Source organism: Pseudorca crassidens, chromosome 3 (assembly GCF_039906515.1).
Source record: "Pseudorca crassidens isolate mPseCra1 chromosome 3, mPseCra1.hap1, whole genome shotgun sequence".
Classification (NCBI taxonomy): domain Eukaryota; kingdom Metazoa; phylum Chordata; class Mammalia; order Artiodactyla; family Delphinidae; genus Pseudorca; species Pseudorca crassidens.
The window spans coordinates 141,768,522-142,038,967 of NC_090298.1; the positions used below are offsets into that span (position 1 = coordinate 141,768,522).

Genomic DNA, 270,446 nt, shown 5'->3' on the forward strand with positions numbered 1-270,446 from the left:
TGTCAATTGTCCGGGGCACGGGGAGCTGGGGGGAGGGCGGCAGAGTTGCTCTGGGTTGAGAGCCCCTGACCCAGGCTCAGCAGGCACATGGGTGAAGTCAGGACTGTGTATGTCATGTCCTCTCTGGCTAACAATAATTGATGGAGTTAAAACTAATAGTGGCTTCTGCTTGGTCACTGGGACAGCAGAGCATTCACTGCTCTGTCTTGAGAGAACAATTTTCCTGTGTTTTAACTAATAAGGCCCTTGTGACGGCTGGATTCTGGGCACCCCAACTAATAAGCGTGCCGATAAGGCAAAGAAACCAAAACCAACGTCCTTCCTGATTGCCAGGGAGGGGGCATGTTTTCTTTCCTCTCCCTCTCCTGGATCCATGCAGTAATTAACCAAAGTAAAATGAATTTTAGCTCATGCTTAATTGCCTTTACAGCGTACTCGCCAGCACGGATGCAGTAGTGCTAAACTAATTTTTTAAATAAATTTTAAAAAATTTATTTATTTTTATTTTTGCCTGCCTTAGGTCTTTGTTACTGCGCGCGGGCTTTCTCTAGTTGCGGTGAGCAGGGGCTACTCTTCGTTGCGGTTCGCGGGCTTCTCATTGGGTGGCTCCTCTTGTTGCAGAGTACGGGCTTTAGGCGCGTGGGCTTCAGTAGTTGTGGCACTTGGGCTCAGTAGTTGTAACTCGCGGGCTCTAGAGTGCAGGCTCCGTAGTTGTGGCGCACGGGCTTAGTTGCTCCGTGGCATGTGGGATCTTCCCGGACCAGGGGTCGAACCCATGTCCCCTGCACTGGCAGGTGGATTCTTAACCACTACACTACCAGGGGAGTCCCTAAACAAGTTATTTTTTTAACTTTATGGCTTTAAATAATCCTTGGCTCTGAAATTCCCTGTACCCCTCAGCTACGTAACCACAGGCCCCTCTGTCCTAAATCCTTTTCTTATACTTTTGTAGCTTTGTAAGCAAGGCCCCTCTTTAGGAAGACATAATCCCTTCTCTGTAGAAAACATGAAAGACCTGAACAAATCAAGATTTCTCCATGGAGAATTCAGCTAGTCCTGTGCTTAACTCCAAACAAGGAAATCCATCTCTCTAGCAAGCATGCCATTACCCGGACTAATGCCTGACTTGAATAACAAGCAAATTGTTGTGCTTTTAATTGTACCCTGCTGGGTCACAAAGCTTGTGAGAGAGGAATGTGCCCAGCTTCTGCAGGAGAAACAGGTCAGGCCTCTAATCCTCCTTTTCTGTCACCTTCCCCTCCCCCTTTCCAATCCTTTCTCTTCCCAGCAGAGCAGAGGGACAAAAATGAGACAGCTAAATTATGTTTAAAATGGAAGAGTCTAAAAGAAGAAAAACGGTGGTCAGTACTGACTTGGGAGAGGATGCATTATCTATCCACAGCCTCTGCAGTGTGGCCCATTTGAGGACAATCAGTGTTCTCACCGGCTTGCTGGAGGGCGATATCTGAGAGCCTAAACCAGGCTTTCTCAGCCTCGGCACGACTGCTGGGTGGGGTTGGGTGCTTCTTTGCTGTGGGCCTGTCCTGTGATGGAAAGACATTTAGCCTCGCCTAAGCTGTGACCATCCAAAGTGTCCCAAGACACTTTCAAATGTCTCCTGGGTGCAAAATTGCCCCTGGTGGAGAACCACGACCCCAAGCCCTTCCATATTGGGATGTACTTGCTCTCTCTCTCAATCTCTGCCCCCCCCCCCCCGCCCAGTACACAAAACCCAAGAAAATCATGGTTCCTGTGTTAAAACTGGGGAGATCAACGTGCTCTTCATGTAGGTAGAATGAGTGGAAAGGAAAAAGACGCTGACTTGTGTGTAGGCAGGGGACAGAGTGGGAACCCCCTCAACACCAAGACTGAAAAGAGTCTTAGGATGTGGGTGTGTTTGTGGCTCCCTCTGGGAAGTGGCAATGCTCCTGGTTGAACAAGCCAACTTTCGAACGCCTCTACCCTGTGCACTTTGGAATAGGGCTTGCTGTGGGCGAGATGAGCAGTGATGGCGAGGCTGCAGAGATGAAGGCGCCTCTGAAGGTGCTGACTGTCTCCTCCCACACTACTTGGGACAGGGGAGAACTACCCAGCTTCACAGAGATACCCATTGCTCAGACAATGACAATCCTGTCTTGGACCTAAACATCGGGATGAAAGAGGGCTACTGACAAGACAGACGTTGTGCAAACATGGGGTTGCACTTTCATTACAGACATCGAGGCAAACATTTCACTCCTGGTGATATAATGAGACCTCCCTATTTTTAGGAATTTACAAGAAGCATTATTGCTTGTCCTTACCGGCCAGAAGGAAAGGCGGGAGAGCGAGCACACTGCAGTGAGCCCCCATATCCACTAGATGGCGGTGTACATCTTCCTCAGAAACCAGGCGGGCAGCGCTCCGGGCAGCTCGTTGGCCTAAGCAAGACAAGGGCCACTCTTCTTTTGGGAGACAGGCGTCTCCTCTCATCGTCGGCACAAACAGCCCCAAACAATTGCACTGACCACACAGCTCTAAGCCATGTTCCAGGGCACTGCCGTCTGTTCAGGAGTGAATGCTGGGGAAATGAACCACGCTGCTAATTTGCTTGATTGGGGGCAAAAATAAGATCTCAAGTGACAGTGGGTGTGATTTATTTTTCCAACAAGAATAGGGGCAAAGCCATTTCATCCCACCCCCCCACCTCCGCCCCAACTGCTACCATAAATGAAAGCAATCACCTAATTAGTCCTGAAGTACTAACTGGCAGGGTAAAGACCTGCTGGAATTCAAGCTGAAGTGGGGAGTCTGGAGAAAGGGATGTGATTTCTGCAGGGGAGGAGGGGAGGGGTAGGGCGGGGTGGGAGGGGCGGGAGGGGAGGGGAAGGCCTGAAGCCCATTGTGAGGTCCTGCGCCCCTGTGGTCTGGGGGCCGTGCTGGCCCTGACCCTGGGAGGAAAAGAGGCTCAGTGATGTCTTCAGGCCATTTATTTTGTGCAGGAGAATGACTTTATAAACTGAAGGAAAAAGAACCTGTTGGAGAAAACCTATCCGAGAGTTTCTCTGAAAATGCTACAGATGGAGATGAACTGGCTTGGGAAGGAGAGCACAACCCTGTGGCGCCTGGCCACCCCGCTGCTGGTGGACCCCCCAGGAAGGTTCTGTCATGGAAATGACAGGCAGATCTAAAACCAAGTTGGGCTTTACGTCATTAAGAAATCCCCCAAAGGAATGGAATAAAGGCCTCCTTTCACACTTTGGGTTTTGCATGTGTCCTGAGGAAGCGCCTCTTCCCCACCTGAGACAGCGCGCTGTCCCCGCGACCCAGTGAGCGGCCCTCGTCCTGCGGGGAAAGCAAAACAGCAGCGGGGTGGGTGCGCGCCCAGAGCTGCCCCTCTCGCAATTGATTTGTTCAGGGGTGACTTCTTGCGTTCTATTTAGATGTGACTTTAATCGAAGTGCTTTCCTAAGGCGATTTATCACAACTGTGAACGGTCAGTTTGCACAGCTGCTGCTCTTTTAGGGAAACGCACAGGCTCGGGAGGCGGAGGGGCCGGCGCGGGCTCCCCTCTTTCCCACGGACCGACCCGCGTGCCCCTCTCCCACCAGAAATATGTGCGCCGCGTCCTCAGAGGCCGCCGCTTCTGTGCTCGGGCTCCTCTGCTGTTTTTGGCTGCTGAACAGCCATTTCCTCTCTCCTGGGAGGGGCAGCTGGTTTCCTTTTGGGGCGCTCCCCTTCTCCCCGTCTCAGCTCCTCCAGCGGAGACGAGGCTGCCCCTCTCTCCCTGCACGCTGTGGGCTGGGTGTGCAACCCGGCTCGGGCCACAGTCCCCCCCACCCCCCCACCCCACCCCCTACCCCCCACCCCGCACCCCCCCCACCCCACCCCCACCCGTCCCCGCCGACCCCGCTCGGCGCCCACCACAGCCGGCAAAGCCCACACGGGGCGCTCAGTTAAAGCTGAACCTTAGGTGAAAACCGCGACTTTTTAGGGTGTCTTCAACATTGCATGCAACATACTTCTACTAAAACAATTACTGTTTATCTGAAGTTCAGCTTTAACGAGGCGGGCATCCTGTATTTTGTCTGGCAGCCTTCTAGGTTCTAAAGAAAATGTTTGTCCAGAGCAGATCAAATTGGAATCAGCCTAGGACTTTTAACTGGAGCTTTGGGGAAAAAATACTTAAAAGGTATCTGTTGGGACTGCTAGGCTGGTAGGATTCATGCTTGCAACCGCTGGGAGCCAGCTTTGCTATCATGTGGGGAGAGCTGCTTGAACTAGAAGCCAACACCGCAGAGAGCAGACCTGTTTCATTTGAACAGGTGGATCCAGCTGTTCTTGAAGCTGGCCCGGTGGGTGGTAGAGGTCAGGGTGCTGATGGCCAGGAGGGATAATAATTTCCTACCCCTCAAATCTGGGAAGTGAAAACAGCAGGGCTGAATGTGCCCACGGGGCATGGCTTCTGTTCAACTGGAAGAGTGGTGAATGGCTATTGGGTGACCAAAACAGTCGGTCTACTATATTCTTACTTTGTTTGCTAATTGTTTTGCTGCATGTAAACTCTTTGTTGCATTAGCTCTTGTTCATGACATCATGTCTGGAGGCAGGGTCTGATAGACTTACATGTGGAATTGGAGACTTAAATTTCAAATCTGCCTCTGTCTGGTTGAGTGGCTTTAGGGTCCTCGTAACCTCTACAAAGTTGAGTTTCTGGATCTGAGACCTAAGGACAGAGGTTATCGTAACCCATTTGGACTGCTATAACAAAATACCAGAGTCTGGGTAGCTTATGAACAACAGAAATTTATTTCTCATAGTTCTGGAGGTTGGAAGTCTAAGATCAGGGTGCGAGCAGATTCACAGTCCGGTGAGTCTCCTCTTCCTGGGTCACAGTTGGCGTGTTTTCTCTGTAACCTCCCATGGCAGAAAAGTTGAAGGACCTCTGCGGGGTCTCTTTTATGAGGGCACTAATTTTGTTCATGAGGGCTCTACCCTCATGACCTTATCACCTCCCAAATGCCACGCCTCCTGATACCATCACTTTGGGGGTTAGGATTTCAACATATGAATTTTGGGGGAGGCAAATGTTAAATCTATAGCAGAGGTACTTTCCCCATAGGATGGGGGAGAGGGAAAGTATGTAAGCACCTGTCATAGGGCCTGGTGTGGAGCAGGTGCCCCATACAGATGTTATTACCAAATATTGAGTATAGTTCCCTGTGCCATAGAGGAGATCCTTCTATCTATTCTATGCCTTCTTTGAATGACCGTAGCACTTGTTGTATCATTTTTATGTCTGTTGTTGCTTTGTGACTGAAAACGAAAAATTTCTATTTGTCCACGTCCTGGCCCTTACATAAAAATGTGTTCATTTATCTATTTCATATTTATTGACTACATCTTAGACACCGTGTTAACTGCTGGTTCTAGATGTTAGTAAAATATAGACCTTCCTGCTCAAAGGGTCACAGTATTTGTGGGAAAACAAAAAAATGAACAACCTATGTCTCAAAGAGCTTTGTACTTCCCAAAGAGAACACACCTCGTAGGTACAATAAATACATGTATCATATGTAAATGTATAAATAGTTAATGGGATTATACACCTGAGATAACTGCTTTCCGATTCTGACGAAATGATGATTATATTTCACCAGGAGCTCAATACCACTCTGAGAATGAGGGCTTAACCCCCGACTTGACTCACTGCATCGCTTTCCTATATAAAAACACACAAGTCTGTACATACGCTCTAGAAAAAGGCTTATCTGGCATGAATTTCAGATAGCAAGAAGAAAACTTCAAGAGGTTCAGAGAAGCATCCAGAAGCTCAGATGATTGTCTGGCACTAATACAACTTGCTTGACAGCAAAATAGAGCTGTAAATCTCACAAAATCAGATGATCTTTCAAGAATTTCAAAACCTCCTGCTATTAATTGGAAATCCTAGAAGAATAGCTTCTTTTAAAATGTACTGATAATATGCTTTACAGCTTAATATTCAGAAGCCTATGTTTTGGCTAAGTGAGCTTCAGGAAGGAAGGAAATTTGTGGTTTACCTCCCCTTACTTTGGAACCGCTGGTTCCAAACGTCTACTTCTATGCACAGTCATCTTATCATCTGTAAAATGGAGGCAACTCTAAGACAACAGAGTTACAGAGATGTTGCACAGCTCCATGTGTCATTGTCTTCATTTGTTTCAGAATACCAATAACATCTAAGCGACTACTGAAAAAGTGCTATGTTATTTGGGGTCATCTAGTGCAGCTCTGTCAAAGTAAAGAAAAGGGACCTAGAATGACTATAATTTTCCCAAGAGGACACAATTATTTTATGGTAAATCTGGGACAAGAACCCTGATCTCTTGGATCCCATTCCATTGTTCTTTCATTGGGTTCTGAACAACCCAGAGAAATAAAACTCCTGTGTGCTGTGTCACTGGTACAGGACATGGCAAGATTGGAATTGGAGCACTACATATTAAGAGGTATCTGAGAAATTCTTCAAACTAATTGAGATATATACCAGGTACATAGAAAACAGTATATTTTATGATGATTCTGTGCAATGAACAGAACTGGTAACACACACTGGAAGGTGAATTCTCATTTTCTGGCACCTTGAAAACGCCACCTCAACATACACATTAAAATAAACATTTGAACTGGGTCATATTTAATTCTGCATGCTCTTGTAAGTCAGCAAAACATTCCATATATCATTTAAGTTGTCACTCACTTTTTAACTTGACTTTCAATTTCTAAAAGTCTTTCCAAACATAAAACAGAGGTGGGAAAATGGTATATGGGAAGCTGCAGAGATGAAATAAGCTTATTTCATTAGGCATAAGGATGAATATCCAAACAACTTCTTCATGGCTGAAAGTGTCCAAATCGACTGTCTTCATTTTGTAGTCAAGGCTTCCGGAAAAATATGCTAATGGATTCCTTATTACCCAAATGCCCCATATCAGTTTCAGTAGGTATCATTATATATTATGGAAATTTTTCTCAGTGACAGTGAAAGACACCCTGACTGAACATCCCCCTGCCCATGACACAGAGATGATGGTCTCAAGCTATCTTGAAGGCATTGGAGCCCACACTATCCGTTACTAATATTAATGGAGGATAAAACTTCATATTCTGTTTGCTCTATATTTGTTCAATCACTTCTTCCCTTCATTAAACTGGATGGCCCATAATTGAGTCTGTAGTGTGTCTATCATTGGAAACTGAACAAAGTTTTGTTGGTTTTATTAATGTCATACGTTCCTAGGGAGGGTCTATTCAATAACTAAGTCTAGTTTCACAGTTACAAATAAATTATGATGTAACTTTGAATAAATTAAGCTCATCATAAAGGAAGGATACTGAGAGTTGCTACTACCCCTTCCTTGAGGGGCTCTCGTAAAGCACTAAGTAAAGTAACAGAGGTGTATATGTATGCATATATTTTCAATGATATTTGTACAGACTTAAAAAGAACTCTACAGAATGCATTATAGAAACCTTAATGCTGTGTGTCCCTAGTTCCCAGCTCTCTCATTAGAACTACTTAAATGAACACAATCTTATCTGTTAGGATAGCTATCAGAGTACTCCAAATACTACTTCTTGCAGTACCCTGTCCCAACCATTTGCCATCCTCTTCCCATTAGTCCTCAAGTCAGAAGCCCCGAAGATCTGTTCATTAATTTATGAACACATTTCTTCATCCAGCCAAGAAAATTGATTGATCCCTTACCAAATTTCAGGCACCATTCTTCAGTATGATTTATAGGCATGTTCAGGAAACACAGCAGTGATTAACACAGATGAATATAGTCTCTCTTGAGCTGAGGGGGGGAGACAAAAGTAAATAAGCAAATATAAAATCATAAGTATAGGGCTTCTCTGGTGGCGCAGTGGTTGAAAGTCCCCCTGCCGATGCAGGGGACATGGGTTTGTGCCCCAGTCCGGGAAGATGCCACATGCCGCGGAGCGGCTGGGCCCGTGAGCTATGGCCGCTGAGCCTGCGCGTCCGGAGCCTGTGCTCCGCATTGGGAGAGGCCACAACAGTGAGAGGCCCGCGTACCGCCAAAAAAAAAAAGCTATGAAAACAAAACCTATGGATGGAGACCTACATGAAAGATGGAAGAGTAGAATAATGGCCAGAGTACATTACTGTGGCAGAAGCAGCAGCCCTTCAGGAGGACAACTTTATAAATTACAAATTGGATTTAAATAGACAGGGAATTGAAAGTGGAGACATTATTTTCTGCAGAAGATGATGGACAGGGGAGAACAAAGAAAATAAAACTGAGATTGTTAGCAAAATACAATGCTAAGCATGTAAGTTAGGACTGAGTCCTTAACTTTCATTTTTATTAATGAGTGGGTGAGTATAGATTACTGACTACACAGAACCAAGCCTGGGGACACATTTTATATTTATGATCTTTGTGCCTAAAACTAGATTCACCTGCAATTTAATATGACACTAGGACAATGACTGGCCAAGTTTTAGATTAATCACCCTTACACAAAGATTTTTCATTCATATAATCTCAAACAAATACTGCGTCACCAATTAAGTTCCAGATCCTATGCACTCTGGCTGAAGATAGAAATATCTTGCAAGCCCAGCGTCACTTTCCTCTTTCTCTGGTAACAAATCACACTTTCTATTATGACAATGGCCCCAGTTATCGGCCCAGGAATAAACACTTGACTCAGGAAGAGCCAATTAAAGCCCTCCTTTAGAGTTGATCGAGAGCTTGAAGGTTAGAGTATTTCAATCTTATGAAATTTTTGTAAAACAAAATTATTTCAAAATCTAATTATTCTTTAAGTTCTAGAAACTGCATTCTGTGACTAAGAGGACAATTTATTTGCCGTCGGTTCTGCTCCGCCCACTTTATGTTTTTGTTATTGTGAGATAAAGGCAGTGGGGAATGGCAAACCAATTCTGATTCATTCAACACATGAGTGCTTCTTAGGTACAAAACACCATTCTGAACATTGTCCGAGGTAAAAAGATAAATAATACCTAGCCCCTTACCCTCAAGGATCTTCCAGCTTAGCAAGGGAAATAAAACATGCACACAGATGACTGCAACAAAAAGAAGATAATGATTGCTGCCAGACGTTTGGGGAGAATGAGTAGAGCAAAGAGAGAACACAGAATAAGGCAACATTCAACAGTCAGCCAAGAACTATTTGTTGAGCAATTGCAAGCTGTGACCTGGAAATGGAAGAGGAGAACATAGATCTTCACATGGGCAGGTGAAAAATCAAGTGTTATTACTTGTAACAGCTCTTCAAATATATTTTTTGGCACCAAGTGCCTACTAAATAGCCTTAAATTAAAAACTAAATAAGGATACAGTCCCTATCAAATATAGCCTCAGGTACTGATGCCTAAATACTAGGATCACAGTATTTGTGTTCCCAAGGATGCCTTTCTATTGCTTTGCTTCTTTCCCCCTTTCCAAATTAGCTAATGCTGCCTTACCAGGATATCTATTTCACTTGTTCCAGCCTTTTTGATCCAATGTATTGAATAGCAGAATAGGTGAGTTACAAGAGGATATTTTGACTTCAAACAACAGAAATAAAATACTATATAATTGAAAAAAAAGAGGCAATCTTTCAGGCACATGTGGATCCAGGAGTTCACATGTTTTAACCAGGTCCCTTTCTCTCTTCCCCACCCCTTCTTCTCTCTGCCTTTTCTCCTCTCTGGTAGTTCTCATTATGGGATTCAAATATTTCCCTGTTTATGTGGGAGCTTCTGGCACAGCTGCGGGCTTATACCCTCGCAGCTCCAGGGCTGGCTGGAAGGGGCGGGCGCATCACAGCATAAGGTTGCACAAGGTGTGCACTTATATAGCGGGGCATCACATCTATGAGGGATTGATGATCACATTGTATACAGGGGTAGCTTCGCATAGTTTTTACATCACTTTTCTTGAAGATGGCAGTAAAATGGTATGTTTTTACAAAATCAAATAGTGTAACGTTGTCCAAAAGATATACATAAAGCATTTAGAGGAAGGAGGCTCCTTTTTCTTTTAACTCCGGCACGGATTGTCTATTGGACAGTGGTAACCCTATGTCATCAACCTCGTTACTCCAGCAGAAGTCCAGGGATTAGCCCTGCATAACTCTTGTTAGCCTCTATTCCCTTCCTTGAACACTGTAGCCAGAAGGTTTTTTTCCTCCTCAAACCTTAAGTATTGAAACCTGGAGGAGGGGCATGTCTGAAAAGAAAATGATGGACTGGACTCTCCCTAGAAGGAAGATAAATGGGTGGTCAACAAGAAAAAAAATAAAATCCTCTGTACCAGGAAATGTTTGGAGTGTTGTTTGGGTATCAAAAAACGGGTGCCCTACACATAAAGCAACAAAGGATTTTGGTCTAAAAAGAACACCATGGCCCAAGGTGCATGACCTATTTCAACAGAGGATTTGAAAGTTAAAAGTTAACCTGTAAAACATTCAATTCAATTTCATCATTTTACAGATGGGCAAAGTAAAACTCAGGCACAGGAACAGAAGTGCCAAGGTCATACAGGTGGTTGGTGGAAGAGACAACCAACTTCCCAACTTCTGACTTTTTAGGGGTGTGTGTGTGTGTTGTTTTGTTTATGTGCAAGGACATTTTTCTTTAGTACACTAACATTACAACAGAAAGTATAGTCTTGTTTTGGTTTTCTCTGCGCCCTCAATTCTGTATAAGACAGTTTCGCTGGCCTCCAACAGAAAGGCTCAGCAAGAGTAGAGACCACCATAAGCAGTACACGTGGGCACCAAGGGCAGATACATTGCCCTTCCTTGTGTAGGAACTAGGGCCACTTGTTGCTTTAATGGGCCAAGTTTGGGCTGGACCTGCAGGAGGGGACACCTTTGAAAAACAGCTTCCTAACTGCACTACAACCTGCTCTGGCATCCTGGTTCCACTCCCCAAACCCCCCAAATCTTCAGCAAGAAAAAAAAAAAAAGAAGAATGGATCACTGGATCGATGGGGAGACTTCTGTCTGCTCCTCCTACTGCCACCTCTTTCTTGCTATTTCCTGCCCGAGGAAACCTGACATCAGCCCAAAAGCATCTCTGGAAATGGGTAGGAGGGAGCCTTACACCTGTCAGCGCCAGAGAAGAAAGTGCGCTCTGCAGAGTTCTCAGTTGTTCCATCTCTTGCGATGAAAGGAAGAAAAGGAGCGAATCCGCCACAGATTTACTGGAGACCAGGGTTACTTCATCCGGCTCCGGCCACAGTAACCCCTGAAGACCAAAGATGCATTTCCATTCCCAGCAGTTCTTGTTGGCGTCTTTCCCTACAGGCTAGCCCAGTGCCTGGCCCCGGAGAAGTCTCTGCGTAAAGGTTCTTTAGGTCATAAATCAGGCTCCTGTGTGTATGTGTGTTTTTCTTAGGAAAAACTGGCACAGACGAATTAGCAGTACAGACTGGGGTCTCCCTACTACCCTTCATGCTTGGCGGCATCACCTTCGACTACCTCGCATTCTCCCGGCGCTGACAGTCCCGGCTCCGGACCTCAGGGTTGGAAGCAGTCAGCCCCAGCTAGAACCGCCCTGTCCGGGGCTGATGCCACCTTGTGCCTAGAATGTGCGTGTGGGTGCAGGCGGGCGAGCGAGCGGCTTCTACAGTGAGACCGAAGCAGGAGCTCAGCCTTCGCCTGCGACCTGCAATCCCCAGATTCCCTGGGGACCTCGAAACTCCCAATCGGAGGTACTCCCCCCCCCACAGCCGCCCACCTATTCCCTCCCCCCTTACGTCAGCACGCAGCCCCTCCCTGCGTGATGATGCAAAACCGTGGGGAGGGTGGGCGCTGGGAAGGGTGGGGAGAGCCTGAGAGCCAGCGAGGGTGGGAGGGAGTGGGCGGAGGAGGAGAGGGAGCCGAACGCGCATTTAAAGCGATAGCCATCCTCGCTCTCTCCCCAGTGCTGGGCTGTTGGAGAGCTCGAGCTGCAAGCCACCGAGCGCGAGCTCGAGCGCGGCGCGCTGGCCGGGGAACCCAAGAGCGCACGGCGCCCCAAGATGGCAGGCGCCGCGGGACCCCCAACCCTCGCCGGCTGCCCTTTCCCGGGCGCCCCTACCCTCCTCGCCCGCAGGAGACCCTGGGCTTCCCCGGAGGAGCTCACCCCAAGGGGCCAGGACGCCAGCGAGCCCGCCACCGTCCCCTCGAGTGCCGCCGCCACCACCGCAGCCGCGGGAGCAGCATGGTCCAGCTGGGGAAGCTGCTCCGCGCCCTGACTTTGATGAAGTTTCCCTGCTGCGTGCTGGAGGTGCTTCTGTGCGCGCTGGCGGCGGCGGCGCGCGGCCAGGAGATGTAAGCCCCGCACTCCATTCGGATCGAAGGGGACGTCACCCTCGGGGGGCTGTTCCCGGTGCACGCGAAGGATCCCAGCGGAGTGCCCTGCGGCGACATCAAGAGGGAGAACGGGATCCACAGGCTGGAAGCGATGCTCTACGCCCTGGACCAGATCAACAGCGATCCCAACCTGCTGCCCAACGTGAGGCTGGGAGCGCGGATCCTGGACACTTGTTCCAGGGACACTTATGCGCTCGAACAGTCGCTCACTTTCGTCCAGGCGCTCATCCAGAAGGACACCTCCGAAGTGCGCTGCACCAACGGCGAGCCTCCGGTTTTCGTCAAGCCCGAGAAAGTAGTTGGAGTGATTGGGGCTTCGGGGAGTTCGGTCTCCATCATGGTAGCCAACATCCTGAGGCTTTTCCAGGTAGGGGGGCGCTCCCTCCGGGGCAGAGCGCGCCGTAGCTCCCCGCGCTCTTTATCCTGAAGGCTGGCTTGGACTCCAGGGGTGCGGGGTCTGGTCAGCCTTCGCTCATTTCCACCCTGGAGATCCTGCCGAATCCCTCCCACCTCACCCGAGGAGGTACTTTCCCTGCTTGATTCATTTCCCTTCCATCTCTCCCCTGTCCGCGCTCCACTCCATCCGGCTTGACATTCTGGATTTATGGCCCCATTGACAAGAAACAGTCTCCGAAAAACAAGGCGATGATTTAAATGGGTTTGCATTCGAGTGAAATATGGTTCCAAAACAGGCTTGTAAAAGTGCCGGGCTCCTGTGAGAGCCACTTAGGCGCAAGGAATATGAAAGATGAGAAGACGCCTAGAAACTAGGCATTTCTCAGCTCCTCAGCTTCCCTGCCCCAAGCCGCCCGACAAGCTGCAGCTGCCTTGGAAAATTTCGAGAAGAGCTTAGGGAGGCAGTTCTTAAACCGAAGGCTAGGTCTTCACCTACATTTGGACGTGAATTGCCCATTTCGCTCGGGTTGGATTTCCCGACCTGTAACCTGTCTCTGCGAGGGCATGGGGCGGAAGGCGTGGGGACTGTCCTCAAGCGGGGAGAAGCCACCCGCAGACGTGCCCCCAGGTGATTTGCTCTGGGCAGTTGTTTGCACCGTCTAAACTGCCTTTGCGATCCGGCCACTGGCAGGAGCCGGGCGATCAGCTTTCTACTCCTGCCAGCTCAGAGCCCGGAGGTGAGCTCATGCTAACTGCGAAACACAGTCGCTTTGTCTGCACCCACCCTGTGCCCATCCTTTCCCACGACCTCTCTAACGCAGCCCCCAACCCCAGTCCTGGGTTTTGAGGACGATTCTCAGAGCCAGACAAGAAGGCGCCTGGAGGGAGGCAGTAGGGTGCGCTGAGCAAGGCCGGGCGGTCGGTCCTCTAGCTCCGGGTGCAGGCGGGCAACGGCGGAAGATGCGAGGACGGCGGATCGGGCCCGCTGAGCGGTGGGCGGTGCTGCAGTGCTCTCTCACCGCCTGCTCCCGCAGCCTCGGCCCCAAGGCTCCTGTGCCGCCCTGGGTATAGATGGATGGCTTCTGGATGAAGAAATTGAGTTTCAGGGTCTGCGTGACTATGGGTTCTCTTGTTTCTCTGTCTTTCTTCCTGTGTGTCTCTCTCCTTGTGTCTCTTTCTCCCTGCTTTTTTTTTTTTTGTCTGTCTGTTTTTATGTTCTCCCTTTCAATTTCTGCCTCTCTTTTCCTTCTCTACCCCTATCTCCAAGTTTTCTGTTCATCTCTGTCTTGAAGTGATCCTTTCCTAATGCACAGCTCTCTCCCTGCCTGGTAGGACCCAAGCTCAGTTAGTCCCTTCTCCAGATGTTCTGGCTGACCCTTATGCTCCCCGTAGCTAAAAAGTCGGCTCCCTCTCAAGTGCCTTTCCTGAAGCATGTTGGGTTTCTGGAGGGGACTCCTTGTGAGATTCAAGCTGTCACTACATCAGCACCCAGGGGTATGAAGTTTGTGTTTGTGCCAGAAGGAGGGGTGCCTGTCTAAAGCTGCAGCCTGGTATGGCCCCTCTGAGCCTCTGAGCATCCCTAGCACCTGTTGAGTATGCCACCTCTAGATGTTTGCAAGGCCAAAAGTGCTTCTGGGCAGCCTTCACTTTGAGGTAATGCTTTCAGGAAGAGCCTGGGTTGTTGGAAGCAAAACCCAGAAGCACTTCCTTTACCTCTGAGCTTAAACTAGAGAACCTGAGGAGGCAGCGCTGCAGGGAGGATGAGGCCAGAGGTCACCTGAGAACCACAGGGGCAACTCACAGTATTTTTACTGGAGCTCTGGGGGTTGAAGGCACATTTGCTGTTTGACATTTTAAAAATTATTTTGGTGCCTCCACTTGGAGCTTGGGAGCTTGCAGATGGGCCTGCCTGTCGAAAAAAGAGTGAAATCTTAAAGTCAAGAGAGAGCTTGCAGACTAGGTGAAGGATTGTGTTTGCTGAAAAAGATTCCAGGGGGAGCTGATTCCTTCTCTGGTGTGTGGATCTGAGGCACTTGCAAGAAAAGAGAACGCTTGCCTTATGCTTAGTTCCCCCGTTCCCTGGGCTGGGAAGGAAAGGAACTGAATGCCAGCATTAGCAGTGTGCGTTGGGACCAAAACCATTCAGAGAAAACACTGTCATTTTCCTCTAATTTGCAAATTGCAGCTATTCATGTTGGATTGAACAGCTGAGGGAAAAGAGCCCCCAGTTTTCACCTGCATTTATTGAGAAGAGGCTGGTAGTAGGAGGGATGCACCAACTTGTGGCTTGTGCTGCAAGCTGGATATAAGCTTGGTGTGAGCATCCTGGTTAACCACTGCCCATGTTCAAATATACAGAGATAGATTCCAACAGTCTCTTCCAGTAGCCTTATTTTTGCGTGTGATCTTAGAAGCTCCTGGCATGTAAGTCCAGTCCCCAGTTTCCCAGCCTCTGTAAAACCTGCAAAATGAATAGAGAGAATAGTGGAACACAGACCCCTTGTTCAAAGACACAGTCACTTTAGGGAAAGAGGAAAAGAACGGGTAGGTGAATCTTCTCTCTGATTGCAGGGTTCAGCTCAATGAAGACTGTCCTGGATAAAAGAAACTCCTCTAAATGGTTGAATTCTTAGCTCTCCAGAGATTTGAGTTTTCTTTTCCCCAGTCCCTGTGGGTTGCTGTGGGGAATGTGTCAAACCTATCATTTGAGATAAAAATTTATGGTGAGGTAAGCTTCTAGGCTGGGGGAAGGAAGACTTAGTGACTGAAATGGGGGATGCTAAGCACTGGGGGGCAGGAAGGAACAAGGAGCTAGTAATGGATGTAACAAATGCTGCAGCTGCCAGCAAAGCCTGGATTGAACTTCCTTCCTGAAAATGAGGACCCGGGCAAGAATGACCACTCAGATGTAAACAGTGTCTCTGACTGGGAATTCTCATCTGCCTGCCAGTGGGCCAGAGCTGAGCAAGTCCTTTCTCTCCTCTGTATGCACACTGAATTGGTTAGTAAGTGACATGTCAGAGGACAGGAATCATATTCAGTGGATCTTTCAAATCCAGGAGTTTGAGGCTAATGAAATTAGTGTGAGGCCAGGGCTCTGCCAACTAGAATTAAGTCACTGCAGCCACCCTGCAATGCATTTTCAGCCTGAAGGGAGCATCAGGGAGGAATTTCGGGAGATTTGTTTCGGAGCCTGTACAAAATAATACTTTCCTAATGCTAAGAAAGATTAAATGTAAATTAATATTGACTACGAGTAACATATTTAAAAAATAATCGCCGAGTGGGGGATGGCTTAAAGTGGAGAGATTATATAATATGGTGGCCAAAGAATAAATCTCCTCTGACCACTGTTTCATGGGCTATAAGTAAGATCTATTACAATGGAAAGTAATGGGAACGTTTTTATTCAAGGCTTCTCTGCTATTGACTTGAGAGCAAACACTCTGAGAGTATAAATTACTCTTGCTATGTGCTGACTCTGAATGAACAATATTTCATGTGCAGTGACATGGTCTAAGCTATAGACTTGGAATTGAATGGCATCTGTTTCAATTGTTTTGTTCTCTCAAGAGCAACTAGATAGAAAAAAGTGGTCAATTTGACCCTTGTGGGAGCGTGTCGCAAATCTAAACCTGTGTCCCTCATACCATAAATGAAATACATTTGTAAATTTGTAAGTGTTTTCCTTCTGTTCATTGATGCTTGAGTATAATCTCAAACTTTGGCAGCAACATTTTATACATAAGTACTTGGTTTTCTTCCTTTCTTCTTTCTCTTCCTCCTCTCTCTCTCTCTCTCCATCTTATGTAATTGGATAGAACTGGGCACCTAGGATGATGTGGTGTTACTATAGTGGGATTTTTTTTTTTTTTTAAAAACAACTCTAACTTACCCTTTTAAACATTTCATAAATACAGGTGTCAGTGCCATTTGGAATAGTCTCTATAACAATTTCTGTCTCCACATTTACTGTGTTTCAGCAAATTTACCTAACAGATGGTGAGTGGGCAATTTTTAAAGGGGCATTTTTTAAAGAGCGGAGGGGGAAGGAATAGAGACAGGCACATACTATATTTGAAGTTACCTCCACGTGTATTTTATGTATGTATACCCATACAATTAAGAAGTCTTTGGATGTTCTATCTTCAAGAATAATTCAGATACTGGATTACTTGAATATCATAAACATTTAGGGTTTAACAGATTCGTTACATATAGACGTTGTATCATGGATTTAAAAGACCATAGCCAGCGGGCAGCAGCGGGCAGAGCGACCGAGCGGCGGCGAGGGCTGGACGGCGGGTGCAGGGGTCCGTGCTTCCTCGCGGTGGAAGGCTGGGGTTCGCCAGAGACGCCGGGTTGCTCCGCGTTGCCAGGTTACCGAGCGCGTGCCCCCCGCCCGCTCTTCCGCCCGGGCCGCCCTCGGCGCCGCCTGAGCCGCGGTGCGGGCTGCGCGGGGCCCTGGGTAAGCGGAAGCCTGGGTCGGGGGCTGCGTGAGGAACTCTCGTCGCGCGTGGACGCTGCGCGAGCGCGCGGGGGACGTAGGGCGCCGACCTGGGGCTCCCCGGCGCTCCGGCTCCGCTCAGGGCGCCCTCTCAGGGGCCTCCGGCGCGAGGCCCCCTTCGTGGTTAAGATGGCGGCGCCCAGGCGGGCCGCGCCGAGGTGAGCTGGAGCTGGGCCCGGAGAGGGGCGAGTCAGCCACGCCCAGGACTTGGACCCCGGGCTGGTCTCCCGTCTCCCGGGGAGCGGCGGGTGAGTGGGCGTGGCCGCGCGTAGGTTCCTCTCGTGGGGTGGTCAGCTCTTCGTGCGTCCGCAGACTTCTGTCGTCTGATAGTCAGATCTGGGGTGGCCCAGGTTGGAGGCGAGGGTGCTTGATTGGGGAAACCTGAGGGGTTTAAGGACTCTGTTGGGATCGTTTTAGACCCCAGCAAGAAGCTGAGCAAGTTTTCTCCTCTCTTCCCGGCTAAGTGTTCTCCCCTCTCTGAAGACGCCAGCTTTTCTGAATCACCTTGTTCCCCGGGGGGATACAGTTGGTGGTTCTGACCGTGGAACGTAGGACCGGGCGCGGGGAAGCCTGAGCTGGTTCTAGTTACTTTGTTTGCAAAGCACTTGTCTTGTCTTTGGAATCTTTGTGTATATAACCAACGTTGGGAAGAGCCAGCGTTTTCTCCTCCAAAACACTGCGAGGGGTAACTTTATACGTAAGAAACAAGTGGGCGTTCACATCCATCTCTTTTCCAACCACTGAGTTTTGGTTGTGTTTCCTTTCTTTAAGTTTGTCTCGTTTTGAACTGATAACAAAACAAACAAACAAACAAAAAAACCATAGCCAGTTACACAAAGTATATACTCTAGTCTCAGTCCTGCCATTAATTAGCTATGTTACCTTAAGTCATTTAATTTTTCTAGGCCTCATTTTTCTCATGTGATGTTTTTTCTTTGGAAAAGTATAGTTTCTCGAAGTCGCTAATCTCTGTGTCATAGTTCAGCTTGGAGAAAACCTGTTCTTATCCAAACTCCATGACATTGTATTTCCAGCTCCAACTTTGGACTTTGAGTGAGTTGGGGGCAACTTTTTAAGGATATTTTCACACAGCTTTTTTAGTTAATATCAGTCTAGCTGACTTGTCATACTCAGACTTTCTCCCATATTCTTTTACCAGTGTGTTCCTTAGTCATATATATAAAGACTGTTGTGGGAAAAATGACCTCCTGGGTCAGCTTACTGCATGGTCATCGACACAGGACAGGGAGTAAGATTCTGTGGATTTTACAGAAGCAGATACAGGTTTCATTTTCCATGTCCTCTCCCCTTTCATCTTACAAAAAAACAGCAGGCTTTTCTTGGAGAACTGCCAGATAATGCCATCCTGCCTCCTCACGGCCCCGGGGATGAGTCGCCCAGGGACTGAACTCCAGTAAAGCAGGTGATTGGCTCATGGGTAGGCATCTGACCTCGGCTAAGTCTATCAGACTGCTCCCCAGGACTTTTCTCTCAGAGCAAAATGGAAGAATTGTCTTTTCTCTCTGGAATTTCTAAGCTGGGGAGATATGACTCTGGGACTCCCAGTGACCATCCAGCACAAGGAGAGACTTTCTGTAAAATAAAGTCTTGCAGAGGTAAGCAGCGCTGAGGGATGGAGAGAGAGCTGGAACCCTGCTGATACTCTGGAACGTCCAGATCCAACTGTATCTGAATATGGCTGCATCCCTGAATTTCTAGTACTTGTTTGTTGAGGTGGTTGTTGTTGTTTGGTTTTTGTTTTTAAATTTCCTTTGACTATTTTGAATTTGTTTTCAGCCATGTGCATGTGAAAGCATCATAGCTAAAAGAGCTAATTTCCTACATTAATGTCAGGTTTGCTGACTGGCATTCCTTAAGTGAAAAATCATATCCGCTATTTTCTTTAAATAAAATCCTTCTAGCTCAGGTTTGAGATAGTCAAAACTCTGCCTCCTACCCCCCTCTTTCCAACATTTACTGTATCACCTTGAAGCATTTGTGACCACATCTTTCCCATCTAGACGCAGTTGAGAGAGAGAGCAAAGACTTCTGATATAAACTGCAACCTATACGCCTCCTACCTGGAAGCTTTAGAACATACTTGATTCTTGTCATTAAAGCAAATCTTTTGTTGTTGTCTCCAGGGCACAGAAGCATTTTCATGGCATAATAGAGTACAAAGTACATTAAGCCTAACTCTACTTCTCATCCTCTTTGACTTTAAATAGGCAGAAAAGAACAATCTCAAACACATTTTCCCAACAAATAAAATACATATACGATTATGTTTAGAAGACATTTATGCAACATATAGTTAGACTGATTAATTAATGGACCTTTCGCCAATTGGCACAGTAAATATATATGTTCGATGTGCTTAATTAAAAAGAAGACAATAACATATTTTTACAGGTTAGTTATCTGAGAAGAGTATTGTGCCAGCACACTTGATACTACAGTATTTCATGTTTGACAAGTAACCTTCTTTCAATTATATTTACTGCTAAATGTTTCTTGGATCAAGCTATTAAATTATAAGGTCAAAAGTAAAATGATATGAAATTACAATGATAAAGGGACACATATCCCACTTTAGGAGAATAGAAGTTCTAATTTCTTTTCAATACTACTAGTAGTGACCACAGTACTAATTTGAGCCCTTACTATGAGCCACTGTGCCCATATACATTTAGTTCTTACAGTAGTTCTGCAAAGGGCATATAATAATCCACACTGTAAAGCTGAAGAAAGTGATTCTCATAGCTGAAAGTCACATAGCTGGTGAGTGGCAAAGTCTAGATTCAAACTTAGAGTCGTCTGACAATGCCCAGGTTGTTGACCACTATGTACACTGCTCAATTGTTGCACCAATAAAAGTGCTTGAAATAATTACAGATTTGCCTACCCCGAAACTGCAGTGATTTAAAGACATCAACGTTGCCAGTTGCTTAACCACATCTACTTACAGTAAGAAATTACATTTTATTTCATTTCTAAAACAAGATTAATTCTGCAGGCCCATAGAAACTTGAGCACACAAATCCTACCTCCAAATGAAAGATGCTTGTTTTCCATTATTCAACACATGGCCCTGTACAGAGGCAATAAATATATAGTAGACTTTCCATTCAAATAAATGAGAAGAGAGGTTTCTTCTTGTCCTGATTCAGTGCCCATCATTATGGATTATGATGGCTCTTCCCAAACTTTACTTCATTCCCTCCACTCTTTCTACAAAACTCCAGTAATGGAATCCATCATTCAGATATATGTGCAAAGCGAAAGGACTGTATTAATACAGTTGCTGAAAGTCAAGTTGATAGAGCACAGGAAATACATCCTAATAAATGCAACATTAATGTTTGTGTGGGCTTTGGAGTGAGGGGTAGAAGAATTTTCAGTTTAATGGAATATTTTGCCTCTTGCTATGAAAGTGCGGCTTAATAGTCTTGTAATTGGTCATTTACAGAATCCTCCATCTCTGGGTTTCATGCTTTCTTTACTCTGCAGCTGTTGATTCCTTCTCTTGTTCTGGATGGAAGAGAGCCACTTCAAAGGGCTCAGCCTGCCTTTTTGTGTTATTGTTTAGATGAAGATATTTCCATTTATTAAAGCACACTATTTAAACATTTTTATCATGTTTCAAACTTGACTGTGTCCTGAAGGTATGAGCACAGGCAGACATAATGGGGGATGTTTTCCAGGAGAAAACATACTCTTATCAAAGGAATTATCAGAATTTTCATGTATGGATTGAGAATCAAATTCTGGAGTTAGACCTGAATTTAAATTCATACTCACAACTTATTACCAGTCTCATCTTGATCAAACGGTTACCACACTTCTCATCAATTTCCTTATCTTTGAAAGCGGAATAAGAGAAGTATGCCTGGTGGAGTTACACATCAAGCTCATCTGATAGAATATTCATAAGGATTTTGCACAAAATATACATGGAAATATTTTAGCACCGAGTTTAGCATGCGATTCGTCTTCAATACATTTAAGAGCTATTATTTTATTATTATTATGCTATCATTAAATATCACTATTACTTAAATGTCATTATTGCTAACATTGCTGTAAAACTACCGGAATAACCCATGATGAATTCCCCTCTTCTGTTTCCTTTGTTTAAATGGAAAATATATATATAGATCTAGACAGAGAACACTTTAGTGATCCTATTCAGTGGAGTGAGAATTTCCATGGCACTGATTAAAACAAATCCTGAATTGCATGCACTTAAGATAGCAGAGAGGGGCTTCCCTGGTGGCGCAGTGGTTGAGAGTTCGTGCCCCGGTCCGGGAAGATCCCACATGCCGCAGAGCGGCTGGGCCCGTGAGCCATGGCTGCTGAGCCTGCGCCTCTGGAGCCTGTGCTCCGCAACGGGAGAGGCTGCAACAGTGAGAGGCCCGCGTACCGCGAAGAAAAAAAAAAAAAAAAAGATAGCAGAGAGGCTAAGAGATTTGAAGTTAGACATCCCCAAGTGTGAATTCTACTGTGACCCTCTTCTAGCTCTAAAACCTTGAGGAAGTTACTTAAACTTTTCTGAGCTTTACTACTAGTTTCCTCATCTGTATCTTTTTCAGGACTATTTATCAAGCATCTTCCTGTTCTCTATGCTTGGACGTATCAATGAATAAATCAGACAAGAGCCTTTGCCTGCGTGCTCCTTCTTGCATGCTTTCTCCCTCCTTACACTCTCGTGTGGAAACGGATGTTATAAATAAACTCTATGCTTTGTCACAGGTTGATGGACGCTACGGGATAAGGAAAAGGATGTGAAGCTCACTGAAGAGGCTTGGGTTGGGAGTGCTGGAGGCGTGTACAGGTAGGTTCTGATTTTAAATAGGGTAGTCAGGGTGGATTTTATAAGTTGACATTTGAGCAAAGACTTGAAGTGAGGGAGTTGTCAGAATGTATGATGGGGCGACCACTCCCTGGGAGCAAGAATAACCAGTCCCAACACTCTAAGGCAGAAATATGCCAGGCAGCTTGGAGGAATATCAAGGAGGCCACCCTGGCTGACTTAGTCAGTGGGGAGGAAGAGACAGCAGGAGGGCTGGAGGTCAGATATGTGACGGGATGGATTGGGTAAGTCCTGGGAGGCCATCACATGCATTGTGTCTTTTACTCTAAATGTAGGCAGCCAGGGACAGGATTTTAGCCGAGGTGTGGCATGAACTGTCTCTTGTTTGAAAAGCATAACTCTATCTGTGGTCTTGAGGATGTGGGGAGAGAGTGGAGTCAGGGAGAATCTCAGGAGGCGACTACAGGATCCTCGAGGTCTATGTTGTTGGCCTGCACCAGGCTGCTAGTGGCTGGTAATTCTCAGAAGTGGCACATTGGGAAGGTTGTGACAGCATTTCGTGGTAGATTGAATGCAAGAATGGAAAGGAAGAGGGGGTCAAGGGTGAATTCGAGATTTAGGGCCTGGGGAACTGGAAAGGTGTGGTTACTGTCACCTAAGATGGAAAAAGTTTGGGGTAGAGCATGTTTGGGGGATTAAAGACCAGTTTTGGAGGTATAAGATTTGAGATGTTTTCGTGACATCCAAGTAGAGATGCTGAGTACACAGTTGGATACACAAGTCTGCAGTTCTGAAGAAAGGTCTAAACTAGAGATACCCTTTAATACCATGGAGATATTAAGAATAATTACATGGAAGCGCTATTTTAAAGATAAAATGAAGTAATGCAATTAGCACTCTGTCTTCTCAAAACATTTAATAACTGTTAGCTAAAATAATTACCTGAAATGAAAAAATACCTATAGTTTCTTTTGTTGTTTGCAGTAAAAGTGAATAAAATGTCACAATTATTTTAATAGTATTTGTGTCACAGTAGTTTTAGTTAAGACACCATGACTACAAACATTTACAATAAACCTTTCAGTCTCCTGCTTTTCACTCTGGTACTTGGAACCATATTTTGTAAGGTTTAAGTTAGTTGTCATAGGGTACCTCTTTAATTAGAAGTAATTCTGAACCGTCTAGTTCCATGCAGTTTTATATACATATATGTATAATTATTATTTTATGATTTATCAAACTCAGTTGAAAATTTGCATCACTGATATACATTAGAATTTAAGCATTTACCCAGGTACTCAAGGAAAAAAATGGACTTGTCTTGTAATTTCCATAGGGGTACTTACTTTCACATCTTCCCTTCACTTTGCTATTGCATACATGGCAGGGGAAATATTATCTTACTGGTCTTTGAGTTCCCCTTAGCTATCTGCAAGTCCTTAAACAGCCTTTGTGGCTTAACCAAAATTCTCTTCCATCTTCATTCCGCTAACAGATATTGGTCTAAGCATGTACTTACACTAAAAAATGCATGACCACGTTGTCTCTACACATCTGTAATTTTATGTTAACACTAACATTATGTAAGCTATACTTTAATTGCAATTATAACAGATTTTATGTCAACACACATCCATTTCTAGTGTTCATCTGGTGTTCACGGGGAGAGCAGCATGTCGTAAATTTTATCAAAATATAACATCTGAAGAATAGAACAGAGGGTAATTGTGTAATTCTGTATTCACTCTAATTAAGTTCAGTGGAGTTGGCATAATAGAATTAAGATGAAAGAAAAAGACATCGAGGTACCATGGCTCCCTCTCCTAACACACCCTTTTCGTATCCGAGAGCAGAGACTCAGCACCTTTCTGTACAGAAATGGAGACAGGAAGAGGCCAGAGGATGAATGACAGGCACGAATGAGGTGGAACTTTGAAGAGCAACATGGAAATGAAATACTTCTTTTGTATTTGGTAGGTGGGGAAAATGTACCAGCGTGTATGCCTACTGGGACCACGTTTTCCAGAACAGTTAAGCCCAGTGTCCACTATGCTGTCCCACCTTCCTCGTAAGTAGGAACATCCTGTTACTTGAATCTTTGCTTCCTGTTTCTTGATAGCTGGTTGAGAAGATTATCACAGGAACTGCATCTTGTTAGCAAACACACTGTTTTGAAATGATTGACACTCACTGGAGAGTGGCAACTCCAAGCTTGCTCTCTCTTGATCTTGGACTATTTAAGTCTGGAGTGCAGGAGTGGGTTCTGGGGAAAGACCATTGGAATTCTTATGTCTTCAGCATAATGGTTATAGCATAATGGTTAGGAGTGTAGGTGCTGGTTCAAATCTCTGCTTTCCACTTGCTAACCATATGAGCTTGGGCAATTTACCTGATTACCTGAACCTCAATACTCCTGCCTATAAAATGATGTTAATAATATTTCATCCTCATAGACTTGTTTTCAATGTTAAAATGAAGTCACTTACACCAAGCACTTAATACAATGCCTAGAGCATAGTAAAGTCTATTATTATTACTATTACTGCTACTAATACTATTATTACTATTACTGTCACGATGCCAGGTGCTATTTTCCCTATGCCTTATTCCATTATCTTCTGCCCTGTCCCCCCATTTCTGTCTTGTTTCTGTACAAGGGTAGGTTTGTCACAGAGCATTTTCTTTCCCTAGTGTCTGACTCTTAGTCATCAAGGTGACTGGTCCACGACCCGGCATTCATTGCTGCTCGTTGAAGCAACCCGTTTTGAGAAGGGGAGTTGGATATTGATGCCAAGTTGGGTCAAGGAGAGAGAATTTTCTCTCTTCGGCACTCAGCTAAGTGAAATATTCAGGCCTCAGAAGGAGAATCAGGCAAAGGGCAACATGCTTAATTTCATACCTTAGTGATTAAGAACAAGTCAGACAGGCTGGATTTGAACTCATTTCCGTCATGTACTGACAACGGGATCTTAGGTGCTTTTGTAACCCGTCTGAGGCTCAGTCAACATCTGAAAGAGACGAATAACATTATCAGGACCTAGCATATAGCCTCCTTGTAATAAGTGAGTAAATCCTTTTAAAACGTTCAGCACGTTGTTTGGCATATAAACACTTAATAAAATTTAGCTTCTTTGACTACTACCGCTGCTAATATTATTAAGTAGCTGAGCAGATCCGAGGCCCATTTTTTTCTTAGATTGCACATAATCATTTGGACAACCAGCTCACATTGATCAACCGTTGCTTATATATAAACCCCCATGAACCCAAAGGTGCTTTAACTGTCTCCCAGTCAGAGCCTGTTCTGGGGGCAGAGGCAACACCGGCACTACCCCCGTCATCTTTGCCTTTATTGTCACTACACTCGCCTGCCGTACTGAGCACTTTCTGTTTGCCAGGCACCAAATTTAGCCCTGCGTATGCACTATATCATGTAGTTCTCACACTCAGGTGGGAGACATTATCATCGTCCCCAATTTTCCGATAAAGACGCCGAGGTGTTGGAAAGGTAAGAAACTTGACCCACAGCAAGAGATGGAGCTGGAGTATTCAAACCCTTCTCTCTGACCTCAAGAACCCTTAAATATTAGCATACTACTACATCCTGGTAAGAAAATCTGCTTCCAGCCACTCTGGTGAGAGTAGAAATGATTCTCAGTCCCCACATTCCTCTATTGCCCATGCCACCCTAGCCTCAGGACTAGGTGGGAAAGGAAGTGATCTCTTCAAAGAGCAGCCAAAGGGAACCTACTCCCTTCTGCCTTTTCGTAATCAACTAACCAATATTTTATTTCCTTCTTAAGAGTCCCCACGTGTTCCTTTTGGTACTTAGCTTGGCCTTTTAGAATTCTGACATTCTGTACATGACTCATCCACTGTATTTCATGTTAATTTATTGAGGTCAAGTATAGGGTCTTACTCATCCTGAAGTCCGGTTATCCCCTGTCACATCTAACTCTGTTCTTTTCTTCTTGTAGTACATCTGCAGATATTTATTTGAATTTTGTTGAATGGTTCTCATCAATAGTAAGTACATTAAAAGTTATACAGAAAGTGCTTTCTTATAAGGAAAACCATCTAAATAGATTTCTAGCTCTTTACTTTTTATAGCACTATTGTAGAGATTATAGATCTCCAGGTAGTATTTTTTAGATTGAGTTCTTCATATCATCTTATTTTTACATATCATGATAAATCTGAATTTTCTCTATCAAAGCTCCGAGACTTCACTGGCTTGTAACTTAGCTTGTTGATTATGTGTTATTGACTTTTCCATTTACAATGATATTTGATCCTGGTAAGGATGGGGCTGGGTGGGAAGGTACATCTTAGGGCCATCAATTGGTTTTGTAGAGAACTAACATAAAGATCTAAAGTCTCATCATATTTCTGCAGAACTCATGAATCATTTTATTATAATTCCATTCATTCAGGGAGTATAAAACCATTTTCAAATTGTTATTCCTAATTTGTTCATCTTCTCTTCCTTAGTCTTAGTGAGAAGAGAGCAGGCTGAATGGAAGACAGTCATTATGACCACTGGGGCCACTAGGGTAGGCATCAGTCCCAGAGTTTTGTTTTCATCTCTCCGCTATTAATAGTGGCTAATGTCTTGAGTGCTTACTTGGTGCAAGTTACTTAGCCGACCATGGCAAATGGGTTGTGTCATTTCATCCCCTGATAGTCATACAATTAATGTATGTATTATTATGATATCCCATAATGCATACATGGAACAGAGCCTCAGAAGTAGTTATTTGCTCACAAAATTATGGTAGATGTGGAATTTGGACTCAGGTCTGATAGACTCCTAAATCACTCCTAGTGATTTTTACCACTGAATTAAAGTTGTATACCTCTGGAGAGTAGATAGTTTCTAAAATTTCCTCAGCTCTAACATTTTATAATTAAATTTTTGTCTGATGGCAAGCTTAACAGTTAAGATGGGTAGGAAGGAATGCCAGCCTGTTGAATGGAATTTCCCTGAAATAAGCCTGTTTTATGACACCAGTTCACTGATTCATTCACTCAGCATGTATTGAATGTTTGCTCTGTGCAAAGGCATTTAGGCATCACAGTGGAGTGAGCGCCCCTTCCATAGACTCTCCTGCAGCACTCAGAGAAGTCTTGGACTGGTTTGCCTGTTATGGAATGGGGCTTGGTGATAGAAGCCTGGTTTGTCCTCCACTGATAAAACTAAGACATACTCATATGAGTTTAGAGGCATCTTGAAGCCGTGGGATAGTAACACACATGAATCTTACCATTTTTGCCTGGTATTAATGATACAGAGGCTTTGGATTTGGGTATGGAAAACGGGTGCTATTATGGCGTGTTGGTTCTACATATATACGGACATCACGTGTCATCAGCCTGCAGCTACCTGCCATTCGTCACTACTCCTTCTTTTCACAAACCAAACAAGTACCTTCTTATCTCTCCTGTGGATAAGCTCTTGACAGTGGCACTAGGGCCTCCCTCAATAAGTACATCATTGGCTAAACCAGTGGTTTCTCAGATATGCTCATTGAATAACCCTTAAGGTGGATTGACATTCCACTGCCTAGAATAGAATATGGTGTTTTTTAGAAATCGGGGGGAAAAAATAGGCCACCAGATGTACTTTTTTTAATTTAAATTGTTTATATATATATATATATATATATGAACAATTGATATATATGTGTATGTATACTTGTTCATATATATGAATGACTTAAAATTGAAGAGATATATATATATATATACACACACATATATATATGTATATTTAAATTTTGGTTTCTGTTAGCAAGTAGTAAATTAAATTATTAGCAGATCCATACTGCAGGGAAATAACCAATCAGATTTCATTCAATAGCTTGCTTTTTTGTAGATTTATGGTTGTGATTTTATATCTGCAGGTATGTTTGCTGAAGAAAATATTTCTGCCACTTTACACAAAATTAAATTCATTTAATACCAATGCGACATGTCTCAAATGTCTTAATACAGTTTTAATCTTTAATCGCATCAGAAGTATGAAATTAGAAACGTACCCCAAAATCATTTGAAGATATAATTACTTTCATTTCCCTTATACTTTTGAGACTTTTGAAAAATAAGTATTTAGTTGTACTTATCTGTTTCTGTCTCTCTAAGGATAGCAAACACTGAAGCACAATTCTTTTTAAAAGTCAGTATTAAAAATATATTGTCCAAGATGATCAAAACTAAGGAAGTGGCAAAGAAATTCAAAAATTTAAACTTTCAAAGGGTGCTTTTTCTGTGAATGTGTAGTACTTGTTCTTCTGAAGGAATTAATCTTTTTAAAAATTTAATTAACTAATTTTTTATTGAAGTATACTTGGTTTACAGCGTTGTGTTAATTACTGCTGTACAGCAAAGTGACTCTGTTATACATATGTGTATACATTCTTTTTCATATTCTTTTCCATTATGGTTTATCACAGGATATTGAATATAGTTCCCTGTGCTATAGTAGGACCTTGTTGTTTAGCCAATCTATATATACCAGTTTGCATCTGCTAATCCCAAACTCCCAGTTCATCCCTCTCCCACCTGCTTCCCCCTTGGCAGCCACCAGTCTATTCTCTATTTCTCTGATTCAGTTTCTGTTTCATAGATAGGTTCATTTGTGTCATATTTTAGATTCCACATATAAGTGGTATCATGGTATTTGTCTTTCTCTTTCTGACATACTTTGCTTAGTATGATAATCTCTAGTTGCATCCATGTTGCTGCTGCAAATGGCGTTATTTCATTCTTTGTTTTATGGCTGAGTAGTATTTCACTGTATATATGTACCAGATCGTCTTTATCCATTCATCTGTTGATGGACATTTAGGTTGTTTCCATGTCTTGGCTATTGTGAATATTGCTGCTGTGAAGATCAGGGTGAATGTGTCTTTCTGAATTCTAGTTTGGTCTGGATATACGCCCAGGAGTGGGATTGCTGGATCATATGGTAGGTCTATTTTTAGTTTTCTGAGGAACCTCCATGTTGTTTTCCACAGTGGCGGCACCAACTTACATTCCCACCAACAGTGTTGTAGGAGGGTTCCCTTTTCTCCACACCCTCTCCAGCATATGTTATTTGTAGACTTTTTAATGATGGCCATTCTGACTGGTGTGAGGTGGTACCTCATGGTAGTTTTGATTTGCATTTCTTTAATAATTGGCAGTGTTGAGCCTCTTTTCATGTGCCTATTGGCCGTCTGTATTTCTTCTTTGGAGAAATGTCTCTTTAAGTCTTCTGCCTATTTTTTTGATTGGGTTGTTTGCTTTTATTGTCATCAAGTTGTATGAGCTGTTTGTATATTTTGGAAATTAAGCCCTTGCTGGTCGCATCATTTGCAAATATTTTCTCCCATTCTGTAGGTTGTCTTTTCATTTTGTTTATGGTTTCCTTTGCTGTGCAAAAGCGTGTAAGTTTGATTCGGTCCCCTTTGTTTATTTTCATTTTTATTTCTATTGTCTTGGGAGACTGACCTAAGAAAACATTGGTATGATTTATGTCAGAGAATATTTTGCCTGTGTTCTCTTCTAGAAGTTTTATGGTGTCATGTCTTATGTTTAAGTCTTTAAGACATTTTGCGTTTATTTTCGTGTATGGTGAAAGGATGTTTTCTAACTTCACTGGTTTACATAAGGCTGTCCAACTTTACCAACACCACTTGCGGAAGAGACTGTCTCTTTCCCATTATATATTCTTGCCTCCTTTGTCAAAGATTAATTGTCAAAGATTAACTGAGGTGTGTGGGTTTATTTCTGGGCTCTGTATTCTGTTCCATTGATCCATATGTCTGTTTTTGTGCCAATACCACGCTGTTTTGATTACTGTGACTTTGGAGTGCTGTCTGAGTCTGGGGTGGCTATGCCTCCAACGTTGTTCTTTTTCTTCAGGATTGCTTCGGCAATTCTGGGTCTTTTATGGTTCTGTATGAATTTTAGGATTATTTATTCTAATTGCGTGAAAAATGTCATGGGTAATTTGATAGGGATCGCATTAAATCTGTAGATTGCTTTGGGTAGTATGAGCATTTTAACAATGTTAATTCCTCCAACCCAAGAACATGAGATGTCTTTCCATTTCTTTGAATCATCTTCACTTTCCTTTATTAATGTCTTACAGTTCTCAGCGTTTAAGTCTTTTGCCTTCTTGGTGAGGTTTATTCCTAAGTATTTTATTTTGAGGGTTGTGATTTTAAAAGGCATTGTTTTTTTACATTCCCTTTCCGATATTTCATTGTTGGTGTAAAGAAATGCAACCAATTTCTGTATGTTAATCTTGTATTCTGCTACCTTGCTGAATTCGTTTATCAGTTGTAGTAGTTTTCATGTAGAGTCTCTAGGGTTTTCTATATATAGTATCATATCATCTGCATCTAATGACAATTTTACCTCTTCCTGAAGGAATTAATCTTGAAGTTCTACTAAGACTTTTGGGATACCTGTTTTAATGAGCCACTACTTCCTGCCTGAGATTGCACTATGCACCAGAGATTCTAGAATTAGCATAATAAAACTAATAATGCAAACAACAGCAACAAATCTTCACAAACCTTCCTTGCAAGGACGTAAAGTCCACTGGAAACACAGACAAGTGAAACACACATTCAAAATGGCAGTGATTCTCAAACATTTATGTGCTGAAGAATCATGACAAGCATCATAACCAGGGCAATTACTAGACCCCTTCTCCAGCTGGTCAGGTGTAAGGTCCTGTAACTCTATTTTTGGTGAATGCCTCCAGGAGAGTGTGAGACAGATGTTCTCAGTTGTCGTCAACCTTTAGTGTGCATCAGATATGCCTGAGAATATTGTTAAAACACAGATTGCTGGGCTCCAGTGCCAGAGTTCTAACCAGTTCCCAGGTGTGGCTGATATTGCTGGCCCAGGGACCACATTTTGAGAACCACCTTTCAAAACTCTGCAGTATGCGGTTGTGTGTGTTGTGAATGAGACGGGCCCAGAGAACCAAAGGAGGGCAAAGGGACTCTGCCCTAAATTAGCCAAAGGTAACAATAGCAGCTAGAATTGATTGACCCAAGAAAAAATTATAAGAACTTTACCTGCATTTGCTCATTTAATCCTTTCAGTAAGGAACGTAGGTGCTACTTAGTGTTCTTCTTTTACAGGGGTGTCCAGAGAAGGTAACTACTTTGCCCACATCCTAAACTGGTAAGTAACAGATTAAGAATTCAAGTCTAGGAAGTCTGATTCCAGAGCCCACACCTCTACTCTTTCTGCATGTAGAGAGGAGTAAAGGGTTGTCAGTGAAGCCTTCCTGGGGCCCCTGGCCTCTGAGTGTAGTTAGAAGGATGAGTGGACATAAAGATCATTATTTGTGTGTGGTGGGGGTAGGGGAGGAAGTATGAGGGCTTCCAGAAGAGCCTGCCCTCCCCATACATCTGCTATAAGCAAGTCTGATGATCAGGAGTCCGGAACATGAGTATGACTATGGGATACTGAGAAGGGTTCTAGAACCCTGAGGTTAAGAGTTCTGGATCAGTTAGTAGGTAACAGAAAGTGAATGAGTGATTTACCTTACTTTCCACGGGTAGCAGGAAGTTTGGAGATAGTCCCTCTAGCGTTAGTCCAGCTGCTGAAGGGCATCACCAGGGGACTGGGTTGCTTCGCTCTTCCAGCTTCCACATCTCTAGCACGTCCACATAGCTTCAAAGTGACCCCAGAATCTCCAATAGTGTTCCAACAATTGGGGCAGGAAGAAAGAAAAGGAAAAAAAAAAAAAGAAATTAAGTAAGAAAAAAAAGGCAGTGTCTAACTCAGAGAGCAAATTTTTTACCACAGATGGTCAGCAGACTTGCACTTAGATCTCATCCGCTCGGATTTTAAACTGGCCACCTTAGCCTTAAGGATAATGGGGTCTCCTAAACCAGGGCTCTGATAGTAAGGAATAAGGAGAGAGTGGTACTGATTAGCAGTGCCTGCTGTCCCGAACAAATATTATCCCCAAACTATTTTTTTTATCCTATATTTTACTTTAAAGAATGGAGGGGAAACATTATGTATCTGTAAATAGCCTTTTAGAAAGGGTACAATTATATAGTTATACAAACCCCTGGAGGGCTCCTTTCTTCTAAAATCTCTTTAAAAAACTGTTCAAGGTTAAGGACATTTTTATCTTAATTTAGTCACTTGCAGTCGATTATCTTGGAATGACATCCTCTCTCTGCAGATGTTCTGTCAGGCTTTAGAAGATTCTAGAAGTGGACAGAGAAGTGTTATGGTACATGTATTTGCAATATGCACGTCTTTGAAATGAAATCCATTTAGGGACCAAAAAGCATTTCATGTCTTTGCTATACCTTTTCACATATTTGCCTTTCCAGAATTCCTTTGAGCAAATCTGTTAGATGTAACCCATCCGTTTCTCCCATCTGAATTCTTTATTACTAAACATTCTTCAGTATGCTCTCACTCCCCTCTGTCAAAGGCGTTTCTCTGGGTCCTCACCCTTCTCATCTCATATGTGAATGCGTATCTTAAACTGAAGCAACAGTCTGCTATGACTTCTCCATAACTTGAAGAACCCGTCTTTGTGGGAAGAAAAGTAGACTTACTAACTTAAAAGGTAGAATGCGCGCAATGTTTCTGAGAGTTAAAAACTAAGGTAAAAACATAAGCAATGGAAAAAACTTACAGTGGATCCTTTTCAAAGACTTTATTTTACAGAGAAGGCAACTGAGGTTTAAAGAAAACATGCGTTAGTTAAACACTAAATAATAAACCTTAAACCTCAGTGGAGCAACACATGGACAGTTCATTTCTCACTCACTCAGGAGTGTAGTATGGACTTTGGTGGTCTGAGGGTCAGTTTTCTGCTCAGTTATTCAGGGACCCACCACCTTCATCAAGTGGCTCTACGTTTGTCCTAAAAAGGAAAGGAGAGAGGAAGCTGCAAGCTACAATTATCAACTCGTTATCCTTCAGACATAAACTCTTCAGGTCACCTCTGGTCACATTCTTTGGGATAGAACCATACCCAGATGTAAGCGGAGATGGAGAATGTTGTTCCTATCTTGGTCCTAGTGATACCTCTACAGGCTGGAGGAGCTAATTAAAGTGTAGTCAACAGCTCGTTGTTTCTGCCACAATGAGTGATTAGCCTAAGGCTGTGGATTAATTATGTGTGTGTGTCACATATACATATAATACACACAAACATATATATGTCTGTGTATATATCCATTTTTTAGCATGAGTTGACACATGGGGCTTCTGCCGTATCAAAAGAGTACAAACTGCCTCTTGTTGCTTTTTCTTAATTGAAGTTGACTACTACTATCTATTTCCCTTCATTTTGCTACCTCCCCCCCGCCTTTCAGTATTATATGAAAATTCTGAAAGAAATAATTTCAAAGTTTCCAGTGCTTTTAAAGGTAATAGAATACTCAGACCTTAACAATTTTCCTATGTGAAACTTTTGCCAGACTAAAATAGTTAACTTACGAAAAGTAAATTTAGATTGATACAAAAGAGAAAATAAGCTGATTTTTTTTCTTTTACACAAATACCCTGAGCCAGGGTGGAAAATAAATGGAAAACTGGAGGAATTTAGATCCTTTTGTTGTAAATTTAAATATTTTTAATTGTAAAAATAATACAGGCTCATTGCAGAAACTCCAAAATTGAAAGGATTTAAAGAAAAAAGGAAAAATAACTCAAAATCCCATTTCTGATAAATCATCTCTGTAACATTTTTGAGGGTATCTTTGGAAACTTTTTTGTGACGGGGTGCATATAAATACAATGCAAGTATAAAATACCTTTAATTATTATATCAAACTACAAAACAGTTCTATAACATTTTTATTTAGTAGTATAAGTATGATTACTCATCACCTAATAAAAATCTGCAGCAGCATTTTTAATGGTTGAACAGCATTCTATTATTTATTGAACCAGTCCCTACTGTTCAACATTTAGATTATTCCTGTTTTGCTTTGCTAAACAATGAGACAAGCATCCTTGTTCATATGTCTTTGAGCATTTGTTTATTTCCTTAGAATGGACTTCTAGAACTTGAATGGCTGGTTGTCAGTTCTGGTACATACTGACATATTGTCTTCCAGAAAGGTTACCGTGCTTTTTATTTCTACCAAGAATTTAACATCCAATGTGGTTTCTTACACACACTCATCAGTACCAGTATTATCAATATCAATACCAGTATTATCAAGTTTTTTAAAACTTTGTCATTCTAGTCAGTAAAATATGACACCTGAATTATTTTATTTGTATTTCTTTGATTAATAATAGCAAGGTTGAACATATTTTCATATCTTTATTGGCTGTTAATACTTTTTAGTTTGTGACTTTATGGCATCCATTTTTCATCGATGTATAACAACCTTTTATATATCAATGTGTTTATTTTGTTGTTTGTTGTAAATGCAATTTTTTTCTCTTCATTTATTAATTTTTATTTTGTGTGTGTTGAACTTCTTTAATACTGTCAAGTCTATTCAAAAACCCTTTAATGAACACAACAAATGTGGAAAATCAGTCATTCTCCTGCATTTTGTAATCAGTGTATTTCCTTTTGGGCAGTATGGAAATGTAGGTTCTTCTTTCATCTTATGGTTGGAAAGAATCTATTCCCTCGGAAAGGGATTATAGTCTCCATGATGCAGTAATGGGAGATTTTATAGGGTAGGCAGGGTCTACAGAAGAAAAAACCCTAAATCACACTCCACTGGTGGTTGCCTTATTTATAAAAATGGCATTTGAGGTTGTGTGACTGCCATCAGGTAAGCAAAATTAGTTTTTAGCATGAAGTACTCCTATCAGCAAGAACAGCCTAGGATAGGCTAGCAGTAAGAAGTGAGGCGTTATGGGATTGGGGCATAGCCTCTGTTTCCTCCAATGCAGCTGGAAATTTAAACTCTGGGGCTCCTGCTTGATCCAATCAGCCCAGCTAGTATGTGTTGCCAGGTAGGGTGAATAGACTCAGAAGTACAAGAGCTCATCCTTGGTCCCCTCTGGAAATGAGCAGAGAATACTGTGTCAAGCAGAGGTGATCAGTCCATGGTCTGGAGACTTGGATCTCCCCACATAGTCCTTAAAGTCAGGGTGAGACAAAATGCCAATACAAATTATATTGATGACAGTATCAATGAGGTGACATTGAGTCCTTTGACCCAACGTGTGTCTGCAGTGTGCCATCCATTAGTAAATGGGCAAAGCCATTTGACAGATCTATCTGATACAGTGAATGAATCTGACACTGACATTTTGAAAAACTGAAACTGTATCCATTTGTCAAGAACAGTGGCCATTTGTTCTGCTTTATTCCCCCTGGTAGAACTAGGTAACATTGCAGGCAGTAAGACGTTCCGGCATTTCACCCTGGAGTAGCCCCCAAACTGAAGAAGCTGTCTTATCAGTAGTTAGCTCCTTGTCACCAAGAATATTAAAGTAGATTTGTATGATTAGCAAATTAAAGAGACTGTAGTGCCTACCACTACTGTATTCACTAAGGCACCCAAGTTGTTCTAAAGAAATCCTAATAATACATTAGGACCGTTTTGAATATTTTTATTTGATTAGGCATAATCTTCTAGTTATAACATCCATCACCATTTTGACCACTGAAACTTGGCCTTCTTTTCTTACAGCCTAGCCCTGTGGTCTTGGGCTAATCACTAACCTGCTTAGATACAATTTTCTTCTCTATGAAATAGAAACAATATTATATGCTATGAAGGACTGCAGGAAGATGAGCTGTAATGTTTATCAAGTGCCTGGTAAGTAGCCTGGCCCATAATAAATACTTGGCTAATTGTAGATGTTAGTTTCATTTTTAGTTTTTTTTCCAAACATTGCTCTTTACTTTTGGAACTCTAAAATTTGTTTTGAGAATGGAGGACTTGTTGTTTGGATTCCTCCAACACTCTCTGTATATTCTGTACTTCTATCCCTAGATCATTTATATTAATGGAATAAATGATCTTTGGTCTGGTGATTCCAAGGTGACGAGGAGTTAAGTGGAGGTTCAGTATACACCTGGAAGTATGGATTTTCATGCCCAGTGCAAATGTGGGAAAGGCATTATTCCCACATTATAAAGGGAGGACAGACCTCCAACTTGAGGAGACTCTGGGTTGAGAGATGAGAGATTTACAGGTACTGTGTTTATCGTACAGGGTACCACAGGGGCTTTTGTGTTCTGTAGCAAGAATTTGCACCTTATACCCTTGTAGTTAGAAGTAAAGCATACCACATAACTAATATCTAGTAAGCATGAGAGTTAGAATAAATACCATTTATTTAACGTTTCCTTTGTGTTAAGCATTTTACAGTTACAACATATGGATGGATACTATATTGTAATGGTTAAGAGTGTAGTTTTTTGAGCTGGATAATCCTGGATTGGAGTCTCTTCTTTATTACCTCTCTTTTTTTTCTGTTTTATTGAGGTATAATTGACAAAATTGTAAGATAGTCAAAGAGTATATCATGATGATTTGATATACATATGCGTTGTTAAAGGATCCTTCCCATCACGTTAATTAATACATCTAACAGCTCATGACACCTTTTTCCTTTTTTTCTTTTTTTGGTGAGAACACTTAAGTTTTATTCTCTCAGAAAATGTTAGTTATACAATACAGTATTATTGACTGTAGTAACTATGTTATACAGTAGATCCTCAGACCTTATTCATCCTGCAGCTGAAAGTTTGTACCCTTTTACCAGTCTTCCCCTCTTTTCCCCACCCACACCCCAGCCCCTGGCAACCAGTTTTCTACTCTGTTTCTATGAGTGTGGCTTTTTTTCTTTTTAGATTCCATATATAAATGATATTCATATTTATCCTGTCTGGCTTATTTCATCAGCATAATGCACTCCTGTTTCATCTATATTGTCACAAATGAAAGGATCTCCTTCATTTTTTTAAGGCTGAATAATATTCCATTACCTCTTAAATGAGTGACTTTTGGTACATTGTTTACACTTTCTAAGCCTCAGGGTTTCTTTTCTTCTGTAAAAATATGTATATATATATATATACTAACAGGTTATTTTCTGATATGTGGAATGTTTGTTGAATCAACAAATAATTAGCTGAGATCATAAATGTGACACTTAGCACTGTATTAACATTTATTAATACTCTCCCTGTTAATTTCTACAATAAATTGTATAATAAGTAACAATAATAATAGTACTAGTAGTAGTTTTAGAAAATGCATAGGATGTGCCAGGCATCATATACTGTACTACCCTCCTTCATGTGTACCACAGTTACATGTGGATATCATCTTCCACGTTGTTTCCTTTAAAGAAAATTGAAGCTCAGCAAGGTTGAGTAGCTTGCTCCAGATGTGAACTCAGGTCTGAATCACTCCACATATAGGTTCTTAATGACTCCATGTCTTCAATTCCACATCTGCATTTGTTTGTTGTTGTTGTTTTTAACTTTCCAAGCATCTGATCTGAAATTCCTTTCTCTGGGGAATTTTCCACTTTGTGGGTCTGGTGAGAAACAGAGCCTTCCTCTCGTTATACAAGCTGAACATGTCAGATACACTGTTTACTCACATGCTCAGTCTCCCTTACAGATGGAAAACAGTCGGGCGACCTCGGGTTGGCCAACTGCACCCCTCTCTTGGATTTTGAATGACAAATAAATGATGTAAAGAAGCAAGGCCAGCAGTGCTGGGTCAACCTCCTGTTTCCTGTTCCTGCTTGGTAGCAAGGCCAGCTAGGACTTATAACATCACTTTGGCCTGATCCTGTAATTGCAATAGCATAGCCTTGGCTTTCGGTTGTTTAGTCTGCTTCTAGTTACTGAGACCTAACCATAAACTTCCAGAAGTTTCCTTTTCTGCTCAAATTAGCCGTATCTGGTTCCTGATGATTACAAATAAGACCTTTCCTGATATACAATGGTGACCTACTTATCCAGGCAGATGTAACATCGTCCTGGCAGGGACAGAGGGCAGGCAAGTTCCTTGAACAGCTGAACAAGAAGAAAAAGACCTAAGAAGGAAGAATTGAAGCCAGTTCTGCTTGTGTTATAATTCTACCAGCAGCTGCCTCTGTTTCACAGAGCACATGCTAAGGACCATGTCCCTTCCCCTGTAACAGACGAGCAAAGTAGACCCAGGCCTTCCAACCCAGAGACCAGCTGAGCTGTACCGTGGACAATCTAGGATGTGAAAGACTTCACTCAATGTCTTTGTCACTTGACACATTGTTCCTCTCTTTGGGAAGTAGCTTCTTTGTGTGACAAGAATATGCTAAACCAACACTTAAGTGGACAGAGGTGAAAGATGCCAAAATTAGCTACAGAAAAAAAGGCGTAAAGACTTGTATTTTCTGTTATTTGAAGGTGTTAAGACCCCACATAGAATATGAGTCCTTTAAAGGAAAGTTGTGAATGGCCCAGGGAATGTTGAATTTCCATGTGGCAGTATGTTCTTGATTGGTCATAATGATGATGATGGTAGCATCAGTAGCATTTATCAATGTTTCCTGGGTGAGAGGCACTTTATCCTAATGACCTTTTATCCCCATGACGACCCTGTGAAGTAGGAAATACTGTTTCAGCATCTTCAGGGTTTTTTGGTTTTTTTTTTAATCAGGAATTTACCCTAGATCACAGTTGGGTGGTAGAACGACCAGAACTGGACACTGGCCTTTCCTGAATTCCCAGGGTGTGATCTTAGCAGTTGTATTGCCTGATGCAGAGCCATGTAAATGTTGCCAAAGCAATGAAACGTGTACCTATTTCTAACAGATTCTAACTCAGAAGCTCTGGGGTTAAGTGCAGAGCAGTTGAGTGTGATTGTCTTTACAGACAGTAGATAACTTAAGAGAAGTTGTTTAAAAGTATATTTGCATATTGCACTACACTGTCATATCTGTGATTGGTTAGCTATTGAGTAACTAACACAAATCCCAATCCCATCTCTAATCTCATTCATCTCTTGTATGATATTTGACCTAATTGAGGCAGTTTTTTTTTTTGTTCTTTCCCACAAACACACATCGAACATCCAAAACATGCTTACCATTTGTGAGCATATTCTCTTAGTTATTTAGGAGTTGAGTAAGAGTGAGAGAGAAGGGCTTCCCTGGTGGCACAGTGGTTGAGTGTTCTGCCAGCCGATGCAGGGGACGGGGGTTCGTGCCCCGGTCCGGGAAGATCCCACATGCCGCGGAGCGGCTGGGCCCGTGAGCCGTGGCCGCTGAGCCTTTGCGTCCGGAGACTGTGCTCCGCAACGGGAGAGGCCACAACAGTGAGAGGCCCGCGTACCGCAAAAAAAAAAAAAAAAAAAGAGTGAGAGAGAAAAAGACACATAAATATGAAATACGGTCATCATGTTTTTAATATCCTTTATGTTGTTAATCCCTCTTAGTATTTACTGCCATTCACTCATTTGTATTATTTGGGGTATAGCAGTTTATTCGCACAACATTTTTACATATGGCTTATCATTTGTATTCTATTTTAATAACACTAATAATTATAGACTATTGACAAACTCATCAGACCCTACATGTTCATTTCAAAATCATGAAAATAACGTGGAAAATGAGGTGTAAAGTGGAAAATCTATGTGTATGTTTTTATTGGTGGCATGAGGAGCTACCTGAATATCACTCCTTTAGCTTTTCCTTCAAATGGTGCACTTTTTCCTCCATGCATAGGAGTCACTTCCATTAGGTAAATAGTAGTCTTGAGGGCAAACCTCAGAAGTAGAAACAGGAGAACTTTTCAGTTATGGTAAAATCAAACATAGTTTTCTTCAGTAGTGAAAAAAAAATTCTTCATGAGAAGTTCAACCACTGTGAGTTCCATGGTGAAAAACTTTCCGCTTATAGATGCAACTTCCCCCAGAATTCTGAGAAATGTCGGTAGTAGGGAGGGGTGTTGCATACACCTGTTTCATTTCCCTCTGACTTTTCCTTCTCCTTTCTCTATTGACATTAAAATCTATAGTGAAAGCACATAGTAAGCAGTCTAGGACAATTGATATGACATTTGATCTAAATCTCCAAAGTCTATTTTAGATGGGGATGCTATGAGAGTCACAGGAGGGGAAAAATTCTAGAATTATTCTTATGTGATCAAATGTACTAAAATAACAAAAGCAAATCTTATTTCTAGCTAATAACATAGCATTCCTTATATGATGTCATATTATGGCAGAAAAGAAATATATGCGTCTATTTTCTTCTATATTAAAACTGCTAAGGAGTGGGGACCAATGAACTAAATCAATTGTTTTGGGTTCAAGTTGTAGTTTTTAGTAGCCATCCTTCTTAGCAAGTTTTCAGAAGCAAATGTAGTTTGTTTACTATCACCACTAAATGTGCAATTGTGTAGATTTGTGGAAAAAAGTATTATCAAATATATATACTTTAAGATGATTTGTGTAAATTTATCTATTCATATTATTATTCTCCCCAAGTAAATCAAAATCTACTATATACTATGTTTTTCTTCTATAGCTTAAAAAGGGAATGTATGTTGAAACTTATTCAAATATTTATTAGGTGTCTACTAAGTGCCAGGCACTCTACTAGGCAGTAGAGATGTTGTATTAGAGGTGGAAAATGTCCTTGACCTCCAGAACTGATACTCTTGTAAGAGAAATACTGGGTCAAACTAAGTCAACAGTTTCTTTGCTACAGAGCTTTTTACGAGTCTTGTGAATTATGAGTCTCTGATAAGGAGATGTAGTGGACAACAGATCCCAAATTTATTTGAAATCTTTTCCTTCATGGACTGTCTCATAGGATTTATGATCCACTGAACACACCTTGAGAGACACTAGTATTCTGCAGTGGTTAGTTAATTGTTTTCTGTTAAACAACTATATACTGAATCCATGATATTATTCTGGATGTTTTGGAGGATACAATGATGTACATGGCCACTGTGATGATAAGGGGGTCCAGTTTAGTTAAGAGAAACCACAGGAGTTATAACTTAATGTAACAAGGAAATACACACACATATACATATATTTTTATGTAAATTACTATTTATATAGTATACAATGTCTTCTGAAGAAGATAGAGTGTTTGTAACTTGGGATCTCACAGGAGGTTTCACAGAGAAGGTAGACCCTGAACTGGGCAGAATTTCAGTAAGTTAATTTGGTTCTGACCGTACGATAAAATCAGGTGTTTGCACTGGTCAATCTGACCTTGATGGAACAGCATTCCATTTTCAGGGAACAGTGTGATCAAACATGCAGTGGTGGAGATGGCCAGATTGTAATATTCCAGTACCTGGAAAGTGTTGGAACATCTGCTTTCTCCACGGTCTAGAAAAGTGAACCTCAAGTGAAATGCACGTATAATGGAGGCCAGTGCTCTTTGCTTTGTGCACTGCTTTGATTCTACAGCATGCAACAATGTAGTGATCTGTTTCAGATTGTCATTATTCGAGAGGGTTCTTAGTAACAGGAGTGGAAAAGGAAGACCTCTGTTCCTGTGTTTCTGCCCTATGCTCTTAAGCCAGAAAAGGTACCAACATCACTGACCTGACCTTGTCTCAGGTATCTATCAGGATCTACTAGAATCATTCTAGTGAAAGGTAACTAGACGTCCAAAGGACTTAAAAGATACACTATAACCTTTGTATACTTTACCTGGTGAAAAAAAATGTCACCTGAGTGGTCCCCTTCCCTAGAAATACCAGTACGTTCTTCCAGTGCATGGCAGAACTTTGCAGGTAAAACTGGGATAAAGGTGAAGAACAGTCTTAAAATTCTAGTCCTTGAACAGCACCTAACACACAACAGGTTTTCAATAATCTTAGCAACAGTATTCACAAATAATGACCATCAGCGTAACTGCTCTTTTGTGCCAAAATACATTACCATATTACTTTTTTTTCCTTCAGCTTTACAACTTGGGTTCTATTATTGTTTCCATTTTACAGATTAGGAAAGTGAGGCTCAGAGATGCTAAGTCACTTGGGCAAGGTCACAGAGCTTGTAGGAGATAAACCTGCAGGCTTACTGTTGGATCCTACAAACCAGACCATAATTTAAGTCCTTCAAAATATACCTCAGAACATTTGAGTAAATTAATGAATAAATCCTCCTAGTCAGACTGACCAGATCATTATATTAGGTTCAGCTATAAGTGGAGGAAAGTCATAATCATAGTTGGACAGTTAATACAGTAATTTACTTGCTTTGAATTTTCTAAATGACGTTTAGCTGCTAATTTCATGATGATAACCATCGAATAAAAACAGGTATATTTTGATGTTTGGAATAAGATCTGATATTGAGTAAAATACATATTGATTCCTAGACCTATATGATGTGAGTAACAGATGACATTGAGATGCCATCTAGAAGTACTCCTGTGCAGTTCATCATGTCAACCCAGCTAATAATTTTAGAATCTTCAGAGTGAATAATATATGCAGCCATAAAGCATATTTCTAATCAATGCAAATAATATTTTTCCTATGCTAAACCCAGAGTGAAGTTATAACACGCATCATAAGATTAATGGGCCATGTTTTCTTCATCACTTTGCTAAATTACTTAGTCTGGAAACCATTCAGAAGGTTGCGAATTGGAGCTGAGCAGTAGTAGTGAGACTGTGCCTCTGATGAAACTATTTCCACCCTGACCCCTACTGCTCCCTTCTTGGGAAAGAAGGCAACATTTCTCCTAGAAAAAGTCACAGGTTCATAAGCTGGCTTGTATAATACGTTTGGAGGAATAGTGTGTCTTTTAAGCAGAGCCTATCTCGGTATATAAAATAATTTTTACCTACCATTTAATGAAATTAACACTCACTTTGAGGCTAGGTCTTTTGCCATTTGACTCCTGGATCACGTCTATGGATATATGTTTTTCTTGAGACGAAGTGTGAACCCAATATAGTATCCATCATTCAGTCTATCTAGCTGAGGTACATCATCTGAAGCACAAGCTCCCTGAGGCCAGGCACTTTATCTGCTCTATCAGTGTAGCCCTGATGCCTAGTGTCTAGCTTTTGGAGATTCTTAATAAACATTTGTACTGAATAAGGTATGTATATGGTGAGCAAAAGTTGGCTTCCCATTTTACAGTCAAGGGTATCCCACTCATGTTCTGTGAACACTGGATAGCAGAATCTTACTATGTTATTTTTCTTTTCCCTTTGCAAGTTTCCTGAAAGCGCATTCCTGTCCTTAGAATGTCCATCTCCTCCCATCTTCCTGGAGAATAACTCTTCTTTCTTAAATACTTAGCCCCCTTATTGACTCTTTAAGATTGAATGTATTACCTCCTTACAAACAGGAAAATGCAGTGCTTTTTTTTTTTTTCGACAATTTATCACCAGAAAATTATTCTAACACCTGAAATTCTGGACCTAAAATGCCTGGACTAGTGGTTCTCAAAGTCTGGTACCCAGACCAGCACATCAGCTGCACGTAGGAATTTTTAGAAGTGAAAGTCTTGGGCCCTGCTCCAGACCTACAGACTCGGACACTCTGGGCGTGGGGCCCACTGCCTGTTTCAGCAAGCTCTCTTGGTGATGCTGATGCATACTCAAGTTTGAGAGCCACTGCTTAGACCTAGAACTTAAGGTAGGCTTTGGACAGATCTGAGTCCTAAACACTACTGAGACACTGGGGTGACCATGAGCAAGTTACTTCTGGGAACCTCTTAGCATCTGTGTGCCTTGCTTAGCTAATAGTGATTTTAATTAATTAGAAGAATGCACACGGTGTACTCAAGAGAGTAACCAAAGCATACTTTATGTTCCATAAATTCTAGCTGTTTACCATTATCATCAATCAGAGCTTACTGACACATCCTGAAGACATTCTTCTAATAAGTGTAATAATGTGGTTTGTAAAATTAACAGCTTAGAAGAGCATATTACGAAGTTCATCAGACAGGGTCTCAGCAGGAAATCAGGGGTACACCAATAAGGATAAATTGAGCCCAATGTAGAGAATCAAGAGATAGTGTAGTGCCCTGGGTTCAGTAGAAGTGTGGCTACCTTTATAGGAGATGAAAGAGAAAGGAAGCCTTGCTGGAGAGAGAGTCCTCCCCAAAGATGCTGTGATGCCCCACGGAGAAGCACTACACGTTAGTTGGGGGATGCAATTTGGCAAGAATTAATACCCTAACTTCACTCCCCTCCTTCATTCCCTACAGTCTTCTATTGGTACTCTTCATTGGTGAGCCAAACAGTAGCTAGAGCAAGGACACTTACTAAGATAGGCCATGCAAGCCATCCATATAGAGTTGGGTGGAGAAAGGATGTGGAAGGGCAAAGAGGACATATTTCCCGCAGGTGGTGAGTGAGCTGTAAAATCACTCGCCCTTCTAACATCATTGCCATTGCAGGAGCACGGAGGAGCAAGTGGTTAGTTCTGACTTGGCAGATCCAGGCGACTGCAGGACACAACTGGTATATGAGTTGGGCTTTAAAGGTAGATTTGAATTTTAATGGAGAGTATGGAGTAAGAAATGGTGAAGAACCAAGGGAAAGGGAGATTCATTGCAAATGGAGAAAAGAAAAGTGGCATAAAGACAAGAAAAGTCAAGACTTATGGAAGAGATAGCAAATACTCTGCGTGTGACTGGAGCAGAGAATGGGTAGACGAAGGCTGGAAGTTAAGATGAAGTCATCCTTGAATAACATTAAAGTTTCCTCCTTTAACCTCAATTTCCACCTTCTACTCCCTTCATTAACATTGGAAAATTAAAAGTGAGTTTGACTGGGCTGGTGACAATGGCAGTATGAAGCAAAGAGAGGAGAATAAGAGTAAAAAATTTAGTAGTACCTTGGTGAAGCTGGGTAAATGATGGGTGGTGGTGTCACGTCAAAGCATGGGCAAGTGATTGTGACAAATATAGGCTTATTTCTTGACTATATGACTTCAGTTAAGGTACTTAAGCCCTCTAGGCTGCAGTCTCCCAACCTGTAAAATGGGGATAAAACCTCGCTTCCTCCAAGGTTTCTGTGAGGATCTAATGAGCAATGGAAGTAAGAGTTGAGTCCAGTAATCAGTTTTTAATACATATAAACTAATGTGAGGATAAGGGTAAGAATACTTGCTATCATTTATTGAATACTTATTATGTGTCCAATATTGTGCTAGTCTATTTACATATCTTTTCTCACTTAGCTTTCTTTTCTCTTATCTGCCTTTCTATAGGCAAGAGGTAACTGATGGCTCAGTTATGAGGAAACGCAGTTGTGAGGAAAATGTCAGAGGGAAAATGTACCAGAAAGTTAATTCCTAATGGATCTGTCAGCCTTAAACAGAGCATGTCTGTGCTAAACTGTGTAAAATATCTGTGCTAAAACTACTCAATTGGACAAGTTTTGATAAAGTATTAACTTAATGAATAGGCATAAACAGCTTGGAGCTTTTTGGAGGGTATGTGGTAATATTAGTATTGGTGTGATGACTTTTGAAAGTTCTATGGCGTATAGAAGTCAAAAAGAAGACCCGGAAAGGGGCAAAACTCTCTCTGAAAGTTATTGGGGAAGTCTGGCTAGTAAGACTCCAAAAGGGAGAATCAGTAAGAGGCCAGGTTATTCATAGGCCTTCTAAGAATGTGTCCATGAGAAATATTTACAATGATTGGATGCCGGAATAAAGGAGAACACTGGCTCCATAAATGGTAACTTATTTTACACAAACAGGCTAATGATAAAAAATAATGAAAATCTGATGGATTTTTGAGAGTTTCATTGACCAAACTGAGACAAAAGTGCATAACAGCTAGATGCTCATAGTTTTAATCAGTTCCCTTTGGAGTCAAGCAAAGATAGCACCTGAAATGGTAAGGGACGTTTATGCAAGGTCACAAAGATTTTTGGTGGTGCATTTGGGATATAAACCCATTTCCATAAGATTTCCTTCAGAGGTCAAATGTTTGCTTGTCAAAAGTAGCATGAACTTACTTCCAGGAAAAGTTCTTAAGAAAAAATAATTTGAGTAATGAAGAACACTGATGTAACAGTTAATTTAAGAACCCAGAAATAGAGGTAAAGAGTAAAGCAATTATGGGTTAAGAGTCTGCATAAATTCCCCTGGAAGGGGGATATGGTCAGAGATGGCAGTTTGAAAACAGTGAGTCACCAAAAGTAAAAGTTTAAATTACAAGCTGCTTTGGGGGTCTTCAAGAGAGATTTTATAGATTGAACAACAACAGCAGCAAGGATAAGATATAACGCTGTCATGTAGACTGCAGCCTGAAAAGAAAGCATTGCAGAAAAGCCACATCACCCTGAATTTATATTTCCGTGCATTTGAACAGATTGGAGAGCAGTAAAGTTGCTTTAAGAGCGAGTGATTTAAGTCAGCCAGCTTGTGAATAATACGAGATATTTTTGCATTTACATTAACTTAATGTCCATAAATAACGAACTTTAACAATGAACAAAATCCGTAATCCTGATAATGCTAAGAAAACTGGAAAGATACCTTTACCTTGAAAAGGCAGGATAAAGAAGACAGCATAGAAATTTAGGGAGATTGCAGTTTTGGAAAAATTATATTAACATTTATTAGCTGCTACAGCTTTGAAATGTGATGATTTAAAGAAAGAAGTAGACTGTTGATTTCTAAAAGGTAATGTGTTGGCTGAAAGAGAAGAGAATCTTGTTGAGACCTAAAGTGTTCTTTTAAGGATATATTTCAATGTCATTTCAAAAAAATAAACACATTTCCCATAACAAAACAGTGAGGTTAATGGAATAATGCAGGTGAAAGCTTTTTGGCCCAAAGGAGTTCCATCCTTTGGAACAAAGTTTTATTGTTGAACACACCATGACCCAGGCCTGTGAGTGCCAGCACAGTGGCTGTTTTTACAAGATCTGGTACAATATGCACAGTAGTTCTGGCCTTAGCACTAGGCAAGGATCATTCTTTTTGTATCTTCCTGATTGCTTCCTCTACAGAAATGGGATAATCCCTCCGCTTCTAAACTGGAAAGTAGTTTCTTCCCTCAATAAAACTAGTTTCTTCTCCAGGTTGAGCTTTTCCAACTCTTAGAGGTCTAAAATGAATGATATGAAACATACTATATTTGCATCTATTTTTATTTAAGAGTTATCTAAGGAGATTTATCTAATTAAATAGGAATTTCCAAAGAGATGCCAAAATAAACAACCAACAAGTTTTCTTTAAAGATCATATATATTATATAACAAGATCCACCTAAGAGTTAAAATATAAGTAGGTATACAATTTAACTATTTGAAGATAATTTTTCTTCTTACCACTGAAGCAATAAGCAGGTAGTAGTACAATTTGGGGAAAACAATATTTCTGGCTTTTGTTTGTTTTATTTTAATTTGTGATATTCATGAGATCTTTTGTGAAGCCTTTGGGTATATAGTAAAATTCATGGGTTTTTAACTTTGTATTGACTCGTATTTTTGTAGGTTTAAAATTTTTCTTCTGGCTTTAATTTATACTATCTCCTTTTACTTTTTCATTTAGAAATAATGTATTTTTCTCAGGATTACAATCTCAGTGCAGTCCTCTACTTTTCTATTTGTTGGACGTTCTCTTAGACGTCTACATTTTTGTCTAGTTCGTACATTTCTAGATTTTTATACAATTGATAAGAACTCTTTAATCTTATGAATTCTTTATATTTTCTCTTTGGAGACAAGATTTATAGGGATTTCCTTGGGCTTAAACTAGAAAGAAAAACGAATTTGCATATGAAATGTTGAAGGCTTTGTTACAAAGTGGGTTAACATTATATGTATGTTTGAAATAAACTACTTCAGCCAGAGCATCTAGCTGTTAACCTCCAGATTAATATCTATCATAAAATATGTGCATGCTTCCAACACATGGCATTGCCTCCTATTACTGCATGTCCAGGAGAAATTGTTTTGTCTTTGCACTTTTTTTTTTTTTTTTTTTTTTTTTTTACTGACAGCTATCCAAAAATCAAGCTGAACCCTTGTATGTGAGGACAGAAAAGGACAATTTTTAGACAGGTCTAATATCCAGTTGTACCTTTCAGTCACTTAGAGAGAAGGCTTAGACCCCTGAAGCCCAAAGTCACAGGTTTTTTAGGATTATGGTGGTATATACCTCCAGTTTATAGAAAAAAAATGCGTTGTAGAAAATCCAAGTTAAATTAGGACTAAAATCCAAGTTAAATCTAGAACTAAAGTTTTACTGCCCCAAATACGTGTAAACTCTAGGTTACTGCTCTGTTGTCCATTTCATCAGTTGCAGAATATTCAAGTTAGTCTTTCAATGCTAACAAGAACATAAAAATGCATTATGTCTAAAAGCAGAACATGATTGCCAAGCCAGATCTGCGCATTACCTGAGAGTTTGGGGGGCCACCCAAGCGGCATCTACTTGTTTGCTACTGACCTTCAGTTAGACTTGCTCAAGAATTGTTACAGTGTAATAACATACACCCTTATGTACTCTTGAGTTTATTGAAAACACACAGCAAATGTGCACACACACACACATACACACCAGCACACCAGCACGCACCTACTCTAGAGCCTAGAATTTTAAGAGTCAGAACTTTTTATTTGCTTCTGGATTAAGATGGACCCTGTATTTCCTCAGCATGCTAATTAGAAACTCTATAAACAATTCAAAACCAGCTTCTTAAAATTCTGTTTTACAAAAATTGATGTTAAATATTGTCCTCAGAGAGTTCTACTCTGACTTTTCAAATTGCTTTTTTCTCCCTTCATGGGATAAACAGGGTTTCTTTTTGTTTGTTTTTTTATCTCTCATTGTAAAAAATTCTATCTTAAAAGCTGATTTATTATTTCTTCCTTAGCATGGACGACATGGGAACAAAGATGATATTTCATCAGTCTTGTTTTTATTTAAGTTGAAAGGTTATATATTTCTACTATCTACTGCAATACTGCTAAATATTTTTATAGTGCTTGTAAATCTTATGACATTTTTTTTTTAGTTTGTATTTAAGGCATTTACTCAAAAGGGACCATATGCCTCAGTTCATGTCACTCTATCATCAGTGTGTATGGTCACTCTATTTTCTAATACTTTTAAGATTGGTTTTGGCCCCGACGTTCCTCTGCCAGATTTATTTCCTTTATTTTCCCCTATATAGCACCATTTGGGCCATTTAATATGTAATTTCCCAACTCACCTTTCATAGTTATTTTAAACATATGTATATATTTGAAATACCGAATTGTTTTGTATTTTCTAATTTTTGCAAAAGTAGTATCGACTAAAAATCACATCCTATTCTTTTATTTTTTCTACACAAAATTATTGTTTTAAAATTTGTCTGTGTTGCTCCATAGAAATTATTGCTTCTGGCCACTGTCTAATATTCCACCATATGTTAATCCCATGTTTTGCTTATCCATTACCCTGGTGATACATACTTAGGCTCTTTTCAACACTTTATGTCCACCATAAAGCATTAATACACTCTTTCCACATGTCCCCTTGAGTAACAGTGCAGAGTAACAGTGCAGCCGTGGAATAGCTGAGGTAGAAGTCATATATATGCCTTATTTCACAGATTCTTCCCCAGAATAGCTGTACCATCTTCCCCTCACCAGCAATACTTGGAATTTCTCTCTTGCCACATCCTTTGTCACCACATGCTGTTAATCTGCATTTTTTAAAATTAATTAATTTATTTATTTTTGGCTGCATTGGGTCTTCGTTGCTACACTCAGGCTCTCTCTAGTTGCAGCGAGTGGGGTCTACTCTTCGTTGCGGTGCGCAGGCTTCTCATTGCAGTGGCTTCTCTTGTTGCGGCGCACAGGCTCTAGGCGCGCGGGCTCAGTAGTTGTGGCTCCCAGGCTCTAGAGCGCAGGCTCAGTAGTTGTGATGCGCAGGCGGAGTTGCTCCACGGCATAATTTGCATTTTAACTTCTGGACATTTGGCATGTGTGGATTCATATGAAGTAAGGTGTTTTAATTCTGCATTGCTCTGATTCTAGAAAAGTTAGGTCTTCATACACTTTCTTGCTATTCATGTTTTCCATTCTATGAATTGCCTATCATGACCTTCGCTCATTTTTCTATTGAGTATTCTGTGTCTTTAGAGATGTAGAAGTTTTTGTATTCAGATGTTGAGTCCTTTGTTGGGTTTTAGATAATGTATATGTCTTCTACCCATCAACTGTTTTTCAGTCTGACTTTGGTATCCTTTATTGTACATAAAATTCTAATTTTTTATTAAAGTATAATTGATTTACAATATTATGTTAATTTCAGGTGTACAACATGGTGATTCAATATTTTTATAGATTATGCTCCATGGAAAGTTACTATAAAATATTGGCTATATTCCCCATGCCCTACAATATATCCTTGTATCTCATTTATTTTATACATAAGTTGTCTGCACTTCCTAATTCCCAGTCTGTATCTTGCCCCTTTCGCTTCCCTCTCCCCACTGGTAACCACTAGATTGTTTTCTATATCTGTGAATCTGTTTCTGTTTTGTTGTATCCATTCATTTGTCTTATTTTTTAGATTCTACTTATAAGTGATATCATGACAGTATTTGTCTTTGACTTATTTCACTAAGCATAATACCCTCCAGGTCCATCTATGTTGTTGCAAATGGCAAAATTTAACATTTTTTATGGCTGAGCAGTGTTCCATTGTGTACATATGGCATGTATTCTTTATTCATTCATCTGTTGATGGACACTTAGGTTGCTTCCATATCTTGGCTATTGTAAACAATGCTGTTATAAACACTGGATGTGGGTGCATGCATCTTTTCAAATCAGTGTTTCTGTTTTCTTCAGATATATACCCAGGAGTGGAATTACTGGATTATCTGGTTGTTCTGTTTTGTTTTTGTTTTTATTAACATCTTTATTGGAGTATAGTTGCTTTACAATGGTGTGTTAGTTTCTGCTTTATAACAAAGTGAGTCAGCTATACATATACATATGTCCCCATATCTTCTTCCTCTTGTGTCTGCCTCCCACCCTCCCTATCCCACCCCTCTAGTGGCTACATCAGTTAACATTCCCACCAACAGTGTACCAGGGTTCCCTTTTCTCCACATCCTCACCAAGGCTTGTTAGTTTTGTTCTTTTTTATGATAGCCATTCTGACATGTGTGAGGTGATCTGTCATTGTGGTTTTGATTTGCATTTCCCTGATGGCTAGTGATGTTGAGCATCTTTTCATGTGCCTGTTGGCCATCTGTATGTTTTCTTTGGAAAAATGTCTATTCAGCTCTTCTGCCCATTTTTTTAAATCAGATTTTTTATATTAATAAATTTATAATTTTAATATAGTTAAATTCATCACTTTTGCTTCATACAATGTATGCTTCTTTATTTTTCAAAGATGTATTTCATCTCTTACCCTGAAATCACAAATATATTACCTTGCAATTTCTTTTATTCTCTCTAGATTTTATTTTTCACATTTAGATATTAAAACTATTGTATTTTAGTTTTGTACATTAGGTGGAATTATATAACATAATGGTTAATAGAATGATTTCTGTGGGGTTTAAGTTCCAGCTCCACCATGTACTTCTTAGGCTAGTCATTTTATCTCTCATACCTCAGTTTTTCCACCTGTAAAATGAGGATAATAGTTTATGCCTTGTGGATTTTTTTATGAAGATTAGGTGAGCTATATAGGACTGGGTACAACATAAGTGATATCACTAGGTTAAGATCCAGTCTCATCTCTCTTTTGAAAATGAGACTGTTTCCCCAAAAGCTGTAATTCAGCTTCCTCCATTGGACTATGATTCCATCTCTTTCATGTGCCAACTTCCTATCTGTATATAGCTCTATTTCTAGGCCACCTGTTTGATTTGTTTTCTTGTTTGCCGTTTCTTCCAAGGGCATCACACTGTTCTTATCTATCATGACTTCCCAATATATCTTAATGTATAGGGCACATTCTCCACTTTGAGCTTATTTTTCAAAACTACCTTAGCTGTATGGAGAACTTTATTCTTCCAGATACATTTTATTTTATTTTATTTTATTTTATTTTATTTTATTTTATTTTAATGTTTTTATAGGAGATAGAGCAATCTGCTCTTTTTTTTTCTTTCTTTTTTTTTTTGGCTGTGTTGGGTCTTCATTGCTGCCTGTGAGCTTTGTCTAGTTGCAGCGAGGGGTGGGGCAGGAGGCTACTCTTTGTTGTGCACAGTCTTCTCATTGCAGTGGCTTCCCTTGTTGCGGAGCACAGGCTCCAGGCTCGTGGGCTTCAGTAGTTGTGGCTCGTGGGCTCTAGAGTGCAGGCTCAGCAGTTGTGGTGCACCAGCTTAGTTGCTCCGTGGCATGTGGGATCTTCCTGGACCAGGGATTGAACCCATGTTCCCTCCATTGGCAGGTGGATTCTCAACCACTGCGCCACCAGGGAAGTCCCCCAGATACATTTTAGAATCACTTTTTTATGCTGTCCCTCAAAAAAAAAGAGCTTGGCCTTTTATTACAGTTGCATTTAATTTTATAGATTAATATAAGGACATTTATATTATTATAGTAAATCATCTCATCCATACCTGTGATATATATTTCTTTTACTCATGTGTCCTCTAATAAAGTTTTCATTATGAAGATTTTCTGCATAATTTATTAGGTGAAACCCCATACTCTCTATAGGTTTTGTTACTATGGTAAATTCATCTTGTATTGTATCTAGATATTGATGCTATGGAGGAACACAATTGATTTTGGTGTATTAATTTTTTTCCAGCCCCTATGTTGAGCTCTTTTCTTAGATTTAATAGCTTATTGATTTTCCTGTGTTTCCAATGAAATACATAATCAAAACAATCTATAAATATGACATTATTATCTATATTCTTCTAAACCTTCTCTCTCTTTCTATTTCTCTCAATACACAGCTCCAAAAAGGTCGGTTCCAATAGACCAGTAATGTTAGAAATCTTTATCTCAATTCTTTCCTTAAAGGAAATGCTAATTTTTTAAAAAAATTAGTAGTATAATAATTTTTGTTAGTGTATACATGTGCCATGTATTTTTGGTATATAGCCTTTATCAAGGAAAGATAGTTATTATTTGGATCTAGTTTTATAAAATTTACCCTACCCAATAGATTTTGAACCTCATGGGATGCTTTTTATCTCTTCTATCTAAAAAGAATGATGATATGATTTTCTCCTTTTATTTAACTAATATAGTGAATCACATGATTTGACTGGCTGATAGTGAACCAACCTTGCATTCTCAAGGATAAACCCACTTGACCAAATCGTATTATAGTATAGATTAGCTTTTGCTATAGTACAAACCACCTCAAAGCTTAGTGGCTTAGGGAGATCAGCTTGGTGCTTTGTGACCACCTAGAGGGGTGGGATAGGGAGGGTGGGAGGGAGGGAGACACAAGAGGGAAGAGATATGGGAACATATGTATATGTATAACTGATTCACTTTGTTATAAAGCAGAAACTAACAAACCATTGTAAAGAGATTATACTCCCATAAAGATATAAAAAACAAAACAACAACAACAAAAAACTTAGTGGCTTAAAATAGCAATTACTTGGCAATTTGGGACTGGATTCATCTGGGTAGTGTTTTACTTTTGGTTTTATCTGGGCTCCTTCATGCAGTTTTAGTCAACTGATGGATCAGCTGAGTGAGAGCTGGTCTGAGACAGCCTCACTCACAGGTTCGGTGGTTGGCTTGGACAGTGGGAGCACCTGGTCCACTTGTCTTCAGAACCAGTGGGCTAGTCCTCGGCAACTGAGCCATCAAGCTCTTTTGCTGTTGTCTCATCATGTGGGTTGAGTATGCCAAAGCCCAGTCCTGCTGAAGTGGTGACTCAGGAATGAGGGTGTCAGAAGGGGATTGTACCATAATTTTTGAAACATCCTATCACAATGTTTTTAACATACCTTAAAACTCTGTGGAATAATAGTATATTTAGGTTTTTGACTTATATTTTTAATAAGGAAAATTTGATTGTAATGTTTTTTTATATTGCCCCTGTTTGGTATAATATTCTTCTTGCACCTCTAGCCCCATTATTCTAGCTTGGGGTACTTAAAATGTATTGAAGGGGATAGAAATGAGTATTGCATCTTAAATAAAATAGTCTTGGACAAGTGGTTCCCACTTATCACTGAGGTTGTTCAACAGGCTGCACTCTCACAGTGGACTATTGAACCCTTACGCACACCAAGCATTACATCTCACTTATACTTTACTAGCATTCTTGTGCTGGTTCCTTGATTTTAATTTAAAAAGTAATAAGTACTTGAGAAAATACAAAGTAAGAAGCAAAAACCCTCCATCACCCTAGTCTCTTTCCCTCACAGGGGAAGCAACTATAAAGTTAAGATGTCAATTAAAAAATATTTACAAGATGAAAATGATTCTTTAAAGTCGTTGGGGGCATTTAATCATTGAAGGGTATGCTGAAGAAGGTAAGTAACAGTTTGACCTCCAATCCAGAGACAATTGGCAATAAGTGTAAACAGTGCTCTAACAACATGGCCTAATAGAACTATAGAACTAAAGAAAAAGCTAGGATTAGGATTATTGGGCCCAAATTCACATTGTTCCTAATGAAGAACCTTAAAATCACGAAATATTGACTGATCTCTAATTCTAAGTCATTCCAGAATGCTATTTTCTATGTCGAGGAGTGGAGTTTGAGAGAGAAATAAGAAGGAATAAAGTCCAATTTGGTTTTAAAGAATCATGGAGAAATGAAGATTATTTCTTTCATAATTTCCCTGTAGATAGAGCTCTTCTATGACTGACTGTTTCACTAAAGCAGGGAAATACAGGGTGTTATCCAGAAAATCATATCAGTTTACTTCAAGTCAGTCCTCTTCTGGGCAAACACATCTTTAACTTCATTTGTATTATATAGTATTTTAAATTATGAATTGTTTTGTCTTCTCAGGTCAGTTTCTTTTAGCCACGTGGGTTTGTTCTCTGTTTATTCCTTCCTCCTTCCCTCTCTTCCTTCTTCTCTCCTGTACTCCCTTTTTTATTAGTGAATTGGAAAGACGATTTCCTTATATACGCTAAACTGTGCAATAGCAAACCCCCAAAATATAACTAACGTTTTATGAAGAAGACAATAACGAAAAAAATTATAGTGGAAAAATCTTAGGAAACTGGAAGGAATTTGGGGGTCTTTCTGTCTCGAAGTAGATTTGGAATGTGCATTTCAGGTTCTCTTTTTTAATGCAGGGTTGCTAGTTGAGCCTTTATTTTGTTTCCAGAAAAACAGTCAGCTTACATATTTTTTTTAACAAGGTTTTCTTCACCTTTGGAAATGAGTAATGATTAAAAAGAATATTATATAGTTAAGTGATGTCTAATTTTTTTCCTCATGGGTTCACCGTAGTTCAGGTTATAGCCCTGATCTGTTTAATCCTCCAAGAATCCTGAGAGGGAGCAAAGGGGCAGATGTTCTTTCCTCATTTCACAGATGAGAAAACTGAGGTTCAAAGATTCAAAGTGAGGTTAAGTGCTTCTGCCAAGGTCATTCTCTGAGGTGAAGCCGGAGCCAGGAATAGCACCTCATCCTCTTGTTTTCTCTCATGTGATTCTCCATGCGCTGACCCACTCTGACTATAAAAACACACTGTACCAGGCCTCACACAGTCCCTGAAACGTCCTTTTAGTAGGACACGATGGTAGTGACAAGATTGAACAGATATAAAGAATGCTGTAAAAAAGGACCTGTCTTTTTTGTTGACTCCATCCCATAAACTTCCACAGCCACACTGCATGAGAAACATGAGACATCCATTAAGATCATATTCCCATGAGTTCCCAAAATCTAGCTAGAACTAGATTTTGCAGAAATTGAAGACACATCTTGTGGCCTGACTGCTGAAAATGAGTGTCTCAGGAGTCAGAGAGGCATTGCTGCTCAACGAAGTCAAGAATGCCCTTTGCTAATTGTTTCTCCTCCATTTCTGAGGGAATTTAAATTCATGATCGGCACCATATATTATACTTCAATACTATTCATCATCCATCTTGTACGTATTTGCAGGAAAGAATGTTGCCCAAGTCATTATATCCCGCCATGATTCACAGTCGTATGACCTTAGGTGGCAGCTCAGCAGGAGCTTACCGGTGCCTTAAATCATCCCTGTTGTGGACATACAAGAGCGTGACCTCCGACTTCCAAGCTGTCTCTTCATGAAATGAAAATGGAACTGCAAGTTTAGGGGAAAGTTTTGAAAGTGTCTGGCTCTTGTAGTCATCTAATGAGGTCCTCATTTCTAGCTGCTAAGCATGCCCTTTAATTGGTAGTCACTCGAAAATCAATGATAATATAACTGTCCAACTCTTTGGAGCTATTTTTCTCTCTGCTTTCTATCCTGCAAGTGCACGATAAAAGAAACCACCCATTCAGCCATTATTTTGTGTCACTTACTATTCAGAGATCAGTCTTCCTTTATGTGCTCTTTCAGGAAAGACCTGGGTTGTATTTTTCACTTGCATTTCAGGCAGAGAGTAAAGTCCTTGGCACAGATTAAGTCCTCAAAAATGTTAGATGGGTGGATGGGTGGGCAGTGGATTGCAGCACATGAGCAACTACAGTAGCATTGTGATACATGACAAGGAAATGACCTCAGTTGGGGAAATAAATGCCTAGCACATATGCCACCACTTTCCCCTTCCATCTTCATTACAGTCCTTACTAATCTATTATGACATTTTTTCCCATTGGGTCTAGACGTGACCTCAGGATCCTTGTAGAATATAAACAGTCCTGTGCAATGTAAACCTTGTATAATGTAAACAATGCTTTACTGTTTGATTTGAGTTGGGACACGAGAAGAATCCTATTTTCCGTCCATAACATAGACGTTGGGAATAATAGCTAATGCTTATGTAAACATATAGATTCATAGGATAGAAAAATAATTTTTAAGAAATGACCTAGTACAGACTCAGGGGGAAAATATATGTTACCTTGATTATAGAAATTTGGTTCAGCCACTCAGCTTCAACCTTCAAAAATCATGTCACTTTATTTTAAACCAACATATGAATCCAAGGTATAGCAAAATAAACCATAAACCTTGCAGAACAGGGCCCTTCTAGATACGATCTCGTTAGGACCTGATCCTCCATGGTTGTATCTACACAGAGGGGTAATGCCAGGTCCCCTACTGGGAAGTTGAATTGGAGGAAGAGATAGACATAGAGGTACTATGGATAATTCTAGACTGACATGGTCATCAGGAAGTCCTATGAAAAATAATTTCTGGTGAGTATAGAGTAAATCAGCAATGAGAAATGGAGAGGATTGGAATTAAGTAGACTCAGCACTAGTCCGTCGTTATCACCAGTGTACCAGTTTAGCAATGAATTAATTACTCAAGGTAATTGATGCTAGGTAGTCTAACAAACACTTCTGAAAGCCAAGTGTCTTAACTTAATAAATGTTTATTTCTCTTGTCAGAGACCAGGGTAAATTAGGTGGTTCATTCTTAGCAGATTATTTTCAAGTAGTGAATCAGGAACCCATGCCCCCTCCACCTTGAGGCGTTGTCTTAAATGCATGACTACCTAAACTACAGCAGAAGGGAACATGGGCAATCATGCATAATATCTCCTGGCCAGGCCTGAAAGTGGTAGACCCATACCCTTTCAACAAGAATGCAAAAACTTGACCTCTGCCTGGCTCCAAGGGAGGTTAGAAAAGGTCATTGTTCTGTGTGCCCAGGAAGAGGAGAATGAAATGCATCTCACTATCTCATCCATAGCTAAAGGCAGGTAATCTGTGAGAGAGAGCAATGTTTGCAGATGGTGATACATGAAGATTGAGGAAGATTGATTTCTCAATCATTGAGGAGTACTGTTCCATCTAACTGAGTTCTGAATGGTAATAAAGTCATCTACTGAAAACTTACCAATCTAGTTTGTGTGCAAGATATTATGAATTATAGTCTTACCGTTAATTTAGCAGACCCACAAATATTTACATCTACCAAGCACCGTGCTGGCAACTGCAGCTTACCAGTACTTCCTTCCTGGGCCCTGGATAATTTCCAGTAGTTGGTATCAGAATCTAAGCTATCCACTTGATGTGGACACTAGTCCCCTTGTAGCCCTGTCACAGGAGCCTTTAACCATTCGTGGCCAAAAACAAAGGAAATGGGCAAGAGTTACTGCTCTGCTTATCAGAAAGTGTCTCCTAAAGTCTTGTCTCCTAAATCATTTTTCCGGCCCCTTTATAGTAATTCTTTCTTTATTCACATTTCTTGGCCTACTGAACACTATAATCAAATCCTCCCTCGATTTTCTTTTTTCTGAAGTATATAAAACTACATTTTCTTCAGCCTTTTTTTGAACAAATGATAATTATCTTGTTTATTTGTATTTGGAAAATCTAATGAGATCACATATTTAAAAATCACACACTATCAAAAGATAAATAGTAGTAGTAATTCCTTCTGGAATATTTTTCCCCCTCATCCAACCAATGTTAGGTCCCTTACCCCCTTTCTTAGCAACTTTTATTAATTTCTTATGTGTCTATCAGAAGTTTTTTGTGGCAAAGGTACATGTGTATGTTTCAGAGGTTACTGTTGTCATGAATTCACAGAAGCCAGAGACCGGAAAGCATTAAGTGGTCCTGAGCACCCCATTTCCAATGAGAGAGCGCGTAGCAGTGCTCAAACGGCTGGTGTCCTATAATTCAACTCAATTCTGGCACTATCTACCTGTAGATAGCATCAGATCTCACATGTTAAGGGCTCAGTCCAGCAGGAATGCACACACACACTTCAGGTGCCAGTCACCAAGTATATGTTGTCACCTGTGCTTCTGACCCTTGTACCACAGGTCAGAGGTTCCAACGACCCCCTTCTTAGCTTTAATTAATTTGCTCAAGTGACTCATAGAACTCACAGAAATATTCTATTAACTAGATTAACCGGTGTATTATAAAATGATAAAACTCAACAACAGCCAGATAGAAAACATGTATAGGACGAGGTATGGGGAGAAAGCATGGAGCCCACTCTCCCCAAATCTCCATGTGCTCACCAACTGGGAAGCTCCCTGAACCCTGTCCTTGGGGGTTTATGGAGGCTTCAGTACACAGGCGTGACTGAATAACTCATTGGCCATGGGCGATTGAGCTCAATCTTGAGTGGCTCTTCCCTGCCCTGAGGTCAAGGGGGTGGGACTGAAAGTTCCAACCTCTAATCACAAGGTTGGCTCCACAGGCTGCCGGCTCCCATCCTTAGGTGCTTTGCAAAGATCACCTTGTTAACATAACAAAAGGCACCATTATCATCTCATCACTTAGGAAATCCCAAGGGTTTTAGAAACTCTGTGGCAGAAACTGGGACAGAGACCAAACATATAATTCTTATTACTCCTAAAGCAGTTATCTAGGTAAATGTTTGTATCACCCCAAACAGGCAGTAGTCACCAGGGAAAATAAATTAATTGCCAGTCTTTTCTATTAATTTTTAAAAATCAGATTTAAGAAGAGAATTTTTTGAATGGCCAGTGAAAATGTCTCTTACTTTAGCTCTTGCCTTTTTCTACTTATTATTTTTTCAATTTTTAGTTTAGTTTTGAAAAGTGTCTTTAAGTTATTTTAAGGTTAGAACCGAACCTTCCAGGGTTAAAAAAAATATTGCGTCTCTTGAAAGAGATTATTTTAGACTTAGTGAAATGGATTTGATGCTAGAGAACATGTGACATCATACATTTGACCTTTTTGAAATGATTTACATTACATTAGCTATATTTTAAGTCCAGCAACTGTAACCAAAAAAAAGAAAAAAAAAACTCTACTAATTAAGGCAACTTTGCAGATTGATGGCATTAGATTATCAATTAAGATCTCAGTTTTAAACCAGATTTTTCCTCTAAATAGTGATCCAAAGAACACTAGTTTTACGGTCATTCTAATTAGTCAGACAGCCTTCTGATTGTTTAGTGCCTTCACTTGAAGTTTGTTAAATATTTTGAATATCACCTATGCTCCCATGGGACATTAGTGAATGTGAAGTCAACAAAAAAGAAAAAAAAGTAAGAAAAAGGATTTTGTAGTAAAATAAACTTGAGAAATCCTGGGTTCAGGAAATTTAAACATGTTTCGTGACTGGAGGACTTTTGAGATGTGGAATGAGCTATAATGTGCTCTGTGAATTTCACTGTTAAGTAGAGTTTGGTCTGAAGTGTTTTTAAACTTTATTTGGCTCTACAACCCTTTGTCAGTGGAACATTTTAAAGGACTCTTTGTTTCTAGCAACTTTGGAAAATGCTGTTCTGGTCTCAGTTAAGCCCTTGAAATCTTAGCATTTGGAAGGAGATCCACACACAAGCTCATCCAATTTCTGGTACAGAAATCTACCATGTATCCATTGCTATAGGCTCACTCAGCTGTGGATGAGTATTTTGATAACAAAATGCTCACTACCCATAAATCAGCTGATTCTATAGTCGGAATGCTGGTCTGTTAGGAGGTTTTAACTTTTTAAGTGCCTTTTACTATTAGAAAATTTTAAGTTTTAAAATTTTGTCTATTGGACCTAGATCTGATCTCTGGATTAAGATAAGTCCTACTCAAGTAAAAGAATCCTTATTTTTCAAGGATGATTTGTACATAAAAAAAAAAATCCATATACTTCAAATCATCTGTAAATAGTGACTGAAGAATAATTGAAAATACATTTGAAAATAATTTTCATTTGAAATTTATGTCAAAATATGTTATTATATAAACGAATCCAGTATATTTTCTCTTATAGCCAGTAAAATTTAGGTTAAATTTTAATTAAGCACAAGTTCTACAATTAAAAAAAAGAATTACATTCTGTTTCGAGTGATATTTCAGCAAAACTGGTTTATGGGACAGTAAACTGTCCTTCACTGCATGTTCAATGTTAGCAGCTCAAACAGGCTAATTCTGGTAAAAATTCAACAGTTTTCCAAGGCCTTCTCTTAATTATTTGATACTCAATTGTTTTTTCTTTTACTTCTATTGTATCTCTTCTTTAAATTGTTAACTGCACATCCTCATTTATCAATGGCTTTGTATGTTTAACCCAGCAGCTCTCTGGTATTATTTACAATGGCTTCATGATATTATATCTTTAAAATTCAGAATTTCACTTTAAAGTTGATTTGAATTTTATTTCTATTATATGGTATTATGTTTATGTTATGAATCCATCAGTGAGTAATTTGCTGAAACAGGATGAGCAGTTTGCTGACTTAGAAGGGCTGGAATCTATAGACACCTTAACATTAGGATGTAGATAACGAATAGTTGGATGACAAGAAACCCTGTTATATGAAAACAGGAATAATAATGAGTGTTCCAAATCTTATCTTTTCTGTTCTTACTTTTCTCCAAAGGTTAGTTCTAGAGTCCTTAATTCTCCATTCAGTACTAAATGATTGACTATTTGCAGCCTTCCCACCATTCTCCCCACTTCTAGGTCTGAGTTGGATAAACCTTTTGGTTTCATCCTTTCTTTGTGAAGTAGTGTTCCTAGTCAAGCCAGAAGGCTGTTCCATTAAAGGTTTAGCATTTTAGTGATTTTAGTAGTAAGGGTAAGGATAAGTGGTCTTCAGCCTGTCACAGTCTTCCACCCAACCTTTCTTCAGATGAATTTCCTGCAGTAGAAAAATTAGACAACCAGGCTGAATGATTGAGTCCCTGACTATGACTAGCAATGAACTACTCAGCCCTGGCTTCCTGAGCATGCCATCCTTCAAAAACAGCCTGCCAGATGGAATCTCAATCCCCTAGCTTGGCATTCAAGATACTCATACTCTAATTCACCAAAATCCAGTTCCAGTAGTTCTCCCCACTTCTTTCATACAGCAAATATCCATTCACCCACTGCATTCACTCATCTGGAGTACAAGTTCTTTTCCTTATATTCCAATATATCCCTATTTCATCTGCCTAGGAAGTCTTTCAACTTCTTCACAATCTTAAATCCTACATGGTCTTTACTTTCCTACCTTTACAACTTGACCTTAAGAAAATTTTTGCTTTCCAAGATCTATAAGTCAATCAATCAATAAACCATTAATAAGTTCATAGGCTGCTTCAATACAGTTCTCCTCAATACAAATATAGTTGTCAATCCTTAATAATAACAGCTTATATTTGATCACATAGAAATGTATTTTAACTCACATATTTGTTATCTAAAATGATAGTATAGCACTCTTCATTTTGTTGGTTATTTTCACGTATTTTAATGTCAGTATCACCTCTTTGAAGACTTAAAGTATATGTTGTCCATTTTTTCAGTATTTTAGTACCCTGCCCTGTTTTACACTTAGTGGGTGTTCAATAAATGACTTCAACACTTCACAGAATGGAGAAAATTTTCCCAAATCCTACAAGCGTTGACCCTGTCTGACTTTGCACATCACTTGTTAATGGCAGCTGGGTAGTTGTGTTTGATAGAAATTCAAGAAAAAATTTCTACATGTTTCAAGACCAAAGCCACAGTCATATGAGGACCTTAGTCAGCATCATGAATATATTCTTAAACATATACAATGGAGAATTGCACTTTTATGATTTTGTGATGAACCACATGTAAAACAGTCATTCACATTTTATTTATTTATTTTTTATTATTTTTAAATATCTTTATTGGAGTATAATTGCTTTACAATGGTGTGTTAGTTTCTACTTTATAACAAAGTGAATCAGCTATACATATACATATATCCCCACATCTCCTCCCTCCTGCATCTCCCTCCCACTCTCCCTATCCCACCCCTCTAGGTGGTCACAAAGCACTGAGTTGATCTCCCCGTGCTATGTGGCTACTTCCCACTAGCTGTCTATTTTACATTTGGTAGCGTATATATGTCCATGCCACTCTCTCTTTGTCCCAGCTTACCCTTCCCCCTTCCTATGTCCTCAAGTCCATCCTCTATGTCTGCGTATTTATTCCTGTCCTGCCCCTAGGTTCTTCAGAACCATTTTTTCTTTCTTTCTTTCCTTCTTTTTTAGATTCCATATATATGTGTTAGCATATGGGATTTGTTTTTCTCTTTCTGACTTACTTCACTTTGTATGACAGACTCTAGGTCCATCTACCTCACTATGAATAACTCAATTTCGTTTCTTTTTACAGCTGAGTAATATTCCATCGTATATATGTGCCACATCTTCATTATCCATTCATCTGTCGCTGGACACTTAGGATGCTTCCATGTCCTGGCTATTGTAAATAGAGCTTCAAAGAACATTCTGGTACATGTCTCTTTTTGAATGATGATTTTTCAGGGTATATGCCCAGCAGTGGGATTGCTGGGTCGTATGGTAGTCCTATTTTTAGTTTTTTAAGGACCCGACATACGGTTCTCCATAGTGACTGTATCAATTTACATTCCCACCAACAGTACAAGAGTGTTCCCTTTTCTCCACACCCTCTCCAGCATTTATTGTTTGTAGATTTTTTTGATGATGGCCATTCTGACCGGTGTGAGGTGATACCTCATTGCACTTTTGATTTGCATTTCTCTAATGATTAGTGATGTTGAACATCCTTTCATGGGTTTGTTGTCAATCTGTATATTTTCTTTGGAGAAATGTCTGTTTAGGGCTTCTGTCCATTTTGGGATTGGCTTGTTTGTTTTTTTGATGTTGAGCTGCATGAGCTGCTTGTATATTTTGAGATTAATCCTTTGTCAGTTTTCTTCATTTGCAAATATTTTCTCCCATTCTCAGGATTGTCTTTTCATCTTGTTTATGGTTTCCTTTGCTGTGCAAAAGCTGTTAAGTTTCATTCGGTCCCATTTGTTTATTTTTGTTTTTATTTCCATTTCTCTAGGAGGTGGGTCAAAAAGGATCTTGCTGTAATTTATGTCATAGAGTATTCTGCCTATGTTTTCCTTTAAGAGTTTTATAGCGTCTGGTCTTACATTTAGGTCTTTAATCCATTTTGAGTTTATTTTTGTGTATGGTGTTAGGGAGTGTTCTAATTTCATTCTTTTAAATGTAGCTGTCCAGTTTTCCCAGCACCATTATTGAAGAGGCTGTCTTTTCTCCATTGTATATTCTTGCCTCCTTTATGAAAAATAAGGTGACCATATGTGCGTGGGTTTCTCTCTGGGCTTTCTATCCTGATCCATTGATGTATATTTCTGTCTTTGTGCCAGTACCATACTGTCTTGGTTACTGTACCTTTGTAATATAGTCTGAGGCCTGGGAGCGTAATTCCTCTAGCTCTGTTTTTCTTTCTCAAGATTGCTTTTGGTATTCAGGGTCTTTTGTGTTTCCATACAAATTGTGAAATTTTTTGTTCTAATTCTGTGGAAAATGCCGTTGGTAGTTGGATAGGTATTGCATTGAATCTGTAGATTGCCGTGGGTAGTATTGTCATTTTCACAATGTTGATTCTTCCAATCCAAGAACATGGTATATCTCTCCATCTGTTTGTATCATGTTTAATTTCTTTCCTCAGTGTCTTACTGTTTTCTGCATAAAGGTCTTTTGTCTCCTTAGGTAGGTTTATTCCTAGGTATTTTATTCTTTTTGTTGCAGTGTTAAATGGGAGTGTTTCCTTAATTTGTGTTTCAGATTTTTCATTATTAGTGTATAGGAATGCAAGAGATTTCTGTTCATTTATTTTGTATCCTGCTATATAACCAGATTCATTTATTAGCTCTAGTAGTGTTCTGGTAGCATCTTTAGGATTCTCTATATATAGTATCATGTCATCTGCAAACAGTGACAGCTTTACTTCTTCTTTTCCAATTCGGATTCCTTTTATTTCTTTTTCTTCTCTGATTTCTGTGGCTAGAACTTCCAAAACTATGTTGAATAATAGTGGTGAGAGTGAACAACCGTGTCTTGTTCCTCATCTTAGAGGAAATGGTTTCAGTTTTTCACCATTGAAAACGGTGTTGGCTGTGGGTTTGTCATATATGGCCTTTATTATGTTGAGGCAAGTTCCCTCTATGCCTACTTTCTGGAGGGTTTATATCGTAAATGGGTGTTGAATTTTGTGGAAAGCTTTTCCTGCATCTATTGAGATGATCATATGGTTTTTCTCCTTCTGTGTGTTAATATGGTTTATCACATTGATTGATTTGCATATATTGAAGAATGCTTTCATTCCTGGGATAAACCCCACTTGATCATGGTGTAGGATCCTTTTAATGTGCTGTTGGATTCTGTTTGCTAGTATTTTGTTGAGGATTTTTTCATCTATGTTCATCAGTGATATTGGCCTGTAGTTTTCTTTCTTTGTGACATCTTTGTCTGGTTTTGGTATCAGGGTGATGGTGGCCTCGTAGAATGAGTTTCGGAATGTTTCTCCCTCTGCTATATTTTGGAAGAGTTTGAGAAGGATAGGTGTTAGCTCTTCTCTAAATGTTTGCTAGAACTCGCCTGTGAAACCATCTGGTCCTGGGCTTTTGTTTGTTGGAAGATTTTTAATCATGGTCTCTATTTCAGTGCTTCTGATTGGTGTCTTTATATTTTCTATTTCTTCCTAGTTCAGTCTCAGAAGGTTGTGCATTTCTAAGAATTTGTGTGTTTCTTCCAGGTTGTCCATTTTATTGGCATAGAGTTGCTTGTAGTGATCTCTCATGATCCATTGTATTTCTGCAGTGTCTGTTGTTCCTTCTCCTTTTTCATTTCTAATGCTATTGATTTGAGTCTTCTTCCTTTTTTTCTGAATGAGTCTGGCTAATGGTTTATCAATTTTGTTTATCTTCTCAAAGAACCAGCTTTTAGTTTTATTGATTTTTGCTTTCGTTTCCTTCATTTGTTTTTCATTTATTTCTGATCTGATTTTTATGATTTCTTTCCTTCTGCTAACTTTGGGGGTTTTTTTGTTCTTCTTTCCCTATTTGCTTTAAGTGTAAGGTTAGATTGTTCATTTGAGTTGTTTCTTCCTTCTTGAGGTAGGCTTGTATTGCTATAAACTGCCCTCTTACAACTGCTTTTGCAGCATCCCGTAGGTTTTGCGTCATCGTGTTTTCATTGGCATTCGTTTCTAGGTATTTTTTGATTTCTTCAGTGATCTCTTGGTAATTTAGTAACATATTGTTTAGCCTCCATGTTTTTGTATTTTTTACAGTTTTTTTCCTGTAATTGATAGCTAGTCTTGTAGCATTATGGTCAGAATAGGTACTTGGTACGATTTTAATTTTCTTACATTTACCAGGGCTTGACTTGTGACAAGTCAATATATGATCTATCCTGGAGAATGTTCCATGAGCACTTGAGAAGAAAGTGTATTCTGTTCTTTATGATGGAATGTTCCATAAATATCAATTAAGTCCATCTTGTTTAATGTGTCATTTAAAGCTTGTGTTTCCTTATTTATTTTCATTTTGGATGATCTGTCCTTTGGTGAAAGTGGGGTGTTTAAAGTCCCCTCCTATGATTGTGTTACTGTTGATTTCCCCTTCTATGGCTGTTTTCATTTGCCTTATGTATTGAGGTGCTCCTATTTTAGGTGCATAAATATTTACAATTGTTATATCTTCTTCTTGGATTGATCCCTTGATCATTATGTAGTGTTCTTCTTTGTCTCTTGTAATAGTCTTTATTTTAAAGTCTATTTCGTCTGATATGAGAATTGCTATTCCAGCTTTCTTTTGATATCCATTTGCATGGAATATCTTTTTCCATCCCCTCACTTTCAGTCTGTATGTGTCCCTAGTATGTGTCTGAAGTGGTTCCTTTGTAGACAGTATATATAGGGGTCTTGTTTTTGTGTCCATTCAGCCAGTCTATGTCCTTTGGTTGGAGCATTTAATTCATTTACATTTAAGGTAGTTATTGATATGTATGTTCCTATTCCCATTTTCTTAATTCTTTTGGGTTTGCTATTGGAGGTTTTTTCCTTCTCTTGTGTTTCCTATCTAGAGAATTTCCTTTAGCATTTGTAATAAAGCTGGTTTTGTGGTGCTGAATTCTCTTAGCCTTGGCTTGTCTGTAAAGGTTTTAATTTCTCCGTCGAATCTGAATGAGATCCTTGCTGGGTAGAATTATCTTGGTTGTAAGTTTTTCCCTTTCATCACTTTGAATATGTCTTGCCACTCCCTTCTGGCTTGCAGAGTTTCTGCTGAAAGGTCAGTTGTTAACCTTATGGGGATTCCCTTGTATGTTATGTGTTGTTTTCCCTTGCTGCTTTTAATATTTTTTCTTTGTATTTAATTTTTGATAGTTTGATTAATATGTGTCTTGGCATGTTTCTCCTTGGATATTTCCTGTATGGCACTGTCTGCGCTTCCTGGACTTGATTGCCTATTTCCTTTCCCATATAAGGGAAGTTTCCAACTGTATTCTCCTCAAATATTTTCTCAGTTCCTTTCTTTTTCTCTTCTTCTTCTGCGACCCCTATAATTCGAATGTTGGTGTGTTTAATGTTGTCCCAGAGGTCTCTGAGACTGTCCTCAATTCTTTTTATTCTTTTTTCTTTATTCTGCTCTGCAGTAGTTATTTCTACTATTTTATCTTCCAGGTCACTTTTCTGTTCTTCTGCCTCAGTTATTCTGCTATTGATTCCTTACAGAGAATTTTAAATTTCATTTATTGTGTTCTTCATCATTGTTTGTTTGCTCTTTAGTTCTTCTAGGTCCTTGTTAAACGTTTGTTGTATTTTCTCCATTCTATTTCCAAGCTTTTGGCTCATCTTTACTATGATTACTCTGAGTTCTTTTTCAGGTGGACTGCCTATTTCCTTCTCATTTGTTTGGTCTGGTGGGTTTTTTCCTTGTTCCTTCATCTGCTGTGTATTTCTCTGTCTTCTCATTTTGCTTAACTTACTGTGTTTGGGGTCTCCTTTTTGCAGGCTGCAGGTTCGTAGTTCCTGCTGTTTTTGGTGTCTGCCCCCAATGGCTAAGGTAGGTTCAGTGGGTTGTGTAGGCTTCCTGGTGGATGGGAGTGGTGCCTGTGTTCTGGTGGATGAGGCTGCATCTTGTCTTTCAGGTGGGCAGGACCGCATCCTGTGGTGTGTTTTGGGGTGTCTGTGACCTTATTATGATTTTAGGCAGCCTGTGTGCTAATGGGTGGGGTTATGTTCCTCTCTTGCTAGTTGTTTGGCATAGGGTTTCCAGCACTGTAGCTTGCTGGTCGTTGAGTGGAGCTGGGTGTTAGCGTTTAGATGGAGATCTCTGGGAGAGCTTTCGCCTTTTGATATTACGTGGTGCTGGGGGGGTCTCTCGTGGACCAATGTCCTGAACTTGGCTCTCCTGCCTCAGAGGCACAGGCCTGACACCCTTCAGAGCACCAAGACCCTGTCAGCCACACGGCTCAGAACAAAAGGGAGAAAAAAAGAAAGAAAGTAAAAAATAAAATAAAGTTATTAAAAGATAAAAAAATATTAAAATTTTTTAAAAATTAAAAAGTAATTTAAAAAAGGAAAGAAAGAAAGAAGAGAGCAACCAAACCAAAAAAGAAATCCACCAATGATAACAAGCCCTATAAACTATACTAAAAAGCAAAGAAACAAAAGACGTACAGACAGAACCATAGGACAAATGGTATAAGCAAAGCTATACAGACAAAATCACAGAAAGTCCACCGCCTCAATTTTGGGATGATTCATTGTCTATTCAGGTATTCCACTGCTGGGATAGATTTCCCTTTTTCTTCTTTGTTTGCACAGCTCCTGGGGCTCAGCTTTGGATTTGGCCCCGCCTCTGCGTGTAGGTCACCTGAGGGCGTCTTTTCTTCACCCAGACACTACAGGGTTAAAGGAGCAGCTGCTTCGGGGGCTCTGGCTCACTCAGGCCGGAGGGAGTGTGGGGTACGGAGTGCGGGGCGAGCCTGCTGCAGCAGAGGCCAGCGTCATGTTGCACCAGCCTGAGGCGCGCCGTGCGTTCTCCCGCGGAAGTTGTCCCTGGAATTCGGGACCCTGGCAATGGCGGGCTGCAAAGGCTCCCGGGAGGGGAAGTGTGGACAGTGGCTTGTGCTTTCACACAGGATTCTTGGTGGCTGCAGCAGCAGCCTTAGCATCTTATGCCTGTTTCTGGGGTCCGCGCTGATAGCCGCGGCTCACGCCTGTCTCTGGAGCTCCTTTCAGCAGTGCTTTATTAATCCCCTCTCCTTGTGCACCCCGAAACAGTGGTGTCTTGCCTCTTAGGCAGATCCAGACATTTTCCTGGACTCCCTCCCAGCTAGCTGTGGCACACTAGCCCCCTTCAGCCTGTGTTCACGCAGCCAACCCCAGTCCTCTCCCTGGGATCTCACCTCTGAAGCCCGAGCCTCAGCTCCCAGCCCCCACCTGCCCTGGCAGGTGAGCAGAGAAGCCTCTGAGGCTGGTGAGTGCCGGTCAGCACCGATCTGTGCGGGATGCTCTCCGCTTTGCCCTTCGCACCCCTGTTGCTGTGCTCTCCTCCGTGTCTCCAAAGCTTCCCCCCACCCACTGCTCCCTGTCTCTACCAGTGAAGGGGCTTCATAGTGTGTGGAAACTTTTCCTCCTTCACAGCTCCCTCCCAGAGGTGCAGGTCCCATCCCTATTCTTTTGTCTCTGTTTTTTCTTTTGCCCTACGCAAGTACGTGGGGAGTTTTTTGCCTTTTGGGAAGTCTGAGGTCTTCTGCCAGTGTTTAGTAGGTGTTCTGTAGTTGTTCCACATGTAGATGTATTTCTGATGTATTTGTAGAGAGGAAGGTGATCTCCACGTCTTACTCCTCTGCCATCTTGAAGGTTCATTCATATTTTAAATACTCTTCAGAGCACAATTTTTTAACTTTTATTTCTCTAAACATAATTATTTAATAATTAAGAGGTATCAAAATATTACAGTTGGTTTTTCTTGTCATTCTGTTTGTTTGTTTGATCCCATATTGTATCTTGGAGATTTGGGGGCAACTTATATTCTGTAGCAGTATACAGTATATATGCACAATGTTTTAAAAATCTGATGTATAAATATTGAGTTTTACTGTTACCTAGATGGCAGATATGCAAAAAATAAATTCATTAAAATATTTCTAAGGTCCTGGTTTTAAAATAGGGAGCACTTTCTCAATGTTCATGTCCTCACATAGTCATAAAGTTTCCTACTTTAACAAAAGTCACTTGGTTCTCTGTGCGCCAATGAACTTGAATGTTAAATTTACAAGTTCATGCTAATGTGTTCTCTGCTAAATTTGGGAAATTTTCTTTTTGTGTATCCATTGATATTTCACTATTTATCATGGTGGTGTAAATGCTTGGGTTAGCTTGACCTAATGGCATGCAAATTCATGGAAATGAATGTGGAAATGGGACAATATAATTAAATATCGCAATTAATGGGCTTGATGCTCCTATTTCATTCTTCACACAATCATATTAAAAGTAGGGTTTTTTTTACGTAAGACTTGGTTCTATATATAGTTCAGCCAGAAGTAAAATTATTCCTAAATCACCCTGTCTCTCAGCCTAATGCATCAGCTTCAGCCTGTACACATAATGACAGTCAGACCTTGATTGGCTTTTTTCTCTTCCAACTGGTGGTGTAGACAGCAAACAGGAACCCTGTCTGAGAAGAGTTTGTGTATAGACCCAGAGAAAACTTTTAACATGGCACTGTTGTTTATGTTATGATCAACCAAATTTATTGATCCAGTCATTTATTTATTTGTTCTTACAAAGTCCTGTATTCATCCATCCATCACATTTCGTGAATACTTACCATGCACCAAATACTGAAAGTACAGTAATAAGCAAAACAGACATAGCCCACGTAGTCCCGGATTTCATAATTTGGAAAGCACAGCTGGACTAGAGTTACCCTTAGGAAAAATACGTTCAAATATAATTAATCACACAAATATGTGAAATGAATAATAAACATATGATGCTGTAAAAGCAACGAGACCCAGTATTTTCAGGAGGTCAAAGAAAGGCTTTTTTGTGTCAGTGCCATTTGAACTGAGATGGGAAGGACGCATTAACTAAACAATGGTGGTGATGGGGAAAGTAATCACTAGCTATCTGACCTCAGACAGGTTACTTAACCAGTTTATGCATCAGTTTTCTCATCTATCAAATGACAAGATTAATAGTACCTACTTTATAGGGTCTGGTGAGGATTTGGTAAGAGTTTAGGACTATGTTCACTACATGGACTCTATGTAAATATTACATACTGTTGTTACATGGCATTTTTACCCATAGTTTGCTAAGTTAGAAACATACTGAAGAAAATAAAAATAAATAATCCTGAATGTTGATTTCAGATTTATTCAAAGTAAGATGCAAGTGAAAAATAAAACTTTCCATACAAAAAGTCACAATTCAGGTAGGGAGACAACATGGAAAATGTTGAAAGCGATGAATATGATGATGTGAACTGCGTACAATATATGCATTATGAAATGACACCTAGGAAAACTGGAAATCAATGAAGTTGTGTTAATTGCTATTTTTTCTGGAAAGGGAAGATGGATGCTTGCAATAAACTTAAATGAAAGATTTTTAAAAATGGTGCCCTGGGAACAGAGAGGCACAAAAGCATGCTCATAATTTTGTGGCTTGGGCTGAAGCATTTCTCAAATGTCCTTGAAAGTTTCCAAAGACAGTCTTTCCTCAGGAAAGTATTTCTCCTGTGAGTAAATAATGTTCTTGCCTAGAAATGAAATGCAGTAATATATTACATTGCAAGTGAACTGTTAGCAAGACTGGCAGCAGAAGTTCAGAAACAAATGTTGCATTGCAATCTAGAGTTTGAGGCTCTGTATCTGAACTTCCATAACTTCTAAAGGGATGCCCTTTGTATGAAATCAAAATAGTCCAGAGAAGAATTTTGACTTCTCTTTACTTAACTATTAGAAGGATTTATTTGGAATTATTATTGTGTCATGCATGTTCCGCCTTAAATTTTCTGTGGTTGAGTTGCACAATTGATTAAGCTAAGGTTTCTTTTCACCATAAAAAGGCTCCTTTTAAGGAGTCCTATAATAATGACATTTAAAGTACTTGCTTGCTTTTGAAGAAAGCTTCATGCTTGGGCTTCCCTGGTGGTGCAGTGGTTGAGAGTCCGCCTGCCGATGCAGGGGACACAGGGTCGTGCCCCGGTCCGGGAAGATCCCACATGCCGTGGAGCGGCTGGGCCCGTGAGCCATGGCTGCTGAGCCTGCGCATCCGGAGCCTGTGCTCCGCAACAGGAGAGGCCACAGCAGTGAGAGGCCCACGTACCGAAAAAAAAAAAAAAAAGAAAGCTTCATGCTTTCCAAAGTGCTTTATAAACGCATTTCTATGAGGCAGGTGGAACATGTCCTGTCAACAGTATTTTACAGAAAAGAAAATGGAGGCTGTAAAGGAAAGCTGCTTGGTCAAGGTCATTCAGTGCGTTAGGCGAGTTTTCATCACAGGAGTACTCACAGTTGAGCAGGGAATCCAGCAGGGAACGTTTAAGGCTTTAGTCTATCTTTACACAAGTATTTTTGCATAAATGAAAAATTTACCCAGAATGAAGTGCATTAGGTGCCTAGTACTGCCTTCTTGTTCCTTAGAGTCTAGTGAGGGATATAGACTGAGCATATTCTATCCCAATGAATATAACTTAGATTATTCTGAGGATGATCACTTGGGCTTCAGAATCTGAATTCTAGCTTGACCCCTTATGTGAAGGAAGTTACTTAATCTTTCAGAGCCTGTTTCTCCATCCCTTAAATGGTAATTTTAATGTTCTCTTATATGTTTATTAACTCATTCACTTAACAAAGCACCTGCTAGATCTCAAGTACTCTGCTAAGAACGGTGAAGCTTTTCTAGGAAGCTACAAGGCATCCTTCAGTGGATAGCGGAGGTCAAGAGAGGTTAGAGTTAACACTTGAATTTGACAGTGGGAGAAGATGAAAGGTTCACACGGCAAGGAAAAGAGAAAAAGACTATTATACAGGTTAAAGAGCTAGACCTGGATATATTTGGAGTGACAAAATTTCTGAATTTTGATGTACCATACTTCCTGCCTCAGTTCCCACATCTTGGAAATGGGAATAATGATTAAACATGTTTCACAGTATTCATTTGGTAGAGATTAAATGAGGATTAAATAAGCATGGAAAGTAGCATAGGACAAATTTGATAAATTATTATGTATGAAAGTGTGTATAAATAAAATCAATTGCCATGACCCCTCTTCGTACCGAGTGATCACAGCACGCTTTAATTTTCTAGCTGAGTCTGGATATGGATTCGTAACTTTATTCAAACAGTGTATCAGGCACCAGTTAACCTTTGGATTGGCTGGAAATTTTTGCTCCTCTGCTCTAATACAATTTAATTTTAATTTTGGTTTTTAAGGTACATGGGTATAAGTAAGAAGAGTGTTAAAGACATGTATTTCAGATTTTAAATTCAAAAATGTAGAAAAACTTTCTTTTACTATTTTTCATTTTACCTTTGGGTGCACTGATCAGCTACTTTTTCTTCTGCACCCAGGCAAAAGGGATTCTGAAGAAAACACTTTAAAATTTTGATTTCATATATAAGATAGTGGGAGCCTCTGCCTGCTTGATTTACATTTGTGCTCACCTTCCACTTTATGCGGGAGGGGGCATACGAGTAAAGGAAATTTTTATATGATTTCAAGTTATTTAATTCCTGATATTATATTTAGCCATGAGAGAGTGTTATGATTTGCCTACAACATCCATCCTTCCTTTTGTTGTACCTTACCTTGTTCAGAGAGGACTTGTGCCTGTTCTGCTCTGAATTTCTCAACCAGTTCAGCTGCTAAAATCACAGGTGAAGCTTAGTTTCTGCTGATTTAATCCACCCAATCGAGATAGAGTTTCTCATTTTATTCAGCAAATATTTACTCTGCCTTAAAAAGAGATTTTTAAAAAAATGCATGGTCTTATTTGCTAATGCTGCTGGGAATTAATTAAGTTTTAGGTTCACAGTAAAATTGAGCACAAGGTACAGAGATTTCCCACACATTCCTCTGGTGGGAATGTAATAAATTGGTACAGCCACTGTGGCAAACAGTACGGAGGTCCCTCAAAAGCTAAAAATAGAATTACCATATGATCCAGCAATCCCACTCCTGGGCATATATCCAGACAAAACTATAATTCAAAAAGATACATGCACCCCAATGTTCGCAGCATCATAGAGGCGTTATTTACGATTGCCAAGACGTGGAAACAACCTGAGTGTCCATCAACAGATCAATGGATAAAGAAGATTTTATATATATATATAATTTAAATTTATATATTTGCATACATATATATATATAAATACTACTCAGCCATAAAAAAGAATGAAATTAATTGTGCCATTTGCAGCAACATGGATGGACTTGGAGGGCATTATTCTAAGAGAAACAAGTCAGACAGAGAAAGATAAATACTGTATGATATCGCTTATATGTGGAATCTAAGAAATAAAACAAACTGGTGAATATAACATAAAAGAAGCAGACTCACAGATATAGAGAACAAACTAGTAATTGCCAGTGGGGGAGGGGGGAAAGGCAATTTAAGAGTTGGAATTGGGGAGTGGGAAGTACAAACTATTTGGTGTAAAGTAGGCTCCAGGATGTATTATACAACAGGGGGAATATAGCCAATATTTTGTAATAAATGGAAAGTAGTCTTTAAAGTTGTATAAAAATACTTTCTTTTTTAAAAAAGATACTTCTTAGCTGATAGAAGCTTTAGAAGTCTACAGAGGCAGATAATTTTAAAATTGCAGCATATAACTTCTGGAGCCTGGCTGACATTCTCATAGGAAGCCGCATGAAAATTACTTTCAAAGGCATTCATCACCTTAGCTTACAGGAGTCTGTTCCTTCAGTGTGTATTAGTCCATGGTGCATCCTTACTTTGACTTATCTGTGAGGTTCACTTCTCGCCCCCAGGAACAAAGCCTGCAGAGGGGCAACTTGTTTGGCTTGGGAGCCTGCCCAATATGAAAAGTTTGCAGGCAAAATCAGAAAGAACAGCTGCAGGAGGAGAGCTGAGGGTTGCCGACAGCTAACGATTCGGAAAGCAATTTGCATGAGAGCCTTCTGCTTAACAGGAGGCAGCATGTGCTGGGCAATGGTTTACCATCCACTGCCAAGCTGGTTTCTACACCCAGAGTCCTCATTCCATCAAAACACGTGTCCTGAGGGAACGCCCAGCCACCAGCTTGCACTTACCTGACTTAGCATGACCTGCCATCTAGAATTTCAGAGAGCTTTTCATTTATTAACTCACATGAATCTACTTTATCCTGAGGCTCTGGATACTAGTCCCATGCAAACTGATTTAATAACAAACATTTAAGTGCAAATCCAAGGTCATCTAGATAATATTCTTTGACAGCTTATTGCATATGAGGCACTGCACTGTGCACTTTTTATACCATATCGGACTTCATAACAGACCTCTGAAGTGGGTGGTTAAGTTTCCTGCCAAGGGATCCATACACAAGAAACGATAATCAGAAAAGACCAAAGTATTACTTATTACTAGTGAGCTAGCCGCTGTTACTTCATTTTGGAATTCTAATTGAGGCTTTCCTTCTCTCTCTCTCTTGCCCCCAAATCACAGCTGACTAGGTCATGGGACAAGCTTAAGCTAACATGCCTTATTCTGTGAATCATAAGCTGAGCTACTGGGACAGAACCATGTGACACGTTTGTCCCTTTCAAATGTAATAATTCTACCCATTGCTCCATAGATGTTCTGGTTACTGACCAATAACATTAACAATTCCTCTTCCAAGAATAGGATGGAGGGGAAAGGCACTGGATCTCCTATGCCTCCCAAACATGTGAAGGCCAAAGCATGGTGGGAGGAGAAGCATATCTCTTTGTAATATGTTTTATTCCCTGTTTTATAGATGTGCATATGGAAGATTAGAAAGGCTGAGTAACTTGTCCATGTGATGTAGCCCATGCTTTTAACTTTTTTCTTATACCACTTACCCTTCTCACCTATCAATTTGCCTTTTATACTGATGTCCTGAGAAACAGACCACTGTATGGTATAGAAATGAACAACCATAAATAAGCTGGAAATGCATTTCTATTTACATTAACTAAGATAGTCACTTGTTTCTTTTAAGTGAGGTCCTCCGCCTTTTTAGGGACCTGAGTAAACTAACGATGTGCTTCCATTGATTAAACAAGAATTCTCCAATATTCCATAGAAGAATCATACATTTCTTTAAGCCCTGTGTATGCTTCTAGGGTTTAGATTCTAAATCAAATAGGTTTCTGTTTTTCATTTTAAAAAAACGAACACAGGATTTCACTTGTAAATTTATTAACTTTTTTTTTCTGTCTAGCAACAAGCAGTGATTGTTGTTGGGTTGGTGGACATAGTAGAGATGGCCATTCAGAAAATCACAAATTTTAGGAACTCTAGCATTCATGTAGCTCAGAACTGTAAGAAGAGACCAGAGGAAGATCAACATGCTTTAAAGTATATTACAAATCAATATTGAAACAGAGCTTAACATATAATTCATCTGGAAAGAAGCTCAGAACGTGATTGCCAGTTATTTAATATTCTGGTCAAAGACAATGGAAGCACTATTAAAGTATGGCATTTTGACTGCCACTGGAAAGGTCAGGTTTCAAACAGCAGTGCACTAGTTGTGCTCAAAATGACTAAAGAATGATGAATAATTAAGTGAAGAGGAAATGGGAGACCTGCATTCTAATCTTGTTTTGGCCACTGATGGGAATCATGTGGACTTTAAGGCCATCACACAGTCATTTACTACCTTGGTTTTCTCACCTGTAAAATGAGGGAGTGACTATAGTTCTTTAATAATCCTTGATGATCTTTAGCGCTATGATTCTAGAAGCATCTTGATTTAATACAGTTTGAGGATTTATGTCTAAACTCTAGCAAGCAGAAAAATGTTCTTTTATTTCTAAAATGGACTTGACATTGCGTTAACAGAGCAAATGAAATCTTTTGAAGATTGTTCAAAGAATCACCAACTTAAAATTCATCTCCATTGTTGGTTTTTATTGTCTGTTTAACTCTTACTAGATCTATAATAGTTTTATTTATTTTCCTTTGCACCTGGACTGGCAGCCTCTGTGGTTGGAGAAACACATCACCACTTATTTTAGATACTTTGTTACCAGAGCCAACTCTGTAATCTTTGCTCTGCCTGTGAATTATTTATTTAATTTGATGTGTTTTTTCCTGGATTCATAGAATTTCCTTTTGTCATGATGCTTCTTTCCATTTATGGGACTGTAAATACAGCTGACTAAACCTCTCTAGTGGCCGATACATATCAGGTCTTTTGTGTGAAGGATGCTAGCTAATCTTCCCGTTCATAGGCTGACTACATTTTTATTCATTTGCTTTTTTTCTACTCACCCCTGACAGTAGTATCTGTGGAATAAATAAAATAAGGATACCTACTACTTATTTAACTCGGATCAGAAAACTTGACCTTTTCCTAATTTTTTACATTTGCTAGCTTTGTGGCAATATGCACCCCTATTTTTCTATGAATCTCAGTTCACCCTCTACATGGGAATAATTATGCCTACCATACAACGTGGTGATCATAAAAGAAATTCTACCCATCTGCTACCATATTGGGGAAAAATATTTGGATTGACTTTGACCAGACTTGGAGGCACATGTTTGCAGTGGCCTGTTTGAAAATACCGACTACATGAGGTACTCTGAAGGCACCTTACAGAGGTAGATAATATCTCTCCCAGGGCATCAACGCTAAAAGTGAGAAGCATTTTGATTTCTCATCAAGAAAGAAATGTTCTGTGATGTTAATGGTTCTTAACTTTTGGTGATTCATTAAAATCTCCTGGGGAGCTCTTGATAATCTTAAAGCCCAGCCTGTAATTTATACCAATTAAATATGAATTTCTGGGGGTTGGACTGAGGCATTGGTATATTTTAAGGTTTGCAGAATGTAATGGTTAATATTTAAGTGTCAATTCAGCTATATCCTGAGATACACAGATATTTTGCTAAACATTATTTCTGGGTGGGTCTGTTCCCAGATGAGATTAGCATTTGAATTGGTAGATGGAGTAAAGCAGATTTCCCTCCCCAGTGTAGGTGGGCCTCATCCAATCTCTTGAGGGCCCCAAAAGAATAAAAAGTCAGAGGAAAGGAGAATTTGCTGTCTCTGCCTGAGTGTTTGATCTGATCCCCTGCCCTCTGACTGTGGCTTACGTCAGTTCTGAAAACTACACCCCTGGATTTCCTAGCTTCCAGCTTATATTTCATATACAATATATTTAATATTTAATATGTTTAATATCAATTACATATGTTAAAGCAATTACATATATTACATTATATTTATTGTATATCTCCTATTGGTTCTGTTTCTCTGGAGTACCCTGACTACTATGGTGCTTCCAATACACTGTAAATATTGAGAACTACTATATATGTTAAAACACTATGGCTAAGTTCTTACAAAAGTGGATGCTCTGACAGTGTAGTTCTGCTTCTTAAATGGGCAACTCAATGAGGATAAGTAGCAATGTAAATTATTTTTTTCATTTTAAATGGTGGCCAGTCATATATATATATATATATATATAAACACTTTGGGAGGCTATAAGACACTAATTAAAAGAACTTATAGGATATAAGCACTAAAACCACATCGACTCACCACTCAGTAGAAGGAATTCTAGGCCCAAGATATAGAAACCTCCATACCTGAATCATTGGAAAAGATGTAGAAAAGACACTAAAACTATTGAAATTTTCAGAGATCCCTTGTGACCCTTTTGGAGGTCATGATATCAGGACTCACTGTCTCCTGAGTCTTGTTTTGTAATACAGAGAGGGACCCACAGTTACATAGTAAATTGACACCTGAGACTTGTTTTTTTTTCAGCTAGAAGTGGAAAGGAGAAATATCTTTCACTGAAGCAGAGAGTAGAGGTATAAGTGGGGAAGACAAGGTAAAGAAAGAGAAAAGAAAAGAATCCATTTAGAGAAGACTTGCTCTTGGGGGAAGCCCTGGACATATAGTCATTTATATATCCTGTTTCAGGATACATTGCATGCTTTACTGTAAGTAAGCATTTAATGATTTGTCTTCCACATACTTTGTTTCATTAAAGAGATTCACTTCTGCTGGCATTTTGTTTCATGGGATCCCAGGCCCTTAGCATAGTCGCTTAGTAAAGTATTTGTAGAATGAATCAGTCAATATGTCCTCAAACTCAGTACCCTTCTCAAATCAGTTACCTGCTTTATACCATAACTGAGATGATATTATCATAGTGTTAGGACTCAAAGGGAAATACGATCTCGATTTTAGGGTGAGCGGCGAAGCTGCCGAGCGCCCGCGTCGCTGCCGCGGCCGGAAGACAGACGCCCCCCAAAGCCCCTCGCCTGGCTCGGACCAACGGAGCCGGCAGCCCAGCACTCCGGTGAGTGGCGCCTCCTCCCCAGCCCTAGACCCCCTCTGGGGACCGGCCGGCCGGGCTCTTTTGTGCAGCGCACCGGGGGTGCTCTGCGCCCCCTCCGCGCGCCCGGGTCCGGTCCGCCGGACCCCGTGGCTGCGGTGCCCGCGGTGCGATCGGTCTTTGTTTCCACCGGGGCCCGAGGCTCGGCTGGGCTCGGCTCGAAGCCTGGCAGGCAGCGCCGGGAAGGGGGAGGGGGAGGTGGACGAGAAGGGGGCGCGGGGAGGGGGGGTTCCCGGGTTTCCTGGCCGCCCCGCTGCTCCCCCGGCTCGGGGGCGAGGTGCGCGCCCAGCGCTGCCGCGCGCCCCCTCCTCCTTCCCCCTCCCTCCGTCTTTGGATTTAAAACTGCAATTTGCTCTCCAGCTTGCTGAGTGTGTGGCGGGGGTGGGTGAAGGGGGGACCGTGGGACCGGAGAACAAGGCTGGATTTTAGGAACGGCCCTGGGAAAGGGGGAGACTGCGGAGGGAGGAGCCCCTCCCCTTCAACCCCCAAATCCCAAGGTTCTGCTGGTGCTCTGGGAGTTGAGAGGCGGGGACCTAATGACCCGGAGCGGGTGTGGGGCGGAGGAGGGATTTGGGGGCAGCCAGGGCCGTAGGGGTTGGGCCGCGTGCCCGGTTACCTGGTGAACAAAGTCGGCTCACTTTTGCATAAATAAATAAATAATCGCCTATCAATGCGTTTCCTCTGAGGCTCTGATTGAATCGGCCCCCTCTTCCCCAGGGGGTGGGGTGCTGAGTGACAGCTGTCAGCCCCCTGGGCCGGTAGCTGGGGGTGAATTGCAGAATCCCTCTGCTTTCTGGCTAAGGGCACATTCCCCTGCTGGGTCCTGGTCCCCAGGCAGAGCCAGAGGGGCAGAGGGCTGGCTCTGAGTCTCGGAAATAACCTTGTTTCCTGTTCTACAGGAAAAGGGACAGCAACCCAGAGTTTGGGGGCTGGGGATGAAGACTGATGGGAGCTGGAGGGGTTCCCCAGCAGCCTGACCCCCCAGCCTCCTGCCAGGCGAAGGGGCCAGCTGAGGGAGGAAGGATGTGGGCCTTGCTGGCCTGAGGCGGGAGCTGGGGCCGTCCCTGAGACGGGCAGCGGGCACTGAGAGGGAGGAGGGAGAGAGAGAGAAGCGGGGGCGGGAATTCTCTACCGCAGACCCTGGGGGCCAGGGCCAGATGTGGAGGGGTGGGGAGTCCCCCCTCCCTCCTAGCTTGGGGGCCCTGGGGCTGGGCGGGGCTGAGCCTGGTGCCCTCCGTTCTGCACCAGTGCCTGACTGGCAGGGCCAGCTGAATTTGGGCCCAGGCGTCACCCTGGGAGGTAGGGCCAGGCTGCACCAGCCTGGCCCCTGAGCACAAGGAGGGACCCTTGGGGGGCCTGTGCCTGTCTGGCTGGGCAGGCGTTTCCCGCCGGACCAGTTGGTGTCAGGTGGGACTTGGCCCCAGTTCCCTGGGCAGAGGCTCAGGGTGTGAGGACAAGTTTGCCTCCGGGTCAGGGTGGCCACATTTCGTCCACTGCTGCCGCCGGCGGGGCGGGGGCATGCGCCCGGGCCTGGGCAGAGTCCTGCCAGGAGCATTTGGGGTGTTTCTATTGTTGGCTTGTTCCTGTTCCGTGTGGTCCGGTGTGTGTAGCTGTGTGAGCTGGGGCTGTAGGTGACAGATTACCAGTTGGTCCGTCCCCCACCCACACACAGCCCCCACCCCTGCCGCCTGGAGGGGCAGGCTGGGTTGTGGTGGTGAGCTGCAGGGGGACCCCCCAGGTGGCATGTGCCTGCAGCTTGCCATCTCCCTCCTTTGAGCAGATGTATATTTTTATAGTAATGGAAAATCAAACTGGATAGTAAGTTGAATTCATTTTTTTCTTCTGCTGTGTCAATAGTTGGAATAACCTCTAGAGACTAGTGAACTTCTTGCCCCAGAGCTCCTACCCTCCAGAGGTTGCAAAGATCAGTGAGGGCATGAGCTTTGGGGGTCCAGTTCAAACCAGTGACTCTTGTCCCTCTTGGTCTGGCATTGGGGCAGGTGCCCAGGTGGGCGGGCATTGCCCCCTCCCCAGGCATTCCCCCCACACCCCACCCCACCCCAGGTGTAGTCTGTCCTCTCAGCCACCTCCTTGGTCAGTGCCTAAGCTGTGCCCAAGCCCTCAGGGACCTTCTCCTGGTGGGCTCTCTCCCCCTGCCTGGGCTCCCGGCCCACGTGTTGATATTTATTTTCTGTAGTAAAATCCATTTTTAATGCCATTACTTTTGAAATAATATAGAGAGAAACAAATGTGATGTGTTTAAGTTGCCCTCTGTGAGTTTTTAATGTGATCTATGGCTGACGTAGTGATGGAAGGAGCTGTTCGGCTTGCAGGAATTTGGTGTCATAAAGAAAAAGAGCTTGCTGTTTATTATGGTTGCTGGGCTGGGGGGTCTGGAACAGGGTCGTGGGGGCAGGGAGCCCCAGCACCCCCAGGTGCTGTGGATGGACAGGGTTGCTTCTCGGTTTGAAGGTGCGTGGGTTCCAGGATTGTTTTGCATTGCTCCCCAGCCCTTGAGGGGGCCTTTGGTGAGGGGGCTTGGGAGCTGGGGGGCTTTGCCCCCTCCCATTCCACCTGGCTAGATTGGGGCAGGGAGGCTTATGGAACCCCCTGCTGAGCTAAGTGGAGGTGTACTGTAGGGAGGATGGATTTGGATTCTACAGGAGATTAAGAGACAGAGACGCGGGATCTTTACCTGCTTGGTGTGGCTGTGCTGGAGGCTTGGAGGGCAAACTGTCCCTGGCAGAAGACCTTTTTTTTAGGGGGGGCTGATCTGGACCGGCAGAGCCCCAGAGGGACATGCTTGTTCTCAATCAGCCTGGAGCGCTGGCTCGAGCCACTACCTCCTCTTGCCTCTGTTCCCCATTGGACAGGGGCTTCCTCCAGGCAAATCTGATCCCCCTCACTTCCCCTCTTCTCTGCTCTGCCCCACCCCAAGTCAACTTCTTTTTTTTTGGTTTGTGGAATACAGAGCTCTGTGCCTCAGGCCAGCCACCCAAGACCACAGGGTGCCATGCCTTCATACCAGATGCCCAGGCACTTCTGGTGTGATTAGTGAGGTCAAGCAGACTCACCATTATGGGATGGAGCCCAGCTCTGCCTCTGGGTCCCCTGGGTCTCTTGGGACAGAGCCGGGGAGGGGGAAGCCAGGATGGGGTGGAGCTGGGAACTGAAGGGGGGGAGCAACGGTAACATTGTTGCTAATGTCAGCAGATGAGCCCCCCAGGGAGAGAGCTGGGGGAGGTGGGGAGGAAAGAGACCCAGAGAGCCCGACATGAGGTGGAAAGAGGAAAAGATGGTGACAGAAGCCAGTGATGAGGGTGTGAGAGAGAAAACGGTCAAGGAGAAGAGCCAGGATCACAGCCCCTGGAGATGGCATCCAGGGGACCAAGAAGGCCTAGGCATGTGCTACTCCCCACCCCACAGCCCAAAATGAGCGGGCACTGAGAGGGGTCACTTGACTAATGCTCCTGCCCCAGGGCAGTGTCTCCCCACTCCCCAAATGTCTGGGAACAGAGCCGACCTCTTCTTTGGACCTGGGGGCGGAGCCTGAGGCAGGTACAGCACCCCACAGGTTGTGGGCGCTCTGTCAGGAGGCACCGGACTTTTAAAAGCGGGGAACATTAGGACTGTTAGAGACACCAGGGGTGTCATCCGGTTGGATCCCCCCCACCTTGTTTGCCAGGAGGAAATCCAGTCTAGAGGGGCCCCCTCCCCTTGCTTGCCTGGGACCTAGGCTCTTTCCGTCCACCTCTGTATAGTTAGAGAGCTGGAACAGCTGCGGGGGTGCCTGGGTGCGGAGGGGGCCAGAGCCTGGGGAGAGGAGCAGGCGGGCACCCTTGTGGCCAGAGCCCCCCCAGGGGAGGGGGAGGCGCCGCTGCCAGGAGAGAGGGAGGGAGGGGAGAGAAGAGGGGAAACAGTGAGTTAGGCTTCCAAGAGCTGAGGATGAGAGAGCCAGAGCTGGGAGGGAGAGGGCAGGGAGGGCTGCTCAGAAGTGAGGAGAGGGAGGGGGCCCAGCCAGGGGCAAGGAGAGCTCTAGAGGGAGGGAGCCAGCCCCTGACCCTGGCCCAGCGGTAGGGCTGTGCAGGGCTGTGCAGCCAACATGGACTTTGCCCGTGGCAGGTCAGGAAGGAGCCAGATTCTGCCCCTGCGGCGTCCTTTTCATTCCCTATTCCTCATTTATGATCCCACCCCAGGGTCTCAGGAAGAATAACTGACTGTGTCATCCCATCCCTTCCTCAGTTTCCCCATCTGTTGTGGGATTTGGACTGTGAGCTCTTCTTAGAGAGGGAGGAACAGAGCCTCCTGGGAAGTGTTGGGGGGTACTTCCTCCAGCTGCTGGCTTTGTGCCAGGGGCCCTGCTGGAGGCTGCCACCAGTCAGTGTAGGGTGCAGGTCTCCGCGGTAGGGCTCCTCTCGAGCCCTCAGAGTTGCTGGGCCAGGGAGTGGCGGTGGTGGGCCACGAGTGCTGGGGTGCAGTGTGTGTGTGTGTGGTGCCGGGCTGGCAATGGTAGGGGGACTGCCTGGGGCCTCTCAGGATGCCCAGGGCGTAGACAGGGCCACGAACTCCAGATGTCCAGAGCCAACCTCCATTTGGGGAGGGAGGAGACACCCTTGTGATCCACCCCCCTCCGCCTTATCCCTGTGGGTCAGAGGCTCTGGGGCAGGTGGGGGGTAGGAATGGTCCCTGTGGGAGCTGGTGAGAACTGCCTATGGGGCCCCTCGTGTCTGGAGCTGGGACCAGCACTGGAGGGATCCCCAGGGACTGCCTGGGAGGGAGGAGGGAAGGAGCCCCCCTCCCACCCATCTGACAGGAAGCTATGGCTTCGTCCAAGGCCTGGCATCCCCCAGCCCTTCCCTCCTGGATCCCCAGCATCTCTTCCATTGGTGAGGGGATGAGGGAGGTGGGCACTGAAGCTTCCTCTCCTACAGGGCCTGGCTTTGGGGGGAACGGTGAAGTGAAGGCAAAGTGAGGCCCCCTGCCTCCCCCTACGCGCGCACACACAGACTGAGCTGCAGTGAGGCCCTGCTTTCTCCTCTCTCTGCTCTGGGGTCCTTGGCTTGGGAGCCCAGGGGAGGGGCCACTTCTGCAGCTGGCTGGCCCCGAACTCCCAGCTCAGCCAGCTGCTATTGAAGCTTCCAGAAGCTGCAGCTCTGCACCCCCTCCCCGCCCCCTGAGCCAGGAGAGGCCTTTGCTGACCTGGGGGAGGGTGTCTTGGTGAGCGAGTGGGCACCCTTAGAAGGACTAGCACAGACAACCAGACAGATGGGTGGCGGAGCAGATGGACAGAGACACCCACGCACAGGCAGACGGAGAGAGACAGACAGATGGACCAGGACTGGGAGAGACGGACATACAGAGGTGCTGGCAGAGACAGGAGTCAGAAAAATGGAAGGGCCTGGGGAGAGAGTAACAGACAGGCAGAGACAGAGACTTGGAGACAGGGAGATCCAAGGGGGGAGACAAGGTGACTGAGATGGGAGAAGGAGAGATATGGGGGAGAGAGGGAGGGGCAGGAACAGATAAAGAAAGGGGGAAACCCAGACCGAGAGAAAGAGAGAGGAGAGACTGAAGGCTACAAACCACAGACAAGGATTTGATGAGAATCTGGAAGGTGTTTTCTCCTGCTTCCCTCCCCAAACCCCCAGGCCAGCCAAGTCTCCATTCCTTCCACCCCCGGCTCAGTTTCCAGCTGCTAAAGAGGTCAGGGAGAAAGAGAGAGAGGAAGACACACACACACACACACATTCCCCCCAGATCCCAGAGACCCCTTTCCCCTGATCTCTTTGTAGGGGGAGGGAGTTGCAGAGGGTGCCTCTCCTAGCCCTGACCCCTACTCACAAATGTACATACCCCTTGTCTCAGAAAATATCCCAGAATACTTCCCACTCACTCCCCACTCACACTCACTGTGTGTCTCCTTGTGTAAGTGCACCCCCCCATACTCACGCCTGTCCACAGGGGCCTGGCCTCACACACACTCACAAATACACATTTTGTGGCATACATGTCTCTGCTCTCACACTCATCTTGAATCTTACAAACATAACCGGTGAACCTGTCCCTATGCTTTCTTACCCATACAGGCAGTGACACACAGGCCTCATCGTGGCTTCTCAGAACATGTTGATACACACACATACACAGTCACACTCTCACACAACAGTGGCAGACACCCCAGAGCAGAGAGAGGACTCTTTCTCTCTGGAGGGGAAGATCAGGGTTCCCAGGGAGCCATGGTGTCATGGTGGGGGGGTATGCCCCCCACTCTGACCTAGCTGGCAGGGCAGGGAGGCAGGAGACACTTTCAGCCGGTGGCAGCCTTCCTGCAGGGCCTGGCCTGGACACAGAGAAACTGGCTGGTGTGAAAGAGCTGAGAGCTGGTGAGAGTGTGTATGCACATGTACAAACATGTGCGCGTATGTACAGGTATAAGGGATGGTGAGTGTCTGTTACAATGTGTATGAGAGAGACTGAGTTCATATGAGGTGGGATATGGGGGTGACAGGGAGATCCACTCCCCAAGGTGTGTGGAGGGTGTGGGTGTGGGTGTGACAGCTACTTGTCGGGTATGTCTGTGTGGAGGCATGTATATGTGACAGGTGCATGTGGCTGTACCTGGCTTTGCAGTGTGCGGGTGTGTGTCATGGCGTACACATGTGAAGGACTGGGACTCTGGGGCTGAGGGGCATGTGTACCAGGGTGCAGTGTTCTGCAGATGTGAAGGTGTGGGGGATGTTGGCGTGTGGGTGTAGTGTAGGCAGGGTGCATGGATGAGGGGGTAGCTGTGTGAGGCTGTGAGCTCGTAGCCTGGGTTGGAGGGCTATTTTCCAAGGCAAGGATGCTGCTTGAACAGAGGCCACCGGCATGAACACATGCGAAGGGGCTCCAAGGCACACAGTTGGGCGCTGACCCGCACAGACGTACAAGGACAGACATACCCGCCCCTGTCCTCCCTCTTGGTCTCTCCTGGCGTCAGTGGTTTTCAAAGGAGCCTCCACAAGGACTGTTTGCTGTGCAGTTCCCCCCACCCCCCAGTCCGTGCCTCTTCAAACACAGGGATGCCCCCCAGGCAGCTTTGTGGAGGCTCCTGCCTCGACCATCTGAAGGCAGATGGGTGGGCTGGGATCTGCTGCCGCCCCCCCAGGGAGCGAGGAGGCGGCACTGCTCCTTCGGCCTGGGCACAGGAAGAGACAGATGGACTGCCTGTCTCGACACCCGGACGTGGGGTCTGGGGGTAGGCGGGCACCACCGGCAGAGGGGCTCTAGCGGGCAGCCCCCAGGTGGGCCCCTGAGCAAAGGCCAGGACTCTGCCCTTCACCTCCTCAGAGGGGCACCCGCCCTCACCCCGCAGCCCCATCACCTGTCTGGGCACAGGGGCCCAACTCCAGCCCCTTGTACCTCCTAAATACACAACCACTTCCCCACTCACAGCTCCAGCACCCCCAAACACACAACCACCACATGCCTACCCACCCAAACACATATTACAGCCCTAGTACTTAACCAAAACCCAGATGTTTATGACCCCCAATATACCCCCAGACACCCCAACACACACACAAGGCTTCTACCACATCCTGAAACAGATCAACTCTTCCTCCAATCCCAGCACCTCCCCAGATACACCCAGGACCCTACTGTAGCCCTAATACCTTCCACACACTCAGGTTCTCAGAGTCCCAGCACGTAACCAGACACCCACAGACTCTCCCGACGGCCCCAGCGTTTCCCTCCGCTGCAGCTCATCACGTCCCCAGACACACCGATACAGCCCCCTACACCTTTCCAGACTCTCCCCGCGACTTACACGTACACACACCGCCTCAACACCCACGCGGAGGAGGACACCCCTGTAGCCACACCATTTACCTCAAACACACAGACACGGTGCATCTTTGAACAGTAATGTCCCCTCAGCTTCTCGTACCTTCCAGGCCGTGCACGTGCATGTGCATCCCGCACACGCACACCCCCCCCCCCAGATCCCAGCACCTCCGCAAACAAGCAGTCCTCTGTGTGTTCCCCAGCAAGCTGCAGCTCCAGTACTTTCCTCAGCCATCCAAGGGCCCAGGGACAGCCCCACCCCTCTCCAAACACCAGTCCCGCACTCATACACAAACACACAGGGCCCCAGCCCAGTCACCCCTCAGAGCAGCTCCGCCCTGCGCCCACACCTCACCCTGCAGCCGCACTCCCACCATCACACGTTCCAGCACAGCCTCCCTCCTCAGCGCTCTCCATCACCGCTCCCCCACCCCACCTTGTCCTCCCCAGCCTCCCTCCCCCAAACTCCCCCCAGATAGCCTCAGCCTTGCAGACACACTGGCCCACTCTTCCGTGCTCTCTCTCATTCTCGGCTGCCTGGTCCTCCCCCACTTCCCAGAGCCTCCTCTGCCTGGGGAGGCATCTCCACCCCCCCTTATTGCCCCAGGCCTTTCATTCCTGGACAGTGAGGCTGTACATCTGGTTCAAAGCTGCCCCACCCAAGACCCTGTGCTCTGGGCACCCTGGCCTGGGCTTTGAGGGTTTGGGGCCTCTTTGGGGGCTCTTGGCACCTGGTCATCCTGGTGTGGCAGCCAAGAACTCTGAGTACCCAGCCATGCCCTGACTCTGTCGTGTATGGGTAGGGGGCGGGGGGGTCTGGGCAGGGGGATTTACCCCCAACCTGCAGTTTCTCAGGTGCTTGCCAAATCCCCCTCTTCTTGGGCTCACCTGAGGAGGACATTGGGCCTGGAGCTTCAGGAAAAAAGATGGAGAAGGTGCTGGCTTGACATGCTTCCCCTCCCACCCCACCCCACCCCCAGATCCGGGCTTGGGGCTTGGTCTCCCTGGGAGTCAGTTCCAACAGTGAAGGTTACTTTACTAGATGCATGATTTTAAACGGAATCTCCACCATCGGTTCCACCCCCTAATTACAGATGCACAGAATCCGCCTCAGAGGGGAGCATGAGGGGAGTGATTTAGAGGCTGAGCTGCTTCTGCCTGCATTAGGGCTGGGGAGACTGGGGGGGCCTCTGGGTATTGCTCACAGCCCCCCAATCCCATCTCTTTCCCAGGGACCCCTTGTGCCTCTTGCTGGGGGAAAGGCTCCTAGAAAGGTGCCCCGACCCCCTAGACCTGAAAGAGGAGGCAACTGCAATGCTGAGGGAGGGGTCCCTGAGAGATCGCCTGTGTCCCAGGCCCCAAGTCTGGGGAGGCAGGCTCCATTAGAGCCTTAAAAAATTCAGTGGATCGATCTCTTGCCTGCTTCTTGTGCCCTGGGGAGCCACAGGCGCTGGCCTGGCCCAGCTGTCTGCCCACCCCAGGGGTAGCAAGGATTAGTGAGGTTAGGGAGGGGGCGGTTAGAGCAGAGGTGGGGACATCCAGGTTTTGGCAGCAGAGGATGTGGCCAGGCACGCCAGGACCCACCAGGTGTGTTTGCACGTATGTGCCGGTCCTCCTTGGCACATCTGGCAGGCCCGACCCCAGCTTGAGCCTTGCCCTGTGGGGCTGGACGGGCACCAGGGGCCGGAGGGGATGGACCAGGGCCTGGGCCTCAGAGGGTTCCGAGGGACACCCCGAGGATGGGTCTACCTTTGCCCGTGGCTCCAAGGACCTGGGGCCCCGGCCAACTCGCTGGTGGTGGTGGCGGCCGCGGGCACGCTGTGGTAGAAGCTGGAGCATTCACTGTGGGGAGAAGGGGAGAGAGGCCGGGCTACAGGAATTTTAGATTGCTGCAGGCAGGAGGGTCTCTGGAACCCTGTGGAGCGGGCAGTCATGCAGAAGTAATCCTATCGCCGCCTGCCTGCATGGAGGAGAGGAGAGGAGAGGGGGCTGGGAGGGGAAGGATGGCGCAGCCGCCCCTTTCCCACCTCAGCCCCTGCCCCAGCCAGCTGTGGAGGGAGCCCGGGACCCCAGGGGGCTCCCCCCGGGAGGCACCACCCTTCCACCGCTGCCTGTGCCCCCTGGAGGGGCGGCACCGCAGCTGTTGCTCGGCTAGGAGCTCTGGGTTTTATAAATAATGCAGCTTGGAGGTGGGGGCCCACTCAGCCTTGGGTCACCCACTGTGGCATCATCTCCAGCTGGCAGTCCTGTGGCAGAGCCCCTCTGCCTTCCAGCCTGTTCCTCCTCTTTTGCTATGTGAGTTTGGGCCAGAGGCCCAGCCTGTGTTAGCTGGGCCAGGGCAAAGGAGTGTGGAAGAACCCAGAACCCCCTGTCCTTTTGTACCCCGCCCCCACCAGCCTTCACAGGTTAACTGGCCACTGGCTCAGCAAATCCAGGCTGGGAAGGGATGACCCGCTGTACAGGGGCCTCCCTAGTTCTAGCCCCTCCATTTTGCAGATGGAGTAACCAAGCCCAGAGAGGGCAGGGATGGCCAAGGCCAGCCAGCTGATGAGCAGCTCCTTCCTGTCCCATTCTGCTGTCAGTCAAGGCTCTTCTCAGCCTCAGCTCAGCTAAGAGCAGGGCCTGGGGGGCGGGGGGGATGTTTGGGAAAGTGGTTGCGGCTGAGACGTTGCCATGGCGATGTTGCAGGATGCCGAGCTGAAGTGGGGGTCTTACAGGGTCTCTGGGGCCCCCAGCTCCACACCCCTGTGGTCTTCTCCTCCCCATCTGTCCCTCACCCAGAGGCCTGTCAGGCAGCTCCGGTGACAGGCTGGGTGGGTGACAGGTGGTGCAGGTGATGGGCTGGGTGGGTGACAAGCTGGGTGGGTGACAGGTGGTGCAGGTGATGGGCTGGGTGGGTGACGAGCTGGGTGGGTGACAGGTGGTGCAGGTGATGGGCTGGGTGGGTGACAGGTGGTGCGGGTGCGAGGCAGGCAGGTGACAAGCTGGGTGGTGACGGGCCCTGCTGATGACAGGCAGGGGGTGTGGTTGGCGGGGATGCTGTCTCCTGGCTGGTGGCCTGTCGCAGCCCCCCACCCTCACGCGTGTGCACATGCACAGACTCTGGGTTCAGAGCTTGGGGCTAAGATACTAATGAGGCTTATTACGTGTGGGGGGGCAGGTGCCCAGGCTCACTAATGAGAGGCCTTTAACGAAGAGGGGAGACAGCTGGGGGGCTTTGAGGAATTTGGCTGGCCCTCCTGGTCTGGAGGATGAGCCAGGTCGGGACCCCACCTACCCTTCCCCCCGGCCACTTGGCTTTGTGTTAATACTACCCACAGTCATGATAGTTACCATTGTCCAAGCGTTTGCTACACTGGCCGAGCCCTTTACATGCGTTTTCTTATTTCAACTCAGCAGTCGTAGGAGGGAGGCACTATTGCCCATTTTATGGATGAGGAATCTGAGGCTGAGAAGGCAAGGGACTTCACGTAACAAGTTTCTGTTGCAGCTGACATTTTAATCTTAAGTCTTTCTGTCCCCAGAGCCCGTGCTCTTAACCATCCCACCAGTAACACTCAGGTCTTGGCGCAGACCCCGACCTTCTCTCAGGGCCTCAGTTTCACTCTTCTGGAAAATGGATGTGCGGTGGAGGAGTGAGCACCATACGCTCTTCAGCTCTGACTTGGGTGGCTTCAGGGGCTCCTCCAGTTAACTGCCAAAGCCTCACCCCATCTGGCCCAGATTCTAGGTGACACCCCTGGACTGGAGAGAGGGCAGGGCTTAGCACTGAGGGAGCGGAGCTGAAGGGGGATACCTGGGGTATCCAGACCACTTCCTGCATTGTGTGGTGGGGAGGCTGAGGCCTGGAGAGGAGCAACAAGGGCCCAAGGCCACATACCCTGTAAGCTGTAGGGCCCCGTGGGATCCCAGGTCTCCTGGCCTGTTGGAAGGGCGGGGCTGGGAGTGGTGCCAGAGCTGGAGGTCACCTCCTCCTGGACCCCACCCACCAGCCTAGCTTCTTCCCTGGAGGTTGTGAGCCCCTACATCCTGGGAGGGTGAAGGGGGCTGTTGGCCACCTCTTTAGGGCCATGCCCCTTCCCCGTCAGTCTGGGCCCGTAGTGTCAGTTGATCTCCTCCCTTTGGGACCCATTGGGGTGGAAACTCCCTGGCAACAACTGATGGATGGGTTAAGGCCTTGACATTGGCCTGGGGCCACAGCATGACCCTGGAGGGACCAGGCTAGGGCTGGGGGGCTTGGAGGGGAATTTAAGGGAGAAGAATTAGGGTCATAAATCTTGGAGCATCTGGGTTCTCTTCTCCTCGACCTTAATCTCTTACCAAACCTGCTCTCCGGCTGCTCATCCAAGTCTGAGGGTTGAGGGGGGTCCACCTGCCCATTCCCCTCTCCCTCCAACTGATGCCTCCCCCCCCCCCGAAATTGCACCCCCTATGGGGAAGAACAAGTTGCAGCCACTGCCGCTGGACAGAATTAAGAACTTGTGTGTCTAGACTACTGGATTTGGCCTCTGATTCATAACAGTAGGCAGGGCAGAGAGCTTCACTGCCTCAGTGTCCCCAGCCTTGGGTTTGAAATCCTCTCCTGGTGCCTGACTGCTCAGTCAGGAAGGAGTGCTAAGACCAAGAGGGATTTCACAGCTGCGGGACACATGGCCCTGTCCTCAGAAGCCCCATTCTGAGATAAGCAGCACAGTCCTGGCCTTGAGAGCCCTCAAACCCAGAGGTGAGGTCTTGAACTCAGGCTGGGTGTGTGCTGAGGCTCAGGTAGGGAGTGGGTGGTGCTGGGTGGCTGGTCTGTTTTCTGAAGCAAAGGCCGAGGCTGGGGAGAGGCCAGAAGAAGGGTGGAGGTTTGCCTGGGGGCCTGAGGAGCCGTCTGTGGTTGGGGGTGGGAGCCTGGAAGGGTCTGGCTTTCCCATAGTCCCGGGCAGCTGTAGCCTGAAGTTCTGGGGCCCTCCTAGCTCCCCAGGGAACCCGCTGCTGCCCGGCCCTGGGGACCCAGGCGTCCTGGCGGGTGAGGGCGGGTCTCTGGCAGGCGCCCTGCCAAGCCTCGCAGCCTGCTCACCAGGAATCTTGTTGCTGAGAGATGGAAGATCCAGGTCGGGCCTGCAGCTCATCTCTCCCCTCCGGGAGGAGGAGGGGCCCAAAGATTCCTTCCTGCACCCGCCCTCCCATCTGGGGCAGGGCCCTCCTCGGCAGTGGGTGGGGCTGGGGGGCCCAGGACAGGCCTCTAAGGCCTGGAGCCTAGCCCAGCCAGCAGTGGGCACCGGGGCACTCTGGAGGCAGAATGAGCCTGGTGTGGCAGAGGAGAGGCGGGGGTAGGGTGCTGAGGCCACAGGGGGCCCTGCATAGGGGCCTAAGCCTGGCCCTGGCCCCCACTGGCTCCCCCAGGGCAGAGGGTGAAGAGTTGGTTCTCTTCCATTATGGGAGCGTGATTTTATTCCACGTGTCACGGAGTCTGAGATTAACTTGCTCACCAGTCTGTGACAAACCCCTCACACCCAACACACACATACACACACAGAGGCACAGAGACACACGGAGATCCTTGGTCTCACAAAGGCACCTTCCACAGACACACATAAGCATTTCCATACTACAACGCATGGCAGACTCTCACATGCAGATACACAAGCACACACTCACACTTAAAGATACACCGAGATCTAGATCCACAGTCTCCAAAGCACAACGTTCTCCCACTCACACTAAGGCCACACAGACAGAGATACAAACAGGCGGTCCAGGGGGATGCTCGCAGCCCTACCTAGACATGCACAGATCAAGGACGCCCGGTGCCCCACAGGCACAGATACACGTAGACACACACAACCCCAGACACAGTCTTGTGGGCAAGCCTAGACCAACCGCCACACACACTGAGACAAAGGCCCAGATACATACAGAGACAAAGACAGGCACAGACACACAGCCGGCAGCACGCACACAAGCACAGGCGTGCACACCCGGACACAGACAAAGACAAATAAATGCCCAGAGGTTTTGCTGTGGACAAAATGTGAGGCGCACACACACATCTGGGCCTCCTGCTCGACCTCTCTACCTGGGGACGTGGTGATCTGGCACCCGTGGCCCCAGGGAGAACTCTGAGGAACCTTCTGCTCGGTCAGAGCCCCCCACCCTGGGCCCAGGGCCAGCCCCCACCTCTGGCTCCCGGCCCGTGGCCGAGGCCATGCAGCCACACCGTCAGCAGTGCCCTGACATCCTACCTTACCCTCCGCGTTGTGCACACTCACGGTCACACCGTCTCCTGCACGTGCTCACGACACCCTCCACGCCCGCACACTTACGGTTTCTCCCTCACACCCCCCTCGGGTGTCCCCTCCTTGTTGTCTTTCTCAATCACTGTCCCCACCCCCTCGCCCCGCAGACATGCACAACCTCCGGCACAGCCTTCGTGGCCCACACCCTCGCCTTCTCACGCAGACCCCCATGCACAAATAGAACGCACGGGCTCTCCGCCACAGACCCACAAGCCACGTACACGCGCTTCTTCACATACTTCCTCAGCACCGCTCTCACAGACTGATTCACAAATGCAGCACACTCCCCCGCATACATCCCCACCGCCTTCTCACATGCGCGTGTGCGTGCACACACACACACATACTTTCAGAGCCTCCCTCACACCATCACTTTCCTTCCTCTGTCTCTCACAAACACTCCCTCTGCCAAGAGCGTGGCTCTGCTGCAGAGCAGCCCCTGAAGTACTTGTCACTGTACTCCACCACGTCCTTGGCCTTCCTGGCCTCAGTCTCTTCCCTTCCACCTCCAGCCCTGCATACTGTGGCCTTGTATTCTTTTGCCATTTCTCCGTTTAGTCAACAAGAATATAGAGAGTATTCATTTATTCATTCAACAAATGTTGACTGAGCACTGATTATGGGTTAAGCATTGGGGATACTATGATGACACAGGTCCTTCCCTCGTAGAGCTCTCAATTTTGTGTCCAGTTCGTTTGCTGCTTGTCTCATCTGACTAGAATGGAAGGTAACCCTTGATCTTGGATGTTGAGAGATGTGTAGGAGTTCACAGGAGGAAAAGTAGGGGAAGGGTGTTCTAGGCAGAGGGCAAAGCATGTGCAGAGCCTACAAGTAAATCAAGGTACAGTAGGCTGGAAACTGAGGTGATGCTCAGAGACTAGAGGAGAAGCTGCAAAGAGGGAAGAAGCCAGATGTCACAGAGTTTAGATGCCATGCTCAGGGGTTTAGATTTTGTCTAGTGGGCCACAAGGAGTCATGGGAAGTCTTTAGTGACAGGACAGGATGAGGAAATGATGGTGGTCTGACCTAGAAGAGGTGAGTGGGAAGGAAAGGAGACTCATTTAGGCACAAGAACCAGTGGGGTTCCAGTTCCAGAGCTGTGACCTCAGGAAAGTCACACAACCTCTGTGACCTGGGTCCATCACATGAGGATGGGAGACAGTACCAGAGCCGGGCTTATGGTATATGCTCGGTAAACAATAGGCATTATTGTCAGTTATCGGTAGGACACGGCAGGGCATCAGATGAGGAGGAGATTTTACTGAGCACCTACTGAGTGCTGGGTCCTGCGCCAGGTGCTGGGCCCAGAGGGGAGGTGGTCTGCGGCTTCAGGAAGCTCACACACCGTAACCACAGCTCACGTGGACAACAGAGTGCGGGGTGTGCGGGTGGAGGCAAGGTTAGAGGAGCATGAGGGCTCTGGGTGGCTCACGAAGGAGCTGGCATTGAGCCGGACCCTAAAGAGGCTGGTTGAACTTGGGCAGGCAGAGGTGGGAGAAGGAGCTTCGGGGAGAAGGAGCCCTCTGAACGACAGCCTGAGGGCAAGGGGTCTAATCTGGCTGTTGTGTGGGACACAGGAAGCGGGCGGGTGTCGTGGGATGGGATTATGGAAGCGAGACCTTGGTGGCCAGGTTAAGGGGGGGGGTCAGCACGGGGTGAGCTGCACTCTAGAAATCCCATGTTTTGGTGGTAACATGGAATGTGTCCATTAGAGACTCTGCTCCAGGCTCCGCCAGTAAGCCGTTGCCCTCTTCGACCTCAGTTTCCCCATCTGTGTGATGAGTTCAGTCTTGTTTAGGAGGGAGTTCTGGTATCATGTCCTGGGGCTGGCCTAGCCTACTTCGTTGGGCATCTTCTGGCCTGGGATTCTGGGTCTCAGCAGTGCTTCCTTCCTGAGCACCCTCAGCCAAAGAAAGGAGCAAAATGAGGGGTTCCCCAGAGGCAGGTTTTGGGCGCTGCAAATGAGGGACCAGGAGCTCCACATGGAGGGGAGGGGTCTTTGCCTGGATCTGACTCCAAGCCCCAGAGGGAAACCAGAAGAGAATGTCAAGGTCCCTCTTCCCTCTCGCCCTGACCCGTGTGGTGGCAGATGTGGGCCATGTGCCCAGTCCCTGGTCCAGGGGGTATCAGGACTATTCTGCCCACTGACAGAGGAGCAGGGCTTGGGTTCAAGAATGTGGCCCAGGGCTTAGAGTCCCCTGGGGTTAAGGAGCCAGGAGGCCAATCTTAGGGTGGCAGAGCCAAGTAAACGCCCATGGGTAACAGGGTTCATTTATATTTGGTGTTGCCAGGAGTTGTGGTCTAAGGCAAGTCCTGGTGACACACAAAAAAATAAAAAAAAATAAGAAAAAAAATGCTGATTTTATAAAGACTGCTTTCTTCCATAGTTGACAAACTTATGATGGTACCGATGGTTGGATACTACTCTTAGAGATGAAAAAGGTCTTAAGGAATCTTCCATATTCCATTCACCAATCTATGTTCTTGTTCAAAGCAAAATTAATTCCTTTCAAAATTAACGTATTAGCTTAATAATTTTTAATCTTAAAATAATCTGTGAGAATGGGAATTTTGGGTAGGAAAAAGTGACAGAAGATGGGACAAAGAGAATTCATAGAAAGACAAAACAGAATTTTTTAAATGGTGGGTACAAACTTCTGTTTCAACTATATCAGTTTACCTTAGGAAAACATACTAGAAAGGCCAGATAAATCATAAGCAACATTTGACTGTGAGCGTTAGAAAGCTACTGAGGTAGCCATGACCTAGAAAAGTAAAATAGAGAAAGAAACTCACTGAAGTGAGAACAATATTCTGCACATGCGTTTCTAGCCCAGTCATTTAGAAACTACTGATGAAGAGCAAAAGTCTGAGAAACCAAACGTGGCTCCTAAGAGGTAGAAAAGCCAGTAGAACGTAGGACAATGTCATAGGACTAAGGAAACCAGAGTTGGAAGTGAGAAATAACAAGGCAGCTAGAATTTTAAGGACCAAAATCACAGAGAGAGTAAAGATTCAGAGAACGGAGCTGCATTCAGCAACAGTGTTCCCTTGCAGTATTTTCCATGTATAAAAGGTAGACAAGACAAGATGCTAAGAAGTCAAACAAAAGCTAACTGAAGTCAAAGCAAAGACTTAGTTGGCTCATAATGCTGAAGAGACAAAATGGGGTTCAGAACCTATGAAAGATTTGTGGCCCAATGGAAAACTAATGATATGAATTAGGACATTGGAAGTCTCTACGTATGTGTGTGTGTGTGTGTGTGTCTGTGTGTCTGTGTGTTAGGAAGGTTGATGCAACATCTACACTGAACCTTATAAAGAAGAAAAATGAGTATGAAGTTGGTCCAGGTGACTGAGGTGATCTTCCCCTCTGCTCCCTACCTAAGAATAGGAAATTCTCTCCTCAAGAAATACAGTTGACCCTGGAACAATGTAGGAGTTAGAGACGCTGACTCCCTGTGCAGTCAAAAATCCACATATAACTTTATGGTCGGCCCTTCTTGTCTGTGGTTCTGAATCTGAGGATTCAACCAACCACAGATCATGTAGTACTGTATTACTTATTGAAAAAAAATCCATGTATAAGTGGATTTGTGCAGTTCAAACCCAGGTTATCCAAAGGGCAACTGTAATGTCATTCAGATTCTCTACAACTTGTCATATCCCAAGTCTGGTATTCACTGAAGAACCACCAAGACTACCAAGAAAAGGAGAATTAGAATAAAAATCAAAACAGAATCAGAATCATAGATGACCTAAACATTAAAGATCTTACATATTTTGGTAAATATTATCAAGTTCAAGAAAATAGATGACAAGGTGAAGAATTTAACTTGACAACTAGAAACTATAAACTGATTGAAGTTGAACTGATAGAATTAAAAATTATACGAAATTTAAAACTCGGTAGTGGATTGGACACAGGTAAAGAGAGGTAAGTGAACTGGAAGATAGAGTAGTAACAATATTAAGACTAAAGCACGGGAAACGAAAAGAATAAAAAGTACACATAAGCGCATTTGAGACATATGGGCCACAGTAAACATTTTTATCATATGTGTAAACTGGAGTCCAAAGAAAAAAGGAGACAGAGATTGGGATGAAAACAATATTTCAGAAATATTAACAGCTGAGAGTTCTCTAAAACTAAAAGGAATATATGGAGCCATAAATTCAATAAGCACTAAAAAAATGCAACAAGAACAAATACAAAGAAAACCACACCTAAGATCACCACAGTACAATTCATGAACAGCAAAGAAAAACATGACATCTTAAAAGCAGCCCGACGAAAAAGAGATTACTTTCAAAGGAACAATAGGATTAAGATTACAGTTTACTTCTCAGCGAAACTGAATGGATACTAGAAAATAATGGAATAACATTTTTAAGAGCTAAAGAAAAGAACTGCCCATTGGGAATTCTAGAGGCAGAGAAATTGTTGTTTGGAAGGAAAGATGCAATAAGGAAATTTGCAGACAAACAAAATTTAGAAAATATTTTCTCATCAGAACTGACTGAATTAAATTATAAAGGGAGACCTGCAGGCAGAAGGAAGATTATCACAGATGAAAATAAGGACTTTATAAAGAATTATGTAAAACAGAAAGGATAAGTAAGTGGATAAACCTAAATAAAATCTAACAACACAAAAGGGTAATAAAATATATCAAAAATTAGAATGCATTAAAACAAATGGAAGAGGAAAAAGTAGTAAAAGAAATTTAAGATCTCAGCATTGCTTGAGAAGCAGTAAAAGAGCTAATAAGTCATGGTACATGTGTAACTGCTACTTGTGTAAAAGTAACAAGCTAATACAAGGGAAAATGGAATTTGAAGAAATCTCAAAGGAAGAAAGAAGAGCAAAAGGAACATAAGAAGGTGGGACAAAGAGTAAACAAGGAGTAAACGGTCTGTAAGAAAATACATTAACTGTAAATACTCAAATTAAAGGACAAGGATTATTGAAACAAACAAACAACCTAATTCTATGCCACCTACAAGAGACAAGAGTCAGATTGAAAATGAAAGGATTCAACAATTATAGCATAACAACAATAAGCAAAATTGAAGAAGATTTTTGAATGTTAACATAGATTTGAAAGCAAAAAGTATCACTGGCGATAAGGCAGGATAATAAAACCCATTGTTACTTTACGAGGAATATATAAATCTAAACTTCAATGCAATATATGAAGGGAAATTCCAAAAATCTAAGTAGAAATAGAAAAATCTGAATTACCTAGATCAGTAATATAGAACCACAACAATAAATCAGCAGATTATAGAAGATCTGAATACCATCATTAAAAACTTTGGCCTAAATTTACATAAAACACTGTACCAACAATGATGGAATATATATATCACGCAGAAATTTTTAGGTGCACGTGGCACATTTATAAAATTGACTATATTCTGGTTATAAAACAAGACTCCGAATAAGCAAGAAATTTAAAACTATATAACCAATATTTTACCAAATAGTTGGATATTAAAGACATACTTCTGATCATTATGTAGGTCAAAGATAAAGTCGCAATGGGAATTAGAATTTTATTAATTGAATGATAATGAAAATATGCCATAACAAAACCTGTGGGTTGCAAATAAAACTGTGGTCACAGAGAAGTTTATGTATTCCAATTATACTCTCCAAATGTAAAACGGAAAGGAATAAAGCAACTAGAAGATAACCTATCACCCTGAGGTAGGCAGCTCCTGAACTGTACCTGGTGGAGAAGGCAGGGCAGAACTTCAGGAGGCCAGCTGAGAGCACGGTGAACACCATGTCAGGAGCAGTCTCCAAGAAAGAGAATGTACAAAGGGATGACTAAAATATATTTAAGAGCTAGCACCCTGACCCCTCTTAAGGATGACTTACGTTGCTGGGGAAAAAATAAGAAGTGCTCGCTGTAGAAGGTGAATAGCTTTATAATTCCCAGGAGAATCTTGGTACCAGGACCACACAAGAAAGAACTTGGAGTCCCCGTGGCTAATCCAGCAGAGAGAAAAGGAGAAACAGAGATGCGAGAGAAAATAAAGGGAACTCTTGGTGCAATTTGGTGCTGCTGCAGGCCCAAGTCCAGGTATGTGCTCTCTATCTCCGCATCTTAAATAAAAGCCACCATGTTCCTCAGTCTTTCAGGTACTTAGAATTTCTCTTTAGAACCTGAAAATGGGGTCAGGTTTGCTGTCTGCATCGCTACAGTACAAAATAGAGGCAGGATGTTTGAAATAGTTCTCCATCTGGCAGAGGAGGCCTTGAAGCTGTGAGCCACTCGCTGCAAACCAGCAGGACATGAAGGATTCTTGAGCAGATCTGAAGCTATTGGGAGGCCTTTGAGGAGTTAAATCCCATAGTAAATACTGTACCTTCAATGGCCCCTTCTCCCTCTCTGTCCAGTCTTCCTCCACTCCCGTGGGGGCCCAAAGGGGTTTAATGAGCACTCTTTGACTTGTACTTGGTGGTCCCAGAACTTGACTTGGGCTTGGAGACTTCCATGAAAAGTCTGCCTTCCATCTACTGGCTTGGGTTTCTTGGGCTCTCTGCTCCAGGCTAATCCCTTCAACCTGCTTTTCCCATTTCTGCCAATAATCCCCCTCTCCAGACCTTCCTAATGCTCTTCTGGAGCGGGAGGAGACTTACTGAGGGCAATGTTTATTTCTAGAGGGAGAGGTGACCACATGACTTCACACTGGTCGTCCCCTTGATTATTCAGTTTCTGTCTAGATTAGTCGTGGGTGTTTGTGCACCCCATCCTCACCCCCAGGAGGCTTTAGAACACTGTCCTTATCTCAGCACTGAGCCTCTCTCTAGCCTCCTTCCCTCTCTCTCCTTACCCATCTTTACCCACAGACTCGCAGGCTTTCTGGACCTCAGAGGAAGATAAGCACTTCACAGAACCTCTGCTACAGAACCAAACATATTGAAATGACTCTACGAAGATACTGAAACAACAGAAAAAGAATACATGACGATTGTTTCTCCTGAGGGTTCAGTTACCTAGGGGGCCTTTAGCAAACTTTGACTGATAAATCTAACCTTTCCTTCCTTGGCAATAGTTGATCACACTGTGAGGAAAACAAGTTAGAGAATGGAAAAATAATATTTGGATTTCAACGAAATAATAAAGATGCAGGGGCTATCTTTGACTTTTGCAAGGTGAGAAGACAGTTTACATTTTGATTATTTGATGGCAGGAATCCCTTTTAAAACAGGGCCAGTCTGCATGATGCATTTAAAAATCAACCTTTTCAAATATAGCCATAACCCCCACAAGATTTCTTGATTTCTCTGGGGTCAGATAAACCGTCACATTTCACAGTGGTGCCCGGTACATGAAAGTGATAAACATAACCTGGAAGCACAGCAGTGGCTAAAAATATGGAGCTGGTAGCCATTCGTTGAAAGTATTTTTTGCTTTTAATTCATTGCATAAAATGCTAATGTCCAAATTCAGGCAGGTAGATCTTACCAACCATCAAGAGCTTCAACCCTGCTAACAGCTAAGTATGCACTTTTAAACCCTACTTTGACTGCTCCAGAAACTTACTGGGTTTCTTTAATGCCTCTTTTACTATTTCCTTTGTGTCATTTTGTTTTTCTTTAAAAACACAGCTGTGTGATCTTGGGGAAGTTATATTAATTCCTTGAGACTTGGTTGCCTTCTCTGTGCATATCTGGGTATAATTTTAGTATTGCTCAATAAAATTTTTGTTGATAATGAAAATATTCTATATCTGTACTATGTAAAGCAGTATTCAACAGCTACATGGAGCTAATAAACATCTTTGAAATATGGCAAATGCAACTGAGGAACTGAATTTTTAATCTTATTTTTAAATTTGTTTAAATATAAATAACGCCACGTGGCTAGCATCTGTTGACAGTACAGATCTACATAATATTTTAAGGACACTCTCCACTCAAAAACTCTACCATTCATTAACTCAACCTAAATATTTTTGCCCCCTGACAAACAGAAAATAATTTATGCTTCCCTTGAAATTATCTGTCAAGTCCTTTATCAGTTTGGGGACATTATATTCTTAAAATTCATTTTGCTTTATGAAACTTTAATAATGTTGGAGTTCCCTGCCCTTGGTACCACCGTTGTGATGATGGGAAATATTGTGGATGATCAAGGACCATTTCAAGAGATCATGGAGAGAAATCTCCTTTTGGATTTAATTTCATTATGAGGATGTCAAAATGCTAAATTACTTAAAATAAAACCCATACCGATTTTATGCTAAGTTATATGCTACATGTAGCTGGAAAAATGTTAAAAGTGTTTTTTAAAGAACTGCACATCTGTTTCTGAAGCTGATTTGGCTGTTCAAGGCTTGCTAGCACTTTATCCATCTCAGTACTATTTCACTTAGTAAACAAATGCAGTTGCCATAATTGCTGCATATGTGTCTGTGTTCCCTTCTAGGTTATATGTTTTTGAAGTTAGAAACTATATTTATATCACAGCCCTTATGTATAGCACAATATCCACTGCTAATTCAGATTGTGTTTTAACATATGAGACAAAATTTAAGACTTTTATTATAGTCATAAACATCTAGCAAACCAACCAGAAAATAAAAACTAATTTTCAATAGGTTGGCCAAGAACAAAAAAGTGCAAAATCATATCTCTAATAACTACTGTTGGATTTAGAGCACACACATGCTAAACTTATTTTAAAATATCTTCTCATCAAAGATTTGAGGTTGGACCAGAAAATATTATATCAGAAGTGAAAATAATTATGTGGTCTGACCAGCGTGGATCATACAAAGTAAGTGTATACTATATATAAAGTAGATAAACTACGAGGGCCTACTGTATAGCACAGGCAACTATATTCAACACCTTGTAATAACCTGTAAAGAAAAAGGATCTGAAAAAATAAATATATATATCTGAATCACTTGGCTGTACACTTGAAACACAACATTGTCAATCAACTATACATCAAGTAAAACAAAACAAAACAAAGTAAAGTGTAAAGGGAAGTATAGTTTTATAAATTCACCTCTGATATCCAATGGACCAACTGAAAGACAACAGAAAGAACAACTTTCTAGGAGACAGGACATGGCCAGCAAACCAGGCCGTTACCCTCGGTAACGGTCATACCTGCCAAAAAATATACAGACTAGCCTGCATTCATGAATACATAAGAATTCTTCATTTATCTGGCATTGTTAGGCAATGAGGTATTGTATGTTAGGAAAAGTTTTTTTAAAATGACAAATTGAAGAGGAGTTATTTTAACCTTCACTCGGTAATTTTCTTCTAAAATTAAGAAATGTATCCACTGGTGTATCTAATGTTTCCGTGATAACTCGGGGTCATCAGTTCAATCAACGTTTGCATGAATAATGCAAATGGAAACAAGACAGGCATGCTTACTGAAACTGAAAATGACTTGGCACTGGCTGGAATAACTGATGAGAGAGCAAGAAAAGAACAAAAATGAAAACAAACCGTGATCAAGAAACAATCAGTCAAGTTCTGACTTTCTGTACTTAGTTTCAAAACGAGATACCACAAATCCCAGCGGGAGACTCCAGCATCATTAGCTGTCTTTCTCCTTTGTTTCCACCTTCCTTTCCTTTTCCTTCTACCCTAGATTGTTCCAGGAAGTGTTTATAGCTCCTTGCAAGACACATTCTAATACTTGCTTTCTCTCACACAAACTTCACAATATGTCCATGTGATAAATAGTGTGGAGGTAAAAGACAATTCATCACAGGCACATCTCCTATGAAAATAAAATTAGAAACTAGCTTCTAAACATGCAGAGAGAAGGGCGTGGTGTCAGGCACTAATTTCCTTGCGAATTCCTCTCCATTTCTAATAGACGTTCTTCTTTACCAAGATCCGTTTTTATTGGTGTCCTGTTCCAGACTGCTCCACTCCGCCCGTCCTCATCCTGTAAAATACATTCACACTCTTTTGTGACCCTACTCATTTGACCATTAAATAGTCAATCATAGAACTGTCGGAATTAAGTACAGAGTGAAATTAAAATACTGGAGTCACTTGGAGGGTTTAAGCAGCTCCACCAGAAAATACTGGGCATGGATTTAAAAGAGGCTGCGTGGGACTTGCTCTTGTCCAAGTTCTTTCTCAAGAAGTATATGAAATAAGCCTAAATTCAGAGTTAATCAGACTGGCCTTCTTTCTCAGGTGGACTGGAATTCATTGCTCTTTCCCCTCAACTCCCTGATGTCAGTGGCACTTTCCGGAGAGGAAGTGGACTTCTCTGCCTACTGCAGAAGCGCAGTTCCCCCCGGGCCCACTCCCTGTCTGAATGCCACACTTGAGGCCAGATGCCAGCCTTCCTAGAACATTTGTGGTCTCTTTCAGTTTCCGACCTGCTCAGATTGAGTCCCTGTAGACTCTTCCTTAGCTTGAAACCTGATCTTCCACCCCTTCCCTGACCTTGATGGTTACCTTCCTACTTTAGGCCTCAGGTGCTTTAGCTATAAAATGATATAGTTGCCCTTAATTCTAAAGTCTTCTTTCTAAAGCGCTACAATGTGGTGGCTCCTTGAAAATGTTTCTCTTTGCTGGTTTTAATTTTGTAGAGAATTAAAACCCCAGCCACTCTAAAAGACAGTAAGTTACATTGGATAAGGAAAGTGTGCGTTTGTAGTTAGATTAACAGGGATGGAAGATGACTTAGTATGTTTTAAGATACTCCTGATCCGTTCTCGTGAGAGTCGGGGGAAGAAGGGGAAGAGAGTTAATAAAATACCAAACGATTGTGACAAATTAAGTTCACCAAGATGTAGCTGATTAGTTACTACTTGAATAAGCCACACAAATCCAATTCAAGTTGTCCTTTATTTTTCTAAGAAGGATCCCAGTGAACTGAGTCCCATGTTCAGTGACTCCGCGTTCAATGGCTTAGTCTTTAAAAACCGTTACGTTGCTGGAAGAAGAAATATTGCCCATCAGTCCTAATTGATGTTTAGCTATCACGCACATTTGAAATAAATTTATTACTTTGCCTGATCTCAGTGTAATACATTCCAAAGGGGCAAAGAGCACACGAAAAGTTATGGAGTCTCCATCTTCTACACTGAAGTGTGCAATAAATTACATATTATTTGGCCGTGAAATTCACAAGCCATAGAAACCACGCCATTAGCAATGTATACAGTGGTAAACAGCAGGTAACGAGAATGATATAAAACAAAACAGACTGTGTATGTTGGCACTGCTGCCAATAAAACAATCATTAAATGCATTCATATGCATCTACGCTAGGTAAGCTCTTTAGGGCAATTGCTATGAGTTCTACATACCTGTCAGGATATTATATATAGCCCAGTTTCTATGGCCTTTATTCAAAGACGCTGAGAAAGGGTTACTCTGGGTAAATTCAGACCTTTTCTCAATATAGAATTTGGTCAACATGCATTCTGAACAGCAAAATTTCACAGTATTTTCCTACACTAATTGCCACCTCAGCAAATGCAGGATTAAGTATAATGGATTATAAGAAGTTAGAAAGGAAAGATGGAAGACAAGAAGGAAGGTAGAAAAAAGGTGGGTATGGAGTACTTCAACATTTATGTAAAGAGTGGACCTAAAACTAACCTGAGGTTTCCCTGAACTATTAGCATACGCTATAGAAACTTAAATGAAAAAATAAAAAAAACCAGCAAGGGAAACTCAAAGATTCTTTGTTTTTTCACTTTACTGCATACACACGTCCACCTTAAACAATCTATATGCTTATATCCAATAAGAGAGCATTGTTTTGCAAGGCTATTTGGCTTCTATCAGCATGTAAAGGTCGGACAACTCAACTTTAGCAGAGTTAGCCTTCAGGTGAATAATTGCTTCTTTCAGGTTGCGAGCATTTGAATTTTCCAGAAATGTTTCCCAAAATATGAAAACTAAAAGAAGGGTCCTAGGACAGCGTCCTTTAGAAGTTTTATGTAGTATCAAGGCTTTTGGAGGAAAAGAATCCTTGTCGATTATCAACACAATGATTCCAAGCAGGTCAATTTTTGCTGAGAATATTATATAACAGAACCCACTTCACCTCCATTATACTGACAATGATCTTCCTTACTTCAACCTTGTGCTTCTTAGTAAAGTTGAAAATACTGAGCCAAGAACAGACAGTGACAATGCCAGAGACTCAGATGTACCTATAGGTGCCTTCAGACAACATCAGCCACCCAGGCTAAAGTCCTGGTTTAAAACATCCCAACATGAATGAATCTCAAAAACCATATGCTGAGCAAGTGAAGCCAGATCAAAAGGGCACCTACTGTATTATTCAACTTACATGAGATTCTAAACTGGGCAAAAGTCATCTCTAAAGATAAAAAACAGATCCGTGGTTGCCTTGGGGTGGGAGATGGGGATACTTTTGCAAAAGCCTAGGAGGAAACTTTCTAGGGTTTTAGAATTGTTATCTATCTTTATGGGGGTGGTAGTTAAACAAATGTATACATTAATTAAAAGTCACTGAACCGTTGACTAAAAATGTCTGCATTTTATTGTATGTAAATGATACCTTAATAAGGTTGATTACAAAATGCACCAAAACCAAAACAAAGCAGAAGAAAAACCTCTCAAGACCTCAAAGGAAATACACTGTTTTCTTCCAGGGTACCAGACTGGAAATGAGGCATTGGTCTTTTCTACCCTCAGATTATCCCTAGGATTATCTAGTCTATTTTAAAGCACTAGAGTCCCCTATCAGGAAAACTCACCCCATGTTTAATTACTTTGATTTCTTCTCTGCCTCTTCTCCCAACACAGTGAAGCCATTCACGGAAGGAAAACCAGCTTTTTCCAACTTTGCATCACCACATATTCTTTCCAAAGCTATTATGTATGGAATGGAATTTGGCTACACTTTGTAAAAATCTAGCTTTTTGAGCCTTACAAATCTTAACAGTTAACCTATTGCCTCCACTGGAATTTGGAAAAAAAATTATTTTGAAAAGGAATAGCTGAGAATTGACATTTTTTTGTGTGTGTGATTTTCTCTTCCCCTAAGAGAGAAGTGAGTAGGAATGAGAAACACATACATAAATAAAAATAAATTATCTTGCTGCCTTTGCATGGTTATAATTTATAGGAGGCCCTTTTCAACAATAATCTATTATCAGAATCAATAAAATATAATCTCCATGCAGGCCAGGCCAGGATATTTGTCTCTTTTTCAGCAGATTGCAATACAAACCACATTCATGGATATGCTTCTTGATGATCTTTGTAATACTGGAACAGTTGCCCATTTCCTCATGCCTCTTCACCTTAACTTCAACCTGGTTTTTCACCAATGACCTCACATTTCCTTCTCTATCACTTGGTTGTGGGCCTCTTTTCCAACTCCAACTCCAACTCGCATTTCACTCTGGAACCAAAGGAAGACTCACACCTTCCTGCTTTTTAGTGATACCTCAAGGTCATTACCATATTGTGATCACCCTGAAGAATAGCCAGACAATCGTTATTTCAGAGCCATCTGACAGTTTGTAGCTCTAAAAATTAACTAAGGACCGCATTTGTCAAAAATATCCTAGTTTAAGATTTTGGTAATACAGCAACAGTAATTCCGAAGTCATTTATGACAATCAGTGTGGGAAGCACGCTCCTTCAGGAAGATCCTTTGCCATACAATACTCTTTCCCTGTCTGGTAATAAGGAAGAATGGCCGTGGAAAGTAACCTTTTGTGGAAAGAAATACTTGGCTTTGAGAAGGCTTGAAGTTCATACATTTTTCTTGAATTAGATTCCCCATTAATTACTTTATCCACAAAGAGGTAATTATCAGAGTTATGTAAGCAATTAAGGAGATGCTACTCCACATTCTTTCAGCTTGTTGACCTTTCTCACTTTATTTCATGTGGCTATCTGAAACATCAGTGATTTACATGCCTTTTTTTTTTTAACAGATTTCTGTGTGTGTGTGTGTCCCCATGATGAAAACATCATTAAAGTAAAATATCATGAATAGACTCTTAAGAAGCAGAGTCTACTTAAAGTCCTGGAAAATATGAAAGCACTAATATTCATGGACAACTCTACACTCTGAAAGTTACTCCAAATGTTGTTGATCTCTCTTTTGTCTAGGAGTTTTTCATATTTTCTACCATGATCATTTGTTAGTTTTATAATTACATAATAAAGGCGTTACATCATACAATCTTTTGTTATCCATTGCAGTTTTAAAACTATTCCTTTCCTTGTCCTCAGCAGATATGTCATAGATTATTAGTACACAAGCAAAGACTTTCAACGTAACAGTACTTTATAGTGAGAAGAACTGTACTGAGCTATCTCTATCCTAAGACTAGGAAAGCACTAGGAATTCTTAAGCACTAGGAATACAGAGACGATCAAGGGGCAAGTTCCTTGCCTTCGAGTATACATGATCATTATAGCAAATGCTTAAATAGCACTTAGTATGTAACTCACCACAGCAGACGACTTATCCTCCTTTTTAATAGGTGAGCAGAGGAAGCCACAGGGAAGTCATAGGGTAAAGCCGGAATTTGAACCTAGGTAGACTAGTACACTCTCCACGGCTTTAACTACTACATTAAAATATATATATATATATAACTCCAAGTATTCCAAAGTTACAAAACACTTATCTACCAAAACTCAAAAAGGAGCACACAGACTTGCATAGAAAATAAACATGTGGGTTTCCCTTGTGGCGCAGTGGTTGAGAGTCTGCCTGCCGATGCAGGGGACACGGGTTCGTGCCCCAGCCTGGGAAGATCCCACATGCCGCGGAGTGGCTAGGCCCGTGAGCCATGGCCGCTGAGCCTGCGCGTCCGGAGCCTGTGCTCCTCAACGGGAGAGGCCGCAACAGTGAGAGGCCCGCGTACCGCAAAGAAGAAAATAAACATGTAAAAGTTCATAAATAAACCACAATATAACCTGCTCCACATAATATACTGACTGCAGTGTCCTGGGCCTCTCCCATCCTTAGGTAGCCGGAAATTACAACAAAATAATACTTTTCACCTTTGGAAGCCACACCATCTCTCATACCAAGCAACCAATTACTTCCTTAGAATTGGAAATTAACCTGAATATCATAAAAAATATATATATATATAGCATTAGTGATGTAGAATCTTTGTTTAAAGACAATAACTTCAATAGCAGAGGGAACTTTACCATTGCAGGCTTCCGATAACCTCTATATTTCTCAGATTTCATGCTAAATCATAAAATGCCATATTGTGTCTGAAGCTATTTTTTCAATAGTCCATTTTCTTAAATGGACTAGCAAAGCCGTAAATACTGAGGAACATTTTGGCTCTCAAATCCTAAAGCCATTCTGATTATGCCTGGGTGATCATGGGGACGTCATCGGAACTACCAGAGGACTGGCTGAAATACCAGTGTTCTGGCCAGCTTACAAATTAGAAATTATACAGAATCCAATTTTATTTTTTTGTTAAGTAATTCCTATGAGGCTTTTAGGATGTCAGTGTAAAGTCCTTTCATGTGTAATCTTTATCCATTAGATAGGGAACAATGCCAATCCCCATCATAAATACTTTCACAACCTGACACTGAAAATCCATTGCAGGGCATAGGACCTGCAAATAGGAGATGAATCACACACATCTACTCCTTCAGACAATCCACAAATATTCATTTTTAAGTCTACTATATGCCAATAATGTACCGGCCTCTCAGATGCTAAACCATGCTAAATGCTGAAACAGACATACTCAGTTCGGGCCCTCCTTGAACTTATTACCTACAGAAGTGCCTTCGTTGTAAACGGTCAGGTCTCAGCCAATGCTATTATCATCAGCAGGTGACCAAAGGATAGAGCTTGCTTCCCTTCCGAGGTACAAAACAGTTCTTACACCTGAATGGGATGCAAAGAATAATCTGACTTCTGTTCACCGGGGCATGAATTGAACTGTCCTTGCAGAAGAGATAACAGATGGTGTGAACCCCAGATCCAAGAAAAGGGCCAGGCACACGATAAGTATTCAGCTTTCAAAAACAAATGAACAATCACTTCCTCTCCTAGATCTTTACACCCTTCCTCTGTTGGCTACTTTCTCTCAGCTTATAAACATCCTCAAATATACCCACTTAAAAAAACTCTCAGACCTATGATTCTTTGGATATTCTTGTGGTTAACCTAAGTCTCTACCATGCCTTCAAACACCTGTCCTCCCAAAAGCCCACATCTGTACCTTGGGCCCAGACCTATCTACCAGGCCCCTCTAAAGCACTGAAGATGAAGGAAGATCCTCTCGCCACCCCCAATCCCTTTCTACTGTGCTCTGTATCTCTCAAAAAGATGCAGCTGTAAACTGTCACCCACACTTGCTGCCCTCCCTTTTCTAACTGGTCACCAGGCCTCACCCATTCTCTCTCAGATCTGCAAAACCCGGTCCCACCTTTTATAACTTAAGTGGGACCCTTAGATTACAATTCACCCTGCACCCAATCAACTGCCTTCCACATGGAGGTCCAAGTGAGCCTCTAAACCAGAATTCCAAATCACTGTTCTTTGGTGTTTCCCGCAGCCTTCAGGATAAACATCCAAACTTCTGACAGGACAAACAAGGCGCCTTTCTGTTGGGCCCCACTAAGTTTTCAGTATCGACTCTCATTTCTTTCCCAAACCCTGAGTTCCAGTCCTGTACATTAGTTTTGCCATATTTTCTTACATTTCTCAAACTTCAACACACACTGTTCTCTCCTGCCACCCCAGGAGCTTCTACATATCCTTAGAAAGGACGGCACTTCCTCCAAGAATCCTACCCTGAACTTTCCCTTCCAAGTTTCTGTGCTCTGAAAAGGGGAAAGATGGCGGGGAGGGATACATTAGGAGTTTGGCATTAACATATACACACGACTATTTATAAAATAATCAACAAGGACCTACTGCATAGCACGGGGACCTCTACTCCATATCCTGTAACAAAGTGTATGGGAAAAGAATCTGAAAAGGAATGGATATATGTATAACTGAATCACTTTACTGTACACCTGAAACTAACACAATATTGTAAATCAACTATCCTCCAATATAGAATAAAAATTAAATCAAAGAAAAAAGAGATTCTGTGCTCTGTAGCAGCAGAACTCACTTCTTCCAGAGCACTGACTCCTGTGCTTGTGTTTACTTGCTGCCCAGTAGAAGGGAAGATTACCTAGGGCAGAAGCATCGTCTCCAGCAGCCCTTGGTTCTGACATCTCATTCAAGTGCCAGGATACTTTACACACATAACCTGCTTAATTAATTCTAAGAACCCACAGAAAGAGTGGTTTTTAATGTCATTTTACAAGTGTGGGGATTGTGCAAAAGAAACCTGTCCAGGCCACAGAGAGCATAAGCCCTGGAATTCAAACCCTAAGCTGCCTTGACACCGGTGCTCTTTCCACTATATATGATACACCTATTGGAAAAAAATTTTTTTTTCCTGAGCCCTGTTTGAATGGAAACGAAATGAAGCTGGGATATATCCATTTCCTATCCGCTTTGGTGTGTACCAGGCAAAGTCATTCAACAGACCAGGTAACATCTGTGCAACAATTAACGATGCTCCAAACTGTGCTAAGTGTTCTACTTTGTAGAGTCTAGAAGCATTAACACAGTGCATCCTTGTAACCGCCACGGAGGCTGGGTCCTGTGAAGCCCATGCTACAGATGAGAACACTGAGACCTTGAAGCCTTAAGGCACCCGGCCGGGGTCACCGAACTGGCAGGAGTCCTAGGCCACACGCCCCGTCTAGTGCACGCACATCCGGGCACTGGGCATCGGGTCTAGTGCCCACCCTCCACCTTTAACCATTTAATACCCCGCTTCTCAGCGCCCACACGAGGGCCCCTGGAAGCGGGAAGTACAAACCTGTCTCGACAAGCCGTGGCTGGAAGAAGCTCTGGATACAGATCAGGGGCAGAGGGTGCTCAGGAGCGGCGCCCAGTCTACCCGCGGCGGCAGAAGGCGTTAAGTCCAGCAGGCCCTCCCTCAGGGAAGCCCGCACGGAGGGCAGAGGCACCGAGTCCTGCAGCGCACACAGGGCCCCAGAGCGCGAGAAGGAGTCGGCCGTGCTGTCCGGGCGCAGCTTCACCGAGTGTTCATGGCCTGAGCGCGGCCTCGGGGACGCTGGCTGCAGCCAGGATACCCACACCCGCCTGTGGGTCCCGGCTCGCCTCCCAGCCCCTCGGGCGCCCACCGCCCGGCGGCTGCGACCCGGCGGCTGCGGCCCCGCATCGTGGGCAGGACCGGCGTAGCAGCCAGAAGACATAGGGCCACGGGCCCCACCTAGGCCGGGGCCTCCATGCCACGCTCCGGAGCCCACGCGCGGCCTGGTGTTGGCGCGGGCATCGACTGCCTCCCGAGCCGCGGGGTTGCGGTTTAAGCCTCCGGGCGGGCCCGTGGGGGCGGGGCTCGAAGACTTCCGCGCGCTCGCCGTGCGTCCGCACGCAGACCCGCCTCCCATGACGACGCGGCCTGAGGAGCGGTGTCGGCAGCTTCGAGACTACGGCAGCGCAAAAGGTAGGAGGTGTGGAGAATTTGGGGTTTCCAAAAAGCGTTTGCTGACTGATCCAAACAAAAGTGAGACATGGTTGTATCAGGGCATTTTAAAAGTAGTTAAACTCCCGCAAAGTGTCTGTGCTCGCCCCGCCCAGGAGAGAGCGTGAACTCCGTGAGGGACACAGGAAAGGCTGAGTGAACGTCTGCCTGTGGTCCCTTACCTGGTGCACGGGTGTGTGAATTTCTGCGGAGAGCTCTTAATTTCTGTCGTTTCTGCTGGCTTGACACGGTGGTTGGCAAACGGTGACGTGTTCCGTGCATTCAGGACATGATCGTGGTTCCTAGTAATCACTTTGTTTTGTACTGACACCTCCACAGAGAATTTACTACTGAATATCCACTTTAGAGAAGAGAAAGTGAGGCGTAGGAAGTGAAGTGACTGAGTAAGAGGAAGGACTCAGACAATTGGTGTTAGTAAATTAACCCTGCAAGGAGGCCGTTAGCCTGCGGTGGCTCTAGCGATGCGGCCGCCTACTTAAACCAACCCAAATCTAAGCCTGTCAGCGCCTCAGGGTGACGAACACCGCTGAGGACACCCAGTCACAAACCACCAACTAGGCGTTAAAGCCATAGCAAATCACTCGTTTCCTTGCTTTGCTTCTGCCCTTTTAAAATAAAATCTGTGCAGCTCCTGTGGCTGGAGTGCTCCTCACCTCTTCCGCTTTGTGGTGCGTGAATTGAATCTATTTTTGCGCACATAAAGTGTTAAAATTTTAAATATGCCTCAGTTTGTCTTCTAAGATTGGCCGTAGAAATTGGATTTGTGTCCAGTTTCTAGAGCAGTGGTCGTCCTCTGGTCAGGCCTTAGGCGTTACGTGTAAAATGTTCCTTTTCTACCACCACCTTCTGGATGCCTCCACCCACTACCAGCTCCCACGCATCAGTTCCCCTAGATGTGGTCAGCAATGGCTTTTACATGCAGCGTGCTCACATTATAACATCGCAGACACTCCTCCGTCCTCCAGCCAGCGTGTGAAGTGAAACATTACCATTCCTGTTGAAGAGTCTCTGGTGTGACCACTTTCCCAAGCACAGCAATTCCCCAGCTGACCCTGGGTAACCACTCCTCTGAACTTGGTCTCTATCACTGGCATGGATGTCTTTCTATGTAGGCTACATGTTTAAGTATTCTTAAACTGCATATCGTATTCTATTTTGTTTTCTCTTGTTACTTGCTTCACTTAGTGTTATCTTTGCTAGGTTCATCCATGCTGACACGTAAAGATCTGTCTAGTTCATGTACTTTCCTCGCTACGTAGGATTCCCATGTAGGGAAATACAATCATTTATATGTGCATTTTCCTGTTGATGGACATTTAAATTGTTTCGAATTTTAAGTATGATTTCTTTTTAAAAAAATTTTATATCCTTTTTAAAGGTTACTTTACATTTACAGTTATTACAAAATATTGGCTATATTCCCTGTGTTGTACAATACATCCTTGAGCCTGTCGTACACCCAGTAGTTTACATCTCTCACTTCCCCACCCCTGTATTGCCCCCTCCTCCCCCTCCGCACTGGCAACCATTAGTTTGTTCTCTATATCGGTGACTCTCCTTCTTTTTTGTTATATTCATTCAATTGTTGTATGTTTTAGATTCCATATATAGGTGATATCCTACAGTGTTTCAGAGTTCAAAAGACTCTCACGACAGAAGCCAAAAGGTAAGAGCCATTTTACATTGATAAAAAGCATTTTAACTATGTAGAAGCAGAAAATGAAAAGAAAGAACTTTGCATTACATTTAATAAAAGCTTAGGGAGATCTTTGTGGTATATTAGTGAACTTAGTTGTGGAAATTTAGCCATGTACATTGTGTTGGAGAGGCACCAAGAGTTCAAGGACTCTAACAATTTGAGTACACAATTGCCTTACTTGTAGGCATGGTGACATCCATTTACATAACAATGATTTGGAGGATGTTGTGTTAGTCAGCTCTTGCTGTGATAATGCTTTGGAACAAATCGACCCAAAACTCAGTTCCATAAACAAGAATTGATTTTTCTTGCACCTATTGGCTAGCTGCAGTGGCTCTCTTTTAGACCTCAAGATGGCTGGTTTTGCTCCGTGTTTTGGGTCAGTTTGAGGTCTGTAACACACATCTTCCTCTGGAGCCCAACTGTGAGGCCGCAGCTCCCAGGCCCTGTCTTCTCACAAAGTTCACTGAAACATAAGAGGTGAGCCCAACTGCACAAGCCCATTTAAGGCCTCTGCTGCTCATTGAAGGCCATCATGTCTGCTCACACTTCATTGGCCAAAACATGTCACAGATCTAAGCTGTATTTAGAATATGTGTATTTGTTTAAAGTTGGGTGCCCTCACAGAAGAATATTGCCTTTTGGACAGTGTTACCTTAGCATTTTCATTGACATTTGCAAACGTGATAAACGCCGTGTGTACTTTTTCACCTTTGAGAACTTTCTGAAATTGTGGGACCATTTCTATTGGAAAAGAGGAAGGTACACTTTAGAACTCAACTCTAGTTATGGCATTGTTGGGAGAAGAATTAATGAGATAAGGTCAATACAAGTGAAAGATTTGGGATCACATATTCATCATTAACATTAGCATTCTACAGAACATTCCTGGAGAATTGTGATGCTTGCTTTATGTGATTTCTATCATAAATCATTAGAATTTGACCAAGACACTTCAGTGAAACATACATCATACAGCACATCGCATTTTAGTTTTTCCTACCACTCCACAACTTATCATCAATACTTCACCATAACTCAGAAACAGAAACAGAAACTGAGTGAGTTCATTGTTAGCAGACGGGCTTCACAAGCAATACTAGTAGAAGTTCTTCAAATGATAGCAGACAGTAACTCAAGCCATAAAAACAAAACAAAGAATGCTGACTAGAGCAGTTGTGTAGGGAATTATAAAAGATACTGTAATTTCAAATTTCTTTTCCTTTCTTCTCTTAACAAATTTAAAAAGTAAGTGCCTAAACAATGACTATATTTGGACTGTTCTCTATATAACGTAAAGAAATATCATATATTTGATGATATGGCACAACGAAGGCAGTGAGAACAAAGCTGTGTTAGGATAAAAATGACAGTAGATCATAAGCTGAATCCGCAGGAAGAAAGGAAGAGAACCAGAAATGGTAAATAGATTAACCCGACAAACTCAAAAATATTTATTTGCTCAACTTTCTTCTCTAAGCTCTTTGAAAAAATAAGCTTGTGAGAAGTAATTATTATAATAATATGTTGTTAAGTATGTAACATATATAAAAGTAATAAAAACAAAAAAGAGGGGAAGGCATACAGCTCTATAAAAGTACAGTTTCTGTTTCTATCTGGAATGAACCTAGTAAAAATCTGAAGAGATTCTGAGATGTATTACATAAGCACTAGTGCAGCAATTAGTCAAACAATGTGGTTAAAAATCATTAAAGGAATTACATGTTACAGTAAAAAATATCTACTTACTATAAAAGGAAAATGGAGGAACAATAACAAAAAAACAACATGAGACATGTAGAAAACCAAAGGTAAAATGATAGACATAAATAAATCCTACCATATCAATAATAAAAACTAAATGTAAATGAATTAAACAATACAATCAAAAGGCAGATATTGTCGAACTGGGTATTAAAAAATGTTTTCTATAGGAGACACTGCTTGGATTCAAAAGTCTAATGTGTACAAAGTAAAAGGATGAAAAGCTATACATCATGCAAATAGCAACCGTAAGCATTGCTGAAGTGGCTATACTAATACCAGAAAAAATAGACTTTAAAACAAACAAAAAAGTTACTAGGTATGAAAAGAGACATTTTATGATAAAGAGAGGGAAGATACAAAAATTTTTAACATATTTGCCCTGAATAAGGTAAAACCAAAATACATGAAGAAGAAAATACCAAAATCCATGAAGAACTGAAGGAAGAAATAGATAATTACACAACATTAGGTAGAGGCTTCAGTACTCCACAGTCAATAATGGATAGAACAGTTAGGCAGAAGATCAACAACGATATAGAAGACTTGGACAAGACTATGAATTAACAAGACCTAATAAATGTTTACAGAACACTCAACCAAAGAGTAAAATACTCATCCTGCTCAACTACATGTGAAACGTTTTCCAGCATAGATGACATGCTAGGCTGTAAAAGAAGAGATTGAAACCCATATACATTGCTGGTGGGAATGTAAAATGGTGCGGCCATTTTACAAAACAGCTTGAGAGTTCCTGCAAGTGTTAAACATAGAGTTACCCTATGACCCAGCAGTTCCACTACTAAATATATACCTAAGAGAAATAAAAATTTATGTCTGCACAAAAGCTTGTACCTGAATGTTCATAGAAGCATATTTCTAAAAACAAAAGGTGGAAATAATTCAAATGACAACCGGATAAATGAATAAACAAAATGTGGAATATCCATACAATAGAATAGCATTCAGGTATAGAAAAGAATGATCTATTGATCCATGTTACAACATGGATGAACCATGAAAGCATTATGTAAAGTAAAAGCAGCCACTCACAAAAGATCACATATTGTACGGTCCCATTTATATGAAATGCCCAGAATAGCAAATCTGTAGAGACAGGAAGTAGATGAGTGGTTGCCTAGGGCTGAGTGGTTTGAGGAGATTGAAAAAAGCTTGTTAATGTGTAATGGGTTTTTTGTGGGGGGACAGAAATCTAAAATTGGATTGTTGTGATGCTTACACAAGTCTTTTAGTGGTTACACTGAGAACCACTGAATTGTATACATTAAAGTGTTGAAATTATGGTATGTAAATTCCATCCCAATAAAGCTGTTAAAATTATGATAATTTTATATTTATAAATTTGAAAATTCATCGAAAATGACAAATTCTTTAAAAATGCAAGCTAACAAGACTAACCCAAGAAAGAAAAAATATCTCAAAAACCTATATCTACTGCAAAAGTTGTTTGTATAATTAAGTACCTTTACAGAAAATGATTTCCAGGGATAAATGGCTTTCCAAGTAAATTCTTCCAAATATTTAGGGAAGAAATATTGGTAATCTTACATAAAAATCTTCCAGGAGACAGAAAAGTATATATTGCTCAAAATATTTATAAGGCCAACATAAGCTTCAGATCAAAACTAAAAAGAATATTACAAGAATAGAATCACAGGCCAGTTTCTCTTTTGAACATGCATGCAAAATGTGTAAACAGAAGCACAAACTGTATCCATGGTATGTAAAACAATCATATATCACAATCAAAGTAGCTTTATTCTAGTAATGCAAGGTTGGTTTAATGTTCAAACATGAAACTGATCCCAGGAATGAATTAGAGTGGGAAAAAAAGTCATTTAAAACAGAAGTCTTGGGACTTCCCTGGTGGTCCAGTGGTTAGAACTTGGCACTTTCACTGCTGGGGCCCTGGGGTCCAATTCCCGGTCAGGGAACTAAGATCCTGCAAGCCATGAGGCAGGGACCTCCCCCCCCCCAAAAAAAAAGGAAAAAAAAAAGACTTAACCAGGAGAAGCACAAGATCAAATAAACATAACAGAAAACACCTTATGAAAAGTAGGTGAAGATTATGGAATATTCTAAAATTTTAAAACAAAAAGAAACATTTAAAGATTCACGAGGATGTGACAAATATTGTACATAGGCAAAAAATAAAATAAAGTAAAATATACGGATGATGGGAGCCCCAAACTCCAGATGCCCATGTCCTGTCTCTGAAGATTCTCATTCAATGGGTTATGGATTTCCTCTATGTTTAAAAACCTACAGGTGTTATAAAGCAGAAACTAACACACCATTGTAAAGCAATTATACTCCAATAAAGATGTTAAAACACAACCAAACAAACCTACAGGTGATTCTGATATGATTCACAGACAATGTAAAGCTTCTGCTTTACAGGAAATAATACCAGATTATTTTGTTATTTTATAGTTATATTAACAGGTTGTACTATTGACCGGTAAGTCTGATGTCAAAATGCACTCCCCGCTAGGGATATAAAAGGAACTAATAGTCTCTGCGGCTGCTTGGTGGCAGCATGCATGTATTGCAGGGGCAATTATTGTAGGAATCCAAATGAGTGGAACATTTTAGAATTGGAAGAGTACATACAGATCATCTAGTCAAGCTTCCAACTATTATAGTTGTGAAAACTAAGGCCCATATAAAAGAAATGATTTATCTCCAAAGAGCGTTAGTGAAAGAGTATGAAATTAAAAATATCTCTGAACTTTTAATTTAGTGCTGTTTTTATTAATCTCATGTATTAGCTTAAACTTCAGTGTGACAGATTTGGGATTGAATTCTTGCTCAAATTTACTGATTGTGTGCCTTTTAGTAAGTTACTAAAACACTTTTTTTTTTAAAATAGATTTATTTTTGGCTGCGTTGGCTCTTCCTTGCTATGCGCGGGCTTTCTCTAGTTGTGGTGAGCGGGGGCTACTCTTTGTTACGGTGCGCGGGCTTCTCATCGTGGTGGCTTCTCTTTGTTGCTGAGCGCGGGGTCTAGGTGTGTGGGCTTCAGTAGTTGTGGTTCACGGGCTCTAGAGTGCAGGCTCAGTAGTTGTGGCACATGCTCTTAGTTGCTCCATGGCATGTGGGAGCTTCCCGGACCAGGGCTCAAACCCGCGTCCCCTGCACTGGCAGGCAGATTCTTAACCACTGCGCCACCAGGGAAGCCCTACTAAAACACTTCTAACTTCGCTTTTCACATATGTAAAATGGTGAGCCTTGGCTGATATAGAATATGAGATAACCTAGCACTGTTCTTAACACATACACGTAGTTAACATTTTTTGGCTCTCATCCCTCTTAAACAGCCTCTATCCTCTTAACAATGAAAGTGTGTTTCAGCTAGCAAAGCACCCCAGAGCTGACCACATTCTGGCAAGAGATACAGGATTCTTTTTCTTGCTGGTGGTTCTTTATACCTGATATTTGAACTGCACTGAAACATGAACATCTCTTGTTTATACTGTATTAATGGATTGATGAATTTGATAGATGAATTTTAAAAAGTAATATGCAGGAAAAAAAGTAATATGCAGGAATTGAGCTGCCTTACTCTCAAGAAATATAATTCGATAGTGGTGGCTAAAACGATAAACAGTGTTTGGACATGGAGTCCATATTGGATGTGAACTACTTTTACTCCCATTCGTCTATTAAGAATAAATAGAATCCTTTCAAAATCTGTTTTAAAGCGCAGTTATTTCCTTCTGGCTCATTTAAGTTACCTGCAAGAAAAAGACGGTCTCCTGAATCCTTGCTTAAAAGGCTTTTAATATAAAGCAGATAATTTTTTGCAACATTTCCCAAACTTTTCATTATCAAATTGGCTGAGGCTTCTCAACGATTATCATTTCACAACAATATCTTCCTTTTCACCTTTTTTAAAAGAATTGGCCTCGTAGATGTGCCCTTAAAACAGAGCTTCACTCTCAACTTATTTTAAATTTTGTATTCAAACAGTATGAAGAAAACAGGATCAGGGAATTCAGCCATAAAAGTGAATGGATTACTGATACATGCTACATCATGGATGCAACTAAGTGAAAGAAGTCAGGCGCGAAAGGCTCTATATTGTATGGTTCCATTTATATGAAATGTCCAGCAGTGGCAAATCCATACACACGGAAAATATTATACATTAGTGGTTTCCAGGGGTTTGGAAGAGAGGGAAATAGGGAATGACTCCTCAAAATGGGTGTATGTTTCCTCTTGGGGTGATGAAAATGTTTTGTAGTTGGACAGTGGTGATAGTTGCACAACATTGTGACAGTAGTAAATTCCACTGAATGGTACAGTGAATTGTAAAATGATCAAAATGGTGAATTTTGTGTTATGTTCATTTTACTACAATACAAAGGAGTAAGAATTAGGGAAAGACTTAGAGTTTGGGAAACTAAGGTGAACTGGTCAAGAAAAAGACAGCTCTACTGTTCAGTGTTCTCTCAGCTCTCCCAGTGCATTAATCCTCAGCAAAAAGTAGCCTGAACTTGTCAATGATAGTCATTCAACACAGTCCAGGGAAAAGTAAATAAAATAAAACCCAACTCTTCTTCTTTAGCACATCTGTGAAAGGTTAACTTGCTGCTCAGCCACGTGGACATTCATGAAATCGTTTCACTTTAGGTGTCCTCTACTTCAGTACTTTACTCACAGCTCATTCACACCTGTAGGCAACAGCATTCCTTAATTGGATGGAATCTGCAGTGCTGGTTGTGATGGGTCTCATGAAAAGAAAAGGGAAGGAGGAAAAAGCCTCCACATTGACTTGGTGGTCTTGACGAAATGGATGCAGAAGACAGCTTGAGTGTCAAACTGGAAACTGTTATTTTCCTTTTCCTTTTCTTTTTATCTTTCCTATCAGGTCTTCTGCCCACTTCCCACCCCCTTCTCTCAAACAGGAAAGACACTAATTAGCTGCTTTTTTGTGTTTTTGGTAAAACACCGATTGTTTTGCGTTTCTTGTTGTTCGGTGAACATTATTGTTTTTACTGCCAAATGAGCTTCAGTGGTTGATGTAGGGGGTCTCTTGGGAACTTAACGTTTTCCAGTTTAAGTGGAAAAGCTTTTTTGTTTGAATTGGCTTTTACTGGGTGCTTCAAGGTTTGCTCTTGGCTCTTTGAAGGGGGACTAAATAGCACTGTGTTTCCTTTGAGGTTCCAATGAAGAAAGGATCCTATGTCCTGGGCACTTTTTGTTGATTTTGCTGTGTGTCCTCTCTAATAGCCAGATGCAGATTCCAGGAAAATGACATATAAATGAATATAAGTAATCTAATATGTTTACAATTTGCTTTGGCCATACTCCTGGTCTTATTCTATTTGTAGCAGATGGCTTTAAAGAGCATTAGCTATGTATATATTAAAAATAATATAAATATACCGATATTAAATATTATATTGATGTATAAATGTAATATACTAATATTTATATTAGTGTATAACAATTACGTATTATATTAATATATATTTTTGCCTAGCATATATTATATACAAAATATATGAGTAATGAAATGTATTTCTATGGTTAATATGTTCATAATATTAATATGATATATCCTGTAATATTGATTATAAAACAATTATATCATAATATATAAATATATAATTATTATTATCTGATATAATACACTATAGTTAATATATTCTATATAACACAATAATGTATTAGTATAATTGTATTATATAATATAAATATAATACATATATAAAACTATATATCTTTTGGTTATACATTACACATATGAGTATGTATAGCTAATTATAATTTTATTGACATAGGAATCTGGTCATCATAACAATTGATGTAAAAATATGCAATATTTTCAATCAAATGGGCCTTAACCTCACTACCTACACATAACTACTTTTAAAATCTTGAACCCTGTCTAACTCATGCTTCCATATCTCTCAACCCGCTTTTCTACACATGCACATAGACACACGTTTATACACGATATATATGTATACTACCAGTTTTCAGTTCAATGTATATAAATATATAATATATAATGATATTCCTGTGTATGTATACAAATATAAATCAAAGGTATGTGTATAGGTATGTATTTCATATGTTTATATAAATATATCATACAAATAATGTATGTGTATATAAATACATGACTGTATACATACATACACAGAAATACACTTATATAAACAAAAGGGACCTAAATAAACATAGTTCTCTAAGAATAAAAAGTTATGTCTCACTCTTTCAATAACAGTTTATAGTTTTCTACTGTATGTGCTTCTATAATTGTTATGAGCATTTCCCATTTTTGTTGAATGTTAAGTTGTTTTAATTTTTTGCCTTTTTTTGTTTTTTGTTTGTTTGTTTTTTTGGTACGTAGGCCTCTCACTGTTGTGGCCTCTCCCGTTGCAGAGCACAGGCTCCGGACGCACAGGCTCAGCGGCCATGGCTCACGGGCCCAGCCGCTCCACGGCATGTGCGATCTTCCCGGACCGGGGCACGAACCTGTGTCCCCTGCATCGGCAGGCGGACTCTCAACCACCGCGCCCCCAGGTAAGCCCAGTTTTTTGCCATTATTAATGAAGTTCTGAAGAATACGGTGGGCAAGATTACTTGAAAAACTCTCCTAAAAGAAAAGGGTTAGGTATGCTAGGTTAAATGTACACAACTTATTTTTAAGTGCGTGGTTGATTTTGGAAGTGTGCAGTCGAAATGTCCAGGACCCATGAAGGAAGGGTGGTCCATGTGTGAGAGTTATAGCTCTATTAAGAGTGGATTGAAGATCTTGATAGCTTAGAACAGAAGCTGGAACTCCTGTTTTTATGGAGCCAAATGGCAAATATTTTAGGCTTTGTAGACCAAAGAGGCAAAATTGAGGATATTATTTAGGTACTTAGGTAACCATTTAAAATGTTACCAGTTAAAACGTGAAAATTATTCATAGCTCATAGGCCATAAAAAATAGGCAGCTGTCTGGATTTGGAATACAGGCCGTAGTTGAATGACACACCTGGTATAGAGACTTGTTTTTAAATGGCCATGACCACATGGGAGGCAGGAGGTAAGACTCCATCCCTACTAGATGGGAAGTTAGAACTAAAGCTATCTATCCCTGGCTTCACCTTTAATGAAAGGGTGTGCCAGGAGAAAAACATATCTGCTGGCAAAGGGAGACTAAGAGCAAATTCTCTTGGCCTCTGCTCTGGGTAGGAAACAGGTAGGAAATCTTGAGAATTCTGAACCGCAGATCTGTGTTCACAGTGTTTGGGTTGCAAATTTATTTGCGGTCTTGCAAACAGAAGCTAAGAAATTAACTTACAATGCTCCCAAATCGGTGGTATTCCAAACACAAAACTAAACCCTTTCTGGAGAGGTAGACCTTCAACACAGGCCTATAGCGTTCCCACAGATAAAGTTTAGCTAAACGTGAGCTCATGATCTAAATTTACACAATAATGAAGAAATCAGCTACAAGTGGAGAGAATCAGCAAAAACAATCAATAGCAGAATTAGATTCCCAAGGCCATCCATCAGATGTTGGAATAATCAGGTGCCAGGCAGAAAATATACATAAAACTAGAACTGAAACAAGGAGCAAGGATGTTTTAAAAGACTGGGTAGGATCTTTCAAACATTTTTAGAGTACATGTCATTGTTAAAGCTAAAAACTCGAAGGTCGTTTAATACAGCAGATTAATCGTGGAGAAGAGTGAAATTATGCTGTTTTTAAAAATATGGCAGATCAGATTTCCTGCCTAATTATATAAGTTGATTTATCTTAAAAAATACACAGTATTTTAAAGACTTATTGGCTGTAAAATAAGTTAAGGGTATTTCAAAGGGCTTCTCTGCAAAGAGAAGTGAGAAGTAGCAAAACACAGAAAGTCGAGGGGAAAAAATGTCAATATATACATGGCTATAGGGTGAACTAAGTCTTATGCCAGCAACTATGAGGAGGAGCTGACCCTTAGATACGTACAACTAAGCTGGAACCTTCAAAAAGTTCAACTGTTTATAAGTCAAAAGATTTATTAAAATTAATAACCAAGTGTTTTAATTGACATCAGAAGAGTAAAACAATAAACCCTGAGAACATAGAAAAATAAACAGTAAAGATATGAGCAGAACTTAATAAAACAGAAAAAAGTATAACATTGAGGTGATTTAGTAAGTCAAAAGAATATTCTTTGAAAAGATTTAAAAAAACAAACTTTGATTAAGCAAAACAAAAACGTAAGTAAACAATATACAGAAAGAATCAGGACAATGTTATAGCAGAGAGTACAAACAGAGAATATATGAAATGCCAGTAAATTTGAACATTTCTGTAAAGTGGACAATTTCCTAGCTCCTAAAGTTTACCAAAACTGACACAAGCGGAAATTTGTAGCTGGAGTTCTTACACCAGTAAAGGAATTAAGTCAATAGTTCACAAGCTTTCACCAAGAAAATACCAGACCCGGCCAGATCATTTGGGAGGTGAATTCTATCCAACTTCTGTTAAACAGATAACATCAATATTAACAAAGAAAAACTTCTAGGGAGTAGCAAAGGAAGAATGCTCCTTTATTCATCTTATGAAGTCTATATAATCCTAATACTGAAAATAGATTAGGACTGTAAGGAAAAAGAAATTTACAGGTCAAATTTACTTGTAAATATAAAAGGAAAAATTTTAAACTATGATATTAGCTACCCAAGTTCACTAGAGTAAGAAAAAGCACGAGCAAGTAAGGTCATCCAATGTAGTTTAATGTCAAGAATATATATCAATAGATTGAAATCACCACATTTTATTTCTTTCATGTGTCTCTTTAAAAAATTGGTAAGTACTTATATTGATCTCTCTTGTACTAGGCACTGTGCCAAGTCACTTACATATTTACTCCTTTAAACCTTCTATCATCCCTGGGGGAAAGTTCTATTTTGCTTCCATTTCTTAGTTAAGACTCTAACCCCCAGGAAAGTAAAGCAACATTTGTAAGTTTTTGTGGATGGTCAGTGACGGGACCAGTACAGGAACATCCAAAGTCTGTGCTTGAAAACAGTGCCCCATGTTGACACTCACATTACAGATGAAAGGAAAGGAACCATGCACTTAACATTATAGATTAATACCCACATAACAGGTTAAAAGAAAAAGAAACATGTGCTTCTCTCAAAAGTTGTAAAGAAGGCATATCCATTTCTAAATATATTTCCCAATTTCTTTTGCTTGTTTTCTGACCTTTGTAGTGCATTTTGCCATGAGGAAAATTTTAATTCTTATATAATTAAATGTACCTTTTTTCTTTGTATCTTAGAAAGGTATTCCTCATGAATAATTTATTTCAAGTCTCCCAGGTTTCTGATACTTCTACACTTTCATTATTTTTTAACTTTTAACTAGTTGCTGTATCAAGAATTTAGTAATTCTGTAATAGCCATATTTTCCCACTTTTGTTGAATAATTTTTGCTGCTGATCCAAAACGTGAATTTTATTTTAATCTCAATTCCCTTATGCTCTTGCATCTAATTTTAAGATGCTTCCTATTCCACTGGTTGTTTTGTCTATCTAAAACAAAATGCTACCTTAAAAATAATGTAATTATAATATAATAAGTGTCATTAGTAAACATAATACAATATATAATAAATAGCATAATGTGAAATAACAAAATATAATTTACCATATAACAAGGTCAAAGGAGAGCAAAAGTATACAATCACTTGAAATATCCCCCAAAAGATATTTTATAAAATTCAATATTCATTTGTAATTTAAAAGAAAGAGTAAAATAGGGATTGATGAATGCTTCCAAAATAAGAAGAAATTATATGTCTAAAAGAGAAAGAGGTAAGTGATAGACTTTAGTAACACTGCCAATAAATGCAGGACAAGATGAGGATGCCTGATATAATGTTAAAGAAAAAGTATTATGTAACATTGTGTTTGCAGCACTGATGAGTTCAGTGAAAAGAGAATCTCATAGAAAAGAGTATCTCGTTCTTCTTAATGTATGTACACTTGCCCATTGCATGAACATAACAGCTTATTTAACCAATATGTTACTGATCTGCATCTGGATTTCTAGGTTTTCATGGAATTTTATCATGCACAGTTGTTTCAAACACTAGGACTTCCTCTTATGTTTATATCTTTTGAAAGAAACACTATCTCCACCGATGATTTGTCTGTGCTGGCTGCTAGCTGACTTTGGGTACTTCTCAGTTCTTCCCTTTACCTTCCTAGTCAATATGAAAAGGGAAGGCAAGAAGGTCTCCTGTTTCGAGACTGTAAAGATAGGTCTCGGTGATAGTCTTGGTGGTAAAGGCTAAAAGTATTAACCCAGAACAAATGTTTTTCCAGCTGTAACTGTGTGTGATTCCCTTGGCTTGATTCCGTAGAGGATGTAAGACAAGACTGTAGAATCTGCCCTCAAAGTGCTTCCAGTAGGATGAGCTAAGTCAAGTATGGTGGCATATCTAATTCAAGACAAAATATAACGTCTCCTTTTCTCTCCTGGCAAAACTTGGTGGAGTGAATGTAGAAGTCACTGTATGCTTTAAATTAAAGCAACACAATAAATCTTGTATTGGAAGGTGATTATTCTGGTCTGTTTGTGGAGATGAATTGGAAATTGTCTAGAAGAAGGAAAATTAGGTTAACCAAAGTTAAACTCATAAAAAATTGAGCATTAATTAAATATCTGTGGTCTATGTTTCTGTTTGATCATAATTTCTCCCAATTTATAGACCTCTTTGATACCTGATTAATCCTTGTCAAAGATGCAGTTAACAATGATTATTACTGTGTATTAGGTTTTGCCTGGGCCCTGAAGAAACTATCCTAAATCACCAGCTATGATTGTCACTTGATTTCCTCACAGAGAACAATCAGAACTCCTTGTCTTAAGTGGCTTGGGATGTGAAACTAGTTAGTCTCTTAGATACTGTTAGAGGACCCTACAGAGCCCATTGGTGAAAGTTTGGAAAACACTGGGCTTCTTAAAATTGATTCTTGTAGTGCTTCAGGAAGGATCACTGAACCAAAAGGATAATGGTGTTTCTGGTTCTGTTGTTAGCGTTCTCCATGGAAACATTGCTGAAGCTTCTGGACTCAATTTCCTTCCCCATGTGTGAATGTCACTGAAAATATCCAACTCCATTCTATCCCCATATAACTTCAGAAATTAAGCAAAATGAAGACTCAAAATTCATTTCAAATAATGAAAGGAATATATAACGTAGAATGGAAGTGGGAAAATACCTGGTTTAAATTCTGGAAAGTACCAACTAGACAATTCTGGATAAGTTGCTTCATCTTGCTTAGTCTAATTTAATGCCCATCTCACAGGATGTTATGATGATTAATTTAATATCTTTGTATAACGTACAGTGTTATGTAATTTCTTCTTGTTTTTCTTGAGTAAATTCATATCCTTAAGCAACTCACTGTAAACAATAGTTACTTGCTTAAATTACTCTTATCTTCTATTATCAGCTGAATTGTGTCCTGCTCTAGTTGATATGTGGAAGTCTTAACCCCCAATACCTGGTAATATGACTGTATTTGGAGATAAGGCCCGTAAATAGGTAACTGAGGTCAAATGAGGTCAAATGGGTGGGCTCTAATCCAATGACTGGTGTCCTTATAAAAAGAAAATATTAGGACACAGACATGCACAGAGAGAAGATCATGTGAAGACAAAAGGAAAACATGGCATCTACAAACCAAGAAGAGATACTTGAGAAGAAATCAATCCTGCTGACACCTTATGTCAGATTTCTAGCCTCTAGACCTGTGAGTGAGTAAATTTCTGTTGTTTAACCTCCTCAGTCTCTGGTACTTTGTCATGGCAGCTCTAGGAAACTAATACAACTTTTTATGGCCTCCTTGTCTCATGTTGAAAGTTCAATATTTGGCATCATAGCTAGGAAACAAAAATATCATCTACATTCCTTGTTGTAGTCTTTCTTCCCCATTCTCATTGCTAGTAATTTCCATATTTGGGTCTGTTTTCTGTGCCTTGTAAACAGAGCGTTACGCTCATTTCTGGTCTTACTGCTAATATACAGTAAATGTGCAGATACTGAATAGATTTTGGAGAAGTGCAGCATATAGTTGGCACATGTGTGTATGTATGTGTATTCATATAATTTATACTTTTTCTCTATTTTCTTCCTTTGGTGTGAGCTAAGATTCTCTGCTTTTGTGACGAGTACTCCTGAATACTAATCCCTGAATTTAATTCACCAAAAATTGCCAAAAATAATAATAATATGGGGAAAGAGAGAGTGATAGAGGGAGAAGAACAAACAATCAGGCAAGGGCAGTACTGTGAATTATTAGGGTCTTATTAATAAGATTATGTTAGTCTAGAGGAAATGACCGTAAATATCATCAGTGAGCCCAGTTGGTCTTTACTGACTGCTAGACACATCCCTGAGTTCTGTTCTTAGTCTCCAACTGTGTGATTACTACTGTCTGGAAGTATCATTTGAACAACTAAAGTCACTTAATGGAAAAGGAATATGTCTTTAGAGAATCAACAGTAAGTTTTCTATCTGATTACAAAGGAATGTTGACTGTCTGGAAACCTCAGTCATATTTGTAAGCAGGAAAGCATTGGCTATTAAAAGTGGATGATGTAAAGAGATGAGCAGAAACTTTGGCGATAGGTATACCTGGATTTAATTCTCACTCCTACCGCTTGGCAGCTGGATAGCCTTAGGCAAGTTTCATACTTCCCTGAAATTCACTTAATTCAGTGTGTAAAATGGCATAATAACTTATTATAGCATCCTTTTAGGAATTTTAAATCAGTTATTGAAATAAAAGTACACAATATATAGACAAGTATGGATTCCTCAATAGGTGTTTGACCTTTCATTTCTCCAGTATCCCACCCGCATCAAATAAAGAAAAATACTTTTTAAAAGTTACGAATATTTCATTGTTCTAAAGTTAAAGCCATAAAAATAGAAATAATCAAATGGCCTACTATCATACCATTAGAAGAAAAAAAAAGTGTTCATGAGAGTTCCGGATTAGAATACAAATTTTCCTTAGGCACCTGATTATGTATGCTATTCTGCTCTTTACAATAAATAATTAAACTTAAAAGACTTAATTCCTCACTTTTAAGACCTTATTAGTTTACAAATTACATATTGACCTATGCTACATTTTATACCGACCCATGCTAATGAATTCAGTACAGAAAACAAAAAACACTGCACTCAAGCAAACTACATATATATATATATATATATATATATATATATATATATATATATATTACTTAAATGCATTTATATCCTACCATATCTCATAAAGCATTGTGGTAACTCACCGGAATACAGACAATCAAATATAATGGCAAAAGCACTTAATATAAACAGGGCCAAGGAAACAGACAGAAGATGAAGAAAAGATGAGGGAAATGTGAACAGGAGGAAGTATAGTTAATCGAGTTGTATGTTTTGACCTTAAGATTCTCTGTGTGGGGACTTCCCTGGTGGCACAGTGGTTGGAAATCCTCCTGCCAGTGCAGGGGACATGGGTTCGGGCCCTGGTCTGGGAAGATCCCACATGCCGCGGAGCAACTAAGCCCGTGCGCCACAACTACTGAGCCTGTGCTCTAGGGCCAATGAGCCACAACTACTGAAGCCCGCGTGCCACAACTACTGAAACCCCAGCTCCTAGAGCCCATGCTCTGCAACGAGAGAAGCCACAGCAATGAGGAGCCCGCACACCACAATATAGAGTAGTCCCCACTCGCCACAAGTAGAGAAAGCCCATGTGCAGCAACAAAGACCCAACACAGCCAAAAATAAATAAATTTATTAAAAAAAAAATTCTCTGTGGATAAAACAACATGTAAATAATTGGTTACAAAGCCACATTATTTGAAGGTGCCAGACTGCACATTAACAGTCTGACACAAAGGGACAGCACAGGAAAACTATTCAAAGATAAAGATTTTTAAATCTTTGCAGTTTGAAACCTTTTAGAGCAAGTATAATGAGCTCGACACACATTTCAACACTCCACATGTTAATCACATGTTCAAAGCATGTCTCAAAGTCATTGGAAATAGTTGCTGTCTCTGTCTCTGATATGTAAAACAGACCTGTGATGTGTAAAACTCAGGAGGTATTGATATCCACTTTTTGGCATCTGAACAGGAAACAAAGTTGTTTCGCAGTGATAATAAAGAATGAAGTAAATGCAACAGTGAAATAAAAGACAAAGTACTGAGGGAATGTATTAACAAAATGAATCCAACTAAATTCTGGTGACCTGGGGCCTATGATTGTACACACTGCATGGAAATACCCCAGCCTAAATACTGGCATAGGAGGAAGGGTACTGCTACGCCCATCACAATATAATCCTTTTAAATGTCCCTTTCAAGGTTGTCTCCACTCAACACTGAGTATAGGAAATCTCCCCATCAGGCAGAAACACTGGCTGTGCAATGATTGACCAAGAAATTAACACACTAATGAATAAATGATGCTAATTTATTTCTATCCCTGACAACGGGAAACAGCACACACTCTGTGTGAATGGTATGTCCTCTTTCCCACTTTTCTAAATGGTCAGTTATGTTTTTCCCTTCATTGCTTTATATCATGTGTGGCAGGCATGATGGGAAATGGCTACCAATGGTTCTGTTATTGATTTCTACCTTCATTTCACTGTGGCTAAAGAAGATACTTTGTATGATTTCAGTTTCTTAAAAATGTATTGGTATTTGTATTGTGGCGTAACATATGGTCTTTCCTGGAGAATGTTCCACGTGTACTTGAGAAAAATGTGTATTCTGCTGTTGTTGAGTGGAGTGATCTATATATGGCTGTTAGGTTTAGTCGGTTAAATGTGTTATTCAGTCCCCCTACCTCTCTACTGATCTTCTGTCTAGATGTGTTATCCATTATTGAAAGCAAGGTATTGATCTCCAACTATTATTTTAGAACTATCTATTTCTTCCTTCAATTCTGTCAATGTCTGCTTCACTATTTGGGGGATGTTTGGTACATATATGTTTATAGTTGTTATATCTTCTTGATAGATTGAACTTGTTATCAACATATAGTGGCCTCCTTTTCCTCTTGTGATAGTTTTTGATTTAAAGCTTATTTTGTGTGATACTAATGTAGCCATCCCAGATCTATCTTCCTTCCTTCCTTCCTTCCTTCCTTCCTTCCTTCCTTCCTTTTTCTTTCTCTCTCTTTATTTCTTTTTGTTACTATTTGCATGGGATATTTTATTCTGTGCTTTAACTTTCAACCAACTTGTGTCTCTTGAAATCAAGTGAGTTTTTTGCGGACAGCATATACTTGGATTATGGATGTTTTTAAAGTCCATTCTGCCAGTATTTATCTTTTATTGGAGAGCTTAATCCACTCTTTTAAAAATTACTGATGAGGAAGAACTTAATTCTGTCTGTTTCCTGGTTGTTTTCTGTATGTCTTATGCATTTTTTGTCCCTCATTTACTCCATTACTGACTTCTTCTGTGCTTAGCCGATTTTGTTGTAGTGAACTCTTGATTCCTTTTTCATTTCTTTTTGCATATAGTCTATTGATATTTTCTTTGTGGTTATCGAGAAGATTACATTTACCCTTCTAAAGTTCAACCAATATCATTTGAATTGGAACCAACTTCAATAGCACACAGAAACTCTGTTCCTCTACAGTTCCATTCCTCCTCCTTACATTATTGTTGTCACAAATTACACCTTTATACTTTGTGAGCCCAATAACGTGGATTTATGATTATTTTATGCATTTGTTTTTTCAATCATGTGAGAAATAAAAAGTAGAGTTACAAGCCAGTAGCACAATACTGGCTTTAGTATCTGCCCATGTATTTATCTTTACTGGAGATTTCTATTTCTTTATACAGCTTCGAGTTGCTGTCTAGTGTCCTTTCATTTCAACCAGAAGGTTCAGTTTAGCATTTGTCATAGGGCAGTGTTAGGAAGTTGTAAAACAAACGCCCTCAGCCTTTGTTCATCCGGGAATGTGTTAATTTCTCCCTAAGTTTTGAAACCAGTTTGGCCAAATATAGAATTCTTGGTGGACAGTTTTTCTCTTTCAGCACTTTAAGTATGTCTGGCCTCTTGCTTCCGTGGTTTCAGAGAGGAAATTAGCTATGAATCTTTTTGAGGATCCCTGCTTTGTAACAAATTTGTTTTTTCTTTCTCCTTTGGGAGAAAAGATTCTTTCTCTGTCTTTTGGCATCTGAGAGTTTGATCATACTGTTTCTTGTTGTGGGGTTCCTTGAGTTTCTCTTAGTCCTGAAATCAGGCAAAGATTTACAGCAACCAAACACATACTGAACCAGGGAAGAGGCAATTTGAAAATGGCAGGAAAGCTTTGTGGCATTTTTACTTGCCGTTGCCCCATCTACTGTTAGTGTAGTGATGGTCTTAAAGTGGTGGGGACTTAACGCAGTGATAGTCTTAAAGTAGCAGCAGACCATTCGTAGTATGGGGCCCTCAATCCTGCTTCAGGAGGGAGCAGAAGAGACCATACTCTCGGATTATTATGTGTATCTGTTCTAACCTGTCTGGGAGCTACCTGAAGGACTGACACAAGATGCTTATCTCTGTCTTAGCTAACCTGGAACACAGTCTGGGAAAGCATTGGTCATTGCTCAAAAAAAGTGCAAGGTGAACTAACAAAGCACAGATGGCTGGGGCAGAAGACTGTGCATTGAAATACAATAGACCACATAAGATGCAGGAGCAAACGTTGGGGGAGATTCTTTGGGAACTTAGAACATACAAAAAGTACACATGTGTCCAGAGAAATTAAGAAAGCCACATGCATACTCAAGATAAGATGCATGTTCTGAAAACACCAGAGGAGTCTCTAAGCTTTTACCATGGGCTGAGCCCTGAACTCAGTGCAGGTCAGCTAAATGTTGAAGGAGTGATCCAGCAATCTGCACAATGGGGAGAGGTGTGTGGTTTTGAGTGTGCATGTGGATGTGCTTGTGTATATTTGTTTTTGTTTGTCTTAGGTGCAGGAATTCAAGGACATCTCTGTCAAAACATTAGCTAAACATGAACTAAAGGAACAGAGACTTCAGTGCCTACATACGATAAGGAGTACACTCATTGCAAAACTAGTTTGGAAAGGTCCCTAAACAAACAGACTACTACAGCCTTCAACAATCCAAAGCCCTGAAAACCCTGGGAAAGTGGGAGAATCTGATTTCCATAGACACCACATTATAATATTTGAAAGCCAAATGTTCAACCAAAAAACTCACAAGGTATACAAAGACATGGAAAAGTGTGGTCCATTTAAGAAAACAAATTAATTGATGAAACCATCCCTAAGGAAGCCCAGACTTTTCTCCATTGCATATTCTTGTCTCCTTTGTCATAGATTCTTTGACCATAAGTGCATGGGTTTCTTTCTGGGCTCTCTATTCTGTTCCAGTGATGGATGTTTTTGTGCCGGTACCATACTGTTTTGATTACTGTAGGTTTGTAGCACAGTCTGAAGCCAGGGAGCATGATTCCTCCAGTTGTGTTCTTCTTTCTCAAGACTGTTTTAGCTATTCAGGATCTTTTGTGTTTCCATACAAACTTTAAAATTATTTGTTCTAGGTCTGTGGAAAATGCCCTTGATATGTTGATACAGACTGCATTGAATCCGTAGATGTCCTTGGGTATGATGGTCATTTTAACAATATTAATTCTTCCAATCCTTGACCATGGTATATCTTTCCAGCTGTTTGTGTCATCTTTCATTTCTTTTATGAGTGTCATATAGTTTCCTGGGTACAGGTTTTTTACCTCCTTAGGCGGGTTTATTCTTATGTATTTTATTCTTTTTTATGCGATTGTAAATGGGATTGTTTCCTTAATTTCTCTTTCTATTAGTTCACTGTGAGTGTATAGAAATACAAAATTTATATATAGAAATCTTTTGTATCCTGCAAATTTACCAAGTTCATGTTTGAGCTCGAATAGTTTTTTGATGGTGTCTTTCAGATTTTCTATGTATCATGCCATCTGCCAACAGTGACAGTTTTACTTTTTCCTTTCCATTTTGGAGTCCTTTTATTTATTTATTTTTTCTTGTCTGATTGCTGTGGCTAGGATTTCCAAAACTCTGTTCAATAAAAGTGGTGAGAGTGGGCATCCTTGTCTTGTTCCTGATCTTAGGGGAAATGCTTTCAGCTTTTCACCATTGAGTATGTTAGCTATGGGCTTGTCATATATGGCCTTTATTATGTTGAGGTATGTTCCCTGTATGCCCACTTTCTGGAGAGTTTTTACCATGAATGGATATTGCATTTTTTCAAAAGCTTTTTCTGCATCTATTGAGATGATCGTATGGTTTTTAGTCTTCAATTTGTTACTGTGATGATAAGAGACCTAAGACAGCTACAGAGGCTAAGTGACCTTTCCTTCCCTGAATGGGTAGGTATCCTTGTTCTGCCTTCTAACTGAGTTAGTATCTGAGTAAAGAACTGCCAGGTGTCATTTAGTTCACAATACACTGCTGTGGCAATATAGAAATGAATTTGCCTAAGTCATTTGGCTTTTCTCAATTATAGTAAATGAATATACTGAATGAATACTTCAACGTAAGGAAATGTTCTTAAAAATATATTAATGTAGGCAACTTCAGTGGAGAACTGAAAACAAAACAAAACATTCAGGTAAAGGGCTGAAATAAAAGTACACTCAGTTGTATCCAGTTTCCTCTTGTAAATCTCTCTTTTTAATTTGAGTGGACAGTCACTTGAGAATATCTGACTTGGGGCTAAGGAAATCTAAGCCTTCTTGGCCACACTGTATTCTCCTATGTCACTTACTAAAGACAACAGTTGGGCTGCTGAAGAAAGAGTGGGAAAAATCAATCCCTCACATCCAAAGGGCGGCTCTTGAAAATATGTGTGTTGTTGTAGTTATTTTGCTCTTCTGGCCTCAGAAGTTCTAATCTTAACCTTAGCCCCTCATGGAGAGAGACATTGTAAACCAATTCCCACATTACTCATTATGTGACCGTTGAAAAAGAGAAACCCAGCTCTTTTCCTGTGCTTTCAACCAGTTATCTTCTTCAAAAATCTGTTTGGATTGTTATACCTTAATCTTGCCTGGCAAGGGACTTATGGGAAGGTTCTTATGGTTTGAAAGTTTGGTGCCAGTATCTGCAAAGAAAGAAGAAAGATGTGTTTATCAAACATCCCAATAATGAAGGTGTGTGAAAGCAACTTTTGAAAAAGTTAATCTGTCAGAGTTTTGCTGTATTATTACATTTTATTTTATTCATTGAAAATAAATAATTATCAATGAATCCTTTCTAGATTTTCTAGTTTCCCAAAGTTCCCTGTATTCACATTCTAAGAGGAAAAATGGTATTTTAAGTCACTGCTCTCCACCTTATATTATTTATAATCACTCCTCGTGACTTCTTCCTTCCAAGAAACGTGATCCTGAGAAGTGTCCTTTGTTTGTCTTTGTGGAATAAGTGATGAGGATGCATCCTGGAGACCTGTGAGATGTTCAACTTATGGCATAATGAAACTAGGATGGAGAGTTCTGGAAAGATCTGGAAAGGTGGCTGGTAGAGTGTGGCCAGATGTGGGAGAAGAGAGACGAGAGAGGGAGAGGAAATTTTCAGAGGGAGAAAATGAAACAAATAAATAAGTTTTGTTGTGTGCTGTGGGATGCAAGCCTTCCTCTCCCCCTTTCCTTCACAATGTCTTTGTTAAAGACTGTGTTTTTCATTAGTTTTACTAAGATAGGATTTGCCATTTTGTTTGGATACTGAGAATGGACCCATGGGAACAGTTACATTTGGGTTATCTCTGACTATCTTTAATGAAGAACATAAATATTGGCCACACTATCTATGCACATGCTATCACCATGCCTTTTTTGTTCTCTGTTCATATATCTAAGTCCTCTTCTTTCATTAAGGTCAATCTCAAATCTCATCTGAAATGTACATTTATTGATAGATTCAACCCATAATGAACTGTCCCTTCTTTGTCCTCCTTAGGCTCTGATTATTTATAAAAACTCATTTTTGAACTTAGAGACTGTCCAATATGATATATTAGTTATTTCACCAGCATATGTTGTATCCTCAACACAATTATACACTTTTGTGGGGCTGGGGTCATACATTCTGTAATTTTTCTCAGTACTTACACTTACTTTGATAAAAAGCACATTCATTCATCTAAACATCATTTATTGGGTGTTAATTAAATATCTCAACTCAGTAAATATTGTTTGAATGAATGCATGCATGAATGAGGGAGTGTGCAATAGGTAGACTAATGTACTGCCCAATGTGAGAAAACCAAAAACATAAACACAAAAGCAAGCCAAAAAGTGGACCAGGACTTTCTGTAAAATATCCTGCTTTTTGTTGGATGATGCCATGAAAATCAAGATGCTCCTGAAAGGTCTTAATAGCTGACCAAGAATAGTAAACAATTGAAATTCTCTCAGGCTTCTTCAACCCTATCACTGGACACATTTATACCTCTCAGGAATGGTATTAAAAGAAGAGATTAATAAAGCTTTTATAGATGAGTTGATAAATCTCTAAAGATTTAAGTCTTCATTGCCTCCTAGGTTTTCTCTATTTTGGGTTTCCAAAAGATTTCAATAAACCACAGGATAATTAAAAATTAGACATTATCTTCCTTACCTTGACATTTTTTGATGGTAAACACGTTTTTATTGTCTCCATAGTGCTGCCGAATTTCCACCAGTACAGTACTTAAGTGAATTTTGCTCTGGATGGTGGGATATATAAGATGTAAACGAATTGTTTGTATATGTTTTAGAATTCTTCAAAAGGGCCTGGCCATGGAAATGCATTGAATATTACTTAAATAACTAAAGTAACTTCCTGAGAATTATTATTCTATTCTGATTAGGATGTATCTGCTCTGGTTTGTTAAAATTTCCCTTTAGAGTGGTTTTAATTTTGTTTCTGATAGCGTCCTAGGATTTATTGCCACACCCATCCTGCATCTGTTTTTCTTTGAATTACTCTCCTTGCAGTTTCTGATTCATACAGGGCCTTACAGGTTAGTGACAACCTGGCCATCACAACGCTGGGAAGGACAGGCCTACTTTTCAGAGGTGTTGATGTCTTCTGTACCTGAAGGTTTTCAAGAGATATCAATCTTCCTCACCACCTCCCTTGGCCCTCTTAATGGACTAAGCAGTTCCTCATGAAATTTCTGTGGGATATCTGTACCAACTTCTCAATATTGTTCCATCCTGAGTCTAAATTCCTGGCCTCAAGGTAATGTTAGATTTCTAGCCCCAGCCCCTATTTACATAAGGCCTATACTAAGGAACGGAACCCACAGACATCAGTCCGCTCTTCTTTCTCTGGATTTAATTTCTCTGTTACTTTCTGAAACATGCAGGTGTTCCTTTCTTTCTTTTAATCTCAGCTATGTGCTTTTAACTTTTTCAAAATTGACCCAGAATTTACATCTGTCTCCAGTAAGAGTACATTAAATTGAGCTTAGTCTGCTATTCTACTGGCGTATTTGAGATCCAGATAATTTGCTACTTAACTGGATTCAATGACCTGTATATTTCAGGCATCTAAAAGTCACCATGTTCCAAATTTCCCTCCTTATAGTTAGTAATTTTCTTGGGAATCTGGATGAGATTAAATGGAATAAAGTTAGTGAGTGGCCCAGGAATGCCTGAAAGTTTGTTTGTCAGAGTGGCCAGGGAAAGTTAAGCAAGGAAGAAAAGCAAATGAAAAACAGAATCCCATTATTATGGCTGAGTTTACTCCCAGGATTCCATGCAGAGCTCTCTGTAGAGCTGGGTTGGGTTATAACTTATGCCAGAGCTCTGCGTGGGGCTGACACCATCTCATGCCAAGCTCTCAGTTCTGGGCTCACGTCATCTCTGGTCCACTCTGTGGAGTGGAAACTTTGGAGGAATGGCCAATGTGTTCCACGGCGTAGGAAGAGGGAAATTGTGAATGTGACTTTCTAAATTGTGGAGGAACTAACCACTGTAAATGTGCCTTGAATTACGTTGTTTAATTTGACCAGTCAAATCAATGACATTCCCCTTGAATGAAATGCTGCTACGTATATGAGCAGAAAAACAAAACTGGTATAAGGAATAGATAGCTAGTGGGAAGCAGCCACATAGCACAGGGAGATGCGCTCGGTGCTTTGTGACCACCTAGAGGGGTGGGATATGGAGGGTGGGAGGGAGAGAGATGCAAGAGGGAAGAGATATGGGGACATATGTATAACTGATTTACTTTGTTATAAAGCAGAAACTAACACACCATTGTAAAGCAATTATACTCCAATAAAGATGTTAAAATAAAAGTATAAGGAGGTATAAGGAGGTATAAGGAGATGGAGAGACTGGGAGTCTTATTTTCCCACCAATTAACTTTGCCTGTGACCATGACCTTCCCTTTGAGTCTCCTAGGCCTTGGGGATGATCGGAACCCCTTGGGTTGAGTGACGGCAACCCCATCTTCACTAGAACCTCTATAGTTAACTTTTGATTTTTCCCACTCCGTCTATCCATCCCATGTATGCAGTCAGACATTTGATCTTGGACTTTTACTGACAAAATGTGCTTGAATATAACCATTTCTTTTCAGTCCCACTGCTACTGTTGTCACTGCCTTAACTAGGGCTTTATCTTTAAGTTCTTTATATAAATATATAAATATATACAAATAAATAAAATATATTAATTCTGATGATTTTAAAGTCTTTTCTTGATAAAGACTTTTCCTGATAAAGATACACAATATCTTATATAAATATTTTTGTATAATCTGTCCTTTTCTTAGAATTTTAGTCATATGATTCTATCTCTTGGTTTGTCTAGAACTTTTTGATTGAATGCTGGCTATTTTATTTGGCTTTTTGTTGTTTTTCTCAGTGGAAACGTTGTTTTGCTTCAAAATATTTTATTCTACCTGGAAGTAGCAAATCTTCAAATTACAATTTTTTAAATGCTTTCAAATATCAATACTATAGGTGTCACAAAATCTAGAAAAATGACATTTAAAAATGAACTACTGCCAGATGTGTCTCTATAAAACTTTTCCCCCACTCTTTTAGCTATATATTCTTTAACTGCCTCCTCATATGACAGTTTATGTATTTTCGAAATCAAATTTTAAGAAATAAAATTTGTAGTTTATAGACATAGATTTCTTGTACCATGGTTGATTAGAATTTGCTTCTAGTTATTAATAGTTTAGAAAAGTTTCTTTCAGCTTCACAATTTATTATTGATAATGTCACATTAATTTTCATTGTTAACTTTGAGAAAACCTCTATGGATTACTTCCTCATAAATATTTACTATTATAAATGCATTACTGATTTCAGTACTGCTATAGGTTTGTGCATTACAGGAATTCTGATAAAATAGTCATTCACACCTTTCCATTACACACATTGTTGATAGAGTATATTCTTTTATTTATTTATTTATTTATTTATTTATTTATGGCTGTGTTGGGTCTTCGTTGCTGTGCACAGGCTTTCTCTACTTGCAGGGAGTGGGGGCTACTCTTTGTTGCGGTGCACAGGCGCTAGGCACGCAGGCTTCAGTAGTTGTGGCTCGCAGGCTCAGTAGTCGTGGCTCACGGGCTCTAGAGCGCAGGCTCCGTAGTTGTGGCACACCGGCTTAGTTGCTCCGTGGAATGTGGGATCTTCCCAGACCAGGGCTCGAACCCTTGTCCCCTGCATTGGCAGGTGGCTTCTTAACCACGGCGCCATCAGGGAAGCCCCTGGAGTATATTCTTGACAGAAGAAAATTTCCGTTTTGACTAAGCATTGATGAAAACTGAATCTTTGACTTATCTTTCACATGCCTGATGATTGAAATAATTTTCCACAGAATAGCTTCTGGTTTTGTACTTTTCAGTTCTTTTTTTCTTCTTCAAACGCACATGCTTTGAGAGCTGTGAAGTGCAAGACATGGCTATATTGTAAGGTGGTTTTTGTCCTTAAGCTTCTGTGTCTTGTGCTAGTTAAGTCAGTAGAGTAGTCATTATGAGTACTGGAAGTTATTCCTGTAATGGGATAGTATATAGTCAATTACATATGGTGATGTCTGAAAATCACATAATAACCTCACTTAAAACATCTCCTTAGGGCTTCCCTGGTGGCGCAGTGGTTGAGAGTCCACCAGCCGACGCAGGGGACACGGGTTCGTGCCCCAGTCCGGGAAGATCCCACATGCCGCGGAGCGGCTAGGCCCGTGAGCCATGGCCGCTGAGCCTGTGCGTCCAGAGCCTGTGCTCCACAACGGGAGAGGCCACAACAATGAGAGGTCCGCGTACCACTGAACAAAAGAAAATCTGCTTAGCCAGATTTCAAAAAAGCCTGTGGCCATTCCAATATGATCCAACATAGCGGAATATGATAGAAGGAAAATTGGCAAAGAAAGAGACGCTGGTCTTACCTGATGGAAGTTAAAATATCTCACTTTTGACAATTTTGCAAAAACCTATAATTACATGAATTAATTTCTAGGGTTCTTCATAGGACCTAAAAAGGAACCCATAGAGTTGTGGAACAACCATAGAAGCTTCTGTGATGAGAAGCCCGGGCACCGCAACAAAGAGTAGCCCCTGCTCGCCGCAACTGGAGAAAGTCTGCACGCAGCATTGAAGACCTAACGCAGCCAAAATAAAAATAAATAAATAAATAAATTTATTTTTAAAAAAGTAATACTCAGGTTTGAGGCATGAGAAATATGATGAGGAGAAATTAGCTAATCCTTTCAGAACTTTTAAAATATCAAACTCAGTCTCTAAGATTTTAGCATTATATACAACATCGATTACTTATTAGTGGTTTGGGAAGGCCAATTTAAAATTTTCTGATCTTACTGTATTGAAATTCACGGCCCTAATGTTTTCCACATTGACTATATGAATGATGAAGTAAAGTCAATCATGTATTTCCTTTCCAGCTGGGCAGAAAACAAAATTTTGAAAAGTGTTTGGACTACTGACTTTTGATTTCTTCTAAGGCAAGTGTATAGGTAATTTTTATTCCCTGATTAGGAGAAAAATGGTGGAAGAGGGCAGGGTTAAGAATTCAGATTTCAAGAGCGTGAGAGTTAGATGACCAACCAGAGTTCCTAAGGTTCGGTGCCTGTAACTGTCGCCGCCGCTTAAGCCTGCCAAAGCAGTGGTATGGCTGCTGCCCTCGTATTTGCTACCTCTAGAAACATTCTTGCCAGTAGTGGCGGCAGCGGGACTCAATTACCCCCTTTTCTCACTCTCTGCAGACCCTCCAGATGGCGTCTTCTGTGGGCAACGTGGCCGACAGCGCAGAACCAACGAAACGTATGCTTTCCTTCCAAGGGTTAGCTGAGTTGACACATCGAGAATATCAATCAGGTGATTTTGAGGCAGCTGAGAGACACTGCATGCAGCTGTGGAGACAAGAGCCAGACAATACTGGAGTACTTTTATTACTTTCATCTCTACACTTCCAGTGTCGAAGGCTGGACAGATCTGCCCACTTTAGTACTCTGGCAATTAAACAGAACCCTCTTCTGGCAGAAGCCTATTCGAATTTGGGGAATGTGTACAAGGAAAGAGGGCAGTTGCAGGAAGCAATTGAGCATTACCGGCATGCATTGCATCTCAAGCCAGATTTCATCGATGGTTATATTAACCTGGCAGCCGCTTTGGTAGCAGCAGGCGACATGGAAGGGGCAGTACAAGCTTACGTCTCTGCTCTTCAGTGCAATCCTGATTTGTACTGTGTTCGCAGTGACCTGGGGAACCTGCTCAAAGCCCTGGGTCGCTTGGAAGGAGCCAAGGCATGTTATTTGAAAGCAATGGAGACGCAACCGAACTTTGCAGTAGCTTGGAGTAATCTTGGCTGTGTTTTCAATGCACAAGGGGAGATTTGGCTTGCAATTCATCACTTTGAAAAGGCTGTCACCCTTGACCCCAGTTTTCTGGATGCTTATATCAATTTAGGAAATGTCTTGCAAGAGGCACGGATTTTTGACAGAGCTGTGGCAGCTTACCTTTGTGCCTTAAGCTTGAGCCCAAATCATGCAGTGGTACATGCCAACCTGGCTTGTGTATACTATGAGCAAGGCCTGATAGATCTGGCAATAGACACCTACAGGCGAGCTATTGAGTTGCAACCACATTTCCCTGATGCTTACTGCAACCTAGCCAACGCTCTGGAAGAGAAGGGCAGTGTTGCCGAAGCAGAAGATTGTTATAATACAGCTCTGCGGCTGTGTCCCACCCATGCAGACTCTCTGAATAACCTAGCCAATATCAAAGGAGACCAAGGAAACATTGAAGAGGCAGTTCGCTTGTATTGTAAAGCATTAGAAGTCTTCGCAGACTTTGCTGTTGCCCATTCAAATTTAGCAAGTGTATTGCAGCAGCAGGGAAAACTGCAGGAAGCTCTGATGCATTATAAGGAGGCTGTTCGAATCAGTCCTACCTTTGCTGATGCCTACTGTAACATGGGAAACACTCTAAAGGAGATGCAGGATGTTCAGGGAGCCTTGCAGTGTTATACTCGTGCCATTCAGATTAACCCTGCACTTGCGGATGCCCACAGCAATCTGGCTTCCATTCACAAGTATCCAGGGAATATTCCAGAAGCAATTGCTTCTTATCGCACTGCTCTGAAGCTTGAACCTGATTTTCCTGACGCTTATTGTGATTTGGCTCATTGCCTGCAGATTGTCTGTGATTGGACAGACTATGATGAGCGAATGAAGAAGTTGGTCAGCATTGTGGCTGACCAGCTGGAGAAGAATAGGTTGCCTTCTGTGCAGCCTCATCATAGTATGCTCTATCCTCTTTCTCATGGCTTCAGGAAGGCTATTGCTGAGAGCCATGGGAACCTCTGCTTGGATGAGATCAGTGTCCTTCACAAACCACCGTACGAACATCCAAAAGACTTGAAGCTCAGTGATGGTCGACTGCGTGTAGGATACGTGAGTTCTGACTTTGGGAATCATCCTACTTCTCATCTTATGCAGTCTATTCCAGGCATGCACAATCCTGATAAATTTGAGGTATTCTGTTATGCCCTGAGCCCAGATGATGGCACAAACTTCCGAGCGAAGGTGATGGCAGAAGCCCATCATTTCATTGATCTTTCTCAGATTCCATGCAATGGGAAAGCAGCTGATCGCATCCATCAAGATGGTATACACATCCTTGTAAATATGAATGGTTATACCAGGGGTGCTCGAAATGAACTCTTTGCTCTCAGGCCAGCTCCTATTCAGGCAATGTGGCTGGGCTACCCTGGGACCAGTGGCGTGCTTTTCATGGATTATATCATCACTGATCAGGAAACTTCACCTGCTGAAGTTGCTGAGCAGTATTCTGAGAAACTGGCTTATATGCCCCATACTTTCTTTATTGGTGATCATGCTAATATGTTCCCTCACCTGAAGAAGAAAGCAGTCATCGATTTTCAGTCCAATGGGCACATTTATGACAATTGGATTGTGCTGAATGGCATCGACCTCAAAGCATTTCTTGATAGTCTCCCAGATGTGCAGATTGTCAAGATGAAATGTCCTGATGGAGGAGACAACGCAGACAGCAGTAATACAGCTCTTAATATGCCTGTCATTCCTATGAATACTATTGCAGAGGCAGTTATTGAAATGATTAACAGAGGACAAATTCAGATAACAATTAATGGATTCAGTCTTAGCAATGGACTGGCAACTACCCAGATCAACATTAAGGCTGCCACTGGAGAGGAGGTTCCCCGTACCATTATTGTAACCACACGTTCTCAGTACGGGTTACCGGAAGATGCCATTGTGTACTGTAACTTTAATCAGTTATATAAAATTGACCCATCTACTTTGCAGATGTGGGCAAATATTCTGAAGCGTGTTCCCAATAGTGTACTGTGGCTGTTGCGTTTTCCAGCAGTAGGAGAACCTAATATTCAACAGTATGCACAAAATATGGGCCTTCCCCAGAACCGTATCATTTTTTCACCTGTTGCTCCTAAGGAGGAACATGTTCGGAGAGGCCAGCTGGCTGATGCCTGCTTGGACACTCCACTCTGTAATGGACACACCACAGGGATGGATGTCCTTTGGTCAGGGACACCCGTGGTGACTATGCCAGGAGAGACTCTTGCTTCCCGAGTTGCAGCTTCCCAGCTCACTTGTTTAGGCTGTCTTGAGCTTATTGCTCAAAATAGACAAGAATATGAAGACATAGCTGTGAAACTGGGAACTGATCTAGAATACCTGAAGAAAATTCGTGGCAAAGTCTGGAAGCAGAGAACATCTAGCCCTCTGTTCAACACCAAACAATACACAATGGACCTAGAGCGTCTCTATCTACAGATGTGGGAGCATTACGCAGCTGGCAACAAACCTGACCACATGATTAAGCCTGTTGAAGTCACTGAGTCGGCCTAAATAAGGACTGTGTGCACAGGAGAATTACCCTGTACCTGAGCCTCAACCTTCTGGGGGAAAGGGAACTACTTTTTCCTTATCTGTACAATACCATGCTGCAGATGGGTGACAGACGATAAGAAATAGCACAGCCAGACTTGCTTCCTGCATGATCATGATCATGATAGGGAGAGACACAAGAGATGGGAAACTGCTGTTCCACAAGGAGTCTCCATAGAATTTTGCAGCATCCAGGTGTCTGGAAGGTCTGGAAGGTAAGTCTGGAAGGTCTGATCTCCCTTGGTCTTCCATGGGATGGATGGTTAGTGTGGAAGGGAGATAGAGATTGCCCAGCCGTTTTGTGATTATCATGGATTGATTGAGTCTTCTGAATTAATATTTTTCTTTATATTTTGGGTATTGGAGCTTTTAAAAATGTTTGGTTTCAGGTATTTTTATTCATGTGAAGTGTGTATGATTCTCTTGAGATAAGCTTTTAAGCTAAAATATTCCTTGTTTTAGTTTCTGAACTCTACAGATAAATGGGGACTTTGCTGGTGTAGTCTTTTTGTAGGTTTTATAAACCACTTGAGCCTATATTAGTCATTTTAGTGTCTGACATAATGTTTGGAACTATCAGTGCTATGTTGGTTTATAGATGATGGCTTAAATTCTTTTCCTGGTCCGTTTCCTTCTTCCTTCCCCCCACTTTAAAAATTCTCCTGTAACTTGGCTAACAAAAAACCAAGTCTGATTCAAAACCTCCCAGAGTGTTTCTCTTAACCGCATCATCTGGTGCCAAATGAAGATTCTTAGGAGTGATTATTAATTCTGAAGGGCACAGTTGTGGTACTGTCACTGATGATAATAATAATGGATTTTTGGCCTAGAGTTTTGACCTATTTCACCAGTGTTTTACCGTTGACTGCCCCTCTATGCTGCTTCGAAAAGTCGTAGTGTGTGATAAGATTTTTACTTTCATTTCTAATGTTTGTTTGTTTGTTTTAGTGAGTCCTGTTCTTCCTTTTTCTTTCAGCAGAAATGAAATCCCAGGTAAGTATAAGTATTCAAATATTTGATCAGTAAGTCACAGTTATCTCCAGTACATTAAATAACTTTCATCAAAAAACATGTTATAGGTAAAAAGCTCTGAAGGATCAGCTATGTATATGATAATTATGTTTCAGACCTTCTAGTGTATTATATATAATAACTTGTCTTCTGGACATGGTCTTGAAGTCTTTATGGATCCAGCCTCAGTAGTAGTGAACTGCACTGCTACTTGGTTTGGAGTAAAAATTAGACTCTAGCCCTCCTGGAGGTTGAGTTTTTGGTATTGAAAACCATAGGAATGAAATTATTGTATTTCAACAAAGAATCGAGGGCTTGAGGCTTAAACAAGGCAACATATGTGTGGGAAGCAGTCAGCCTTGAGAGCAGGTAAGGACATGCCAGGCATGCGGCCGCTGCTCGAAGGGACTGTCCCTACTTGTTCACCTCCTTGTTCCATTCCATGGGAGATAAATCACCAGGGCCCAGAGATCAGAAAGAATGTAAAATTTGACAAGCAAAGCTGTCTCCCCTCTGCACGTGCAGGTTATTTTTGATGATTCTGGGTTTATGGGTTTTCTCCCAGGGAAGTTAACCTTGAGCCGAGACAGTCTGTAGATAATGTAAACCACCATCTGGCAACCTTCCTTTTTCTAGTCTATATAATCTGCAACTGTAGCATAATAAAATTTGCCTTGCAACCATCAGTTGTCTTGGTCCTTCTGACCCCACCCGTCGGTGCTACTTCAGTTCCTTACCCCTTCCCTTGTGACCCTGGGCGGTGAGATCCTCTTTCTCCGGCTGGTCCTCGGCAAGTGGCACTCGAACAGGGACCTGAAGCGTGAAGGCAATTAAAAGAAAAAGAAAGTGCAGGTAAGAGAACCCTTATGCAAAATATGTGTGGCCACCAGTAAAAGTGAAACTAATAGAACCATGAGGCAATAGTCAGAAGTAAAATAAGATGAGGCAAAAGGCCTCAAAGTAGTGTGAATTATTTGCTCAGGTTTTACTTTCGATGCTTAAAGCTCGGGGTAATAAAGTTTCTACCTCACAGTTGACTGAATTTTTACAGCATATCCATGGTGTATCTCCCTGGTTTCCTGATGGCGGCTCTGTTGACATAGAAATCTGGCAGAAAGTTTGAGAAGATTTAAAAAATTATTATGAGTCTCGAGGGCCTACTCATACTCCTGTTGTTACATATAGTTTGTGGAATGTGATAAAAATATGTTTAGATGCTTCTCATGATAATGTTGATTTGAATGTAAAGTCAGAAAAACATAAGCCTCTGACAGAAGGAGAGACTGTATTATCAGCTACTGTGTCGCCGCTTCCTAAACCGAAAGAGCTAATTAATTTAAATATTTTAGATGAAGAGGAACATGTTGACTTAACAGATGAGGCTTGTAAACATAAAAGAGAGAACTATCCTCAGGATGATTTTCTAATGGCTGTGATAGATAAGTCAGTGAAAAAGCTGCAGGTTAATAAGGACTGTCTTCCTCAAAAATCTACATCTGTAAAAATGCTGAGTCCCTTGCAGCGCGCTGTACAAGGAGCAATAAAACAAGGAGAAGATCCTATTTTCTGTTGTCCCGTCATAGAAAGACCTGATCCTAATAATCCTCAACAAGCTACTAGGGAGCATCAGGCTCTCCCTTTGAAAGTTTTGAAAGATTGAAAATCTGCCTGTGCTCAATATGGGCCCACTGCCCCTTTTACTGCTGCTATGGTTGACAGGAGAAGCTCTTCCCCCCGCTGATTGGAAGTCTATTGCACGAGCTTGTTTAAATGGTGGAGATTATTTAATATGGAAGTTTGATTTTTATGAACGGGCTGCTGAACAAGCAGAAAAGAATGCTGCCCATAATATTCCAGTTGATTATCATATGCTGATTGGGGAAGGACAATATCTTTCTTTACAAGATCAATTAACTTATCCCTTTGTTGCTTATCCTCAAATAAATCATTTGGCATTACAAGCCTGGAGGAAATGACCTTCTACACACAAAACTGAGGATCTTTCAACAATTAGACAGGGACCTGATGAACCATATGCTGATTTTGTAGATAGGTTGTCACAGGCAGTGGGGAGACTCATTGTGGACGGACTCACTGGTACAATTGTAGTTAAGCAACTTGCTTTTGAGAATGCTAATAATGCGTCTCAGGCTGCGATTCGACCTTGGAGAAAACGGGGAACATTGGAGGCTTATATTCGCCTTTGTGCAGACATTGGGCCTACTTATATACAGGGTGCTGCTGTGGCTGCAGCATTAACTAACGTGGGGTTTAAAAACAATCAAAAGAAAACGAAGACTTGTTTTAAATGCGGAAAGGCAGGTCATTTTGCTAGCGAATGTAGATCTTTTAATTCTAACCCTAGTCCTTCCTTCCCTACTCAGAAACCTCCAGATGGTCAGAAAATCCCTGGTTTATGCCCTACATGCAATAGGGGAAAACATTGGGCACAAGATTGTTGCTCAGTGGCCCACAAGGATGGGCCACCACTGTCGGGAAACTCCTCCCGGGGCCTTCCCTGGCCCCAACAAATAATAAGGGCAATGTCTGTGTATCCTCCTCAAATTATCAATCAGACATTAACCAAAAACAGAAACATACAATATCCTCGCTCTCCAGAGCAACACCAGGAAGCGCAGGACTGGAGCTCAGTACCTCCGCCCGATATGTATTAACTCCTGAAATGGGTCCTCAGGCCCTCTCTACGGGCATCTGTGGACCTTTACCCAAGGGTTTGATGGGACTATTATTGGGAAGAAGTAGTGTCACCATGAAAGGTTTAACTATTATGCCAGGAGTCACAGATTCTGACTACGAAGGAGAAATAAAAGTCATGGCACAAACTATTAAAAATATAATAACTATTTCTCCTAGTGATAAAATTGCACAATTGCTACTTTTGCCCTTTGTACCTCATGGACAAATTTTACAACATCAAAAGAGAGAAACAAAGGCTTTTGGATCATCTAGTGCTGCCTACTGGATTCAGAAGATAGGGAAAAAACGTCCAGAAATGAAATGAACCATTAATGGAAAGGTTTTTTCAGGTTTGTTAGACACTGGAGCTGATGTCTCTGTTATGACGCAGATACACTGGCCTAAACGTTGGCCCATTAGTCCTACTATTACAGAACTTCACGGAATAGGACAAAGTTCTTCTCCTATGCAAAGTAGTCAGTTTTTATTATGGCAAGATAGTGAGGGCCATTCAGGATACTTCCAGCCTTATGTTTTGCCTGGGCTGCCTTTAAACCTCTGGGGCCGAGATATATTAAAAGAAATGGGAGTATTACTTTATAGTTCAAACTCTCAAGTCTCTAATATGATGTTGGATCAAGGATTTCTTCCCACAAAAGGTCTGGGAACAAATCAACAAGGAACTGTCTCTCCTATTGATGTGAAAATAAAAAATGATAGACAAGGTTTGGTTTTTTCTTAGGGGCCTTGGATTCTCCACTCACTGCTGATCCAATTACTTGGCTGACTGATGACCCTGTATGGGTGGACCAATGGCCCCTCACAAAGGAGAAATGAGAAGCTGCAGAACAATTAGTACTGGAACAATTAGGGCATTTAGAAATTTCCAGTAGTCCTTGGAATACTCCTATTTTTATTATCAAGAAAAAATCTGGAAAATATAGGTTATTACAGGATCTAAGAGCTGTTAATAAAACTATGCTAATAGTGGGAGCTCTTCAACGAGGCCTACCCTCTCCAACAGCCATACCACACAATAATCATCTTTTAGTTATAGATTTAAAAGATTGTTTTTTCACTATTCCTTTGTTTCCTGAAGATAGAAAACATTTTGCTTTTAGCTTGCCTGCCTTAAATTTTAAGGAACCTATGAGGAGATTTCAATGGAAAGTATTGCCTCAGGGCATGGCAAATAGTCCTACATTATGCCAAAAATATGTGGCTCAGGCCTTGACTCCTGTGAGAAAAAGGTTTCCATCGTTATATCTCATACATTATATGGATGATATGCTTTTAGCCACTGATAATATTTCTTTATTAGAGACTGCTTTTCAATTTTTACAACAGTCCTTACAATCATTTGGCTTGGTCATTGCCTCAAAAAAAATTCAAAGACAATCTCCATTTTTATATTTGGGAAAATATATTGATAACACTACTATTAGGCCTCAAAAACTGCAAATTCGAGTTGATAATTTAAAAACATTAAGTGATTTTCAAAAATTACTTGGAGATATTAATTAGCTAGGGCCTTCCTTAAAACTTACTACTGCTCAATTACAGCCTTTGTTTGATATTCTTAAAGGTGACTCAGATCCTTCTTCTTCACGCTCTATGACTCCAGAAGGATTTCAAGCTTTACAAATAGTCAGTAGATCTATCAGTTCTACACAATTAACTAGAATTCATACTCACCTTCCAATTTTCTTAATAATTTGTCCAACTCCTCATGTGCCTACTGCCGTCTTATGGGAAACTGTTGGAATTATTGAATAGATTCATATGAAAACTACACCCTCTGAAGTTATTAACTCTTATTATGAACTTATTAGTAATTTAATAATGCAAGGTAGAACTAGATGCTTACAACCTATAAGTATAGAACCTTCTCAAATTATTATCCCTTATTCAGTTAGTCAACAAAATTGGCTTTTTCAACATAGTAATAAATGGGGTCTTGCTCTTGCAGGATTTTCAGGTACCTTGGAATGCCATTACCCTGCTGATAAATTGATCCAATTCAACAAACTTAACTCATATCTTTCCTTCTATAATTAGGCAACAGCCTGTTCCTCATGTACCTTTGGTTTTTACGGACGGTTCTTCTTCAGGAGTGGCTACTGTAATCATTGACGACGGAACAAACCTCATTAAAGAAACTTCCTTGACTTCAGCTCAACGTGTTGAACTGTATGCTGTCATTATGTCTTTTAAACATTTGCCTTCTATATCTTTTAATTTGTTTTCTGATAGTAAATATCTTATTAGCTTATGATTTCTTCTGGAGACTGCGACCATAGGACATACTAATGACCCTGAATTATCATCCTCTTTTCGTTTGCTTCAACAGCTTATTCGTTCCCATGATGGTCCCGTTGCAGGTCTGTATATCCGTGCTCATTCTAACTTGCCTGGTCCATTGACTAAACTTAATGCGACTGCAGATGTTTTAACTCGATCTAAACGTGATCTTTATCCTGTACATTTTCCTCCCAAGAATAGAGTTGAAGTTACTCCTCCTCCTCAATCTCTTTTCCCTAAAGCAGGACATGTCCCAATTTACCATACTCCTCCTTTCCGTTCGTCATGCTGTCAAGAATGGCTAATGTACTGCATTCATTATCTTCATACTCTTGATACTCATGGTCCATGTCCTGGACACCCTCATATTATGGTAAGTTATGATCAAACTGCTTCACAAGCAGCGCAGCCGTTGCACGCTTTACACCGTCAGTCGGCGGCTACATTACACACACAATTTTCCCTTACTCGTGAAGCCGCCCGACGAATTGTTAAACAATGCCCACAATGCTTACCTCACCTTCCTGTTCCACATTATGTTGTTAATCCTCGTGGATTATTACCTAGACATTTATGGCAAATGGATGTTACTCATATTCCGTCTTTTGGGAAATTACAGTTTGTTCATGTCACTATCGATACTTATTCTGGTTTCCTCTGTGCTACAGCACAGACCGGAGAAGCTGCTAAACATGTTATCACTCATTTTTTACACTGTTTTGCTTTCATGAACCTTCCCAAAATTATTAAAACAGATAATGGGCCCACTTACTCTAGTGCTGCTTTTGCAACATTTTGTAATTCATTACAAAATTACCCATATTATAGGCATTCCATATAACCCTCAAGGACAAGGTATTATAGAACGTGCAAATAGATCTTTAAAGCTAACTATTGAAAAAATAAAAAGGGGGGAATTGTATAGAACAACACCACATAACCTTATAAATCATGCTCTGTTTATTTTAAATGTTCTCACTGTTGACAAATTTGGCTGCTCTGCAGGGGGAAGGTTGGTGGCTGAGCCAAGATTGGCCTCTCAATCTCCGGAGGTCCTCTGGAAAGATCCGTTAACCAGCACTTGGCGTGGTCCTGATCCTGTGTTGATTTGGGGACGTGGTCACGTGTGTATCTTTCCCAGATCAGCGCCTGGACCTTGCTGGTTTCCTGAGCGCTTAGTCAAGCAAACAGATGGCTCGCCACAGCTCACAACTAGTTCAGAAGATGAAGAAGCTCTGCATCTCTCTCGAAAATTTGACAGTGTTGATTCAGAAAGAGAAGAGGAAGAGAAGACCACTTGCCAGGACGACTCAAAGGAGTGATGTTCCAACTTGGGGACAAATTAAACAACTGGTTTCACGAGCTCAAGAGTCAGTGAAACAACAGAATAATCCTGTTACACCTGTAACTTTATTTTTGGCTATGTTGGCAACCATTTCATGTGTTCCCTCTGTTAATGCAGCAACTGACTGGGCCTATGTACCTGATCCTCCACTATTACAACCCATATCTTGGTCTGAAGCAGAGTTTCCTGTATTTTACAATGATAAGTGTTTATGGGCCTCTTATTGGGAATATAAAACAAACCAATATGTCTGTAAATTATACTAACTGGTTTAGTACCCATCCTGTCTGTCTTAGCCCATTGAATCTGGAAACTGGACGTGTAAAGGCTATTAGTTATGAGCATACAGATGTTTATGAGGGAATGGATCAATCAATTAGTTTGTCAGGCTCTCCAGGCATCCTTCGTTTTACAGGAACCAACATTACTCTTACATGCCCGGCTACCAGCTGACGAGAGTATCTTAAGGATACCATCAGTTGGTATAAAATGGGCAACCTATTAATATTAGAGGTCAAATCTCATACGCTTCACCACTTAGGGATTCCGCTATTACTATAGCCAAGATTACAGGTGAAGATTCAGGAAATTATTTCTGTATGAAGCGTTTACTTGGAGGACAAGGGATATTTATAGCTGGACATAAGGTTACTGTGCTTAACAGAAAATCAAAAAATCAATTTCCTCCTTTTATGACCGTTAACTTTCCTGAATCCAATTTTGAACGTTGCAATGCATCTTGGAATAATAACCAAATATCGTGTACTATAGATTATACCAAGGTGCCAATTCTTATCTCTTCTATTCCCATCATAGATAGGTTTATCACATTTCAAAAGAACTGGGATATATGGAAACTAGCTCTAACTTATTCCAATACACCTGTTATAACTTGTGTTACTCCTCCATATACACGTTTGTGTGGTTCTATTAACATTGGTAATTCTTCCAAAGGAGGATATAATATTAGCTGTGTTAATTGTACTTTTAGCAGTTGTATGTTCCCTTCTGCAGGAACGCAATCTGTGCTTATACTAAAGCAACCCATATATGTTATGGTGCCTGTACATCTGAGAGAACCTTGGTATGAAGATACTGGAGTACAGGCATGGGTGGAACTCTCTAAAGCCTTGCAGAGAAGGAGACGCTTTCTTGGGTGGCTAATAGTAAGTTTACCTGCCTCGGCTGCTCTGTCTGCTACCGTGGCTACTGCCGGTCTTGCTATTTCACAGAGTATTCATCATGCTCACTTTGCTAATCAGTTATCTCAACATACCAGTCTTGCTTTATCTTTACAAAGTCACATAGATTTACAGATTAATAACAAGTTAGATGAATTTAAAAACGTAATTTTGGGGATTGGAGATCAGATGACAGCATTAAAATTGAGGATGCGTTTAGCTTGTCATGCAAAGTATACATGGATGTGTGTTACTCCTTAAAAGTACAATGACTGTATTTGGGAATGAGAAAAAGTAAAAATGCATCTGCTGAGTGTTTGGTCAGATAAATATTAGTCTTGATCTTAAGAAATTAAATGCTGAAATTCAGGATATACAAAATGCACATCTTGATGATATTTCGCCAGAAGATGTAATTCAGACTTTACTGGACCATTTAAAGTGGTTAAATCCTCAGTCTTGGATTACTGGAAGGTTGTCAGAATTTATTACCCTGGCCATAATTTGCCTATTATTGATATTAATCTTCTCATGTCTGTTTCATATCCTCATGCAACAGTATACTACTCTCGGCACTAAACTTCATGGAATTATTTTGCAGCAAAAGTTAAAAAATAAAAAAGGGGGACCTGTGGGAAGCAGTCAGCCTTGAGAGCAGGCTACGGACATGCCCGGCATGCCGCCGCTGCTCGAAGGGACTGTCCCTACTTGTTCCCCTCCTTGTTCCATTCCATGGGAGATGAATCACCAGGGCCCAGAGATCAGAAAGAATGTAAAATGAGACAAGCAAAGCTGTCTCCCCCCTGCACATGCAGGTTATTTTTGATGCTTCTGGGTTTATGGGTTTCCTCCCAGGGAAGTTAACCTTGAGCCGAGACAGTCTGTAGGTAATGTAAACCACCATCTGGCAACCTTCCTTTTTCTAGTCTAGATAATCTGCAACTGTAGCGCAATAAAATTTGCCTTGCAACCATCAGTTGTCTTGGTCCTTCTGACCCCATCCGTCGGTGCCACTTCAGTTCCTTACCCCTTCCCTTCTGACCCTGGGCGGTGAAATCCTCTTTCTCCGGCTGGTCCGCGGCACACATGAATATATGTTTTTGTCTTGCTGTACTGCACCTGTGCTGTCTAGTAACAGATATTTTGTCTGCTAGTAGTGTTCTAGATTATGTCTTTCCAAAGCGCTGAGGCAGTGCACCTATTCTGTAGTTGCAGCTGATGCCTGAATGTATCCTAGCTGACAAATTATTGATTAATAAGAACTTGAATTTCTGAAAGATTTGTACTGTTAACCAAAATCTGAGCAAGGAGTCTCAAATGTAATTCTTAGCCAGAATTACATGTTAATGAACCATTTAACAGTGTGAATCAAGGAATATCAGTGTAAGGATTTCTTTTAATTTATTTTTTACCTGCTTGAAATATCAGTTAAAGTTTGCCAGCTTGGTTGCAGATGAACGGACGTTGGAAGTTCACCAAACTACTTAATGTGGGACAGGATAATAGACTTCCAGCGCCCTCAAGGCTGTGACCTTGCAGCCATTTTACATAGCACATCCTCCTCCTATAGGGATGAACCTTTCCCTGGCCCGAAAAGTGGCAGCTCTGTTGAAGCTTTGCTTATTGTAACAGGCTTTTGTTTCCAGGTTACATGTCTGTGGAAGACTTAATTCTGAATAGAGATACAGATATTACTGGAAACTAATTGTTTTTTCTATTATACTCTGATTTATCAAAAAAGTAAAACATTTAAATTGTGCTACAGAAATTCAGAAGTTGTCTTGCAATCTTTAAACAATAAATGAATGAGTTGCCCTTAAAAAAAAAAAAAAAGAATTAAGCAGTTAGGCTTTGTGGGCCATATACAGTTTCTGTAACTTCTCCTACCCTTTTTTCTTCAACAACTTTTCTAAACGTGAGACATTATTAGCTCACAGTCCCACAGATCCAGGCTGAGAGCCTGATTTGATTTGTGGCCATTATTTGCCGATTCCTGCTCTGCGTCCTTACTGAGGAGGGGGACCATGTTTGAGTAATCACTTCTTTGAATCAACTATTGGTCTTCTGGGGCTTGTCCTTACTCTCCTACAGTCTCGAATCAACATGGCATCCAGAGAGATCTTGTTAAAACATAAGTGAGATCCTGTCACTTAAGTCTCTTCAATGGCTCCTTCACAGGAAAAGCAAAGTCCTCAAAGTGAGTCCACAGCCCTAGAAATGTGGGCCTCTGTTTCCTGTCTGACTGTTTCCTTCTCCTCTCCACTTTGCTCCCTCTGTTTTCCACACACTGACATCCTTTCTGCTCCTTGGATACTCCAAGCCCACTCTTGCCTCATAGGCTTTCCATCTGACTGTTCCCTCTGCTTGTACTCTTCACTTCCCAGATATGCACCTTGCTCCCTCTCACAACCTTAACTTCCCTCTTATATTTTATCTTCCCCAGAAAGCCCTCATCGATCACTTAGTTTCAGATCGCAGTCTCCTCCTACCAGCTAACAATCTCCATCTCCCTTCCTTGCTTGCTGTTTCTCTCCAACACTTACCTGATATACTATTCTGTCCATTTATTTAATTTTTATTTACATATTTATACTTATGATTTTTTTTTTTTTTTTTTTTTGTGGTACGCAGGCCTCTCACTGTTGTGGCCTCTCCCATTGTGGAGCACAGGCTCCGGACGCACAGGCTAAGCGGCCATGGCTCACGGGGCTAGCCGCTCTGCGGCATGTGGGACCTACCCGGACTGGGGCACGAACCGGTGTCCCCTGCATCGGCAGGGGTCTTTCAACCACTGCGCCACCAGGGAAGCCCTATACTTATGATTTTATATTTGCTTATTTACTTTTGTCTCCCCACTCAGCTCAAGAGAGACTATATTCATCTGTGTTAATCACTGCTGTGTTTCCTGAACATGCCTATAAATCATACTGAAGAATGGTGCCTGAAATTTGGTAAGGGATCAATCAATTTTCTTGGCTGGATGAAGAAATGTGTTCATAAATTAATGAACAGATCTTTGGGGCTTCTGACTTGAGGACTAATGGGAAGAGATGGCAAAAGTTTGGGACAGGGTACTACAAGAAGTAATATTTGGAGTACTCTGATAGCTCTCCTAACAGATAAGATTGTGTTCATTTAAATTGGATGTAATGAGAGAGCTAGGAACTAGGGACACACAGCATTAAGGTTTTTATAATGCATTCTGTAGAGTTCTTTTTAAGTCTGTACAAATATCATTGAAAATATATGCATACATATACACCTCTGTTACTTTAATTAGTGCCTTATGAGAGCCCCTCAAGGAAGGGGTAGTAGCAACTCTCAGTATCCTTCCTTTATGATGAGCTTAATTTATTCAAAGTTACATCATAATTTATTTGTAACTGTGAAACTAGACTTAGTTATTGAATAGACCCTCCCTAGGAACGTATGACATTAATAAAACCAACAAAACTTTGTTCAGTTTCCAATGATAGACACACTACAGACTCAATTATGGGCCATCCAGTTTAATGAAGGGAAGAAGTGATTGAACAAATATAGAGCAAACAGAATATGAAGTTTTATCCTCCATTAATATTAGTAACGGATAGTGTGGGCTCCAATGCCTTCAAGATAGCTTGAGACCATCATCTCTGTGTCATGGGCAGGGGGATGTTCAGTCAGGGTGTCTTTCACTGTCACTGAGAAAAATTTCCATAATATATAATGATACCTACTGAAACTGATATGGGGCATTTGGGTAATAAAGAATCCATTAGCATATTGTTCCGGAAGCCTTGACTACAAAATGAAGACAGTCGATTTGGACACTTTCAGCCATGAAGAAGTTGTTTGGATATTCATCCTTATGCCTAATGAAATAAGCTCATTTCATCTCTGCAGCTTCCCATATACCATTTTCCCACCTCTGTTTTATGTTTGGAAAGACTTTTAGAAATTGAAAGTCAAGTTAAAAAGTGAGTGACAACTTAAATGATATATGGAATATTTTGCTGACTTACAAGAGCATGCAGAATTAAATATGACCCAGTTCAAATGTTTATTTTAACGTGTATGTTGAGGGGGCGTTTTCAAGGTGCCAGAAAATGAGAATTCACCTTCCAGTGTGTGTTACCAGTTCTGTTCATTGCACAGAATCATCTTCATAAAACATAGTGTTTTCTATGTACCTGGTATATATCTCAATTAGTTTGAAGAATTTCTCAGATACCTCTTAATATGTAGTGCTCCAATTCCAATCTTGCCATGTCCTGTACCAGTGACACAGCACACAGAAGTTTTATTTCTCTTTATTTCTCTGGGTTGTTCAGAACCCAATGAAAGAACAATGGAATGGGATCCAAGAGATCAGGGTTCTTGTCCCAGATTTACCATAAAATAATTGTGTCCTCTTGGGAAAATTATAGTCACTAGGTCCCTTTTCTTTACTTTGACAGAGCTGCACTAGATGACCCCAAATAACATAGCACTCTTTCAGTAGTAGCTTAGATGTTATTGGTATTCTGAAACAAATGAAGACAATGACACATGGAGCTGTGCAACATCTCTGTAACTCTGTTGTCTTAGAGTTGCCTCCATTTTACAGATGATAAGATGACTGTGCATAGAAGTAGACGTTTGGAACCAGCGGTTCCAAAGTAAGGGGAGGTAAACCACAAATTTCCTTCCTTCCTGAAGCTCACTTAGCCAAAACATAGGCTTCTGAATATTAAGCTGTAAAGCATATTATCAGTACATTTTAAAAGAAGCTATTCTTCTAGGATTTCCAATTAATAGCAGGAGGTTTTGAAATTCTTAAACGATCATCTAATTTTGTGAGATTTACAGCTCTATTTTCCTGTCAAGCAAGTTGTATTAGTGCCAGAGAGTCAGCTGAGCTTCTGGATGCTTCTCTGAACCTCTTGAAGTTTTCTTCTTGCTATCTGAAATTCATGCCAGATAAGCCTTTTTCTAGAGCGTATGTACAGACTTGTGTATTTTTATATAGGAAAGCGATGCAGTGAGTCAAGTCGGGGGTTAAGCCCTCATTCTCAGAGTGGTATTGAGCTCCTGGTGAAATATAATCATCATTTCGTCAGAATCGGAAAGCAGTTATCTCAGGTGTATAATCCCATTAACTATTTATACATTTACATATGATACATGTATTTATTGTACCTACGAGGTGTGTTCTCTTTGGGAAGTACAAAGCTCTTTGAGACATAGGTTGTTCATTTTTTTGTTTTCCCACAAATACTGTGACCCTTTGAGCAGGAAGGTCTATATTTTACTAACATCTAGAACCAGCAGTTAACACGGTGTCTAAGATGTAGTCAATAAATATGAAATAGATAAATGAACACATTTTTATGTAAGGGCCAGGACGTGGACAAATAGAAATTTTTCGTTTTCAGTCACAAAGCAACAACAGACATAAAAATGATACAACAAGTGCTACGGTCATTCAAAGAAGGCATAGAATAGATAGAAGGATCTCCTCTATGGCACAGGGAACTATACTCAATATTTGGTAATAACATCTGTATGGGGCACCTGCTCCACACCAGGCCCTATGACAGGTGCTTACATACTTTCCCTCTCCCCCATCCTATGGGGAAAGTACCTCTGCTATAGATTTAACATTTGCCTCCCCCAAAATTCATATGTTGAAATCCTAACCCCCAAAGTGATGGTATCAGGAGGTGTGGCATTTGGGAGGTGATAAGGTCATGAGGGTAGAGCCCTCATGAACAAAATTAGTGCCCTCATAAAAGAGACCCCGCAGAGGTCCCTCGACCTTTCTGCCATGGGAGGTTACAGAGAAAACACGCCAACTGTGACCCAGGAAGAGGAGACTCACCGGACTGTGAATCTGCTCGCACCCTGATCTTAGACTTCCAACCTCCAGAACTATGAGAAATAAATTTCTGTTGTTCATAAGCTACCCAGACTCTGGTATTTTGTTATAGCAGTCCAAATGGATTACGATAACCTCTGTCCTTGGGTCTCAGATCCAGAAACTCAACTTTGTAGAGGTTACGAGGACCCTAAAGCCACTCAACCAGGCAGAGGCAGATTTGAAATTTATGTCTCCAATTCCACATGTAAGTCTATCAGACCCTGTCTCCAGACATGATGTCATGAACAAGAGCTAATGCAACAGAGTTTACATGCAGCAAAACAATTAGCAAAGTAAGAATATAGTAGACCGACTGTTTTGGTCACCCAATAGCCATTCACCACTCTTCCAGTTGAACAGAAGCCATGCCCCGTGGGCACATTCAGCCCTGCTGTTTTCACTTCCCAGATTTGAGGGGTAGGAAATTATTATCCCTCCTGGCCATCAGCACCCTGACCTCTACCACCCACCGGGCCAGCTTCAAGAACAGCTGGATCCACCTGTTCAAATGAAACAGGTCTGCTCTCTGTGGTGTTGGCTTCTAGTTCAAGGAGCTCTCCCCACATGATAGCAAAGCTGGCTCCCAGCGGTTGCAAGCATGAATCCTACCAGCCTAGCAGTCCCAACAGATACCTTTTAAGTATTTTTTCCCCAAAGCTCCAGTTAAAAGTCCTAGGCTGATTCCAATTTGATCTGCTCTGGACAAACATTTTCTTTAGAACCTAGAAGGCTGCCAGACAAAATACAGGATGCCCGCCTCGTTAAAGCTGAACTTCAGATAAACAGTAGTTTTTTTAGTAGAAGTATGTTGCATGCAATGTTGAAGACACCCTAAAAAGTCGTGGTTTTCATCTGCGGTTCAGCTTTAACTGGGCGCCCCTTGTGGGCTTTGCCGGCTGTGGTGGGCACCGAGTGGGTTCCGCGGGGACGGGGTGGGGTGGGGGACTGTGGCCCGAGCCGGGTTGCACACCCAGCCCACAGCGTGCAGGGAGAGAGGGGCAGCCTCGTCTCCGCTGGAGGAGCTGAGACGGGGAGAAGGGGAGCGCCCCAAAAGAAAACCAGCTGCCCCTCCCAGGAGAGAGGAGATGGCTGTTCAGCAGCCAGAAACAGCAGAGGAGCCCGAGCACCGAAGCGGCGGCCTCTGAAGACGCGGTGCACATATTTCTGGTGGGCGAGGGGCACGCGGGCCGGTCCGTGGGAAAGAGGGGAGCCCGCGCCGGCCCCTCCGTCTCCCGAGCCTGTGCGTTTCCCTAAAAGAGCAGCAGCTGTGCAAACTGACCGTTCACAGTTGTGATAAATCGCCTTAGGAAAGCACTTCGATTAAAGTCACATCTAAATAGAACGCAAGAAGTCACCCCTGAACAAATCAATTGCGAGAGGGGCAGCTCTGGGCGCGCACCCACCCCGCTGCTGTTTTGCTTTCCCCGCAGGACGAGGGCCGCTCACTGGGTCGCGGGGACAGCGCGCTGTCTCAGCTGGGGAAGAGGCGCTTCCTCAGGACACATGCAAAACCCAAAGTGTGAAAGGAGGCCTTTATTCCATTCCTTTGGGGGATTTCTTAATGACGTAAAGCCCGACTTGGTTTTAGATCTGCCTGTCGTTTCCATGACAGAACCTTCCTGGGGGGTCCACCAGCAGCGGGGTGGCCAGGCGCCACAGGGCTGTGCTCTCCTTCCCAAGCCAGTTCATCTCCATCTGTAGCATTTTCAGAGAAACTCTCGGATAGGTTTTCTCCAACAGGTTCTTTTTCCTTCAGTTTATAAAGTCATTCTCCTGCACAAAATGAACGGCCTGAAGACATCACTGAGCCTCTTTTTCTCCCAGGGTCAGGGCCAGCACGGCCCCCAGACCACAGGGGCGCAGGACCTCACAATGGGCTTCAGGCCTTCCCCTCCCCTTCCGCCCCTCCCACCCTGCCCTACCCCTCCCCTCCTCCCCTGCAGAAATCACATCCCTTTCTCCAGACTCCCCACTTCAGCTTGAATTCCAGCAGATTTTTACCCTGCCAGTTAGTACTTCAGGACTAATTAGGTGATTGCTTTCATTTATGGTAGCAGTTGGGGCGGGGGGGGGGGGGGGTGGGATGAAATGGCTTTGCCCCTATTCTTGTTGGAAAAATAAATCACACCCACTGTCACTTGAGATCTTATTTTTGCCCCCAATCAAGCAAATTAGCAGCGTGATTCATTTTCCCAGCATTCACTCCTGAACAGACGGCAGTGCCCTGGAACATGGCTTAGAGCTGTGTGGTCAGTGCAATTGTTTGGGGCTGTTTGTGCCGACGATGAGAGGAGATGCCTGTCTCCCAAAAGAAGAGTGGCCCTTGTCTTGCTTAGGCCAACGAGCTGCCCGGAGCGCCGCCCGCCTGGCTTCTGAGGAAGATGTACACCGCCATCTAGTGGATATGGGGGCTCACTGCAGTGTGCTCGCTCTCCCGCCTTTCCTTCTGGCCGGTAAGGACAAGCAATAATGCTTCTTGTAAATTCCTAAAAATAGGGAGGTCTCATTATATCACCAGGAGTGAAATGTTTGCCTCGATGTCTGTCATGAAAGTGCAACCCCATGTTTGCACAACGTCTGTCTTGTCAGTAGCCCTCTTTCATCCCGATGTTTAGGTCCAAGACAGGATTGTCATTGTCTGAGCAATGGGTATCTCTGTGAAGCTGGGTAGTTCTCCCCTGTCCCAAGTAGTGTGGGAGGAGACAGTCAGCACCTTCAGAGGCGCCTTCATCTCTGCAGCCTCGCCATCACTGCTCATCTCGCCCACAGCAAGCCCTATTCCAAAGTGCACAGGGCAGAGGCGTTCGAAAGTTGGCTTGTTCAACCAGGGGCATTGCCACTTCCCAGCGGGAGCCACAAACACACCCACATCCTAAGACTCTTTTCAGTCTTGGTGTTGAGGGGGTTCCCACTCTGTCCCCTGCCTACACACAAGTCAGCGTCTTTTTCCTTTCCACTCATTCTACCTACATGAAGAGCACGTTGATCTCCCCAGTTTTAACACAAGAACCATGATTTTCTTGGGTTTTGTGTACTGGGGGGTGGGGGGAGATTGAGAGAGAGAGCAAGTACATCCCAATATGGAAGGGCTTGGGGCCGTGGTTCTCAAACAGGGGCAATTCTGCACCCAGGAGACATTTGAAAGTGTCTTGGGACACTTTGGATGGTCACAGCTTACGCGAGGCTAAATGTCCTTCCATCACAGGACAGGCCCACAGCAAAGAAGCACCCAACCCCACCCAGCAGTCGTGCCGAGGCTGAGAAAGCCTGGTTTACGCTCTCAGATATCACCCTCCAGCAAGCCGGTGAGAACACTGATTGTCCTCAAATGGGCGACACTGCAGAGGCTGTGGATAGATAATTCATCCTCTCCCAAGTCAGTACTGACCACCGTTTTTCTTCTTTTAGACTCTTCCATTTTAAACATAATTTAGCTGTCTCTTTTTTGTCCCTCTGCTCTGCTGGGAAGAGAAAGGATTGGAAAGGGGGAGGGGAAGGTGACAGAAAAGGAGGATTAGAGGCCTGACCTGTTTCTCCTGCAGAAGCTGGGCACATTCCTCTCTCACAAGCTTTGTGACCCAGCAGGGTACAATTAAAAGCACAACAATTTGCTTGTTATTCAAGTCAGGCATTAGTCCGGGTAATGGCATGCTTGCTAGAGAGATGGATTTCCTTGTTTGGAGCTAAGCACAGGGCTAGCTGAATTCTCCATGGAGAAATCTTGATGTGTTCAGGTCTTTCATGTTTTCTACAGAGAAGGGATTATGTCTTCCTAAAGAGGGGCCTTGCTTACAAAGCTACAAAAGTATAAGAAAAGGATTTAGGGCAGAGGCGCCTGTGGTTATGTAGCTGAGGGGTACAGGGAATTTCAGAGCCAAGGATTATTTAAAGCCATAAAGTTAAAAAAATAACTGGTTTAGGGACTCCCCTGGTGGTGCAGTGGTTAAGAATCCACCTGCCAGTGCAGGGGACATGGGTTCAAGCCCTGGTCCGGGAAGATCCCACATGCCACGGAGCAACTAAGCCCGTGCGCCACAACTACGGAGCCTGCACTCTAGAGCCCGCGAGCTACAACTACTGAGCCCAAGTGCCACAACTACTGAAGCCCACGCGCCTAAAGCCCGTGCTCTGCAACAAGAGGAGCCACCCAATGAGAAGCCCGCGAACCGCAACGAAGAGTAGCCCCTGCTCACCGCAACTAGAGAAAGCCCGCGCGCAGCAACAAAGACCTAAGGCAGGCAAAAATAAAAATAAATAAATTTTTAAAAATTTATTTTAAAAATTAGTTTAGCACTACTGCATCCGTGCTGGCGAGTACGCTGTAAAGGCAATTAAGCATGAGCTAAAATTCATTTTACTTTGGCTAATTACTGCATGGATCCAGGAGAGGGAGGGGAAAGAAAACATGCCCCCTCCCTGGCAATCAGGGAGGACATTGGTTTTGGTTTCTTTGCCTTATCGGCACGCTTATTAGTTGGGGTGCCCAGAATCCAGCCGTCACAACGGCCTTATTAGTTAAAACACAGGAAAATTGTTCTCTCAAGGCAGAGCAGTGAATGCTCTGCTGTCCCAGTGACCAAGCAGAAGCCACTATTAGTTTTAACTCCATCAATTATTGTTAGCCAGAGAGGACATGACATACACAGTCCTGACTTCACCCATGTGCCTGCTGAGCCTGGGTCAGGGGCTCTCAACCCAGAGCAACTCTGCCGCCCTCCCCCCAGCTCCCCGCCCCCGGGACAATTGACAAGTTCAGGAGGCATTTCTGCTGTCACAGCTGGGGAAGGACTGCTGGCGTCCGCTGGGCGGAGGCCAGGGATACTGTAGGAGTATCCCACAATGCCCAGGACAGCCCACAGCAAAGAATTATCGGACACAAAATGTCACCAGTGGCAAAAGTAAGAGGTCCTGGTCTAGACAGAGGCAATTTCCTCTCCTTGGGTAGGTGAAGGTCTTCAGAATCTCCGCTTCCTCAAATACATAATGGACAAGTCATCAGATGACCATATTTCATGCTAACTAACACGCTTTTCTTCCCCCTTTTGTACACTGGGTATTCATTCTCCCACTTCAGGAAATCGAGTGACACTAAGAAAAACTTGCCCTGGAAGGATGGTCTGCGGCGGCGAACCGAGACCCAAGTCGGTGCCCGCCCTCTCCTTCCCCGATTCACACACAGGCACCCAAGAGAGAAGACAGCGAGCTTCTCTGCAATCCCCTGGTTCGGAGTTTTGAGAAGTTTTATTCCCTTCTCTGAGATTACCCACTCATCCCTGCATGAAGCATGTTCAGGGAAGTCATTTGTCCTGCAGCTTTACAGGAGTTAAGAGCCCGCAGCAGTGAGATATCCATTTCCTCCCTGGAGAATGAGGACTCCCGCTGAGGGAGGTTAATGCTCAGGACAGGAGCATCCCTGGAGCTGGCGACAGCCAAGAGGCTGTGACTCAGGACTGTCCCAGGCAGGCCATCAACTCTCTGGGAGAGCCTCAAGGATGTACTTAGCCTCCGTTTACAGGAGGTGAGGAGGGCAGAGTGCTGCAGACGGGGAGCGGGGCGGCCACACCCAGACTAAACCCTACCCGGCACCCTGCAAGAGACAGAAAACCTCTCCCCTCAGGTCCCACCAGCCCTGCTCTCCCCTTCTGTGCACCCCTTTCAAATGCGTTTTTCTGCTTTGCCCCCTCCCATTCAATCCGTTCTAGGTACAGCAGTCACGGTGATCCTGGTAAGTCCCAAGTCAGATCGTGTTGCTCGGAGCTCAAAACCCTTCAGAGGCTCCCATCTGGATTCGAACAAAAGCAGTCATCTCCCTCTCTCCCCCTCCCCATACCCCCACTCTGTCTCTCTGTCTCTGTCTCTCTGTCTCTCTCTCTCTCTCTGTCTGTCTGTCTCTCTCTCTCTCTCTCTCTCTCTCTCTCTCTCTCTCTCTCACACACACACACACACACACACACACACACACACACACACACACACACACACACACACACCCCGTCCCTCCCCTTCCCTCAAGCCCTTCCAGAGACACTGGTGAGCTGTCCCTGGCTGTTCCTAGCAGCTCCCTCCCCATAGCCTCCTGCACTTACTATTCTCTCTGCCTAGAATGTTCTTTCTCTCCATAACTACAGGGGCTGCTCTCTCCGGTCAGTCCACATGTCCCCTTCAAATTAGGGTAGCCCTCTTTCCCTTTGATGCTTTATTGTTCCCGTAACCTGCATCATCTGGTAACATGCTAAAAACTTCCATGCTTTCATTTGCGGGTCCTTCCCTACCCCACCTCTCACTCCCAGATTGCAAGGCTCTCTGTATAACTTTTTCACAGCTGTCTATCTCGAGGACCAAGTACAGTGCCCGGCTCCAGCAAGCACTCAGATATTCGCTAAAGAAATTAGGAAATGGACCAGGCTACTTAGCTTCAGAAGCTCTTTCATGGAAGTTCCCATCCCCTCCGTACCAGTTCTCAGCTAGTTGACTGAAGACTAGCACCCTGACAATGAGGCAGCTCTAAACTGTGAACGACAAAAATATTTACTGTGTCTCCGAGGGGCACTTGTGTTTGGTATTTAATTTTTTAAATAATTTTTTAAATTAATTTTAAAATTTATTTATTTATTTATTTTTGGCTGCGTTGGGTCTTCGTTGCTGTGCGCAGGCTTTCTCTAGTTGCAGCGAGCGGGGGCTATTCCTCGTTGCGGTGTGCGGGCTTCTCACAGTGGTGGCTTCTCTTGTTGAGGAGCACGGGCTCTAGGTGCATTCACTTCAGTAGTTGTGGCACACGGGCTTCAGTAGCTGTGGCTCGCAGGCTCTAGAGTGCAGGCTCAGTAGTTGTGGTGCACGGGCTTAGTTGTTCCGCGACATGTGGGATCTTCCCGGACCAGGGCTCGAACCCGTGTCCCCTGCATTGGCAGGCGGGTTCTTAACCACTGCGCCACCAGGGAAGTCCATGTTTGTTTTTATTTGTAGTGAAATGCACATAAAATTGTATCATCGTATCACTTATGAGTGTAGAGTTTAGAAACATTCAGGACATTCACGTTGTACGGCAGCCAATCTCCAGAACTCTTTTCTTCTGGAAAAACTGAAACTCTCTGCCCTCCAGCAACCGCTACCCCCAGCCCCTGGCACCCACCATTCGACATTCTGTCTGTATGAACTTGACCACTCTAGGTGCCTCATACAAGTGGAATTGACAGCATTTGTCTTTCTGTGACTGGTAGGTTAGCATCATGTCCTCAAGATTCATCCATGTTGTAGCCTGTGTCAGAACTTCCTCTTTAGGGCTGAATAATATTCTGTTGTGTATACATCCCATTTTGCTTATCTATTCATCTGTCAGTGGGCAGTTGGGTTTCTTCCACAGTTTAGTTATTGTGAACAATGCTGCTATGAACATAGGTATACAAAGTATCTTGCAAAACCTGCTTTCAGTTATGTTGGGTATATACCCAGACGTGGAACTGGACCATATGGTAATCCTACTTTTAATTTTGAGGAACCACCATGATATTTTGCACAATGGCTGTACCATTTTACATTCTCACCAGTAGTGCACAGGGCTCCAATTTCCTACATCCTCATTAACCCTAGTTATTTTTTGTTTTCACAGTAGCCACCCTAATGTGTGTAAGCTGGTGTCTCACTGTAGTCTTGACTTGCATTTTCCTAATGATCGCTGATGCTGAGCGTCTTTTGAGGTGTTTATGGGCCATTTATGTATCTTCTTAGCAGAAATGTCTAATCGAGTCCTTTGCCCATTCTTTAGCCAGGTTGTTTGCTTTGTGGTTGAGTTTTAGGAGTTCTCTGTACACTCTAGATATTAATCCCTTATCAGATATGTGATTTCCAAACATCTCCTCTCATTCTGCGATTGCCCTTTTCCTCTGTTGATAGGGTCTGGATGCACAGAGTTTTAAACATTTTCATGAAGTCAATTTCTCTATTTTCCTTTTGTTGCCTGTGCCTTCGGTGTCATATTCAAGAAATCATTGCCAAAATCTAATGCCATTAAACTTGGGGGCACTTGTGCTTTTTAAAAGGACCTTTTAATGACAAGTTCCCCAGTTTGGGGAGTTCAGAGCCCTGAAACCTAACTATAAGTGTTCCCAATGCAGAACGTACATAAGAACCAGAGTGCTTAATCAACATTTCTGTTGGCAAGCAAGGTCCCAAGGAGCGTGTGGAAGCACAGCAGAAGTAACATGGAGGACTTTTAGGAATGTTCTCTGCCACCTTAGTTTCCTCCCTCTTTCTCCATATATCCCTCCCATTTTCCCTTCTTTCCTTCCTTTCAGATAACATGTCTGGGGCAGGATATGGTGAGGAAAATGCTTTTACCTCACTCCCCTATAACAACACTGACCACTCCATGAGCCTTGGAGAAACAATTTGCCTAATTTGGAGAGAAAAACTCCATTCAAGCCCTGCTGGGATGCAAGTTCAAATCTGCATGACCACAAAACCCACGTTCATGGACCCACTTGCCTCTATTGCTTTTTTAAGCTACAGGAATGCTGGATGAGGAATGTTGTCTGTTATTAACTAGCAAAACACGATCCCCCTTTGAGCCTTTATGTCATTATCTATACGATGAAAATGGACAAGCACAGCACATTTCCAATGTTAGTTTTGAAATTTTCAGTGCTGTCTTACATGAAAATAACATGAAGAAAGAGAAGCAAACCTGCCTGATTCCCCCTTATGCCTTGACTTCTTGGCCTGCAGAGAGGCCTCCAAGACCCTCCTTGGACGATCCAGGGTTCAGCCCAGCACTGAGCTAGACGACCATGGGCTCCCCTTCCATGAGTGAGTCTTTGCATGTCTGTTTTGGGTTTTTTTCCCTAGACTCCCATTTCTTAAACGTTTAAGAGGAGAGGCAGTCACAGATCTCCATTTCACCTGAGGGCTGGCGTGTCACAAGGTCACCAATATTTGTTTTATGTACTGCTAAGAGATTAAGGGACAGTATAATTTCAGAGAAAATTTAGGTTCCCTGGAAGTCAGGAACTCCAACATCCTGCCTTTAAACACTCGAATGACCTTGAGCAATGAAAGGTCTCCAGACCTTCATTTCTCATCTTCAAATGAGAAGACAAATTGGACGACATCACTGTTTCCTAAAGTGTGGTGTGTACACCACTGTGGAAAGTAAGCAATAGGTAGAAAAAAGTTAGGTGTTTTTATCTTATGTATATATCTATAAATACTTAAATAGCCTCTCAGCTCTACAGTATCTTAGCTATTATTGCTACAGCAAGGCTGAAGTCGGTGACACACACACAAGCAAGGCCCAATGGTAGTACATGCGGTGAAGGTATCGCACCTTCAGGAATTGTCCTTTCCACCCAAACTGTCCAGAAAGATTGACACCGATGAAATGGATCGCTGTTGTGGATCCTCATATACCAAATTCCCGTGAGCTTTGCTGAGAAGACCTCAGCAGTGCATCAAAGCATCCCTTTGATGCAATGTGAATAAGGTTTAAAACAGTTATTAATGTGGCTAGTAACTGACTGCAGTTTGGGAAATCCTACCCTTGATTTCTTGGTTTCTTCCACGTCTAGCTGCCTTTGACGTGTGACGTGCTTAGACGAAAGTCAGTGTGCTCTCTTCAGGTCAGTCTTAATCTATAACCTGTGTTATACATGTGCCTCATTAAGGACAAATTGCTAGTTCCAGATGGGGAATTTGGAGCAGGCTCTTTTTTCTCTAAATGAATGGGGCTCTACTCCAAGAGCACAGACTTCACATATATGGGTATAAACACATACATACACCAAAGTCAAGTCACTTTCTATCCCTCTATTCACTGTTTAGGCCCTGAAGGTATTGTTTACAGCCGGACACTTGGCTTGCAGGGAAGAATCTCATCCACCTGAGATCTTAGGCACAGTGCCTCCAATCCCCTCCTCTCTTTCTGTTAAATTTCTGCAAAGGCAGGAAGTACCAGAGTGATGCAGAGGTTGGCTGGAAGGTTGAGAAGAGACCCCAAAGATGTAAGGCTTAGCATGACCCTGAAGAAGAGATGGGGTTTGGGCAGTCGGCATGGAAGCTAGAGAAAATTCCAACTGGGCAAGGAAGGAGTGGGCACTAAAAATGGGGGACAGGGAAAAGACTGGAACACAGGGTTTGGACTGGGAAGCAAAGAAGATGGTATAAGGCAGGTTCGAGGGGTGGGTTAGAGAGAGCCTGATGGCCCACCAAATCTTTTAAGCTCCACTCTGTGCCACTCACGTGCTACAAAAGCATTTATTTCAGTGTGAGGTGAGATGTAAGTGCTACTTTAAGAATTTAACTGCACCAAAATGGCCTGGGGACCAGGATGCTAGTCTACTGTTATAGGGGAAAAAAGCCAACATAAAATGGTGCATTAGTCTGTTTGGGCTGCCATAATAGAATACTAGAGACCGGAGGCTTAAACAACAGAAATTTCCTTTCTCGCAGTTCTGGAATTCTGCAGTCTAAAATCAAGATGCCAGCAGAGTTGCTTTCTTCTGAGGCCTCTCTTCCTGGCTTGCAGACAGCTGCCTTCTCACTGAGTCCTCACATGGTCTTTCCTGTGTGTGTGCATGGACAGAGAGAGGCCGCTGATGTCTCTATCTTCTTATAAGGACACGAGTCCAGTCTGATTAGGGCTTCACCATTATGACTTTATTTAACCTTAATTACCTCCTTAAAGACCCTATTTCCTAATACAGTCACATTAGAGGTGAGGGCTTTAACTCAGGAATTGGCAGGGGTGGGGCGTTTCTGCCCTATGTGAGAGAGCTGGGAATGGCACAGAGCCCATCCCGCTGAAGGCTGTGCCTGTGCTGCCCTTCCCACCTTTTCCAGTGGTAAGATATAGGCAGAGAGGGAAGAGCGTTCTAGAACAGGCTTCATGACTTGCTTCAGTTCAAACCTATTCAAACCCAAGGACAAGCATTCACTCTTGTGGACCAGCACAGCTTACCAGATTTTCAGGAGTTGGGGGAGGGTTTAAAGCCCAAATAAAGTGTTCATTTCTCGTTGGCCGGGGGCACAAGCCGCCCACACAGGGTGGGCAGGTAGCTCCCTCAGCACCCAAACTCCCTCTGTGGGGAAATGAAACCCCCGGGGTCATTTGGAGGAAAGGTGCAGTTTCAATACACCCACACAAAGGGAGCAGCGTCATAAGATTCATTACTTTCAGAAATAGATAACTAATGAGAACCTACTGCATAGCACAGGGAACTCTACTCAGTGCTCTGTGGTGACCTAAGTGAGAAAGAAATCTAAAAAGGAGGGGTATATGTATACGTGTAACTGATTCACTTTGCTGTACAGCAGAGACCAACACAACATTGTAAAACAGCTATGCTCCAACAAAAATTAATTTAAAAAATAAAAAAAATGATTTATTACTTATATATCCCAGAAGCAAAGGGACACAGTGAGCCGGGGGAAGGGCAGTCTTCCACCCCAGGTCACAAGCCAGCAGGAGCTACAGCGGGGTAGCAAGCACCTAGTCCTTACAAGGTGATTGGGGCAGAGGCTACTAACTTTTCACAGGCTTAACTCTAAGTGGTTATTTTTTTTTTTAACATCTTTATTGGAGTATAATTGCTTTACAATGGTGTGTTAGTTTCTGCTTAATAACAAAGTGAATCAGTTACACATATACATATGTTCCCATATCTCTTCTCTCTTGCGTCTCCCTCCCACCCTCCCTATCCCACCCCCCTAGATGGTCACAAAGCCCCGAGCTGATCTCCCTGTGCTATGCGGCTGCTTCCCACTAGCTATTTTACGTTTGGTAGTGTATATACGTCCATGCCACTCTCTCACTTTGTCACAGCTTACCCTTCCCCCTCCCCATGTCCTCAAGTCCATTCTCTAGTAGGTTTGTGTCTTTATTCCTGTCTTACCCCTACGTTCTTCATGACCTTCTTTTTTTTTTCCCCTTAGATTCCATATATATGTGTTAGCATACGGTATTTGTTTTTCTCTTTCTGACTTACTTCACTCTGTATGACAGACTCTAGGTCCATCCACCTCACTACAAATAACTCAATTTCGTTTCTTTTTATGGCTGAGTAATATTCCATTGTATATATGTGCCACATCTTCTTTATCCATTCATCTGTTGATGGACACTTAGGTTGCTTCCATGTCTTGGCTATTGTAAATAGAGCTGCAATGAACATTTTGGTACATGACTCTTTTTGAATTATGGTTTTCTCAGGGTATATGCCCAGTAGTGGGATTGCTGGGTCGTATGGTAGTTCTATCTGTAGTTTTTTAAGGAACCTCCATACTGTTCTCCATAGTGGCTGTATCAATTTACATTAAAAAATTTTATTTAAAACCCGCTTAGCTCTAAATTTTTAAAAAATTTTATTTATTTATGTTTTTTGGCCACACAGTGTGGCATGCAGCACTTCCCTGACCAGGGGTCAAACCCATGCCCGCTGCAGTGGAAGCTCAGAGTCTTAACCACTGGACCACCAGGGAAGCCCACTCAGTGGTTATATTAAAAGGTTCCACCGGGGAAGGCAAAGCAGGAACCTGTGGGGATACCCTAAACCTATCTAAAAGTCCAGACTCTGAACTTTTGGTGTTAGTAGGGTCACCATACTGTAAAATGCCTAGGCAGCCACTCAGAAAAACAAAATTTTTTCCTCAAAGTTGTTTTTCTCATCACACCTTTCTAGTTTTGACCCTCTTGCATTATTATCCTAGCTAGGACAGGAGGTGACATGATGCAGCTGCAGGAAGGGCTTGGGGGGAAAAAGCTCAGTGAGGGCAGCCTGGAGTGGAGTAAGATAGATCCTGGGTGAAATCCCAGCTTCATCACTAGCTGTGTGACCTTGGGCAAGTGACCTCACCTCTCTGAGCTTCCATTAAAAAAAAATTTCCATTATCAAAAATTTTAAACAGAAAAATAGAAAGAGAATGCAATGAACACTTATACATCCGCCCAGATTCAACAAGTCTAAACTCTGCCATATTTGCTTCAACTAAGCCACTTTAAAGTAAATTACAAACGCTAAGAACCATCGTCCCTAAATACTTTAACATTTGTGTCCAACAAAAGAGAACATTTTCCCCCATAACCACAAAACTATTATGCCTCAAAAAGACAGTTCCCTGGGACTTCCCTGGTGGTCCGGTGGTAAAGAATCCACCTTCCAATGCAGGGAACTCGGGTTCGATCCCTGGTCAGGGAACGAAGATCCCACATGCTGCAGGGCAACTAAGCCCACGTGCCACAACTACTGAGCTCCCACGCCTCAACTAGAGAGCCCGTGTGCCGCAAACTACAAAGCGCACACACCCTGGAACCCACGCGCCACAACTAGGGAGAGAAAACCCGCACGCCACAGCTAGAGAGAAGCCCGAGCCCGCACGCTGCAACAAAAGATCCCACATTGCCACAACTAAGACCTGACGCAGCCAAGAAAATAAATAAATAAAATAAATAAATATTAAAAAAACAATTCCCTTATATATATATATATATATATTATTTAATATTCTGGCCATATTGAAATTTCCCCAATTGTTCCCAAATTATATTTTACAGATGGTCCATTCACACCAAGATCCAATCAGGGACCTTGCATTGCATTTGGTCATTATGGATCTTAAATCACTGAGTTTCCATTCTGCTCATCTGTAAAATGGGAAACGAATAGTACATACCTCACAGGGTACACAAATTAGACATAATACATGTTAAGGGGTTAGGCTAGTGCATCCTAAAAAGTACACTATTATTATTAGCTTCCTTACTGGACTTGCTCTGCTCAAGGCAGCAGTGCATTGGGATGGAGTGTCTTGAGATGTCAGTAGCATGGGCTAGAGATAATGAGGCAACAGGTCCCAGCATCCTCAGGGATGTAGACCCACAAGCTGCATTTTGCCCAGCCCTGGCCTGGGGATGGAGGGAACCAGTCTCACCTTGACCACCTTCAGCACCCCCGATTCCTGGTCCAGCCCTTGCTCCCCCTGGAAGCTCTGCTCCCTCAGGAACTGCTCCACGGTCTGCACAGTCTCCAACATCTCTTTTTTCCACTTCTGGCTGGGATGCAGGCAGTGAGCCACGAAGGAGTTCAGCCTGGAAACTGGGGTGACAAAGAGCTCCGGGGGCACTGCCATCTCTGTCTTGAGAGTACCACTGGTGGCTAGATCTATACCCACACACCTACCCAGCTCCTGGCACACACACTCTTCTTTTTTTTTTTTTTTTTTTTTTTGCGGTACGCGGGCCTCTCACTGTTGTGGCCTCTCCCGTTGCGGAGCACAGGCTCCGGACGCGCAGGCTCAGCGGCCATGGCTCACGGGCCCAGCCGCTCCGCGGCATGTGGGATCCTCCCGGACCGGGGCACAAACCCGCGTCCCCTGCATCGGCAGGCGGACTCTCAACCACTGCGCCACCAGGGAAGCCCCACACTCTTCTTTAAGGGGACTCCTCCTCAGCTGACCTCCAGCACCCTGTGGAACAAAGGACCAGAGTGGAGAGGAAACAAGGGGTGTCTGGCTGACCAGGGGATCCTCTTCCTGGAGGCCATTCACTGCAGCTGGGGTACCGAGGGACACTGGGTGAAACCACCTTAACAGGTGGGGCTTTTAGTCACCCTTTCTGCTGTAGGTTTCGTTTCTCACCTCTTAGTTTCCCTTTTACAACTTGGAAACTGAAACTGGCTTGAGGATGGCCCTGGGAAAGGCAACTCCCCCAGGAGATGGGAGTTGGATGGTATCCACCAATCCCATCCCCACAAGCTTGTCACCCAAAACAGGCTCAGTAAGAGCAGGCACTCGCTGGAGGTTGGGCTGAACAGTGGGAATTCTAGGGTTCCGCAGAACAAACTCTGGAATTCCAGTCTGCCCTTTGCCAGACTCTTAACCTCTCTGACCCTCACAGAAATAATCCTTAAAATGGGTTTAAGAATAATACCTACCCCATAGGTTGTGTGGATTAAGCAAGAGAACATTTAGCAGAGAAAACATTAAGTAAATGCAAGTATTGTTATTCGTTCACTGTACATCTATTGAGTGCTGGCTGGGTGCCAGACATTGTGCGAAGAAGACAATGTAAGACGTGGTTCCTGCCCCAGGGGCTCCCAGAGCAGTGGGGGAGACAGAGGAGACACAGAGAGTCTAGTGTCCTGTGTACTAGGAGAAAAGAGGGCACAGAAACTTGGTGGAAATTCAGGCAGAAGAGTTTCTTTGGGGTCACCTGTGGTGTCAGTGAACACCTGCTTGAGATGAGTCTTAAAAAACTGGGAATGCGGCCACGAGACAGAGGGCACAAGACAGGATAAGGCTGAGAAGTGTGAATCATCCTGCCATGTGCCAGGACTCGGCTGTCAGATCCACGTTGGCATGGAGGGCAGGGAGGGGAGAGGGGAGAGCTGTGCCTGGACAGGTGGGCAGGGATTGAAACTCGGAATGCCATTCATTCATTCATTCAACAAACATTTGTTGAGTGCCCGCTATGTGCCAGGCAGGTGTCCTGGGGATACAGCAGTGAATAGGCAAAATTCTCGGACTGCAGAGAGCTAACACTCTAATGGTGGAGACAGATAATAAACAGGATAAATAAGTAACATTATAATAATTAAGACGGTGATAAGCGCTAATCAGGAAAATAAAGCAGGGAAAGAGGTTAAAAGGTACTGACTACGTGTGTGGGGGGGGTGAGAATTGGTAATGTTCAGGGGTTCAGTCTCAAGAAAGGTGGCTAGGGAAGGTCTGAAAAGGAGACATTTGAGCAAAGACATGAAGGAGGCGAAGAGTGAGCGGTATGTATGTCAGAGGGAAGAATGAGAGAAAGTGGGACTTCCCTGGTGGTCCAGTGGGTAAGACTCCACTCTCCCAGTGCAGGGGGCCCAGGTTCGATCCCCGATCGGGGAACTAAATTCCACATGCATGCCGCAGCTAAGAGTCTGTATGCGGCAACTAAGAAGTCCACACGCCCCAAAGAAAGATCCCGTGTGCCGTGACTGATACCCGGCTCAGCCAAAAATTAAAAAAAAAAAAAAAAATTAAAGAAGAATGGGAGAAGGAACAGCAAGTGCAAAGGCCCTGTGGCGGCAGTATGCCTGGTGGGATTGAGGAATAGCAGTGTGACTGGAATGGAATGATCAAAGGGGAAGAGTGGGAGGGGATGAGGTTTGAGTACAAGGGTAGGGGGCAAATTGTGTAGGATCTTGAAGACTACTAAGACTTTGGCTTTTACTCTGATTGAAATGGGGAGCCACTGGGGAGTTCCAAGCAGAAGAGGGACATGGATGGACTTTCATTTTAACGGTATCACACTGGCTGTTCGTGGGAAGACTGGATTAAAAGCAGAGGGTGGGGAGTGGAGGTGAGAGCAGAAGCAGGAATTCAGTTAAGAAGCTACTACAACAGTCCAGGCAAGAGATGTGGCGCCTTGGATCAGAATGGTGGCAGTGAAAGGTAGGGAGAAGTGGTATGATTCAATTTTCTTATTATGGAAAATTTCAAACATGAACAAAAGTAGAATAATACAATGAACCTCCACGCACCATCCCCCATCTTCAACCATTATCAACCTGTAGACAGTTTTTTAAATGTTTATTCAGGTCTTCTGCCCATTTTAATTTTTATTGGCCACCCGGCACGCGGGATCTTAGTTCCCCAACCAGGGATTGAACCCATGCCCCCTGCAGTAGAAGCACAGAGTCCTAACCACTGGACCACAGGGAAGTCCCAACCTACAGACAATCTTGTTTCAATGATATCTCCATCCACATCTCCCCTCCTGTATTATTCGGAAGTGAATCCCAGACCTCATATCATTTCACTGGCTATATTTTGAGTATAAACAGGTCTTGCTAAAGGATAGAGTGTGATGTGAGAGAAAAATTAGAGTCAAGGACCACTCTAAGGCTTTTGGCCTTAGCACTGGAAGGATAGAATTGTCCTTAACTGAGAAGAGAAAGACTGGGCCAGGGCACAGTGTAGGCATGAAGGTCGGGAGCTCGGCTTTGGAAGCAAACTTGAGTGTCTAGTGAGATCCGAGTTGGCTAGGGAGTTGCATATTTGAGTCTGGATTTCAGGGACGAAGTCTGGGGTTGAGATACAAATGACCAGCATAGATATATTTAAAGCCATGAGGCTGGATGGGTTCACCAAGGGAGAGAGTATAAAGCAAGGCAAGAAAAGGACCAGTGACTGGGCCCTGAAACACTTAATAGTATTAAGTGATTGGGGAGAAGCAAGCATCCGGCAAACAAGAATGCGAAGGAGTAGCCAGGGAGGTGGAAGAAAAATCCGGAGTGTGTTTTGATAGCCAAGTGGAAACATTGTTCTAGGAAAGAGAAAGTGATCCACTGGGTCACATATGAGGTGAATCTGCGCTGACTTTGTCCTGAGGGCAGTGGCAAATCAGAGGAGCGACCAGAGGTGAAATGACCATTCTGGAAAGATTGGTCTGGCTGCTTCTGTGGGGAGGATGGATTGCAGGGGGCAGGGGTAGATATGTTGGGAGAGGTGTCAGGACACTGTACAGTGATCCAGGTGAGAGGGAAGGTGACCCGGACTTGGCTGGAGAAGGGATGGGATTCTAGGTCTACCTTGGGGGAAGGGTGAACAGGACTTGGTGACTACAGGTAGGAGGTGAGGGAAAAGACAGGATGGCTATCAGCTCTCTGGCTTGGGTACCTGGGTAATGGATGGAGGGTACTATTAACAAAGGGAGGAAGATACAAGGAGGAGTGGGAAGTGGGGAGGTCTACAAGGGTAGCTGTTTAAGCCAGAGAGCTTAAAATAGTTGTCCACGTTGCCTAATGCTTCCGATAAGTTCAGGAATATAGGTCTGAGAAACACCCAAGAGGCTACTGGTGATCATTGTGGGTGAAATGTAAGGGAGAGCTGGGAGCAGAAGCCAGATCTTAGGTGCGGGGTTGAAGAGTAAGTTGGGTGAGGAGGATGGAGACCAGGAGTGTAGATAACACTTTCAAGAACTTTGTCGTGAAAGGGAGGAGAAAGACCAGGTGTTACCTGGAGGAAGTGGTGGGGTGGAGGGTGTTTGTTGTCTTAAATACCATTTGGGGGGAAAAAAAACCCTCAATCATGACATGTTTCAATTTAAACTCTCCAACTGGCTAACCCCAAACGGAAAGAATCACATTTTTAATTACATAAATTCTAAAAGTCTCCATATTTTCAAAGTTTGGTAGTGCCTGGTCCTTAAACAGTCCTATATTATAACGGTTTAAAGAGCAGTGGCAATTTCGCAAACCAAAGTCAACAATAAAGTGAGATTCCAAACATTTGTCCTATGTTTATAATGACAGATAATGAGCTTCAAGGCAATATAAAAGTTATTCAAACAAAAGTTATTCAAACATTCAGACCTTACATCTTAGTTTAAAACATTTTTTTGAAGTATAATTGATTTACAACACTATATCAGTTTCAGGTGTACAACATTGTTATTCAATATTTTTACAGGTTATACTCCATTTAAAGTTATTATAGGCACTTCCCTGGTGATCCAATGGTAAACAATCTGCCTTCCAATTCAGGGGACACAGGTCTGATCCCTGGTCGGGGAACTAAGATCCTACAGGCGGCAGGGCAACTAAGCCCGCACGCCACAACTGCTGAGCCCATGTGTCCTGGAGCATGCAGGCCACAACTAGAGAGAAACCTCCACACCACAACGAAGAGCCCACGTGCTGCAATGAAAGATGCCGCACGCCTCAATGAAGATCCTGCGTCTTGCAACTAAGACCCAATGCAGCCAAAAATAAATTAAATAAATAAAAAAACTTTGAAAAACTAAAGTTATTATCATATATTGGCTCTATTCCCTGTGCTGTATAATATGTCCTTGTAGCTTATCTATTTTATACACAGTAGTTTGTACCTCTTAATCCCGTCCTCCTATTTTGCCTCTCCCCACTTCCTTCTCCCCACTGGTAGCCACCACTTTGCTCAATAGACCTTACATATTAGTTTTGATTCATTTCATTATTCACTTTCATGAGATATCTGGGAGTTCAGCAGCTTTCAAGATTTCAAAAGGGGGAATTCCCTGGCAGTCCAGCGGTTGGGACTCTGGGCTTTCACTGCCAGGGACCAGGGTTCAACCCCTGGTCTGGTATTTAGGAACCTGCAGGTCTCGCAGTGTGGCCAAAAAAGAAAAAAAAAAAAAACGATTTAAAAAGGGAACATGGGGCTTCCCTGGTGGCGCAGTGGTTGGGAGTCCGCCTGCCAATGCAGGGGACATGGGTTCGTGCCCCATTCCAGGAAGATCCCACACACCGCGGAGCGGCTAGGCCCATGAGCCATGGCTGCTGAGACTGCACATCCGGAGCCTGTGCTCTGCAACAGGAGAGGCCACAACAGTGAGAGGCCCGCGTACCACAAAAAAAAAAAAAAAAGGGGGGAACATGCAGTCGATTGTGTATTGGTTTTATGGTTTGGTTTTAATGCCACGGTTTTAATGCCATGCAGTTGGGCACATTTCTATGGCGGTGGGGGAAGAGCTAGTAGTTAGGAAGGGTGTGGGCTGGGTTTTAGGAAGGAGGATGATGCATAAAGATGGGTTTTCTCTTAGCTTGTGTTCCTCCAAATGCAGAGCCTGAGACAAGGATTTGCATGAGACTTGTTTTGGGAAATGATCCCAAAGGACAGGTGTGGGGGATTGAGAAGGAGGAAAAAACAGTCCAAGAAATATCATGAAATTGATCACTACTGTGGGCAGCTGAGCTTTGATCCCACTGGGGACCCTCTAAGGAGCAATGCAGAACGTGCCTCAAAATTATCCACCTGAGAGGTGGAGGAGGGGAGTATGCACTCACTGCACTCGCTGGTTCCTGTCTTTCAATGGACCAAGGCTTACCCCCTGGGGTGTTAACTCCCTGGAACTTCCATATTTGCTCAGAATTACTTGGAAGGCTTGTTAAGACACAGATTGCTGAGTCCCACTTCCAGAGAACCTAACTCAGGTAATTCTGGGCTAGCTGCTGAGAATTTTTATTTCAAAGAGGTTCCCAGATGATGTTGATTCTGCTGGTCTGGGGTCCGTACTTTTGAGAATCAATAACTTAGAGGTTTGAACTTTGAATGGTGACAACATGGGGGAGAAGGAAAGTTGACTCAAAGTCATGGAGTTGTGAGCCAGCATTCAGTGTTCTGGAATTGCAAGTGTTTGGCCACGTCTGGTATGTTTTGAGAGTGACGAGGAGAGACTGAGAGGTCAGCAAGAGCTAAATGGTCAAGAACCCTGAATGCCAAACAAAGGAACTTGAACTTGATTCTGTAGGTAATAGGAGCCATTGGAGAATTTTAAGCAGGGGAGGATTCTGTTTCTATTTATGCTTCAGAAAAAGCACAGTGGTCTGGGTAGAAAAGGGTGAGCTAGGGGGACATGACCATAGAAGTCTACAAAATGAACAGCCTGATCTTGGCACTCGTGGGGATGTGGGGCGTCTCTTAACGAGCATGATGGTGTCACAATCCTTGATGTGCAGTCTGAGAAGCTATTGATTCCACAGTTTCTGGCCCCGGGACCCTCCATGTAAGGTCCTCCAGACTCTTCAACCTTCTCTTTCAAGTCGTGGATGGAGTCATCAGGGTCAATGTGTAAGGCTTGCCCTGGCCACTGGAGTCCTTCATGAAGACCTGGATCTCAGGAGGGAAGGTCTCCAGCACCGGGGGGCTCCTGAAAGGAGAGACAGTGGTGTCCACTGGGGCCACATGTCCTCTTGTTTTCATAGTTTTGCCATTCCCAGAATGTCATATGGTTGGAATCATCCAGTGTGTAGTCTTTTCAGACCAGTTTCTTTCAACTAGCAATATGCATTTAAGCTTCTTCCATGGCTTTTCATACATCACCACTCACAGTAACAAATTATTTTTTTCTTGTGATGAGAGCTTTTAAGATCTACTCTCTTAGCAACTTTCAAATACACAACAATATTGTTAGCTATAGTCACTACACTATACATGACATCCCCAGGACTTATTTATCTTATAACTTGAAGTTGGTACCTTTGGACCACTTTCAGCTATTTCACCCACCTCCCACCTCTGGCAACCAGTCTATTCTATGTATCTGTGAGTTGTTTCTTCTTTTTTTTTAAAAGATTCCACATATAAGTGATCTCATACAGTATTTATGTTTCGCCCTCTGACTTAATGCACTTAGCATAATGCCCTCAAGGTCTATCTGTGTTGTCACAAATGGCAGATTTCCTTCTTTTCATGTGGCTGAATAAAATTCCATTCTCTATCTATCATCTATCTATCTATCTATCTATCTATCTATCTATCTATCTATATCTATCTATCTATCTATCTATCTATCTATATCTATCTATCTATCTATCTAGCTATATCTATCTATATCTATCTATCTATCTATCTATCTATCTATCTATCTATCTATCTATATCTATATGTCACATTTTCTTTATCCATTCACCTGTTGGACACTTAGTTGTTTCCTAGTCTTGCTTTGCCTATTTTATTTTATTTTTTTACACACACTGCATGACATGCGGGCCTTAATTCCCTGACCAGGGATCAAACCCATGCCCCCTGCAGTGGAAGTGTGGAGTCTTAACCACTGGACCACCAGGGAAGTCCCCTGCTTTGCCTATTTTAGAATCAGATTATTTGTTTTTGTTTGTTTGTTTGTTTTTTGCTATGGAGTTGTTTGAATTCCTTATAGATTTTGGATATTAACCTCTTATCATACATGTGGTTTGCAAATATTTTTTCCCATTCCTGGGTTGCCTTTTCATTTTGTTGATTGTTTCTTTTGCTCTCCAGGAGCTTTTTAGTTTGATGTAGTCCCATTGGTTGCTTTTTGTTTTTGTTGCTTGTGGTTTTGTTGTCATACCCAAAAAATCATCACCAAGACCAATGTTAAGGAGCTTTCTCTTTATGTTCTCTTCTAAGAGTTTTACAGTTTCAGGTCTTACATTTACGTCTTTAATCCATTTCAAGTTAATTTTTACAAATGGTGTAAGATAGGGGTCCACTTTCTTTGTTTTGCATGTGGGTATCCAGTTTTGCCAACACCATTTACTGAAGAGACTATCTTTTCCCTGTTGAGTATTCTTGGATCCCTGTCAATTAGTTGCCTGTATGTGTGTGGATTTATTTCTCGGCTCTTGATTCTGTTGCATTGGTGTATGTGTCTGTTTTCATGCCAGTACCATACTATTTTGATTACTCTAGCTTTGTAGTATAATTTGAAATCAGGAAAAGTGTTGCCTCCAGCTTTGTTCTTCTTTCTCAGGATTGCTGTGGCTTTTGAAGTCTATTGCAGTTCCATACGAATTTTAGGATTGTTTTTCCTATTTATGTAAAAAATGTCATGGGAATTTTGATAGGGATTGCACTGGATCTGTAGATTGCTTTAGGTTGTATGGACATATACTCTCCGAGTGAGATGTGCATGTAAATGATTTGCCTAAGACCTATTAAAGCAAAACAAAAAAAGTCAAAGAAACTGCTACATTAGAAAATACTAAACATGTAGAGTATGGGCGGCTGGTGTGTGCTCGGGATGACCCAGCCCCCTCCAGGCCAGAGAGGTGGGTGGGAAGTAGCAATTACAACAGACAAGGATGACCCTCCCTGTTTACCCCTCCCTCTGGGCCCATTTTATTCCCGGCTGCATCGTTTAAACTCAAAACACACTTTTAATATAGGGCCCTTGTAGCCATCTTGTTGTGCTACTCTTCACAACCCATGAGCAGGGTCACAGGAAACTGTAAACAGGTCTGGCTTTCCATGTTACCACTCATACAAGCCAGTGCTTTTCCACACTTGATCTACAGATCACAGACACGTGAGGATTATGCAAAAGAACAAGAACAAAGCTTTATTATAAGTTTCACATCGAAACAGGGTCCACACGAGGCCCAGCCTGGGAGGAGGTGGACACTGATGGCCTCGCCCCAAAGTTATTGGCTCAGGCCAACTTCCTCCTCTTAAACCCCAAGGTAATGAATCGAGACCTGGAGGAGAATGACTTGGTCGATGGCCCAGTGGTTTTTTGTCCAGCCAAGCCCTGGGCAGGTGATGAGGGGGCCCTAAGAGCAAGGCTGCACCTTGCTGTGCCCACTGCGGAGCTGAGGCTGATAGGAGTAGAGGCCGGAACCGACACACCCCTAAAGTCAGCCTTGGCTGGGCATGGGCTGCGCCCTACGCTGGAAGTAGGGGGGCCCTGCCTGGGTGCGCCCCCAGGGATGTGATGTAAGATGGGGGCAGTAGTGCCTCCAAACCTAGGCTTCTTCTTAGGGCTGGGTCCCGTGGTCACCATGGGGTGGCTCTGGTGAGGAGGGCCCCAGGAGTTCAGGCCCACGCTGCCCCCATTGCTGTGTGTGGTGCTCGGGGGCCCCCTCTTTCTTGATGTCACTCTGAGAGCTGCAAACATGCAGCTCAGATCATCTAGGGCAGCCGCTCTGCTCCCAAAACGCAGCTGTGTGCTGGCATGGGTGCCCACGGTGGAATTTCTGGATGATGAACACCCAGAAGATGCTTGTGCGGGGCCGCCCGAAGCTGGGGGGCCTGGAGCAGAGGCAAAGGCTGGGGCTTTCCGTTTCCTCTGCTGGGGAGAGCTGCCACAGGCGGTGGTTCCTCGCTGCTGCCAATCAGGGCCCCCAGGGATGTGCATTAAGATGGGGGCAGTAGTGCCTCCAAACCCAGGCTTCTTCTTAGGGCTGGGTCCCGTGGTCACCATGGGGTGGCTCTGGTGAGGAGGGTCCCAGGAGTTCAGGCCCACGCTGCCCCCATTGCTGTGTGTGGTGCTCGGGGGCCCCCTCTTTCTTGATGTCACGCTGAGAGCTGCAAACATGCAGCTCAGATCTAGGGCAGCCGCTCTGCTCCCAAAACCCAGCTGTGTGCTGGCATGGGTGCCCACGGTGGAATTTCTGGATGAACCACTCCCAGAAGATGCTTGTGCGGGGTCGCTCGAAGCTGGGGGGCCTGGAGCAGAGGCAAAGGCTGGGGCTTTCCGTTGCCTATGCTGGGGAGAGCTGCCGAGGTCCCTGATGGCATAGGTCTCACCCCGCAGCCCTCTGTTGATGCGCCGGAACGCTGCTTCCTTCTCGGAGTCTAAGTCTTCGGCAGTGACCCGGAAACCTGGCTCAGGGGCTGGAGGCAGCCTCAGAGGCTCCCCTCGCCTGTGCGGCAGCAGAGGAATCCTGCGTTTTCGGGGCCTGGGACTGTCAGATGTGCAGGAGCCCTTCCTCCAGGGCCCTTTCTGCCCTCTTGCTGCCTCTGCATTTTTGTCAGGCTGGCTTTTCCTCTGGTAAACCACCAGAGCTGCAGAGGGCGATGGAGGGCCCTCTTCGCCCCCTGTCTTTGCAGACTTCTGGGGCAGCCCTTGCGGTATGGCGGGACCCCTCCTTCTTTCCACTGGCAGGAAACCTCGGGTGGAGCTATATGAGCTCGTGATGGCGTTTCTTTGGGGGCAGGAGCTCATACAAGAGGTCTGTTGTTTCCTGGCAGATCTGTCCTCTGCCCACTTGGCATGGAGGTCTCTCTGTAGAAGTCCAGGCCTGGGCACGAAGAAAGAGCCCCCCAGGGGCCTAAATGCAGATCGTGCGCCCCTGGTGTCATTGGGGCTTCTCTGGTCATCGTTCTTCCCTGTGACTGTGGGGACTTCCTCCTGCTTGGCCATCCCTTGCCCGCTCTCTCCCAGGGCCCTCAACACCGTCTTCTCTGTGCTGTAGTTCGGGACACAGCTGGGTGTCCTGGCCGGCACTGGCTGCCCCCGTGCCACACTGACAGTGATTGTGTCCACTGTGGACACTGAGCTGCGGGACGTCGTGGAGGTGCGAGCACCCATCACTGCCTTCTTCCGATGGCCTCGCCTGAAGATGGAGATAAGGATCCCCATAAGGAGTGCAGCGTCTGCGGGATGGTAGAATGGGGTCTCAGAGACTCTGTGGCAAAGCGCAGATGGCAGAGTCACTGGACACTTGTGGGCCGGCCTGCGAGTGGATAGCCGGCCATAGACAGCTGGGTGACCCGGGCCGGCCACGGGAAGTCGGTGGGCGCGGGGAGCGGGCTGGGGGCAGCCGAGCCCTCCTGGCAGGTGCTGGTCCCCCAGTGCCCGGGACGAGGGTGAGGGGCAGGGCCTACCTAAGTAACTGCTCCTAGAGAACTTGGGTGAGGTCGGTCCTTGGTTAGAGAGCTGGGCTCCGAGCACTCTCCTTCAGCTGCCAACTCGGCCAAAAGCGGAGTGCGCTCTCTTTGGCCTGTTGCCTTTTTATACTCTGAAACCTGTGAGCGAACAATGGGCATGCGTTGGCGGGGCGCAAAAGTTTAGGGAGGGGTGGCGCATGCGCAGAGTACACGTCAGGCCCTGGGGCGCACAGGTGAGGATGCGCGCCCCTGGACCGTCTAGCGCTTCTGAATCTCCCGGGGGTCTGAGGGCTGGAGGTGTTTGCCTTGAGGGTGATGAGCTTCTTGGCAGGACAGCTGGCCCTTCTCCCCTGGCCGCGCCCCAGTGCTGTCGGGGAAACCAACTGTACTGGACGGGATCCCCGCCCAGCAAAGTGGAGCAAGGTTGCTGGCTGTGCAGCTCCCACAAGAGGCGGCAGCTTTGGCAGCAGCGCCTCTGCGTCCTCCTGCCCTTTCCCCTGGCGGCACTGGAGGGGAGTCGCTAAGAACGGAAGTGCCCACACCATCCAGATCCTGCTGGGGTGACACCTGAAGTGGTGGCCAGGGCTGGCTGAGAGGGCCATACTTACCATATGACCCAAAAACCCACTCCTAGGCAATTAACCAAGAGAAAAACTTTTCACAAAACACATATGTGAATGTTTTAGCTATCTTGTCCACAATTCCTAAATATAGGACTATTGAGGTTATCCAATTTTCTTGAGTTTGTCATTTTTTAATTGTTCTTGGAATAACACTATGTATACGTATTGTTTCACAGTCTAGAGTTAATATTTTACCAATTAAATAAAATTCAGAAGGCTTACATCCATATAGATTCTTTTACCTTCCACTCTTTGTTATAGCTGTCATACGTGTCACCTTTGTATGACGTCAACGCCACCCTCTGAGACTGTGGTATCCTTTTTTCATACATATACAGGGAATTCCCTGGCGGTCCAGTGGTTAGGACTCAGCACTTTCACTGCTGGGGCCCCGGGTTCAGTCCCTGGTAGGGGAACTAAGACTCCTTAAACTTAACCCCACTCTGGGGCAATGTCCCAGCCAGGCAGAAACTGCAGGTGGAGCTGGAGACCTTGAAGAGTTTGGCTATACTTCCAGCTCAGCCCAAAGCCCAAGGATGATTCTGGACTTTCATTCTGACTCGTGCATTTCAGATCTTTCTGGGTTTGGACCTGGTATATATGTCCCTCCCAGCCCGCCCTGCCTGCCCCTTCAGTTGTCACCCCAGCAGGATCTGATTGGCTTGGGCACTTCTGGGGTTTTTTGTTTGTTTGTTTTTGGTTTTTTTTTTGCACTTCTGTTCTTAGCGGCTCTCTCCTCCAATGTTACCAGGTGGGAGGGCAGGCGGACGCACAGGCGCTGATGCCAAATCTGCCACCTCGGGCGGCGGCTGCTGAGCCAGGTACCCTGCTCTCCAGCTTTCCTGCTCTGGTGGCCGGGGACCCATCCTGTACAGTTAGAGCCGGCCGGGGGAGAAGGGGCAGCTGCCCTGCCAAGAAGCTCATCACCCTCAAGGCAAACACCTCCAGCCCTCAGACCCCCGGGGAGATTCAGAAGCGCTAGACGGTCCAGGGGCGCGCATCCTCACCTGTGCGCCCCAGGGCCTGACGTGTACTCTGCGCATGCGCCACCCCTCCCTAAACTTTTGCGCCCCGCCAACGCACGCCCATTGTTCGCTCACAGGTTCCAGAGCTGCATCCCAGCAACAGGCCAAAGAGAGCGCACTCCGCTTTTGGCCGAGTTGGCAGCTGAAGGAGAGTGCTCGGAGCCCAGCTCTCTATCCAAGGACCGACCTCACCCAAGTTCTCTAGGGTCAGTTACTTAGGTAGGCCCTGCCCCTCACCCCCGCCCCGGGCACTGGGGGACCAGCACCTGCCAGGAGGTTTCGGCTGCCCCCAGCCCGCTCCCCGCACCCACCGACTTCCCATGGCCGGCGCGGGTAACCCAGCTGTCTATAGCCGGCTATCCACTCGCAGGCCAGCCCACAAGTGTCCAGTGACTCTGCATCTGCGCTTTGCCACAGAGTCTCTGAGACCCCATTCTACCGTTCCGCAGACCCTGCGCTCCTTTCTGGGGGTCCTTATCTCCATCTGCAGGCGAGGCCATCAGAAGAAGGCAGTGATGGGTGCTCGCACCTCCACGATGTCCCAAGCTCAGCGTCCGCAGTGGACACAGTCACTCTCAGTGTGGCACGGGGGCAGCCAGTGCCGGCCATGACACCCAGCTGTGTCCTGAACTACAGCACAGAGAAGACGGTGTTGAGGGCCCTGGGAGAGAGTGGGCAAGGGATGGCCAAGCAGGAGGAAGTCCCCACAGTCACAGGGAGGAACGAAGACCAGAGAAGCGGCCCCGATGACACCGGGGGCGCACGATCTGCATTTAGGCCCCTGGGGGGCTCTTTCTTCGTGCCCAGGCCTGGACCTCTGCAGAGAGACCTCCACGCCAAGAGGGCAGAAGACAGATCCACCAGGAGAACGCAGATCGCTTGTATGAGCTCCTGCCCCCAAAGAAACGCCATCATGAACTGATATATCTCCACCCGAGGTTTCCTACCAGTGAAGAGAAGGAGGAGTCCCGCCATACCGGAAGGGCTGCTCCAAAAGTCTGCAAAGAAAGGGAGCAAGGAGGGCCCTCCGTCGCCCTCTGCAGCTCCGGTGGTTTCCCAGAGGAAAAGCCAGCCTGACAAAGATGTAGAGGCAACAAGAGGGCAGAAAGGGCCCTGGAGGAAAGGCTCCCGCACATCTGACAGTCCCAGGCCCCGAAAACGCAAGATTCCTCTGCTGCCACACCTGCAAGGGGAGCCTCTGAGGCTGCCCCCCGGCCCTGAGCTGGGTTTCCCTGTCGCCACTGAAGACCTAGACTCCGAGAAGGAAGCAGCGTTCCGGCGCATCAGCAGTGAGCTGCAGGGTGAGACCTAGGCCATTGGGGGCCTGGGCACCATGCAGCCTTCCTGTCCCTTTCTGCTGCCTGCCGCAGGGGCTGCTTCTCCGCAGAAAATGTTTCATAGTTATTTCTATTTTAATATGATCATGGTACATTAAAATGTATTAGTGCTTGCCTGTGAACACTAAGGTCACTTGTAATTTTCTATATTGTTCTATATTTTTGTGACTAAAGGCATTACTTGGGGGAATTAAAAGAATATCTTGAAGCGATTTTGGCTTTTGATCTGCCACTAATTGCTATTTAACCTTAATTCAGGGGTCGGATTCTTTGACCCAAGGAAACAGAATAGTATAAAAAGAAAGAATGTGAGTGTCAGATGGTGGCAGTGATTAAGTATAGCAAGAGACGCCTTTGCAAAAGTTACTGTTGGTCCCAGAAGACTCTCACTTAGCTGTGTGACCCTGGGCAAGTCACTTCACCTAAATCTCTGAATTATAGGGCTGTGCTGATGATTTAAAAGTGACTGAGCACGGTGGACACTCGGAAATCCTGGGTTCTCAATAAAGCCACTGCCCTGCTCTTTGGTCCTTTGGAATTACTAGATCAGTAAAATTTATACTTGACAGTAATTTTAGCTTAAAGTTTATTTTGTCTATTTCATCTCAGCCTTTTGGCTAAGATCAAGTGTAGTATCTGTTCTTGTCAATTTAAATAGCAAGAGAAAAGAAAGGAAAATAACGGGCATGCCCCCACACTCTTCAGACAATAGGAGCCTCTTAACCTGTTCCTTTGTCCAGAGGCACAGGCCATTTCTCAGTGAAGGCCTCTGCCATCACTGAGGTTGCAGGGGAGATGTGGTAACTGGGGAGAAAAAGACCAATGGCGATGACCCCCTCACTCCTCAACATCCAAGCCCCCCACTTTCTCACTTGTCTGGCTAGAAATAAAAGGTTGATCCCATGGTTTTAACTTTCAGCTGTTGATGGACTTTGCGTGCCTTGCCTAAGCTGGGAGACAGAGGCAGGAAAAAAAACCCACCATAATCACCCTGTTATGGGCTGTTATTCAACTTTGGACTTCCAGGCCCCATCTGCCTGTTAGCGTTCACTTCTTAGAGTTTCAAGTGCATGCTGTTTGTCCTCTGCCTTGCCCCACGCGGCTCTCAAGCCCTCGTAATATGACCACATTTCTCGTGCCACATGTAAACATTCTAACACTTTGCAGATACTGAATTAAAAATCTATTATTTACATTGACTTCACCATTTTCATTTTCCTGGTGTGTTCAGTAGAAAATTCAAAATTACATATGTACCTGGCATTATGTAGTTTTTGGTGAGCAGTGATCCAGAGGATGGAAATGTATGCCTCCTTCGACTCCTTAAACTTAACCCCACTCTGGGGCAATGTCCCAGCCAGGCAGAAACTGCAGTGTGTCTTGGAGAAGGTCTTTTGCATTGAGATAGTAGGATGCTCTTTTAGCTTCAAGAACTTGGATGTTGTTGAGTTTAACCTGGTATAAGTTCAAATTAGAGTGTTTTAATTTTAGGATGTTAAAGGTAATCCCCATGGTAAACACAAAGAAAATAGCTATAGAATAGTCCCAAAAGGAAGTGAGAAAGTAATTTAAATATTTTATTGTAAGAAATCAGCTAAACACACACAATGAAAGATAGGAATGCAGGAAATGAGGGGCAAAAAAGCTTTGGGCAGATGGAAAAGAAACAGCACAATAGCAGAAATAAGTCTTTTTTTTGTCAGCAATTACTTTAAATGTAAATGCATTAAACTCTCCAATCAAAATACAGAGATTGGCGGAATAGGTAAAAACATATGACCCAACTATATGCTGTCTACAAGAGACTTACTTGAGATCAAAAGAATCAAGCAGGTTGAAAGTTAAAGGATAGAAAAGGGAATTCCAAACTCAGTGAGAAAACTCAAATAGTAACCAAGAGAGCAGGAGTGTCTATACCAATATCAGACAAAATAGACTTTGAATTTAAAATGGATCAAAGAGTTAAATATAAGAGCTAAACTATACAAATTTCTGAAGAAAAAAAGGGATAAATCTTCATAGTCTTGGATTTGGCAATGAACTCTTAAATATGATAGCAAAAGCACAGGCAACAAAAGGAAAAAGAAATTGGACTTTATCAAAATTAAAATCCTTTGTGTTTCAAAGAACACCATCAAGAAAGACATAATACAACCTTCAGAATGAAGGAAAATGTTTGCAAGTCATATATCTGATAAAGCCGCACATTGTGTGGTTCTATTCATATGAAATGTCCAGCATAGGAAAATCAATAGAGACAGAAAGACCCAGGGCTGGGGTGAAAGGGGAGGACAGAATGAGAATGACTGATACTAGGTATGAGGTTTCTCTTGGGGATGATGAAAATGTACTGGAATTAGAGATGTTGATTGCAAAACCTGAGTACACTAAAAGCAGCCGAATCACACAGTTAAAAAAAAAAAGTGAATTGATGGAATGTGAATTATATCTCAATCAAAGGATAATATGACAACATTTTTATAGTCATTACTCTTGATCAGTTTCAGGATGGAATTCTCACAGTGACTTCAATGGAGTGGCTTGTATGGGATGATATTTGAGGCTCAACCCTTTGGGACTAGATGTTCATTTTGAGCTGTTGAATGACGGTGAGGGCCAGCCAGTATATTTTCTTCACGGAGGATCAATCCCCATATGTATCCTTGGTTTGAATCCTCGTCTTTTTCTTTTCATATTCCTGAAACAAGTTCCTAGGAAATACATTCACAATAGTGAGAGGTGTTGACATCTTCCTGGCAAAAGTCTTAACTTATTCACAGGTCAAACTTCAGAGCTCCTTATTACTAGCTGCCCGGGGAGTCCCCTGAATCAAAGTGGGGCTTATGAAGATGGATCTTGCATTTTAGCGTGCACTTAAAATACCCAACAGGCTGATCACATGGGAAAAATAACTTTATTTACATGAGACAAGTACAAAGTCAGCACAACACAAAGAGGGAGAGTATGGGTGCTGGTGCCTGATGGCCTGAAATCAAATCCTATTTGAACGCCACGTGTACCTGGGAAGGTTAGTTACTTAGCCCTTCTGTTTCTCAGTTCCCTGGCCAGGGATATGGAAATATTAGTAGGACCTGCTTATTCGTATTATGTTCTGAGGCTAAAAATTAGTAAATACAAAGCCTGAAGAAAAATGATGGGTACTTCATAAGTGCTACCTACATAAATGTTCAAGTATTAAATGCCTGGAAGAATAAGTAGGTCGTCTCCAGAAAGGGCACCTAGGAGGCTACAAACAGGAGGAGAGAGCCTACTTTTTCACATTGATGACATGAGTAAGAAGTTTTAGAGCTCATGGCAAGAATATTATTTCTTGTGATGCACTGTGGGGTGGGCAGAGTAGGGGCTGTGACCCATATTTTATGGTTCAGGGCACTGAAATTTAGACAGATTGAGTAACTTGCCCAGAGTCACAACACTGATGAGTGATGGGTCTGAGGCAGGGGAGGGAGAGAGATTCCTGAACACATGGACATGAGATCATGCCCTGGATACACAAACCAAGAGCTCTCCTCACTCCCTTTCCCACATCCTCCTGCCCCAAGGATGCTGCAGGGAGACAGCTGGTACTCGGAGGAGGTGGCTGGCCCAAGAGAATGGCTCAAATCTGGACCCACCTCCTGGCTCTACGTTTCAATCCCTGACCCCAAATACAATGTCTTTCCCCCAAATGCAGACCCCCTGATGGACCGGGGTATCCAAATATGTGTGCATCTTCCCTCCCTTCCCCCTCAGCACTTGATTCTAGCAGCTGATTTGCAGTGAGACTTCCTGGTGGTCAGGTGACCACCCTGAATGACCAGTAGTCTACTTGACTCCCTAACTGACTCAAAACCCAGGACATTCCAAACCAACTGCCCACATGACAGTTGCACAGAGAATTAGCATCATCTTCAACTGATCAAACCTGGATGATGAGCAGTTAATATTCATTAGCTGGGAACAGGGTCTACTGGGCTGGTGTTTTGGTGGCTTAACAGATGAGGTTTACAGGCCCCCAGGGTCTCACTGACTAGAAACTGACCAATCGTCTGAGCAGCTTGGACTAAGGCCTGGCTAAGAGCGGGCAGTGGCTGCATGGGCTCTGAGTGGGCACCTTCCCTGCCCAATCCTCCCTCAGCCAGATCCAGGCTCTGCTGTGCAAACTACAGCCATTGCTCCTGAATCTACTTGCTGGTATTATTTCCACAGTACCTTCAATGGAGTGGTTAGTGGGGGTGCTATTTGTGTCCCTACCCTGTTGTTTGGCCAGATGCTGATTATGATGTGCCTGAACCACCGCTGCGGATGGCCAGCAGATTATCTTGATCGCAGATGATATTCTTGTGCATCCTGTGTTTGACTCCTTTATAATCTTCCTTTTCTTCTTGGTACCCAAGTCATGATCCAGGAAAACACAACAAAAACTGAGAGAACTATTGATATGTTGCTGGGAGAAGACCATGCAGAGGTGTCAATTCATTCGCAGGTCACACGTCTGTTCTCTTTGTTCACCAGCCTCCTAGGGGAGTCTAGGGGAGTCAAGTGAATCGAAGCTGGGCTGAGAAGAGGGTGTTGCAATGTGGTGTGCACTTAGAATAGCCAGCAGGCTGACTGCACGGGGACATGACTTTATTTAGTGAGATAATACAGAAAGGGAGCACAGCACAGTGACCGACAGAGTGGGGGCTGGTGCCTGATGGTCTGGATTCAAATCATACCAGAAGCCACATGAACCTGGGAAAGTTATGCAGACCCTCTGTCCTCAGTTCCTTGTTCTGTGATAATGGAAATGTTAAGAGGGCCCACTTATTAGTATTACATGATGAAGCTTAATACAGCAAATCAGGTAGACCCTGATGAAAAATGATGGTTACTTCATAAGTGCTACCTAAGTGTGCAAATATTAAATGTCTGGAAGAATAAGCAAGAAATGTGGTAGTGCTGCCTCCAGAGAGGGGACCTGGATGCCACAGGGCAGGGGAGTGGGGAAGGTTATGGGTGTGATGCTTTAGAGCTTGTGAAGAATATCTGTCATCATCTCCTGTGATCCCCACATCAGCCCCGTGGGGAACTCATGGCAGGTGCTGTGAACCATATTTTATGGTACATGGCACGAAAATGTTGAGATTTTAAGTGACTTTCCCGGAGTCGCAAAGCTGATGACAGATGGATGTGGGACAGGAATGTAGTTGGTTCCCTGGGACAGAAATCCCTGAACCCCTGAATCCTCTAGATGGTGCTCTGGACCCCTGAGCCCAGGGCTCCCCTCCCTCCATCCCCCCAATCCTCCTGCCTGCCCCATGGTTGCTCCAAGGACAGGAGGGGTCTGAGCCAACAGGAGGGCCCATGCCTGACCTGCTGCCCCCCTTACATGTTGATCCCTGACCCCACAGCTCTTAAATATCCCTGAAAGAAGGTCCCTTTAAGGATCAGGGGGTCCCATCTACGTCCCTCCTCCCTCAACGTCTTCACACACTGGGTGAGCCTCCTGGTGGTCTGACCAGTGGTCGGCTTGTCTCCACGTGGCTCAGAGCCCTGGTCTCTCCAAGCCAGTTGCCCACATGGCACGTCTCTAACAAATTAGCTTGGTCTTCAACAACCAGCCCTGGATGCACAGGTAGTGCTGATTAATGAGGACAGTGGCCTGCTGGGCTGTGCTTGGTGGTTTAGTGGGTGAAGCTGGCGTGACCCACTGTCGCCTATTGATGTGAGCAACTGTCTGAGTAGCCTGGGCTACGGCCTGGCTGGGGAGGGGCCGTGGCTGCACTGGCTCTGAGGGCGCACCTTCCCTGCTCATCCTTCCTCATCAAAATCCAGCCCCTACAAACTCCTCATCCATCCCTAGACCCTGCAGTGACACAGGAGAGAGGCCCATGCCCTTCTAGAGGGACCCCTCCATAGCCACAGCCTAGAGACCCCATCCCAGGACTGTCTCTGAGGATGACCCAGGCCCTCCTAATCTCTGTCACCAAATGTTCATTCCACTAACCCGATGGCATTGTCCCTTCTCTCCACGTTCCCAGGCAGCGCCCAAACACCCAGTGATCCTGTCCACATCAACCACTGGAAATACCGCCACGAAATCCCAGTTTCCTTCCTTTCTGAAAACCTCTAGATTTAGACTGCTAATATTTGCTTTTGGATTTTGACATCGACATTCAGAAGTGTTTAGCCTGTAATTTCTCCTGTCCTGTAATATCTGCTACTGGTATGACATCAGTATTCTCCTGGTCCGATGAAAGCAGTGTGGGTGTGTTCCCTCTGTATCTGTTCTCTGGAAGAGTGTGTAGGAGACGGGTATCGTTTCTGTCTTAAATGTTTGGTAGAAATCAGAGGAAGCCACCTGGCCCTGAAGTTTGTTTTGTGGGGAAATTTTTTTGGCATCTCTTTCTAATTGAAGTTTCCTTGGTGTATTGTACAGGGCACAGATCTTAAGCGTAGAGCTTTATGGTTGCTTGTAAATATAAACACATCTGTTACCAACACCCAGTTCAATATACAGGACGTCCCCAGCACCCTGGCTGCCCCCTGTAGAAGGGGAGAAGAATAAGTGCTAACTTATTCGGTTATAAGAATGAAATCAGTTACTCCACGTATATTCCAAGTGCAGTGATTTACACACAAATAACTCAAAATGAGTGTGGCAGCACAATCAGAAAGTAGTGGAGGGTGCTGGAGGGCTGGGAGAATCCAGTCCCTTTGGGATTGCCGCTGTGGAGGTCGGGCCAGAGTAAGGAAGCTGAGGAGCTTCTCAGAAGCATCTGGGCTTTCACAGAGGGAAAAACTACTGCTCCCCAGAGTGGAGCGCCCATGGTAATTCACTGAGCCCTCTCTTTGCGGAGGGTGCTTTTCTATACTTGTGTGTTATCTTACATAGAAACGTTTAAAAAAAAAAAGAGATCAATTTTGCTTGATGTAACAGCCTTTCACTGTTAAAAGTAAGACCTATATCTAAAATTTATGCTAAATCTGTACAGCTCCGACAGGAAGTAACCGGCACTCACTAGCTGACTCAGGAGCGGAGGGGGAGCAGAGAGGCGGCCCTCCTTCCTTGGCTTCGTGTCTCATTTAAGCTGCCAGACGCTGCACAGGCTCCATCCCCTCTGAGTCTCAGGCTGAGGCCTCCAGGTCACAGTCCTCACAGGTGTCAGACCAGAACCTGCCACACAAAGGCAGGGACTGGAGTCAGTGGGGAGGTGGGCTCCCTGGGGTCGGTGTGTGGGACCCAGGGGGCTACTCAGACCCTGCAAGTGACTTTGGGCCCTGACATCCCCCAGGGCTCACATCCCCAGGGCACTGGGGCCTGTTTGCTGCTCTTTGCCAAGTGTGTTCTGGTAGCAGAGAGACCTGTCCTACAGGGGCGATTTAACCTGGGCATTTGGCAGGGCGGCGTTCAAGTGATTGGTCCCCTGAACAGTGAAAGTGATGCAGAGGAAAGGGGAGGCTCTGGGGCTCCAGGGTGAAAAGTGTGGGTCCCTCCCACCTGGGCGCTGTGAGGAGTGGGAAGTCTGATGACACAGGTGGGAGTAGTGACCCTGTCCCTCCAGCCCACACGCAACACGGCCCATCATGAGACCAGCACAGTGGAAGTGGGCAGAGAACCGCAATGTTCCCTTTTCCCCTAATAATCATTTTTCTTTCTTTAACACCCCAGCCAAACTTGCCTGTGCTTTTTAATTTAAAAATACCCTGATGCTGTGGTCATAGAATCATAAATTCTATAGCTTTGCTGTATCCCAACATGAAAAGTTTGTAGAAGACACTGCTTTTCAGCGTGTAATAAAACCAGATGTATTTGTTATCTAATTTTAAGGTCATAATTAACTTGGAATCCTGGCCCTTTAACTCATCCTAAATTAGCATTGCTTTGAATTGCCTTCATTTTGTGTGTGTGTTGTATTCAATTTTTACACATCTATGGAAAATCTATAGAACCTCAGGTTGAGAAATGGTGCCATGAGGTGACCCAGGCCCTTCAGTGGGGCTCCACAGAGGCTGCGGGGTCCCCAAGGGGTGGGCAAATCCCAGCCAGGTGTGGATCCTGCAGTGTCCCCTACCGGATGCCAGGGCTACCGCGTGCCCACAGGGATGCAGCAGCGCTGGGCCAGGTGAGCTGTCTGCTTGCGTGAGAAGAAGCCCCGGTGCCTCTGTCCTCCTCACCCTTTCCCCAGGACGCCTGAACTGGGGGGTACCAGGGCCACTCCAGATATCTCACCACACCTGGTGATTAACTGGGGATGTTGCCTGCTGACCTCGGCGGGTTGGGAGGGCAAGGCTGGGTCCTGCAGAGGGAGATGTGGAACCTCACCAGGGACACTCTTTACAAAGAGTGAACAACACCTCCAGGAGTGATGTATGTGGTGACCCCACAGACGCCTTCGGCCCCCCATCTAAACATAAGAGCCTGGCATCTTCAGGGGTTCTATGGAACAGGGACTGTTCCCTGGCGAGATGCACTCAGGTCATCCTCCAGTTGCCTGCGCAGATTACCACCATTCTCTTCTCTCCACCTTTTTGTTCACATGCAGTGGTGACCACCTATGTGCTCTTCTCTGGCTTTTGGGTTTCCTGAAGCGCAAAAAAAAAAAAAAAAAAAAAAAAAAGTCAGGGATGGCAAGGGAAGCACATACACTTATTTGCCTTCTGCTCTTCCTCCTACCCTCTCCACGCTCACATTTCCTCTTCTTGTTCTTCCTCATCCTTTTACTTCATCCCTTCTCTTGAATCCAGGACAAAAGAATTTCTTTTTTTTTTTTAATTGGATGAGTCAGTCTTCTTTTCCTTATTTATTTATTTTTAACGTCCTTATTGGAGTATAATTGCTTTACAATGGTGTGTTAGTTTCTGTTATATAACAAAGTGAATCAGCTATACATATACATACATCCCCATAACCCCTCCCTCTTTTGTCTCCCTCCCACCCTCCCTATCCCACCCATCCAGGTGGTCACAAAGCACCGAGCTGATCTCCCTGTGCTAAGCGGCTGCTTCCCACTAGCTATCTATTTCATGTTTGGTAGTGTATATATGTCCATGCCACTCTCTCACTTTGTCACAGCTTAACCTTCTCCCTCCCCATATCCTCAAACCCATACCGTTTTTATGCTAAGTTATATTCTACATGTACCTGGAAAAATGTTAAAAAGATTTTTAAAGAACTGCGCATCTGTTTCTGAAGCTGATTTGCCTGTTCAAGGCTTGCTAGCACTTTATCCATCTCAGTGCTATTTCACTTAGTAAACAAATGCAGTTGCCATAATTGCTGCATATGTGTCTGTGTTCCCTTCTAGGCTATATGTTTTTGAAGTTAGAAACTATATTTATATCACAGCCCCTATGTATAGCACAATATCCATTGCTAATTCAGATTGTGCTTTAAGATATGAGACAAAATTTAAGACTTTTATTATAGTCATAAACATCTAGCAAACCAACCAGAAAATAAAAACTAATTTTCAATGGGTTGGCCAAGAACAAAAAAGAGAGGAATACCTAGTGCAAAATCATATCTCTAATATCTACTGTTGGATTTAGAGCACACACATGCTAAACTTATTTTAAAATATCTTCTCATCAAAGATTTGAGGTTAGACCTGAAAAAATTATATCAGAAGTGAAAATAATTATGTGGTCTGACCAGCGTGGATCACACAAAGTAAGTGTATACTATGTATAAAGTAGATAACTACGAGGTCCTGCTGTATAGCACAGGCAACTATATTCAATACCTTGTAATAACCTATAAAGGAAACGGATCTGAAAAAGAAATATATATATCTGAATCTCTTGACTGTACACCTGAAACACAACATTGTCAATCAACTACACTTCAAGTAAAACAAAACAAAACAAAACAAAACAACTGTAAAGGGAAGTATAGTTTTATAAATCCACCTCTGATATCCCATGGACCAACTGAAAGACAACAGAAAGTACAACTTTCTAGGAGACAGGACATGGCCAGCAAACAAGGCCATTACCCTCGGTAACGGTCATACCTGCCAAAAAATATACAGACTAGCCTGCATTCATGAATACATAGCAATTCTTCATTTATCTGGCATTGCTAGGCAATGAGGTATTGTATGTTAGGAGAAGTTTTTTTAAATGACAAATTGAAGAGGAGTTATTTTAACCTTCACTCGGTAATTTTTTTCTAAAATTAAGAAATGTATCCACTGGTGTATCTAACGTTTCCGTGATAACTCGGGGTCATCAGTTCAATCAAGGTTTGCATGAATAATGCAAATGGAAACAAGACAAGCATGCTTACTGAAACTGAAAATGACATGGCACTGGCTGGAATAACTGATGAGAGAGCAAGAAAAAAGCAAAAATGAAAACAAACCGTGATCAAGAAACAATCAGTCAAGTTCTGACTTTCTGTACTTAGTTTCAAAAAGAGATACCACAAATCCCAGCGAGAGACTCCAGCATCATTAGCTGTCTTTCTCCTTTGTTTCCACCTTCCTTTCCTTTCCCTTCTATCCTAGATTGTTCCAGGCAGTGCTTATAGCTGCTTGCAAGACAAATTCTAATACTTGCTTTCTCTCACACAAACTTCACAATATGTCCATGTGATAAATAGTGTGGAGGTAAAAGACAATTCATCACAGGCACATCGCCTATGAAAATAAAATTAGAAACTAGCTTCTAAACATGCAGAGAGAAGGGCGTGGTGTCAGGCACTAATTTCCTTGCGAATTCCTCTCCATTTCTAATAGACGTTCTACTTTATCAAGATCCCTTTTTATTGGTGTCCTATTCCAGACTGCTCCACTCCGCCCATCCTCATCCTGTAAAATACATTCACACTCTTTTGTGACCCTACTTATTTGCCCATTAAATAATCAGTCATAGAACTGTCGGAATTAAATACAGAGTGAAATTAAAATACTGGAGTCACTTGGAGGGTAGAAGCAGCTCCACCAGAAAATACTGGGCATGGATTTAAAAGAGGCTGCGTGGGACTTGCTCTTGTCCAAGTTCTTTCTCAAGAAGTATCTGAAATAAGCCTAAATTCAGAGTTAATCAGACTGGCCTGCTTTCTCAGGTGGACTGGAACTCATTGCTCTTTCCCCTCAACTCCCTGATGTCAGTGGCACTTTCCGGAGAGGAGGTGGACTTCTCTGCCTACTGCAGAAGCTCAGTTCCCCCAGGAACCACTCCCCATCTGAATCCCACACTGGAGGCCAGATGTCAGCCTTCCCAGAACATTCATGATCTCCTTTCGGTTTTTGACCTGCTCAGATTGAGTCCCTGTAGACTCTTTCTCAGCTTGAAACCTGATCTTCAACCCCTTTCCCTGACCTCGATGGTTACCTGCCTACTTTAGGCCTCAGGTGCTTTAGCTATAAAATGATATATTTGTCCTTAATTCTAAAGTCTTCTTTCTAAGGCTCTACAATGTGGTGGCTCCTTGAAAATGTTTCTCTTTGCTGGTTTTAATTTTGTAGAGAATTAAAACCCCAGCCACTCTAAAAGACAGTAACTTGCATTGGATAAGGAAAGTGTGCTTTTGTAGTTAGATTAACAGGGATGGAAGACGACTTAGTATGTTTTAAGATACTCATGATCCATTCTCGTGAGAGTCGGGGGAAGAGAGTTAATAAAATACCAAACGATTGTGACAAATTAAGTTCACCAAGATGTAGCTGATTAGTTACTACTTGAATAAGCCACACAAATCCAATTCAAGTTGTCCTTTATTTTTCTAAGAAGGATCCCAGTGAACTGAGTCCCATGTTCAGTAACTCCACGTTCAATGGCTTAGTCTGTAAAAACTGTTATGTTGCTGGAAGAAGAAATATTGCCCATCAGTCCTAATTGATGTCTACCTATCACGCACATTTGAAATCAATTTATTACTTTGACTGATCTCAGTGTAATACATTCCAAAGGGGCAACGAGCACACGAAAATTTATGAAGTCTCCATCTTCTACACTGAAGTGTGCAATAAATTACATATTATTTGGCCGTGAAATTCACAAGCCATAGAAACCACGCCATTAGCAATGTATACAGTGGTAAACAGCAGGTAATGAGAATGATATAAAACAAAATAAGACTGTGTATGTTGGCACTGCTGCCAATAAAGCAATTATTAAATGCATTCATATGCATCTACGCTAGGTAAGCTCTTTGAGGGCAATTGCTATGAATTCTACATACCTGTCAGGATACTATATATAGCCCACTTTCTATGGCCTTTATTCAAAGACGCTGAGAAAGGGTTGCTCTGGGTAAATTCAGACCTTTTCTCAATATAGAATTTGGTCAACATGCATTCTGAACAGCAAAATTTCACAGTATTTTCCTACACTAATTGCCACCTCAGCAAATGCAGGATTAAGTATAATGGATTATAAGAAGTTAGAAAGGAAAGATGGAAGACAAGGAAGATAGAAAAAAGGTGGGTATGGAGTACTTCAACATTTATGTAAAGAGTGGACCTAAAACTAACCTGAGGTTTCCCTGAGCTATTAGCATACGCTATGGAAACTTAAATGAAAAAATAAAAAAAACCAGCAAGGGAAACTCAAAGATTCTTTGTTTTTTCACTTTACTGCATACACACGTCCACCTTAAACAATCTATATGCTTATATCCAATAAGAGAGCATTGTTTTGCAAGGCTATTTGGCTTCTATCAGCATGTAAAGGTCGGACAACTCAACTTTAGCAGAGTTAGCCTTCAGGTGAATAATTGCTTCTTTCAGGTTGCGAGCATTTGAATTTTCCAGAAATGTTTCCAAAAAATGAAAACTAAAAGAAGGGTCCTAGGACAGCGTCCTTTAGAAGTTTTATAGTATCAACGCTTTTGGAGGAAGATAATCCTTGTCGATTATCAACACAATGATTCCAAGCAGGTCAATTTTTGCTGAGAATATTATATAACAGAACCCACTTCACCTCCATTATACTGACAATGATCTTTCTTACTTCAACCTTGTGCTTCTTAGTAAAGTTGAAAATACTGAGCCAAGAACAGACAGTGACAATGCCAGAGACTCAGATGTACCTATAGGTGCCTTCAGACAACATCAGCCACCCAGGCTAAAGTCCTGGTTTAAAACATCCCAACATGAATGAATCTCAAAAACCATATGCTGAGCAAGTGAAGCCAGATCAAAAGGGCACCTACTGTATTATTCAACTTACATGAGATTCTAAACTGGGCAAAAGTCATCTCTAAAGATAAAAAACAGATCCGTGGTGGCCTTGGGGTGGGAGATGGGGATACTTTTGCAAAAGCCTAGGAGGAAACTTTCTAGGGTTTTAGGATTGTTATCTATCTTTATGGGGGTGCTAGTTATACAAATGTATACATTAATTAAAAGTCACTGAACCGTTGACTAAAAATGTCTGCATTTTATTGTATGTAAATGATACCTTAATAAGGTTGATTACAAAATGCACCAAAAAATAAAACAAAGCAGAAGAGAAACCTCTCAAGACCTCAAAGGAAATACACTGTTTTCTTCCAGGGTACCAGATTGGAAATGAGGCATTGGTCTGTTCTACCCTCAGATTATCCCTAGGATTATCTAGTCTATTTTAAAGCACTAGAGTCCCCTATCAGGAAAACTCACCCCATGTTTAATTACTTTGATTTCTTCTGTGCCTCTTCTCCCAACACAGTGAAGCCATTCACAGAAGAAAAACCACCTTTTTCCAACTTTGCATCATCACATATTCTTTCCAAAGCTATTATGTATGGAATAAAATTTGGCTACACTTTGTAAAAATCTAGCTTTTTAAGCCTTACAAATCTTAACAGTTAAACTATTGTCTGCACTGGAATTTGCAAAAAAAAATATTCTGAAAAGGAATAGTTGAGACTTGACAATTTTGTTTTTCGTGATTTTCTCTTCCCCTAAGAGAGAAGTGAGTAGGAATGAGAAACACATACATAAAGGAAACAAAATTATCTTGCTGCCTTTGCATGGTTATAATTTATAGGAGGCCCTTATCAACAATAATCTATTATCAGAATCAATAAAATATAATCTCCATGAAGGCCAGGCCAGGATATTTGTCTCTTTTTCAGCAGATTGCAATACAAACCACATTCATGGATATGCTTCTTGATGATCTTTGTAATACTGTAACAGTTGACCATTTCCTCATGCCTCTTCACCTTAACTTCAACCTGGTTTTTCACCAATGACCTCACATTTCCTTCTCTAACACTTGGTTGTGGGCCTCTTTTCCAACTCCAACTCCAAGTCGCATTTCACTCTGGCACCAAAGGAAGACTCACACCTTCCTGCTTTTTAGTGATACCTCAAGGTCATTACCATATTGTGATCACCCTGAAGAATAGCCAGACAATTGTTATTTCAGAGCCATCTGACAGTTTGTAGCTCTAAAAATTAACTAAGGACCGCATTTGTCAAAAATATCCTAGTTTAAGATTTTGGTAATACAGCAACAGTAATTCCAAAGTCATTATGCTACAGTTGCAGATTAAATAGACTAGAAAAAGGAAGCTTGCCAGATGGTGGTTTACATTATCTACAGACTGTCTCGGCTCAAGGTTAACTTCCCTGGGAGAAAACCCATAAACCCAGAATCATCAAAAATAACCTGCACGTGCAGAGGGGAGACAGCTTTGCTTGTCAAATTTTACATTCTTTCTGATCTCTGGGCCCTGGTGATTTATCTCCCATGGAATGGAATAAGGAGGGGAACAAGTAGGGACATTCCCTTCGAGCAGCGGGCGCATGCCTGGCATGTCCTTACCTGCTTTCAAGGCTGACTGCTTCCCACACATATGTTGCCTTGTTTAAGCCTCAAGCCCTCGATCCTTTGCTGAAATACAATAATTTCATTCCTATGGTTTTCAATACCAAAAACTCAACCTCCAGGAGGGCTAAAGTCTAATTTGTACTCCAAACCAAGTAGCAGTGCAGTTCGCTACTACCGAGGCTGAATCCATAAAGACTTCAAGACCACGTCCAGAAGACAAGTTATTATATATAATACCCTAGAAGGACTGAAACATAATTATCATATACATAGCTGGTCCTTCAGAGCTTTTTACCTATAACATGTTTCTTTGATGAAAGTTATTTAATGTACTGGAGATAACTGTGACTTACTGATCAAATATTTGAATACTTATACTTACCTGGGATTTCATTTCTGCTGAAAGAAAAAGGAAGAACAGGACTCACTAAAAAAAAAAAAACTTTAGAAATGAAAGTAAAAATCTTATCACACACTACGACTTTTCGAAGCAGCATAGAGGGGCAGTCAACGGTAAAACACTGGTGAAATAGGTCAACACTCTAGGCCAAAAATCCATTATTATTATCATCAGTGACAGTACCACAACTGTGCCCTTCAGAATTAATAATCACTCCTAAGGATCTTCATTTGGAACCAGATGATGCGGTTAAGAGAAACACTCTGGGAGGTTTTGAATCAGACTTGGTTTTTTGTTAGCCAAGTTACAGGAGAATTTTTAAAGTGGGGGGATGGGAAGAAGGAAACGGACCAGGAAAAGAATTTAAGCCATCATCTATAAACCAACAAAGCACTGATAGTTCCAAACATTATGTCAGAAACTAAAATGACTGATATAGGCTCAAGTGGTTTATAAAACCTATAAAAAGACTACACCAGCAAAATCCCCATTTATCTGTAGAGTTCAGAAACTAAAACAAGGAATATTTTAGCTTAAAACCTTATCTCAAGAGAATCATATACACTTCACATGAATAAAAATACCTGAAACCAAACATTTTTAAAAGCTCCAATACCCAAAATATAAAGAAAAATATTAATTCAGAAGACTCAATCAATCCATGATAATCACAAAACGGCTGGGCAATCTCTATCTCCCTTCCACACTAACCATCCATCCCATGGAAGACCAAGGGAGATCAGACCTTCCAGACTTACCTTCCAGACCTTCCAGACACCTGGCTGCTGCAAAATTCTATGGAGACTCCTCGTGGAACAGCAGTTTCCCATCTCTTGAGTCTCTCTCTATCGTGATCATGCAGGAAGCAAGTCTGGCTGTGCTATTTCTTATCACTGTCTGTCACCCATCTGCAACATGGTATTGTACAGATAAGGAAAAAGTAGTTCCCTTTCCCCCAGAAGGTTGAGGCTCAGGTACAGGGGTAATCCTCCTGTGCACACAGTCCTTATTTAGGCCGACTCAGTGACTTCAACAGGCTTAATCATGTGATCAGGTCTGTTGACAGCTGCGTAATGCTCCCACATCTGTAGATAGAGCCGCTCTAGGTCCATTGCGTATTGTTTGGTGTTGAACAGAGGGCTAGATGTTCTCTGCTTCCAGACTTTGCCACGAAGTTTCTTCAGGTATTCTAGATCAGTTCCCAGTTTCACAGCTATGTCTTCATATTCTTGTCTATTTTGAGCAATAAGCTCAAGACAGCCTAAACAAGTGAGCTGGGAAGCTGCAACTCGGGAAGCAAGAGTCTCTCCTGGCATAGTCACCATGGGTGTCCCTGACCAAAGGACATCCATCCCTGTGGTGTGTCCATTACAGAGTGGAGTGTCCAAGCAGACATCAGCCAGCTGGCCGCTCCAAACATGTTCCTCTTTAGGAGCAACAGGTGAAAAAATGATACGGTTCTGGGGAAGGCCCATGTTTTGTGCATACTGTTGAATATTAGGTTCTCCTACTGCTGGAAAACGCAACAGCCACAGTACACTATTGGGAACACACTTCAGAATATTTGCCCACATCTGCAAAGTAGATGGGTCAATTTTATATAACTGATTAAAGTTACAGTACACAATGGCATCTTCCGGTAACCCGTACTGAGAACGTGTGGTTACAATAATGGTACGGGGAACCTCCTCTCCAGTGGCAGCCTTAATGTTGATCTGGGTAGTTGCCAGTCCATTGCTAGGACTCAATCAATTAACTGTTATCTGAATTTGTCCTCTGTTAATCATTTCAATAACTGCTTCTGCAATAGTATTCATAGGAATGACAGGCATATTAAGAGCTGTATTACTGCTGTCTGCGTTGTCTCCTCCATCAGGACATTTCATCTTGACAATTTGCAAATCTGGGAGACTATCAAGAAATGCTTTGAGGTCGATGCCATTCAGCACAATCCGATTGTCATAAATGTGCCCATTGGACTTAAAATCGATGACTGCTTTCTTCTTCAGGTGAGGGAACATATTAGCATGATCACCAATAAAGAAAGTATGGGGCATATAAGCCAGTTTCTCAGAATACTGCTCAGCAACTTCAGCAGGTGAAGTTTCCTGATCAGTGATGATATAATCCATGAAAAGCATGCCACTGGTCCCAGGGTAGCCCAGCCACATTGCCTGAATAGGAGCTGGCCTGAGAGCAAAGAGTTCATTTCGAGCACCCCTGGTATAACCATTCATATTTACAAGGATGTGTATACCATCTTGATGGATGCGATCAGCTGCTCTCCCATTGTATGGAATCTGAGAAAGATCAATGAAATGATGGGCTTCTGCCATCACCTTCGCTCGGAAGTTTGTGCCATCATCTGGGCTCAGGGTATAACAGAATACCTCAAATTTATCAGGATTGTGCATGCCTGGAATAGACTGCATAAGATGAGAAGTAGGATGATTCCCAAAGTCAGAACTCACGTATCCTACACGCAGTCGACCATCACTGAGCTTCAAGTCTTTTGGATGTTCGTACGGTGGTTTGTGAAGGACACTGATCTCATCCAAGCAGAGGTTCCCATGGCTCTCAGCAATAGCCTTCCTGAAGCCATGAGAAAGAGGATAGAGCATACTATGATGAGGCTGCACAGAAGGCAACCTATTCTTCTCCAGCTGGTCAGCCACAATGCTGACCAACTTCTTCATTCGCTCATCATAGTCTGTCCAATCACAGACAATCTGCAGGCAATGAGCCAAATCACAATAAGCGTCAGGAAAATCAGGTTCAAGCTTCAGAGCAGTGCGATAAGAAGCAATTGCTTCTGGAATATTCCCTGGATACTTGTGAATGGAAGCCAGATTGCTGTGGGCATCCGCAAGTGCAGGGTTAATCTGAATGGCACGAGTATAACACTGCAAGGCTCCCTGAACATCCTGCATCTCCTTTAGAGTGTTTCCCATGTTACAGTAGGCATCAGCAAAGGTAGGACTGATTCGAACAGCCTCCTTATAATGCATCAGAGCTTCCTGCAGTTTTCCCTGCTGCTGCAATACACTTGCTAAATTTGAATGGGCAACAGCAAAGTCTGCGAAGACTTCTAATGCTTTACAATACAAGCGAACTGCCTCTTCAATGTTTCCCTGGTCTCCTTTGATATTGGCTAGGTTACTCAGAGAGTCTGCATGGGTGGGACACAGCCGCAGAGCTGTATTATAACAATCTTCTGCTTCGGCAACACTGCCCTTCTCTTCCAGAGCGTTGGCTAGGTTGCAGTAAGCATCAGGGAAATGTGGTTGCAACTCAATAGCTCGCCTGTAGGTGTCTATTGCCAGATCTACCAGGCCTTGCTCATAGTATACACAAGCCAGGTTGGCATGTACCACTGCATGATTTGGGCTCAAGCTTAGGGCACAAAGGTAAGCTGCCACAGCTCTGTCAAAAATCCGTGCCTCTTTCAAGACATTTCCTAAATTGATATAAGCATCCAGAAAACTGGGGTCAAGGGTGACAGCCTTTTCAAAGTGATGAATTGCAAGCCAAATCTCCCCTTGTGCATTGAAAACACAGCCAAGATTACTCCAAGCTACTGCAAAGTTCGGTTGCGTCTCCATTGCTTTCAAATAACATGCCTTGGCTCCTTCCAAGCGACCCAGGGCCTTGAGCAGGTTCCCCAGGTCATTGCGAACACAGTACAAATCAGGATTGCACTGAAGAGCAGAGACGTAAGCTTGTACTGCCCCTTCCACGTCGCCTGCTGCTACCAAAGCGGCTGCCAGGTTAATATAACCATCGATGAAATCTGGTTTGAGATGCAATGCATGCCGGTAATGCTCAATTGCTTCCTGCAACTGCCCTCTGTCCTTGTACACATTCCCCAAATTCGAATAGGCTTCTGCCAGAAGAGGGTTCTGTTTAATTGCCAGAGTACTAAAGTGGGCAGATCTGTCCAGCCTTCGACACTGGAAGTGTAGAGATGAAAGTAATAAAAGTACTCCAGTATTGTCTGGCTCTTGTCTCCACAGCTGCATGCAGTGTCTCTCAGCTGCCTCAAAATCACCTGATTGATATTCTCGATGTGTCAACTCAGCTAACCCTTGGAAGGAAAGCATACGTTTCGTTGGTTCTGTGCTGTCGGCCACGTTGCCCACGGAAGACGCCATCTGGAGCTTCTGCAGAGAGTGATAAAAGGGGGTAATTGAGTCCCGCTGCCGCCACTACTGGCAAGAATGTTTCTAGAGGTAGCAAATACGAGGGCAGCAGCCGTACCACTGCTTTGACAGGCTTAAGCGGTGGCAACAGTTACATGCACCAAACCTTAGGAACTCTAGTTGGCCATCTACCTCTCACGCTCTTGAAATCTTAATTCTTAACCCTGCCCTCTTCCACCATTTTTCTCCTAATCAGGGAATAAAAATTACCTATACACTTGCCTTAGAAGAAATCAAAAGTCAGTAGTCCAAACACTTTTCAAAATTTTGTTTTCTGCCCAGTTGGAAAGGAAATACATGATTGACTTTACTTCATCATTCATATAGTCAATGTGGAAAACATTAGGGCCGTGAATTTCAATACAGTAAGATCAGAAAATTTTAAATTGGCCTTCCCAAACCACTAATAAGTAACCGATGTTGTATATAATGCTAAAATCTTAGAGACTGAGTTTGATATTTTAAAAGTTCTGAAAGGATTAGCTAATTTCTCATATTTCTCATGCCTCAAACCTGAGTATTACTTTTTTAAAAATAAATTTATTTATTTTTATTTATTTATTTTTATTTTGGCTGCGTTGGTCTTCAATGCTGCGTGCAGACTTTCTCTAGTTGCGGCGAGCAGGGGCTACTTTTTGTTGCGGTGCCCAGGCTTCTCATCACAGCAGCTTCTATTGTTCTTCCACAACTCTATGGGTTCCTCTTTAGGTCCTATGAAGAACCCTAGAAATTAATTCACGTAATTATAGGTTTTTGCAAAATTGTCAAAAGTGAGATATTTTCACTTCCATCAGGTAAGACCAGCGTCTCTTTCTTTGCCAATTTTCCTTCTATCATATTCTGCTATGTTGGATCATATTGGAATGGCCACAGGCTTTTTTGAAATCTGGCTAAGGAGATTTTCTTTTGTTCTGTGGTTCACGGACCTCTCACTGTTGTGGCCTCCCCCGTTGTGGAGCACAGGCTCTGGACGCACAGGCTCAGCGGCCATGGCTTACGGGCCTAGCCGCTTCACGGCATGTGGGATCTTCCCGGACCGGGGCACGAACCCGTGTCCCCTGCGTCGGCTGGTGGACTCTCAACCACTGCGCCACCAGGGAAGCCCTAAGGAGATGTTTTAAGTGAGGCTATTGTGTGATTTTCAGACACCACCATATGTAATTGACTATATACTATCCCATTACAGGAATAACTTCCAGTACTCATACTGACTACTCTACTGACTTAACTAGCACAAGACAAAGAAGCATAAGGACAAAAACCACCTTACAGTATAGCCATGTCTTGCACTTCACAGCTCTCAAAGCATGTGCATTTGAAGAAGAAAAAAACAACTGAAAAGTACAAAACCAGAAGCTATTCTGTGGAAAATTATTTCAATCATCAGGCATGTGAAAGATAAGTCAAAGATTCAGTTTTCATCAATGCTTAGTCAAAACGGAAATTTTCTTCTGTCAAGAATATACTCCAGAGGCTTCCCTGATGGCACAGTGGTTAAGAAGCCACCTGCCAATGCAGGGGACAAGGGTTTGAGCCCTGGTCCGGGAAGATCCCACATGCCATGGAGGAACTAAGCCGTGGTGCCACAACTACACTGCCTGCGCTCTAGAGCCCGTGAGCCACAACTACTGAGCCTGCGAGCCACAACTACTGAAGCCTCCGTGTCTAGCACCCGTGCTCTGCAACAAGAGAAGCCACCGCAATGAGAAGCCTGTGCACCGCAACAAAAAGTAGCCCCCACTCTGTGCAAGTAGAGAAAGCCTGCGCACAGCAACGAAGACCCAACACAGCCAAAAATAAATAAATAAATAAATAAATAAAAGAATATACTCCATCAACAATGTGTGTAATGGAATGGTGTGAATGAGTATTTTATCAGAATTCCTGTAATGCACAAACCTATAGCAGTACTGAAATCAGTAATGCATTTATAATAGTAAATATTTATGAGGAAGTAACCCATAGAGGTTTTCTCAAAGTTAACAATGAAAATTAATGTGACATTATCAATAATAAATTGTGAAGCTGAAATAAACTTTTCTAAACTATTAATAACTAGAAGCAAATTCTAATCAACCATGTTACAAGAAATCTATGTCTATACACTACAAAGTTTATTTCTTAAAATTTGATTTCGAAAATACATAAACTGTCGTATGAGGAGGCAGTTAAAGAATATATAGCTAAAAGAGTGGGGGAAAAGTTTTATAGAGACACATCTGGCAGTAGTTCATTTTTAAATGTCATTTTTCTAGATTTTGTGACACCTATAGTATTGATATTTGAAAGCATTTAAAAAACTGTAATTTGAAGATTTGCTACTTCCAGGTAGAATAAAATATTTGGAAGCAAAACAACCTTTCCACTGAGAAAAACAATAAAAGCCAAATAAAATAGCCAGCATTCAATCAAAAAGTTCTAGACAAACCAAGAGATAGAATCATATGACTAAACTTCTAAGAAAAGAACAGATAATACAAAAATATTTATATAAGATATTGTGTATCTTTATCAGGAAAAGTCTTTATCAAGAAAAGACTTTAAAATCATCAGAATTAATATTATATTTTATTTGTATATTTATATATAGATATTTATATATTTATATAAAGAACTTAAAGATAAAGCCCTAGTTAAGGCAGTGACAAGAGCAGTAGCAGTGGGAGTGAAAAGAAATGGTTATATTCAAGCATATTTTGTCAGGAAAAGTCCAAGATCAAATGTCTGACTGCACACATGGGATGGATAGACGGAGTGGGAAAAATCAAAGTTAACTATAGAGGTTCTAGTGAAGATGGGGTTGCCATCAACCAACCCAGGGGTTGCGATCATCCCCAAGGCCTAGGAGACTCAAAGGGAAGGTCATGGTCAGAGGCAAAGTTAATTGGTGGGAAAATAAGACTCCCAGTCTCTCCATCTCCTTATACCAGTTTTTTTTTTAACATCTTTATTGTGGTATAATTGCTTTACAATGGTGTGTTAGTTTTTGCTTTATAACAAAGTAAATCAGTTATACATATGTCCCCATATCTCTTCCCTCGTGCATCTCCCTCCCTCCCACCCTCCCTATCCCACCCCTCTAGGTGGTCAGAAAGCACCGAGCGGATCTCCCTGTGCTATGTGGCTGCTTCCCACTAGCTATCTATTCCTTATACCAGTTTTGTTTTTCTGCTCATATACGTAGCAGCATTTCATTCAAGGGGAAAGTCATTGATCTGACTGGTCAAATTAAACAACATAGTTCAAGGCACATTTACAGTGGTTAGTTCCTCCACAATTTAGAAAGTCACATTCACAATTTCCCTCTTCCTACGCCGCAGAACACATTGGCCATTCCTCCAAAGTTTCCACTCCACAGAGTGGACCAGAGATGACGTTAGCCCAGAACTGAGAGCTTGGCATGAGATGGTGTCAGCCCCACGTAGAGCTCTGGCATAAGTTATAACCCATCCCAGCTCTACAGAGAGCTCTGCATGGAATCCTGGGAGTAAACTCAGCCATAATAATGGGATTCTGTTTTTCATTTGCTTTTCTTCCTTGCTTAACTTTCCCTGGCCACTCTGACAAACAAACTTTCAGGCATTCCTGGGCCACTCACTAACTTTATTCCATTTAATGTCATCCAGATTCCCAAGAAAATTACTAACTATAAGGAGGGAAATTTGGAACATGGTGAGTGTTAGATGCCTGAAATATACAGGTCATTGAATCCAGTTAAGTAGCAAATTATCTGGATCTCAAATATGCCAGTAGAATAGCAGACTAAGCTCAATTTAATGTACTCTTACTGGAGACACACGTAAATTCGGGGTCAATTTTGAAAAAGTTAAAAGCACATAGCAGAGATTAAAAGAAAGGAAGGAACACCTGCATGTTTCAGAAAGTAACAGAGAAATTAAATCCAGAGACAGAAAAGCAGACTGATGTCTGTGGGTTCCGTTCCTTAGTATAGGCCTTATGTAAATAGGGGCTGGAGCTAGGAATCTAACATTACCTTGAGGCCAGGAATTTAGACTCAGGATGGAACAATATTGAGAAGTTGGTACAGATATCCTACAGAAATTTCATGAGGAACTGCTTAGTCCATTAAGAGGGCCAAGGGAGGTGGTGAGGAAGACTGATATCTCTTGAAAACCTTCAGGTACAGAAAACATCAACACCTCTGAAAAGTAGGCCTGTCCTTCCCAGCGTTGTGATGGCCAGGTTGTCACTAACCTGTAAGGCCCTGTATGAATCAGAAACTGCAAGGAGAGTAATTCAAAGAAAAACAGATGCAGGATGGGTGTGGCAGTAAATCCTAGGACGCTATCAGAAACAAAATTAAAACCACTCTAAAGGGAAATTTTAACAAACCAGAGCAGATAGTATCCTAACCAGAATAGAATAATAATTCTGAGGAAGTTACTTTAGTTATTTAAGTAATATTCAATGCATTTCCATGGCCAGGCCCTTTAGAAGAATTCTAAAACATATACAAACAATTCGTTTACATCTTATATATCCCACCATCCAGAGCCAAATTCACTTAAGTACTGTACTGGTGGAAATTGAGCAGCACTATGGAGACAATAAAAACGTGTTTACCATCAAAAAACGTCAAGGTAAGAAAGATAATGTCTAATTTTTAATTATCCTGTGGTTTATTGAAATCTTTTGGAAACCCAAAATAGAGAAAACCTAGGAGGCAATGAAGACTTAAATCTTTAGAGATTTATCAACTCATCTATAAAAGCTTTATTAATCTCTTCTTTAATAACATGCCTGAGAGGTATAAATGTGTCCAGTGATAGGGTTGAAGAAGCCTGAGAGAATTTCAATTGTTTACTATTCTTGGTCAGCTATTAAGACCTTTCAGGAGCATCTTGATTTTCATGGCATCATCCAACAAAAAGCAGGATATTTTACAGAAAGTCCTGGTCCACTTTTTGGCTTGCTTTTGTAAAACAGACTTTGGAGATTTAGATCAAATGTCATATCAATTGTCCTAGACTGCTTACTATGTGCTTTCATTATAGATTTTAATGTCAATAGAGAAAGGAGAAGGAAAAGTCAGAGGGAAATGAAACAGGTGTACAGACATTTCTCAGAATTCTGGGGGAAGTTGCATCTATAAGGGGAAAGTTTTTCACCATGGAACTCACAGTGGTTGAACTTCTCATGAAGAATTTTTTTTTCACTACTGAAGAAAACTATGTTTGATTTTACCATAACTGAAAAGTTCTCCTGTTTCTACTTCTGAGGTTTGCCCTCAAGACTACTGTTTACCTAATGGAACTGACTCCTATGCATGGAGGAAAAAGTGCACCATTTGAAGGAAAAGCTAAAGGAGTGATATTCAGGTAGCTCCTCATTCCACCAATGAAAATGTACACACAGATTTTCCACTTTACACCTCATTTTCCACCTTATTTTCATGATTTTGAAATGAATATGTAGGGTCTGATGAGTTTGTCAATAGTCTATAATTATTAGTGTTATTAAAATAGAATACAAATGATAAGCCATATGTAAAAATGCTGTGCGAATAAACTGCTATACCCCAAATAATACAAATGAGTGAATGGCAATAAATACTAAGAGGGATTAACAACATAAAGGATATTAAAAACACACATAAAGGATATTAAAAACATGATGACCGTATTTTATATTTATGTGTCTTTTTCTCTCTCACTCTTTTTTTTTTTTTTGCGGTACGCGGGCCTCTCACTGTTGTGGCCTCTCCCGTTGCGGAGCACAGGCTCCGGACGCGCAGGCTCAGCGGCCATGGCTCACGGGCCCAGCCACTCCGTGGCATGTGGGATCTTCCTGGACCAGGGCACGAACCCCCGTCCCCTGCATCGGCAGGCAGACACTCAACCAGGGCGCCACCAGGGAAGCCCTTCTCTCTCACTCTTACTCAACTCCTAAATAACTAAGAGAATATGCTCACAAATGGTAAGCATGTTTTGGATGTTCGATGTGTGTTTGTGGGAAAGAACAAAAAAAATACTGCCTCAATTAGGTCAAATATCATACAAGAGATGAATGAGATTAGAGATGGGATTGGGATTTGTGTTAGTTTCTCAATAGCTAGCCAATCACAGATATGACAGTGTAGTGCAATATGCAAATATACTTTTAAACAACTTCTCTTAAGTTATCTACTGTCTGTAAAGACAATCACATTCAACTGCTCTGCACTTAACCCCAGAGCTTCTGAGTTAGAATCTGTTAGAAATAGGTACACGTTTCATTGCTTTGGCAACATTTACGTGGCTCTGCATCAGGCAATACAACTGCTAAGATCACACCCTGGGAATTCAAAGTGATGTTATAAGTCCTAGCTGGCCCTGCTACCAAGCAGGAACAGGAAACAGGAGATTGACCCAGCACTGCTGGCCTTGCTTCTTTACATCATTTATTTGTAATTCAAAATCCAAGAGAGGGGCTTCCCTGGTGGCGCAGTGGTTGAGAGTCCGCCTGCCGATGCAGGGGACATGGGTTCGTGCCCCAGTCCAGGAAGATCCCACATGCCGCGGAGCGGCTAGGCCCATGAGCCATGGCCGCTGAGCCTGCGTGTCCAGAGCCTGTGCTCCGTAATGGGAGACGCCGCAACAGTGAGGCCCGTGTACCGCAAAAAAAAAACAACAACAAAAAAAACCAAAAAACCAAGAGGGGGTGCAGTTGGCCAACCCGAGGTCACCCGACTGTTTTCCATCTGTAAGGGAGACTGAGCATGTGAGTAAACAGTGTATCTGACATGTTCAGCTTGTATAACGAGAGGAAGGCTCTGTTTCTCACCAAGACCCACAAAGTGGAAAATTCCCCAAAGAGAAAGGAATTTCAGATCAGATGCTTGGAAAGTTAAAAACAACAACAACAAACAAATGCAGATGTGGAATTAAAGACATGGAGTCATTAAGAACCTATATGTGGAGTGATTCAGACCTGAGTTCACATCTGGAGCAAGCTACTCAATCTTGCTGAGCTTCAATTTTCTCTAAAGGAAACAACATGGAAGATGATGTCCACATGTAACTTGTGGTACAAATGAAGGAGGGTAGTACAGTATATGATGCCTGGCACATCCTATGCATTTTCTAAAACTACTACTAGTACTATTATTATTGTTACTTATTATACAATTTATTGTAGAAATTAACAGGGAGAGTATTAATAAATGTTAATACAGTGCTAAGTGTCACATTTATGATCTCAACTAATTATTTGTTGATTCAACAAACATTCCACATATCAGAAAATAACCTGTTAGTATATATATATATATTTTTTTTTTACAGAAGAAAAGAAATCGTAAGGCTTAGAAAGTGTAAACAATGTACCAAAAGTCACTCATTTAAGAGGTAATGGAATATTATTCAGCCTTAAAAAAATGGAGATCCTTTCATTTGTAACAATATAGATGAAACAGGAGTGCATTATGCTGATGAAATAAGCCAGACAGGATAAATACGAATGATATCATTTATATATGGAATCTAAAAAGAAAAAAAGCCACACTCATAGAAACAGAGAGTAGAAAACTGGTTGCCAGGGGCTGGGGTGTGGGTGGGGAAAAGAGGGGAAGACTGGTAAAAGGGTACAAACTTTCAGCTGCAGGATGAATAAGGTCTGAGGATCTACCGTATAACATAGTTACTACAGTCAATAACACTGTATTGTATAACTAACATTTTCTGAGAGAATAGAACTTAAGTGTTCTCACCAAAAAAAGAAAAAAAGGAAGAAGGTGTCATAAGCTGTTAGATGTATTAATTAACGTGATGGGAAGGATCCTTTAACAACGCATATGTATATCAAATCATCATGATATACTCTTTGACTATCTTACAATTTTGTCAATTATACCTCAATAAAACAGAAAAAAAAGAGGTAATAAAGAAGAGATTCCAATCCAGGATTATCCAGCTCAAAAAACTACACTCTTAACCATTACAATATAGTATCCATCCATATGTTGTAACTGTAAAATGCTTAACACAAAGGAAACGTTAAATAAATGGTATTTATTCTAACTCTCATGCTTACTAGATATTAGTTATGTGGTATGCTTTACTTCTAACTACAAGGGTATAAGGTGCAAATTCTTGCTACAGAACACAAAAGCCCCTGTGGTACCCTGTACGATAAACACAGTACCTGTAAATCTCTCATCTCTCAACCCAGAGTCTCCTCAAGTTGGAGGTCTTTACCCCCTTTATAATGTGGGAATAATGCCTTTCCCACATTTGCACTGGGCATGAAAATCCATACTTCCAGGTGTATACTGAACCTCCACTTAACTCCTCGTCACCTTGGAATCACCAGACCAAAGATCATTTATTCCATTAATATAAATGATCTAGGGATAGAAGTACAGAATATACAGAGAGTGTTGGAGGAATCTAAACAACAAGTCCTCCACTCTCAAAACAAATTTTAGAGTTCCAAAAGTAAAGAGCAATGTTTGGAAATAAAACTAAAAATGAAACATCTACAATTAGCCAAGTATTTGTTATGGGCCAGGCTACTTACTAGGCACTTGATAAACATTACAGCTCATCTCCCTGCAGTCCTTCATAGCATATAATATTGTTTCTATTTCATAGAGAAGAAAATTGTATCTAAGCAGGTTAGTGATTAGCCCAAGACCACAGGGCTAGGCTGTAAGAAAAGAAGGCCAAGTTTCAGTGGTCAAAATGGTGATGGATGTTATAACTAGAAGATTATGGATAATCAAATAAAAATATTCAAAACGGTCCTAATGTATTATTAGGATTTCTTTAGAACAACTTGGGTGCCTTAGTGAATACAGTAGTGGTAGGCACTACAGTCTCTTTAATTTGCTAATCATACAAATCTACTTTAATATTCTTGGTGACAAGGAGCTAACTACTGATAAGACAGCTTCTTCAGTTTGGGGGCTACTCCAGGGTGAAATGCCGGAACGTCTTACTGCCTGCAATGTTACCTAGTTCTACCAGGGGGAATAAAGCAGAACAAGTAGCCACTGTTCTTGACAAATGGATACAGTTTCAGTTTTTCAAACTATGAGTGTCAGATTCATTCACTGTATCAGATAGATCTGTCAAATGGCTTTGCCCATTTACTAATGGATGGCACACTGCAGACACACGTTGGGTCAAAGGACTCAATGTCACCTCATTGATACTGTCATCAATATAATTTGTATTGGCATTTTGTCTCACCCTGACTTTAAGGACTATGTGGGGAGATCCAAGTCTCCAGACCATGGACTGATCACCTCTGCTTGACACAGTATTCTCTGCTCATTTCCAGAGGGGACCAAGGATGAGCTCTTGTACTTCTGAGTCTATTCACCCTACCTGGCAACACATACTAGCTGGGCTGATTGGATCAAGCAGGAGCCCCAGAGTTTAAATTTCCGGCTGCATTGGAGGAAACAGAGGCTATGCCCCAATCCCATAACCCCTCACTTCTTACTGCTAGCCTATCCTAGGCTGTTCTTGCTGATAGGAGTACTTCATGCTAAAAACTAATTTTGCTTACCTGATGGCAGTCACACAACCTCAAATGCCATTTTTATAAATAAGGCAACCACCAGTGGAGTGTGATTTAGGGTTTTTTCTTCTGTAGACCCTGCCTACCCTATAAAATCTCCCATTACTGCATCATGGAGACTATAATCCCTTTCCGAGGGAACAGATTCTTTCCAACCATAAGATGAAAGAAGAACCTACATTTCCATACTGCCCAAAAGGAAATACACTGATTACAAAATGCAGGAGAATGACTGATTTTCCACATTTGTTGTGTTCATTAAAGGGTTTTTGAATAGACTTGACAGTATTAAAGAAGTTCAACACACACAAAATAAAAATTAATAAATGAAGAGAAAAAAATTGCATTTACAACAAACAACAAAATAAACACATTGATATATAAAAGGTTGTTATACATCGATGAAAAATGGATGCCATAAAGTCACAAACTAAAAAGTATTAACAGCCAATAAAGATATGAAAATATGTTCAACCTTGCTATTATTAATAAAGAAATACAAATAAAATAATTCAGGTGTCATATTTTACTGACTAGAATGACAAAGTTTTAAAAAACTTGATAATACTGGTATTGATATTGATAATACTGGTACTGATGAGTGTGTGTAAGAAACCACATTGGATGTTAAATTCTTGGTAGAAATAAAAAGCACGGTAACCTTTCTGGAAGACAATATGTCAGTATGTACCAGAACTGACAACCAGCCATTCAAGTTCTAGAAGTCCATTCTAAGGAAATAAACAAATGCTCAAAGACATATGAACAAGGATGCTTGTCTCATTGTTTAGCAAAGCAAAACAGGAATAATCTAAATGTTGAACAGTAGGGACTGGTTTAATAAATAATAGAATGCTGTTCAACCATTAAAAATGCTGCTGCAGATTTTTATTAGGTGATGAGTAATCATACTTATACTACTAAATAAAAATGTTATAGAACTGTTTTGTAGTTTGATATAATAATTAAAGGTATTTTATACTTGCATTGTATTTATATGCACCCCGTCACAAAAAAGTTTCAAAAGATACCCTCAAAAATGTTACAGAGATGATTTATCAGAAATGGGATTTTGAGTTATTTTTCCTTTTTTCTTTAAATCCTTTCAATTTTGGAGTTTCTGCAATGAGCCTGTATTATTTTTACAATTAAAAATATTTAAATTTACAACAAAAGGATCTAAATTCCTCCAGTTTTCCATCCTGGCTCAGGGTATTTGTGTAAAAAAAAAAAAAAATCAGCTTATTTTCTCTTTTGTATCAATCTAAATTTACTTTTTGTAAGTTAACTATTTTAGTCTGGCAGAAGTTTCACACAGGAAAATTGTTAAGGTCTGAGTATGCTATTACCTTTAAAAGCACTGGAAACTTTGAAATTATTTCTTTCAGAATTTTCATATAATACTGAAAGGCGGGGGGGAGGTAGCAAAATGAAGGGAAATAGATAGTAGTAGTCAACTTCAATTAAGAAAAAGCAACAAGAGGCAGTTTGTACTCTTTTGATACGGCAGAAGCCCCATGTGTCAACTCATGCTAAAAAATGGATATATACACAGACATATATATGTTTGTGTGTATTATATGTATATGTGACACACACACATAATTAATCCACAGCCTTAGGCTAATCACTCATTGTGGCAGAAACAACGAGCTGTTGACTACACTTTAATTAGCTCCTCCAGCCTGTAGAGGTATCACTAGGACCAAGATAGGAACAACATTCTCCATCTCCGCTTACATCTGGGTATGGTTCTATCCCAAAGAATGTGACCAGAGGTGACCTGAAGAGTTTATGTCTGAAGGATAACGAGTTGATAATTGTAGCTTGCAGCTTCCTCTCTCCTTTCCTTTTTAGGACAAACGTAGAGCCACTTGATGAAGGTGGTGGGTCCCTGAATAACTGAGCAGAAAACTGACCCTCAGACCACCAAAGTCCATACTACACTCCTGAGTGAGTGAGAAATGAACTGTCCATGTGTTGCTCCACTGAGGTTTAAGGTTTATTATTTAGTGTTTAACTAACGCATGTTTTCTTTAAACCTCAGTTGCCTTCTCTGTAAAATAAAGTCTTTGAAAAGGACCCACTGTAAGTTTTTTCCCTTGCTTATGTTTTTACCTTAGTTTTTAACTCTCAGAAACATTGCGCGCATTCTACCTTTTAAGTTAGTAAGTCTACTTTTCTTCCCACAAAGACGGGTTCTTCAAGTTATGGAGAAGTCATAGCAGACTGTTGCTTCAGTTTAAGATACGCATTCACATATGAGATGAGAAGGGTGAGGACCCAGAGAAACGCCTTTGACAGAAGGGAGTGAGAGCATACTGAAGAATGTTTAGTAATAAAGAATTCAGATGGGAGAAACGGATGGGTTACATCTAACAGATTTGCTCAAAGGAATTCTGGAAAGGCAAATATGTGAAAAGGTATAGCAAAGACATGGAATGCCTTTTGGTCCCTAAATGGATTTCATTTCAAAGACGTGCATATTGCAAATACATGTACCATAACACTTCTCTGTCCACTTCTAGAATCTTCTAAAGCCTGACAGAACATCTGCAGAGAGAGGATGTCATTCCAAGATAATCGACTGCAAGTGACTAAATTAAGATAAAAATGTCCTTAACCTTGAACAGTTTTTAAAGAGATTTTAGAAGAAAGGAGCCCTCCAGGGGATTGTATAACTATATAATTGTACCCTTTCTAAAAGGCTATTTACAGATACATAATGTTTCCCCTCCATTCTTTAAAGTAAAATATAGGATAAAAAAAATAGTTTGGGGATAATATTTGTTTGGGACAGCAGGCACTGCTAATCAGTACCACTCTCTCCTTATTCCTTACTATCAGAGCCCTGGTTTAGGAGACCCCATTATCCTTAAGGCTAAGGTGGCCAGTTTAAAATCCGAGCGGATGAGATCTAAGTGCAAGTCTGCTGACCATCTGTGGTAAAAAATTTGCTCTCTGAGTTAGACACTGCCTTTTTTTTCTTACTTAATTTCTTTTTTTTTTCCTTTTCTGTCTTCCTGCCCCAATTGTTGGAACACTATTGGAGATTCTGGGGTCACTTTGAAGCTATGTGGACGTGCTAGAGATGTGGAAGCTGGAAGAGCGAAGCAACCCAGTCCCCTGGTGATGCCCTTCAGCAGCTGGACTAACGCTAGAGGGACTATCTCCAAACTTCCTGCTACCCGTGGAAAGTAAGGTAAATCACTCATTCGCTTTCTGTTACCTACTAACGGATCCAGAACCCTAACCTCAGGGTTCTAGAACCCTTCTCAGTATCCCATAGTCATACTCATGTTCCAGATTCCTGATCATCAGACTTGCTTATAGCAGATGTATGGGGAGGGCAGGCTCTTCTGGAAGCCCTCATACTTCCTCCCCTACCCCCACCACACACAAATAATGATCTTTATGTCCACTCATCCTTCTAACTACACTCAGAGGCCAGGGCCCCCAGGAAGGCTTCACTGACAACCCTTTACTCCTCTCTACATGCAGAAAGGGTAGAGGTGTGGGCTCTGGAATCAGACTTCCTAGACTTGAATTCTTAATCTGTTACTTACCAGTTTAGGACGTGGGCAAAGTATTTACCTTCTCTGGACACCCCTGTAAAAGAGGAACACTAAGTAGCACCTACGTTCCTTACTGAAAGGATTAAACGAGCAAATGCAGGTAAAGTTCTTATAATTTTTTCTTGGGTCAATCAATTGTAGCTGCTATTGTTACCTTTGACTAATTTAGGGCAGAGTCCCTTTGCCCTCCTTTGGTTCTCTGGGCCTGTCTCATTCACAACACACACAACCGCATACTGCATTCACAACACACACAACCGCATACTGCATTCACAACACACACAACCGCATACTGCAGAGTTTTGAAAGGTGGTTCTCAAAATGTGGTCCCTGGGCCAGCAATATCAGCCACACCTGGGAACTGGTTAGAACTCTGGCACTGGAGCCCAGCAATCTGTGTTTTAACAGTATTCTCAGGCATATCTGATGCACACTAAAGGTTGACGACAACTGAGAACATCTGGCTCACACTCTCCTGGAGGCATTCACCAAAAACAGAGTTACAGCACCTTACACCTTACCAGTTGGAGAAGGGGTCTAGTAATTGCCCTGGTTATCAGGCTTGTCATGATTTTTCAGCACATAAATGTTTGAGAATCACTGCCATTTTGAATGTGTGTTTCACTTGTCTGTTTTTCCAGTGGACTTTACTTCCTTGCAAGGAAGGTTTGTGAAGATTTGTTGTTGTTGTTTGCATTATTAGTTTTATTATGCTAATTCTAGAATCTCTGGTGCATAGTGCAATCTCAGGCAGGAAGTAGTGGCTCATTAAAACAGGTATCCCAAAAGTCTTAGTAGAACTTCAAGATTAATTCCTTCAGGAAGAGGTAAAATTGTCATTAGATGCAGATGATATGATACTATATATAGAAAACCCTAGAGACTCTACATGAAAACTACTACAACTGATAAACGAATTCAGAAGGTAGCAGAATACAAGATTAACATACAGAAATTGGTTGCATTTCTTTATACCAACAATGAAATATCGGAAAGGGAATGTAAAAAAACAATGCCTTTTAAAATCACAACCCTCAAAATAAAATACTTAGGAATAAACCTCACCAAGAAGGCAAAAGACTTAAACGCTGAGAACTGTAAGACGTTAATAAAGGAAAGTGAAGATGATTCAAAGAAATGGAAAGACATCTCATGTTCTTGGGTTGGAGGAATTAACATTGTTAAAATGCTCATACTACCCAAAGCAATCTACAGATTTAATGCGATCCCTATCAAATTACCCATGACATTTTTCACGCAATTAGAATAAATAATCCTAAAATTCATACAGAACCATAAAAGACCCAGAATTGCCAAAGCAATCCTGAAGAAAAAGAACAACGTTGGAGGCATAGCCACCCCAGACTCAGACAGTACTCCAAAGTCACAGTAATCAAAACAGCGTGGTACTGGCACAAAAACAGACATATGGATCAATGGAACAGAATACAGAGCCCAGAAATAAACCCACACATCTCAGTTAATCTTTGACAATTAATCTTTGACAAAGGAGGCAAGAATATATAATGGGAAAGAGACAGTCTCTTCCGCAAGTGGTGTTGGTAAAGTTGGACAGCCTTATATAAACCAGCGAAGTTAGAACACATCCTTTTACCATACACGAAAATAAACTCAAAATGTCTTAAAGACTTAAACATAAGACATGACACCATAAAACTTCTAGAAGAGAACACAGGCAAAATATTCTCTGACATAAATCATACCAATGTTTTCTTAGGTCAGTCTCCCAAGACAATAGAAATAAAAATGAAAATAAACAAAGGGGACCGAATCAAACTTACATGCTTTTGCACAGCAAAGGAAACCATAAACAAAATGAAAAGACAACCTACAGAATGGGAGAAAATATTTGCAAATGATGCGACCAGCAAGGGCTTAATTTCCAAAATATACAAACAGCTCATACAACTTGATGACAATAAAAGCAAACAACCCAATCGAAAAAATAGGCAGAAGACTTAAAAAGACATTTCTCCAAAGAAGAAATACAGATGGCCAATAGGCACATGAAAAGAGGCTCAACACTGCCAATTATTAAAGAAATGCAAATCAAAACTACCATGAGGTACCACCTCACACCAGTCAGAATGGCCATCATTAAAAAGTCTACAAATAACATATGCTGGAGAGGGTGTGGAGAAAACGGAATCCTCCTACAACACTGTTGGTGGGAATGTAAGTTGGTGCCGCCACTGTGGAAAACAGTATGGAGGTTCCTCAGAAAACTAAACTAGACCTACCATATGATCCAGCAATCCCACTCCTGGGCGTATATCCAGACCAAACTAGAATTCAGAAAGACACATTCACCCTGATCTTCACAGCAGCAATATTCACAATAGCCAAGACATGGAAACAACCTAAATGTCCATCAACAGATGAATGGATAAAGACGATGTGGTACATATATACAATGAAATACTACTCAGCCATAAAAAAAGAATGAAATAACGCCATTTGCAGCAGCAACATGGATGCAACTAGAGATTATCATACTAAGCAAAGTAAGTCAGAAAGAGAAAGACAAATACCATGATACCAGTTATGTGTGGAATCTAAAATATGACACAAATGAACCTATCTATGAAACAGAAACAGAATCAGAGACACAGAGAAGGGACTGGTGGCTGCCAAGGGGGAAGCAGGTGGGAGAGGGATGAACTGGGAGTTTGGGATTAGCAGATGCAAACTGGTATATATAGATTGGCTAAACAACAAGGTCCTACTGTATAGCACAGGGAACTATATTCAATATCCTGTGATAAACCATAATGGAAAAGAATATGAAAAAGAATGTATATACATATGTATAACAGAGTCACTTTGCTGTACAGCAGTAATTAACACAACACTGTAAACCAAGTATACTTCAATAAAAAATAAGTTAATTAAATTTTTAAAAAGATTAATTCCTTCAGAAGAACAAGTACTACACATTCACAGAAAAAGCACCCTTTGAAAGTTTAAATTTTTGAATTTCTTTGCCACTTCCTTAGTTTTGATCATCTTGGACAATATATTTTTAATATTGACTTTTAAAAAGAATTGTGTTTCAGTGTTTGCTATCCTTAGAGAGACAGAAACAGATAAGTACAACTAAATACTTATTTTTCAAAAGTCTCAAAAGTATAAGGGAAATGAAAGTAATTATATCTTCAAATGATTTTGGGGTATGTTTCTAATTTCATACTTCTGATGCGATTAAAGATTAAAACTGTATTAAGACATTTGAGACATGTCGCATTGGTATTAAATGAATCTAATTTTGTGTAAAGTGGCAGAAATATTTTCTTCAGCAAACATACCTGCAGATATAAAATCACAACCATAAATCTACAAAAAAGCAAGCTGTTGAATGAAATCTGATTGGTTATTTCCCTGCAGTATGGATCTGCTAATAATTTAATTTACTACTTGCTAACAGAAACCAAAATTTAAATATACATATATATGTGTGTGTATATATATATCTCTCTCTTCAATTTTAAATCATTCATATATATGAACAAGTATACATACACATATATAACAATTGTTCATATACATATATACAATTTAAATTGAAGAAAGTACATCTGGTGGCCTATTTTTTCCCCCCGATTTCTAAAGAACACCATATTCTATTCTAGGCAGTGGAATGTCAATCCACCTTAAGGGTTGTTCAATGAGCATATCTGAGAAACCACTGGTTTAGCCAATGATGTACTTATTGAGGGAGGCCCTAGTGCCACTGTCAAGAGCTTATCCACAGGAGAGATAAGAAGGTACTTCTTTGGTTTGTGAAAAGAAGGAGTAGTGACGAATGGCAGGTAGCTGCAGGCTGATGACACGTGATGTCCGTATATATGTAGAACCAACACGCCCATAATTGCACCCGTTTTCCATACCCAAATCCAAAGGCTTTATATCATTAATCCCAGGCAAAAATGGTAAGATTCATGTGTGTTACTATCCCACGGCTTCAAGATGCCTCTAAACTCATATGAGTATGTCTTAGTTTTATCAGTGGAGGACAAACCAGGCTTCTATCACCAAGCCCCATTCCATAACAGGCAAACCAGTCCAAGACTTCTCTGAGTGCTGCAGCAGAGTCTATGGAAGGGGCGCTCACTCCACTGTGATGCCTAAAATGCCTTTGCACAGAGCAAACATTCAATACATGCTGAGTGAATGAATCAGTGAACTGGTGTCATAAAACAGGCTTATTTCAGGGAAATTCCATTCAACAGGCTGGCATTCCTTCCTACCCATCTTAACTGTTAAGCTTGCCATCAGACAAAAATTTAATTATAAAATGTTAGAGCTGAGGAAATTTTAGAAACTATCTACTCTCCTGAGGTATACAACTTTAATTCAGTGGTAAAAATCACTAGGAGTGATTTAGGAGTCTATCAGACCTGAGTCCAAATTCCACATCTACCATAATTTTGTGAGCAAATAACTACTTCTGAGGCTCTGTTCCATGTATGCATTATGGGATATCATAATAATACATACATTAATTGTATGACTATCAGGGGATGAAATGACACAACCCATTTGCCATGGTCGGCTAAGTAACTTGCACCAAGTAAGCACTCAAGACATTAGCCACTATTAATAGCGGAGAGATGAAAACAAAACTCTGGGACTGATGCCTACCCTAGTGGCCCCAGTGGTCATAATGACTGTCTTCCATTCAGCCTGCTCTCTTCTCACTAAGACTAAGGAAGAGAAGATGAACAAATTAGGAATAACAATTTGAAAATGGTTTTATACTCCCTGAATGAATGGAATTATAATAAAATGATTCACGAGTTCTGCAGAAATATGATGAGACTTTAGATCTTTATGTTAGTTCTCTACAAAACCAATTGATGGCCCTAAGATGTACCTTCCCACCCAGCCCCATCCTTACCAGGATCAAATATCATTGTAAATGGAAAAGTCAATAACACATAATCAACAAGCTAAGTTACAAGCCAGTGAAGTCTCGGAGCTTTGATAGAGAAAATTCAGATTTATCATGATATGTAAAAATAAGATGATATGAAGAACTCAATCTAAAAAATACTACCTGGAGATCTATAATCTCTACAATAGTGCTATAAAAAGTAAAGAGCTAGAAATCTATTTAGATGGTTTTCCTTATAAGAAAGCACTTTCTGTATAACTTTTAATGTACTTACTATTGATGAGAACCATTCAACAAAATTCAAATAAATATCTGCAGATGTACTACAAGAAGAAAAGAACAGAGTTAGATGTGACAGGGGATAACCGGACTTCAGGATGAGTAAGACCCTATACTTGACCTCAATAAATTAACATGAAATACAGTGGATGAGTCATGTACAGAATGTCAGAATTCTAAAAGGCCAAGCTAAGTACCAAAAGGAACACGTGGGGACTCTTAAGAAGGAAATAAAATATTGGTTAGTTGATTACGAAAAGGCAGAAGGGAGTAGGTTCCCTTTGGCTGCTCTTTGAAGAGATCACTTCCTTTCCCACCTAGTCCTGAGGCTAGGGTGGCATGGGCAATAGAGGAATGTGGGGACTGAGAATCATTTCTACTCTCACCAGAGTGGCTGGAAGCAGATTTTCTTACCAGGATGTAGTAGTATGCTAATATTTAAGGGTTCTTGAGGTCAGAGAGAAGGGTTTGAATACTCCAGCTCCATCTCTTGCTGTGGGTCAAGTTTCTTACCTTTCCAACACCTCGGCGTCTTTATCGGAAAATTGGGGACGATGATAATGTCTCCCACCTGAGTGTGAGAACTATATGATACAGTGCATACGCAGGGCTAAATTTGGTGCCTGGCAAACAGAAAGTGCTCAGTACGGCAGGCGAGTGTAGTGACAATAAAGGCAAAGATGACGGGGGTAGTGCCGGTGTTGCTTCTGCCCCCAGAACAGGCTCTGACTGGGAGACAGTTAAAGCACCTTTGGGTTCATGGGGGTTTATATATAAGCAACGGTTGATCAATGTGAGCTGGTTGTCCAAATGATTATGTGCAATCTAAGAAAAAAATGGGCCTCGGATCTGCTCAGCTACTTAATAATATTAGCAGCGGTAGTAGTCAAAGAAGCTAAATTTTATTAAGTGTTTATATGCCAAACAACGTGCTGAACGTTTTAAAAGGATTTACTCACTTATTACAAGGAGGCTATATGCTAGGTCCTGATAATGTTATTCGTCTCTTTCAGATGTTGACTGAGCCTCAGACGGGTTACAAAAGCACCTAAGATCCCGTTGTCAGTACATGACGGAAATGAGTTCAAATCCAGCCTGTCTGACTTGTTCTTAATCACTAAGGTATGAAATTAAGCATGTTGCCCTTTGCCTGATTCTCCTTCTGAGGCCTGAATATTTCACTTAGCTGAGTGCCGAAGAGAGAAAATTCTCTCTCCTTGACCCAACTTGGCATCAATATCCAACTCCCCTTCTCAAAACGGGTTGCTTCAACGAGCAGCAATGAATGCCGGGTCGTGGACCAGTCACCTTGATGACTAAGAGTCAGACACTAGGGAAAGAAAATGCTCTGTGACAAACCTACCCTTGTACAGAAACAAGACAGAAATGGGGGGACAGGGCAGAAGATAATGGAATAAGGCATAGGGAAAATAGCACCTGGCATCGTGACAGTAATAGTAATAATAGTATTAGTAGTAGTAATAGTAATAATAATAGACTTTACTATGCTCTAGGCATTGTATTAAGTGCTTGGTGTAAGTGACTTCATTTTAACATTGAAAACAAGTCTATGAGGATGAAATATTATTAACATCATTTTATAGGCAGGAGTATTGAGGTTCAGGTAATCAGGTAAATTGCCCAAGCTCATATGGTTAGCAAGTGGAAAGCAGAGATTTGAACCAGCACCTACACTCCTAACCATTATGCTATAACCATTATGCTGAAGACATAAGAATTCCAATGGTCTTTCCCCAGAACCCACTCCTGCACTCCAGACTTAAATAGTCCAAGATCAAGAGAGAGCAAGCTTGGAGTTGCCACTCTCCAGTGAGTGTCAATCATTTCAAAACAGTGTGTTTGCTAACAAGATGCAGTTCCTGTGATAATCTTCTCAACCAGCTATCAAGAAACAGGAAGCAAAGATTCAAGTAACAGGATGTTCCTACTTACGAGGAAGGTGGGACAGCATAGTGGACACTGGGCTTAACTGTTCTGGAAAACGTGGTCCCAGTAGGCATACACGCTGGTACATTTTCCCCACCTACCAAATACAAAAGAAGTATTTCATTTCCATGTTGCTCTTCAAAGTTCCACCTCATTCGTGCCTGTCATTCATCCTCTGGCCTCTTCCTGTCTCCATTTCTGTACAGAAAGGTGCTGAGTCTCTGCTCTCGGATACGAAAAGGGTGTGTTAGGAGAGGGAGCCATGGTACCTCGATGTCTTTTTCTTTCATCTTAATTCTATTATGCCAACTCCACTGAACTTAATTAGAGTGAATACAGAATTACACAATTACCCTCTGTTCTATTCTTCAGATGTTATATTTTGATAAAATTTACGACATGCTGCTCTCCCCGTGAACACCAGATGAACACTAGAAATGGATGTGTGTTGACATAAAATCTGTTATAATTGCAATTAAAGTATAGCTTACATAATGTTAGTGTTAACATAAAATTACAGATGTGTAGAGACAACGTGGTCATGCATTTTTTAGTGTAAGTACATGCTTAGACCAATATCTGTTAGCGGAATGAAGATGGAAGAGAATTTTGGTTAAGCCACAAAGGCTGTTTAAGGACTTGCAGATAGCTAAGGGGAACTCAAAGACCAGTAAGATAATATTTCCCCTGCCATGTATGCAATAGCAAAGTGAAGGGAAGATGTGAAAGTAAGTACCCCTATGGAAATTACAAGACAAGTCCATTTTTTTCCTTGAGTACCTGGGTAAATGCTTAAATTCTAATGTATATCAGTGATGCAAATTTTCAACTGAGTTTGATAAATCATAAAATAATAATTATACATATATGTATATAAAACTGCATGGAACTAGACGGTTCAGAATTACTTCTAATTAAAGAGGTACCCTATGACAACTAACTTAAACCTTACAAAATATGGTTCCAAGTACCCTATCAGAGTGAAAAGCAGGAGACTGAAAGGTTTATTGTAAATGTTTGTAGTCATGGTGTCTTAACTAAAACTACTGTGACACAAATACTATTAAAATAATTGTGACATTTTATTCACTTTTACTGCAAACAACAAAAGAAACTATAGGTATTTTTTCATTTCAGGTAATTATTTTAGCTAACAGTTATTAAATGTTTTGAGAAGACAGAGTGCTAATTGCATTACTTCATTTTATCTTTAAAATAGCGCTTCCATGTAATTATTCTTAATATCTCCATGGTATTAAAGGGTATCTCTAGTTTAGACCTTTCTTCAGAACTGCAGACTTGTGTATCCAACTGTGTACTCAGCATCTCTACTTGGATGTCACGAAAACATCTCAAATCTTATACCTCCAAAACTGGTCTTTAATCCCCCAAACATGCTCTACCCCAAACTTTTTCCATCTTAGGTGACAGTAACCACACCTTTCCAGTTCCCCAGGCCCTAAATCTCGAATTCACCCTTGACCCCCTCTTCCTTTCCATTCTTGCATTCAATCTACCACGAAATGCTGTCACAACCTTCCCAATGTGCCACTTCTGAGAATTACCAGCCACTAGCAGCCTGGTGCAGGCCAACAACATAGACCTCGAGGATCCTGTAGTCGCCTCCTGAGATTCTCCCTGACTCCACTCTCTCCCCACATCCTCAAGACCACAGATAGAGTTATGCTTTTCAAACAAGAGACAGTTCATGCCACACCTCGGCTAAAATCCTGTCCCTGGCTGCCTACATTTAGAGTAAAAGACACAATGCATGTGATGGCCTCCCAGGACTTACCCAATCCATCCCGTCACATATCTGACCTCCAGCCCTCCTGCTGTCTCTTCCTCCCCACTGACTAAGTCAGCCAGGGTGGCCTCCTTGATATTCCTCCAAGCTGCCTGGCATATTTCTGCCTTAGAGTGTTGGGACTGGTTATTCTTGCTCCCAGGGAGTGGTCGCCCCATCATACATTCTGACAACTCCCTCACTTCAAGTCTTTGCTCAAATGTCAACTTATAAAATCCACCCTGACTACCCTATTTAAAATCAGAACCTACCTGTACACGCCTCCAGCACTCCCAACCCAAGCCTCTTCAGTGAGCTTCACATCCTTTTCCTTATCCCGTAGCGTCCATCAACCTGTGACAAAGCATAGAGTTTATTTATAACATCCGTTTCCACACGAGAGTGTAAGGAGGGAGAAAGCATGCAAGAAGGAGCACGCAGGCAAAGGCTCTTGTCTGATTTATTCATTGATACGTCCAAGCATAGAGAACAGGAAGATGCTTGATAAATAGTCCTGAAAAAGATACAGATGAGGAAACTAGTAGTAAAGCTCAGAAAAGTTTAAGTAACTTCCTCAAGGTTTTAGAGCTAGAAGAGGGTCACAGTAGAATTCACACTTGGGGATGTCTAACTTCAAATCTCTTAGCCTCTCTGCTATCTTTTTTTTTTTTTTTTTCTTCGCGGTACGCGGGCCTCTCACTGTTGCAGCCTCTCCCGTTGCGGAGCACAGGCTCCAGAGGCGCAGGCTCAGCAGCCATGGCTCACGGGCCCAGCCGCTCTGCGGCATGTGGGATCTTCCCGGATCGGGTCACGAACTCTCAACCACTGCGCCACCAGGGAAGCCCCTCTCTGCTATCTTAAGTGCATGCAATTCAGGATTTGTTTTAATCAGTGCCATGGAAATTCTCACTCCACTGAATAGGATCACTAAAGTGTTCTCTGTCTAGATCTATATATATATTTTCCATTTAAACAAAGGAAACAGAAGAGGGGAATTCATCATGGGTTATTCCGGTAGTTTTACAGCAATGTTAGCAATAATGACATTTAAGTAATAGTGATATTTAATGATAGCATAATAATAATAAAATAATAGCTCTTAAATGTATTGAAGACGAATCGCATGCTAAACTCGGTGCTAAAATATTTCCATGTATATTTTGTGCAAAATCCTTATGAATATTCTATCAGATGAGCTTGATGTGTAACTCCACCAGGCATACTTCTCTTATTCCGCTTTCAAAGATAAGGAAATTGATGAGAAGTGTGGTAACCGTTTGATCAAGATGAGACTGGTAATAAGTTGTGAGTATGAATTTAAATTCAGGTCTAACTCCAGAATTTGATTCTCAATCCATACATGAAAATTCTGATAATTCCTTTGATAAGAGTATGTTTTCTCCTGGAAAACATCCCCCATTATGTCTGCCTGTGCTCATACCTTCAGGACACAGTCAAGTTTGAAACATGATAAAAATGTTTAAATAGTGTGCTTTAATAAATGGAAATATCTTCATCTAAACAATAACACAAAAAGGCAGGCTGAGCCCTTTGAAGTGGCTCTCTTCCATCCAGAACAAGAGAAGGAATCAACAGCTGCAGAGTAAAGAAAGCATGAAACCCAGAGATGGAGGATTCTGTAAATGACCAATTACAAGACTATTAAGCCGCACTTTCATAGCAAGAGGCAAAATATTCCATTAAACTGAAAATTCTTCTACCCCTCACTCCAAGGCCCACACAAACATTAATGTTGCATTTATTAGGATGTATTTCCTGTGCTCTATCAACTTGACTTTCAGCAACTGTATTAATACAGTCCTTTCGCTTTGCACATATATCTGAATGATGGATTCCATTACTGGAGTTTTGTAGAAAGAGTGGAGGGAATGAAGTAAAGTTTGGGAAGAGCCATCATAATCCATAATGATGGGCACTGAATCAGGACAAGAAGAAACCTCTCTTCTCATTTATTTGAATGGAAAGTCTACTATATATTTATTGCCTCTGTACAGGGCCATGTGTTGAATAATGGAAAACAAGCATCTTTCATTTGGAGGTAGGATTTGTGTGCTCAAGTTTCTATGGGCCTGCAGAATTAATCTTGTTTTAGAAATGAAATAAAATGTAATTTCTTACTGTAAGTAGATGTGGTTAAGCAACTGGCAACGTTGATGTCTTTAAATCACTGCAGTTTCGGGGTAGGCAAATCTGTAATTATTTCAAGCACTTTTATTGGTGCAACAATTGAGCAGTGTACATAGTGGTCAACAACCTGGGCATTGTCAGACGACTCTAAGTTTGAATCTAGACTTTGCCACTCACCAGCTATATGACTTTCAGCTATGAGAATCACTTTCTTCAGCTTTACAGTGTGGATTATTATATGCCCTTTGCAGAACTACTGTAAGAACTAAATGTATATGGGCACAGTGGCTCATAGTAAGGGCTCAAATTAGTACTGTGGTCACTACTAGTAGTATTGAAAAGAAATTAGAACTTCTATTCTCCTAAAGTGGGATATGTGTCCCTTTATCATTGTAATTTCATATCATTTTACTTTTGACCTTATAATTTAATAGCTTGATCCAAGAAACATTTAGCAGTAAATATAATTGAAAGAAGGTTACTTGTCAAACATGAAATACTGTAGTATCAAGTGTGCTGGCACAATACTCTTCTCAGATAACTAACCTGTAAAAATATGTTATTGTCTTCTTTTTAATTAAGCACATTGAACATATATATTTACTGTGCCAATTGGCGAAAGGTCCATTAATTAATCAGTCTAACTATATGTTGCATAAATGTCTTCTAAACATAATCGTATATGTATTTTATTTGTTGGGAAAATGTGTTTGAGATTGTTCTTTTCTGCCTATTTAAAGTCAAAGAGGATGAGAAGTAGAGTTAGGCTTAATGTACTTTGTACTCTATTATGCCATGAAAATGCTTCTGTGCCCTGGAGACAACAACAAAAGATTTGCTTTAATGACAAGAATCAAGTATGTTCTAAAGCTTCCAGGTAGGAGGCGTATAGGTTGCAGTTTATATCAGAAGTCTTTGCTCTCTCTCTCAACTGTGTCTAGATGGGAAAGATGTGGTCACAAATGCTTCAAGGTGATACAGTAAATGTTGGAAAGAGGGGGGTAGGAGGCAGAGTTTTGAATATCTCAAACCTGAGCTAGAAGGATTTTATTTAAAGAAAATAGCGGATATGATTTTTCACTTAAGGAATGCCAGTCAGCAAACCTGACATTAATGTAGGAAATTAGCTCTTTTAGCTATGATGCTTTCACATGCACATGGCTGAAAACAAATTCAAAATAGTCAAAGGAAATTTAAAAACAAAAACCAAACAACAACAACCACCTCAACAAACAAGTACTAGAAATTCAGGGATGCAGCCATATTCAGATACAGTTGGATCTGGACGTTCCAGAGTATCAGCAGGGTTCCAGCTCTCTCTCCATCCCTCAGCGCTGCTTACCTCTGCAAGACTTTATTTTACAGAAAGTCTCTCCTTGTGCTGGATGGTCACTGGGAGTCCCAGAGTCATATCTCCCCAGCTTAGAAATTCCAGAGAGAAAAGACAATTCTTCCATTTTGCTCTGAGAGAAAAGTCCTGGGGAGCAGTCTGATAGACTTAGCCGAGGTCAGATGCCTACCCATGAGCCAATCACCTGCTTTACTGGAGTTCAGTCCCTGGGCGACTCATCCCCGGGGCCGTGAGGAGGCAGGATGGCATTATCTGGCAGTTCTCCAAGAAAAGCCTGCTGTTTTTTTGTAAGATGAAAGGGGAGAGGACATGGAAAATGAAACCTGTATCTGCTTCTGTAAAATCCACAGAATCTTACTCCCTGTCCTGTGTCGATGACCATGCAGTAAGCTGACCCAGGAGGTCATTTTTCCCACAACAGTCTTTATATATATGACTAAGGAACACACTGGTAAAAGAATATGGGAGAAAGTCTGAGTATGACAAGTCAGCTAGACTGATATTAACTAAAAAAGCTGTGTGAAAATATCCTTAAAAAGTTGCCCCCAACTCACTCAAAGTCCAAAGTTGGAGCTGGAAATACAATGTCATGGAGTTTGGATAAGAACAGGTTTTCTCCAAGCTGAACTATGACACAGAGATTAGCGACTTCGAGAAACTATACTTTTCCAAAGAAAAAACATCACATGAGAAAAATGAGGCCTAGAAAAATTAAATGACTTAAGGTAACATAGCTAATTAATGGCAGGACTGAGACTAGAGTATATACTTTGTGTAACTGGCTATGGTTTTTTTGTTTGTTTGTCTGTTTTGTTATCAGTTCAAAACGAGACAAACTTAAAGAAAGGAAACACAACCAAAACTCAGTGGTTGGAAAAGAGATGGATGTGAACGCCCACTTGTTTCTTACGTATAAAGTTACCCCTCGCAGTGTTTTGGAGGAGAAAACGCTGGCTCTTCCCAACGTTGGTTATATACACAAAGATTCCAAAGACAAGACAAGTGCTTTGCAAACAAAGTAACTAGAACCAGCTCAGGCTTCCCCGCGCCGGGTCCTACGTTCCACGGTCAGAACCACCAACTGTATCCCCCCGGGGAACAAGGTGATTCAGAAAAGCTGGCGTCTTCAGAGAAGGGAGAAAACTTAGCCGGGAACAGAGGAGAAAACTTGCTCAGCTTCTTGCTGGGGTCTGAAACGATCCCAACAGAGTCCTTAAACCCCTCAGGTTTCCCCAATCAAGCACCCTCGCCTCCAACCTGGGCCACCCCAGATCTGACTATCAGACGACAGAAGTCTGCGGACGCACGAAGAGCTAACCACCCCACGAGAGGAACCTACGCGCGGCCGCGCCCACTCACCCGCCGCTCCCCGGGAGACGGGAGACCAGCCCGGGGTCCCAGTCCCGGGCGTGGCAGACTCGCCCCTCTCCGGGCCCAGCTCCAGCTCACCTCGGCGCGGCCCGCCTGGGCGCCGCCATCTTGACCACGAAGGGGGCCTCGCGCCGGAGGCCCCTGAGCGGGCGCCGTGAGCGGAGCCTGAGCGCCAGGGAGCCCCAGGTCGGCGCCCTACGTCCCCCGCGCGCTCGCGCAGCGTCCACGCGCGACGAGAGTCCCTCACGCAATGCACGATCCAGGCTTCCGCGGACCCGGCGCCCCGCGCAGCCCGCACCGCGGCTCAGGCGACGCCGAGGGCGGCCCGGGCGGAAGAGCGGGCGGGGGGCACGCGCTCGGTAACCTGGCAACGCGGAGCAACCCGGCGTCTCTGGCGAACCCCAGCCTTCCACCGCGAGGAAGCACGAACCCCCGCACCCGCCGCCCAGCCCTCGCCGCCGCTTGGTCGCTCCGCCCGCTGCTGCCCGCTGGCTATGGTCTTTTCAATCCATGATACAATGTCTATATGTAACGAATCTGTTAAACCCTAAATGTTTATGATATTCAAGTAATCCAGTATCTGAATTATTCTTGAAGATAAAACATCCAAAGACTTCTTAATTGTATGGGTATACATACATAAAATACACGTGGAGGTAACTTCAAATATAGTATGTGCCTGTCTCTATTCCTTCCCTCTCCGCTCTTTAAAAAATGCCCCTTTAAAAATTGCCCACTCACCATCTGTTAGGTAAATTTGCTGAAACACAGTAAATGTGGAGACAGAAATTGTTATAGAGACTATTCCAAATGGCACTGACACCTGTATTTATGAAATGTTTAAAAGGGTAAGTTAGAGTTGTTTTTTAAAAAAAAAAAAAAATCCCACTATAGTAACACCACATCATCCTAGGTGCCCAGTTCTATCCAATTACATAAGATGGAGAAAAAGAGAGAGAGAGAGAGAGAGGAGGAAGAGAAAGAAGAAAGGAAGAAAACCAAGTACTTATGTATAAAATGTTGCTGCCAAAGTTTGAGATTATACTCAAGCATCAATGAACAGAAGGAAAACACTTACAAATTTACAAATGTATTTCATTTATGGTATGAGGGACACAGGTTTAGATTTGCGACACGCTCCCACAAGGGTCAAATTGACCACTTTTTTCTATCTAGTTGCTCTTGAGAGAACAAAACAATTGAAACAGATGCCATTCAATTCCAAGTCTATAGCTTAGACCATGTCACTGCACATGAAATATTGTTCATTCAGAGTCAGCACATAGCAAGAGTAATTTATACTCTGAGTGTTTGCTCTCAAGTCAATAGCAGAGAAGCCTTGAATAAAAACGTTCCCATTACTTTCCATTGTAATAGATCTTACTTATAGCCCATGAAACAGTGGTCAGAGGAGATTTATTCTTTGACCACCATATTATATAATCTCTCCACTTTAAGCCATCCCCCACTCGGCGATTATTTTTTAAATATGTTACTCGTAGTCAATATTAATTTACATTTAATCTTTCTTAGCATTAGGAGAGTATTATTTTGTACAGGCTCCGAAACAAATCTCCCGAAATTCCTCCCTGATGCTCCCTTCAGGCTGAAAATGCATTGCAGGGTGGCTGCAGTGACTTAATTCTAGTTGGCAGAGCCCTGGCCTCACACTAATTTCATTAGCCTCAAACTCCTGGATTTGAAAGATCCACTGAATATGATTCCTGTCCTCTGACATGTCACTTACTAACCAATTCAGTGTGCATACAGAGGAGAGAAAGGACTTGCTCAGCTCTGGCCCACCGGCAGGCAGATGAGAATTCCCAGTCAGAGACACTGTTTACATCTGAGTGGTCATTCTTGCCCGGGTCCTCATTTTCAGGAAGGAAGTTCAATCCAGGCTTTGCTGGCAGCTGCAGCATTTGTTACATCCATTACTAGCTCCTTGTTCCTTCCTGCCCCCCAGTGCTTAGCATCCCCCATTTCAGTCACTAAGTCTTCCTTCCCCCAGCCTAGAAGCTTACCTCACCATAACTTTTTATCTCAAATGATAGGTTTGACACATTCCCCACAGCAACCCACAGGGACTGGGGAAAAGAAAACTCAAATCTCTGGAGAGCTAAGAATTCAACCATTTAGAGGAGTTTCTTTTATCCAGGACAGTCTTCATTGAGCTGAACCCTGCAATCCCAGAGAAGATTCACCTACCCGTTCTTTTCCTCTTTCCCTAAAGTGACTGTGTCTTTGAACAAGGGGTCTGTGTTCCACTATTCTCTCTATTCATTTTGCAGGTTTTACAGAGGCTGGGAAACTGGGGACTGGACTTACATGCCAGGAGCTTCTAAGATCACACGCAAAAATAAGGCTACTGGAAGAGACTGTTGGAATCTATCTCTGTATATTTGAACATGGGCAGTGGTTAACCAGGATGCTCACACCAAGCTTATATCCAGCTTGCAGCACAAGCCACAAGTTGGTGCATCCCTCCTACTACCAGCCTCTTCTCAATAAATGCAGGTGAAAACTGGGGGCTCTTTTCCCTCAGCTGTTCAATCCAACATGAATAGCTGCAATTTGCAAATTAGAGGAAAATGACAGTGTTTTCTCTGAATGGTTTTGGCCCCAACGCACACTGCTAATGCTGGCATTCAGTTCCTTTCCTTCCCAGCCCAGGGAACGGGGGAACTAAGCATAAGGCAAGCGTTCTCTTTTCTTGCAAGTGCCTCAGATCCACACACCAGAGAAGGAATCAGCTCCCCCTGGAATCTTTTTCAGCAAACACAATCCTTCACCTAGTCTGCAAGCTCTCTCTTGACTTTAAGATTTCACTCTTTTTTCGACAGGCAGGCCCATCTGCAAGCTCCCAAGCTCCCAAGCTCCAAGTGAAGGCACCAAAATAATTTTTAAAATGTCAAACAGCAAATGTGCCTTCAACCCCCAGAGCTCCAGTAAAAATACTGTGAGTTGCCCCTGTGGTTCTCAGGTGACCTCTGGCCTCATCCTCCCTGCAGCGCTGCCCCCTGAGGTTCTCTAGTTTAAGCTCAGAGGTAAAGGAAGTGCTTCTGGGTTTTGCTTCCAACAACCCAGGCTCTTCCTGAAAGCATTACCTCAAAGTGAAGGCTGCCCAGAAGCACTTTTGGCCTTGCAAACATCTAGAGGTGGCATACTCAACAGGTGCTAGGGATGCTCAGAGGCTCAGAGGGGCCATACCAGGCTGCAGCTTTAGACAGGCACCCCTCCTTCTGGCACAAACACAAACTTCATACCCCTGGGTGCTGATGTAGTGACAGCTTGAATCTCACAAGGAGTCCCCTCCAGAAACCCAACATGCTTCAGGAAAGGCACTTGAGAGGGAGCCGACTTTTTAGCTACGGGGAGCATAAGGGTCAGCCAGAACATCTGGAGAAGGGATTAACTGAGCTTGGGTCCTACCAGGCAGGGAGAGAGCTGTGCATTAGGAAAGGATCACTTCAAGACAGAGATGAACAAAAAACTTGGAGATAGGGGTAGAGAAGGAAAAGAGAGGCAGAAATTGAAAGGGAGAACATAAAAACAGACAGACAAAAAAAAAAAAAAGCAGGGAGAAAGAGACACAAGGAGAGAGACACACAGGAAGAAAGACAGAGAAACAAGAGAACCCATAGTCACGCAGACCCTGAAACTCAATTTCTTCATCCAGAAGCCATCCATCTATACCCAGGGCGGCACAGGAGCCTCGGGGCCGAGGCTGCGGGAGCAGGCGGTGAGAGAGCACTGCAGCACCGCCCACCGCTCAGCGGGCCCGATCCGCCGTCCTCGCATCTTCCGCCGTCCTCGCATCTTCCGCCGTTGCCCGCCTGCACCCGGAGCTAGAGGACCGCCCGCCCGGCCTTGCTCAGCGCACCCTACTGCCTCCCTCCAGGCGCCTTCTTGTCTGGCTCTGAGAATCGTCCTCAAAACCCAGGACTGGGGTTGGGGGCTGCGTTAGAGAGGTCGTGGGAAAGGATGGGCACAGGGTGGGTGCAGACAAAGCGACTGTGTTTCGCAGTTAGCATGAGCTCACCTCCGGGCTCTGAGCTGGCAGGAGTAGAAAGCTGATCGCCCGGCTCCTGCCAGTGGCCGGATCGCAAAGGCAGTTTAGACGGTGCAAACAACTGCCCAGAGCAAATCACCTGGGGGCACGTCTGCGGGTGGCTTCTCCCCGCTTGAGGACAGTCCCCACGCCTTCCGCCCCATGCCCTCGCAGAGATAGGTTACAGGTCGGGAAATCCAACCCGAGCGAAATGGGCAATTCACGTCCAAATGTAGGTGAAGACCTAGGCTTCGGTTTAAGAACTGCCTCCCTAAGCTCTTCTCGAAATTTTCCAAGGCAGCTGCAGCTTGTCGGGCGGCTTGGGGCAGGGAAGCTGGGGAGTTGAGAAATGCCTAGTTTCTAGGCGTCTTCTCATCTTTCATATTCCTTGCGCCTAAGTGGCTCTCACAGGAGCCCGGCACTTTTACAAGCCTGTTTTGGAACCATATTTCACTCGAATGCAAACCCATTTAAATCATCGCCTTGTTTTTCGGAGACTGTTTCTTGTCAATGGGGCCATAAATCCAGAATGTCAAGCCGGATGGACTGGAGCGCGGACAGGGGAGAGATGGAAGGGAAATGAATCAAGCAGGGAAAGTACCTCCTCGGGTGAGGTGGGAGGGATTCGGCAGGATCTCCAGGGTGGAAATGAGCGAAGGCTGACCAGACCCCGCACCCCTGGAGTCCAAGCCAGCCTTCAGGATAAAGAGCGCGGGGAGCTACGGCGCGCTCTGCCCCGGAGGGAGCGCCCCCCTACCTGGAAAAGCCTCAGGATGTTGGCTACCATGATGGAGACCGAACTCCCCGAAGCCCCAATCATTCCAACTACTTTCTCGGGCTTGACGAAAACCGGAGGCTCGCCGTTGGTGCAGCGCACTTCGGAGGTGTCCTTCTGGATGAGCGCCTGGACGAAAGTGAGCGACTGTTCGAGCGCATAAGTGTCCCTGGAACAAGTGTCCAGGATCCGCGCTCCCAGCCTCACGTTGGGCAGCAGGTTGGGATCGCTGTTGATCTGGTCCAGGGCGTAGCGCATCGCTTCCAGCCTGTGGATCCCGTTCTCCCTCTTGATGTCGCCGCAGGGCACTCCGCTGGGACCCTTCGCGTGCACCGGGAACAGCCCCCCGAGGGTGACGTCCCCTTCGATCCGAATGGAGTGCGGGGCGTACATCTCCTGGCCGCGCGCCGCCGCCGCCAGCGCGCACAGAAGCACCTCCAGCACGCAGCAGGGAAACTTCATCAAAGTCAGGGCGCGGAGCAGCTTCCCCAGCTGGACCATGCTGCTCCCGCGGCTGCGGTGGTGGCGGCGGCACTCGAGGGGACGGTGGCGGGCTCGCCGGAGTCCTGGCCCCTTGGGGTGAGCTCCTCCGGGGAAGCCCAGGGTCTCCTGCGGGCGAGGAGGGTAGGGGCGCCCGGGAAAGGGCAGCCGGCGAGGGTGGGGGGGTCCCGCGGCGCCTGCCATCTTGGGGCGCCGTGCGCTCTTGGGTTCCCCGGCCAGCGCGCCGCGCTCGAGCTCGCGCTCGGTGGCTTGCAGCTCGAGCTCTCCAACAGCCCAGCACTGGGGAGAGAGCGAGCATGGCTATCGCTTTAAATGCGCGTTCGGCTCCCTCTCCTCCTCCGCCCACTCCCTCCCACCCTCGCTGGCTCTCAGGCTCTCCCCACCCTTCCCAGCGCCCACCCTCCCCACGGTTTTGCATCATCACGCAGGGAGGGGCTGCGTGCTGACGTAAGGGGGGAGGGAATAGGTGGGCGGCTGTGTGTGTGGGGGAGTACCTCCGATTGGGAGTTTCGAGGTCCCCAGGGAATCTGGGGATTGCAGGTCGCAGGCGAAGGCTGAGCTCCTGCTTCGGTCTCACTGTAGAAGCCGCTCGCTCGCCCGCCTGCACCCACACGCACATTCTAGGCACAGGGTGGCATCAGCCCCGGACAGGGCGGTTCTAGCTGGGGCTGACTGCTTCCAACCCTGAGGTCCGGAGCCGGGACTGTCAGCGCCGGGAGAATGCGAGGTAGTCGAAGGTGATGCCGCCAAGCATGAAGGGTAGTAGGGAGACCCCAGTCTGTACTGCTAATTCGTCTGTGCCAGTTTTTCCTAAGAAAAACACACATACACACAGGAGCCTGATTTATGACCTAAAGCACCTTTACGCAGAGACTTCTCCGGGGCCAGGCACTGGGCTAGCCTGTAGGGAAAGACGCCAACAAGAACTGCTGGGAATGGAAATGCATCTTTGGTCTTCAGGGGTTACTGTGGCCGGAGCCGGATGAAGTAACCCTGGTCTCCAGTAAATCTGTGGCGGATTCGCTCCTTTTCTTCCTTTCATCGCAAGAGATGGAACAACTGAGAACTCTGCAGAGCGCACTTTCTTCTCTGGCGCTGACAGGTGTAAGGCTCCCTCCTACCCATTTCCAGAGATGCTTTTGGGCTGATGTCAGGTTTCCTCGGGCAGGAAATAGCAAGAAAGAGGTGGCAGTAGGAGGAGCAGACAGAAATTTTCCCATCGATCCAGTGATCCATTCTTCTTTTTTTTTTTTCTGGCTGAAGATTTGGGGGGTTTGGGGAGTGGAACCAGGATGCCAGAGCAGGTTGTAGTGCAGTTAGGAAGCTGTTTTTCAAAGGTGTCCCCTCCTGCAGGTCCAGCCCAAACTTGGCCCATTAAAGCAACAAGTGGCCCTAGTTCCTACACAAGGAAGGGCAATGTATCTGCCCTTGGTGCCCACGTGTACTGCTTATGGTGGTCTCTACTCTTGCTGAGCCTTTCTGTTGGAGGCCAGCGAAACTGTCTTATACAGAATTGAGGGCGCAGAGAAAACCAAAACAAGACTATACTTTCTGTTGTAATGTTAGTGTACTAAAGAAAAATGTCCTTGCACATAAACAAAACAACACACACACACACCCCTAAAAAGTCAGAAGTTGGGAAGTTGGTTGTCTCTTCCACCAACCACCTGTATGACCTTGGCACTTCTGTTCCTGTGCCTGAGTTTTACTTTGCCCATCTGTAAAATGATGAAATTGAATTGAATGTTTTACAGGTTAACTTTTAACTTTCAAATCCTCTGTTGAAATAGGTCATGCACCTTGGGCATTGGTGTTCTTTTTAGACCAATATCCTTTGTTGCTTTATGTGTAGGGCACCCGTTTTTTGATACCCAAACAACACTCCAAACATTTCCTGGTACAGAGGATTTTATTTTTTTTCTTCTTGACCACCCATTTATCTTCCTTCTAGGGAGAGTCCAGTCCATCATTTTCTTTTCAGACATGCCCCTCCTCCAGGTTTCAATACTTAAGGTTTGAGGAGGAAAAAAACCTTCTGGCTACAGTGTTCAAGGAAGGGAATAGAGGCTAACAAGAGTTATGCAGGGCTAATCCCTGGACTTCTGCTGGAGTAACGAGGTTGATGACATAGGGTTACCACTGTCCAATAGACAATCCGTGCCGGAGTTAAAAGAAAAAGGAGCCTCCTTCCTCTAAATGCTTTATGTATATCTTTTGGACAACGTTACACTATTTGATTTTGTAAAAACATACCATTTTACTGCCATCTTCAAGAAAAGTGATGTAAAAACTATGCGAAGCTACCCCTGTATACAATGTGATCATCAATCACTCATAGATGTGATGCCCTGCTATATAAGTGCACACCTTGTGCAACCTTATGCTGTGATGCGCCTGCCCCTTCCAGCCAGCCCTGGAGCTGCGAGGGTATAAGCCCGCAGCTGTGCCAGGAGCTCCCACATAAACAGGGAAATATTTGAATCCCATAATGAGAACTACCAGAGAGGAGAAAAGGCAGAGAGAAGAAGGGGTGGGGAAGAGAGAAAGGGACCTGGTTAGAACATGTGAACTCCTGGATCCACATGTGCCTGAAAGATTGCCTCTTTTTTTTCAATTATATAGTATTTTATTTCTGTTGTTTGAAGTCAAAATATCCTCTTGTAACTCACCTATTCTGCTATTCAATACATTGGATCAAAAAGGCTGGAACAAGTGAAATAGATATCCTGGTAAGGCAGCATTAGCTAATTTGGAAAGGGGGAAAGAAGCAAAGCAATAGAAAGGCATCCTTGGGAACACAAATACTGTGATCCTAGTATTTAGGCATCAGTACCTGAGGCTATATTTGATAGAGACTGTATCCTTATTTAGTTTTTAATTTAAGGCTATTTAGTAGGCACTTGGTGCCAAAAAATATATTTGAAGAGCTGTGTTACAAGTAATAACACTTGATTTTTCACCTGCCCATGTGAAGATCTATGTTCTCCTCTTCCATTTCCAGGTCACAGCTTGCAATTGCTCAACAAATAGTTCTTGGCTGACTGTTGAATGTTGCCTTATTCTGTGTTCTCTCTTTGCTCTACTCATTCTCCCCAAACGTCTGGCAGCAATCATTATCTTCTTTTTGTTGCAGTCATCTGTGTGCATGTTTTATTTCCCTTGCTAAGCTGGAAGATCCTTGAGGGTAAGGGGCTAGGTATTATTTATCTTTTTACCTCGGACAATGTTCAGAATGGTGTTTTGTACCTAAGAAGCACTCATGTGTTGAATGAATCAGAATTGGTTTGCCATTCCCCACTGCCTTTATCTCACAATAACAAAAACATAAAGTGGGCGGAGCAGAACCGACGGCAAATAAATTGTCCTCTTAGTCACAGAATGCAGTTTCTAGAACTTAAAGAATAATTAGTAGATTTTGAAATAATTTTGTTTTACAAAAATTTCATAAGATTGAAATACTCTAACCTTCAAGCTCTCGATCAACTCTAAAGGAGGGCTTTAATTGGCTCTTCCTGAGTCAAGTGTTTATTCCTGGACCAATAACTGGGGCCATTGTCATAATAGAAAGTGTGATTTGTTACCAGAGAAAGAGGAAAGTGACGCTGGGCTTGCAAGATATTTATATCTTCAGCCAGAGTGCATAGGATCTGGAACTTAATTGGTGACGCAGTATTTGTTTGAGATTATATGAATGAAAAATCTTTGTGTAAGAGTGATTAATCTAAAACTTGGCCAGTCATTGTCCTAGTGTCATATTAAATTGCAGGTGAATCTAGTTTTAGGCACAAAGATCATAAATATAAAATGTGTTCCCAGGCTTGGTTCTGTGTAGTCAGTAATCTATACTCACCCACTCATTAATAAAAATGAAAGTTAAGGACTCAGTCCTAACTTACATGCTTAGCATTGTATTTTGCTAACAATCTCAGTTTTATTTTCTTTGTTCTCCCCTGTCCATCATCTTCTGCAGAAAATAATGTCTCCACTTTCAATTCCCTGTCTATTTAAATCCAATTTGTAATTTATAAAGTTGTCCTCCTGAAGGGCTGCTGCTTCTGCCACAGTAATGTACTCTGGCCATTATTATACTCTTCCATCTTTCACGTAGGTCTCCATCCATAGGTTTTGTTTTCATAGCTTTTTTTTTTTGGCGGTATGCGGGCCTCTCACTGTTGTGGCCTCTCCCAATGCGGAGCACAGGCTCCGGACGCGCAGGCTCAGCGGCCATGGCTCACGGGCCCAGCCGCTCCGCGGCATGTGGCATCTTCCCGGACTGGGGCACAAACCCATGTCCCCTGCATCGGCAGGGGGACTTTCAACCACTGCGCCACCAGGGAAGCCCTATACTTATGATTTTATATTTGCTTGTTTACTTTTCTCTCCCCACTCAGCTCAAGGGAGACTATATTCATCTGTGTTAATCACTGCTGTGTTTCCTGAACATGCCTATAAATCATACTGAAGAATGGTGCCTGAAATTTGGTAAGGGATCAATCAATTTTCTTGGCTGGATGAAGAAATGTGTTCATAAATTAATGAACAGATCTTCGGGGCTTCTGACTTGAGGACTAATGGGAAGAGGATGGCAAATGGTTGGGACAGGGTACTGCAAGAAGTAGTATTTGGAGTACTCTGATAGCTATCCTAACAGATAAGATTGTGTTCATTTAAGTAGTTCTAATGAGAGAGCTGGGAACTAGGGACACACAGCATTAAGGTTTCTATAATGCATTCTGTAGAGTTCTTTTTAAGTCTGTACAAATATCATTGAAAATATATGCATACATATACACCTCTGTTACTTTACTTAGCGCTTTACGAGAGCCCCTCAAGGAAGGGGTAGTAGCAACTCTCAGTATCCTTCCTTTATGATGAGCTTAATTTATTCAAAGTTACATCATAATTTATTTGCAACTGTGAAACTAGACTTAGTTATTGAATAAACCCTCCCTAGAAACGTATGACATTAATAAAACCAACAAAACTTTGTTCAGTTTCCAATGATAGACACACTACAGACTCAATTATGGGCCATCCAGTTTAATGAAGGGAAGAAGTGATTGAACAAATATAGAGCAAACAGAATATGAAGTTTTATCCTCCATTAATATTAGTAACGGATAGTGTGGGCTCCAATGCCTTCAAGATAGCTTGAGACCATCATCTCTGTGTCATGGGCAGGGGGATGTTCAGTCAGGGTGTCTTTCACTGTCACTGAGAAAAATTTCCATAATATATAATGATACCTACTGAAACTGATATGGGGCATTTGGGTAATAAGGAATCCATTAGCATATTTTTCCGTAAGCCTTGACTACAAAATGAAGACAGTCGATTTGCACACTTTCAGCCATGAAGAAGTTGTTTGGATATTCATCCTTATGCCTAATGAAATAAGCTCATTTCATCTCTGCAGCTTCCCATATACCATTTTCCCACCTCTGTTTTATGTTTGGAAAGACTTTTAGAAATTGAAAGTCAAGTTAAAAAGTGAGTGACAACTTAAATGATATATGGAATATTTTGCTGACTTACAAGAGCATGCAGAATTAAATATGACCCAGTTCAAATGTTTATTTTAACGTGTATGTTGAGGGGGCGTTTTCAAGGTGCCAGAAAATGAGAATTCACCTTCCAGTGTGTGTTACCAGTTCTGTTCATTGCACAGAATCATCATAAAATATACTGTTTTCTATGTACCTGGTATATATCTCAATTAGTTTGAAGAATTTCTCAGATACCTCTTAATATGTAGTGCTCCAATTCCAATCTTGCCATGTCCTGTACCAGTGACACAGCACACAGGAGTTTTATTTCTCTGGGTTGTTCAGAACCCAATGAAAGAACAATGGAATGGGATCCAAGAGATCAGGGTTCTTGTCCCAGATTTACCATAAAATAATTGTGTCCTCTTGGGAAAATTATAGTCATTCTAGGTCCCTTTTCTTTACTTTGACAGAGCTGCACTAGATGACCCCAAATAATATAGCACTTTTTCAGTAGTCGCTTAGATGTTATTGGTATTCTGAAACAAATGACGACAATGACACATGGAGCTGTGCAACATCTCTGTAACTCTGTTGTCTTAGAGTTGCCTCCATTTTACAGATGATAAGATGACTGTGCATAGAAGTAGACGTTTGGAACCAGCGGTTCCAAAGTAAGCGGAGGTAAACCGCAAATTTCCTTCCTTCCTGAAGCTCACTTAGCCAAAACATAGGCTTCTGAATATTAAGCTGTAAAGCATATTATCAGTACATTTTAAAAGAAGCTATTCTTCTAGGATTTCCAATTAATAGCAGGAGGTTTTGAAATTCTTGAAAGATCATCTGATTTTGTGAGATTTACAGCTCTATTTTGCTGTCAAGCAAGTTGTATTAGTGCCAGACAATCATCTGAGCTTCTGGATGCTTCTCTGAACCTCTTGAAGTTTTCTTCTTGCTATCTGAAATTCATGCCAGATAAGCCTTTTTCTAGAGCGTATGTACAGACTTGTGTGTTTTTATATAGGAAAGCGATGCAGTGAGTCAAATCGGGGGTTAAGCCCTCATTCTCAGAGTGGTATTGAGCTCCTGGTGAAATATAATCATCATTTCGTCAGAATCGGAAAGCAGTTATCTCAGGTGTATAATCCCATTAACTATTTATACATTTACATATGATACATGTATTTATTGTACCTACGAGGTGTGTTCTCTTTGGGAAGTACAAAGCTCTTTGAGACATAGGTTGTTCATTTTTTTGTTTTCCCACAAATACTGTGACCCTTTGAGCAGGAAGGTCTATATTTTACTAACATCTAGAACCAGCAGTTAACACGGTGTCTAAGATGTAGTCAATAAATATGAAATAGATAAATGAACACATTTTTATGTAAGGGCCAGGACGTGGACAAATAGAAATTTTTCGTTTTCAGTCACAAAACAACAACAGACATAAAAATGATACAACAAGTGCTACGGTCATTCAAAGAAGGCATAGAATAGATAGAAGGATCTCCTCTATGGCACAGGGAACTATACTCAGTATTTTGTAGTAACATCTGTATGGGGCACCTGCTCCACACCAGGCCCTATGACAGGTGCTTACATACTTTCCCTCTCCCCCATCCTATGGGGAAAGTACCTCTGCTATAGATTTAACATTTGCCTCCCCCAAAATTCATATGTTGAAATCCTAACCCCCAAAGTGATGGTATCAGGAGGTGTGGCATTTGGGAGGTGACAAGGTCATGAGGGTAGAGCCCTCATGAACAAAATTAGTGCCCTCATAAAAGAGACCCCGCAGAGGTCCCTCGACCTTTCTGCCATGGGAGGTTACAGAGAAAACACGCCAACTGTGACCCAGGAAGAGGAGACTCACCGGACTGTGAATCTGCTCGCACCCTGATCTTAGACTTCCAACCTCCAGAACTATGAGAAATAAATTTCTGTTGTTCATAAGCTACCCAGGCTCTGGTATTTTGTTATAGCAGTCCAAATGGATTACGATAACCTCTGTCCTTAGGTTTCAGACCCAGAAACTCAACTTTGTAGAGCTTACGAGGACCCTAAAGCCACTCAACCAGGCAGAGGCAGATTTGAAATTTAAGTCTCCAATTCCACATGTAAGTCTATCAGACCCTGCCTCCAGACATGATGTCACGAACAAGAGCTAATGCAACAAAGAGTTTACATGCAGCAAAACAATTAGCAAACAAAGTAAGAATATAGTAGACCGACTGTTTTGGTCACCCAATAGCCATTCACCACTCTTCCAGTTGAACAGAAGCCATGCCCCGTGGGCACATTCAGCCCTGCTGTTTTCACTTCCCAGATTTGAGGGGTAGGAAATTATTATCCCTCCTGGCCATCAGCACCCTGACCTCTACCACCCACCGGGCCAGCTTCAAGAACAGCTGGATCCACCTGTTCAAGTGAAACAGGTCTGCTCTCTGTGGTGTTGGCTTCTAGTTCAAGCAGCTCTCCCCACATGATAGCAAAGCTGGCTCCCAGCGGTTGCAAGCATGAATCCTACCAGCCTAGCAGTCCCAACAGATATCTTTTAAGTATTTTTTCCCCAAAGCTCCAGTTAAAAGTCCTAGGCTGATTCCAATTTGATCTGCTCTGGACAAACATTTTCTTTAGAACCTAGAAGGCTGCCAGACAAAATACAGGATGCCCGCCTCGTTAAAGCTGAACTTCAGATAAACAGTAGTTTTTTTAGTAGAAGTATGTTGCATGCAATGTTGAAGACACCCTAAAAAGTCGTGGTTTTCATCTGCGGTTCAGCTTTAACTGGGCGCCCCTTGTGGGCTTTGCCGGCTGTGGTGGGCACCGAGTGGGTTCCGCGGGGACGGGGTGGGGTGGGGGACTGTGGCCCGAGCCGGGTTGCACACCCAGCCCACAGCGTGCAGGGAGAGAGGGGCAGCCTCGTCTCCGCTGGAGGAGCTGAGACGGGGAGAAGGGGAGCGCCCCAAAAGAAAACCAGCTGCCCCTCCCAGGAGAGAGGAGATGGCTGTTCAGCAGCCAGAAACAGCAGAGGAGCCCGAGCACCGAAGCGGCGGCCTCTGAAGACGCGGTGCACATATTTCTGGTGGGCGAGGGGCACGCGGGCCGGTCCGTGGGAAAGAGGGGAGCCCGCGCCGGCCCCTCCGTCTCCCGAGCCTGTGCGTTTCCCTAAAAGAGCAGCAGCTGTGCAAACTGACCGTTCACAGTTGTGATAAATCGCCTTAGGAAAGCACTTCGATTAAAGTCACATCTAAATAGAACGCAAGAAGTCACCCCTGAACAAATCAATTGCGAGAGGGGCAGCTCTGGGCGCGCACCCACCCCGCTGCTGTTTTGCTTTCCCCGCAGGACGAGGGCCGCTCACTGGGTCGCGGGGACAGCGCGCTGTCTCAGCTGGGGAAGAGGCGCTTCCTCAGGACACATGCAAAACCCAAAGTGTGAAAGGAGGCCTTTATTCCATTCCTTTGGGGGATTTCTTAATGACGTAAAGCCCGACTTGGTTTTAGATCTGCCTGTCGTTTCCATGACAGAACCTTCCTGGGGGGTCCACCAGCAGCGGGGTGGCCAGGCGCCACAGGGCTGTGCTCTCCTTCCCAAGCCAGTTCATCTCCATCTGTAGCATTTTCAGAGAAACTCTCGGATAGGTTTTCTCCAACAGGTTCTTTTTCCTTCAGTTTATAAAGTCATTCTCCTGCACAAAATGAACGGCCTGAAGACATCACTGAGCCTCTTTTTCTCCCAGGGTCAGGGCCAGCACGGCCCCCAGACCACAGGGGCGCAGGACCTCACAATGGGCTTCAGGCCTTCCCCTCCCCTTCCGCCCCTCCCACCCTGCCCTACCCCTCCCCTCCTCCCCTGCAGAAATCACATCCCTTTCTCCAGACTCCCCACTTCAGCTTGAATTCCAGCAGATCTTTACCCTGCCAGTTAGTAATTCAGGACTAATTAGGTGATTGCTTTCATTTATGGTAGCAGTTGGGTCGGGGGTGGGGGGGGGGTGGGATGAAATGGCTTTGCCCCTATTCTTGTTGGAAAAATAAATCACACCCACTGTCACTTGAGATCTTATTTTTGCCCCCAATCAAGCAAATTAGCAGCGTGATTCATTTTCCCAGCATTCACTCCTGAACAGACGGCAGTGCCCTGGAACATGGCTTAGAGCTGTGTGGTCAGTGCAATTGTTTGGGGCTGTTTGTGCCGACGATGAGAGGAGACGCCTGTCTCCCAAAAGAAGAGTGGCCCTTGTCTTGCTTAGGCCAACGAGCTGCCCGGAGCGCCGCCCGCCTGGCTTCTGAGGAAGATGTACACCGCCATCTAGTGGATATGGGGGCTCACTGCAGTGTGCTCGCTCTCCCGCCTTTCCTTCTGGCCGGTAAGGACAAGCAATAATGCTTCTTGTAAATTCCTAAAAATAGGGAGGTCTCATTATATCACCAGGAGTGAAATGTTTGCCTCGATGTCTGTCATGAAAGTGCAACCCCATGTTTGCACAACGTCTGTCTTGTCAGTAGCCCTCTTTCATCCCGATGTTTAGGTCCAAGACAGGATTGTCATTGTCTGAGCAATGGGTATCTCTGTGAAGCTGGGTAGTTCTCCCCTGTCCCAAGTAGTGTGGGAGGAGACAGTCAGCACCTTCAGAGGCGCCTTCATCTCTGCAACCTCGCCATCACTCCTCATCTCGCCCACAGCAAGCCCTATTCCAAAGTGCACAGGGCAGAGGCGTTCGAAAGTTGGCTTGTTCAACCAGGGGCATTGCCACTTCCCAGCGGGAGCCACAAACACACCCACATCCTAAGACTCTTTTCAGTCTTGGTGTTGAGGGGGTTCCCACTCTGTCCCCTGCCTACACACAAGTCAGCGTCTTTTTCCTTTCCACTCATTCTACCTACATGAAGAGCACGTTGATCTCCCCAGTTTTAACACAGGAACCATGATTTTCTTGGGTTTTGTGTACTGGTGCGGGGGGGAGATTGAAACAGAGAGCAAGTACATCCCAATATGGAAGGGCTTGGGGCCGTGGTTCTCAAACAGGGGCAATTTTGCACCCAGGAGACATTTGAAAGTGTCTTGGGACACTTTGGATGGTCACAGCTTACGCGAGGCTAAATGTCCTTCCATCACAGGACAGGCCCACAGCAAAGAAGCACCCAACCCCACCCAGCAGTCGTGCCGAGGCTGAGAAAGCCTGGTTTACGCTCTCAGATATCACCCTCCAGCAAGCCGGTGAGAACACTGATTGTCCTCAAATGGGCGACACTGCAGAGGCTGTGGATAGATAATTCATCCTCTCCCAAGTCAGTACTGACCACCGTTTTTCTTCTTTTAGACTCTTCCATTTTAAACATAATTTAGCTGTCTCTTTTTTGTCCCTCTGCTCTGCTGGGAAGAGAAAGGATTGGAAAGGGGGAGGGGAAGGTGACAGAAAAGGAGGATTAGAGGCCTGACCTGTTTCTCCTGCAGAAGCTGGGCACATTCCTCTCTCACAAGCTTTGTGACCCAGCAGGGTACAATTAAAAGCACAACAATTTGCTTGTTATTCAAGTCAGGCATTAGTCCGGGTAATGGCATGCTTGCTAGAGAGATGGATTTCCTTGTTTGGAGCTAAGCACAGGGCTAGCTGAATTCTCCATGGAGAAATCTTGATGTGTTCAGGTCTTTCATGTTTTCTACAGAGAAGGGATTATGTCTTCCTAAAGAGGGGCCTTGCTTACAAAGCTACAAAAGTATAAGAAAAGGATTTAGGGCAGAGGCGCCTGTGGTTACGTAGCTGAGGGGTACAGGGAATTTCAGAGCCAAGGATTATTTAAAGCCATAAAGTTAAAAAAATAACTGGTTTAGGGACTCCCCTGGTGGTGCAGTGGTTAAGAATCCACCTGCCAGTGCAGGGGACATGGGTTCAAGCCCTGGTCCGGGAAGATCCCACATGCCACGGAGCAACTAAGCCCGTGCGCCACAACTACGGAGCCTGCACTCTAGAGCCCGCGAGCTACAACTACTGAGCCCAAGTGCCACAACTACTGAAGCCCACGCGCCTAAAGCCCGTGCTCTGCAACAAGAGGAGCCACCCAATGAGAAGCCCGCGAACCGCAACGAAGAGTAGCCCCTGCTCACCGCAACTAGAGAAAGCCCGCGCGCAGCAACAAAGACCTAAGGCAGGCAAAAATAAAAATAAATAAATTTTTAAAAATTTATTTTAAAAATTAGTTTAGCACTACTGCATCCGTGCTGGCGAGTACGCTGTAAAGGCAATTAAGCATGAGCTAAAATTCATTTTACTTTGGCTAATTACTGCATGGATCCAGGAGAGGGAGGGGAAAGAAAACATGCCCCCTCCCTGGCAATCAGGGAGGACATTGGTTTTGGTTTCTTTGCCTTATCGGCACGCTTATTAGTTGGGGTGCCCAGAATCCAGCCGTCACAACGGCCTTATTAGTTAAAACACAGGAAAATTGTTCTCTCAAGGCAGAGCAGTGAATGCTCTGCTGTCCCAGTGACCAAGCAGAAGCCACTATTAGTTTTAACTCCATCAATTATTGTTAGCCAGAGAGGACATGACATACACAGTCCTGACTTCACCCATGTGCCTGCTGAGCCTGGGTCAGGGGCTCTCAACCCAGAGCAACTCTGCCGCCCTCCCCCCAGCTCCCCGCCCCCGGGACAATTGACAAGTTCAGGAGGCATTTCTGCTGTCACAGCTGGGGAAGGACTGCTGGCGTCCGCTGGGCGGAGGCCAGGGATACTGTAGGAGTATCCCACAATGCCCAGGACAGCCCACAGCAAAGAATTATCGGACACAAAATGTCACCAGTGGCAAAAGTAAGAGGTCCTGGTCTAGACAGAGGCAATTTCCTCTCCTTGGGTAGGTGAAGGTCTTCAGAATCTCCGCTTCCTCAAATACATAATGGACAAGTCATCAGATGACCATATTTCATGCTAACTAACACGCTTTTCTTCCCCCTTTTGTACACTGGGTATTCATTCTCCCACTTCAGGAAATCGAGTGACACTAAGAAAAACTTGCCCTGGAAGGATGGTCTGCGGCGGCGAACCGAGACCCAAGTCGGTGCCCGCCCTCTCCTTCCCCGATTCACACACAGGCACCCAAGAGAGAAGACAGCGAGCTTCTCTGCAATCCCCTGGTTCGGAGTTTTGAGAAGTTTTATTCCCTTCTCTGAGATTACCCACTCCTCCCTGCATGAAGCATGTTCAGTGAGTCATTTGTCCTGCAGCTTTATAGCAGTTAAGAGCCCGCAGCAGTGAGATATCCATTTCCTCCCTGGAGAATGAGGACTCCCGCTGAGGGAGGTTAATGCTCAGGACAGGAGCATCCCTGGAGCTGGCGACAGCCAAGGGGCTGTGACTCAGGACTGTCCCAGGCAGGCCATCAACTCTCTGGGAGAGCCTCAAGGATGTACTTAGCCTCCGTTTACAGGAGGTGAGGAGGGCAGAATGCTGCAGACGGGGTGCGGGGCGGCCACACCCAGACTAAACCCTACCCGGCACCCTGCAAGAGACAGAAAACCTCTCCCCTCAGGTCCCACCAGCCCTGCTCTCCCCTTCTGTGCACCCCTTTCAAATGCGTTTTTCTGCTTTGCCCCCTCCCATTCAATCCGTTCTAGGTACAGTGGTCACGGTGATCCTGGTAAGTCCCAAGTCAGATTGTGTTGCTCAGAGCTCAAAACCCTTCAGAGGCTCCCATCTGGATTCGAATAAAAGCAGTCTTCTCCCTCTCTCCCCCTCCCCATCCCCGCCCTCTGTCTCTGTCTCTGTCTGTCTGTCTGTCTGTCTGTCTCTCTCTCTCTCTCACACACACACACACACACATGCACGCACGCGTGCGCACGCGCGCGCGCGCACACACACACACACACACACACACACACACACACACACACACACACACCCCGTCCCTCCCCTTCCCTCAAGCCCTTCCAGACACACTGGCACGCTGTCCCTGGCTTTTCCTAGCAGCTCCCTCCCCATAGCCTCCTGCACTTACTATTCTCTCTGCCTAGAATGTTCTTTCTCTCCGTATCTACAGGGGCTGCTCTCTCCGGTCTGTCCACATGTCCCCTTCTAATTAGGGTAGCCCTCTTTCCCTTTGATGCTTTATTGTTCCCGTAACCTGCATCATCTGGTAACATGCTAAAAACTTCCATGCTTTCATTTGCGGGTCCTTCCCTACCCCACCTCTCACTCCCAGATTGCAAGGCTCTCTGTATAATTTTTTCACAGCTGTCTATCTCGAGGACCAAGTACAGTGACTGGCTCCAGCAAGCACTCAGATATTCGTTGAAGAAATTAGGAAATGGACCAGGCTACTTAGCTTCAGAAGCTCTTTCATGGAAGTCCCCATCCCCTCCGTACCAGTTCTCAGCTAGTTGACTGAAGACTAGCACCCTGACAATGAGGCAGCTCTGAACTGTGAATGGCAAAAATATTTACTGTGTCTCCGAGGGCCACTTGTGTTTGGTGTTTTATTTTTTTAAATTAATTTTTAAATTAATTAATTTATTTATTTTTGGCTGCTTTGGGTCTTTGTTGCTGTGCGCGGGCTTTCTCTAGTTGCGGCGAGCGGGGGATACTCCTCGTTGCAGTGTGTGGGCTTCTCACTGTGGTGGCTTCTCTTGTTGCGGAGCACGGGCTCTAGGTGCATGCACTTCAGTAGTTGTGGCACACGGGCTTCAGTAGCTGTGGCTCGCAGGCTCTAGAGTGCAGGCTCAGTAGTTGTGGCATACGGGCTTAGTTGTTCCACGGCATGTGGGATCTTCCCGGACCAGGGCTCGAACCCGTGTCCCCTGCATTGGCAGGCGGATTCTTAACCACTGTGCCACCAGGGAAGTCCATGTTTGGTTTTTAATTGTAGTGAAATGCACATAAAATTGTATCATCGTATCACTTATGAGTGTAGAGTTTAGAAACGTTCAGGAGATTCACGTTGTGCGGCAGCCAATCTCCAGAACTCTTTTCTTCTGGAAAAACTGGAACTCTCTGCCCTCCAGCAACCGCTACCCCCAGCCCCTGGCGCCCATCATTCGACTTTCTGTCCGTATGAACTTGACCACTCTAGGTGCCTCATACAAGTGGAATCGAGAGCATTTGTCTTTCTGTGACTGGTAGGTTAGCATCATGTCCTCAAGATTCATCCATGTTGTAGCCTGTGTCAGAACTTCCTCTTTAAGGCTGAATAATATTCTGTTGTGTATACATCCCGTTTTGCTTATCTATTCATCTGTCAGTGGGCAGTTGGGTTCCTTCCACATTTTAGTTATTGTGAACAATGCTGCTATGAACATAGGTATACAAAGTATCTTGCAAAACCTGCTTTCAGTTATGTTGGGTATACACCCAGACGTGGAACTGGACCATATGGTAATCCTACTTTTAATTTTGAGGAACCACCATGATATTTTGCACAATGGCTGTGCCATTTTACATTCTCACCAGTAGTGCACAGGGCTCCAATTTCCTACATCCTCATTAACCCTTGTTATTTTTTCTTTTCACAGTAGCCACCCTAATGTGTGTAAGGTGGTGTCTCACTGTAGTCTTGACTTGCATTTTCCTAATGATCGCTGATGCTGAGCGTCTTTTGAGGTGTTTATGGGCCATTTATGTATCTTCTTAGCAGAAATGTCTAATCGAGTCCTTTGCCCATTTTTTAGCCAGGTTGTTTGCTTTGTGGTTGAGTTTTAGGAGTTCTCTGTACACTCTAGATATTAATCCCTTATCAGATATGTGATTTCCAAACATCTCCTCTCATTCTGCGATTGCCCTTTTCCTCTGTTGATAGGGTCTGGATGCACAGAGTTTTAAACATTTTCATGAAGTCAATTTCTCTATTTTCCTTTTGTTGCCTGTGCCTTCGGTGTCATATTCAAGAAATCATTGCCAAAATCTAATGTCATTAAACTTGGGGGCACTTGTGCTTTTTAAAAGGACCTTTTAATGACAAGTTCCCCAGTTTGGGGAGTTCAGAGCCCTGAAACCTAACTATAAGTTTTCCCAATGCAGAACGTACATAAGAACCAGAGTGCTTAATCAACATTTCTGTTGGCAAGCAAGGTCCCAAGGAGCGCGTGGAAGCACAGCAGAAGTAACATGGAGGACTTTTAGGAATGTTCTCTGCCACCTTAGTTTCCTCCCTCTTTCTCCATATATCCCTCCCATTTTCCCTTCTTTCCTTCCTTTCAGATAACATGTCTGGGGCAGGATATGGTGAGGAAAATGCTTTTACCTCACTCCCCTATAACAACACTGACCACTCCATGAGCCTTGGAGAAACAATTTGCCTAATTTGGAGAGAAAAACTCCATTCAAGCCCTGCTGGGATGCAAGTTCAAATCTGCATGACCACAAAGCCCACGTTCATGGACCCACTTGCCTCTATTGCTTTTTTAAGCTACAGGAATGCTGGATGAGGAATGTTGTCTGTTATTAACTAGCAAAACACGATCCCCCTTTGAGCCTTCATGTCATTATCTATACGATGAAAATGGACAAGCACAGAACATTTCCAGTGTTACTTTTGAAATTTTCAGTGCTATCTTACATGAAAATAACATGAAGAAAGAGAAGCAAACCTGCCTGATTCCCCCTTATGCCTTGACGTCTTGGCCTCCAGAGAGGCCTCCAAGACCCTCCTTGGATGATCCAGGGTTCAGCCCAGGACTGAGCTAGACGACCACGGGCTCCCCTTCCAGCCCAGTGAGTCTTTGCATGACGGTTTGGGGTTTTTTTTTTTCTAGACTCCCATTTCTTAAAAGTTTGAGAGCCAGTCACAGATCTCCATTTCACCTGAGGGCTGGCGTGTCACAAGGTCACCAATATTTGTTTTATGTACTGCTAAGAGATTAAGGGGCAGTATAATTTCAGAGAAAATTTAGGTTCCCTGGAAGTCAGGAACCCCAGCATCCTGCCCTTAAACACTCGAATGACCTTGAGCAATGAAAGGTCTCCAGACCTTCATTTCTCATCTTCAAATGAGAAGACAAATTGGACAACATCACTGTTTCCTAAAGTGTGGTGTGTACACCGCTGTGGAAAGTAAGCAATAGGTAGAAAAAAGTTAGGTGCTTTCATCTTATGTATATATCTATAAATACTTAAATAGCCTCTCAACTCTACAGTATCTTAGCTATTATTGCTACAGCAAGGCTGAAGTCGGTGACACACACACAAGCAAGGCCCAATGCTAGTACATGCGGTGAAGGTATCGCACCTTCAGGAATTGTCCTTTCCACCCAAACTGTCCAGAAAGATTGACACCCATGAAATGGATCGCTATTGTGGATACTCATATACCAAATTCCCGTGAGCTTTGCTGAGAAGACCTCAGCAGTGCATCAAAGCATCCCTTTGATGCAATGTGAATAAGGTTTAAAACAGTTATTAATGTGGCTAGTAACTGACTGCAGTTTGGGAAATCCTACACTTGATTTCTTGGTTTCTTCCACGTCTAGCTGTCTTTGACGTGTGACGTGCTTAGACGAAAGTCAGTGTGCTCTCTTCAGGTCAGTCTTAATCTATAACCTGTGTTATACATGTGCCTCATTAAGGACAAATTGCTAGTTCCAGATGGGGAATTTGGAGCAGGCTCTTTTTTCTCTAAATGAATGGGGCTCTACTCCAAGAGCACAGACTTCACATATATGGGTATAAACACATACATACACCAAAGTCAAGTCACTTTCTATCCCTCTATTCACTGTTTAGGCCCTGAAGGTATTGTTTACAGCCGGACACTTGGCTTGCAGGGAAGAATCTCATCCACCTGAGATCTTAGGCACAGTGCCTCCAATCCCCTCCTCTCTTTCTGTTAAATTTCTGCAAAGGCAGGAAGTACCAGAGTGATGCAGAGGTTGGCTGGAAGGTTGAGAAGAGGCCCCAAAGATGTAGGGCTTAGCATGACCCTGAAGAAGAGATGGGGTTTGGGCAGTCGGCATGGAAGCTAGAGAAAATTCCAACTGGGCAAGGAAGGAGTGGGCACTAAAAATGGGGGACAGGGAAAAGACTGGAACACAGGGTTTGGACTGGGAAGCAAAGAAGATGGTATAAGGCAGGTTCGAGGGGTGGGTTAGAGAGAGCCTGATGGCCCACCAAATCTTTTAAGCTCCACTCTGTGCCACTCACGTGCTACAAAAGCATTTATTTCAGTGTGAGGTGAGATGTAAGTGCTACTTTAAGAATTTAACTGCACCAAAATGGCCTGGGGACCAGGATGCTAGTCTACTGTTATAGGGGAAAAAAGCCAACATAAAATGGTGCATTAGTCTGTTTGGGCTGCCATAATAGAATACTAGAGACCGGAGGCTTAAACAACAGAAATTTCCTTTCTCGCAGTTCTGGAATTCTGCAGTCTAAAATCAAGATGCCAGCAGAGTTGCTTTCTTCTGAGGCCTCTCTTCCTGGCTTGCAGACAGCTGCCTTCTCACTGAGTCCTCACATGGTCTTACCTGTGTGTGTGCATGGACAGAGAGAGGCCGCTGATGTCTCTATCTTCTTATAAGGACACGAGTCCAGTCTGATTAGGGCTTCACCAGTATGACTTTATTTAACCTTAATTTAAAGACCCTATTTCCTAATACAGTCACATTAGAGGTGAGGGCTTTAACTCAGGAATTGGCAGGGGCGGGGCGTTTCTGCCCTATGTGAGAGAGCTGGGAATGGCACAGAGCCCATCCCGCTGAAGGCTGTGCCTGTGCTGCCCTTCCCACCTTTTCCAGTGGTAAGATATAGGCAGAGAGGGAAGAGCGTTCTAGAACAGGCTTCATGACTTGCTTCAGTTCAAACCTATTCAAACCCAAGGACAAGCATTCACTCTTGTGGACCAGCACAGCTTACCAGATTTTCAGGGGTTGGGGGAGGGTTTAAAGCCCAAACAAAGTGTTCATTTCTCGTTGGCCGGGGGCACAAGCCGCCCACACAGGGTGGGCAGGTAGCTCCCTCAGCACCCAAACTCCCTCTGTGGGGAAATGAAACCCCCGGGGTCATTTGGAGGAAAGGTGCAGTTTCAATACACCCACACAAAGGGAGCAGCGTCATAAGATTCATTACTTTCAGAAATAGATAACTAATGAGAACCTACTGCATAGCACAGGGAACTCTACTCAATGCTCTGTGGTGACCTAAGTGAGAAAGAAATCTAAAAAGGAGGGGTATATGTATACGTGTAACTGATTCACTTTGCTGTACAGCAGAGACCAACACAACATTGTAAAACAGCTATGCTCCAACAAAAATTAATTTAAAAAATAAAAAAAAATGATTTATTACTTATATATCCCAGAAGCAAAGGGACACAGTGAGCCGGGGGAAGGGCAGTCTTCCACCCCAGGTCACAAGCCAGCAGGAGCTACAGCGGGGTAGCAAGCACCTAGTCCTTACAAGGTGATTGGGGCAGAGGCTACTAACTTTTCACAGGCTTAACTCTAAGTGGTTATTTTTTTTTAACATCTTTATTGGAGTATAATTGCTTTACAATGGTGTGTTAGTTTCTGCTTAATAACAAAGTGAATCAGTTACACATATACATATGTTCCCATATCTCTTCTCTCTTGCGTCTCCCTCCCACCCTCCCTATCCCACCCCCCTAGATGGTCACAAAGCCCCGAGCTGATCTCCCTGTGCTATGCGGCTGCTTCCCACTAGCTATTTTACGTTTGGTAGTGTATATACGTCCATGCCACTCTCTCACTTTGTCACAGCTTACCCTTCCCCCTCCCCATATCCTCAAGTCCATTCTCTAGTAGGTTTGTGTCTTTATTCCTGTCTTACCCCTACGTTCTTCATGACCTTCTTTTTTTTTTTCCCTTAGATTCCATATATATGTGTTAGCATACGGTATTTGTTTTTCTCTTTCTGACTTACTTCACTCTGTATGACAGACTCTAGGTCCATCCACCTCACTACAAATAACTCAATTTCGTTTCTTTTTATGGCTGAGTAATATTCCATTGTATATATGTGCCACATCTTCTTTATCCATTCATCTGTTGATGGACACTTAGGTTGCTTCCATGTCTTGGCTATTGTAAATAGAACTGCAATGAACATTTTGGTACATGACTCTTTTTGAATTATGGTTTTCTCAGGGTATATGCCCAGTAGTGGGATTGCTGGGTCGTATGGTAGTTCTATCTGTAGTTTTTTAAGGAACCTCCATACTGTTCTCCATAGTGGCTGTATCAATTTACATTAAAAAATTTTATTTAAAACCCGCTTAGCTCTAAATTTTTAAAAAATTTTATTTATTTATGTTTTCTGGCCACACAGTGTGGCATGCAGAACTTCCCTGACCAGGGGTCGAACCCATGCCCGCTGCAGTGGAAGCTCAGAGTCTTAACCACTGGACCACCAGGGAAGCCCACTCAGTGGTTATATTAAAAGGTTCCACCGGGGAAGGCAAAGCAGGAACCTGTGGGGATACCCTAAACCTATCTAAAAGTCCAGACTCTGAACTTTTGGTGTTAGTAGGGTCACCATACTGTAAAATGCCTCGGCAGCCACTCAGAAAAACAAAATTTTTTCCTCAAAGTTGTTTTTCTCATCACACCTTTCTAGTTTTGACCCTCTTGCATTATTATCCTAGCTAGGACAGGAGGTGACATGATGCAGCTGCAGGAAGGGCTTGGGGGGAAAAAGCTCAGTGAGGGCAGCCTGGAGTGGAGTAAGATAGATCCTGGGTGAAATCCCAGCTTCACCACTAGCTGTGTGACCTTGGGCAAGTGACCTCACCTCTCTGAGCTTCCATTAAAAAAAAATTTCCATTATCAAAAATTTTAAACAGAAAAATAGAAAGAGAATACAATGAACACTTATACATCCGCCCAGATTCAACAAGTCTAAACTCTGCCATATTTGCTTCAACTAAGCCACTTTAAAGTAAATTACAAACGCTAAGTACCATCGTCTCTAAATACTTTAGCCTTTGTGTCCAACAAAAGAGAACATTTTCCCCCATAACCACAAAACTATTACGCCTCAAAAAAACAGTTCCCTGGGACTTCCCTGGTGGTCCGGTGGTAAAGAATCCACCTTCCAATGCAGGGGACTCGGGTTCGATCTCTGGTCAGGGAACGAAGATCCCACATGCTGCAGGGCAACTAAGCCCACGTGCCACAACTACTGAGCTCCCACGCCTCAACTAGAGAGCCCGTGTGCCGCAAACTACAAAGCGCACACACCCTGGAACCCACGCGCCACAACTAGGGAGAGGAAACCCGCACGCCACAACTAGAGAGAACCTCGAGCCCGCACGCTGCAACAAAAGATCCCGCATTGCCACAACTAAGACCTGACGCAGCCAAGAAAATAAATAAATAAAATAAATAAATATTAAAAAAACAATTCCCTTATATATATATATATATTATTTAATATTCTGGCCATATTGAAATTTCCCCAATTGTTCCCAAATTATATTTTACAGATGGTCCATTCACACCAAGATCCAATCAGAGACCTTGCATTGCGTTTGGTCATTATGGATCTTAAATCACTGAGTTTCCATTCTGCTCATCTGTAAAATGGGAAAAGAATAGTACATACCTCACAGGGTACACAAATTAGACATAATACATGTTAAGGGGTTAGGCTAGTGCATCCAAAAAGTACACTATTATTATTAGCTTCCTTACTGGACTTGCTCTGCTCAAGGCAGCAGTGCATTGGGATGGAGTGTCTTGAGATGTCAGTAGCATGGGCTAGAGATAATGAGGCAACAGGTCCCAGCATCCTCAGGGATGTAGACCCACAAGCTGCATTTTGCCCAGCCCTGGCCTGGGGATGGAGGGAACCAGTCTCACCTTGACCACCTTCAGCACCCCCGATTCCTGGTCCAGCCCTTGCTCCCCCTGGAAGCTCTGCTCCCTCAGGAACTGCTCCACGGTCTGCACAGTCTCCAACATCTCTTTTTTCCACTTCTGGCTGGGATGCAGGCAGTGAGCCACGAAGGAGTTCAGCCTGGAAGCTGGGGTGACAAAGAGCTCCGGGGGCACTGCCATCTCTGTCTTGAGAGTACCACTGGTGGCTAGATCTATACCCACACACCTACCCAGCTCCTGGCACACACACTCTTCTTTAAGGGGACTCCTCCTCAGCTGACCTCCAGCACCCTGTGGAACAAAGGACCAGAGTGGAGAGGAAACAAGGGGTGTCTGGCTGACCAGGGGATCCTCTTCCTGGAGGCCATTCACTGCAGCTGGGGTACCGAGGGACACTGGGTGAAACCACCTTAACAGGCGGGGCTTTTAGTCACCCTTTCTGCTGTAGGTTTCGTTTCTCACCTCTTAGTTTCCCTTTTACAACTTGGAAACTGAAACTGGCTTGAGGATGGCCCTGGGAAAGGCAACTCCCCCAGGAGATGGGAGTTGGATGGTATCCACCAATCCCATCCCCACAAGCTTGTCACCCAAAACAGGCTCAGTAAGAGCAGGCACTCGCTGGAGGTTGGGCTGAACAGTGGGAATTCTAGGGTTCTGCAGAACAAACTCTGGAATTCCAGTCTGCCCTTTGCCGGACTCTTAACCTCTCTGACCCTCACAGAAATAATCCTTAAAATGGGTTTAAGAATAATACCTACCCCATAGGTTGTGTGGATTAAGCAAGAGAACATTTAGCAGAGAAAACATTAAGTAAATGCAAGTATTGTTATTCGTTCACTGTACATCTATTGAGTGCTGGCTGGGTGCCAGACATTGTGCGAAGAAGACAATGTAAGACGTGGTTCCTGCCCCAGGGGCTCTCAGAGCAGTGGGGGAGACAGAGGAGACACAGAGAGTCCAGTGTCCTGTGTACTAGGAGAAAAGAGGGCACAGAAACTTGGTGGAAATTCTGGCAGAAGAGTTTCTTTGGGGTCACCTGTGGCGTCAGTGAACACCTGCTTGAGATGAGTCTTAAAAAACTGGGAATGCGGCCACGAGACAGAGGGCACAAGACAGGATAAGGCTGAGAAGTGTGAATCATCCTGCCATGTGCCAGGACTCGGCTGTCAGATCCACGTTGGCATGGAGGGCAGGGAGGGGAGAGGGGAGAGCTGTGCCTGGACAGGTGGGCAGGGATTGAAACTCGGAATGCCATTCATTCATTCATTCAACAAACATTTGTTGAGTGCCCGCTATGTGCCAGGCAGGTGTCCTGGGGATACAGCAGTGAATAGGCAAAATTCTCGGACTGCAGAGAGCTAACACTCTAATGGTGGAGACAGATAATAAACAGGATAAATAAGTAACATTATAATAATTAAGACGGTGATAAGCGCTAATCAGGAAAATAAAGCAGGGAAAGCGGTTAAAAGGTACTGAGTACGTGTGTGTGTGGGGTGAGAAGTGGCAATGTTCAGGGGTTCAGTCTCAAGAAAGGCGCCTAGGGAAGGTCTGAAAAGGAGACATTTGAGCAAAGACATGAAGGAGGCGAAGAGTGAGCGGTATGTATGTCAGAGGGAAGAATGAGAGAAAGTGGGACTTCCCTGGTGGTCCAGTGGGTAAGACTCCACTCTCCCAATGCAGGGGGCCCAGGTTCGATCCCCGATCGGGGAACTAAATTCCACATGCATGCCGCAGCTAAGAGTCTGTATGCGGCAACTAAGAAGTCCACACACCCCAACGAAAGATCCCGTGTGCCGCGACTGAGACCTGGCTCAGCCAAAAATTTAAAAAGAATAAAATAAATTTTAAAAAATTAAAGAAGAATGGGAGAAGGAACAGCAAGTGCAAAGGCCCTGTGGCGACAGTATGCCTGGTGGGATTGAGGAATAGCAGTGTGACTGGAATGGAATGATCAAAGGGGGAGAGTGGGAGGGGATGAGGTTTGAGTACAAGGGTAGGGGGCAAATTGTGTAGGATCTTGAAGACTACTAAGACTTTGGCTTTTACTCTGATTGAAATGGGGAGCCACTGGGGAGTTCCAAGTAGAAGAGGGACATGGATGGACTTTCATTTTAACGGTATCACACTGGCTGTTCGTGGGAAGATTGGATTAAAAGCAGAGGGTGGGGAGTGGAGGTGAGAGCAGAAGCAGGAATTCAGTTAAGAAGCTACTACAACAGTCCAGGCAAGAGATGTGGCGCCTTGGATCAGAATGGTAGCAGTGAAAGGTAGGGAGAAGTGGTATGATTCAATTTTCTTATTATGGAAAATTTCAAACATGAACAAAAGTAGAATAATACAATGAACCTCCACGCACCATCCCCCATCTTCAACCATTATCAACCTGTAGACAGTTTTTTAAATGTTTATTCAGGTCTTCTGCCCATTTTAATTTTTATTGGCCACCCGGCACGCGGGATCTTAGTTCCCCAACCAGGGATTGAACCCATGCCCCCTGCAGTAGAAGCACAGAGTCCTAACCACTGGACCACAGGGAAGTCCCAACCTACAGACAATCTTGTTTCAATGATATCTCCATCCACATCTCCCCTCCTGTATTATTCGGAAGTGAATCCCAGACCTCATATCATTTCACTGGCTATATTTTGAGTATAAACAGGTCTTGCTAAAGGATAGAGTGTGATGTGAGAGAAAAATTAGAGTCAAGGACCACTCTAAGGCTTTTGGCCTTAGCACTGGAAGGATAGAATTGTGCTTAACTGAGAAGGGAAAGACTGGGCCAGGGCACAGTGTAGGCATGAAGGTCGGGAGCTCGGCTTTGGAAGCAAACTTGAGTGTCTAGTGAGATCCGAGTTGGCTAGGGAGTTGCATATTTGAGTCTGGATTTCAGGGACGAAGTCTGGGGTTGGGATACAAATGACCAGCATAGATATATTTAAAGCCATGAGGCTGGATGGGTTCACCAAGGGAGTGAGTATAGAGCAAGGCAAGAAAAGGACCAGTGACTGGGCCCTGAAACACTTAATAGTATTAAGTGATTGGGGAGAGGCAAGCATCCGGCAAACAAGAATGCGAAGGAGTAGCCAGGGAGGTGGAAGAAAAATCCAGAGTGTGTTTTGATAGCCAAGTGGAAACATTGTTCTAGGAAAGAGAAAGTGATCCACTGGGTCACATATCAGGTGAATCTGCGCTGACTTTGTCCTGAGGGCAGTGGCAAATCAGAGGAGCGACCAGAGGTGAAATGACCATTCTGGAAAGATTGGTCTGGCTGCTTCTGTGGGGAGGATGGATTGCAGGGGGCAGGGGTAGATATGTAGGGAGAGGTGTCAGGACACTGTACAGTGATCCAGGTGAGAGGGAAGGTGACCCGGACTTGGCTGGAGAAGGGATGGGATTCTAGGTCTACCTTGGGGGAAGGGTGAACAGGACTTGGTGACTACAGGTAGGAGGTGAGGGAAAAGACAGGATGGCTATCAGCTCTCTGGCTTGGGTACATGGGTAATGGATGGAGGGTACTATTAACAAAGGGAGGAAGATACAAGGAGGAGTGGGAAGTGGGGAGGTCTACAAGGGTAGCTGTTTAAGCCAGAGAGCTTAAAATAGTTGTCCACATTGCCTAATGCTTCCGATAAGTTCAGGAATATAGGTCTGAGAAGCACCCAAGAGGCTACTGGTGACCATTGTGGGTGAAATGTAAGGGAGAGCTGGGAGCAGAAGCCAGATCTTAGGTGCGGGGTTGAAGAGTAAGTTGGGTGAGGAGGATGGAGACCAGGAGTGTAGATAACACTTTCAAGAACTTTGTCGTGAAAGGGCGGAGAAAGACCAGGTGTTACCTGGAGGAAGTGGTGGGGTGGAGGGTGTTTGTTGTCTTAAATACCATTTGGGAGGGAAAAAAAACCCTCAATCATGACACGTTTCAATTTAAACTCTCCAACTGGCTAACCCCAAACGGAAAGAATCACATTTTTAATTACATAAATTCTAAAAGTCTCCATATTTTCAAAGTTTGGTAGTGCCTGGTCCTTAAACAGTCCTATATTATAACGGTTTAAAGAGCAGTGGCAATTTCGCAAACCAAAGTCAACAATAAAGTGAGATTCCAAACATTTGTCCTATGTTTATAATGACAGATAATGAGCTTCAAGGCAATATAAAAGTTATTCAAACAAAAGTTATTCAAACATTCAGACCTTACATCTTAGTTTAAAACATTTTTTTGAAGTATAATTGATTTACAACACTATATCAATTTCAGGTGTACAACATTGTTATTCAATATTTTTACAGGTTATACTCCATTTAAAGTTATTATAGGCACTTCCCTGGTGATCCAATGGTAAAGAATCTGCCTTCCAATTCAGGGGACACAGGTCTGATCCCTGGTCGGGGAACTAAGATCCTACAGGCGGCAGAGCAACTAAGCCCGCACGCCACAACTGCTGAGCCCATGTGTCCTGGAGCATGCAGGCCACAACTAGAGAGAAACCTCCACACCACAACGAAGAGCCCACGTGCTGCAATGAAAGATGCCGCACGCCTCAATGAAGATCCTGCGTCTCGCAACTAAGACCCAATGCAGCCAAAAATAAATTAAATAAATAAAAAAACTTTGAAAAACTAAAGTTATTATCATATATTGGCTCTATTCCCTGTGCTGTACAATATGTCCTTGTAGCTTATCTATTTTATACACAGTAGTTTGTACCTCTTAATCCCGTCCTCCTATTTTGCCTCTCCCCACTTCCTTCTCCCCACTGGTAGCCACCACTTTGCTCAATAGACCTTACATATTAGTTTTGATTCATTTCATTATTCATTTTCATGAGATATCTGAGAGTTCAGCAGCTTTCAAGATTTCAAAAGGGGGAATTCCCTGGCAGTCCAGCCGTTGGGACTCTGGGCTTTCACTGCCAGGGACCAGGGTTCACCCCAGGGGACATGGGTTCGTGCCCCAGTCCAGGAAGATCCCACACACTGCGGAGCGGCTAGGCCCATGAGCCATGGCTGCTGAGACTGCACATCCGGAGCCTGTGCTCTGCAACAGGAGAGGCCACAACAGTGAGAGGCCCGCGTACCGCAAAAAAAAAAGGGGGGGGGGAACATGCAGTCGATTGTGTATTGGTTTTATGGTTTGTAGAAATGCCACGCAGTTGGGCACATTTCTATGGCGGTGGGGGAAGAGCTAGTGGTTAGGAAGGGTGTGGGCTGGGTTTTAGGAAGGAGGAAGATGCATGAAGATGGGTTTTCTCTTAGCTTGTGTTCCTCCAAATGCAGAGCCTGAGACAAGGATTTGCATGAGACTTGTTTTGGGAAATGATCCCAAAGGACAGGTGTGGGGGATTGAGAAGGAGGAAAAAACAGTCCAAGAAATATCATGAAATTGATCACTACTGTGGACAGCTGAGCTTTGATCCCACTGGGGACCCTCTAAGGAGCAATGCAGAACGTGCCTCAAAATTATCCACCTGAGAGGTGGAGGAGGGGAGTATGCACTCACTGCACTCGCTGGTTCCTGTCTTTCAATGGACCAAGGCTTACCCCCTGGGGTGTTAACTCCCTGGAACTTCCATATTTGCTCAGAATTACTTGGAAGGCTTGTTAAGACACAGATTGCTGAGTCCCACTTCCAGAGAACCTAACTCAGGTAATTCTGGGCTAGCTGCTGAGAATTTTTATTTCAAAGAGGTTCCCAGATGATGTTGATTCTGCTGGTCTGGGGTCCGTACTTTTGAGAATCAATAACTTAGAGGTTTGAACTTTGAATGGTGACAACATGGGGGAGAAGGAAAGTTGACTCAAAGTCATGGAGTTGTGAGCCAGCATTCAGTGTTCTGGAATTGCAAGTGTTTGGCCACGTCTGGTATGTTTTGAGAGTGACGAGGAGAGACTGAGAGGTCAGCAAGAGCTAAATGGTCAAGAACCCTGAATGCCAAGCAAAGGAACTTGAACTTGATTCTGTAGGTAATAGGAGCCATTGGAGAATTTTAAGCAGGGGAGGATTCTGTTTCTATTTATGCTTCAGAAAGAGCACAGTGGTCTGGGTAGAAAGGGGTGAGCTAGGGGGACATGACCATAGAAGTCTACAAAATGAACAGCCTGATCTTGGCACTTGTGGGGATGTGGGGCGTCTCTTAACGAGCATGATGGTGTCACAATCCTTGATGTGCAATCTGAGAAGCTATTGATTCCACAGTTTCTGGCCCCGGGACCCTCCATGTAAGGTCCTCCAGCCTCTTCAACCTTCTCTTTCAAGTCGTGGATGGAGTCATCAGGGTCAATGGCGTAAGGCTTGCCCTGGCCACTGGAGTCCTTCATGAAGACCTGGATCTCAGGAGGGAAGGTCTCCAGCACCTGGAGGCTCCTGAAAGGAGAGACAGTGGTGTCCACTGGGGCCATATGTCCTCTTGTTTTCATAGTTTTGCCATTCCCAGAATGTCATATGGTTGGAATCATCCAGTGTGTAGTCTTTTCAGACCAGTTTCTTTCAACTAGCAATATGCATTTAAGCTTCTTCCATGGCTTTTCATACATCACCACTCACAGTAACAAATTATTTTTTTCTTGTGATGAGAGCTTTTAAGATCTACTCTCTTAGCAACTTTCAAATACACAACAATATTGTTAGCTATAGTCACTACACTATACATGACATCCCCAGGACTTATTTATCTTATAACTTGAAGTTGGTACCTTTGGACCACTTTCAGCTATTTCACCCACCTCCCACCTCTGGCAACCAGTCTATTCTATGTATCTGTGAGTTGTTTCTTCTTTTTTTTAAAAGATTCCACATATAAGTGATCTCATACAGTATTTATGTTTCGCCCTCTGACTTAATGCACTTAGCATAATGCCCTCAAGGTCTATCTGTGTTGTCACAAATGGCAGATTTCCTTCTTTTCATGTGGCTGAATAAAATTCCATTCTCTATCTATCTATCTATCTATCTATATCTATCTATCTATCTATATCTATCTATCTATATCTATCTATCTATCTATCTAGCTAGCTAGCTAGCTAGCTATATCTATCTATCTATCTATCTATCTATCTATCTATCTATCTATCTATCTATATCTATATGTCACATTTTCTTTATCCATTCACCTGTTGGACACTTAGTTGTTTCCTAGTCTTGCTTTGCCTATTTTATTTTATTTTTTTACACACACTGCATGACATGCGGGCCTTAATTCCCTGACCAGGGATTAAACCCATGCCCCCTGCAGTGGAAGTGTGGAGTCTTAACCACTGGACCACCAGGGAAGTCCCCTGCTTTGCCTATTTTAGAATCAGATTATTTGTTTTTGTTTGTTTGTTTTTTGCTATGGAGTTGTTTGAATTCCTTATAGATTTTGGATATTAACCTCTTATCATACATGTGGTTTGCAAATACTTTTTCCCATTCCCGGGTTGCCTTTTCATTTTGTTGATTGTTTCTTTTGCTCTCCAGGAGCTTTTTAGTTTGATGTAGTCCCATTGGTTGCTTTTTGTTTTTGTTGCTTGTGGTTTTGTTGTCATATCCAAAAAATCATCACCAAGACCAATGTTAAGGAGCTTTCTTTTTATGTTCTCTTCTAGGAGTTTTACAGTTTCAGGTCTTACATTTAAGTCTTTAATCCATTTCAAGTTAATTTTTACAAATGGTGTAAGATAGGGGTCCACTTTCTTTGTTTTGCATGTGGGTATCCAGTTTTGCCAACACCATTTACTGAAGAGACTATCTTTTCCCTGTTGAGTATTCTTGGATCCCTGTCAATTAGTTGCCTGTATGTGTGTGGATTTATTTCTCGGCTCTTGATTCTGTTGCATTGGTGTATGTGTCTGTTTTCATGCCAGTACCATACTATTTTGATTACTCTAGCTTTGTAGTATAATTTGAAATCAGGAAAAGTGTTGCCTCCAGCTTTGTTCTTCTTTCTCAGGATTGCTGTGGCTTTTGAAGTCTATTGCAGTTCCATACGAATTTTAGGATTGTTTTTCCTATTTATGTAAAAAATGTCATGGGAATTTTGATAGGGATTGCACTGGATCTGTAGATTGCTTTAGGTTGTATGGACATATACTCTCCGAGTGAGATGTGCATGTAAATGATTTGCCTAAGACCTATTAAAGCAAAACAAAAAAAGTCAAAGAAACTGCTACATTAGAAAATACTAAACGTGTAGAGTATGGGCGGCTGGTGTGTGCTCGGGATGACCCAGCCCCCTCCAGGCCAGAGAGGTGGGTGGGAAGTAGCAATTACAACAGACAAGGATGACCCTCCCTGTTTACCCCTCCCTCTGGGCCCATTTTATTCCTGGCTGCATCGTTTAAACTCAAAACACACTTTTAATATAGGGCCCTTGTAGCCATCTTGTTGTGCTACTCTTCACAACCCATGAGCAGGGTCACAGGAAACTGTCAACAGGTCTGGCTTTCCATGTTACCACTCATACAAGCCAGTGCTTTTCCACACTTGATCTACAGATCACAGACACGTGAGGATTATGCAAAAGAACAAGAACAAAGCTTTATTATAAGTTTCACATCGAAACAGGGTCCACACGAGGCCCAGCCTGGGAGGAGGTGGACACTGATGGCCTCGCCCCAAAGTTATTGGCTCAGGCCAACTTCCTCCTCTTAAACCCCAAGGTAATGAATCGAGACCTGGAGGAGAATGACTTGGTCGATGGCCCAGTGTTTTTTTGTCCAGCCACGCCCTGGGCAGGTGATGAGGGGGCCCTAAGAGCAAGGCTGCACCTTGCTGTGCCCACTGCGGAGCTGAGGCTGATAGGAGTAGAGGCCGGAACCGACACACCCCTAAAGTCAGCCTTGGCTGGGCATGGGCTGCGCCCTCCGCTGGAAGTAGGGGGGCCCTGCCTGGGTGCGCCCCCAGGGATGTGATGTAAGATGGGGGCAGTAGTGCCTCCAAACCTAGGCTTCTTCTTAGGGCTGGGTCCCGTGGTCACCATGGGGTGGCTCTGGTGAGGAGGGCCCCAGGAGTTCAGGCCCACGCTGCCCCCATTGCTGTGTGTGGTGCTCGGGGGCCCCCTCTTTCTTGATGTCACTCTGAGAGCTGCAAACATGCAGCTCAGATCATCTAGGGCAGCCGCTCTGCTCCCAAAACCCAGCTGTGTGCTGGCATGGGTGCCCACGGTGGAATTTCTGGATGATGAACACCCAGAAGATGCTTGTGCGGGGCCGCCCGAAGCTGGGGGGCCTGGAGCAGAGGCAAAGGCTGGGGCTTTCCGTTTCCTCTGCTGGGGAGAGCTGCCACAGGCGGTGGTTCCTCGCTGCTGCCAATCAGGGCCCCCAGGGATGTGCATTAAGATGGGGGCAGTAGTGCCTCCAAACCCAGGCTTCTTCTTAGGGCTGGGTCCCGTGGTCACCATGGGGTGGCTCTGGTGAGGAGGGTCCCAGGAGTTCAGGCCCACGCTGCCCCCATTGCTGTGTGTGGTGCTCGGGGGCCCCCTCTTTCTCGATGTCACGCTGAGAGCTGCAAACATGCAGCTCAGATCTAGGGCAGCCGCTCTGCTCCCAAAACCCAGCTGTGTGCTGGCATGGGTGCCCACGGTGGAATTTCTGGATGATGAACACCCAGAAGATGCTTGTGCGGGGTCGCTCGAAGCTGGGGGGCCTGGAGCAGAGGCAAAGGCTGGGGCTTTCCGTTGCCTATGCTGGGGAGAGCTGCCGAGGTCCCCGATGGCATAGGTCTCACCCCGCAGCGCTCTGTTGATGCGCCGGAACACTGCTTCCTTCTCTGAGTCTAAGTCTTCGGCGGTGACCCGGAAACCCGGCTCAGGGGCTGGAGGCAGCCTCAGAGGCTCCCCTCGCCTGTGCGGCAGCAGAGGAATCCTGCGTTTTCGGGGCCTGGGACTGTCAGATGTGCAGGAGCCCTTCCTCCAGGGCCCTTTCTGCCCCCTTGCTGCCTCTGCATTTTTGTCAGGCTGGCTTTTCCTCTGGTAAACCACCAGAGCTGCAGAGGGCGATGGAGGGCCCTCCTCGCCCCCTGTCTTTGCAGACTTCTGGGGCAGCCCTTGCGGTATGGCGGGACCCCTCCTTCTTTCCACTGGCAGGAAACCTCGGGTGGAGCTATATGAGCTCGTGATGGCGTTTCTTTGGGGGCAGGAGCTCATACAAGAGGTCTGTTGTTTCCTGGCAGATCTGTCCTCTGCCCACTTGGCGTGGAGGTCTCTCTGTAGAGGTCCAGGCCTGGGCACGAAGAAAGAGCCCCCCAGGGGCCTAAATGCAGATCGTGCGCCCCCGGTGTCATTGGGGCTTCTCTGGTCATCGTTCTTCCCTGTGACTGTGGGGACTTCCTCCTGCTTGGTCATCCCTTGCCCGCTCTCTCCCAGGGCCCTCAACACCGTCTTCTCTGTGCTGTAGTTCGGGACACAGCTGGGTGTCCTGGCCGACACTGGCTGCCCCCGTGCCACACTGAGAGTGACTGTGTCCACTGCGGACACTGAGCTGCGGGACGTCGTGGAGGTGCGAGCACCCATCTCTGCCTTCTTCCGATGGCCTCGCCTGAAGATGGAGATAAGGATCCCCATAAGGAGTGCAGCGTCTGCGGGATGGTAGAATGGGGTCTCAGAGACTCTGTGGCAAAGCGCAGATGGCAGAGTCACTGGACACTTGTGGGCCGGCCTGAGAGTGGATAGCCGGCCATAGACAGCTGGGTGACCCGGGCCGGCCACGGGAAGTCGGTGGGCGCGGGGAGCGGGCTGGGGGCAGCCGAGCCCTCCTGGCAGGTGCTGGTCCCCCAGTGCCCGGGACGAGGGTGAGGGGCAGGGCCTACCTAAGTAACTGACCCTAGAGAACTTGGGTGAGGTCGGTCCTTGGTTAGAGAGCTGGGCTCCGAGCACTCTCCTTCAGCTGCCAACTCGGCCAAAAGCGGAGTGCGCTCTCTTTGGCCTGTTGCCTTTTTATACCCTGAAACCTGTGAGCGAACAATGGGCGTGCGTTGGCGGGGCGCAAAAGTTTAGGGAGGGGTGGCGCATGCGCAGAGTACACGTCAGGCCCTGGGGCGCACAGGTGAGGATGCGCGCCCCTGGACCGTCTAGCGCTTCT

At 43.1% G+C, this 270,446-nt stretch overlaps 1 protein-coding gene and 3 pseudogenes across 1 annotated transcript; 2 read left to right on the forward strand and 2 right to left on the reverse strand.

Annotated features, from left to right (window-relative positions):
• Nucleotides 1–17,356: 17,356 nt before the first annotated feature.
• On the forward strand, nucleotides 17,357–217,940 carry LOC137222071 (UDP-N-acetylglucosamine--peptide N-acetylglucosaminyltransferase 110 kDa subunit pseudogene; annotated as a pseudogene).
• Nucleotides 187,102–187,207, forward strand: LOC137222900 (U2 spliceosomal RNA; annotated as a pseudogene).
• On the reverse strand, nucleotides 191,117–232,931 carry LOC137222068 (UDP-N-acetylglucosamine--peptide N-acetylglucosaminyltransferase 110 kDa subunit-like; annotated as a pseudogene).
• Nucleotides 232,932–237,057: 4,126 nt separating this feature from the next.
• LOC137222067 (metabotropic glutamate receptor 7-like) lies at nucleotides 237,058–238,416 on the reverse strand. Its single transcript, XM_067732795.1, has one exon. The coding sequence runs from the start codon at nucleotides 238,259–238,261 to the stop codon at nucleotides 237,500–237,502; it is 762 nt and encodes a 253-aa protein (XP_067588896.1). The 5' UTR covers nucleotides 238,262–238,416; the 3' UTR covers nucleotides 237,058–237,499.
• Between the last annotated feature and the right edge of the window lie 32,030 nt (nucleotides 238,417–270,446).

Coding starts and splice junctions, on each gene's coding strand:
- LOC137222067 (XM_067732795.1), bottom strand. CDS start 238,261: ATGGCAGGCGCCGCGGGACCCCCCCACCCTCGCCGGCTGCCCTTTCCC.